General features: G+C 45.3%; 4 protein-coding genes across 7 annotated transcripts in view; 3 read left to right on the top strand and 1 right to left on the bottom strand.

Moving 5' to 3' along the window:
* LOC144593246 (CCN family member 4-like) overlaps positions 1-2118 on the top strand; it is a 22929-nt gene extending 20811 nt beyond the window's left edge. The window contains exon 4 of the mRNA XM_078398755.1: positions 472-2118. Within this exon, the coding sequence (XP_078254881.1) occupies positions 472-771 (300 nt within the window). The 3' untranslated portion in view covers positions 772-2118. The remainder of the gene's footprint in view (positions 1-471) is intronic.
* Positions 2119-12611: 10493 nt separating this feature from the next.
* On the bottom strand, positions 12612-107453 carry LOC144592990 (protein NDRG1-like). The gene is made up of 16 exons (XM_078398403.1): positions 107309-107453; positions 86385-86468; positions 79869-79904; positions 68393-68498; positions 52179-52299; positions 47588-47650; positions 39029-39089; positions 35201-35287; positions 29997-30053; positions 26050-26153; positions 24574-24636; positions 21767-21818; positions 18927-18974; positions 15367-15402; positions 14939-14990; positions 12612-14845 (listed from the first exon to the last, which is right to left on the bottom strand). The coding sequence occupies exons 2-16, from the start codon at positions 86457-86459 to the stop codon at positions 14628-14630; spliced, it is 1179 nt and encodes a 392-aa protein (XP_078254529.1). The 5' UTR covers positions 86460-86468; positions 107309-107453; the 3' UTR covers positions 12612-14627.
* On the top strand, positions 105050-224649 carry LOC144592991 (uncharacterized). 4 transcript variants are annotated; one of them, XM_078398405.1, is made up of 5 exons: positions 105050-105246; positions 115450-115630; positions 117156-117321; positions 150538-150708; positions 223915-224649. In XM_078398405.1, the coding sequence occupies exons 1-3, from the start codon at positions 105138-105140 to the stop codon at positions 117235-117237; spliced, it is 372 nt and encodes a 123-aa protein (XP_078254531.1). In that variant the 5' UTR covers positions 105050-105137; the 3' UTR covers positions 117238-117321; positions 150538-150708; positions 223915-224649. The 4 variants fall into 4 exon arrangements, with proteins under 4 accessions (XP_078254531.1, XP_078254530.1, XP_078254532.1 ...); XM_078398404.1 differs by lacking the exons at positions 150538-150708; positions 223915-224649 and adding exons at positions 121968-122017; positions 123829-123842; XM_078398406.1 differs by lacking the exons at positions 150538-150708; positions 223915-224649 and adding exons at positions 121979-122017; positions 123635-123697.
* Positions 224650-238690: 14041 nt separating this feature from the next.
* On the top strand, positions 238691-269749 carry foxh1 (forkhead box H1). Its single transcript, XM_078398460.1, has 3 exons — positions 238691-238927; positions 239065-239169; positions 268627-269749. Exons 1-3 carry the CDS (start codon positions 238691-238693, stop codon positions 269674-269676), a joined length of 1392 nt encoding a protein of 463 aa, XP_078254586.1. The 3' UTR covers positions 269677-269749.
* Positions 269750-288358: the final 18609 nt, after the last annotated feature.

Here is a 288358-nt window from a genome sequence, read left to right on the forward strand (position 1 = left end):
CTGCTACAACTGCATTTTACTTTGTAAATGTAGCAATCTCAACTCTTCAAATGGAACAGAAGCCTTCAATAGTTAACTGTGAGATCGGTTTACACCGACCAACCACTGGTTTATTATCGAACACTGAACAAACACAAGATCATCTTGTGTCCATAAAAGATCGGTTATTTGATCTGAATATCATGAAAAAGAAATCCCGTAGAGGTGACTAAAAATCCTGAAACCAAAATGTTCTTGCAAAGCCGTGACATCCAAACGATACAACAACGACTCTCTGACATTTTTCAAAGGGCCATGATATTGAGAACAACCACCTTGTCAGGCAGCGTAACACAAGTCTCTGTTAATTATTCACGCAACCTGGGCAGCAGATGGGCAGAGATTGGAAAGTGTTGAAGTGATAAACAGGCTGTATGGATAAGAGCAGTGAAATAACAAACATCAGCATGACTTGTTTGGTTCTTCGTGCAGGATGGGAAGAAGTGTCGCAGTGTCGTGAAGCAGGTGGAGCCCATGAACTTCACCCTGTCGGGCTGTGTGAGTAGACGAACATATCGGCCCAAGTACTGTGGTGTTTGCATGGACAATCGCTGCTGCAGTCCCCACATGTCAAAGACCATCCAGGTGAACTTTGACTGCCCCGACGGTCTGACCTTCTCCAAGAAGTTAATGTGGATAAACTCCTGTTTCTGCAACTTAAGGTGCAAGAATCCCAACGACATCTTTGCAGATCTGTTGTATTATCCTGACTACTCTGAAATCTCAAACTAAGTCTTAACCATGGACGCCCTTTGTTGGACTGCTGACAGGAGTGGCAAGGGTGCAGGGGATACGTACACAGCTGGAGTTACGATGGAAATCTTCTACCTTTTATCAATTGCCTGAAAGATAAATGTGTATCTCAGCTCTGAGAATTATTATTTTTGTCAAATTAAGATAAATTTATTTAATGAATGAAAATATTCAACAAACGTTTAAAGATATTATTTACTGAAACATCACTTTAATTCAAGGTGCAGCATCCATGGTTAATTTCATGGTCCACGTGTCTGTATCTTAGAGATACCAATCCAAGTCTGCCCAACCTCTCCCTGCAGCTGAAACCCTCTAGTCCAGGCAGCGTTCTGGTAAACCTCCTCTGCCCCTCTCCAACCTCTCCCTGTAGCTGCAACCCTCTAATCCAACCTCTCCCTGTAGCTGGAACCCTCCAATCCAACCTCTCCCTATAGCTGCAACCCTCTAATCCAACCTCTCCCTGGAGCTGGAACCCTCTAATCCAGGCATCATTCTGGTAAACCTGCACCCTCTCCAAAGCCTCCACATCCTTCTTGTAATGGGGTGACTATAAATCCACACAATACTCTGAATGTGGCCTAACAAAGTCCTATAAAGATGCATCATGACTTCCTGACACTCAATGCCTCGACCAATGGAGGCAAGCATATCATAAACTATCTGCTTGTGTTGCCACTTTCAGGGAGCTATGAACATGGACCCCAAAATCCCTCTGCACATTAATGCTGCCCTTCCATCCGACTTTCCAAAGTGCAACATCTCATACTTGCTCGAATTAAACGCCACCTGCCATTCCTCCGCCCATTTCTGTAGTTGTATATCCCGTCGTATTTTTGACAATCTTCCTCACAATCTGCTACTCCAGCAATCTTGGTGTCATCTGCAGACTTACTGCCTAACCTTCAAGTTCTTTATATTTCACAGATGGAGGTCCCAGCACAGATTACATACCACAACCCACCCAAAGGCAGTTCCTTTGTGCTGTGACCTTGATAAATATAATCCTTAACTTTTTCCAACGACAAATTAAAAAATATTAAATTTAATTAGCTAAACTTTTCAACTAAGGTTTATGCTGGGAAATGCAAACTTCAGACATGAAATGACTTTCATCTCTCACCTCTGGAAGATGCTAATCTGTAAATGAGAGCATGCTGCACAGTGAAGGTGATTTGGTCAGGTAATGAGCAGGAGAAGGTGAATGAGCTTTCACTGTGGCCTGTCCTCACTCTGACTGATCTTCTCAGAGACAATACAAATTGGTCTTAGCGCTCAACATCAAAGTGAAATAAGAAAATGTACGATTTGTTATCAGGATCACACTAAAGAAATGCTTTAATAAAGAAAATGTATTTAATTCTACTGTCTGTGTGGGCATGATACCAAAAAGGCAGTGAGATGGTAGCATGGTAAGGACATTGAGTATAGAAGAGACCACAAGGAACTGCAGCTGCTGGACTTGAGTAAAACACAATGTTGGAGTAACTCAGCAGGTCAGGCAGCATCTCTGGAGGACGTGGACAGGTGACATCTTGGGTCCTCCTTCAGATCGATTGTTGTGTGGGGGGATGAGTTTGAAAAGAGGTGACAGGGAGACCTGGAAAGTTTAGTTTAGTTAATGATACAGCGCGGAAACAGGCCCTTTGGCCCACCGAGTCCACGCTGACCATCAATCACCATTCGCACCAGTTCTATTGTATCCCCCTCCACTCCCTATACACTACGGGCAATGTCATTGGCTGGTTTAGCTACAAACCCACGAGTGTTGGGATGTGGAAGGAAACCGCAGCACCCGGAGGAAATCTACTCAGTCGCAGGGAGAACGTGCAAACTCCACACAGACAGCACGTCAGAATCGAACCCGGGTCTCTGGTATTGTGAGGCAGTAGCTCTACCAGCTGCCCCTATCTGCATTAAACTCCATGAACCATTCATTAGCCCACTTGCCCAGATGATCAAGATACTGCTTTAATTTTGATAACCATCATTGCTGTTTGCCACACCACCCACTTTAGTGTCATTGCGAACTTACTGTTCATGCCTTCTCTATTCTCCCTATCATTAATATAAACCATAAACAGCATTGGGCACTGATCCCTGAGACTAGTCACAGGCCCCCAGTCTAATAAACAACCTTCCACCGTCACCCTCTGCTTCCTTCCATGAAGCCAGTTCTCTGTCTAGTCAGCTAGCTCTCCCTAGATTCCATGCGATGTAACCTTCCAGAGCAGCCTACCATGCAGAACATTAACAAATGCCTTGCTGAAGTCCATGCAGACAACATCTATGGCTTTACCCTCATCAACCTTTTTGGTAACTTCTTCAAAAACTCAGATTGGTAAGACATGACCTCCCTTGTACAAAATCATGCTGACTGTCCCTAATCAGCCCGTCTGTCCAAATCCAAATCTTATCCCTCAGAATCCTCTCCTGTAACTTGCTTCCCTAGGGCGTTAGGCCCACTTGTATATAGTTCCCAGGCTTTTCCCTGCAGCCCTATCTAAATAGAGAACATTGGCCACCCTCCGGTCTTCCAGCACCTCATCATGTGTGTAATGATGAATCACATACAGCCCTCACAACGGTCCAAATTTGCCCGAAAGTTCCCGCTTTATTTCATTTCCGCCATTCCGATTTCACCTCATTTTTCCGCAAAACACATACCTCGCCCCGCCCCACTGCTCGCCTCACCTCACCCTGCCTCGCCCCGCCCCTCACCCTGCCCCACCGCTCGCCCCGCCCCACCGCTCGCCTCACGCCACTGGCCTCGCCTCACCTCGCTGCTGAGCTCGCTTCGTCACGATGTGTAGCGCGAGGCCCGTTAATGTTGAGAGGGGATGGGGTGCGGGGGAGGGGGTGTCGGGGGGTGGAGGAAGGGAGGGGGGGTGGGAGGATGGGAGGGGGAGGAGGGTAGGGGGAGTGTAGGTGGGGGGAATAGGTGGGGAGGGGAAGGCGGGAGTGGGGAGCTGAGTAGGGGGGAGGCGGGAGTGGGGGGGTAGGGCAGGAGTCGGGGGGGTAGGGCGGGAGTGGAGGTAGGATGGGGGAGGGGGGTTGGAGTCGGGGGGAAGGGGGGTTGGAGTCGGGGGGAGGGGAGGACAGGGACATGGACCATTGTGATTTGCTGTTGAAGACCACTGGAGCAAGTATGTCTTCAATGAAATTAGGTATGTGCAGTTTTAAATGAAACTCTTTCTTCATAACTTAGTCACACATTTTGTGTAAGGAAAAAGCAAAATAGAGAAAACAAAACAAAACAATGTTTTCTTTGTGTTGTGAAAAGTATTTCTGTTCAATAACCTTTCTATAAATAGCAGAATATACTCATGGTAGGCCTGACATTATACATGTAGTCCAAGAACTACAGACTGTTGGAAATAATAGCATTTTCACACGTGAATGTAATGCATCGTATACGCGCATTTGGCACGCACATTTTTTTTTGCTGAAAAGTTGCATTCCGCGCCATATTATGAATTTTGATGTAAAATCAAATGTTGGGAGGTGTGCATATATATCAACCAGGGCACCTCCAATTTCTACTCCAGCTTCCCACAATGTCCTTGGATATATCTTATCAGGCCCAGGAGATTTATCTACCTACTTAAGATGTTCAGCACCTCCTCAACCCTCAATACATCTCCATTAACTACCCCAGGTTCCCCAGTCTTCATAGCTTTCTCCACAGTAAAAACAGAGGAGAAATACTCATGGAGGACCTTGTAAATCTCCTGCAGCTCTAGAGAAAATTGCTTTAGTTTCTGTGAACCCCTGTTACCTCTCTAGTTACCCTCTTTCCCTTAGTATACTTATATCTCTTTGGATTCCTCTCCTGCCTCCTTTTTGCCCTCCTGGTTTCCTTCTTAAGCATGCTCCAAAACAGGGATATCCTTGATCCCAGTTGCCTATACCTGTCCCATGCCATATTTTTCCTGATTCGAGTCTCAATTTTGCTGGTCATCTAAGCTTCCTTACACACACCTGCTTTGCTTCACTGTAACAGGAACATGCATACCTTGAACTCACGCTGAGCATATAGATTCATCATCAGAGGCCTAAACCTACTCTCTGATAAATAGTCATGACCATTTATTTGTAAAAACCAAAGGCCGGACGATATCTCGCATTGTATTGGTAGATGCAGCACAGTGAGTATAGGAGTAAAGATGTCCTTCTGCAGTTGTATAGGGTCCTGGTGAGACCACGTCTGGGGTATTGTGTGCAGCTTTAGTCTCGTAATTTGAGGAAGGACATCCTTGCTATTGAGTCAGTGCAGCGTAGGTTCACAAAGTTAATCCCCGGAATGGTGGGATTGTCAGAGGAAAGATTGGAAAGACTGGGCTTGTATTCATTGGAGTTTAGAAGGATGAGAGGGGATCTTATAAAAACATATAAAATTATAAAAGGAATGGATAAGCTAGACGCAGGAAAAAGGTTCCCAATGTTGGGGTCCAAAACCAGGGGCCACAGTTGAGGTCATTTAAAACTGAGATGAGAAAAAACTTTTTCACCCAGAGGGTTGTGAATTTGTGGAATTCTCTGCCACAGAAGGCAGTAGAGGCCAATTCACTGGATGAATTTAAAAGAGTTAGATCGAGCTCTAGGGGCTAGTGGAATCAAGGGATATGGGGAGAAGGGAGGCACCGGTTGCCGACTGTGGATGATCAGCCATGATCATAATGAATGGCGGTGCTGGATCGAAGGGCCAAATTACCTCCTCCTGCACCTATTTTGTGTCTATGTTAATGCCTAGCCTGATGATGGGACAAGTCATTGAATCAGCTGAAGATGAATGAAGTATTCCAACCATTGTGCCTAGCTTGCAAAGTTCTTGTGAATTTACCACACTTATGTTCTGACAACCATCTTCATTAATTTCATGTATCAATCGCAAAAGGTAATACCACCCTCATTTCATAGTAGTCATTTCATTTCTTTTTAAATGATAAAAGCTGCTGTGGCCTATAAATTAATGTCTGGAGTGAAACGTGACTGCAACCGTTTGATTTTTTCCCCAAATAATCATTCTGTAAAATTGCCAGGGTACTCTGAGTGATGCAAGCTTTCACAGCCAGGGTTTCAGGGTTGGTGGTTCATGGACATCATTCCCCATCATCATCACGGACCCACTACACTTTGACTATCGCCACCTCCTTTGTGTTGCTGACATTGTCTCGACACCAGGCCACCAGGCTCTCAAACTCCTTCCATACTCCATCTCATGAACAACAAAATTATCCTTTGATTTTCTATGAGATGGAGTTGTTGTAGTTTGTTTTCTCCATTCTATATCCGGTTTTGAATAAGTTGATGGTTTATAATAGATGCAAGAAATTGCAGAGAATTGTGGACACAACCCAGACCATCACACAGACCAACCTCCCTTCCATTAAAGGTCGGGAAGTTGGAGAGAGGACGACCATTGGCTGAAAGTACCTGTTAATAGTGGTAGAAACGGCAGTTTAAAAAGAGCGCCAATAGGGCACTGTTAATCAGTCTGTAAAGGTCGGGAAGTTGGAGAGAGGACGACCATTGGCTGAAAGTTGATCATTTAAGTGTGAAGTCTGGTAAATTGGACAATCAGGCAATTTAATTGGTGATATAAGCAAGACTTGCAAAAGGGTGCAGCCCAGTGAGGGAAGTGCCCTGTGAGAAAAGTGCCCTGTGAGAAAAGTGCCCTGTGAGAAAAGTGCCCTGTGAGAAAAGTGCCCTGTGAGAAAAGTGCCCTGTGAGAAAAGTGCCCTGTGAGAAAAGTGCCCTGTGAGAAAAGTGCCCTGTGAGAAAAGTGCGAGTCTTTGGCTGCAAGTCTTCGGCGAGGAGGCTGAGGTGAGGAGGGTACAATTGTTTTAAGCTAGACACAAGGTAATGGCGGAAAAGTTGGTGCAGTGTGTTTCCTGCAGGATGTGGGAAGACAGGGATGTCGCTGGAGCTTCTGGGAGCTACACCTGCAAGAACTGTGTCCAGGTGCAGCTCCTGAATGGACGTGTGGTGGAGTTGGAGAGGCAGTTGGATGACCTCAGGGCCATCCGGGAATGCGAGAGTTTCCTCGACAGGACCTATTGTGAGGCTGTCACGCCAAGGGTCCAGGTCGAGCGAAGGTGGGAGACTGTTTCAGGGGGGAGTGGACGAGGACTACAGGAGACCCCAGTGGCTGTGCCTATTGCAAATAGGTATACACTCTTGGGAACTGTCGGGGCAGAAGACGTTTCCAGCCCGAGTGGTGGACCTGTTGGCAAGGATACTCGACAGGGGAGACCGAAGTCAGGAAGAGCCGTAGTGGTCGGTGACTCCATCGTCCGAGGGACGGACAGAAGATTCTGTGGCAGCAGGAGGAACTTGAGGATGGTCTGTTGCCTCCCTGGTGCCAGGGTTCAACACATCACAGACTGGCTTCAGAAAATCCTAGTGAGGGAAAGCGATCAACCTGAAGTCGTTGTGCATGTGGGCACGAATGACGTCGGGCGGAAGAGGAAGGAGGTGCTACAGCGGGAGTTTAGAGAGTTGGGAAAAACACTGAGAAGTAGGACGTCGAAGGTGGTTATCTCTGGACTGCTACCGGTACCTCGTGCTGGTGAGGCCAGGAACAGAGAGATAGAGGGTATGAATATATGGCTGAGGGGCTGGTGCAGAGAGCAGGGATTTAGATTTCTGGACCACTGGGATCTCTTCTGGGCTAGGGGTGACTTGTACAAAAGGGACGGGTTACATCTTAACAGCAGGGGGACAAACATTCTGGCAGGCAGGTTTGCTAGTGTGACACCTGTGGCTTTAAACTAAGTAGTGGGGGGGAGGGGTTAACAAATTGTGAATATGAAGATGAGGTAAAAAAAGGGAATACAGGAGATATTGCAAAAGACTCTCGGAAGAATGGGAACAGAAGTTCTAGAGGGGAAAAGAAATTAAGGGCAGGGCCAATTGTGACCGATGTGAGAGGGGAGGTGAATACAGAAGTTAAAGTGTTGTACTTAAATGCACGTAGTATAAAAAATAAAGTGGATGAGCTTGAGGCTCAGTTAGTCATGGGCAAGTATGATGTTGTAGGGATCACTGAGACATGGCTACAAGAGGACCAGGGCTGGGAACTGAATATTCAGGGGTACACAACGTATAGAAAAGACAGACAGGTGGGCAGAGGGGGTGGGGTTGCTCTGATGGTAAGGAATGATATTCATTCCCTTGCAAGGGGTGACATAGAATCAGGAGATGTTGAATCAGTATGGATAGAAATGAGGAATTGTAAGGGTAAAAAGACCCTAATGGGAGTTATCTATAGGCCCCCAAACAGTAGCATCGACATAGGGTGCAAGTTGAATCAGGAGATAAAATTGGCGTGTCAAAAATGTAATGCTACGGTGGTTATGGTAGATTTCAACATGCAGGTAGACTGGGAAAATCAGGTTGGAAATGGACCCCAGGAAAGAGAGTTTGTAGAATGCCTTCGAGATGGATTCTTAGAACAGCTTGTACTGGAGCCTACCAGGGAGAAGGCAATTCTGGATTTAGTGTTGTGTAATGATCCTGATCTGATAAGGGGACTAGAGGTAAAAGAGCCATTAGGAGGCAGTGATCACAACATGATAAGTTTTGCTCTGCAAATGGAAAGGCAGAAGGGAAAATCGGAAGTGTCGGTATTACAGTATAGCAAAGGGGATTACAGAGGCGTGAGGCGGGAGCTGGCCAAAATTGACTGGAAGGAGGCCCTAGCAGGGAAGACGGTAGAACAGCAATGGCAGGTATTCCTGGGAATAATGCAGAGGTTGCAGGATCAATTTATTCCAAAGAGGCGGAAAGACTCTAAGGGGAGTAAGAGACACCTGTGGCTGACAAGGGAAGTCAGGGACAGCATAAAAATTAAGGAGAGGAAGTATAACATAGCAAAGAAGACTGGGAAGACAGAGGATTGGGACTCTTTTAAAGAGCAACAAAAGTTAACTTAAAAAGGCAATACGGGGAGAAAAGATGAGGTACGAGGGTAAACTAGCCAATAATATAAAGGAGGATAGCAAAAGTTTTTTTAGGTATGTGAAGAGGAATAAAATAGTCAAGGCAAATGTGGGTCCCTTGAAGACAGAAACAGGGGAATTTATTATGGGGAACAAAGAAATGGCAGACGAGTTAAACCGTTACTTTGGATCTGTCTTCACTGAGGAAGATACACACAATCTCCCAAATGTTCTAGGGGCCGGAGAACCTAGGGTGATGGAGGAACTGAAGGAAATCCACATTAGGCAGGAATTGGTTTTGGGTAGACTGATGGGACTTAAGGCTGATAAATCTCAAGGGCCTGATGGTCTGCATCCCAGGGTACTTAAGGAGGTGGCTCTAGAAATAGTGGAAGCATTGGAGATCATTTTTCAATGTTCTATAGATTCAGGATCAGTTCCGGTGGATTGGAGGATAGCAAATGTTACCCCACTTTTTAAGAAAGGAGGGAGAGAGAAAACGGGTAATTTTCGACCAGTTAGTCTGACATCAGTGGTGGGGAAGATGCTGGAGTCAATTATAAAAGACGAAATTGCTGAGCATTTGGATAGCAGTAACGGGATCATTCCTAGTCAGCATGGATTTACGAAGGGGAAATCATGCTTGACAAATCTACTGGAATTTTTTGAGTATGTAACTAGGAAAATTGACAGGGGAGAGTCAGTGGATGTGGTGTACCTCGACTTTCAGAAAGCCTTCGACAAGGTCCCACACTGGAGATTAGTGGGCAAAATTAGGGCACATGGTATTGGGGGTAGGGTACTGACATGGATAGAAAATTGGTTGACAGACAGAAAGCAAAGAGTGGGGATAAATGGGTCCCTTTCGGAATGGGAGGCAGTGACCAGTGGGGTACCGCAAGGTTCGGTGCTGGGACCCGAGCTATTTACGATATACATTAATGACTTAGACGAAGGGATTAAAAGTACCATTAGCAAATTTGCAGATGATACTAAGCTGGGGGGTAGTGTGAATTGTGAGGAAGATGCAATAAGGCTGCAGGGTGACTTGGACAGGTTGTGTGAGTGGGCGGATACATGGCAGATGCAGTTTAATGTAGATAAGTGTGAGGTTATTCACTTTGGAAGTAAGAATAGAAAGGCAGATTATTATCTGAATGGTGTCAAGTTAGGAGGAGGGGGAGTTCAACGAGATCTGGGTGTCCTAGTGCATCAGTCAATGAAAGGAAGCATGCAGGTACAGCAGGCAGTGAAGAAAGCCAATGGAATGTTGGCCTTCGTAACAAGAGGAGTTGAGTATAGGAGCAAAGAGGTCCTTCTACAGTTGTATCGGGCCCTGGTGAGACCTCACCTGGAGTACTGTGTGCAGTTTTGGTCTCAAAATTTGAGGAAGGATATTCTTGCTATGGAGGGCGTGCAGCGTAGGTTCACTAGGTTAATTCCCGGAATGGCGGGACTGTCGTATGTTGAAAGGCTGGAGCGATTGGGCTTGTATACACTGGAATTTAGAAGGATGAGGGGGGATCTTATTGAAACATATAAGATAATTAGGGGATTGGACACATTAGAGGCAGGAAACATGTTCCCAATGTTGGGGGAGTCCAGAACAAGGGGCCACAGTTTAAGAATAAGGGGTAGGCCATTTAGAACGGAGATGAGGAAGAACTTTTTCAGTCAGAGAGTGGTGAAGGTGTGGAATTCTCTGCCTCAGAAGGCAGTGGAGGCCAGTTCGTTGGATGCTTTCAAGAGAGAGCTGGATAGAGCTCTTAAGGATAGCGGAGTGAGGGGGTATGGGGAGAAGGCAGGAACGGGGTACTGATTGAGAGTGATCAGCCATGATCGCATTGAATCGCGGTGCTGGCTCGAGGGGCTGAATGGCCTACTCCTGCACCTATTGTCTATTGTCTATTGTCCATTGACTCAACTTATACCTCACACTGCCTTGGCATAATCAAGGACCAGTCTCACCCTGGCCACTCCCTCTTCGCCCATCTCCCATCAGGCAAGTACAGAAGTGTGAAAATGCACATGTCCAGATTCAGGGACAGCTTCTTCCCAGGCAACTGAACCATCCTACCAACAACTAGAGAGAGGTCCTGAGCTACTATTGACCTCTTTGGAGCCCGTCGGACTATCTTTGATCAGACTTTACCTTATACTAAATATTCATCCCTTCATCCTGTATCTGTACTGTGGAATGGCTTGATTATAATAATGTATAGCCTTTCCACTGTATCTTGGTACATGTGCCAATAAACTAAACTCTGTCATTGAGCCCAATCCTGCTTCTAACTTATTCATTCGTAGCCATAGAATCAGTCATAGAATGTGGAAACAGGCATTTTGACCCAACTTGTCCACTCCAACCAACATGACCATAGTGTCACACTGACTCTAGTATCACACTGTTCAGATATCCAAAGAATTTACTTTATTTTCTACTTACGGCTAGTGTCATTTAGTCATAGTGATATACAGGGTGGAAACAGGCCCTTTGGGCCAACTTGCCCACAGCGGTCAACATGTCCCAGCTACATTAGTCCCACCTGCCCGCGTTTGGTCCAGATTTCTCCAAATTGTCCTATCCGTTTATCTAACTGTTTCTTAAATGTCAGGATAGTCCCTGCCTCAACTACCTCTCCTGACAGCTCATTCCATACACCCACCACTCTTCGTGTGAAAGTCAGAAACAATTTCACATCATTTTAATAATCATGGGTGTTACAGTTGATTGTCACATTGGTAGCATTCTTCAACAAAATCCTCAAGCGTCTGTTTGATTATGTACTGGTGCTGGTGGGTAGTCCTTTGCCAGGATGGTCCCTGCTGAAAACTAAAATCTCATGCAAAATGAATGCTCAAGGTAATGGAGTATATTTTTGTTTGTGTTGGGCATTTTTCCAAAATACTTCAGCATCTTCCCCACCACTGATGTAAGACTAACTGGGCTCAAGGGACCTGAGCTAAAGGAGAGGTTGGGCAGGCTAGTACTTTATTCCTTGGAACGCAGGAGGATGATCTTAGAGGCACTAGACCAAGTGGACCCGTTGGGCCCAAACCTCTCCTGCATTGGTGCAGCACCCTCTCCTCCCCCCTTCCCCTCACTCCATCCCCCTCATCATCCCTCTCCCCTCTTTCCACCCCCCTCCCTAGGAGATAGATTTAAACTTTAAAATGTAATAACTTTAAAAATTTGACACCGATTTCAATGAAACTTCTTCCATTAGCACCAAAGGGACGACAGTGAGTAAGGTGGGCCTAACATTGTTGTGCTATCATGTACCGTTTTGGCTGTAGTTCAGGAACAAACAGGAGTTTTAGTATATAGAAGATATAAAATCATGGGGGCAGGGGGGGAACAGATAGGGTGACTGCACAGAGTCTTTTACCCAGAGTAGGGGAATCGAGAACCAGAGGACATAGAGGGGTAGGGTTAAACAGGAACCTGAAGGGCAACTCTTTCACTCAGAGGGCAGTGGGTGTATGGAACGAGCTGCCAGAGGAGGTAGTTGAGGCAGGTAGTATAACAACATTTAAAAGACATTTGGATGCTACATGGATAGGAAAAGGTTAGAGGGCCTTTGGCCAAACACAGCCAGGTGGGGCATCTGGGGTAGTTGGGGCATTTTGGTTGGCATGGGCAAGTTGGGCTGTTGTTTGTGCTGTGTGGCTCGAGGTAACAACTTCTTAAGCGATATACCAAGCGGAAATACTTCATTCTTGGTTATGACCCCATCCTATCCTGGTCTGTTGAAGCTTGCTTTTCAACCCCCAACTGAAAGTTGTTGTTTCTGGAATCATTCATTTATAAATCAGAATCCAAATGAGAAATTCAGAATTCACTCAGTAAAGCCGTGCACAGATACATTTTGTAGTTAAGAATTTAATTTGAAAATAAATACAAATGTGCAAGTCATTGTCAATTTAACTTTTCAAAACTGTTCCATGCTGTCCTTTGAAATATCAAATAGGAGCACAACCTTTAAAGCTAAAACCTATTGATAAATTGAATCTATAGATGTTGACAAAAACAGTGCGAGAAATGTTTTACTCAATATAGGTAGTAAATACAGTTTGAATACACCGCAATGGCTGAACAGATCATCTCCTCACCATTCATGTAATACCCATACTTTAATGAAGCAAATACTGGTGGAAGCCTGGCACCTGATGCCCCCTAATCTCAACGTTTAATACCCAATTTAAAGACGCAACACTAAATTAGCTGTAATATGAAGTAATCCAACTTCCTTGTAGGTAAAACTGAAATGGTTAACCAATTAAATACTATTTGTAATTTATCTTTGATGTCGCTGTCCTTTAAAATTATTATTGAGCAGCATTTATTCCATCCCCTTTAGCGTTTCACACTCTGGTACATTGCTGTTGTAATAATACTTCCAGCTAAACAGGCTGTTGGAGGCATCTTTACCGGGTTAAGGAGGGCATATGGTTCTGCAAGCTGTCAAAATGAACAGCTTTCTTGATACAAGTGTTTGAACAGGCCTCTAGTGTTTGTTGTTTTTTTAAGGTCAACAGAATAAGTAATCACATTAGGACAGTATTCTAGGAATGTACAACTTAGACTACATAACATTGTAAAATTTAGTTCAAAAGTTATAAGATTGAAAAAGATATGCTTCCAAGGATCATACATATGTCTAATTAAGCAATGAGCAAATTATTATGTTTCATGTTTACACAGCAGCTGCAACCCCTATAGCATTTTTCGTATTTCAACTTCCATATCATTCATTGGACAAAATTACAATTAGGAGGAAGTTTCCTGTTTGGAAATTTTTTAATTTAAAAAAATGAAAGTAGTACACAGGTCCCCTCTGAGCAGAAACATGTCAGCAAAGTGAAATTTTAATTATTTATGGGCGTGGAATTTTACAGCACGTTAAATGGGTCTTTTAGCTAATAAGCTGATAATCTGCCTTATCTGTTGCACAAGTATTGGGAGCAAGGGAAGGCAAGATACAAGTGTGGGCATCACGGTGCCACCATACTAAATGCTGCCATGGTAATATAGTTTCAGGTTGTATGCTTTATCATGGCTTTCATTTTGAGCCACAGATTGCAAGATCATGGAAACTGGAAATATGCTCAGAAAAGATTCCAGTTGAAGAAAAAACATGGAATATGAACATTTACAGCGTTTCTCTGAGCACCCAATCAGAATTCACTTTGGTTGCAACTCTTCGAGAGTCTTACCTTAAAACACACACATTTGCTGGAAATCTCAATGCCATTCAACAGGAGATTTGGGAGGGAATCCAAAAATACAAATTTGGTAGAGTACAAACACTTTAGAATCATCAAAAACTATAAATCATCAAAAACTATCAAGTAATAATCTAAGCACAATTTAAAGACAGATCAAAATTTGACTTGCCCTGTTCCAAATCTAAGCAGACTGAAGGTAAGTTTGCATCAGGATACAACAGCAGCATTAAAACAATGCAGTATTTATACTTGGTTTAAAAAGCAACAGTACATCAAGGTAGAAAAGTCAACGTTCAATTCGTTTTACAAAAAGTTACAGCAACTAAGATTTAACCTTTCTCATGAAGAAATTATCAACTATATACATATCTTAAAATTTAACTCGAGCTTCACATGACAAATGGTATTCGAGAATAGTGTTACTCACAATGCACTGCTTCCAAAGAAAATTAGATTGCTCTGCATTTTGTCATATTGTCAAATCATGGACTCTTAGTATTCAAATGTGGCACCAATTAAAAATGCCATGTAGGAAAGTATGCACAAAAGATGTTAGTTTCTACATTTTTTCCATGTGTATTTATTTGTCCTTTGACATCCCCATAGAATGCATCAACTTTACAACTGGTTTGAGTTGCTTTAGGGTGGTGGAGTGAATGGGCTTTAACAGGAGATCTCTGCAGACTGAGGGCCAGAGTGGTCAACACCTCCGACATTAGCGTTAGCATTCTTGTTGAGGTTCTGTAGGCCCAGACTGGGGTGACTGTAATACTTGGTGGCCTCACCAGTGGCAGAGCGGCTTCTGTTGCCATCCGTAGATGCCACACTGGATCCAGATGCTGAACGAGATCGCATTAGACGGGTCATGCTGGCTGCAGGCACTGGCAATTAATGATGACAAAGACATTGCGTTAAGCAAGTACATGACAACGCACTGCTGTGTCAGACTCATCAGGAATATTCATTCTACTTACTGTAGCCCATTCCTTGCACAAAGTATTTAATAGCTTCTGTAAGTTTTGCTGGCTGTGTGAGACAGAAAAAGCTCTTAAGTATAAATAATGCTGCTAATTTCATTACGCGGGGAGGGTTGTTGAGCGGATTGAGAGTGATAATGAATTAGTGTAAAGGAGTCACCACATGTGCCAAGAAGCTGGCGTAACACTGGGCTGCCTACTGCTGCACCTAGCCCAGTGCTCATAGTGCTGCAGAAACACAGTGGTGAGCACGTCACTGTTGGTACCATGCATTTTATTATCATGCTCCACGGTCATGTTAAAAAGGTGCAAGTAAGAAACCTTACTTGCTTACTTACCTTGAACGGAGGAAAATCCACAGTAAATGCAGCCCCAGCGACAAGGCAAAGAAGAACAAACTATGGCAAGAATGACATTAAACCCACCTGGACAACTTGTGGCAGTCCTCCACAATCAGACATCTATTTCAAATAAAAGAGAAGAGTTACACCACAATGTTACATCAGAATTTAAACCCAATTAACAGCCACATTCCGTCATTACGCTGCAACGAGATTGGTCAGGCTGGGACTTTATTTGTTGGAGCGCAAGGGGGTGATTTTAAGGAGATGTGTCAAACCATGAGGGGAATAGATGATGCAGTCTTTTAGCCAGGGTATGGGAGTCAAGAACCAGAAGATGTAGATTTATGGTGAGTGGGGTAATATTCACTGGCAACTTTATACACACAGGGGTAGTAGGTACAGGTGCTCCCCGGCTTACGATGCTTTGACTTGCGATATTTCCACTTTGCGATGGTGCAAACAGCAGCGACCCTTAGCAAGCCGCAACTTGCTTCCAGCCACGTGATCAGGTGTATTAAATGCATTTCAACTTACAATATTTTTGGTTCACAGTGGGTTTTTCTGAACGGAACCCCATCATAAGCTGAGGAACACCTGTAGATGGAACAAGCTGCCAGAGGCATGTACTGTAACAGCATTTAAAAGACACTTGGACAGGTCAATGAATAGGAAATGTTTTATGGGATATGGGCCAAACACAGGATGAGTGGAGATGTGGGGACTTTTCCCTTGCTACACGAACCTATGACACAGGAAATGCACTTGTTACATTTAAAAAACTATTCGTTTATTTAATTTGCCATTATTGCAAAAATATTCTAATCTACAAATTCAAAATGACTCAATTTGGAGAATTCTCTTTCTGGAAATCACTAGTTGGCCAAAGAAAACATGTGTCTAGCTATGGTTAGAGACCATGTGCTGAGGATGACCATTCCACTCAAGCTAACCATGTGTCTAGCTATGGTTAGAGACCATGTGCTGAGGATGACCATTCCACTCAAGCTAACCATGATGTGCATAGTTCCATGTGGCTTCTCTTCCACAGTTCACTTCTATTCCAGTCATGTGCTAGTCAGGAAAAATCTTATCAAAGTTAAAGCCGTAGAGTGATAGTGTAGAAAAACTTGTCCCAGCTACACTAGTCCCACCTGCCCACATTTGGTCCATATCCCTCCAAACCTGTCCTATCCATGTACCTGTCTAACTGTTTCTGAAACGTTGGGATAGTCCCAGCCTCAACTACCTCCTCTGGCAGTTTGTTCCATACACCCACCACCCTGTGTGAAAACATTACCCCTCAGATTCCTATTAAATCTTTCCCCTTCACCGTGAACCTATGTTCTCTGGTCCTCGATTCCCCTACTCTGGACAAGAGATTTTGTGCATCTACCCGATCTATTCCTCTCATGATTTTATACACCTCCCCTCATCCTCCTGCACTCCAAGGAATAGAGGCCCAGTCTACTCAACCTCTCCCTATTGCTCAGACCCTCTAGTCCTGGCAACATCCTCATAAATCTTCTCTGAATCCTTTCAAGCTTGACAATATCTTTCCTGTAACATGGTGCCCAGAACTGAACACAATACTCTAAATGCAGTCTCACCAACGTCTTATTATTTAATTTTTTTCTTTTTTCTCCTTTTTTTTCCTCGCTCCCGTTTATCATAGTTTACAGTGCATTATATTTACATACTATCTGGGACATATGACAATATACCACTCTTGACTCTTATGCAACTGCAATGTGACCTCCCAACTTCTGTACTCAAATTGGTTATCAACCCATCTCCTACCATCAGCTCAGCTGCGGGTTTTGACTAACTGGGCTATTTACCAATTGGAAATCACGCACCACTCCAAGTCCACTCACACATTTTGTACATTTATAACTTCAGGAATTATTCCATTCATGACTTTACCTGTTCGGATGAAGGATCACTGGTTCAATACATAAGCTCTGCTTCTGATCTGCTGAATATTTCTTACATTTTCTGCTTTTATTCCACCTTGGCCTACCTACCTGGAATTTACATGAAACATTTGGCAGTGTTTGACACTCGAAAATCACTCAAAAAAGGAAACCCTTGGATAGTCAATTTCAAGCTCTGAAGCAGCTGGAGATTTCCAGGGGGATCTGTTAGACTGGGTCATTGACAGGATCGTAAGATTGGAAAAAAGGTGTGGCAGAGCAGTTTATTGGGAGTGGCATGAAGGGAGAGAGGCTGTTTTGAGGGTAAATGCTGAGGCTTTGGCGAGCAGGCTGAGCGGAGAGTAATGGCGGGTTAAGGTACGGACTATTGGTTTCTGTGCCGACCCAAAACGTCATCTATCCATGTCCTCCAGAGATACTGCCTGACCTGCTGATTTACTCCAGTACTTTTTGTTTTATTCCATACTTTTTAAGATTGCTTTGAATGGGGATAAATCTGGACCTTGGGGGAAGGGACGAATCTGGTGTAAGGCAGATTACGGCGTTATTGTGGAGGAGATAGAGCGAGGGCGAGTAAATTAGCAGCAGTTGTTACTAATCTGGTGTAAGGCAGATTACGGCATTATTGTAGAGGAGCTAGGGCGAGTAAATTAGGAGCAGTTGTTATTGGGTAAAAGGGAATCTGACAAATGGGCATCATTTATAGGGTATCATCTATAGGTCAATTGATCAAAGTCAATGTCCAGCATGTTCCATGAAGGAGGGAGGATACGAATGGCAAGGTAAGGGAACCTTGGGTAACCAAAGAGCTGGTAAATTTGGTCATAAAGAAAAAGGAAGCACATGCAAGGTTTAATTAGATGAAATCAGACAGGGCCTTTGAGGAATATAAATCAAATAGGAAAGAACTCAAGTGGTTGGCAAGAGCCTGTTTCCGCACTGTGTGACTCTATGACTTGGACATAAGTGCTATTGGGTTCATTAGTGAGTTTGCAGGTGACACCAAGATTGCTGGAGTTTTGGACTGTGAGGAAGGTTGTCAAAGTATACAACAGGACATACATAGATCACCTAGAGTATTACGTACATTTTTAGTCGCCCCATTACAAGCAGGATGTCAAGGCAGAGGAAGTTTATCAGAAACCCCCCTGGATGGGAGGATATTAGATATACGGAGAGGTTAAACAAACATGCAATGATTTCTCTAGAGCATCAGAGGCTGAGGTAAGACCTGAAAGGAGTATATCAAATTATATGAGGCATAAATGGGGGGGGGGGGGGGGGACAGTCAGAACCTTTTTTCCAGGGTGGAAATGTAAAATACTAGAGTTGGAGTAAGATACGATAGTGATTAAGAAGCTTTTAGATAGATGCATGGTGATGCTGGGAATGGGGAGAATGGCTCATATGTGGGCAGATGTTTGCTGCAGACCTTGTGGACTGAAGACCCTGATCCTGCGCTGTACTATGACGGCACTTCCAAAACATACCTATTACCCTACTATATTTTGTTCTCCCCAAAGATCAAAACTAATGGATATGATTTTGCAAGTTGCAAGACTTTCCTATCTTACAAAAGAGGGTAGCGTGCAATTGGGTTCAAATGGTAGATAGTAATGGTTTTCTGTAAACTGATCTTTTGCAGCTCAGAAAGCTTTACTTGTCTTTACTGTTTTACTAGTTCCGTTTGAAACCATACTGCATTACCTTTAACAGAGTAGTCTTTGTTGGATCAAGTTTAGTATTGCAGTCAACCTGAAAACAAAACATTTAATATTTAGCAATCTATAACAGTGCAACCAACCAGGAATGAGTCTTAATTTAAATATGTTTTGCCCAATCTCAAGAGGTTAAAATATGGGTTTTGAAACAGAAGAAACGTAAAAAGAGGAATTACCGACTTTGTGTAGGAAGACAATTTCAATATAAATTCTGTTTGGTAATAGTTTCTTGCCAAGGTTCTCTGCTCAACCCACCACTGGCATGCATTTGCAGTGGTCATATCTGCTTCAATAACAGATTCAATACTTGCATCAGTTAGCAAGATAGTTTCAAACGCCTCCACAATCAGCATTACACAAACTATGCCTTGGCATAAATAAACATTTCTAACTGAACTTTCTTGGTCCATTGAATAAGTGAAGTGACTTAGGAGGAAGCATAATAGGAACGATTGCTCTTAATAAGTTGCAGGGCCTATTCCTAACATTAAAAAAATAATTTCTCAAATATGTGTTTGAAATATTTCAGCATTTACCTGGTTAAACTCTCAAATCTTACACCTATTGTGAATGCCTTCCTATTTGGAGCCACCCATTAGATGAAATATTTTTTTGTCAATAGAGTACTGACGAATAAACGGGTCCTTTTCAGAATGGCAGGCAGTGACTAGTGGGGTACCGCAAGACTCAGTGCTGGGACCCCAGCTATTTACAATATATATTAATGACTTGGACAAGAGAAATGAATGCAACATCTCCAAGTTTGCGGATGACACGAAGCTGGGGGGCAGTGTTAGCTGTGAGGAGGATGCTAGGAGGCTGCAACGTGACTTGGATAGGTTAGGTGAGTGGGCAAATGCATAGCAGATGCAGTATAATGTGGATAAATGTGAGGTTATCCACTTTGGTGGCAAGAACAGGAAAGCAGACTATTATCTGAATGGTGGCCGATTAGGAGAAGGGGAGATGCAACGAGACCTGGGTGTTGTGGTACACCAGTCATTGAAAGTAGGCATGCAGGTGCAGCAGGCAGTGAAGAAAGCGAATGGTATGTTGGCATTCATAGCGTGGGGATTTGAGTAAAGGAGCAGGACGGTTCTGCTGCAGTTGTACAGGGCATTGGTGAGACCGCACCTGGAGTATTGCGTACAGTTTTGGTCTCCTAATCTGAGGAAAGACATTCTTGCCATAGAGGGAGTACAGAGAAGGTTCACCAGATTGATTCCTGGGATGGCAGGACTTTCATATGAAGAAAGACTGGATAGACTTGGCTTGTACTCGCTGGAATTTAGAAGATTGAGGGGGGATCTTATAGAAACTTACAAAATTCTTAAGGGGTTGGACAGGCTAGATGCAGGAAGATTGTTCCCGATGTTGGGGAAGTCCAGAACAAGGGGTCACAGTTTAAGAATAAGGGGGGTCTTTTAGGACCGAGATGAGAACGTTTTTTTTCACACAGAGTGGTGAATCTGTGGAATTCTCTGCCACAGAAGGTAGTTGAGGCCAGTTCATTGGCTATATTTAAGAGCGAGTTAGATGTGGCCCTTGTGGCTAAAGGGATCAGGGGGTATGGAGAGAAGGCAGGTACGGGATACTGAGTTGGATGATCAGCCATGATCATACTGAATGGCGGTGCAGGCTCGAAGGGCCGAATGGCCTACACCTGCAGCTATTTTCTATGTTTCTATGAGACATTCTCTTAGTCTTGGATAGTTTAGTGAACTAAATTACATGCAATATTCTTGGTGAACAAAATTAATCTTTGGATTTAACACATGGTTCAAGGCCTTAGTGGAGGTGGGTGGAGAGAACAGAAACCTGCACTGTTTTCAACACTTATAGTCGTAAATATATTCTTATATTTTCTTAATTTGACCCATTAATTTTCCCAGCAATCCTATTTCCCCACTCTTTATAGTCCTACTTACCCTCAACTCAACAATTTGAGATTTGTAATAAAAATGGGGGGACTATGTATAAAACTGCTGTATTTTCTACATGGTGAAACCAAAATGTATAAAAATGGCCGTTATTAAAATCTGACAATGTGCACTTTAACCACATGTAATTTTTTCTATTCCAAATCTCAAATTGTGGAGTACAGAGGCAAATAAATAAATGATGGGTCTTTGTCCCAAATATTATGAAGGGCACTGTATGACGACAACATTTCAAATACCTGAACATGAAATTTAAAATAATGCACATTATGGCAAGGATTATTTTATCTCCAAAAAGTACCACAATATTTGAGCCATTGTATTTAAATATTCTTATGAATAAATTCTCACTAATTAGAGTATTTACACAAATGCTGGAGTACTCAGCAGGTCAGGCAGCATCTCTGGAGAGAAGGAATGGGCGACGTTACAGGTCGAGACACTTCTTCATTATGAATGGGTCGAGACCATTCATTATGAATGGATTAAAAGACAGCAAAAAATCCAGTTTGAAATCTGCAAGAATTGAAGTATGCCCTGAAATTTACCCCATGATGTTAATCTCCTCACATTACCCCACCAATCCCCAACAAGGACTGACATACAAAGCAATAATTACTCAGCACAAATCTGACTTGACGAAGGGTCTCGACCTGAAACGTCACCCATTCCTTCTCTTCAGAGATGCTGCCTGACCTGCCGAGTTACTCCAGCATTTTGTGATACTCTCAATTTGTACCAGCATCTGGAGTTATTTTCCTACATAGAGTATTGTTCAAAAAGCTGGACAAAGCCACACAGATATAACTTAATCAAATGTGAACATGCTCTATGTCCCATGTAACCAAGAGAGCTGTCAATTAAGAACTGCATTACATCGACGTACCACAGCATCCACTGCAGGTGAACTGTCTCCAACAACCAACAAAGTAGGACATCTACAGACAAAACCAAAACATGTTCATTAGTCAAGTCAAGTCAAGTTTATTTGTCACGTACACGATGTGCAGTGAAATGAAAGTGGCAATGCCTGCGGATTGTGCACAAAAAAGAATTACAGTTACAGCATATAAAGTTAATAAGTTACTATAGTGTAGACAAAAATGAAGATCACCATTTCACTTATTATGAATGGATTAAAAGACAGCAAAAAATCCAGTTTGAAATCTGCAAGAATTGAAGTATGCCCTGAAATTTACCCCATGATGTTAATCTCCTCACATTACCCCACCAATTCCCGATAAAGACTGACATACATAGCAATAATTACTCGGCACAGACATCTGACTGGCCACCCTGTATTTCACGGCCCACTGGAAGACATCACTCCTTGTGCTGGGGAAGTAGAGGTGTGGTCCCAGGACTGCAGCACTGGACAGCATGCTCATAGTTGGCAACCATTTATCCACACACACCCCAGCCAGCTCAATTAGGGTGTACTTGAATTTTTAATGAGTAGTTATTTCAGTCGTAGCAGGAAAAGCCTACAACATATTTGAAAAAGGATGTGCTGGCTCTGGTGAGGGTTCAGAGGAGGTTTACAAAAATTATCGCAGGAATGAGTGGGTTAACATATGATGGCATTGTGCCTAAACTCACTGGAGTTTAGAAGAATGAGGGGGGACCTCATTGAAACTTACCGAGTAATGAAAGGCTTGGATAGAGTGGATGTGGAGAGGATATTTCCACTAGTGGGAGAGTCTAGGACTAAAGGTCATAGCCTCGGAATTAAAGGACGTTCCTTTAGGAAGGAGCTAAGGAGGAATTTCTTTAGTCAGAGGGTGGCGAATCTGTGGAATTCATTGCCCTGGAAGGCTGTGGAGGCCGTCAATGGACATTTTTAGGGCAGAGATAGATAAATTCTTGATTAGTACGTTTGTCAGGGGGTAGCGGTCAGGAAGCAAAGAGTAGGAATAAACGGGTCCTTTTCGGAATGGCAGGCAGTGACTAGTGGGGTACCGCAAGGCTCAGTGCTGGGACCCCAGTTATTTACAATATATATTAATGATTTGGACGAGGGAATTGAATGCAACATCTCTAAGTTTGCGGATGTCACGAAGCTGGGTAGCAGTGTTAGCTGCGAGGAGGAGGCTGCAGAGTGACTTGGATAGATTAGGAGAGTGGGCAAATGCATGGCAGATGCAATATAATGTGGATAAATGTGAGGTTATCCACTTTGGCGGCAAGAACACAAAAGCAGAGTATTACCTGAATGGTGGCCAATTAGGAAAAGGGGAGATGCAACGTGACCTGGGTGTCATGGTGCACCAGTCATTGAAAGCAAGCGTGCAGGTGCAGCAGGCAGTGAAGAAAGCGAATGGTTTGTTAGCATTCATAGCAAGAGGATTTGAGTATAGGAGCAGGGAGGTTCTGCTGCAGTTGTACATGGCCTTGGTGAGATCGCACCTGGAGTATTGTGTACAGTTTTGGTCTCCTAATCTGAGGAAAGACATTCTAGCCTTAGAGGGAGTACAGAGAAGGTTCACCAGATTGATCCCTGGGATGGCAGGACTTTCATATGAAGAAAGACTGGATAGACTAGGCTTATACTCGCTGGAATTTAGAAGACTGAGGGGGGATCTTATTGAAACATAAAATTCTTAAGGGGTTGGAGAGGCTAGATGCGGAAAGATTGTTCCCGATGTTGGGGAAGTCCAGAACCAGGGGTCACAGCTTAAGGGGGAAGTCTTTTAGGACCGAGATGAGAAAGCATTTCTTCACACAGAGTGGTGAGTCTGTGGAATTCTCTGCCACAGAAGGTAGTTGAGGCCAGTTCATTGGCTATATTTAAGAGGGAGTTAGATGTGGCCCTTATGGCTAAAGGGATCAGGGGGTATGGAGAGAAGGCAGGTACAGGTTACTGAGCTGGATGATCAGCCATGATCATATTGAATGGCGGTGCAGGCTCGAAGGGCCGAATGGCCTACTGCACCTATTTTCTATGTTTCTATGTTTCTAAGAGAAGGCAGGAGAATAAGGGAGAGATAGATCGGCCATGATTGAATGGCAGAGTAGACGATGGGCCAAATGGCTTAATTCTGCTCCTATCACATTGTTCGGCACGGTGGCGCAGCGGTAGAGTTGCTGCCTTACAGCGAATGCAGTGCCGGAGACTCGGGTTCGATCCTGACTACGGGCGCCGTCTGTACGGAGTTTGTACGTTCTCCCCGTGACCTGCGTGGGTTTTCTACGAGATCTTCGGTTTCCTCCCACACTCCAAAGACGTACAGGTATGTAGGTTAATTGACTGGGTAAATGTAAAAATTGCCCCTAGTACGTGTAGGATCGTGTTAGTGTGCGGGGATCGCTGGGCGGCGTGAACCCGGCGGGCCGAAGGGCCTGTTTCCGCGCTGTATCTCTAAACCTTATGACGTATTTACATCTCTAAATGTCTAGCCAGACTTGGAGTTACAGATTCATACATCATGGAAGCAGACACTTCGGTCCAACTTGCCCATGTCAAACAAGATGCCCCATACATAACTCAGTCTGAAGAAGGGTCTCGACCCGAAACGTCACCCATTCCTTCTCTCCAGAGATGCTGCCTGACCCGTTGAGTTACTCCAGCATTTTGTGATGCCTTCAATCTGTACCAGCATTTGCAGTTATTTTCCTACATAACCAACTGTCATACAATATTTCAAAATTTAGCCTGAGATGTTATAAATGGACTTTGATATCAATTCAACTCACTTTAAAGTAGTTCTTTGGTGATGTTGTCCAGGAAAAGGTCGCCCAATTTCCAAGTCTCTTCGACTGCAGAAAATTAATTAATGGGGTTGATTATACAGTCAGTGCATGCTGCTACATCTTTTAGTTCTCTGCCCTCTTCTCACCAAAATGAGTGTAAGGTACAATGCATAAGTACCTTCTTCACATTTAGTGTTAGATAGAGGTGACACAACTTCACATCTGATGCATTGTCCACTGCTTGGTCATGACACAAGAGGACTTGCAACCGAGAGTAATTAATGCCAGCCAAAGCCAATCTGTATCATTTTTTCCAGTCTTCTCTCTCTTACCTGACCCCTGAACTGATCCACCTATCACTAGCTCTTGCTACACCCTTGCTGTGTGTCATATAGAGAGTTAAAATAGGATTGACAAAATGTTTTCAGACACTTCACAGGCCTTGGTAGAAAAAGGTAGAAAGGTAGAAACTAGGACAGGCAACCCGACATCCCAAGAGAGCAGTTTGGAGGTCAATGGCATGCTGCACCCAGAGATGGCCCTGACAGCAAGTCCTCATTGAGTGTTCAAGGTCAGCAAATGTTATATCTTACTGGGCCGAGAGAATTGCTCATCCTACCAAATCCCTATTATGTGTCCACCAACCAAACCTGTATTTATGCCTTTAATGCACATTCTTACCTAAAACTGCTGCAAATATGACACCTACATCTTAGCTTAGCCACAAAGGCATCTATTAAACATGACAGTCAATTACTTAAATAGACTGAAAATTGTTCACTTTTAAAGGACAAGATAGCTCTGATGATAATCAGAAGGACATACGTCCCCATGCCCTCAATCTCTACCGTTGACCATTATTGTAGCATCTACTACCTAGACTATGAAGCCATCAGAAAAGGTTGAAGCAAAGAAAAAAAATTAAAAGTTGCATATGCTCAGCAATATAACATTGATTTCCTCATCCAAATCGTTAACATATATGAATGCGTCTCGGCACTGATTCTTGTAGCAGTCAGTACTCTACCAGCCACTGCCTGCTACCAAGATCGCTATTCTTCCTCAGTAACCAGCTCTCTACAAATATCAGCACCTTTCCCTCAACCATACGAGCTTCATTTCCGCATGTAAATTCCTTACAGGGGATGTTAAGGAAATTTTTGATAGTCCAAGTACACCACATTCACCAGTTATCTTTTAGCTATCCTATTAGTTACATATTCCAGTAGATTTGCCAAGCACGATTTCCCTTTCACAAAACCGTGCCAAGTTTGCTCAATTAAGTCACTCTGCTGTTAAATCTTTGATAATGAACTCTAGCATTTCCTCACCAATCACTCAAGCTAAACACACTGCAGCACCCTGTTTCCTCTCCACTTTATGTATTGGGGTAACATTAGCTCCCCTCCAATCGACTGGAACTGTCCAAAGCAAATGTTTATGAAAATGAATGCAAGGAGAGACCCAGTACTACTTTACCTGTTGTACGAATTAACAAAAAGCTGCAGATTGTGCTGATTAAGACCGGTAGAAATGTGATGGCGGTATTTGAGGATCAAACTAGGATTGCTATTTATTTCGTCCTAAAATGGATTACATACATGTTAAATAGATGCACAACCATTATCGTAATATACCTAAATACAGGAAACTTTATCTTAGCACAAAAGCAATGCGAGGATTGGTCAAGGATCAATAAATGACATCTAAGAGAATACAATTGCTATGAACAACAAACAATGTTTAGGTTTGTATGCCTGAAAGTAAGCCTGCAGGTACAGCAGGCAGTGAAGAAAGCAAATGGCATGTTGGCCTTCATACAGGATTTGAGTATAGGAGCAATGAGGTCTTACTGCAGTTGTACAGGGAGGGCCCTGGTGAGAACACACCTGGAGTATTGTGTGCAGTTTTGGTCTCCTAATTTGAAGAAGGACATTCTTTCTATTGAGGGAGTGCAGCGTAGGTTCACGAGGTTAATCCCTGGGATGGCGGGACAGTCATATGAGGAAAGATTGGAAAGACTGGGCTTGTAGTCACTGGAGTTTAGAAGGATGAGAGGGGATCTTATAGAGATGTATAAAATTATAAAAGGACTGGACAAGCTAGATGCAGGAAAAATGTTCCCAATGTTGGGGGAGTCCAGAACAAGGGGCCACAGTCTAAGAATACAGGGGAAACCATTTAAAACTGCAAAAAAAAAAAAACTTTTTCACCCAGAGTTGTGAATTTGTGGAATTCTCTGCCATAGAAAGCAGTGGAGGCCAATTCACTGGATGAATTTAAGATGGAGTTAGATAGAGCTCTTGGGGATAGTGGAATCAAGAGCAGGCACAGGTTACTGATTGTGGATGATCAGCCATAATCACAATGAATGGCAGTGCTAGCTCAAAGGGCCAAATGGCCTCCTCCTGCACCTATGTTTCTATTTCACCCATACAGTGGGGAAGTTGTGGAATTCTCTGCCACAGTAGGCAGTGGAGGCTAATTCACTGGAAGTTTTCAAGAGAGTTAGATATAGCTCTTAGGGCTAACGGAAACAAGGGATATGGGGAAAAAGCAGGAACTGGGTACTGATTTTGGATGATCAGCCATGATCAATAGACAATAGGTGCAGGAGTAGGCCATTCGGCCCTTCGAGCCAGCACCGCCATTCAATGTGATCATGGCTGATCATTCTCAATCAGTACCCCGTTCCTGCCTTCTCCCCATACCCCCTGACTCCGCTATCCTTAAGAGCTCTATCTAGCTCCCTCTTGAATGCATTCAGAGAATTGGCCTCCACTGCCTTCTGAGGCAGAGAATTCCACAGATTCACAACTCTGACTGAAAAAGATTTTCCTCATCTCAGTTCTAAATGGCCTACCCCTTATTCTTAAACTGTGGCCCCTGGTTCTGGACTCCCCCAACATTGTGAACATGTTTCCTGCCTCTAACATGTCCAACCCCTTAATAATCCTATATGTTTCGGTAAGATCCCCTCTCATCCTTCTAAATTCCAGTGTATACAAGCCTAGTCGCTCCAGTCTTTCAACATATAACAGTCCCGCCATTCCGGGAATTAACCTAGTAAACCTACGCTGCACGCCCTCAATAGCAAGAATATCCTTCCTCAAATTTGGAGACCAAAACTGCACACAGTACTCCAGGTGCGGTCTCACTAGGAACTGATCCTGAATCTATAGAACATTGGAAAGTGATCACCAATGCGTCCACAATTTCTAGCGCCACCTCCTTAAGTACCCTGGGATGCAGACCATCAGGCCCTGGGGATTTATCAGCCTTCAGTCCCATCAGCCTACCCAACACCATTTCCTGCCTAATGTGGATTTCGTTCAGTTCCTCCGTCACCCTAGGATCTCTTGCCACTAGAACATCTGGGAGATTGTTTGTATCTTCCTTAGTGAAGACAGATCCAAAGTACCGGTTCAACTCGTCTGCCATTTCCTTGTTCCCCATAACAAATTCCCCTGCTTCTGTCTTCAAGGGACCCACATTTGCCTTGACTATTTTCTTCCTCTTCACATACCTAAAATAGCTTTTACTATCCTCCTGTATATTATTGGCTAGTTTACCCTCATACCTCATTTCTCCCCGTATTGCCTTTTTAGTCATCTTCTGTTGCTCTTTAAAAGAGTCCCTATCCTCTGGCTTCCCACTCTTCTTTGCTATGTTATACTTCTCTTACTTTTATGCTGTCCTTGACTTCCCTTGTCAGCCATGGGTGCTTCTTACTCCCCTTAGAATCTTTCCACCTATTTGGGATAAATTGATCCTGCAACTTCTGCATTATTCCAAGGAATACTTGCCATTGCTGTTCCACTGTCTTCCCTGCTAGGGCCTCCTTCCAGTCAATTTTGGCCAGCTCCTGCCTCATGCCTCTGTAATCCCCTTTGCTATACTGTAATGCTGACACTTCCGATTTTCCCTTCTCCCTCTCAATTTGTAGAGTAAAACTTATCATATTGTGATCACTGCTTCCTAATGGCTCTTTTACCTCGAGTCCCCTTATCAGATCAGGTTCATTACACAACACTAAATTCAGAATTGCCTTCTCCCTGGTAGGCTCCAGTACAAGCTGTTCTAAGAATCCATCTTGGAGGCACTCCACAAACTCTTTCCTGGGGCCCATTACCAACGTGATTTTCCCAGTCTACCTGCATGTTGAAATCTCCCATAACCACCGTAGCATTACATTTGCGACATGCCAATTTTAGCTCCCGATTCAACTTGCACCCTATGTCGAGGCTACTGTTTGGGGGCCTGTAGATGACTCCCATTAGGGTATTTTTACCCTTACAATTCCTCATTTCTATCCATACTGATACTACATCTCCTGATTCTATGTCACCCTTGCAAGGGAGTGAATATCATTCCTTACCAACAGAGCGACCCCGCCCCCTCTCCCCACCTGTCTGTCTTTTCTATACGTTGTGTACCCCTGAATATTCAGTTCCCAGCCCTGTAGCTATGTCTCAGTGATTCCCACAACATCATACTTGCCAATGTCTAACTGAGCCTCAAGCTCATCCACTTTCTTTTTTATACTTCGCGCATTTAAATACAACACTTTAACTTCGGTATTCACCTCCCCTCTCACACCGGTCACAATTGGCCCTGACCGTACTCTCTTATCCCTTCTAGAACTTCCCTTCCCATTCATTCGAGAGTCCTTTGCAATTTCTCCTGTATTCGCTTCCCTTTTAACTCCATCTTCATATTCCCAGTTTGTCAACCCCTCCCCCCCACTACTTAGTTTAAAGCCACACTTGTAGCTTTACAAGCTTTACACTTGTAGCTCTCCATCATATTGAATGGCGGAGCTGCCTTAAAGGACCGAATGGCCTACTCCTGCATGTATTTTCTATGTTTATTATTGTCATGTGTACTGAGGTACAATGAAAAGCTTTATACAATCAAGTCAAACTCAAGTATGATAGAGCAGAGGGGAAGATACAGAGTGCAGAATATAGTTCTCAACATTGTAGCGCACCAGTTCCAGATGTCCACATTGGGGTAGAGGTGATATGGACAGTACCCTAGTTTTGACTTCCCAAAATCAATATAGAGTCATGGAGTGATACAGTGTGGAAACAGGTCCTTCGGCCCAAAGCCCACACCGGCCAACAATGCCCCAGCTACCCTAGTCCCACTTGCTGGTGCTTGGTCCATATCCCTCCAAACCTCTATCCATGTACCTTTCCAACTGTTTCTTAAACAATGGGATAGTCCCAGCCTCAACTACCTCCTCTGGCAGCTTGTTCCATATAACCACACCCTTTGTGTGACAAAGTTACCCCTTGGATTCCTATCACATTTTTTCCCCTTCACCTCCATTTTGGTATGCCCAGTACTGTTTTTTGTACATCTTTCTGCAACAGTCCAATACTCCACCTATACTTTGATGCAATTGAAATATGTGCACTCACCTTACCAAACAGATGACTGATTACAATATCTGTCAAGTTAGAGGTCCAACCAGAAAGCTGGAAGAAAATCAAAATCACCACTTAATCCTCACTTTACATCCCAATTATTTTCACCTCCATAAACGAACCATTGAAAGGTTTTTTGCAACACCTTTATCATTTCATGAAACAATGCAAATGTGGGGGAATGCATTAGTAAATTTCATGAGGATGATAATCTGATGTACACAAATACATGTGTATTTGGAATCTTTGGCTTTATAAACAGATGGCAAAGAAGTTAACCATTATTTTCTATAGGTTTAGCGTAAATGTCATTCAATGTGCTATTTTCCACCTCTCAGCACAACACTTCACAACAATATCATGTCATGAATAGAAAAATGATTTACCAGAATCATATCAAACATAGGCATCTTTAGTCATCTGGAGAGTTTCCATAGAATACTTTATTTAACAATTAAACATCTACGGTGTACTTTTTGTAAATTGATAAACACAGCTGGTTGGTTTACTCAGTGATGATCCTTTCACCAATTGCAAATGGATAGGTTGAGGGACATGGGTCAAATGCAGGCAGATAGGACTAGTGCAGATGGGCATGTTGGTCGGCGTGGAAGAGTTGGGCCGAAAGGCCTGTTTCCATGCTGTAAGGCTATCGCAATGCAAATAACCGATTTTGTCATGTTGCCTGTAGGAAATTAAACCCCCATCTCTCTGGTGAGTCTCATCTTCATATGCACAAAAAAATCTTGGATCTTTCATCTGTTTAGTTTAGAATGCCAAAGAGATAATAATTAAAAACATGATCTAAATAGCCTTGTTTGTTGAACGCAGTCAACATCTTCTGGCATCACCATTGGGATATCTTCTGGGTAAGGGTGACCCGTACAAAAGGGACGGGTTGCACCTTAACTGGAGAGGGACCACATTTCTGGCAGGCAGGTTTGCTAGTGCTACACGTGTGGGTTTAAACTAAATAGTGGGGGGGAGGGGTTGACAAATTGGGAATATAAAGACAGAGTTAAAGGGGAAGTGATTACAGGAAAAGTTGCAAAAGACTCCCGAATTAATGGGAAGGAAGGTTCGAGAAGGGATACGAGAGTAAGGTCAGGGCCAATAGTGACCGTGGAGGTGAATATCGAGGTTAAAGTGTATTTGAATGCGCAAAGTATAAAAAATAAAGTGGATGAGCTTGAGACTCAGTTAGATATTGGCAAGTATGACATTGTGGGAATTACAGAGACATGGCTACAAGCGGACCAGGGCTGGGAGTGAATATTCAGGGGTATACGACCTATCGAAAAGACAGACAGGTGGGCATAAGGGGTGGGGTCACACTGTTAGCAAGGAATGATATTCAGTCCCTTGCAAGGAGTGACATAGAATCAGTATGGATAGAACTGAGGAATTGTAAGGGTAAAAAGACCCTAATGGGAGTTATCTACAGGCCCCCAAACAGTAGCCTGGATATAGGGTGCAAGTTGAATCAAGAGTTAAAATTGGCATGTCGCAAAGGTAATGCTACAGTAGTTATGGGAGATTTAAACATGCAGGTAGACTGGGAAAATCAGCTTGGTACTGGACCCCAAGAAAGGGAGTTTGTGGAGTGCCTCCGAGATGGATTCTTAGAGCAGCTTGTACTGGAGCCTATCAGGGAGAAGGCAATTCTGGATTTAGTGTTGTGTACTGAACCGGATTTGATAAGGGAACTCAAGGTAAAAGAGCCATTAGGAGGTAGTGATCATAATATGATGTTTTAATCTTCAATTTGAGAGGGAGAAGGGAAATCAGAAGTGTGAGTATTGCAGTTGAGCAAGGAGGACTATGGAGGCAGGAGCTGGCCAGAGTTGACTGGAAAGATACCCTAGCAGGGAAGACGTTGGAACAACAATGGCAGGTATTTCTGGGAATAATACAGAAGGTGCAGGATCAGTTCATTCCAAAGAGGAAGAAAGATTCTAGGGGAAGCAAGAGGCAACCGTGGCTGACAAGGGAGGTCAAGGACAGTATAAAAATAAAGAGGTATAACATAGCAAAGATGAGCGGGAAGCCAGAGGATTGGGACTCTTTTAAAGAGCAACAGAAGATAACTAAAAAGGCAATACAGGGAGAAATGATGAGGTATGATGGTAAGCTAGCCAATAATATAAAGGAGGATAGTAAAAGCTTCTTTAGATATGTGAAGAGGAAAAAAATAATTAAGACAAATGTGGGTCCAGTGAAGACAGAAGCAGATAAATTTATTATGGGGAACAAGGAAATGGCAGACGAGTTGAACAGGTACTTTGGATCTGTCTTCGCTAAGGAAGACAGCAACAATCTCCCAGATGTTCTAGTGGCAAGAGGTCCTAGGGTGACAGAGGAACTGAAGGAAATTCACATTAGGCAGGAAATGGTGTTGGGTAGACTGATGGGACTGAAGACTGATAAATCCCCAGGGCCTGATGGTCTGCATCCCAGGGTACTTAAGGAGGTGGCTCTAGAAATAGTGGACGCAATGGTGATAATTTTCCAATTTTCTATAGATTCAGGATTAGTTCCTGTGGATTGGAGGGTAGCTAATGTTATCCCATTTTTTAAGAAAGGAGGGAGAGAAAATGGGAAATTATAGCCCAGTTAGTCTGACATCAGTGGTGGGGAAGATGGAGTCAATTATAAAAGCGGAAATTGCGGGCCATTTGGATAGCAGTAACAGGATCGTTCCGAGTCAGCATGCATTTGCGAAGGGGAAATCATGCTTGACTAATCTTCTGGAATTTTTTGAGGATGTAACTAGGGAAATGGACAGGGGAGAGCCAGTGGATGTAGTGTACCTGGACTTTCAGAAAGCCTTTGATAAGGTCCTACATAGGAGATGAGTGGGCAAGATTACAGCACATGGTATTGGGGCATGGGTGCTGACATGGATAGAAAATTGGTTGGCAGACAGGAAACAAAGAGTAGGGATTAACGGGTTAATAGACAATAGTTGCAGGAGTGGGCCATTCGGCCCTTCGAGCCAGCACCACCATTCAATGTGATCATGGCTCATCTTTCTCAATCAGTACCCCGTTCCTGCCTTCTCCCCATACCCACTGACTCCGCTATCCTAAAGAGCTCTATCTAGCTCTCTCTTGAAAGCATTCAGAGAATTGGCCTCCACTGCCTTCTGAGGCAGTGAATTCCTCATCTCCGTTCTAAATGGCCGACCCCTTATTCTTAAACTGTAGCCCCTGGTTCTGGACTCCCCCAACATTGGGAACATGTTTCCTGCCTCTAGCGTGTCCAACCCCTTAATAATCTTATATGTTTCAATAAGATCCCCTCACATCCTTCTAAATTCCAGTGTATACAAGCCTAGCCGCTCCAGTCTTTCAACATATGACAGTCCCGCCATCCCGGGAATTAACCTAGTAAACCTACGCTGCACGTCCTCAATAGCAAGAATATCCTTCCTCAAATTAGGGATTCCACATTCCAGTCTCAGAGCTGTTATTGGACACATTTTATTGACTCCAGCATTGTGGACATTGGAAGTGAATACATTCAGTTTAGTTTAGTTTAGTTTAGTTTAGTGATACAGCGCGGGTCAGGCAGCATCTCAGAAGAACATGGATAGCTGATGTTTTGGGTCAAATCATTTCTGTCTTGACGTCAAACATCACCCATTCCTTCTCCACAGAGATGCTGCCTGACCCGCTGAGTTACTCCAGCACTCTGTGAAACGTCACGTATCCACGTTCTCCACAGAGATGCTGCCTGACCCGTTGAGTTACTCCAGCACTCTGTGAAACGTCACCTATCCATGTTCCCCACAGATGCTGCCTGACAGATGCTGGCTTTCTTCACTGCCTGCTATACCTGCATGCTTCCTTTCAGTGACTGATGCACTGGGACACCCAGATCTCGTTGTATGTCCCCTTTTCCTAACTTGACACCATTCAGACAAAAATAATAATAATAAGGGTCCCTTTCAGAATGGCAGGCAGTGACTAGTGGGGTACCGCAAGGCTCAGTGCTATTTACAATATACATTAATGACTTAGATGAAGGGATTAAAAGTAACATTAGCAAATTTGCGGATGACACAAAGTTGGGTGACAGTGTGAACTGTGAGGAGGATGCTATGAGGTTGCAGGGTGACTTGGACAGGTTGTGAGAGGTTATCCACTTTGGTGGTAAGAACAGGAAGGCAGATTATTATCTGAATGGTGTCAAGTTAGGAAATGGGGAAGTACAAAGAGATCTGGGTGTCCTTGTTCATCAGTCACTTAAAGTTGGCATGCAGGTACAACAGGCAGTGAAGAAAGCTAATGGCATGTTGGCCTTTATGACAAGAGGAGTTGAGTATAGGAGCAAAGAGGTCCTTCGGCAGTTGTACAGGGCCCTAATGAGACAGCATCTGGAGTACTGTGTGCAGTTTTGCTCTCCAAATTTGAGGAAGGATATTCTTTCTATTGAGGGCATGCAGCTTAGGTTCACTAGGTTAATTCCCGGAATGGCGGGACTGTCGTATGTTGAAAGACTGGAGCGACTAGGCTTGTATATGCTGGAATTTAGAAGGATGAGAGTGGATCTAATTGAAACATAAGATTATTAAGGGATTGGACACATTAGAGGCAGGAAACATGTTCCCAATCTTGGAGAGTCCAGAACCAGGGGCCACAGTTTGTGAATAAGGGATAAGCCATTTAGAACGGAGATGAGGAAAAACTTTTTCATTCAGAGAGTTGTAAATCTGTGGAATTCTCTGCCTCAGAAGGCAACGGTGGCCAATTCTCCTGATGCTTTCAAGAGAGCTAGATAGAGCTCTTAAAAGATAGCAGAGTCAGGGGTATGGGGAGAAGCCAGGAACGGGGTACTGTTTGTGAATGATCAGCCATGATGACAGTGAATGGCAGTGCTGGCTCGAAAGGGCAAATGGCCTACTCCTGCACCTATTGTCTATTGTCCATCACATTTCAATCTTTATTGCAAAAACTTGAACTGTTACCAACACCCTTGAAGAATCTTCAAGAGTTGAAGATTTTGAATGATGGCTGATTGAGAATGATCAGCCTTGATCACATTGAATGGCTGTGCTTGCTCGAAGGGCCGAATGGCCTCCTCCTGCACCTATTGTCTATTACTACTTACCTACATCTTATTTTGCTTAACTTCCTTTTCAAAGTGTCAAAAAGTTAAAATGTACTGCTCGTCATTAAATAAAAAGTTTCCCTTACCTTGGTTGCTGCCCAGTCCATCCATCCTTCAGCATTGCAATTAATATTAATGAGACACAGTCCCTCAACGAGATCAGGATAATTCAACTGGATAGAGAAAAAAAATAAAGATCAGGTCAATTATATCATGCATTTGGTTTTACTCCAACTTTTAGACTATTTGGATCTCTTCTGGGCTAGAGGTGACTTGTAGAAGAGGTGGCATCGGAACTGGAGGGAAACCATTATCCTTGCAGATGAACAGAGCCTGGGTCAGTGATTTGGGACCATGGTGGTGTGGCCTTTGCAGAAACGTGGTTACAAGTCAGACGGGATTGGCAACTCATTGTCCAGGATTTGGATATTTCAGACATGATAGACAAGGAGAGAGAAGGGTAAGGGTGGTGAATCTGTGGAATTCATTGGCACAAATGGTGGGCAAATTTAGATATTTTTAAAGTGGATTTTGAAAGGTTCTTGATTAGTAAGAGTGTCAACGGTTACAAGAAGGCTTATCGAAAAGGCAGACAGGTGGGCAGAGGGGGTGGGGTTGCTCTGTTGGTAAGGAATGATATTCACTCCCTTGCAAGGGGTGACATAGAATCAGGAGATGTAGAATCAGTATGGATAGAAATGAGAAATTGTAAAGGTAAAACGACCCTAATGGGAGTTATCTACAGGCCCCCAAACAGTAGCCTCGACATAGGGTGCAAGTTGAATCAAGAGCTAAAATTGGCATGTGGAAAATGTAATGCTACAGTGGTTATGGGAGATTTCAACATGCAGGTAGACTGGGAAAATCAGGTTGGTACTGGACCCTAGGAAAGGGAGTTTGTGGAGTGTCTCCGAGAAGGATTCTTAAAACAGCTTGTACTGGAGCCTATCAGGGAGAAGGCAATTCTTGATTTAGTGTTGTGTAATGAACCAGATTTGATAAGGGAACTCAAGGTAAAAGAGCCATTAGGAGGCAGTGATCATAATATGATACGTTTTAATCTACAAATTGAGAGGGAGAAGGGAAAATCGGAAGTGTCAGTATTACAGTATAGCAAAGGGGATTACAGAGACATGAGGCAGGAGCTGGCCAGATTTGACTGGAAGGAGACCCTAGCAGGGAAGACGGTGGAACAGCAATAGAAGGTATTCCTGGGAATAATGCAGAAGTTGCAGGATCAATTCATCCCAAAGCGTAGGAAAGATTCTAAGGGGAGTAAGAGGCACCTGTGGCTGACAAGGGAAGTCAAGGACAGCATAAATATAAAAGCGAATAAGTATAACATTGCAAAGAAAAGCAGGAAGCCAGAGGATTGGAACTCTTTTAGAGCAACAGAAGATAACTAAAAAGGCAATATGGGGAGAAAAGATGAGGTACGAAGGTAAGCTGGCCAATAATATAAAGGAGGATAGTAAAAGCTTCTTTAGGTATGTGAAGAGGAAAAAAATAGTTAAGGCAAATGTGGGTCCCTTGAAGACAGAAGCAGGGGAATTTATTACGGGGAACAAGGAAATGGCAGACGAGTTGAACCGGTACTTTGGATCTGTCTTCACTAAGGAAGATACAAACAATCTCCCAGATGTTCTAGTGGCCAGAGATCCTAGGGTGACAGAGGAACTGAAGGTAATTCACATTAGGCAGGAAATGGTGTTGGGTAGACTGATGGGACAGAAGGCTGAAAAACCCCCAGGGCCTGATGGTCTGCATCCCAGGGTACTTAAGGAGGTGGCTCTAGAAATCATGGATGCATTGGTGATCATTTTCCAATGTTCTATAGATTCAGGATCAGTTCCTGTGGATTGGAGGGTAGCTAATGTTATCCCACTTTTTAAGAAAGGAGGGAGAGAGAAGACAGGAAATTATAGACCAGTTAGTCCGTGGTGGTGGGGAATATGCTGGAGTCAATTATAAAAGATGAAATTGCAGAGCATTTGGATAGCAGTAACAGGATCGTTCCGAGTCAGCATGGATTTACGAAGGGGAAATCATGCTTGAATAATCTTCTGGAATTTTTTGAGGATGTAACTAGGAAAATGGACAGGGGAGAGCCGGTGGATGTGGTGTACCTTGACTTTCAGAAAGCCTTCGACAAGGTCCCACATAGGAGATTAGTGTGCAAAATTAGAGCACATGGTATTGGGGATAGGGTACTGACATGGATAGAAAATTGGTTGACAGACAGAAAGCAAAGAGTGGGGATAAATGGGTCCCTTTCAGAATGGCAGGCAGTGACTAGTGGGGTACTGGAAGGCTCGGTGTTAGGACCGCAGCTATTTACACTATACATTAATGACTTGGATGAAGGGATTAAAAGTAACATTAGCAAATTGGCAGATGACACCAAGCTGAGTGGCAGTGTGAACTGTGAGGAAGATGCTATGAGGTTGCAGGGTGACTTGGACAGTCTGTGTGAGTGGGCGGATGCATGGCAGATGCAGTTTAAAGTGGATAAGTGTGAGGTTATCCTCTTTAGTGGTAAGAATAGGAGGGCAGATTATTATCTGAATGGTGTCAAGTTAGGAAAAGGGGACATACAACGAGATCTGGGTGTCCTAGTGCATTAGTCACTGAAAGGGAGCATGCAGGTACAGCAGGCAGTGAAGAAAGCCAATGGAATGTTGGCCTTCATAACAAGAGGAGTTGAGTATAGGAGCAAAGAGGTCCTTCTGCAGTTGTACAGGGCCCTAGTGAGACCGCACCTGGTGTACTGTGTTCAGTTTTGGTCTCCAAATTTGAGGAAGGATATTCTTGCTATCGAGGACGTGCAGCGTAGGTTTACTAGGTTAATTCCCGGAATGGCGGGAACGTCGTATGTTGAAAGACTGGAGCGACTAGGCTTATATACACTGGAATTTAGAGGATGAGAGGGAATCATTGAAACATAAGGTTATTAAGGGGTTGGACACGTTAGAGGCAGGAAACATGTTCCCAATGTTGGGGGAGTCCAGAACCGGGGGCCACAGTTTACGAATAAGGGGTAGGCCATTTAGAACGGAGATAAGGAAAAGGTTTTTCAGTCAGAAAGTTGTAAATCTGTGGAATTCTCTGCCTCAGAAGGCAGTGGAGGCCAGTTCTCTGAATGCTTTCAAAACAGAGCTAGGTAGAGCTCTTAAGGAAGGCAGAGTCAGGAGGTATGGGGAGAAGGCTGGAATGGGGTACTGATTGAGAATGATCAGCCATGATCACATTGAATGGTGGTGCTGGCTCGAAGGGCCGAATGGCCTACTCCTGCACCTATTGTCTATTGGGCAGGAAAATGGGGTTGAGGGGGAAAGATAGAGCCATGATTGAATGGCAAATCAGACTCTATGGGCCAAATGGCCTTATTCTGTTTTATGAACATTAAAATAGGTGGAGCAGTTGTTCTACTAATCAGGCAGATTGTTTGGGCAGCACTCAAAGAGGACAGATTGGAGGGCTCGTCTACTCAGGCAATACGAGTAGAAGTTAGAAATAAAGGTGCCAGCACTCTAATGGGATTGTATGTGAGCTGTGTGGAACAACTATTTTTACAGAGTATGGCAAGTGCCTGGAACAAACTGCCATGGTTGGCACGTGGCAGATACAATAACGGCATTTAGGAGAGTTCTGGATACGAACATGATACACAGAGAATGGAGGAATATGGATTATGTACATGCAGATAAGAATTGGTCTTGGCATTATGTTAGACCCACATTGTGGACCGAAGGGCCTGTTCTTGTCTTGTTCAATGTTCTAATTACTGAAATGAGAAATAGAATAAATATAGAAGGATCCTATTGACACCCGAGTTTTACTGCTGGCACACGAGCCTCTCTCTGGCCGAGCTACCATTAGAGCATGTCATGGATTGGAAGTCATGTCAAACTTACAGCAAATCTAGACAGGATATTTGCACCAGCTCCAACTCCTAATCCAATAATGCTCTTCAAACTGGAAGACAAATCAGGCTATTTTAGGCAAAGACCAGACAAAGTGTTTGCTCCGAACAATTGGTCTTACATTTGTTCAGTATACAATGACTCAGTTAAAACATTGCATCAAATCGTCAAATGTAAGAAATGATTGTATGACGATAAACACACACAATATAAACCCGAGGCTTTGAGAGCAGGCTGGAGTGATGTTTTTAAAAGCAACTTTTAGAAAATATGAGGCAGAATTGTTGCCACTTTGTTGATGGAATGGTTCAATGCATGTATTAGCCTAGAAGTCTGTCAGCTGCTTTTCCAGCAAGAAACTACCATTTTTCTGAATGTATCGTTAAAAACCACTGAACAAACTACAGCTGAGATAGTGCAAATTGCAAATTAGTACAAAAACTTCCAAATAACAATATTGTTTAATAATTACTGGATGTTAAGAGTAGAATTTCCCTGTGGCATCTTTTGTGACTCATCATCACCTATCATTCGGCCAATCACACAGGTGTTAGAAACATAGAAAATAGGTGCAGGAGGAGGCCATTCGGCCCTTCGAGCCAGCACCGCCATTCATTGTGATCATGGCTGATTGTCCCCAATCAATAACCCGTGCCTGCCTGCTCCCCATATTCCTTGATTCCACTAGCCCCCAGAGTTCTATCTAACACTTAAATCCATCCAGTGATTTGTCCTCCACTGCCCTCTGTGGCAGAGAATTCCACAAATTCAGAACTCTCTGGGTGAAAAAGTTTTTTCTCACCTCAGTTTTAAATGGCCTCCCCTTTATTCCAAGACTGTGGCCCCTGGTTCTGGACTCGCCCAACATTGGAAACATTTTTCCTGCATCTAGCTTGTCCAGTCCTTTTATAATTTTATATGTTTCTATAAGATCCCCTCTCATCCTTCTAAACGCCAGAGAATACAAGTCTAGTCTTTTAAATCTTTCCTCATATGTCAGTCCCGCCACCCCAGGGATCAATTTTGTGAACCTACGCTGCACTGCCTCAATTATAAGGATGTCCTTCCTCAAATTAGGAGACCAAAACTGTACACAATACTCCAGATGTGGTCTTACCAGGGCCCTATACAACCGCAGAAGAACCTCTTTACTCCTATACTGAAATCCTCTTGTTATGAAGGCCAACATGCCATTAGCTTTCTTCACTGCCTGCTGTATCTGCACGCCATCTTTCAGTGACTGGTGTACAAGGACACCCAGGTCTCGCTGCATCTCCCCCATACCTAACCGAACTCCATTGAGATAATAATCTGCCTCCTTGTTTTTGCTGCCAAAGTGGATAACCTCACATTTATCTACATTATACTGCATCTGCCACACATCTGCCCACTCACTCAACCTGTCCAGGTCACCCTGCAACCTCCTAACATCCTCTTCCCAGTTTACACTGCCACCCAGCTTTGTGTCATCCGCAAACTTGTTAGTGTTGCTTCTAATTCCCTCTTCCAAATCATTAATATATATGGTAAACAGTTGCAGCCCCAATACTGAGCCTTGCGGCACTCCACTCGCCACTGCCTGCCATTCTGAAAAGGACCCGTTTACTCCTACTATATGCTGCCTGTCTGCCAACCAATTTTCTATCCATGTCAACACCCTACCCCCAATACCATGTGCTCTAATGTTAGTCACCAATCTCCCGTGCGGGACCTTATCAAAGGCTTTCTGAAAGTCGAGATACACTATATCTACTGGCTCCCCTTCATCCATTTTACTTGTCACGTCCTCAAAAAATTCCAGAAGATTAGTCAAGCATGATTTCCCTTTCATAAATCCATGCTGGCCTGGACTTATCCTTTTACTGCTATCCAAATGCACCATTATTACATCTTTAATAATTGACTCCAGCATCTTCCCCACCACCGAAGTCAGGCTAACTGGTCTGTAATTCCCCGTTTTCTCTCTCGCTCCTTTCTTGGAAAGTGGGATAACATTAGCTATCCTCCAACCCACAGGAACTGATCCTGAATCTATTGAACATTGGAAAATGATCATCAATGCGTCCACTATTTCTGGAGCCACCTCCCTAAGGACCCTGGGATGCAGACCATCAGGCCCAAGGGATTTATCATCCTTCAGTCCCATTAGTCTACCCAATACTATTTCTGGCCTAATGAAAATTTCTTTCAGTTCCTCTACCTCCCTAGATCCTCTGTCCTCCAGTACATCTGGGAGATTGTTTGAGTCTTCCTTAGTGAAGACAGATCCGAAGTACCTGTTCAACTCTTCTGCCATTTCCTTGTTACCCATAATAATTTCACCCGTGTCTGCCTTCAAGGGACCCACATTTGACTTTGCTACTCTTTTTCTCTTAACATATCTAAAGAAGATTTTTCTGTCCTTTATATTCTTGGCCAGCTTCCCCTCGTACTTCATCTTTTCAGCCCGTATTGCCCGTTTTGTTACCTTCTGTTGTCCAATGAAAGTTTCCCAATCCTCTGGCTTCCTGCTCCTCTTTGCTGTGTTATACATCTTTTCTTTTAAACATAGCACAAAAAGTAAGGAAATTTGTGTTTGGTAGATTATTTCTTTGTTGTAACAATGCTTCTTGGCAATAAATCTTATACCGTTGGAAAGCCTGTTTATTTCCCTTTTAAATGGTGCCACATTTGTAAGGAACATGCATTTGTGGGATGAGCAGCAGAGCTGAGTATGTGGGTTGCGCCCATGAAAAATCTCCAAATCTTCTCTGCCAATGCCAAACAGCTTATTCTGCCATTGACTCTTGTTCGGTGTTGTTTGGTGGATTGGATGATTGAAGTCTGAAGAAACAAGACATATTGGCAATTTAACAATTTATTCATTTAATAAACAGGAGCCTCAGTAGCGTGTGGAAGAACCATACACAGCCACAACAGCCTGGCACCTCCTCCTCATACTGGTCACCAGCCTGGTCACACACTGTTGTGGGATGGCATCCCATTCTTCAACCAGCATTTGTCGCAAGTCAGCCAACGTGGTTGTGTTGGTCACTCTGGCACGAACAGCACGCCCAAGCTGATCCCACAAGTGTTCAATGGGGTTGAGGTCAGGACTGCTGGCAGGCCATTCCATCCTCTCCACTCCCAAATTCTGGAGGTAGTCTCTGAGAAACCCTGCTCTGTGGGGGCAAGCATTGTCATCTTGGAGGATAGAGTTCGGTTCCAGACTGTGGAGATATGGGATTGCCACTGGTTGCAGAATCTCATCTCGATATCTCTCTGCATTGAGATTGCCTCCAATGATGACAAGCCTCGTTTTTCCAGTGAGGGAGATGCCGCCCCACACCATCACACTGCCTCCACCAAAAGATGTTACTCTATCGGTGCAGCAATCAGCATAGCGTTCTCCGCATCTTCTCCACACTTTGACCCTATGATCTAACTGCCGTAGGCAGAATCTGGACTCATCGCTGAACATAACATTCCTCCACATGTTCAGGTTCCAGTGCACGTGTTGCCGACACCAGCGCAAACAGGCCTGACGGTGAAGGGCAGTCATGGCAGGCCTCCTGGCAGCCCTATGAGACCGGAGATCCGCTGCGTGCAGTCTGTTCCGAATTGTCTGGGCAGAGAGCCGTCGGCCATATCGTCCTGCAAACCTTGACTGCAAATCTGTAGAAGACAGCCTACGGTTCCTAAGTGCTGACAGGGTGAGGAAACGGTCTTCTTCGGGTGTCGTCTTCTTGGAACGCCCACTTCGCGGCCTGTCTCTGACATCCCCCCGTTATATGGAACTTGGCCTTCACTTTGGAGATGGTACTAGGGCTCACTCCAAATAATGCCACAACTTGGTTTTGCGGAACACCAGCTTGAAGTTGCCCTATCGCACGGGCCCTATCCAGATCAGTCAAACGTGGCATGCCGATTCTTGGAGCAGACACCAACTGACCACTGTAGCAGGGCCCATGCTCACAGATGCTGCCAATCAGGTGCCAATCAGGCACCTGATTGTCAGCACCTGGGGGTACCAGAAACTCAAAACAAGAGTCAATAGCAACAGCAGAATAAGCTTTTTGGCATTGGCAGAGAAGATTTGGCAAATTTTTCATGGGTGCAACCCATATACTCAGCTCTGCTGCTCATCCCACAAATGCATGTTCCTTACAAATGCGGCACCATTTAAAAGGGAAATAAACAGGCTTTCCAACGGTATAAGATTTATTGCCAAGAAGCATTGTTACAACAAAGAAATAATCTACCAGACACAAATTTCCTTACTTTTTGTGCTATGTTTATTTTTATTCCTTCCCTAACTTCTCTCGTCAGCCACGGTTGCCTCCTACTCCCCTTAGAATCTTTCTTCTTCTTTGGAATGAAATGATCTGCATCTTCTGGATTATGCCCAGAAATTCCTGCCATTGCTGTTCCACCGTCATTCCTGCTAGGATCCCTTTCCAGTCGACCTAGCCCAGCTCCTCCCTCATGCCACTATAGTCCCCTATGTTCAACTGCAACACTGACACTTCTGATTTAACCTTCTCCTTCTCAAATTGCAGATTAAAACTAATCATATTATGATCACTACCTCCAAGCGGTTCCTTTACCTCAAGTTCTCTTGTCAAATCTAGTTCATTGGACAACACTAAATCCAGAATTGCCTTTTCTCTGCTAGGCTCCATCACAAGCTGCTCTAAGAATCCATCTCAGAGGAACTCTACAAACTCTCTTTCTTCGGGTCCAGAACCAACCTGATTTTCCCAGTCTACCTGCATATTGAGATCGCCCATCACCACAGTGGCATTACCTTTGTTACATGCCAGTTTTAACTCCTGCTGCATCTTACACCCCACATCCAGGCTACTATTTGGGGGTCTGTCGATAACACCAATTAGTGTCTTCTTGCCTTTACAATTCCTCAACTCAATCCAGTGACTACCTCATCAGTCCCTATGTCACCCCTTGCAAGGGACTGAATTTCATCCCTCACCAGCAGAGCTACCCCACCACCTCTGCCCATCTGCCTGTCCTTTCTATAGGATGTATAACCCTGAATATTAAGTTCCCAGGCCCAATCCTCCTGCAGCCACGTCTCTGTAATCCCCACAATGTCATATCTACCAACCTCTAACTGAGCCTCAAGCTCATCTACTTTACTTCTTATACTTCTCACATTCATATACAATACTTTTAATTCCTTACTCATCTCACTCTTCACATCGATCCCTATTACACTTGGCCATACTCTCCTATCCCTTTGTGAGTTTTCTTTCCCGTTAATTCTGGGGTCATTAACTATCCCTTTACTCTCTTTCCCTTTAACTCCATCCTTGACTATCCCATTTGACCCACCCCCCCCCCCCCCCCCCGTTATTTAGTTTAAACCCACCCGTGTAGCAGTGGCAAACCTGCCTGCCAGAATGCTGGTCCTCCACCTGTTAAGGTGCAATCCGTCCCTTTTGTACAATTTCCCCTTACCCCAAAACAGATCCCAGTGATCAAAGAATCTAAATCCCTGCCCCCTGCGCCAGTTCCTCAGCCACACATTCAGGTCCTTTATCTCCCTGTTGCTGCTCTAACCAGCACGAGGAACTGGAAACAAACCGGAGATAACCACCCTGGAGGTCCTGCTTTTCAGCATTTTTCCAAACTCTCTAAAGTCACGCTGCTGAATATTCATCCCCTTCTTTCCGACATCGTTTGTGCCGACATGCACTACCACTTCCCGGCTGTTCACTTTTGCCCTTGAGGATTTCCTGCACTCTGTCCGTGACATCCTGGATCCTGGCACCAGGGAGGCAGCACACCATCCTCGAATCCCACCTGTTGCCGCAGAAACCCCTGCCCGTACCTCTCACAATGGAGTCTCCTACTACCACGGCGTTGCCTGACATCAGCCTCTTTGATTTTGGCTCAACTGCACTTTTTGCTTCGCAAGCCAGTCTGCCGCTCAGTGTGGCAAAGTCTTCTTCCCCGACAGCTTCCAAGTGGGTGAACCTGGTCTCAAGAGATACAGCACCCGGGGTCCCTTGCACTCCATGTTCCCTTCCCTTTCTCACCGTCACCCACCTTCTCTCTTCCAGTACCTTCGGTGTAACAATCTCACTGTAGGACTTGTCCAGGAATGACTCCATTTCTCGGATGAACCTGAGGTCATCCCCTTACTTTTCCAATTCCCCAACACGGTCCTTCAGGAACTGTACCTGGATACACTTCTCACACTTGTAGCAGCCAGAGGCACCAGCAGTGTCCCTGACCTCCCACGTCCTGCAAGCATCACACTGAATCAGCTTGCTTGACATTTCCTTCCTGCATCTCACCCTCTCCAGCATTTGGTGTGGCTTCCTCCCTCAGCCTCCTCGACAAAGGCTCGCAGACAAAAGGCTCGCACTTTACTCACAGGGCCACATCAAGACAGGGCCACACCCCTTGAGCAAGCCCTGCTTATATTGGATGCTAAATTGACTAATTGTCCAATTTACCAATCTTCCAATCTAATTATTCAGCCAATCCCCACACTCACTCCTGACCTTCCCTTCTCTGATGAGCTTGAAGGTATGTGCTTTGCCCGACCTGCACTCAAAGACTGCTAACCTGCCGTTTGCCCTCTTTTTAAACTTGCACTCAAGACTCACCAAGTCTAGCCAACGGTCATTCTCGCTGCTGCTTTGCCCGACAAGCACTCAAAGAATGGCATTGGACCAGTGCTGAGTCACTCACTCATGGATATAAAGAACATGAGGGTAATAAGCTGTTGAGTATAGGAGCAAAGAGGTCCTTCTGCAGTTGTACAGGGCCCTAGTGAGACCACACCTGGAGTACTGTGTGCAGTTTTGGTCTCCAAATTTGAGGAAGGATATTCTTGCTATTGAGGGCGTGCAGCGTAGGTTTACTAGGTTAATTCCCGGAATGGCGGGACTGTCATATGTTGAAAGACTGGAGCGACTAGGCTTGTATACACTGGAATTTAGAAGGATGAGAAGAGATCTCATCGAAACGCATAAGATTATTAAGGGGTTGGACACGTTAGAGGCAGGAAACATGTTCCCAATGTTGGGGGAGTCCAGAACAAGGGGCCACAGTTTAAGAATAAGGGGTAGGCCATTTAGAACTGAGATGAGGAAAAACTTTTTCAGTCAGAGAGTTGTGAATCTGTGGAATTCTCTGCCTCAGAAGGCAGTGGAGGCCAATTCTCTGAATGCATTCAAGAGAGAGCTAGATAAAGCTCTTAAGGATAGCGGAGTCAGGGAGTATGGGGAGAGGGCAGGAACGGGGTACTGATTGAGAATGATCAGCCATGATCACATTAAATGGTGGTGCTGGCTCGAAGGGCCGAATGGCCTCCTCTTGCACCAATTGTCTATTGTCCATAAGCATGTAGTCTCGTGATGCACCAATGCTGAGTCGTCACTTATTCATGGATATAGAGAGCACCTAAGGGGGCTAAGCATGTCGTCTCATGATACACCAATGTTGATGGTCAATCAACACGGGGGAGCTGGTAGGATCTGCACAGGCTGAGAAACATTTTTGCACCTTTCAGATACAGAAACATTTTTGGCAGGAAGGTAGGCAGGTATCAAGAAGTATCTAGAAGGACATGGGAGCCGAAGGAATGCCTGCTCCTTTGGAAGTCCCACAATGCCACCAAAAATTCCCTACCGCTTGTGAAGTTATAACTCCCATCAACTCTCTTGAAATGTGCAGTGTAAATTTGTTAACATCACCTTAGCACATTTTGGCTTTCCATTGATGGAGAAATGTTCTTTTCCAATATTATTTTATTCGGTCAAAATATTCCAGGCTTCAATTCTGGTTTCTGCAAAGCTTAGCACACCTCTCCTGCAAATACTATGTTGATTTCAATGGTGCCAGGCTTGGGAAAAGTTAGAACTGGGAAATCTGGACCAGGAGGTAAAAACAAAGGTCCCTTACCCAATTTGTATGCAATTGCTGTTCAAGCATGCATTGAAATTTGGGCAAGAATAGGGTTAGCCTCAGAAACTTGTACCTGAAGGACAAGTGGATGCAAATTTGGATAAATTAATAAATCTGGACACGATTACAAAGCTCATACATTTTCATTTGCATTTCACCTATCTACTGATTGATGTTACGTATTCAAGGCACAGCTCGTGAGTATAATGAAATACCCTCAACTTGCCGAAGTAAGTATACCTTCATCATCATTGAAGCAACCTGCCACTATTCTGAGAAAAGCACGCCATTGAAAGAGCACAAGGACATCAGATACGTGGGAATACAACCCAAATGAAGATTCTGCTCTAACTTGGAGTTAGAAATACATAGCCATTCCTTCATTACTGTGTTAAAAATCCCATGCAACCACATAGTGCTTTCACATAAGGACCATCCTCAAGGATAATAAATTCCAACCTTACCATATCAATTCCATCCCAAACAAAATGCATGAAAACAGTTGCAAAGTCAAGTGCTAAATAGTTTTTTTTTCATGAAATCACAATAATACAGTTGAGAACTGCAGCCCATTATTAGGTTGCTGCTATTTCTATTTTTGATTAAACAGATTGTCGACATTGTAAATCTTACCCAAAATGCTTTAAAACAGCTGGAAGTAGGTCAGCCATTTGGTCCAATGATGGATATTCATATCTGCAAATCAAATGCAAAGTTGGAAATCATTTGGGGGTAAATTGTTAAATTATATACTAGCATCTTATAAGATCACTCCTCATCCTCCTGTGCTCCAACGAATAGAGTCCTGGCCTGATCAACCTCTCCCTATAGCTCAGGCCCTCAAGTCCTGGCAACATCCTCATAAATCTTCTCTGCACCCTTTCTAGCTAACAACAATTTACCTATAATAGTGACCAAAACTGAACTGAACACAAAACACTAAATGTGGCTTCACCTATGTCTTGTACAACTTCTCCCAACTTCTATACTCAATACTCTGATGAAAGCCATTGCACCATAAGCTTTCTTGACAGCCCTATCTACCCATGACGCCCTTTTCAAGGAACTATATACCTGCACTCTTAGATGCCTCTGCAACACTCACCAGATCCCTGCCATTCAGTTTAGGTACTGCCTTTGTTAGACTTCCCAAAATGCAACACCTAGCACATCTCTGTATGAAACTGCAACAACCATTCCTCAGCCCACCTGCCCAACCGATCAAGATCCTGCTGCAATTTTTGTCAACCATCTTCACTATCTACAATACCACCCACTTTATTGTATCTGCAAGCTTACTAACCATGCATTGTACGTTCTCATCAAATCATGGATATAAATGACAACAGCAAAGGACTCAGCACCAAACCCTGAGGCATACCACTAGTCACAGGCCTCCAGTCTGAAAAATAACTTTCCACCATCACCCTCTGCTTCCTTCCGAAGCCAATTTTCTTTCTGGTCAGCTATCTCTCCCTGGATCCCATGTGATCTAATCTTGCAGAGCAGAGCAGAGCAGCCTATCACATGGAACCTTGTCAAATGCCTTGCAGAAATCCATATACACAGTTTACAGCTCTGTCCTTCATCAACCTTTTTGGTTACATCTTCAAAAACTCAATATTTTATTTTGAGACATAATGTGTAGGGAAAAAACTGCAGATACTGGTTTAAATCGAAGGTAGACACAAAATGCTGGAGTAACTCAGCGGGTCATTCGGAAGAAGGGTCTTGTCCCAAAACGTCACCCATTCCTTCTCTCCAGAGATGCTGCCTTATCTGCTGAGTTACTCCAGCATTTTGTGTCTACTTTTATTTTGAGACACGATCTCCCACTTTTCAAAACCATGCTGACTATCCTTAATCAGCTCTTATCCATCTAAATGCACCATAGCTTTACACATGGCAGGTCTTGTCTTACTACCTTGGAGTTTTTTGAGGAGGTAACAACGGTGATTGATGAGGGTAGGGGGGGTAGATAATATCTACATGGATTTTAAAGGAATTTGATAAAGTCCTGCATGGCAGGCTGGTCCAGAAGATTAAGATTCACAGGATTCATTGTAACAGTCATGTGGATTCAGAACATTCTTACTGATAGAAGACTGAGGATATTCAGGCTACCTTTATACGATTGTGCCAGTTAACAGCCTTTTGGATGGGCATAAAAATATGCAGGAAATGGAGGACATTGTTAATTCAGAAACAACGGTTCTGAACTTAAAGAAATTTAATTTGAGGGTATGAGACTTGAATTGGCCAAGATAGACTGGCAATTGATTCTTAAAGGGTTGACGGTGGATATGCAATGGAAGGCATTTAAAGACCGCATGGATGAACTACAACAATTGTTCATCCCAGTTTGGCAAAAGAATAAATTAGGGAAGGTAGTGCATCCGTGGCTAACAAGGGAAATTAGGGATAGTATCAAAACAAAAGATGAAGCATACAAATTAGCAAGAAAAAGCAGCCTACCAGAGGACTGGGAGAAATTCAGAGTCCAGCAGAGGAGGACAAAGGGCTTAATTAGGAAAGGGAAAATAGATTATGAAAGAAAACTGGCAGGGAACATAAAAACTGACTGCAAAAGCTTTTTATAGATATGTGAAGAGAAAAAGATTAGTTAAAACAAATGTAGGTCCCTTGCAGTCAGAAACAGGTGAATTGATCATGGGGAACAAGGACATGGCAGACCAATTGAATAACTACTTTGGTTCTGTTTTCACTAAGGAAGACATAAATAATCTGCCGGAAATAGGTCAAATGAAATGGAGGAACTGAGTGAAATCCAGGTTAGTCGGGAAGTGGTGTTAGGTAAATTGAATGGATTAAAGGCCGATAAATCCCCAGGGCCAGATAGGCTGCATCCCAGAGTGCTTAAGGAGGTAGCCCCAGAAATAGTGGATGCAATCAAAACTCTTTAGATTCTGTAGTAGTTCCTGAGGATTGGAGGGCGAGTAATGTAACCACAAATTTCAAAAAGGGAGGGAGAGAGAAAACGGGGAATTACAGACCAGTTAGTCTAACATCGGTAGTGGGGAAAATGCTTGAGTCAGTTATTAAAGATGGGATAGCAGCACATTTGGAAAGTGGTGAAATCATTGGACAAAGTCAGCATGGATTTATGAAAGGTAAATCAAGTCTGACGAATCTTATAGAATTTTTCGAGGATGTAACTAGTAGAGTGGATAAGGGAGAACCAGTGGATGTGTTATATCTGGACATCCAGAAGGCTTTCGACAAGGTCCCACATAAGAGATTAGTATGCAAACTTAAAGCACACGGTATTGTGGGTTCAGTATTGATGTGGATAGAGAACTGGCTGGCAGACAGGAAACAAAGAGTAGGAAAAAACGGGTCCTTTTCAGAATGGCAGGCAGTGACTAGTGGGGTACCGCAAGGCTCAGTGCTGGGACCCCGGCTATTTACAATATATATTAATGATTTGGACGAGGGAATTGAATGCAACATCTCCAAGTTTGTGGATGACACGAAGCTGGGGGGAAGTGTTAGCTGTGAGGAGGATGCTCGGAGGCTGCAAGGTGACTTGGATAGGTTAGGTGAGTGGGCAAATGCATGGCAGATGCAGTATAATGTGGATAAATGTGAGGTTATCCACTTTGGTGGCAAGAACAGGAAAGCAGACTATTATCTGAATGGTGGCCGATTAGGAAAAGGGGAGATGCAACGAGACCTGGGTATCGTGGTACACCAGTCATTGAAAGTAGGCATGCAGGTGCAGCAGGCAGTGAAGAAAGCGAATGGTATGTTGGCATTCATAGCGAGGGGATTTGAGTATAGGAGCAGGGAGGTTCTGCTGCAGTTGTACAGGGCATTGGTGAGACCACACCTGGAGTATTGCGTACAGTTTTGGTCTCCTAATCTGAGGAAAGACATTCTTGCCATAGTGGGAGTACAGAGAAGGTTTACCAGATTGATTCCTGCGATGGCAGGACTTTCATATGAAGAAAGGCTGGATAGACTCAGCTTGTACTCGCTGGAATTTAGAAGATTGAGGGGGGATCTTATAGAAACTTACAAAATTCTTAAGGGGTTGGACAGGCTAGACGCAGGAAGATTGTTCCCGATGTTGGGGAAGTCCAGAACAAGGGGTCACAGTTTAAGGATAAGGGGGAAGTCGTTTAGGACCGAGATGAGAACGTTTTTTTTCACACAGAGTGGTGAATCTGTGGAATTCTCTGCCACAGAAGGTAGTTGAGGCCAGTTCATTGGCTATATTTAAGAGTGAGTTAGATGTGGCCCTTGTGGCTAAAGGGATCAGGGGGTATGGAGAGAAGGAGGGTACAGGATACTGAGTTGGATGATCAGCCATGATCATATTGAATGCAGGCTCGAAGGGCCGAATGGCCTACTCCTGCACCTATTTTCTATGTTTCTATGAATATGGATTATGAGCAGGCAGATAAGAGTTAGTCTTGACACTATGTTCAGCACCAACATTGTGGGCCAAAGGGCCCCTTCCTGTGATGTACCGTTCGATGTATACACTTTTGAAGTCAGCCTTTCCCCAATTAGACCCTTAACTTGAGGTCATTTCTTAACTCTTTCCATAATAACCTTGAAACATATGGTCAGATTTGGACAAAAGACATTTGTTCAGATATGTAGGAATGCTTGAGAGGGATGTTGGACAAATGCAGCCAAATGGAACGCCCAGAATGTCAACTTGGTCTGCATGAACAGGCTGGTGCAAAGGGCCCATTTCCATCTGTGTAGCTCTGACCCTGTTCTCAAAATGCTCCTCACCTTCATAGTTTCATTTTTCTAAGGCAGAGTATAGCCCCATATCCAATAGGCTACCTATATATTCTCTCAAAGAACCCTAGGTGAGAACACTGACATTCTTGCACTAAGACAATCCCAGGCAATATTGTGAATATTAAAATCTCCCACCATTTTAACTGTATAGCTCTAACACCATTTTACAAGTTTCTTATATATCTGTTCCTCTAACTCCAACTTTATAAGTTTGCCAATCAGGTGTATAACCACAACAACCTCTTATCCCTATTTTCAAACAACACAATCTCATTGGACACTCTCTCCAGGATATTGTCTTAGTTTGGAAAAATCTGCCCGTTCAGTGATGATGGTTGAGCCTGGTCAATCCATCAACTACTTGCAGCAATACATTAATAAGATAGTAATTTATAATACATATGTTAAGAATATTACTATGTACAGTTAACATGGTCAACCTTACCCAGATGGAAAAGCTGGAGCTTTTTCATGCTGGCCTGGTAAATCAATGTGGTAAATTGCAAAATGAAGTATTATTTCTTGCATGTCTTCAGAGTTGAAGAGGGTGTCAAAGCATGATTTATCTGTAAAAAGAGGAACATACTTCAAATGGCTAAATGAACTAGATGATGCAGCCAATTTTACAAGCGCCGATTACCAACAGTGAACATCATCCAGTATCTTTCTGCAAATTGTAAATGGAAAGCTGCAAATGATTTCCTTTTCAAAATCAATGGATAAAGGAAATCCCCAAGAGCATCGTACCTGAAATCTTAACTGTAGACCATTTGGGACAATCGTCAAAGTGAAAACAAGAGGCTACTTCCATGAAACTTTCTAAATAATACACAACTGTCAATTTACAGCCTAGTTTAGTTTAGTGATACAGCAGGATCGAAGCAGGACCTTTGGCCCACCGAGTCCGCGACGACTAGCGATTCCCACACACTAACACCAGTCTACACACACTAGGGATAATTTACATTTTACCAGGCCAATTAACCTACAAACCTGCAAGTCTTTGGAGTGTGGGAGAAAACCAGAGCTCCTGGGGAAAACTCACGCAGGTCACGGGGAGAACGTACAAACTCCGTACAGACAGCACCCGTAGTCAGGATCTGACCCAGGCCTCTTGCCTGTAAGGCAGCAACTGTAGACTCTTATATATTGGCGAGACCAAATGTAGACTGGGTGATCGTTTCGCGGAACACCTTCGCTCAGTCCGCCTGAACCTACCTAGGATTTAAACTAATGTGGCAGGGGATGGGAGCTGGAGCAGAGCGACAGAGGGGTGTAAAATGAGGGTAGAAGCAACTGGTGGCAAGGTGAAAAGTAAAAGTGGCAGGCAGACAAATCCAGGGCAAAAATCAAAAAGGGCCACTTTTCAACATAATCGTATAAGGGGTAAGAGAGTTGTAAAAACAAGCCTGAAGGCTTTGTGTCTCAATGCAAGGAGTATACGTAATAAGGTGGATGAATTAAATGTGGAGATAGTTATTAATGATTATGATATAGTTGGGATTACGGAGACATGGCTCCAGGGTGACCAAGGCTGGGAGCTCAACATCCAGGGATATTCTATATTCAGGCGGGATAGACAGAAAGGAAAAGGAGGTGGGGTAGCCTTACTGGTTAGAGAGGAGATTAAAGCAGTGGAAAGGAAGGACATTAGCTTGGAGGAAGTGGAATCGATATGGGTAGAGCTACGAAACACTAAGGGGCAGAAAACACTAGTGGGAGTTGTGTACAGGCCACCTAACAGCAGTAGGGAGGTTGGGGATGGCATCAAGCAGGAAATTAGAAATGCATGCACTAAAGGTGCAGCAGTTATAATGGGTGACTTCAATCTACATATAGATTGGGTGAACCAAACTGGCAGGGGTGCTGAGGAAGAGGATTTCTTGGAATGTTTGAGAGATGGTTTCTAAACCAACATGTCGAGGAACCAACGAGAGAACAGGCCATTCTAGACTGGGTATTGAGTAATGAGGAAGGGTTAGTTAGCAGTCTTGTTGTGCGAAGCCCCTTGGGCAAGAGTGATCATAATATGGTAGAGTTCTTCATTAGGATGGAGAGTGACAAAGTCGATACAGAAACAAGTATTCTGAACTTAAAGAAAGGTAACTTTGAGGGTATGAGGCGTGAATTGTCCAAGATAGACTGGCGATTGATGCTGAAAGGGATGACGGTGGACATGCAATGGAAGGCATTTAAAGGTCGCATGGATGAACTACAACAAGTGTTCATCCCACTTTGGCAAAAGAACAAACCAGGAAAGGTAGTGCATCCGTGGCTAACAAGGGAAATCAAGGATAGTATTAAAACAAAAGATGAAGCATACAGATTAGCCAGAAAAAGTAGCATACCAGAGGACTGGGAGAAATTCAGAGTCCAGCAGAGGAGGACAAAGGGCTTAATTAGGAAAGGGAAAATAGATTATGAGGGAAAACTGGCAAGGAACATAAAAACAGACTGCAAAAGCTTTTATAGATATGTCAAGAGAAAAAGATTAGTTAAGGCAAATGTAGGTCCCTTGCAGTCGGAAACAGGTGAATTGATCATAGGGAACAAGGAGATGGCAGACCAATTGAACAAATACTTTGGTTCTGTCTTCACTAAGGAAGACATAAACCGTCTGCCAGAAATAGCGGGGGACCAGGGGTCTAATGAGATGTAGGAACTGAGGGAAATCCAGGTTAGTCGGGAAGTGGTGTTAGGTAAATTAAATGGATTAAAGGCAGATAAATCCCCAGGGCCAGATAGGCTGCATCCCAGAGTGCTTAATGAAGTAGCCTCAGAAATAGTGGATGCATTAGTGATAATTTTTCAAAACTCTTTAGATTCTGGAGTAGTTCCTGAGGACTGGAGGGTAGCTAATGTAACCCCACTTTTTAAAAAGGGAGGGAGAGAGAAAACGAGGAATTATAGACCAGTTAGCCTAACATCGGTAGTGGGGAAAATGCTAGTCAGTTATTAAAGATGTGATAGCATCACATTTGGAAAGTGGTGAAATCATCGGACAAAGTCAGCATGGATTTACCAAAGGCAAATCATGTCTGACGAATCTTATAGAATTTTTCGAGGATGTAACTAGTAGAGTGGATAAGGGAGAACCAGTCGATGTGTTATATCTGGACTTTCAGAAGGCCTTCGACAAGGTCCCACATAGGAGATTGGTGTACAAACTTAAAGCACACGGTATTGAGGGTTCAATGTTGAGGTGGAGGCCAGTTCATTGGCTATATTTAAGAGGGAGTTAGATGTGGCCCTTTTTGTTAAAGGGATCAGGGGGTATGGAGAGAAGGCAGGTACAGGCTACTGAGCTGGATGATCAGCCATGATCATATTGAATGGCGGTGCAGGCTCGAAGGGACGAATGGCCTACTCCTGCACCTATTTTCTATGTTTCTATGTTTCTATGTTGCTATGTTTTCTACCTGATCTCCCGGTTGCCAGACACTTTAATTTCCCTTCCCATTCCTACACAGACCTTTCTGCCCTTTGTCTCCTTCATTATCAGAGTGAGGCTAAATGCAAATTGGAGGAACAGCATCGCATATTGGTATGAAATGAATTACTCTCACCAGGTAGCCCCAGCATTCCCTCTCTCTCTATCCCTCCCCCACCCAAGTCACACTAGCTTCTTACTTTCACCCTACAAATAGCTAACAGTGGCCTGTTTCCTTTATCATCGTTACTTTTTTGCATATCTTTCATTCATTGTTCTTTATCTCTCCACATCTATATCTTGCGTTTCCCTTATCCCCAACCAGTCTGCAGAAGGGTCTCAACCCAAAACGTCACCCATTCCTTCTGTCCCTAGATGCTGCCTGTCCCGCTGAGTTACTCCAGCTTTTTGCGTCTAACTGAAGACAGTTCCCATTTTCCTACACTCAAACTGTGTCTTGCTTTTCACAATAATCAAGTTATCAAGCTGTCTTTTTTATTTTATTTTAATTTTATTTAAGTTTTAACAGAACTCATACATGTTACATTTCATAGTAAGCAATAATAACTACATTATAAATATGATTATACACGTATTGTTCTGTATTATCTCCCCTCACACCCCCCCCCCCCCCTTCCCCCCACCCCCCAGTTAAAAAGAAAGAAAAAGAAAAAGAAAAAGAAAGAGAGAAAGAAAGAAACCTGGAGTCCAGAAGGAGACACTTCCGGGTAATTTCTTATTAAATTCTTATTAAAGGTATCAAAACAATCCTGAATTTAAATATTTCCAATTCTTAATCCTAGCTTTAAAATGAATGGGTTCCACACCTTCAAGAAGAAGTCATATCCATTTCTCAGATTATACGTTGCTTTTTCTAATGGGATACAACTACGCATTTCTGCATACCATCTTTCAAATCTTATTTCATTTTGATCTTTCCAAGTGACCGCTACACATTTTTTAGCTACTGCTATTGCTATTTTGAGAAATCTTTCCTGATGTTTATCTAAAATTAGCTTTGGTAATATTCCTTTTGTATCTCCCAATAAAAACAACCTTGAATCCAATGGTATGATCTTATTCATCAATTGTTCCAATTTTTTTTTTAGGTCTTTCCAAAAAGGAGTTACCTTCTGACATGCCCATGTAGAGTGTAAAAAAGTACCCACGTCTTGGTTGCATCTAAAACAAATTTCAGATGAGTTTGGTTTTAAATTGTTTAATTTTTTCAGGGTTAAATATAGTTGATGTAAAAAATTATATTGTACTAAACTATATCTCACATTAATAGTATTTTTCATACTATCTAAACACAGTCTTTCCCAACTTGGTTCATCAATGATAATATTAAGATCTGTTTCCCATCTTTGTCTTGATTTTTGAATTCCTATCTTTGGACTAGATTTTTGTAATAATTTATACATTGATGATATAATTTTTTTTATTCCCTTGCCCTGAATCAAGGATTCAATTCCTTTAATCTGAAATAGAGACATTGAATTACCTAACTTTTCCCTTAAAAAAGATTGTAATTGATAATAGAAAAAAATACTATTCCCTGGAATTTGATATGTATTTCTCAATTGAGAAAATGTCAAAAAGTTATTTCCTTCATAGCAATCTCCTATATTTTTAATACCCTTCTGTTCCCAGACTTGTAGTATTTGATTATTACAAGCAAACGGCAATAATCTATTTTTTACTAATGGAGTTTTAGCTGTCATTAACTTTAACTGTTTTCAACAATGTATTAATTAAATGTTTTAGCAAAGGTGACTCTTTATCCTTAACTAATAGCTTCGCTTCCCATTTATATATAAATTCTTCTGGACATAACTCTTTTATTTTATCCATTTCAATTTTAACCCATGCTGTTTTTCCACCCTCTTGATAAAAGGATGAAATAAAACTCATTTGTGCTGCCAGATAATAATTTTTAAAATTTGGTAATTGCAGTCCACCTAATTCAAATTTCCATGTTAATTTTTCCAGAGACACTCTTGGCATTTTACCTTTCCAAAGAAAATTCCTCACAATTTTGTTCAATTCTTGAAAAAAAATTATTTGGCAAAGGTATAGGCAGTGTTGAAAATAAATACTGTATCCTCGGAAAAATATTCATCTTAATACAGTTCACTCTCCCTATCAATGTAATTGGAAGATTCATCCATTTCTTCAGGTCCTCATCTATTTTTTTTATTAGTGGTTTATAATTTAATTTATACAGATTATTTAACTTATTATCTACTTTAACTCCTAAGTACTTAATGCCTTCTTTTTGCCATTTAAACTGACTTTCTCTTTTACATTGATCATAATTGCCTTCAAAAAGAGGCATTATTTCAGTTTTATCTTTATTAATTTTATATCCTGATACTTTCCCGTATTCTTCCAATCTGAAATATAATTTTCTTAAGGATTCCAATGGTCTAGTAAGACAAATTAAGACATCATCTGCAAATAAAGTAATTTTGTGATCTTCCTGATTAACTTTAAATCCTTTAATGTCTGAATCTGATCTTATTAGTTCTGCCAGAGGTTCAATAGCCAGTACAAATAGAGCTGGTGACAAGGGACATCCCTGTCTGCTAGATCTTTCCAAATTAAATGGTTGAGAAGACTGGCCATTTGTCACCACTTTGGCTTTGGGTTGTTTATAAAGAGCTTTTACCCAGTTAATGAAACCATTCCCCAATCCATACTTCTCTAATACTTTAAATAAAAAATCCCATTCTAACCTGTCAAACGCCTTTTCAGCATCTAAAGCAACTGCTACGCTTAATTCCTTTCTGTTCTGTGCTAAATGTAAAATACTTATAAATCTTGCTACATTATCAGATATTCTCCTTTTTTTGACAAATCCAGATTGATCCTCTTTAACCAACTTAGGTAAAAATTCTGCCAGTCTCTTTGCCAAAAGCTTGGCAACTATTTTATAATCTGCATTCAACAGTGATATTGGTCTATACACGATGCTTTTGAAGGGTCTTTCCCTTTTTTTTAAATTACAGTTATAATTGCCATTGAAAAGGATTCCGGTAATGTAGAAGTTTTTTACGCTTGTTGTATCACTTCCATAAATACTGGTAACAACAAATCTTTAAATTTTTTATAGAACTCTGGCGGGAAGCCATCTTCCCCTGGTGATTTATTACTTGGTAAAGAATGTAGTACTTCCTCCACTTCTCTCAAAGTAAAGGAGGCATTTAGTCCCATCTGCTCCTCATTAGAAATTGTTGGTAATTGTATCTTAGATAAGAAATTATTGATCTTAATTTCATCCTTTTCACATTCAGAATGATACAGGTTAGTGTAAAATTGCTTAAATACCTCATTAATTTCTCTAGGTTGATAAGTAATAGTATTTTGATCTGTTCTAATTGAATTTATTGTTCTTAATATTTGTTCTTCTTTCAGTTGCCATGCCAATACCTTATTCGCTCTTTCTCCTAATTCATAATACCTTTGTTTAGTTCGTAATATTAATTTTTCTGTTCTATAAGTATGTAAAGTATTGTACTGAAATTTTTTATTTCCAAGTTGTATTTTTTTTGTATCTGAAGAAGCGTTCTGTAAGTCTTTTTCTAATACGGTGATTTCTTTTTCTAATCTTTCAGATTCCTTCCTATAATCTTTCTTTATCTTAGATGAGTAGCTTATAATTTGGCCTCTCAAGTATGCCTTCATTGCATCCCATATAATGAATTTATCATTAACTGAATTTAAATTTGTTTCCAAAAATAATCGAATTTGTCCTCGAATAAAATTGCAAAAGTCTTGCCTTTTCAATAGTAAAGAGTTGAGTCTCCATTCTTCCCCTTAATTGAGCTGAAATCAAAAATAGATCTATTCTAGAATATGTCTCATGTCTATTGGAATTGAAGGAGTAGTCTTTTTCCCTAGGATGGCTTTTCCTCCAAATATCTATTAAATTTAAATTTTCCATTAAGTTCAATGTTGTCTTCGCTGCTCTTGTCCTTGTCATTGTTCTTGATGATCTATCCATTTCTGGATCTAAACAAAAGTTAAAATCTCCCCCTACCAATATATTTTCATGTGCTTCCGCTAGATTTAGAAAAGTATCCTGCACAAACTTCTCATCATCTGTATTTGGTGCATACATATTCATTAAAGTCCACAATTCTGAGAAAATTTGACAATGTACGATTATAAATCTACCTACTGGGTTGGGTCACTTACAATATTTTGTATCTTAATTGGTAGCGTTTTCTTAAATAGGATAGCAACCCCTCTTGCTTTTGAATTAAAAGAAGATGCTACTATACTTCCTACCCAATCTCTCTTTAACTTTTGATGTTCTTTTTCCGTTAGATGTGTTTCTTGTAAGAAAGCTAAATCCACTTCCAATTTTTTCATCTGTGTTAAAATTCTCTTCCTTTTTATCGGTCCATTTAACCCATTCACATTATAACTTAGAAAATTTAATTTATTATCCATTCATTCTTTTTTTTTTTTTTTTCCCTTCTTCCTTACCTTGATACCTCTTCCAATATTTACATTGTGCCGTATTTCAGTGTACTCCCTTCCATCGTCCAGGTACAAAAACAGAAAAGAAAAAAGAAAGATAGAAAAGTAAACCCTCCCTCTAATGTTGTTAATAAATAGATTAACAACATTACCCCCCTCTATTATACGAGGTGTGGTCCACACCACACTTGTGCCCATGATTATGGTAGAGCATGCATATTCTCCAACCCCCCCGATATTTCAAGTACTTCTAAAGATTAACTATCCTTAATACAATTGATCCCCTCTATAGTATACAGATCTTGTTAATAATCATTCATTCATGGATCTTCTTAATCAATTCTCGATGGCAATTCTTCAGCAAAATCTTGTGCTCTGACAAAGTCTTTGAAAATTTTATTTTCTCCGATGTTGATCATGATCTTCAAAGTAGCAGGATGCAGTAAAATGAACATAACCTTTCTTCCATAAAATATTTTTTGCCTTATTAAATTCTTTTTTCCTGCTCAACAAGACATTACCAATTTCTGGGTAAAAAATTATTTTTGTACCTTCATACTCTATTGGTTTTCCCTGTCTTATATTCATCCCGACTGATTTGAGGACCAATTCTCTATCTTGGTATCTTAAGAATTTAATCAACACAGATCTTGGCTTTTGATTAGTCGAAGGTTTCGGTCTTAGAGCCCTATGTGCTCTTTCTATTTCCATCGGTCCTTGTTTATCTATTCCCAGACTAGTCACTATCCAATCTTGAAAAAAATTGATTGGGTCTTCCCCCTCAACTCCCTCTGGCAAGCCAACAATTTTAACATTATTTCTCCTGCTGTAGTTTTCCAAGGCGTCCAACTTCTCCACGATCTTTTTGCTTTCAATTGTTGCAGCAGTAATACTATCTTCATTTTTTTCCACTCTAGATTTTAACATTTCATTTTCCATTTCTATATTATCCACTCTGTTTATCACTGTTTGAAAATTCTCCTCCATTTTTTTCAAAGTCTTATATATTTCCTTATTATCCTTATGCAGTTCCTTATTATCTCTCCTCAATGCTTTCACTTCATTTTCCATCACTTTGTTATCTCCTTCAATTTTCTTGAGCCTGTTAATAATTTCTTCAAGCATCGCTTTAATTTTAATCTCTGAATCTTCTTGATCTCCTTCTTCCTTGTGTCCACTTCCACTGCTAGTTCCCTCCTCGTCACTCGTTTCCAAAACTTCAGCCTCTCGGCCAACAGAGGGCCATGCCTCTCCGCCTGCTGAGGGCTCCTCAAATCCAGGCCCCTGCTCCGTAGGCCTACCTTCGATTTTTTTTCTTGATTCCTTTGGTGGATTTCTTTGCTTCTGTGGCAGCTGTGCTCCCTTCTTTTCTTTCTTGGGAGTCATCAGTACGTTCTGTATACTTTTAACTTTAAATTAAAGTACTTGAATTCTTTTAGTGCGTCTTTTTTTGGTAGTTTAGGGCTTTGTTTTCGGGAGTGCTGAAAAGTTATGTCTACTCAGCCAGACATTGGACACGCCCCCCCAAGCTGTCTTGAATATACTCTTGCACTGACTGTCTACTGCTCTCTTGGATAGAGAATCGCAAAGATTTACTATTGAGTGAAGAACCTTATGACCTCAATCATACTGCACACCCTAACTACATCCCTTCCTCAGCCAATGGAATGTTGGCCTTCATAACAAGAGGAGTTGAGTATAGGAGCAAAGAGGTCCTTCTGCAGTTGTACACGGCCCTAGTGAGACCGCACCTGGAGTACTGTGTGCTGTTTTGGTCTCCAAATTTGAGGAAGGATATTCTTGCTATTGAGGGTGTGCAGCGTAGGTTTACTAGGTTAATTCCTGGAATGGCGGGACTGTCATATGTTGAAAGACTGGAGCGACTAGGCTTGTATAAACTGGAATTTAGAAGGATGAGAGGAGATCTTATCGAAGCGTATAAGATTATTAAGGGGTTGGACACGTTAGAGGCAGGAAACATGTTCCCAATGTTGGGGGAGTCCAGAACCAGGGGCCATAGTTTAAGAATAAGGGGTAGGCCATTTAGAACGGAGATGAGGAAAAACTTTTTCAGTCAGAGAGTTGTGAATCTGTGGAATTCTCTGCCTCAGAAGGCGGAGGAGGCCAATTCTCTGAGTGCTTTCAAGAGAGAGTTAGATAGAGCTCTTAAGGATAGCTCTCTTGAAAGCACTCAGAGAATTGGCCTCCTCCGCCTTCTGAGGCAGAGAATTCCACAGATTCACAACTCTCTGACTGAAAAAGTTTTTCCTCATCTCCGTTCTAAATGGCCTACCCCTTATTCTTAAACTATGGCCCCTGGTTCTGGACTCCCCCAACATTGGGAACATGTTTCCTGCCTCTAACGTGTCCAACCCCTTAATAATCTTATATGTTTCAATAAGATCCCCTCTCATCCTAAATTCCAGTGTATACAAGCCCAGTCGCTCCATTCTTTCAACATACGTCAGTCCAGCCATCCCAGGAATTAACCTCGTGAACCTACGCTGCACGCCCTCAATAGCAAGAATATCCTTCCTCAAATTTGGAGACCAAAACTGCACACAGTACTCCAGGTGCGGTCTCACCAGGGTCCTGTACAACTGCAGAAGGACCTCTTTGCTCACATTCTTGCCGCTGACTGGATAGCACGCAACAAAAAAGCTTTTCCCTGCACCTTGGTATACGTGACAATGATAAACTAAATTGCCGCTACGTCACTGTGCCGCCCTTCCACATCAGCTTTTAAAAGAATATTACCTTGATGGTTTACTTTCTGCACTATTCAGCAATTTCCATTTGTCGTCCCCATACCTGCCTGATTTACAATCATGACTATTTACATCTTTCCACACCACTCGGCACATTCTGCGTCATGCTTGTGATTCTCTTGTAATTCTCATGTAAATCCCTAGTCAGTGATCTGGAGCATGGACATGAACTTTTGATGTCCATCATCGAGCACTCCTGAAGCACCACTGCCTTCCAGTTTATTACCAGACAGCGATGGTTGCCAGATAGACAGAACCTCTCCTGTCCACATCCAAAGCCTCTCCTGTCCACATCCAAAGAATTAAACAACTTCAAAAACACGTTAAAGACAGAAATGTTGGATTAAAAGGGAACATCTATTTAAGATTACAGATTAATCCCAGATAGCGTACTGTTAAACTATTGGATTGATGCCTATGTAACAATTACTCCTATTTGAAATAGTAACCTGGCCAAAAACTTGCTGCTGCAGCTTTATAAAAATATACATGCTGCTTTCGAAACCTCCAAAAGTGCCAGATAACCTGTACTGGCTGAGCAATTGGCAATGAAAGTCAATCAGGATGGATGATGCTCCACTGAGCCTACATCAGTCCTTCAACCTCCTTGCCCTTCTGACTGACCAGCAAGGGTTGGTGTCATGGTTTGCTGGTTGCACAGTCTTCTACAGCAAAGTAGAAGTGCCATGTAGCAACCACATGGTGAATGCAGCCAGGAGTGCATTCTGAAAGTTTTATTTCAATGAAGGTCCAGCCATGAAGATCAGCAAAAGCACTTATCCCAATCTTTGCAGGCATCATTATCACTGACTCAATGAAATCCTTCCATAGATCCATAATGAGTTGGTAAACAGGATCCAAAATTAGCTTGGTCATTAGCACCCAGAGTTATGAATTTGTGGAATTCAGTGGAGGCCAATACACTGGATTAATTTGTTGCCTAGCGGAATCAAGGGGTATGGGGAAAAGGCAGGCACGGGTTACTGGTTGTGGATGATCAGCCACCGGGAATGCCTCAGGAAACGAGGTGGACTGTCGAGAAGAATGGGGGGACCCGGCCGGGAGCCACCAAGAATGATGGGGGGGCAGCCCAGGGGGGGCTGCTTCCTTCACTAAGGAAGACACAAACAATCGCCCAGATGTCCTTGGGGGACAGAGGACCTAGGGTGAAGAAGGAACTGAAGGAAATTCATATTGGTCAGAAAATGGTGTTGGGTAGACTGATGGGACTGAAGGCTGATAAACCCCAGGGCCTGATGGTCTGCATACCAGGATACTCAAAGAGGTGGGTCTAGAAATCGTGGACGCATTGGTGATCATTTTCCAATGTTCTATAGATTCTGGATCCTGTGAAATGGAGGATAGCTAATGTTATCCTACTTTTTAAGAAAGGAGGGCGAGTAAGCACGGAATTATAGACCAGTTAGCCTGACATCGGTGGTGGGGAAGATTATTAAAGATGTATTTGCGGAGCATTTGGATAGCAGTAACAGGATCGGTCCAAGTCAGCATGGATTTACGAAGGGGAAATCATGCTTGATTAAACCTCTGGAATTTTTTGAGGATGTAACCAGTAAAATGGATGTAGTGTACCTGGACTTTCAGAAAGCCTTTGATAAGGTCCCACACAGGAGATTAGTGGGCAAAATTAGAGCACATGGTATTGGGGGTAGGGTACTGATATGGATAGAAAATTGGTTGGCAGACAGGAAACAAAGAGTAGGGATTATCGGGTCCCTCTCAGAATGGCAAGCAGTGACTAGTGGGATACCGCAAGGCTCGGTGCTGGGACCGCAGCTATTTACAATATACATTAATGACTTAGATGAAGGAATTAAAAGTAACATTAGCAAATTTGCAGATGACACAAAGCTGGGTGGCAGTGTGAACTGTGAGGAGGATGCTATGAGGATGCAGGGTGATTTGGACAGGTTGTGTGAGTGGGCAGATACATGACAGATGTAGTGTAATGTGGATAAATGTGAAGTTATCCACTTTGGTGGCAAGAACGGGAAGGCAGATTATTATCTGAATGGTGTCAGGTTAGGAAAAGGGGACGTATAAAGAGACCTGGGTGTCCTTGTACATCAGTCACTGAAAGTAAGCATGCAGGCAGTACAACAGGCAGTGAAGAAAGCTAATGGCATATTGGCCTTCATAACGAGAGGAGTTGGGTGCAGGTGCTCCTCAACTTATGATGGGGTTACATTCCAAGAAACCCATCGGAAACCGAAAATATTGTAAGTCGAAATGCATTTAATACACCTGATCATGTGGACGGAAACAAGTGCGGCTCGCTACGGGTCGCTGCTGTTTGCACCAGCGCAAAGTCGAAATATCGTAAGTCGAAGCATCGTAAGGCAGGGAGCATCTGTATAGGAGCAAAGACGTCCTTCTGCAGTTGTACAGGGCCCTGGTGAGACCACACCTGGAGCACTGTGTGCAGTTTTGGTCTCCTGATTTGAGGAAGGATGCATTCAAACGAGAGTTAGATAGAACTATTAGGGCTAGCGGGATCAAGGGATATGGGGAGAAGGCAGGAACGGGGTACTGATTGTGGATGATCAGTCATGATCACATTGAATGGTGTTTCTGGCTCAAAGTGCCAAATGGCCTACTCCTGCACCTATTGTCTATGTATCTATGTTAAAACTGGCAATGTATTCTCCAGACTTCCTTTTTCTGGTTATCAATTCATTCCTTGAGTGGAACACCATGTGCTGGAGTAACTCAGCAAGTCAGGCAGCAACTTTGGAGGACATGGATCGGCGACGTTTTGGGTCCATGCTTCAGACTGATTGTAGTTGGGGGGAAGAAAGTTATGAAAGAGGTGGGTGTTTGACAAAGCCTGTTAAGTAATAGAAGGATACACGTGTGGAGGGTTTTCATTGGCAGATGGGTGGGAAAAGGGGCATAAAGACAAAGAGACACAAGGATGTCAGATAAGGATAAGGTTTTGGGGCACTTGGAAGCACATTGCAACCTGCCCCCTTGATGCTGTCCCCACTGCCCTTCTGAAGGATGTCATTGCAATAGCCGGTCCCAGCATCCTCTCTATCATCAACAGTTCTGTGGCCACTGGCACTGTTCCAACCTGTTTCAAGCACGCGGTGGTCCAGCCCCTCCTGAAAAAAACTAACCTAGACCCCACCTTGCCTAGCAACTACAGACCCATTTCCAAACTGCCATTCCTGTCAAAAGTCCTTGAAAATGTAATTCTAAATCAACTACTGCCTTACCTACACCGAAATACCATCCTGGAAAGTTTCCAGTCAAGTTTCAGGGCCCACCACAGCACTGAGTCTGCCTTGTTGAAGGTACACAACGACCTGCTTCTCTCCATCGACTCCGGCGACTGTGCAATCTTGCTCCTTCTCGACCTCAGCGCAGCGTTCGATACAGTGGACCACACCATCCTAATTGACCGTCTCCGGTACGGGGTTGGCGTTGATGGCACTGCCCTGAGCTGGTTCGTTTCCTACCTCAAAAATAGGAGTTTCTCCATCAATATAGGCAATTTTTCCTCTTCCCCAGCTAGCCTCTCCTGCGGGGTTCCACAAGGCTCCATCCTAGGCCCCAAGGCATTTCTTTCCACTGCTATGCGGATGACACACAGCTTTATCTCCCCCGGAAACCCAACATCCGGTCAAATTTAATCAGCCTCATGCACTGCCTTGAGGACATAAAATGTTGGATGGCACAGAACTTCCTTCAATTAAATGAGAGCAAGTCTGAGGTCATCCTATTCGGCCCCCCCGACTCCACCAAAACGATAACAGGCAGCCTTGGAAGCCTATCTTCCCGAGTCAAACCGCATGTCAAAAACCTTGGCGTGATATTTGTCTCTGCATTAAAGTTTGACAAGCAAGTCAACGCTGCGGTAAATGCCAGCTTCTTCCAGCTTCGTACCATAGCTAAAATCAAACCATTCCTCCAATTTGACGACCTTGAAAAAATCATTCATGCGTTCATTTCCTCCCACCTAGACTACTGCAACTCCCTATACACTGGGATCAGCCAATCATCCCTGTCCCGCCTGCAATTGGTCCAAAACGCCGCAGCGAGACTCCTGACGCGTACCCGTAAAAGGGACCACATCACCCCGAATCTGGCCTCTCTCCACTGGCTCCCAGTACAGTACAGAATCAACTTCAAGCTCCTCCTATTCGCATACAAAGCCCTAAACGGGCTCCCCCCCCCCCCCCCCCCCCCCATATCAAAAATCTTCTAACCCACCACTCTATCTCCAGGTCCCTTGGGGCTACTCACTATCCCGCGGTCTAGGCTTAAGCTCAGGGGTGACCGCGCTTTTGCGGTTGCAGCACCTAGACGGTGGAACAGCATCCCTCTCCCCATCAGAACTGCCCCCTCCATTGACTCCTTTAAGTCCAGCCTCAAAACCTATTTCTACTCCCTAGCGTTTGAGGCCCTCTGAGGGGGCACTGTGAACTGTTTATGTATGTGTTGTTATGTTTGTGTGCCATGTTCTTTTTTAGTACCTGCACTGATGTACAGCACTTTGGTCAACGTGGGTTGTTTTTAAATGTGCTATACAAATAAAATTGACTTGACTTGACTTGATACAATAGGCCAAAGTCAGCATGGTTTTGGTGAGGGGAGATCTTGCCAGACTAATCTGTTGGAATTCTTTGAGGAATTAACAAGCAGGATACACAAAGGAGAGTCAGTGGATGTTGTTTACTTGGATTTTCAGAAGGCCTTTGATAAAGTGCCACAGACGAGACTGCTAACAAGGTAGGAGACAATAGTATAAGAGGCAAGATACCAACATGGATAAAAGATTGGCTGACTGGCAGAAGTCAAAGAGTGGGAATGAAAGGAACCTTTCTGGTAGTCTGCCAGTGACTCGTGGTGTTCTGCAGGGGTCAGTGTCGACAGAGGTTCTAGCTACTTCTCACATTATATGTCAATGATCTAGGTGATGGAATTGTTGGCCTTACTTTGCCTTTGTCTTAGACCAGAGGTTGATAGGTTTTTGATTTGTAAGGACGTCAAAGGTTATGGGGAAAAGGCAGGAGAATGAGGTAGAGAGGGAAAAATAGATGAGCCATAATCGAATGGCGGAGCAGACTCGGTGGGCCGAATGTTCTAATTCTGTTCCTATGTCTTGTGGAGAGACAAGAAATGAAATGTAAAGCTAGGGGGAAGGGTAGGGGGGGATCTACGTGGAAGGTAATGGGGGTCACTTTCCTTGGTTTTGTTGGTGTTGTACAAGAGAATGTGGTTGCCGCACCATTCAACCACTTATTCTGTTTGCCAGGACTCAAGGGACTGAGTGAAAGGGAGAGGTTGGGCAGGCTAGTACTGGGGCACAGGAGACTGAGGAATGTTCTTATAGTATCAAATCATGTGAGTCATACAGGAGTCACCACCCTAGGGTTGGGAATTTGGAACTACACAGTATAGGTTTAAGGTGAGAGAGGAAAGATTTAGTATAACCTGCGGTGCAACTTGAATGCAGTAGAATTCGGGATACAAAGCTGAAGTTTGATAAATATTAAATGAAGGTGGATATTCAGAGAAATCTTTCTCAAAGATAAGCATATTCTGAATTGTGACCTCAAATTTTGTGAGTGGATTTGCCTTCTAAAATATCATTTTTGGCTAAAAGCCCACATATGTAAAATATTAACATTTCAGGCAATCCACTGAAAATTCCACAGCTGAAACATCGGTTTAGACAGCCACAACTACAATTGGTTTATCCATTATGAAAGAACATGTTAAGTTTTTAGCTGCAACTACTAAATTTCAAACGTTTGGAAGAACCATTTCCAGAAGGTACTTGGTGGTACGAAGCAGCATGTTTACAATACAGAGTAATTCACATATGTCTTGCATATTCAGAAGAACATATCCTTGCCAGTATAAATAGCTTGCAAACCAAAGAAAAAGTTTTTTAATCTGCACATTATTATACAAGAATATGAGAAATGCAGTCAATATACTTACGATTCATTCCAATGTCATGAATGGTGAGCATGACTGGCCGAGCTCCTTTAGATGAACCACGCACTGCGATGCGTATCATCCCATAGGGAGTTTCAATATCAAACTCCTATGAAAGAAAAATGCAATTGTAGCCATTTATTACATGTCAATGTCTGTACAAATTCTACATAAAAGAGCCAAAATGAATAAAACCCAAATGTTAATAGATTACTATACATTTGTTTGTGAAAATTTCTCCTGGCAGATCTTTTCAATTTTCCCCCTCTCACTTTAAAGCTAGGCCCACTAATCGATGACATTTCCACCTGGGGAAAAGCTTCTGACTGTCGACCCTGTCTATATATGCCTCTCGTACCTTTATATATTTTTATCCTATCTTCTATCATCTCCAATGCTCCAGAGAAAACAATCCATTTGTCTAATCTCTCTTTATAGCCAATACCCACTTACCCAGGCAGTATCCAGGTGACCTCTTCTGCACCCTCTCCAGAGCACTCACATCCTTCCTGTAATGGGGCGACCAGAACCGCACAGAATCCTCCAAATATAGCCAACTCAAAATCCTGTAAAGCTGCACCATGACTTCCTGACTCTTACACTTAATGGTCTGACCAATGAAGACAAAATATGCCTTCTTTACTACTTTATCGATTTGTGTTGCCACTTTTGGGGAGATGTGGACTTGGATCCGAAGATCCCTCTGTATATCAATACTGTTAAGGGTCTTGCCAACAACAGTATACTTTTCCTTACATTTTACCTCCCAAAGTGCCACACCTCACACTTGCTCCTTTTAAACTTCATCTGCCATTTCTCTAGCCGAGCTATATCCCAATGTATACATTGACAGTCTTTCCGCTAAATGGAACCCCACCATGAAAGTCAAATACGTTTTCAGTAATGAGAGTCTAGAACCTGAGTGCAGAGCCTCAAAATAAAAGGCCACATCTTCAAAATGGAGACGAGGAAGAATTTATTTGGCTAGAAGATGGAGAATCCGTGGAATTCATTACCACAGATGGCTGTGGAGGCTAAGTCATTGGGTATTTTTAAGGCAGATATTGACAGATTCTTGATTAGTAAGGGTGTCCTAATCCTAATCCTGCTCCTATGTCTTATATTTAATATATCAATAAGAGGATTCTGGTGGAAGGGCGTGTTGAGTGGAGTTCCGCAGGAATCTGTGCTGGGACCTCTTGTTTATGATTACATAATATATATTTTATAAAATCATAACCAGAGGTGCCAGCGCAGATCGCTGCAGAACTCCATTGCTCACACCATTCCTCCACTCCCTTTGTCGTCTATGAGTAAGCCAGTTCTGAATATAAACAACTGTCACGGTGGCGCAGCGGTTGAGGTGCTGCTTTGCAGTGCAGGAGACCCGAGTTTGTGTGTATCATATCATATCATATCATATCATATATATACAGCCGGAAACAGGCCTTTTCGGCCCACCAAGTCCGTGCCGCCAAGCGATCCCCGTACATTAACACTATCCTACACCCACTAGGGACAATTTTTACATTTACCCAGCCAATTAACCTACATACCTGTACGTCTTTGTAGTTTACTTTTTTATCAGATGATCATTTCTAACTTTAAATGTTACCCAATAATCATGTTCTCTGGTCTATGGACTACCATTTATTGAAACTAGGGCGTCACAGTGGCATAGATACATAGACAATAGGAGGAGGCCATTCAGCCCTTCGAGCCAGCACCGCCATTCAATGTGATCATGACTGATCATCCACAATCAGTACCCCGTTCCTGCCTTCTCCCCATACCCCCTGACTCCGCTAGCCCTAAGAGTTCTATCCAACTCTCTTTTGAATGCATCCAGTGAATCGACCTCCACTGCCTTCTGAGGCAGAGAATTCCACAAATTCACAGCTCTCTGTGTGAAAAAGATTTTCCTCATCTCAGTTCTAAATGGCATACCCCTTATTCTTAAACTGTGGCCCACTGGTGGTGGACTCCCCCAGCATCGGGAACATGTTTCATAGAAACATAAAAAATAGGTGTAGGAGGTCATTTGGCCCTTCGAACCAGCACTGCCTTTCATTGTGATCAAGGCTATTCATCCACAATCAGTAACCCGTGCCTGCCTTCTCCCCATATCCCGTGATTCTGCTAGCCCCTAGAGCTCTATCTAACTCTCTTTTAAATTCATCCCGTGAATTGGGCTCTATTGCCTTCTGTGGCAGGGAATTCCACAAATTCACAACTCTCTGGGCAAAAAGTTTTTTCTCATCCAAGTCTTTCCAATCTTTCCCCATATGACAGTCCTGCCATCCCGGGGATTAACCTCGTGAACCTACTCTGCACTGCCTCAATAGCAAGGATGTCCTTCCTCAAATTAGGAGACCAAAACTGCACACAATATTCCCGGTAGTCTCACCAGGGCACTGTACAACTGCAGAAGGACCTCTTTACTCCTATACTCAAATCCTCTTGTTATGAAGGCCAACGTGCCATTAGCTTTCTTCACTGCCTACTGTACCTACGTGTTTACTTTCAGTGACTGGTATACAAGGACACCCAGGTCTCGTTGCACTTCCCTTTTTCCTAATCTGACACCATTGAGACAATAATCTGCCTCCCTGTTCTTGCCGCCAAAGTGGATAACCTCACATTTATCTACATTAACACTGCATAGAAATATAGAAACATAGAAAATAGGTGCAGGAGGAGGCCATTCGGCCCTTCGAGCCAGCACCACCATTCATTGTGATCATGGCTGATCATCCACAATCAATAACCCGTGCCTGCCTTCTCCCCATATCTCTTAATTCCACTAGCCCCCAGAGCTCTATCTACCTCTCTCTTAAATCCATCCAGTGATTTGGCCTCCACTGCCCTCTGTAGCAGAGAATTCCACAAATTCACAACTCTCTGGGTGAAAAAGTTCCTTCTCACCTCGGTTTTAAATGGCCTTCCCTTTGTTCTTAGACTGTGGCCCCTGGTTCTGCACTCCCCCAACATTGGGAACATTTTTCCTGCACCTAGCTTGTCCAGTCCTTTTATAATTTGATATGTCTCTATAAGATCCCCTCTCATCCTTCTAAACACCAGTGAATACATGCCTAGTCTTTTCAATCTTTCCTCATACGACAGTCCTGCCATCCCAGGGATCAATCTCGTTACCCTACGCTGCACTGCCTCAATTACAAGGATGTCCTTCCTCAAATTAGGAGACCAAAACTCAATGTTCCAGATGTGGTCTCACCAGGGCCCTATACAACTGCAGAAGAACCTCTTTACTCTTATACCGAAATCCTCTCGTTATGAAGGCCAACATGCCATTAGCTTTCTTCACTACCTGCTTAACCTGCAAGCCAACTTTCAGTGACTGGTGTACAAGGACACCCAGGTCTCGAACCTGACACCATTGAGATAATAATCTGCCTTCTTGTTTTTGCCGCCAAAGTGGATAACCTCACATTTATCTATATTATGCTGCATCTGCCAAGCATCTGCCCACTCACTCAACCTGTCCAGATCACCCTGCAACCTCCTAACATCCTCTTCTCAGTTCGCACTGCCACCCAGCTTTGTGTCATCCGCAATCTTGCTAGTGTTACTTCTAATTCTCTCTTCCAAATCATTAATATATATGGTAAACAGTTGCGGCCCCAATACCGAGCCTTGCGGCACTCCACTCGCCACTGCCTGCCATTCTGAAAAGGACCCGTTTACCCCTACTATTTGCTTCCTGACTGCCAACCAATTTTCTATCCATGTCAACACCCTACCCCCAATACCATGTGCCCTAATTTTAGTTACCAATCTCCCGTGCGGGACCTTATCAAAAGCTTTCTGAAAGTCTAGATACACTACATCCACTGGCTCCCCTTCATCCATTTTACTTGTCACATCCTCAAATAATTCCAGAAGATCAGTCAAGCATGATTTCCCTTTCATAAATCCATGCTGACTTGGACTTATCCTTTTACTGCTATCCAAATGCACCGTTATTACCTCTTTAATAATTGACTCCAACATCTTTCTCACCACCAAAGTCAGGCTAACTGGTCTGTAATTTCCCGTTTTCTCTCTCGCTCCTTTCTTGAAAAGTGGGATAACATTAGCTATCCTCCAATCCACAGGAACTGATCCTGAATCTATTGAACATTGGAAAATGATCACCAATCCGTCCACTATTACCAGAGCCACCTCCCTGAGGACCCTGGGATGCAGACCATCAGGCCCAGGGGATTTATCATCCTTCAGTCCCATTAGTCTACCCAATACTATTTCTCGCCTAATGAAAATTTCTTTCAGTTCCTCTACCCCCCTAGATCCTCTGTCCTCCATTACATCTGGGAGATTGTTTGTGTCTTCCTTAGTGAAGACAGATCCGAAGTACCTGTTCAACTCTTCTGCCATTTCCTTGTTACCCATAATAATTTCACCCGTGTCTGCCTTCAAGGGACCCACATTTGACTTTGCTACTCTTTTTCTCTTAACATATCTAAAGAAGCTTTTACTGTCCTTCATTATATTATTGGCCAGCTTCCCCTCGTACTTCATCTTTTCAGCCCGTATTGCCTGTTTTGTTATCTTCTGTTGTCCTATGAAAGTTTCCCAATCCTCTGGCTTCCGGCTACTCTTTGCTGTGTTATACATCTTTTCTTTTAGTTTTATTCCATCCCTAACTTCCCTTGTCAGCCACGGTTGCCTCCTACTCCCCTTAGAATCTTTCTTCCACTTTGGAATGAAATGATCCTGCATCTTCCGGATTATGCCCAGAAATTCCTGTCATTGCTGTTCCACCATCAATCCTGCTAGGATCTCTGAAGAAGGGTCTCGACCCGAAACGTCACCCATTCCTTCTCTCCCGAGATGCTGCCTGACCTGCTGAGTTACTCCAGCATTTTGTGAATAAATCGATTTGTACCAGCATCTGCAGTTATTTTCTTATACTGCTAGGATCCCTTTCCAGTCTACCTTGGCCAGCTCCTCTCTCATGCCTTCATAGTCCTCTTTGTTCAACTGCAACACTGACACTTCCGATTTAACCTTCTCCTTCTCAAATTGTCCTTTACTATATTCCCTATACAATGTGCAGGCATATGACTCTAACTCCAACAGATTTGCAGAAGCCACCACTGTGGTGGGCTTGATCATGAACAAAGATGAGGCAAAGTACAGGAATGAGATAGAGCCCTTAGTAACTTGGTGTCAGGACAATCTTTCCCTCAATATCTTGCAGAACAAAGGAGCTAGTTATCAACCTCAGTTACTCCAGCTTTTTGTGTCTATCAACTTCAGCATGGTGGAGTACATGCCGCAATGAACATCAATGATGCTGAAGCAAAAATGGTTGAGATTGAACTTGAAGTTCATTGAAAGCATGCACCACCAGACTCAGGAACAGCTTCTTCCCTTCTGTTGTCAGATTTCTGAACAGTCCTTCAAAAAGCTAGGCTACAGTTCCGATTCTCCAACCTGCATAATTGTAAACATTGGACTTTGTCTCTGGAACTGTTATGCCTTAATGCCGAGAACCACATTCTGCACTCTGTGTCTCTCCCTTTGCTCTACCTATTGTACTTGGTTGTATTCCTGTTTAGTGTTATGTTTTGTTTTTGTTGTCTGATTCTTTCTCTTTTGCGAGTGTCTGAATTGATATACATGTAATCCTGCTGGAAGATTGTCATGGTACCTGTGCCTCACTGGACTTGTGCATATGACAATAACCCCCACTTGATTCTGCTTGAGTGGTATCAGAGGGAATGAATATTAAGCTGCCCTGACCGCTTATTCTCACCTCCACCTTAAATGCTTTGGTCATCCCCTTTGTTGCTTTGCATTTTGTCCAGTTAATAAAATGGTAGAACATTCAATGATAATAAACAGTTGTACTTGGTATTTCCTGTTAAATGCATAATGCAGCTTAAGCTACTTACAAAGAGTATGCAGTATCACAGATACCAAGTGTTGACTGTCTGGGTTAATTAAGGATCTGTAGCTTTTGCTTCCCAATTCTTCTCCTATCTAACCATCCCATGAAATCAGCTTACAGTTTCCAATCTCATTAGTGAATTATAGATTATCGAGTTGTGTACATACAAGGGACGGTGAGCATATGGTGGCAGTATCCAAATATTAGCTGTGTCAGGCAGTTTACCACATTAATCAATATGAAGTACTGTCCTGGGAGCAGGAAGTGTTAAGCACAATAATCCAGGATAAAGGAAGGTCACCAAGTGGCATTAACCCACTTCCATCTGTTGCTTAATTCCTCAAAAATATTAACTACAGCCCATTACGTAGATAGAAAGTTTCAAATGAGACCTAAATGGAAAGGCAAATGAACTGCAGTTATCAGCAAGAGATAGCAATTCAAAAGGCTAAATTAGCATTCACAAATCCACCTTTTGGGAAAGGAAATGTCATCAAAACAACAGGTAGTATAAGACAATAACTGCAGATGCTGGTACAAATCGAAGGTATTTATTCACAAAATGCTGGAGTAACTCAGCAGGTCAGGCAGCATCTCAGGAGAGAAGGAATGGGTGACGTTTCAGGTCGAGACCCTTCTTCAGACTGATGTCAGGGGGGCGGGATATAGGTGGAGACAGGAAGATAGAGGGAGATCTGGGAAGGGAGAGGGGAAGAGAGAGACAGAGGAACTATCTAAAGTTTGAGAAGTCGATGTTCATACCACTGGGCTGCAAGCTGCCCAGGCGAAATATGAGGTGCTGTTCCTCCAATTCCTCCAATTTCCGGTGGGCCTCACTATGGCACTGGAGGAGGCCCATGACAGAAAGGTCAGACTGGGAATGGGAGGGGGAGTTGAAGTGCTCAGCCACCGGGAGATCAGTTTGGCCAACGCGGACCGGACGCAGGTGTTGAGCGAAGCGATCGCCGAGCCTGCGCTTGGTTTCGCCGAGGTAAATAAGTTGACATCTGGAGCAGCGGATGCAATAGATGAGGTTGGAGGAGGTGCAGGTGAACCTCTGTCTCACCTGGAAAGACTGTTTGGGTCCTTGGATGGAGTTGAGGGGGGAAGGTAAAGGGACAGGTGTTGCATCTCGTGCGGTTGCAGGGGAAAGTGCCCGGGGTTGCAGTGGTTTGGGTAGGAAGGGACGAGTGGACCAGGGAGTTACGGAGGGAATGGTCTCTGCGGGACGCAGAGAGGGGAGGGGGTGGGAAGATAATCAAAACAACATATCTGCATCAAAATTAACTCTAATCTCAAACTCATCAATTACATTTTTTTTTTAAATCCCAATTTCTGATTGTAAAATGAGGCCAAGACACGAAAAGTCATCCATTCCTTTTCTCCAGAGATGCAGCCTGTCCCGCTGAGTTACTGCAGCATTTTATGTCTATCTTCGGTATGAATATTGATTTCTCTAATTTCAAGTAACCCCTGCATTCCCTCTCTCCATCTCTCCCCCACCATGTCGCACCAGCTTCTCGTTCTCACCTAGCAAACAGCTAACAATGGCCAGTTTCCTTTACCATCGTTACTTTTTTGCATATCTTTCATTCATTTGTTCAAGATCTCCCTACATAACCGTCCCTATCTCTCGTTTCCCTCTCCCCCGACTCTCAGTCTGAAGAAGGGTCTCAATGCGTAATGTCACCAATTCCTTCTCTGCAGAAATACTGTCTGTCCCATTGAGCTACTCCAACATTTTGTAACTATCTTCAGTTTAAATCTGCATCTGCAGTTCCTTCCTACAATTTCCATCTTAATGTCATTTTGTAAATTAGAAAGATGAAATCAGTCAGGACTTTGAGGAAAATAAAATAAGCAGGAAAGAATTCAAATGGGCAACCAGGAAGGCCAAAAAATGGTGTTGGTATTGGTGAGTCAGATTAAAGAAAATCCCAACGCTTTTTATATGTGCATTAAAAACATGATGGTAGTCAGGGAGAAGATCGAACCACTCAAGGATAAAGGTGGGAATTTGTGCTTGGAGTTCGAGGATGTAGGCGAGGAGCTAAACAAGTACGCAGCTTCTCTTCACCAAGGATAAGGAAATGGAGGGCAGCGAGATCAGTGTGGGGAATACTAATATGCTAGAGCTGTTTGACATCATGAAGCTGCTGGTATTGGAGCTCTTGAACATTTCCTTAATGCCCAGGGTCTGATGGGATCTGTGCCAGGTTACTGAGAGAGGCTAGTGAGGGGATTGTAGTGGCCTCAACGAAGATCTTTGTATCTTTTCTTGCCACAGGCGACATCCCAGAGGACTGGAGAGTAACTAATGTTGTCCATTTTGTTTACAAAGGAAAGTACAGATAACCCAGGAAAGTATAAGCCGGTGAGCCTCATGTCATTGGTTGGGAAGCTGTTGGGAAAGATATCTTCGGGATAGCATTTACTCATATTTGGAAGAGAGGGGCTAATCAGGGACAGTCCACTTGTCGTTGTCTCCAGCAGGTCATGACTCCAAACTTCATTTAGTTTTTTGAGAAAGTCATTATAGTAATTGATGAAGGTAGGGCAGTGGATATAGTGTGCATGGATTTTAATTCTGACTGAAGGTCAAAATGCCAAAAGCCTTTGTGATCACCTTATCTTTCTGCGACTCGACCTTCAAGGAACCATGCACCTGTACTCCTAGATCCCTCTGCTCTACAACACTACCCAGAGGCTTACCATTCACTATGTAGATGCTACCCTTGTTCGATATCCCAAAATGCAACACGTCACACTTCTCTATATTAAATTCTATCAACCATTCCTCCGCCCACCTGGCCAATTGATCCAGAACCTGCTGCAATCGAGTGTTCTTCAGTACACTTTTAAAAACATCCCACTTGGCCGATGTTCCTTTCCCCTCAAATAACCTGCTCCAGTCAACTTGAGCGAGACCTTCTCTCATACCCACGCAAAGTTGGCCTTACACCAGTTGAGCATTTTAACACGTGGACCCTCTCCGTCTCTATCCATAACTATCTTAAATCTAATTGAACTGTGGTCACTGGTCCTAAAAGGCTCCTCCACACACACTTCATTAACCTGCCCTTCCCAATACTAGATCCAGCGTTGCCCTCCCACGTGTGGAAGCCTCCTCATACTGCTTAAGACAACTCTCCTGAACACTTTTGAGGAATTGCACCCCATCTGAACCCTTCACGCTATGATTTTCCCAGTCTATATTGGGAAAGTTAAAATCCCCTACTACAACCACCTTATTTGACCTGCAGCTGTTTGCAATCTCCTGGCACATTTGTTCTTCTAATTCCTGTTGACTATTCGGGGGTCTGTAGTACACCCCCAACAAGGTGATCATCCCTGTCTTGTTCCTCAGCTCCACTCATATGGCCTCACTAGACGAATCGTCCGTAATGTCACCTTTGAACACAGCCGTGACATCCTCCTTAACCAACAATGCAACCCCGCCTCCTCTTTTTCGCTCACCACTGTCTCTCCTGAAGCTGCTGTACCCCGGAACATTGAGCTGCCAGTCCTGCCCGTCCCTTAACCAGGTTTCAGTCATGGCTACCACATCCCAGTCGCTCGTACTTATCTATGCCCAAAGTTCATCTGCCTTACCCATCAGGCCCCTTGCATTAAAATACGTGCAGTTTAAACCAACCCTCCTTCCTCGCTCTCCGCTTTTCACCTGCCTATTCTGTCCACTAACCTTTCCCACACGACTCTCAATGCCAACTTCTAGCTTCTCACATGCCTCTGTCCTGCACGAGATCCCACCCCCCTGCCAATCTTGGGGACCAAGTCCATAGCTTCTTGAAAGTGGCAACACAAGTAGATAGAGTAGTTTAGTTTACTTATTGTCATGTCTTCTGAGGTACAGTGATAAGCTTTTTGTTACTTGTACCAAAGGAATGAAATATGTGCCTGGGAACACATAAACATACTGCAGCTTTACCATTCCACAGGAAAGAAAAAGATAAGGACAGAATTATCTGGAAATGAGTGTCGATGGGATGATAGTGTTGAAGGCAGAGCTACAGTCAATGTATAATGCAGGGGTCCTTCTTTACTAGATGAGTTTAGGGCCAGGGAGATGCTGTGGACATGTTGTGACGGTAAGCAAACTGCAGGTGATCAAGGTTGTCTGCAGTGTCTAAAGTAGATGGAATGGGATTAAGGTAAGAGGGAAGAGGTTTAAAGAGGATCTTGGGGGTAAATTTCTCACAAAAAGCATAGTGGTATCTGGAATAAGCTGCCAGATGAGGTAGTAGAGGCAGATACAATAGAGGAATCTGGTCAGGTACTGAAATGAGCCAGGCTGAGAGGGATATTGCATTAATGCCGACAGATGGGATAGATTAATTGATTGGAAGATACAGCATAGAAACAGGCCACGCTGGCCATCGATCACCCATTCACAGTAGTTCCATGTTATCCCACCTTCGCATCCACTCCTACACACTAGGGGCAATTTACAAAGGCCAATTAACCAACAAACCCGCACAGCTTTGGTCAAAAATAATAATACAAACAAAAGTGCTGAAAACGGAACATAGAACAGTACAGCACAGGAACAGGCCCTCCAGTCTACAATGTCTGTGCTGAACATGATGCCAAATCTTATCTGTCTGCAGGTAATTCAAATTTTAGCCATTCCGTGTAAAAAAATACTCTGCACACCCCCTCTAGTATTTGATATCCGAGGAAAAAGGTTCTGACCCTATCTATGCCTCTCATAATTGTATACACTTCTATTAGGTCTCCCCTCAACCTCCAGTGTGCAAGAGAAAACAATCCAAGTCTGTCCAACCTCTTCTTGTACCCTCTAATCCAGGCATCATTCTGGTAAACCTCCTCTGTACCCTGTCCAAAGCCTCCACATCCTTCCTGTATTGGGAGAATCAGAATTGTACGCAATATTCCAAATGTGGCCTTACCAAAGTCGTTTAAAACTGCATCATGACTTCCTGACTCCTATATTCAATGCCCCGTCCAATGAAGGCTAACTCACCATAGGCCTTTTTTTTAACCAATAAAACCAGATGAAAGCTGCTTGACCCAAAATGGTATAATTTCACTTTCTGCAGATACTGCCTGATGTGTTAAGTCTTTCCAGTATATTTTGTTATTATTTCAGATTTCCAGCATCAGTTGTTCTTTGATTTTCATTCACAGCTGGTACTCAACGGGCTCATATGAGGCACAATTATTTGAACAAAGTACTGAATAAAGACAGATATCCATGGAACCAAAAGAAAGGAATGCAAGAAAGGTAAATCGTGAATTGCCTAATGGTTATATACGTTATACATAGCCTGGGTTTTATTAAAATCACACACCCACTGCAAAGCAATCAGCAAAGAAATGATAAAATATTGGAAATACTCAGCACGAATCTCTGATGAAATGTCATTGATGTGAATTATTAATTTAATGTTGCTCTCTAGAGATGCTTGCCTACCGAGTATCACCAATATTTAGTTTAATTTCAGATTTCCAGCATCTGCAAGTTGATGATTTTCAATTACGTTGAATGTTATTTGATTCACAGATTTCAAACGTAAATGTTACCTTTATATCACGGGCTTGGAAGTTGCTGGCATTTGCCTGTTGCAAAAGAAAAAATAAATGTAGAATTCATAAAAGATAAATAACAAGGCTCCTGGATGAAGTAACTTGGTTAATAGAACCAACGTTCCTAGATTCAATCCTGGTCTGCGCTGATCATCTGCGATGCAAATAGTTCTGTGCTGGAACAAATGTGACTCTTGAAAGGTTTTCCAAGGCTGTCCTACTCTTCAAAGGAAAATCTTCTACATTTACTTTCTAATACGATTCATCTTTTTGCTGCTGATCGTTTTCTTTGTAATATCAACTTTCTTTGGATTGTTTGCTCTCGGCTCATGGCAACTTTTCCAGCTAAAGAATAGCAGAATCAATACAATTTGCTCCATGTATTGTTCAAAGAAGAGCTACTTTATTTCCCTCCAATTTGTTTTTTTGATAACTCAAATGAATATGCACATTAGAGGCTGCACAACCCAGAGCCTTCACCAAAATTCAATAAGTACATGGTTGATATGACTAATTCCAACACATTCCTGTTCCTGCCTCCAGTCATTTTTCAATCATCTGAAAATTCAGAAACCAATATGCAGTGCCCTCCATAATGTTTGGGACAAAGACCCATCATTTATTTATTTGCCTCTGCACTCCACAATTTGAGATTTGTAGTAGAAAAAAAATCACATGTGGTTAAAGTGCACATTGTCAGATTTTAATAAAGGCCAGTTTTACACATTTTGGTTTCACCATGTAAAAATTACAGCTGTGTTTATACATAGTTCCCCCCCATTTCAGGTCACCATAATGTTTGGGACACAGTAATGTCATGTAAATGAAAATAGTCATGTTTAATATTTTGTTGTATATCCTTTGCATGTAATGACTGCTTGGAGTCAGTGATTCATGGACATCACCAGTTGCTGGGTGTCTTCTCTGATGATGCTCTGCCAGGCCTGTATTGCACTTTCACTACATGTGATTTTTTCTATTACAAATCTCAAATTGTGGAGTACAGAGGCAAATAAATAAATGACGGGTCTTTGTACCAAACATTATGGAGGGCACTGTACCTATGAATTAAAAATACTCAAACTCTGCTACCCTCACATTTTGAGGAAGAGAACTTGAAAGACAAAAGTAGTTCATTGTAGAACATCCTTGCTCTTGCCATGCGTTTCATCTTCAAAAGAATGATTCCAATCATAAAGTTTCCTTGTTCACTCTCAGTATTAATTCTTGAAAAATTGGGGGTTAATAGCCGTGATCCAATTTGAAAATCTGTTCCCAGCCTAGAAATTCTCTTCCAGCATTTCAGGATAAGGAAACCAACCAACGTATCAGCACCTAGGATTCTGCTGCATTCCAACACTTAGGTCAGCCCATGTTATTGGTAGTGCTCCCAAAGTTTCTTGTCTTCTGATTTTTAAATGTGATGCTATATGTGATCTTCACTTCACTCAAAATCCAAGTGTTGAAATTCACATTGTTCTATAAGTTTATTCTCCTGAAATCAAAACAGCTCGACAACTCATCTTATTATGAGCAATTTTTGCTTTTTTTTTTAATAAGCATTACTTCTTAACGATCTTTTTTTGCCACTGGTGAGCTTTCAATTCTGTGCTTCGTAATACAGTATAAATTCATTCTTCAAATAGATCAATGCTTTTCAAACATAAAGCTTTTAGTTGAATGGAGGATCTTTACAAATTGGTGAGCAAATCCGACAATTAAGAGGTTTTAACAACAAAGCAAATTAAATTCCATGTTTAAAAGTATTTCATTCTGCCACTGCACAATGCTTTAAAAGACCCGAGGAAATTACACTGGCCTCATTGAATTTCTAGAATTTTAGTATTTTTCCATGTTCAAATAATGTCTTACGGCCAGCTTACGGCAGAACATACAGATAAAAACCAAGTTCTACAAGTTAATTAGCATTTGATATGACTACAAACTGGAATTTCATCAGCAGGACTTTTAATACTAACATGGTAGGGGTACTAAAACAACACAACCGTTGGATATTCAAAAAAACAAAAGATAAGTTTAGATATACTTGATGACTTGTTTTAACACAAATGTTCCAGAAATGAAAATAGTGAGCAAGGTGTAAAAGCACTTGAAGCCAAGACATCATAGTCTGAAGAAGACCATCAGTCTGAAGAAGGGTTTCGACCCGAAACATCACCCATTCCTTCTCTCCAGAGATGCTGCCTGTCCCGCCCGCTGAGTTACTCCAGCATTTTGTGTCTAACATCATAGTTATTATTGAAAGTTAAATAATGTTATCTTATACTTCCTGGTTATTTCTTCTCATTCTTCGAACTCAAAGGCCTAGTCAATCCACTCTCTCTTGGTACATCAGTCCCACTATCCTTGGGAAAAGAGACTAAATTGCACACATTAACCTAGATGTTGTGCTCGTCAAGGACCTGTATAATAAATTACATCTTACCCTTTTGGAAAAGAAAGAGCAACAATCCCATTCAAAGGAATAGGTTCACACTACATATATATCATCCACCCATGGTATGAAGTCAAGCAACTGGATACCAAATGAGTCTGGCTCCTCAGCTCAGCACACCTGCACAGGTATTGGATCTGCAACTCATCTTTGACTTCTGCATGTCAACATAAATGTACTAGCACACACCCAGAGGCTCTCTACGGAGTTTCAAACTATAGATAGCTTCCTGACTGCAACATTGCTATAGGAGCAATACACAATGCCTCAGGAAAGCCACCAGCATTCATAAAGACTCCTCACACCCCTGCAACAGTCTGTTGGAACTTCTACCATCTGGCAGATGTTACAAGGCCTTCTACGCCCGCACCTCCAGACTCAGGAACAGCTTCATCCCCAGGGCCATAGCTGCTCTGAACCGGTCCTGCTGAGTCGGATGGTCACAACGCACAGTGACCTGGCACAGACCTATTTGCACTTTATTCTGTTTTAAAACTGTTTCTAATTTTGTTTCTCTGGGTTGTCTAAATTTATGTTGATTAGCTAATTAATTTATTGCATCGTATGAAAGTCGCATTCCCAATCTCGTTGTACCCCTGTACAATGACAATAAAGATATATTGTATTGTATCATATTGTATTGGAGAAAGGGCACAGAATATTATAGGGTTCAATATTTTTGTCCTAAATTTCCACTTTAGGAAATTTTCCACTTTAGGAAAAGATTTGGTCTAAGTGAACTTTGACCAAATCTTTGCACTAATTTAACAAATTCTGTTAGCAAATTCAGAGAAAACAAATTGAAAAGGAATGGTTTGAATTATTGTACCAGAAACAATCAGCATGGTGATCAACATGCAATTTATAAATAACAATAAATAATAAAGTACGTTTATTGTCATACAAAAGCACGTTTTTGGACGAAATTATGTTACCCAGTTAACAATGAGAGGCAATAAAAAGAAAGCAATAAACACACAATCACAAAAACCAACATAAAACAAAAAAACATCCATCACAGTGAGTCTCCTCCAGTCACCTCTTCACTGTGATGGAAGGCCAGAATGTCTTCTCTCTTCCCTGCTGTCTTCTCCCACGGTCAGGCAGTCGAAATTGCCACGTTGGGGCGGTCGGGGCTCCCGACGCTGGGCGGTGGAAAGTCCCGCGGGCGCTGGTCGGTGAAAGGTCCGCAGCGGGCCGACCCAAGCCTAGCGATTTGGGGTGGACGAAGACGCTGCCACTGCCGGAGCTCCCGAAATCGGCCCCCACCCAGGGACCTGCGAGCTTCAGACGTCCACAGGACCCGCGGCCGAAGCCTCCGAAGGCGTCGCAACCGCACTCGCAGCACCACCACAGCCAGTTAGCTCTGCAGGTGGTGAGTACAGTCCGCGGGCTCTGCGAACCAGAGCCCAGGTGGTCCCAGCTGGAGGCCACCAGCTCCAGGTGTTTGGCCGATGGTAGGCCGCAACGTGACCGGAGACACGACCCAGAAAAAAGGTTGCATCTCCGTTCGGAAGAGACAATTTTTATAGTTCCCCCCCACCCCCCAAACATAGTACACAACCACAAAAAAGATTACATCACATCCAACACTTACAATTAAGACAAAAGACAAAAAAAAAAAAAAAGACAAACGGACTGCAGGTGACTGGCAGCTGCTGCGCAGCGCCACCACACGACTTTACAGTGGTAAAGTTCACAATAGATTTATCAGAGAAATAAGAACTCAAGAAAAGTGTATTGAATTCAAGATTTGGGCAGCAATAAGGTTTTACAGGTTGTGGTGACTCAAACAGTGTGTTTGAGATTCCATAAGGCTCTGTGAGAGGCCCTATCCTTGCTCTTTGTGGTGCTGTTTGCAGAATGTACAAAAACTAATCATGTGATTGATACTGAGAAAGGCAGTTATACACTACAAAATGTGAACCAAGGACCCAACAAAGAGGATTCAATTCAGAGAAGTGAGAACAAGACATTTGAGGAAAGAAAAAAAGACAGGGAAACACTGAGGAGGTAGAGACATGCAGAGAGAAGTTAGGGGGACATATCCACAAATCATGGATGGCAGTAGACTGGCAGATTTAAAAAGTAGGAACTGGATAAAGGATTTGCGTTTATTGACGAGAGCACAAAATAGAAGAGTAGAGAGTTCATGGAAGACCTAGAAGACATGATTAGGTCATTTTAGGGAATACTCTGTACAGGAAAAGTGTAATAGTATAAGGAGGGTGCAGAGCCACTTTGAGGATGTTGCTTTGAAAGGATTTCAGGTCAAAGAAGTTTAGTTACCACAGAAAAGGATTGCTAGTCAAAGGATGTTTTCTTCAGTCGTAGAAGCTCAAGGTATATTAATGTGAGCAGTCTGGACATCACATGAATAAGAGCCTATTTCCTTTCTTCTTCTTAAGCCCGTGGCTCCTCAAGGGAGCACAGGCCATTGACAAATATCCTCCACCTCACTCGGTTGTTGGCGGTTCTTTCAAGATCCCCCCAGTTGAGCCCACTCCCAGACATTTCTGCCTGGACACCCCTTCTCCAGCTGTTCCTGGGGCGACCTCTTTTCCTTTTTCCTTGGGGGGTTCCATTAATTTCAAGGAACAGGGGGAAGGATTACATTGTGAGGAAATATTTTAACCAGAGAGCAAAGTTCTACAATGTAATGTGTAGGAAAGAACTGCAGATGCTGGTTTAAATTGAAGGAACACACAAAATGCTGGAGTATCTCAGTGGGACAGGCAGCATCTTTGGAGAGAAGGAATGGGTGAAGTTTCGGGTCAGGTCTGAAGAAGGGTCTCGACACGAAACGTCACCCATTCCTTCTCTCCAGAGAAGAGCTGCCTGCCCTCTGAGATACTCCAGCATTTTGTGTCTACCTTCTACAATGTAAAACAAGTGTTTGCAGTTGTAGATGCTACATTTAAAATAAATACCTGGACAAGCATTTGAGGTACTGTGATAACATGACCAAGATCTGAAAAATGGGATTAGCCTTAAAGCTCCATTTTTTTCAGGACGGCACAACAACGCAGCTGGTAGAGCAGCTGCTTCACAGCACCAGAGAACTGGGGTTGATGCCAACCTCGGGTGCTGTCTCGGTGGAGTTTGCACTCTCTCCCTACTCCGGCTTTGATTTTGAATTGAATACTTTATTGTCACATGTGACAAGTCACAGTGAAATTCTTTGCTTGCATATCCAAGGTATACAAATAGTCGCCCATAAAGGGTGCTTACAAAGTTACTAATCCCCCCCACCCCCATTATTCTTCCCCTCCCTCCCTCACTACGGTCTCCCCCAGGCTGAGTCCTCCATTGTCTACAGTTCTTCCCCCTCCCTCATGGTGGTCCCCCCACACTGGGTCCCCATTGTTCCTCCCCTTCCCTCACGGCGGTCCCCACGCCGGATCCTCCATTGTTCCTTCCCTCGGCAGCAGCATCCTCACTTCCGCGGGTTTGTCCTCGTCCGTTGGTCGACGCCATCATCGACCGCCGCAGCGACCACTTCACTATCGTTGGCGGGTCCTCTCCGGACACATCTGTGGTGCAGACTCAGGCCCCAGCCACGGGCTCCGCAGACCCAGGCACCGATGGCCGTGGGCTTCATTGATCCGCAAGGCCCAGGCTGCGAGGCTCTGGCCTCGGCTTTTCAGCGGCACCTCCAGAAGGCATCTGCCACGGCAGCACCTCCGGAAATGACTCCCTCTCACTCCCCAAAGACGTGCGAGTTTGTAGGTTAATTGGCCTCTGTAAATTTTCTGTAGTGTGCAAGGAGTGGATGAGAAAGCAGGATAACATAACTAGGGTGAACGCGTTATCAACAGGTGCCATGGACTTGAATGGGCTGAAGGGCCTTTATCTTTCAATCATTTAATCAATTTTGGCTGGCATGGACCAGATAACCTTTTGGTGTTACATGACCCTAAGGTTCTGTACATATTTAAAAGCTCCAGTCGAGAAGCATTTTTATCCTGCACTTTGGTATTGATTAAAAACCACTTAATTTATAATCTTTCAGATATTCTCCTCCCAAAACAGCTGTCAGAAAAAAAACACTTTCTTACCGTTTCAGAGAAACCAGCATTCTCTACTAGGACCTGTCTGACTTCTAAGAGGGAGATGTCACGTAGAGCCATCATGCACACTTTCTAAGGGGCACAAAGAAAAATACAAAATGGATGACAATGAATGAATGGAAATGTTTACATTCCTATATGAATTTTGTCATATCAATGCAAAGATACAAAAATTGAAGCTCAATGTAAAACCTTTCACAAGCTGAGTTGTTGTTTACCTATATCTTGTTGCTCTAAGATTGTCCATGACAGTCCCACAGGATAGTACATTGATGAGGCTTGTGCAACATATTTGATGAATTGGCAGAAACAGTGCAGAGACAGCTTTTATCATGTCAATTTTTCTGCATATTGACTTAGCTTAGTGTTTCCAAGATAATGATTCAGCCAATGCCTCATTAGGCGCAGGAGACTCCAATGGTTTAAAAAAAGAATTTATTATTTCAACGGGGTTCTTAATTTTAAATAGACATAGAATGCAGGAGTAACTCAACGGGTCAGACAGCATCCTGGAGAACATAAATTGTTGACGTGGGGACCCTTCTTCAGACTACCTTCCACCCTCTCTAGACCTTTTTTCCAATTGCCGGTGCATGACCGACTCGACTTCTCTATCCCCTTACCCACTCCAACCTCACCCCCTCTGAATGGAATCCACACTGGATTTCTTAATTACTTGTATGTTTAATATTGCAGATTTGCTGGAACTTTACTGTTGAGCATATTGTATCTGATGGAGTCTTGAATGTTCTAGGCATAGAAAGTAGGTGCAGAAGTAGGCCATGCGACCCTTCAAGCTAGGACTGCCATACAATATGATCATGGCTGATCACCCAGAATCAGTACCCTGTTCCTGCTTTTCCCTCATTTCCCTTGATTCTGTTAGCCCAAACAGCTATTTTTAACTCTCTCTTAAATACAGCCAGTGATTTCGCCTCTACTGCCTTCTGTGGCAGAGAATTCCAGATTCACAACTCTCTGGGTGAAAACGTTTTCCTCATCTCAGTCCTCTCATCCTTCTAAATTCTAGTGAATACAAGCCCTGTCAATCCATTCATCGTGTCAGTCCCGCTATCCCGGGAATTAACCTGGTGAACCTACACAGCACTCCCTCAATAGCACCTTCCTCACATGAGACCAAAATTGCACATAATACTCGGGGTGCGGCCTCACCAGGGCCCTGTACAACTGCAGTAGGACCTCCTTGCTCCTATACTCAAATCCTCTCGCTCTAGGTGGAAGCAGTTTAACTTCAGCACACATCAGTCATGCGAAGAACGAGCCACTCACTGTCAGCCGCACCTCCATGTATTTGGCATGAATCAGAGAATGAGAGCACCGTCAAAGCAAAGATTGATATTATAATATTGATTTGTGGCAATAACAGTTGAATTTAAGACTGTTTAGGTTTCACACAATGAGAAAAGAGACATACATTGTTGCAAGCAAAAGAAGTTCAGATGAGGGAGTATTTTTCAAAACAAAAAAGGCAAATAGTCTGGTTATCATTAACTCTGGTCTTTGTCCAGCATGGTCAGGAAGGACAGAGCACACCTGCATAAAAGTTCACAGTAGACACAAAAAGCTGGAGTAACTGAGCGGGCGGGATGGGCAGCATTTCTGGAGAGAAAGAATGGGTGACGTTTCGGGTCAATACCCTTCTTCAGACTGGATAAGGATAAGGGAAAAGAGAGATATAGACGATGATGTGGAGAGATAAAGAACAATGAATGAAAGATATGCAAAAAAGTAATGATGATAAAGGAAACATGCCATTGTTTGCTGTTTGTAGGGTGAAAATGAGAAGCTAGTGCGACTTGGGTGTGGGAGGGATAGAAAGAGAGGGAATGCCGGGGCTACCTGAAGTGAGAAAAAAATCAATATTCATACTATTGGGGTGTAAGCCCCAAGCAAAATATGAAATTATGTTCCTCCAATTTGCGTTTATCCTCACTCTGACCTGGACAGAAAGGTCTATGTAGGAATGGGAAGGAGAATTAAAGTGTCCGGTAGATCAGGTTGGTTCAGGCGGGCTGAGCGAAGGTGTTCCGCGAAACGATCGCCCAGTCTGCGTTTGGTCTCGCTGATGTACAGGAGTCCACATCTTGAACAACGGATACAGGAGATGAGGTTAGAGGAGGTGCAAGTGAACCTCTGCCTAAACTGAAAGGACTGTCAGGGTCCCTGGACAGAGTCGAGGGAAGAGGAATAGGGACAGGTGTTGCATCTTCTGCGGTTGCAGGGGAAGGTACCTGGGGAGGGGGTGGTTTGGGTGAGAAGGGATGAGTTAACCAGGTAGTTGTGGAGGGAACGGTCTCTGTGGTAGGCGGAAAGGGTGGAGATGGGGAAATGTGGCTAGTTCACAGATTCATCTGGAGGAAGGAAAAACAAAGGCAAAGGCAGCACAAAGATACAAGATCACCAATGATTTTAATGGGGTCAGTGAAAATGGAAATGAAGTACTGTAACAACCAAATTTAGTTTACAAAGCAAGTGAATGCGCAGAGTGTGGTAAATAGATTGGTAAACTATAATATAATAATAATATATTCCTTTATTTGTCCCACACCGGGGAAATTTGCAGTGTTACAGCAGCAAAGTGGATAGCAAGAGACATTCATTATAAATAAAAATAAAGATAAGCAGGAAGGAAGGAAGAAATATATCCCTAGTGTGTGTTAATGTGCGGGGAGCGCTGGGCAGCGCGGACTCGGCGGGCCGAAGGGCCTGTTTCCGCGCTGTATCTCTAAATCTAAATCTAAATCCACCACCATCTCCCTGGTTTTCCCCAAGTTTAGCTAGATGAAGGAAACATGTTCCCAATGTTGGGGGAGTCCAGAACCATGGGCCACACAATCTAAGAATAAAGGGGAGGCCATTTAAAACTGAGGTGAGAAAAAACCTTTTCACCCAAAGAGTTGTGAATTTGTGGAATTCTCTGCCACAGAGGGCAGTGGAAGCCAAATCACTGGATGAATTTAAGTGAGAGTTAGATAGAGCTCTAGGGGCTAGTGGAATAAAGGGATATGGGAAGGCAGGCACGGGGTATTGATTGGGGACGATCAGCAGTGCTGGCTCGAAGGGCCGAATGGCCTCCTCCTGCGCCTATTTTCTATGTTTCTATAGTCCTTTGTCCTCACACACTGTGGTCGGTTGGTGAGGTAATCCAGAATCCAGGATGTGAGGTAGTAATTCACTCTTGTGTGCTCCAGCTTGCCCCCCAGAGGCCCAGGTTGGATGGTATTGAACGCACCGGAGAAATCAAAGAACATGATTCTCACAGTGCTACCAGGCTTCTCCAGGTGCAAAAGAGTTCTGTGTCGTATGTAGATGATGGCGTCCTCCACCCCAATGCGAGTCTGGTAGGTGAACTGCAGCGGATCCATTGATGGTCTCACCAGGGGGCGGAGATGGGCGAGGACCAGTCGCTCCAGTGTCTTCATCAGGTGTGATGTCAGTGCCACCGGCATGTAGCTGTGGAGTTCCTTCGGGTGCGGTGTCTTTGGTACCGGTACCATGCAGGATGTTTTCCACAGTTGTGGAACTCTCCCCAGTTTCAGGCTCAGATTGAAGACGTTCTCCACTATTCCGCACAGCTGGTCTGCACAGGACTTGAGGAGACTCGAGCTGATGCCGACCGGACCAGCTGGCTACGGGTACAGATAGTCAAATGGAAAGGATGGATGTGTTGGCTTTAAAAGAAAATATATTCCTGGATGCAAAGTGTTTAGGATGGAAAGGCTAGGTACAGCGGTAATGATTAAAAAGAATATTCAGTTACCGGGGTGAGAGTGGGTAAAAGAAAGAGATCAAGGATAGAAGCAGTTTGGTTTGAGCTAAAAAAGAATCAAGGAAACGGTTTAGGGAAGAATAAGAAGGAGGCATGGATCAAGTATCAGCAAATGTGATCAAGTGTATTCCTGGAGAAGTTTTAGGAACCTAGGAGTGTGCTAAAAAATGAAACCAGGAGGGAAAAGAGGGACAGAAGATTGCTCTGGCAGATGACATTGCGGATATCCTAACAGATGTTATATGTACATAAAGGGTAACCAGAGGGAGAAAGGGAACCCTCAAGAATCAAAGCCTTTAACTGTGCGGAGCCACAGGATTAAGGCAAGGAGTAAGGCAAGGCAAGGTCCTCAATGAGTATTTCCCCTTTGTTTTGATGTAAGTGGATGATCCATTGGTGTCCTGGGTCACCAACTACCTGACTGGATGCTCACAACATGTCAGGCTACAGAACTGTGGCAGTAAGCAACACAGGGGCCCCACAGGGGACAGTCCTCTTTCCCCTCCTGTTCACCATCTACACCTCGGACTTCAGATACAAATTGGACTCCTGTCACCTGCAGATATTTTCGGATGACTCTGGAATTGTGGGCTGCATCAGTAAGGGGAGGGAAATTGAATACGGAGATATAGTCAACGATTTTGTTGAGTGGTTTGGCCTGTATCACCTGCAGCTTAACACCGACAAGACTAAGGAGTTAGGACAAGACAAGGACTTTAGGAGGAGAGGAACCCCCCCTGAACGCCGTATCCATCAAGGGTGTGGATGTGCAGTTTACCAAGGAGTACAAAGACCTTGGAGTTTACCTGGACGGTAAACTGGACTGGTCCAGGAACGATGAGGCACTGTGACCAAAAGGTGTGGTTGCTGGGCCCATTGCTGATTGTTATCCTATATCAATGATTTGGATGAGAATGCAGAGACATGATTAGCAAGTTGGCAAATGACACTAAAGTAAGTGGTATTGAAGATAGTGAAGATGGTTGTCAAAAATTGCAGCAGGATCTTGACGAGTTTGTCAGGTGGGCTGAGTAATGGATGATAGAATTTAATACAGAGAGTGCGCGGTGTTACACTTTGGGAAGGACCTACACAGTGAATGGTAGGGCTCTCAGGAGAGTTGTGGAGCCGAGAATTCTACAACAGGTACATAGTTCGTTAAAAGTCGAATCACAGGTAGATAGGATGGTCAAGAAGGCTTTCAGCACATTAGCCTTCATCAGTCAGAGAGTATTGAGTATAAAAGTTGGGCACGCATGTTGCAGTTAAATAAGATGTTGGTGAGGCTACATTTAGAGTATTGTGTTCAGTTCTGTGCAACATGTTATAAGAAAGATGTTAAGCTGGAAAGAAGCTGCAGAGAAGATTTATGAGAATGTTGATAGGACTCAAGCGAGAGGTTGAGCAGGCTTGGACTTTATTCCTTGGAACAAAGGAAGAGGGGTGATCTTACGATACGATAGAACTTTATTTACATGATACATGTTGCAAGACACAAGATATATGAAATATGAAATTAAAGTAACGAGTGGAAAGGAGAGGTTGGGGGGGGGAGAAAGGAAGTCAGTCTGATGACCCATTGCAGTTCGCCTACCGCCACAACAGGTCCACGGACGATGCCGTCACCCTGGCTCTATACACATCGCTGAACATCTGGATAAGAGGGACACCTACGTCAGACTCCTATTCATAGACTACAGCTCTGCCGTTAACACCATTATAACATCCAAGCTCATCACCAAACTCGCAGGACTTGTTATTAGCACTCATCTCTGCAACTGGATCCTCGACTTCCTATCCAACAGACCTTGGTGAGGATAGTGACAAATCATCCTCTACGATAATCCTCAACACTGGTGCTCCGCAAGGAAGCGTTCTCAAACCCCTTCTTTACTCCTTGTACATCCATGACTGTGCAGCCTTGTACAAATCTAATTCAATCTACAAATTCGCAAACTACACCACCACTGTGGGACTGATATCAAATAATGATGAGACGGAGTACCGGAAGGTGATTGAGAACCTCAGGTCCTGCAGTTGAGACAACCTTTCTTTCAATGTCAGCAAGTCAAAGGGGATAGTGATCGACTTCAGGAAGCGAAGGGGTACACATACCCTAGTTTGCATTGAAGGCACCGAAGTACAGATGGTTGAAAACTTCAAATTCCTAGGAGTAAAGATCACCAACAATTTCTCCTGGACCACCCATAATGAAGCAACAACCAAGAAATCACACCAACGTCTCTACTTCCTCAGAAGGCTAAGGAAGGTCGGCATGTCTCCAACAACTTTCACCAACCTCTACAGATGCGCCGTAGAAAGCATTTTATCGGGATGAATCACAGCTTGGTTTGGGAACAGCTCCATCCAAGACTGCAAGAAATTGCAGCGAATTATGGACACAGCCCAGACCATCACACAAACCAACCTCCCTTCCATTGACTCCATTTATACCTCACGCTGCCTCGGCAAGGTCAGTAGCAGAATCAAGGACAAGTCACACCCTGGCCATTCCCCTCTCCCATCGGGCAAAAGGTACAGAAGTGTGAAAACGCACACCTCCAGATTCAGGGACAGCATCTTCCCAGCCGTTATCAGGCAACAGAGCCATCCTACCGCAATTAAAGAGCAGTCCTGAACTACTTTCTACCTCATTCGTGACCCTCAGACTATCTTTGATCGGACTTTACTGGCTTTATCTTGTACTAAATACCAAATGTTATTTCCTTATCATGCATCTGTACACTGTGAATGGCTCGATTGTAATCATGTATTGTCTTTCTGCTGACTGGTTAGCACGCAACAAAAGCTTTTCACTGTACCTCGGTACACGTGACAATAAACTAAACTGAATGAGATGAGGCATGTTAGTCAGTGTGGGCATGTTGGGTCAAAGGGCCGGTTTCCATACTGTATGACTCAATGAAACATTATACGGTTGGTTGTATTCTACAGATCACTATGAATATAATGCTGGCTATTAATTATTCCAATGTAAACTGGGTTGGCAATATCCAAAGACCAACCAGCATTATTGTTACCGGTGTATATCTTACAGCAAATCTGCCAAATGTTTACATGTGACCATCAAGCCAAGCATTATCTGCTTCAGCTTTGAAAGCTCAATCCCAACTTGATACTCACCGTCTGGGAAGGCACAATCATGCACATTTTTGTATTGTAAAAGAGGACAATAACAATGCCATTGACCCAAACATTAATCCATTTGTCCATACAGAGAATTTCAGATGCTGCTTTTATGCTAGCGAGGTCAGATATACAAACTGCCCCTACAGATGGTCTCGCAATTCCTGTCTAGGGATATTTGAACTAAAATTGTCACAATATGCAAAATGGATGTCTCCAACAATATAAATGCATCAGGTTCAATGTAATTAAGGTCCAGAATTAATGCTTAACCACACTGTCAAACCAATGACATGGAAAAACTACTGGCTATGCACTCCAGAGATCTTAAGCAATTCCAACTTGTCATTTCTGCTTCTATAATAAATAGCACTGTTAGATGTTTGCATGTGCATTGAACAATGTAAACAACATCCTACACTGAAAAATTGGTAAGAATTTAGTATGGGTCACTGAATTCCTTTGGCTAAGACAGCTGCCAATTTAGTCACACTGGAGCCATCAAACAAAATGGTCATTCATTCTTGTACTCAGTCTGTTTATATTTATATTTGTGGAACCGTTAGCATGCGAAGACTCAGAAGATTGGAGGGTGGCTAATGCCGTTGCCCTTAGTTAAGCGGGGCATCAAAGAAAAGCTGGGAACTACAGACCTCAGTGGTGGAGATTGGTTGGAGGGATTCTGAGGGACAGGATCCACCAGCATTTGGATAAGCAGGAACTGATTAGAGACAGTCAGCATGGCTTTATAGTTTTCTTTCCTGAACAAATGTAGTAATTGTGCACGAGAATTCAGTGGTGTGCTTCAGGACACCTTTTGCTTCTCAATTTCTCATCATTGAGGAAGAATCACTGAATAGTTTACAAACCATTCACATCATGACTAGTACTCCAAAAACCCTGCATTAAAGATTCCAAAATAGAATCCACTGGTGGCCGAGAAACTGATTTTTTCAAAAATTGTATTTAAAAAATGCTCATCTGTAATACAACCACCACATGCTTGCATTAATCAAACCCCTTCACTGTTGTCCTACTATATTCTTCCCCAGTGTTCTCAGTGTAACTCCGGTCCCACAGCAAGGTGGTTGGCTCTTCAATTGCCCTTTAAAAATTGATTGACAGGCACTCTTTTGGCAAGACAATAAACCTACAGACTGAAGAAGGGTCTCGTCCCAAAACATCACCCATTCCTTCTCTCCAGAGACACTGCCTGTCCCGCTGAGCTACTCCAGCATTTTGTGTGTGAACCTACAGACCACCCTGGTGCCAGATTCAAACAATAACAAGACTGGGAGTGCGTGCACCAAAGTTCTTCTCATAAAGTGCCATGGTCTAGTCAAGCATATCTTTGAGCGGTATCTCGGATACCTCCACCACAATCTTTCTGTACATTCTGCCTCAGTTTTGGGAAGCCAAAGATGTACAGGTTGGTAGGTTAAATGGCTTCAGTAAAAATTGTAAAATGTCCCTAATGTGTAGGATAGTGCTAGTGTTCACTAGTTGGGTCAAAGGGCCTGTTTCCGCACTGTATCTCTGAAGTCTAAAGCACTGAAGTATGTGATCGGCAGAAAATGGCCCAATGTCACACCTGATCAGGCCAGGGAAATTTATCGACCTTCATATGCATCAGGAACTTCAGCACCTCTTCAACCGTAATATTGACTGCTCTCAAGACACTTCTATAGACTGCCCCAAGTTCCTGTCCTCATGTCTTTCTCCACGATAACAACAGAGGAGAAATACTCGTTGAGGACCTTGCCCATCACCTGTGGCTCCATGCAGAGTTGACCATTTTGATTTCTGAGGGGTCACACTCTCTCTCTGGTAACCCTTGTTCCCCATTATCGAATTATAAAATCTCTTGGGATTATCCTTAATGCTATCTGCCAGAGCTATCTCCTGTCCCCTTTTTGCCCTCATGATTTCTTTCAGCTTGCATCTTTGATCCTGAAATTCCTCCAGGCATGCACTGGATCTCAGCTGCGTGTATCTGCCCCATGCCTATTTCTTACTCTTGACCAGAGCCTCCATTTCCCTTTTTGTTCCTTCAAATATGAATATTGAAAGTGTTCCATCAAATATGGGTTCCATTAGCATTATCTGTCTCCAAATTTCCTCAAAACAGTGAATTTCATGAAATATGGAAGACTGGACAGTGATTATCCTAAGACCAAGAGGACAGTGAAACTGAAATCAATGGGAAACGTGGCTAGAGTCATGATGTGATAGAATCGGAGGGGCAAGAGGTGGGGGTGTTGTATTGCTTGTCAGGGAGGATATCACAGCAGTGCTTTGGCAGGACAGACTAGAAGGCTCGATTAGGGAGGCTGTTTGGGTGGAACTCAGAAATGAGAAAGGTTTAGCAACACTTATAGGGGTGTATTATAAACCGCCAAATAGGGAACGAGAATTGGAAGAGCAAATATGTAAGGAGATAGCAGATATTAGTAGTAAGCACAGAGTAGTGATTGTGGGTGATTTCAATTTTCCGTACATAGACTGGGAATCACATTCTGTTAAAGGACTGGATGGTTTGGAGTTTGTAAAATGTGTGCAGGATAGTTTTTTGCAGCAATACGTAGAGGTACCTACCAGAGAAGGGGCAGTGTTGGACCTCCTGTTGGGAAATGAGACGGGTCAGGTGACGGAGGTATGTGTTGAGGAGCACTTTGGGTCTAGTGATCACAATGCCATTAGTTTCAATATAATTATGGAGAAGGTCAAATCTGGACCAAGGGTTGAGATTTTGGATTGGAGAAAGGCTAATTTTGAGGAGATGAGAAAGGATTTAAAAGGAGTGAAATGGAACTTTTTGTTTTATGAAAAGGATATAATAGAGAAATGGAGGATATTTAAAGGTGAAATTTTGAGAGTACAGAGTCTTTATGTCCCTGTTCGGTGGAAAGGAAAGAATAATAATTTGAAAGAGCCGTGGTTTTCCAGGGAAATTGGACACTTGGTTCGGAAAAAGAGGGAGATATACAATAAATATAAGCGGCAGGGAGTAAATGAGGTTCTTGAGGAATATAAAGAATGTAAAAGTAATCTTAAGAAGGAAATTAGAAAAGCGAAAAAAAGATATGAGGCTGCTTTGGCAAGTAATGTAAAAGTAAACCCCAAGGGGTTCTACAGATATGTCAATAGCAAAAGGATAGTGAGGGATAAAATTGGTCCATTAGAGAGTCAGAGTGGACAGCTATGTGCTGAGCCGGAAGAAATGGGGGAGATATTAAACAATTTCTTTTCTTCGGTATTCACCGAGGAGAAGGATATTGAATTATGTGAGGTAAGCGAAACAAGTAGAGTAGTGATGGAAATTATGAGGATTAAAGAAGAGGAGGTACGGACACTTTTGAAAAATATAAAAGTGGATAAGTCTCCAGGTCCTGATAGGATATTCCCTAGGACATTGAGGGAAGTTAGTGCAGAAATAGCAGGGGCTATGACGGAAATATTTCAAACGTCATTAGAAACGGGGATGGTGCCGGAAGATTGGCGCATTGCGCATGTTGTGCCTTTGTTTAAAAAAGGTTCTAAAAGTAAACCTAGCAATTATAGACCTGTTAGTTTGACGTCTGTGGTGGGAAAATTAATTGAAAAGATACTTAGGGACAATATATATAATTATTTGGATAAACAAGGCCTGATTAGAAACAGTCAACATGGATTTGTGCCTGGAAGGTCATGTTTGACTAATCTTCTTGAATTTTTTGAAGAGGTTACCAGGGAAATTGATAAGGGCAAGGCTGTGGATGTTGTCTATATGGACTTCAGTAAGGCATTTGACAAGGTTCCACATGGAAGGTTGATTAAGAAGGTTAAATCGTTGGGTATTAATAGTGAGGTTGCAAGATGGATTCAACAATGGCTGAATGGGAGATACCAGAGGGTAATGGTTGACAATTGTATGTCAGGTTGGAGGCCAGTGTCTAGTGGAGTACCCCAAGGATCTGTGTTGGGTCCACTGTTGTTTGTCATTTACATTAATGATCTGGATGATGGTGTGGCAAATTGGATTAGTAAATATGCAGATGATACTAAGATAGGTGGTGTAGTTAATAATGAAGTAGAGTTTCAAAGTCTACAGAGAGACTTGGGCCTTTTGGAAGGGTGGGCTGAAAGATGGCAGATGGAGTTTAATGCTGATAAGTGTGAGGTGCTGCATTTTGGTAGGACAAATCAAAATAGGACGTACAGGGTAAATGGTAGGGAATTGAGGAATGCAGTGGAACAGAGGGATCTGGGAATAACTGTGCATTGTTCCCTGAAGGTGGAATCTCATGTGGATAGGGTGGTGAAGAAGGCGTTTGGTATGCTTGCCTTTATAAATCAGAGCATCGAATATAGAAGTTGGGATGTAATGTTAAAATTGTACAGGGCATTGGTGAGGCCGAATCTGGAGTATGGTGTGCAGTTCTGGTCGCCAAATTATAGGAAGGATGTCGACAAAATGGAGAGGGTACAGAGGAGATTTACTAGAATGTTGCCTGGGTTTCAGCACTTAAGCTACAGAGAGAGGTTGAACAGGTTGGGTCTTTATTCTTTGGAGCGTAGAAGGTTGAGGGGGTACTTGATAGAGGTTTTTAAAATTTTAAGAGGGATGGACAGAGTTGACGTGGGTAGGCTTTTCCCTTTAAGAGTGGGGAAGATTCCAACAAGGGGACATAGCTTCAGAATTGAGGGACAAAAGTTTAGGGGTAACATGAGGGGTAACTTCTTTACTCAGAGGGTGGTGGCTGTATGGAATGGGCTTCCGGTGGAAGTGGTGGAGGCAGGCTCGATTTTATTATTTAAGAGTAAATTGGATAGGTATATGGATAAGAGGGGATTAGAGGGTTATGGTCTGAGAGCAGGTAGATGAGACTAGGTCAGAGAGAGTGGTCGGCGTGGACTGGTAGGGCCGAACGGGCCTGTTTCCGTGCTGGAGTTGTTATATGGTTATATGGTTAAATAAATGTTGCAAATTAACCGTCTCAACAGAAATCCTTTCAGACGCTGCTCAATGTCCAAACACCTTCAACAAGCAGTTCAGTTCAGTTCCCTACACGTCTGATGAATAAGTGAAAATGCCCAGCTGTTGCTGCTGGGCTTGGACAAGGTACAGACAATGATATGGAGGCGACTCCTGCATTTACTGGGGGTTGTCACATTCCCAGAAAACCATCCGTTTCACTATTCTTGGTAAAGTGAAACCATGTCTGCTGTGCATGCGTCATGAAATGAGAGTGGACAAGAAAGAGTAATGGTTGACACCCATATTCCGAGAGCACATTTTTATCTGTATCTCAGATTTTTCGTAGACATTTGTTAATTCTGTATGGGCGAATTTCCGTTATCCGACAACAATAATTTCCAACAATAAAATCTTATTACCTCCCTTTGCATATGACGTCATTCCAACTGGAAACACTTTGGAGCAAAAGTTGTGAAAATCTTTACCTACAGCACCATCATGAGTAACTTCACCACAAGGGCTACTGTGGTTCAAGGCAACATATTTTTTTAACCTCATCTATTTCTTATTCACGTTTTGTTGTATTCAAATTTCAAACAACAGATTCCCACTGTTTCCTTCATTTTTTGTAGCTTTTAACATTATACAGTCATACCTCATTTGTTGATTATTATGCTTAACAATAAGAGTGGGTTTACCCATCAACACCACTTCCCTATTTACTGCTATTAAATTATTAATAACTTACAAGCTTCTTGGATCTTAATTCTGCTATCTATGAAAAATCCCATCATACCCACCAAACTGACTTTTCCCATCGAGTGGTACAGCACTCCATTCCCATTCCCAGTCCACGGTGTTCATGCTGACCATGATGCTCACCTAATTAATGCCACCTGCCAGCACATGGGCTGCATCCCTTCATTCTCTGCCTGTTCATGTGCCTGGCTAAATGCCTCTGAAATAATACTATCGTATCTGCTTTCACCACTTCCCCTTGCATCGTTCTCCAGGCGCCTACTCTCTGCGTAGGAAACATTCCTCAAATCTCCTTTAATCTTACCTCCTCTCACCTTAAAGTTATGCCCTTTGGTATTTGACATTTCCACCATGGGTTTATCTATGCTATCTTTTATCTACCATAGCCATTTTTGGTGCTTTGCTGAAATCCACTCAATTTATTTTTACTGCTGTAATTAGTCTTCCAAATTCTAAAAAAAACAAGCCTGTATCCTTCCTCGGCCCCCATGAATTATACCCAGGTGCTCCAGTTTACTCCCACATACCAAACACGTGACCGAGTGCTGGTTGACATGTTAATTCACCACTGAAAAATACATTTAATGCATGTGAGTGGTAGAAGAATCCAAATAGTAATTCAGGAGCTTCTGAGGGACAATATTTTCGGGGGGAAATTGTCTGGTAATCGGGTTGCTCTGAGTCTCAGAACAGCATCAATGGGCCACAAGGTCTCTTTCTATATTGTAAAGAAATATGAAAATATAGAATCAATAAACATACAAGTTTAAAAATAAGAGCACTGAGCTTTCTGCAAAATTTTCAAATGTATAATAATTTGAATAAGCAATAATAAAAAGCCACCAGACTGAAGTCTAAAACTATTTAACTAACTTGATTTTCTACTTTTCCCCAGGACGTAACCATAAGAGCAATACTATTAATGCATATGCTAGGAGGTTAATCTCAGTTAGATATGGAGGATATTAGTGCAGGACCACACTTCCAACTTCTTGACAGGATGTAGGTCAGAGGAATGCAAGAGAATATGGATAAGCTGGTGGTACATCAAAGTCTTGGAGCTGAAACTCAACACAGTGTGCAAATTTACACTGCAGTAGGAACAAGGAGAAGCAGTAATATAAACTAGAGGGCACAATACCCAAACGGTTACAAGAATAGAGGACCTGGGGTGTATTAGAATAAATCACGAGTGTGCCACGGCTGGTTGAGAAATCAGTCAAGTGAAAACATTAAGACAATACAGTCCAGATTCCCCAGAATGACTCCAGGGATGAGGCCTGCTTAGTTACAGGGAAAAAAACAAGAGAAGGTGGAGTTATCAAATCCAAGATTTACATCAAGTATTTTCAATTATGCAGAATTGAATCAGTGCAGATGGAGAGAAAGAGTTCCCACTGGCAGATGAATAAAGATCCAAGGAACATGCCATAAGAATAATCCCAAAACAAAAAAAGACAAAAATAATAAAAGGATAGTTTATATAAAAATCCAGCTGTGCTTCAGATCGGAGATGTTCTGCTGGGGGAGCGGGGGGTGAATTGGAGGCAGGTTTTAAAGTGAAATTCAAACTGCAAGTCCATGTTCCCACAACCTCCAACATTACAGAGAAAACATTCCAAGTCTGTCCAACCTCTTCCTTTAGCTAATAACCCCTTATCCAGGCATCTGAAGAAGGGTCTTGACCCAAAACGTCACCCATTCCTTCGCTCAAGAGATGCTGCCTGTCCCACTGGGTTTTGTGCCTATCGTTCTGATAATCCTCATCCATACCCTTTCCAAACCATCTACTTCCTTCCTGTAATAGGCCAACCAGAAATGCACAGAATACTCCAAATGTGGCCTCATCAAAGTCCTATAAAGCAGCATCATGACTACCTCACTCTGATACTCTACGCCTGGACCAATGAAAGCAAGCATACCATGTCTTCTTTACCACTCTATCTACCTTTGTAGCTACTTTCAGGGAGTTATGGGCTTGAACGCCAAGATCCTTTTGTACAAAAATGCTGTTGAGCTCATGCCATTAATTGTAATTTCCCCCCTTATATTTGACCTCGCAAAGTGCAACACCTCACACTTGCTCGGATTAAAATCCATCTGCCATTTCTCTGCCCATTTCTGTAACTGGTCATCTGGTCAACATCCTACTGTATCTGTAAAATGCTAAACTGTAACCCTAGGCAGCCTTCCTCACAGCCCACAACCCCAGCAATCTTGGTGTTATCTGCAAACTTAATAACATCACACAAACAGCAGAGGTCCCAGCACAGATCCCAATGGAACTCCATTAATTCCAAACCTCAGCCTCTGCAGTTATTTTCTTACACAACTTGCCGCTCCACTGCGATTTCTCCTCAAGGTATGTCTACTTTGAAGAAGTTCTCCTCCTCTCTTCGACGAGAGTTTAGCAACATGCTCTCTCGCTGCTCCCCCTCTGTAATTTCTCCTGCCCTCCTACTCTACGACCACGTTTTATGAACATTGACTTCTCCAACTTTAATAGTTCCTCTGTCCCTCTCTTCCCCTCCCCCTTCCCAGTTCTCCCACTGTCTTCCTGTCTCCACCTATATCCTTTCTTTGTCCCGCCCCCCTGACATCAGTCTGAAGAAGGGTCACGACCCAAAACGTCACTCTCTCCTAGATGCTGCCTGACCTGCTGAGTTACTCCAGCATTTTGTGATACCAAACCTCAGCCCGAATACTTTCAGTAAACCATACGACCAAGTAATCGTTAATCCTGTTTTAAACTTCTGGATCAGCCTATCAGTGACTTTATCAAATGTCTTACTAAGAGACATGTAGGTACATTCACCACCCAAACGTCTTTGATCACCTTGTGTCTATTGTGTTGACAATTTTGAGGTGCAATGGATTCAGACCCCTCAGTACATCACCCTAAGGGTCAAACCATATTATGAACATGCTCCTCTTGAATTTAACCTGCCAACTCCATCATTTTACCCCCTGTACAATTAAAATTCATCTGCCAATACTCTGTCCAAATTTCCAACTGATATACAGTTGCATCCTTTGACAAACTCACTATTGGCAACTCCACCAAACCTTATGTTGTCTGCAACTGATCCACCACTCTACCCTCATCAATCACCTTGGTCACCTCCTCAAAAAGCTCCAAAAACAAACCCTGCCCTGTACAAAGCCATGCGGACTTTCCCCAATTATTCCATTCTCTTCCCAAATGGACCCCATCCAGTACAGATCATGGCAGAGATAGAGATCATCAACATTGGACAGAGAGAAAGATCAGTAATGTTGGACAGAGAGAGAGAGAGATCACTAAGGTTGGACAGAGAGAGAGATTACTAATGTTGGACAGATAGAGATCACTAATGTTGGACAGAGATCACTAATGTTGGACAGAGAGAGAGAGAGATCATTAATGTTGGACAGAGAAAGAGATTACTAATGTTGGACAGAGATCACTAATGTTGGACAGAGAGAGATCACTAATGTTGGACAGAGAGAGAGATCATTAATGTTGGACAGAGATAGAGATCACTAATGTTGGACAGAGAGGGATCACTAATGTTGGACAGAGAGGGATCACTAATGTTGGACAGAGAGAGATCACTAATGTTGGACAGAGATAGAGATCGCTAATGTTGGACAGAGAGAGAGATCACTAATGTAGGACACAGAGAGAGATCACTAATGTTGGACAGAGATCACTAATGTTGGACAGAGAGAGAGAGATCGCTAATGTTGGACAGAGATCACTAATGTTGGACAGAGAGAGATATCGCTAATGTTGGACAGAGAGAGATCACTAATGTTGGAGAGAGAGAGGTCACTAATGTTGGACAGAGATAGAGATCACTAATGTTAGACAGAGAGAGAGATCACTAATGCTGGACAGAGAGAGAGAGAGATCACTAATGTTGGACAGAGATAGATCACTAATGTTGGAGAGAGAGATCACTAATGTTGGAGAGAGATCACTAATGTTGGAGAGAGAGCGATCACTAATGTTGGAGAGAGAGAGAGATCACTAATGTTGGAGAGAGAGAGAGATCACTAATGTTGGAGAGAGAGAGAGATCACTAATGTTGGAGAGAGAGAGAGATCACTAATGTTGGAGAGAGAGATCACTAATGTTGGAGACTAGAGAGATCACTAATGCTGGACAGAGAGAGAGACATCACTAAGCTGGAGAGAGAGAGATCATTAATGTTGGACAGAGATATCACTGATGTTGGACTGAGAGAGATCACTAATGCTGGAGAGAGAGATCACTAGTGTTGGACAGAGAGAGATCACTAATGCTAATCAGAGATATCACTAATGTTGGACAGAGATATCACTAATGTTGGACAGAGATAGAGATCGCTAATGTTGGACAGAGAGAGAGATCGCTAATGTTGGACAGAGAGATATCACTAATGTTGGACAGAGAGAGATCACTAATGAAGGACATAGAGAGATCACTAATGTTGGAGAAAGAGAGAGAGAGAGATTGCTAATGTTGGACAGAGATAGAGAGAGATCACTAATGTTGGACAGAGAGATATCACTAATGTTGGACAGAGATCACTAATGTTGGACAGAGAGAGATCGCTAATGTTGGACAGAGACAGAGATCACTAATGTTGGACAGAGAGAGATCACTAATGTTGGACAGAGACAGAGATCACTAATGTTGGACAGAGACAGAGATCACTAATGTTGGACAGAGACCACTAATATTGGACAGAGGGAGATCACTGATGTTGGAGAGAGAGAGATCACTAATGTTGGAGACAAAGAGAGATCACTAATGTTAGACAGAGAGATCGCTAAATGTTGGAGATAGAGACAGAGATCACTAATGTTGGAGAGAGAGATCGCCAACGTTGTCCGTGGAAACAGGCTGATATTGTGGGGAGGGGCGGGAATGTTGAGAGCGGGGGTGAGGTGTTGAGTCAGCGATGTTGTCACTGGTGTTTGTGGCGGGGAGAGCCCGACCCGGGATAGATGTTGATGCCGCCAGCTCTCGGCCGCTGTATTGTCACCGACAGACGCTGGCGTTCATCACCCACAGCCAGCCATGTCCCCGCTGCCGTTTCTCACCGACTCGCCGCCGTCAGCCCGCGGCCACTGATGCGGGGATGGTTCTCAGCGCAGCCAGGGTGTTGTGGTGGCGCGGGCGCGGGCACTTTGTGCAGCGTGCGCGTTGTGGCGCGGGCATGTTGTGACGCGAGCGCGGGCACGTTATGTCGCTGGCGCGGGCACGTTGTGGCGCGGGAACGTTGCGTAGAGGGCACGGGCACGTTATGTAGAGGGGGCGCGGGCACGTTGGAGCGCGGGCACGTTGTGTAGAGGCCACGGGCACGTTGTGTACAGGGCGCGAGCACGTTGTGTAGAGGCCACGAACACGTTGGGTCGCGAGCACGTTGTGTAGAGGCCACGGGCACGTTGTGTACAAAGCGCGGGCACGTTGTGTACAGGGCGCGGGCACGTTGATGTTTCTTACCGAGACCGCCGCGCCCTTGTCCCGCCTCGGCCAATGAGGGAAGGGGGCGCCGCCGTGACCCCGCCCCCACCAGTGGGCACGTGGAGGCCGCGCGCAGGCAGCGACGCCCGTTGATCCCGCCCCCGCCAACGGCCGCCGCTTCAAACCACAACCGCCAGCGGCCCCGCGCTTCAAACCCCAACCGCCAACGGCCGCGCGCTTCAAACCCCAACCGCCAACGGCCGCGCGCTTCAAACCCCAACCGCCAACGGCCGCGCGCTTCAACCCCCAACCGCCCAGCGGCCGCGCGCTTCAAACGGCTCACAACGTGTCTATAATAAAAGGACCTCATTACATTGACGTGTGAGTGGCGAGCGTGGACGCCCCCTCGTGCCCGCGCCCCTCTCGTCTTCCGGCCAATAGCAGCCTCGATCGATCATTCGCACATAGACGCCTTCCCCCCACATATGTTCCCCACAAATGTCCCCCAGACAGGTTCCCCACACATGTCCCCAAAACATGTGGCCCCACACACCATGTGCCCCCCCCCTCCCCACACGTTGCGGGAATGCCAAGATTACAGCAGGATAACGTCCAGGTCCACAGAACACTTAAGTGGGCGGATTACCACAGGACATGACGGTCCACAAACCTGCACCGAGCAGAAACTCAGTCGCCTCGTCCTCCACACACGCTGCCCGGCGCAGCCCGACCCGCTCACTCCAGCACCTCAACTCCGGACAAGGTGAGGCGCCGCGCAGCCCAGCCACTGCCCTCCCCCCCCCCCACCCTCCCCTCCTACCCACACTCCCCCCACCCCCACTGCCCTCCTGCCCCCACTAACCCCCTGCGCCCTCACTCCCCCCCCCACCTGCCCCCACTCCCCCCTCTCTCTCTGGAACCCGCAGCGTGAGCCCCGTCTGCGCCCAGTGACCCGGGACAGCGAGGACTGCCTGACCCGCTGAGGTACCCCAGCACTGTGTCCCCACACTGACAGCACTGTGTCCCCACACTGACCACATGGACAGCACTGTACCCACACTGACCACATGGACAGCACTGTGTGCCCACACTGACAGCACTGTGTCCCCACACTGACCACATGGACAGCACTGTACCCACACTGACCACATGGACAGCACTGTGTACCCACACTGACAGCACTGTGTCCCCACACTGACCACATGGACAGCACTGTGTGCCCACACTGACCACATGGACAGCACTGTGTGCCCACACTGACCACATGGACAGCACTGTGTCCCCACACTGACAATACAGTGTCCGGCCCCAATGTTACCCCAGCTCTGTGTGTATCACTGCGACAGAGGAGCTGCCCCGGACTAGCTGTGGTTCACTTGTACTGAGCGCTGCCGAGGGTCGCTGGGCGCTGCTGGTCCAGAGGATCCACCACAGTCCGGGCACAACCCGCATCTACTCGGGAGTGAGGGGCAAGGGAATCATGCATGGCCGGCCCATGTTTACACTATAACTGAGCTGTCGAGGCGAGGGAATGGAGAGTCACATGCTGCGCAGCCGTAGAGTTGCTTCCTCAGTGCCAGAGACCCGGGTGTGATCCTCACCCTGGCTGCTGTCTGTCTGGAGTTTGCACCGTCTCCTCAAAACCTGCGTGCATTTCCTCCCACATCCCAAAGGCGCGCGGGTCACTGCTCCGGGCACTCACACTCACACTGGACGCTCACACTGGACGCTCACACTCACACTGGACGCTCACACTCACACTGGACGTTCACACTGGACGCTCACACTCACACTGGACACTCACACCCTGGACGTTCACACTGGATGCTCACATCCTGGACGCTCACACTGGATACCCACACCGTGGACGCTCACATTGCGTACCGTCACTGCGATGTATTCAAGAGAGTTAGATTTAGCTCTTCAGGGTAACGGAATCAGGGAGAAGGCAGGAACGGGTTACTGATTGTGGATGATCAGCCATGATCATTTTGAATGGCGGTGCTGGCGCGAAAGGCCAAATGGCCTTCTCCTGCACCTATTTTCTATGTCACACTGTGACTGCTCTGGACAGGCACATTGCGGTCAGTCACACTGACCACTGCTCTGGGCAGTCACACTGACCACAGCTCTGGGCAGTCACACTGACCACTGCTCTGGAGTCACAGACTGATCATTACTCTGGGCAGTCACACTGACCATCGCTCTGGACAGTCGCACGGACCACTGCTCTGGGCAGTCACAGACTGACCACTGCTCTGGACAGTCACTCTGACCACTGCTCTGGGCAGTCACACTGCGGCCAGTCACAGACTGACCACTGCTCTGGACAGTCACTCTGACCACTGCTCTGGGCAGTCACACTGCGGCCAGTCACAGACTGACCACTGCTCTGGACAGTCACTCTGACCACTGCTCTGGACAGTCGCACGGACCACTGCTCTGGACAGTCGCACGGACCACTGCTCTGGGCAGTCACACTCTGACCACTGCTCCGGGCAGTCTCACTGCGGACAGTTTGATCGATGTGAGCAGTGAAAAGTTCCAAGTGTTGACGAAGCCTTCATGTGGCCAGAAAAAGGAACACAAACAACTTTTCCCGCCCCACCCCAACATACATTTTCATTTTCCAGGCGTTGTTGACCCTTTGAAACAACGAGAACGTTTGTCTCGACAAATGTGCTCGAAGGAACTTTTCTTATTCTGGAAAATCCTGGTGGCATTTGAAAGAATTTCACGATTTGGCGATCGTCGGTTGAAGTTCATCTGTCGAAAACAACTCAAAACTGGCCAAAGTTGTCAAAATTAAGTTGTTTTAAACTTACCTCGAATTCAAGAAAGATCTGCAAGGTGGCACTCCGCCTGTTTGCAATCTGTGCCGCTCTCCTCTCCTCACCTCTTCTATTCTCTTCTCTCCGCTCGTTGCTTTGCTTTGCTTTGCTTCGCCTCGCTTTGTTTTGCCCGTGCCTGTTTTGGTGTGAGCGGATGTGGGAGGTTTATAAAGCTCGCTGCCCCAGTCCTGCCCCCTGCTTTACAGCTCACCGACACGTGGTTTTCATTAGAAAATGAGAATATTTTACCTTTCAAAGTTTTATTTACCAACAAAAATAAGTTATTTACAACGTAAACGTTTTGAAATATATATTAAAAACACCCGTATATTAAATTCAGGAAAGTTGTATTTATGGATTCTTTTTTAAATCTAGAATTAGTCCCCATGGCGGATGTGCCGTCGAACACATTCCCGGACTGGGGCAATAAAGGCAGTCAGGAGGCAAATGCAATTTAAATGTTGTTGTTCGCGCTGAATGTCAATTATTTTCTCAGATTAAGCAGGCACATGACTGCACATACACCCTGCATTCCCTCACGTAGTCGGGATGATGCAATTTGGAAGAGATTACTAAAACCCAGGAATATGTTTATCTTGCATACACTAATACGTTTACCATACAATTAGGATGGGATGAAGACTTTGTTTATCCATATCCAGACTAGAAACTCCCTTATTTCGAGATGTGTGCAGCTGTGGTCTATCCCACTCCCTAACACATCTTTAAAAAATAGTTTTCACTATTTAAAATTACTTGACAAAGAAACTACAACGCAGAAACAAACAGTCTGTCAATTGGACTGCACTTTGGTGTTTGCACGCATGGGAACATTCTCAGTCCAACTTTCTTAATCGTATTTGCGTTATATTAGTCAAACCCCCGTGATGTATGCATGGAACTCGCTTCCCTTTGTGAAATCAATCACTCTATTCTCTTGGCATTCCTTACACTGTAACCACACATGGTTGGTGTTTTTATGTTCCCTTACTCTGAACTCCTCGGCATAACAGATACTCCACTTTCTCTCCTCGGATCACTTGTCATTTTATCATTTGTTATTTTTACTTGTGGGTGAAAGCACTTTTGTACAGTGTTTGTAGTAGCACTGCAATTTACCTGAGAGAATAGATGCTCCCCCTACTTCTGCTTCATGCTGTAGCCCTGAGGTAGCTCATTCGAGTGTGTAAGAAGAAACTGCAGATGCTGGTTTGCACCGAAGATAGATACAAAATGCTGGAGTAACTCAGCGGGTCAGACAGCATCTCTGGGCATCATTATCTAGCGATGCTGCCTGACCCAGCATTTTGTGTTTCACTCATACTAATCCCAGATTACTATTGCACTCTCTTGGTCCACAGTTGACTGATTGAAAAATACAGCACGGAAATAGGCCCTTTGGGCCACCATGTCCATGCGGATCATTGATCACCAGGTTACACTAGTTCTATGTTATCCTACTTTCTGATCCACTCTGTACATTTTAGGGACAATTTAGAGAGGCCAATTCATCTAGAAACCCGCATGTCTGGGATGTGGGAAGAAACCAGAGCACCCAGAGGAACCCATGCAGTCACAGGGAGAACGCGCAAACTCCACACAACAGCCGAGATCAGGATCTGACCTGGATCTTTGGCGCTGTGAGGCAGCAGCACTACCACTGCACCACTGTGCCACCCACAATAATGACATGACTTGGCAACCCATCACTTTGTCAACCCTCCACTCAGTCCGCCTAAACCTACCTGATCTCCCTGTTGCTAAACGCTTTAACTCCCCCTCCCATTCCCATACTGACCTTTCTGTCCTGGGCCTCCTCCATTGTCAGAGTGAGGGCCCAGCGCAAATTGGAGAAGCAGCACCTCATATTTTGCTTGGGCAGCTTACAACCCAGTAGTATGAATATTGACTTCTCTAACTTCAAGGAACACTTGCTTTCTCTCTCTCTCCATCCCTCCCCATCCTAGTTCTCTGAGCAGTCTGACTGTCCTCCTGATTAAATTTTATATTTATATACTTTGCTGTGATCTTCCCCCAGCTAACAATGATCTATTCTACATTTTCCTTGACCTTCGTCCCCTTAGATGTCTCGTTTTCACACCTTATCCTTCCATATCTCTATGTCTCCCTCTCCCTTGACTCAGTCTGAAAAAGGGTCTTGACCCGAAACATTGCCCATTCCTTTTATCCAGAGTTACTCCTGCATTTTGTGTCTACCTTCAGTGTAAACCAGCATCTGCAACTCCTTCCTGCACATCACTTTACCTCCCCAGTACTCAGGCAACTGCTCCTGCCATATATTTCTAGAATAAAATCTGAAAATGTTCACCAACAGTTGTATCAACATGGATTTATGAAGGGGAAATGATGCTTGACTCATTTTCTGGAATTTTTTAAGGATGTAACAAGTAGAATGGATAAGGGAGAGCAAGTGGATGTGGCGTATATGGACTTTCAAAAAGTCTTTGACAAGGTCTCACGCAAGAGATTAGTGTGCAAAATCAGAGCACATGGTATTGGAAGTAGGGTATTGACGTGGATAGAGAAATGGTTTAGAAGGATGAGGGGGGATCTTATAGAGACATATAAAATTATGAAAGGACTGGACCAGCTAGACGCAGGAAAAATGTTCCCAATGTTGGGGAGTCCAGAACCAGGGGCCTAAGAATAAAGGGAGGCCATTTAAAACTGAGGTGAGGAAAAACTTTTTCACCCAGACATTTGTGAAATTGTGGAATTCTCTGCCACAGAAGGCAGTGGAGGCCAATTCACTGAATGAATTTAAAAGAGAGTTAGATAGAGCTCTAGGGGCTAGTGGAATCAAGGGATATGGGGAGAAGGCAGGCACAGGTTACTGATTGTGGATGATCTGCCATAATCACAATGAATGGCGAAGCTGGCTCGAAGGGCCAAATGGCCTCCTCCTGCACCTATTTTCTATGTTTCTATCTATGTTTCTATGGTTGGCAGATAGGAAGCAAAGAGTAGGAATTAACGGGTCCTTTTCAGAATGGCAGGCAGTGACTAGTGGAGTGCCACAAGGCTCGGTGCAGGGACCCTAGTTATATACAATATATATTAACGATTTAGACGAGGGAATTAAATGTAACATCACCAGGTTTACGGATGACAAAAAGCTGGATGGCAGTGTGAGCTGCAAGGAGGATGCTATGAGGCTGCAGGGTGACTTGGATAGGTTGGGTGAGTGTGCAGATGCATGGCAGATGCAGTTTAATGTGGATAAATGTGAGGTTATCCACTTTGGTGGCAAGAACGGGAAACAGATTATTATCTGAATGGTAGGAAAGAACTGCAGATGCTGGTTGACATAAAATGCTGGAGTAACTCAGCGGGACAGGCAGCATCTCTGGAGAGAAGAAATGGATGATGTTTCAGGTCTAGACCCTTCTTCAGACAAAAGAAGGGTCTCAACCTGAAACGTCTGAAGAAGGGTCTCGACCAGAAATGTCACCCATTCCTTCTCTCAGAGATGCTGTCTGTCCCGCTGAGTTACTTCAGCATTTTGTGTCAACCATCGATTATCTGAATGGTGTCAAATTAGGAAAAGGGGAGGTGCAACAAGACCTGGGTGTGCTTGTACTTCAGTCACTGAAAATAAGCATGCAGGTACAGCAGGCAGTGAAGAAAGCTAATGGCAAGAAAGGCATGTTGGCCTTCATTGCGAGAGGATTTGAGTTTAGGAGCAAGGAGGTCCTACTGCCATTGCACAGAGCCCAGAGTATTATGTGCAATTTTGGTCTCCTAATTTGAGGAAGGACATTTTTGCCATTGAGGGAGTGGAGCGTAGGTTCACCAGGTTAATCCCCGGGATGGAAGGACTGACATATGATGAAAGAAAGGGTCAACTGGGCTCGAAACTGGAATTTAGAAGGATGAGAGGGGATCTTATGGAAACATATTAAATTCTTAAAGGATTGGACAGGCTAGATGCAGGAAAAATGCTCCCCATTTTGGGGAGTGTAGAACCAGGGGGTCACAGTTTAAGAATAAGGGGTAGGCCATTTAGGACTGAGATGAGGAAAAGCTTTTTCACCTAGAGACTTGTGAATCTGTGGAATTTTCTGTCACAGAAGGCAGTGGAGGCCAATTCACTAGATGTTTTTAAGAATGACTTAGATTTAGCTCTGAGGGTTAAACGAATCAAGGGATATTCCGTGCCCTCCATAATGTTTGGGACAAAGATCCATCATTTATTTATTAGCCTCTGTACTCCACAATTTGAGATTTGTAATAGAAAAAATCACATGTGGTTAAAGTGCACATTGTCAGATTTTAATAAAGGCCATTTTTATACATTTTGGTTTCACCATGTAGAAATTACAGCAGTGTTTATACATAGTCCCCCCATTTCAGGGCACCATAATGTTTGGGACACAGCAATATCATGTAAATGAAAGTCGTCATGTTTAGTATTTTGTTGCATATCCTTTGCATGCAATGACTGCTTGAAGTCTGTGATTCATGGACATCACCAGTTGCTGGGTGTCTTCTCTGATGATGCTCTGCCAGGCCTGTATTGCAGCCATCTTTAGCTTATGGTTGTTTTAGAAAATAGAAAATAGGTGCAGGAGGAGGCCATTCGGCCCTTCGAGCCATTCAATGTGACCATGGCTGATCATTCTCAATCAGTACCCCGTTTCTGCCTTCTACCCATACCCCCTGACCCCGCTATCCTTAAGAGCTCTATCCAGCTCTCTCTTGAATGCATTCAGAGAATTTTGGCGGCTAGTCCCCTTCAGTTTTCTCTTCAGCATATAAAAGTCATGCTCAATTGGGTTCAGATCGGGTGATTGACTTGGCCATTCAAGAATTGACCATTCTTTAGTTTTGAAAAACTCCTTTGTTGCTTCAGCAGTATGTTTGGGATGCTGTAGAATGAACCGCCGGCCAATGAGTTTTGAGGCATTTGTTTGAACTTGAGCAGATAGGATGTGTCTATACACTTCAGAATTCATTATGCTACTACCATCAGCAGTTGTATCATCAATGAAGATAAGTGAGACAGTTCGTTCAGCAGCCGTACATGCCCAGGCCATAGCACCCCCACCACCCTGTTTCACAGATGAGGTAGTATGCTTTGGATCTTGGGCAGTTCCTTCTCTCCTCCATACTTTGCTCTTGCCATTACTCTGCTATAAGTTAATCTTCGTCTCATCTGTCCACAAGACCTTTTTCCAGAACTGTGGTTGCTCTTTTAAGTGCTTCTTGGCAAACTGTAACCTGGCCATCCTATTTGTGCGGCTAACCAGTAGTTTGCATCTTGCAGTGTAGCCTCTGTATTTCTGTTCATGAAGTCTTCTGTCGACAGTGATCATCGACAAATCCACAACTGAATCCTGAAAAGTGTTTCTGATATGTCAGACAGGTTTTTGGGGACTTTTCTTTATTATAGAGAGAATTCTTCTGTCAACAGCTGTGGGGGCCGTTGTGATTAGTAAGCTCACCAGTGCTCTCTTTCTTCTGAATGATGTTCCAAACATTGATTTTGATAAACCTAAGGTTTGGCTGATGTCTCTAACAGTTTTTTTCTTGTTTCTCTGACTCATAATGGCTTCTTTGACTTTCATTGGCACAACTTTGGTCCTCATGTTGATAAGCAGTAATAAAAGTTTCCAAAGGCGATGGAAAGATTGGAGAAAAAACTAAGTGCTGAGAGCTCTCTTATACCTGCATTAAGGAGGCATTTAAACACACCTGAGCAATTACAAACACCTGTGAAGCCATGTGTCCCAAATATTATGGTGCTCTGAAATGGGGGGGGGGGGGGGGGGGGGGGACGGACTATGTATAAACACTGCTGTAATTTCTACATGGTGAAACCAAAATGTGTAAAAATACCCTTTATTAAAATCTGACAATGTGCCACATGTGATTTTTTTTCTATTACAAATCTCAAATTGTGGAGTACAGAGGCAAATAAATAAATGGTGGGTCTTTGTCCCAAACATTATGGAGGGTACTGTAGGGAAAAGCAGGAACGGGGTACTGATTTTAGCCATGATCTTATTGAATGGCGGTGCTGGCTCGCAGGGCCGAATGGCCTACTCCTACACCAATTTTTCTATGTTCTATGTTTTTTTGTGGGAATGTCACTATGTTCTATGTTTCTATGTTCAATGTTCTATGTGAGAATGTGCTTCCTTTTCATCTCAGTGGTTTTGTTTTGAAGATTGTGCAGGCTTTTCTCGTAAGAGAAAATAGTTTCTCCTCATCCAGTCAATCAAATCCTTTTTATGATTTTAAATGCCACAGTTAGATCTCCCTCACTTTTCTTTCCTCCAGGGAACTTAGAAAGCAAGTTAATGCAACCTGTTCAATCTGCCACGACTGGCTGGTGTACACTTTGGTAAATTTGTGAACAATGTGCCTTAGTACTGAGTAATTCGATTTATACATGCCACCCTGAGGAGTGAAAGTGTAATAAATTTAGTGTGTATTTTCTTTAAAGGAGGGTAGACATTTACTCTTGGTCCAGTGAACCAAAGCCTAGTGTCGTGCACCTAGTACTCTGGGTTCGAAAGCTGAGTATGAGAAATGTAAACTATAATGTAATATGTTTGGTGTATGCAGCAAGAACAGATGTATTCCCCTCACTATGGAAAGATCTCAGTGACATTCATTGCTTCTTTGCGATGATTCTCATCATCAAGTTCAGTGGTTAAGGGCCTGTCCCACTTAGGCGATTTTAAGGTGACTGCCGGTGACTAGGCTGCCGATTGAGGGGGGAATCAGGAAGAGTTGATGAGCATATGAGAAATAAATTGGCTACTGGGAAATTAGTAGGAGAATGGGATAGATAGGAACGTTCAGAGAGCTAGCATAGACTTAATGGGTCAAATGGCCTCCGCCATGTCTAGAAAGCATGAGAACTATTATTATAGTTGACATGTGATGTCTCTCAAGCTGCATGGACATTTTATTTCTTCAACATAGTTCTGAAATCCTTGCTCATTTAGTTTAGTGAACATGGATCCAAATTCAGGAAAGAGCAGGAAAGTGAAGCTGCAATTAAAGATCAGCGTGACTTCACTGAACAGTGAAGCTGGTGCTTCTGCTTCTCATGTCTCTATTGTTTGACCGGGCAACCATTGTTTCCATTCCACCTTCAAATCCATTTTCTACTCTAATAAATTCTAAACTTCTCTTGAAATATCTTCACATTGGCTTGTTTTCCTGTCAGTAATATTATTTACAAAGTACTGAGAAGAATGCTATGTTTCTAAATCACATCAGTAATCCAGACTTAAAGCTTTGTTGTGTTGCTGACATTTTTAAAGGATATGACGTGGAATATAGTAGAGTGCAGGATCAGGCCCTTTGGCCCACAATGCCTGTGCCAAACATGATGCCAAGACCAACTCTTACCTGCCTGCATATAATCCATATCCTTCCATTCCTTGCATATCCATGTGCCTATCAAAAAGTCTAAAATGTATTTGTACAACTTTGGCCAAATTGTATATCATTTCAATCTCAGCGGGACACACTGATTGAGCTCTGGTCCAAGTGGTTAATGGCAATAACCAGCTGGTTTGCAGATGCAGATACTTCATGGAAGGTGTGAAGTGTGGTGAAGGCTGGAAAGACATTGGATGGGATGCTTTACACAATCAAATTGTTAACTAAAATAAGTCAACTATTTTTTCGAAAGAAAATAAAAAATTGGAATACTATTTATTTTACTCAACTGCACTTCCATCTAATGTCTTCCTGCTCATATTCCATGTTCTTCCATTTTGATTCAAATCATGGGAAAACCTGAAACTACTTTTGCAAGACAACATGTTCAAACACAGTCAGCAATCCCAGTCTGCTCTGGAACGATCACGGAAACATCCAACTTGTTAAAACTCGCTACAAATGCAAGAAACACTTACAAAGTGTTTGCTAGTTTTCTGCCAACAGTTTTGATATAAAATGTGATACATTGTGGAATCTTATAGCACCTGCAGAAACTGTCTGAGCCAGCACACTCTGTAGATGTCTGTCAGATCTGTACATTTAATCCAATTCCCTTGGTCTTTCTCTCACACTTTGTTTTTGTTTTTCAAATATCTATGCACTTTCTTTTGAAAAGATCTTTTGAATTTAACTACCATTTTGTTTTGTTGCAGCTCCTGAGGTACAACCTTCAACATCCAATGCCCATGACTGGCGTACGGTTATTACAAAGTCTACCATCCACAAAATCTACTGCAGTAACTCACACAGGCTGCTCCAGAAATACTTCCCAAACACACAACCTCTGCCACCAAGAAGGACAAGGGCAACGGCCAAATGGAAATTTCAATACATGTGGGTTCTACTCCAGGTCACTCACATAGAACATAGATTATAGAACATGGAACATGAATTATATAACATGGAACATGGATTATAGAACATGGAACATAGATTATAGAACATGGAACATAGATTATAGAACATGGATTTATTCACAAAATGCTGGAGTAACTCAGCAGGTCAGGCAGCATCTCGGGAGAGAAGGAATGGGTGACGTTTCGGGTCGAGACCCTTCTTCACCCGAAACGTCACCCATTCCTTCTCTCCCGAGATGCTGCCTGACCTGCTGAGTTACTCCAGCATTTTGTGAATAAATCGATTTGTACCAGCATCTGCAGTTATTTTCTTATAGAACATGGAACATAGACTAGAGAACATAGATTATAGAACATGGAACATGGATTATAGAACATAGATTATGGAACATGGATTATAGAACATAGAGCATAGATTATAGAAAATAGATTATAGAACATTGAACGGATTATAGAACATAGAGCACAGATTATAGAACATAGATTATAGAAAATGGAACATGGATTATAGAACATGGAGCATGGATTATAAAACATGGAACATGGATTATAGAACATGGTTTATAGAACATAGATTATAGAACATAGATTATAGAACATAGAACATAGATTATGGAACATAGAATAGATTATAGAACATGGAACATAGATTATAGAACATAAAACATAGATTATAGAACATGGAACATAGAACATAGATTATAGAACATGGAACATGGATTATAGAACATGGAACATGGATTATAGAACATGGAACATAGATTATAGAACATAGATGTTAGAGCACAGAACAACAGTACAGCAGAGGAACAGGCCTAATGGCCCACAATGTCTGTGTCAAACTTGGTGCTGTTAAACTAATATCATCTGCCAGCATGTGATTCATATCCCTCCATCCCCTGTATATCTATGAACCTATCTAAAAGCCTTGTAAATGCCACTATTGTATCTACTTCCATTACCAACCCCAGCAGCGTGTTCCAAGCACCCATCACTCTATGTAAATAACTTCCCCTGCACATGTCCTTTAAACTTTGCCTCTCTTGCCTTAAAGCTATGCCCTCTAGTCCTTGACATTTCCACCCTGACGAAAAAGATTCTGACTGACAACCTTATCTATGATAATTTTATGAACTTCTATCAGGTCATAGAGTCATACAGAGTGGAAACATGCTCTTTGCCCCAGCTTGCCCATACTAACCAAGGTGCCCCAACTACACCAGCCCCACCTGCCCTGGTTTGGCCCACATCGCTCTAAACCTTTCTTATCCATGTGCCTGTCCAAATGGCATAAATGTTGTTATAGTTTCTGCTCAACTACTTCCTCCAGCAGCACATTCAATATCCCAATCACTCCCTTCTGTGGCTAGCATGCAAATAATCGCCTGGGCTGGGCGCCATCTTGGAATCAATCCAATATCAATCCATAATTTTTGTCTTTCATGACTGATCTCAGCCATTATTGCAGCCTTTTACTTAAGGAAGATTTTATGCTTTCCCAGGCTCATGGTTGGAAGGGAAGCTACCCTTGGCCTAATTCTGGCAGCTTCTTGCGGCAGGATCGTCAGAGGCTGTGGAACCTGAATTGAAAAGGGAAAATTAGACAGCAAATGGCTTACTTTTACCTGGTTTCTTCACATAAAATTACATGCCACGAGACAAACTGAGGTAAGTATAATTGACACAGAGGCAAAAGCGTAGAAAAAGTGAATAGAAATCGAATTGAAAAGATAACCTTTGAGATGAATTTAAATTGGTGAGTCCAGGCGAAGAACTTGTAGTAGTGAGGTGAGGAGAATGTGAAATATACAGGACGCTGTCATGAGTGGAACAAGGAACTGGGCAGAGAGTGAGTTATGGAGATAACAGGCTTAATAGGGAAATATTTTAGTAGGAATTTGAATGCAAAGAGTTGATAAAAATAAATTAGAGTTAGTGAGGGAAAGACAGTGGTGCATATCAGCAAGAGTGCTCCTTGTCTCACTGCCCGAGAAAATCCCAATATATGACAGTAATATAGTGCAGTATAAATGGCACCAAAAGGAGGAAAACAATCTCAATAAACATTTACATTTCTACAACAGTTTGAACTTCAGAAAAAAACAGGCTTGTCATGGGAACATTATCAAATAAAATTCACTATCCATGCAAGTCTAGTTAACAATTTGGGGAGCGAAAGCTTGGTCAAGCAAGTAATTTAAGGAGAAGTGGAGTGTGTGGGGATGTCTCGCTAAAGTTTAATCCTTTAAGAGTTTAGTACAGGGCTACCAAGAAGGAGTAACTCAGCGGGTCAGGCAGCATCTGTGGAAGACATGGATAGGTGACGTTTCACAGAGTGCTGGAGTAACTCAGCGGGTCAGGCAGCATCTGTGGAGAACATGGATAGGTGACATTTCACAGAGTGCTGGAGTAACTCAGCGCGTCAGGCAGCATCTCTAGAGAAAACAGAAGGGTGACGTTTCGGGTCGGTTCCCTTCTTCAGACTGTTTCTACTTCTTCAGTCAGAAGGGTCCTAACCCGAAACATCACCCATCCTTTTTCTACACAGATGCTGACCTGCTGAGTTACTCAATCACTTTGTGTCTATCTTTAATATAAATCAGCATCTGCAGTTCTTTGTTTCTACGGAGTGATTACAATGGGGTTACTTCCAGCCCGTCATGGGAAGAGGTTTCAGACTGTCTGAGTGTTCAGGAGATCACAAAAAAAGGGAAGCTGAGGGAGGATGTTTATCCGAGCACAGATTGTTTGATCCCATCTCCTTTGATGCTGGGCTTTTCCTCAGACTTACTTATTTAAAAATAAAGCTCAATTTTTTATCACCTTTCCTAAAAATGTTCTCTCACTGAACTGAAAAATAATCATGAAAAGCTGAAGTAAATTACCTGCTCCACCCACTGCTCCTCCCTCATTGGCAATTTATGTATGAATCTTATGATTTCCAGCAGATATTTTCAGCGATCAACAGCGCCTGCTGGTTTTAGGGTGCAAAGATTACTTCATTTATTTGGCCATAACGAGAGGATTTGAGTGTAAAAGCAAGGAGGTCCTACTACAGTTGTACAGGGCCCTGGTGAGACCACATCTGGAGTATTGTGTGCAGTTTTGGTCTCCTAATTTGAGGAAGGACATTCATGCTTTTGAGGGAGTGCAGTGTAGCTTCACCAGGTTAATTCCCGGGATGGCGGGACTGACATGACGAAAGAATGGATCGGCTGGGCTTGTATTCACTGGAATTTAGAAGGATGAGAGGGAATCTTATAGAAACATGTTAAGTTCTTAAGGGATTGGACAGGCTAGGTGCATGAAAAATGTTCCCGTTTGGGGGAGTCCAGAACCAGGGGTCACAGTTTAGGAATAAGGGGTAGGCCATTTAGGACTGGGACGAGGAAAAACTTTTTCACCCAGAGAGTTGTGAATCTGTGGAATTCTCTGCCACAAAAGGCAGTGGAGGCCAATTCACTGGATGTTTTCAAGAGAGAGTTAGATTTAGTTCTTAGGGCTAAGGTATCAAGAGATATGTGGAGAAGGCAGGAACGGGGTACTGATTTTGGAGGATCAGCCATGATCATATTGAATGGAGGTGCTGGCTCGATGGGCAGAATGGCCTACTCCTGCACCTATTTTCTATGTTTCTATGGAAGAAATGCATCAATGTCAGCATCCAAAACATTAAAAGTGCCAAAAAACAAAAAAAATTAGAAGAGAGGGAGTGAATGTGTGAGAGAGCGAGAGAGAGGGGGGGGGCGGGGGGAGAGAGAGAGAGAGAGAGAGGGGGCGGGAGAGAGAGGGGAGGGATGGAGAGTCAAAAAAGAGAGAGTTAGGGAGAGAAGGAGAGAAAGTGAGAAGGAGACAGTGGAAAGAGAGAGAGAGGGATTATGATCACTTCATTCCACTGCCTCAGGCAACTGGTCGTAGCTCACCCAACACAAGCAATAAAACAGTGGCCATCTCTGCCCAATGGGATGTCCTCCTGTGTTTCCCAGTCACATGCACAGCAACGTGCAAATTTCACTGCCCAATCATGAACCCTTCCAAACGCCTGGTCTCTAAAATAAGATATGTTATTATGAATTCACAGAAATATGACCATCTATTTTTGTATCATTATTTTGTATAATTATTGGCTGGTATTCTGGGCAAACAATTATATGAGCTGTTTTCACTAAACGCACGGGACACGTGTTCCATGCCCCCTGATACCAGTCCTACCACCACCCAACCCACAGCTAGGAGCTCCAGACACCTGGAATGGGCCAGGATCTCAGCCATCCAGATGGCTCTCACATCTCTGATAGCCAGATGCATTGGCAAGTCTCGGTGGTGCTGAATGGCGGGCACCTTAGGTACTTAGGTAGGGAGACCCGCCTCATTGACAGATAATCATCGGTAGCAAACTCAGTCTTTGACAAACTATTCCACCAGTCCAGCAAACCCTACTGTGATCAAATAGATAAATCCCAGAGGTAGGTAACATGGTCACAGATAGATGATGTGGCACACTGGCCTTCATTAGTCAGGGCACTGAATACAAACATAGGGAGGTTATGCTCCATTTTTATAAAAGGTTGGTGAGCCATCAGCTGGGGTACTGCGTGTTGTACTGGTCAGACACACTGTAAGAGGGATATAGCCATCAGCTGGGGTACTGCGTGTTGTACTGGTCACCACACTGTAAGAGGGATATAGCCATCAGCTGGGGTACTGCGTGTTGTACTGGTCACCACACTGTAAGAGGGATATAGCCATCAGCTGGGGTACTGCGTGTTGTACTGGTCAGACACACTGTAAGAGGGATATGATCGTGCTGGAGAGGGTACAGAATAGACTCAACAGAATGTTGCCTCAGATGGAGCAGATCAGTTATGAGAGACAGGAGAAGCTAGGTCTGTACTCTCTGGAGCTGAGGAGATTCAGAGGGGTCATGATTGAGGTGTATAAATTTATGAGGGGTATAGATAGGGAAGACTGCAGAAAACCTTTAACCATATCAGAGGAAGTAAAATTAGTTGACAGAGATTTTGCGTAAAGGAAAGAGATTTGGAAAGTATCTGTGGGGACTTTCTCGACTGAGAGTCCAGTAAGTAGCTGGCATGCAATGCCTGAGAACATGGTTGAAACATACCAGAAGTGTTGAGGAAAGCACATCACTCACAGAGGCACAGATGCAGTGGCCCAACTACTGGGAGATGGGATTAATACAGTTGGGCTGAATGTCCAGTTCCCATGCGTTATAATTTCAGGACTCTATTCTGCAACGACCTCCAATTGCACCCTCAAAGGCCAGTCTGGCCATTCTAGCCCTGCGTGTACAGAGGACAGTTGGTCACGATACATTCAAAGGGGTACACACACAATATCAGATAATATCACATATTACATTCCTTTTGTAATAATTGTCAAAAACAAAAGGAAAAAAAATAATATTCAGAGTAACTGATCATATCTCTGTGGCACAAACTTTTTTTGAATACTGAGGCCAATGGACTGTCCGTTTAAACCTGGTCCTAACTAGCTGTGGTTCTTCCCGGGCATGGAACATAGAACAGCCCCATCCACTGTTCTGCCTTTCTCCCCTACTCTACCATAATCAGTCTGAAGATGGGTCCCAACCAAAAACGTCACCTATCCATGTTTTCCCGAGATGCTGCCTGACCCGCTGAGTTACACCAACACTTTATATAATTTTGGGTAAACCAGCATCTGCAGTTCCGTGTGTATCCAGAGAACAGTACAGCGCAGGAACAGGCCTTTTCGGCCACAATATCAGTTCTGAACATGATGCCAAGTTATTGTGAGCAGTTTTGGGCCACATATCTGAGGGAGGATGAACTGGTATTAGAGAGGGTCCAGAGGAGGTTTACGAGAATGATCCCGGGGGGATCATTATGTTAACGTATGATGAGCATTTGACGGCACTGGGCCTGTCCTCGCTGGAGTTTAGAAGGATGAGGAGGGACCTCATTGAAACCTACGGAATAGTAAAAGGCCTGGACAAAGAGAGTTGTAAATCTGTGGAATTCTCTGCCTCAGAAGGCAGTGGAGGCCAATTCTCTGAATGCTTTCAAGAGAGAGCTAGATTGAGCTCTTAAGGATAGCAGTCAGGGATATGGGGAGAAGGCAGGAACGGGGTACTGATTGGGAATGATCAGCCATGATCACATTGAATGGTAGTGCTGGCTCGGCGGGCCGAATGGCCTACTCCTACTCGTATTGTCTATTGTCTATTGAATGTGGGGAGGATGTTTTATTTCATGGGAGAGTCTTGGACCAGAGTGCACAGCTTTAGATTAAAAGGATGTTTCTTTTGAAAGGAGATGAGAAGGAATTAGTAGTCCGGGGCTCCCTCCTCCCTGCACACTCGGTAAGTGCCTTTCGCCGCCAACGGCTCCACGGAGGGGAGGGGAGTGGAGTGGACGTGGGGCCGAGTGGGGGGAGGGAATGGTGGGGGGAGGAGGGAATGGGATTATGGGGGTGGGGGGAGGAAAGGGGGTGGTGGGGAAAGGGTGGGGGAGAGTGAGAGTGGGTGAGGAGAGAGTAGGGGGAGAGTGGGACTGGGGAGGGGGACAGCGGGGGTGGTTGGGGGAAGGGAGTGGGGGTGGTTGGGGGAAGAGAGAGTGGGGGTGGTTGGGGAAGAGAGAGTGGGGGTGGGGGGAAGGGGAACAGTGGGGGGCAGGGAAGAGGGGGGAGGGGGGTGGGAGGAGCAGAGAGGGGGTGGGAGGAGCAGAGAGTGGGGGTTGTTGGGAGAGTGGGACTGGGGAGGGGGTGGTGGGGGGGAAGAGAGGGGGGGTGGGAGGAGCAGAGAGGGGGTGGGAGGAAGGGGACAGTGGGGGTCAGGGAAGAGTGGGGGGGAAGGTGGGTGGGGGAAGGGGACAGTGAGAGTGAACGGGGGAGGAGGGGGTGGGGAGGAGGGAGGGGGTGAGGGAGGAGAGGGGGTGTGGTGATGGGAAGAGAGAGTGGGGGTGGGAGGGAAGGGGGACTGAGGGCCAGGGAAAAGGGGAGAGTGGGGGGAGGGAGTGGGGGAGGGAGGGAAAGGTGGGTGATGGGGAAGGGGACAGTGAGAGTGAAAGGAGGGGAGGGTGGGTGGAGGAGAGAAGGAGTGTGGGGGGAAGGGGGTGGTGGTGGGGGGAAGAGAGTGGGGGGTAGGGGGGAAGGGGGACAGTGGGGGTGGGGGACAGTGGGGGGGAGGGGGACGGTGAGAATGCAGGTGGGGCGAGTGGGTGGAGGGGAGGGGAGGGGGTGAGGAGAGAGTGGGGGAGGCGGGTGAGGAGGGGTGGAGGAGAGAGTGGGGCTGGGGAGGAGAGAGTGGGGCGTGAGAGGAGAGAATGGGGAGGTGGGGGAGGAGAGAGTGGTGGAATGGGGGTGGAGGAGAGTGCGAGTGGGGGTGGGAGGGAGAGTGGGGCTGGGGAGGAGAGAATGGGGGGTGGGGGGGAGGAGAGAGTGGTGGAATGGGGGGTGGAGGAGAGTGCGGGTGGGAGGGAGAGTGCTACTGGGGAGGAGGGTGGGGTGGGGAGGAGGGAAGAGTGCGGGGGGGAGGAGGGGTGGGGAGAAGGGGACAGCAGGGGTGGGGGGGGGAGGGGGTGTTGGTGGGGGATGAGAGAGTGGGGGTTGGGGAGAAAGGGGACAGTGGGGGTCGGGGAAGATGGGAGAGTGGGGGGTAGGGAGAGGAGGGCTAAGGAGGATTGAGTAGGGGGTTGAGGATGCTACACCAATACAGGAGAGGCTTTGGGTCCAAGGCTCCTCGGTCACACCCTTTCCCCTTCCCTGTACCGCCTTTAATTGCGCTCCCCCTCCCCTGGAGGAGCACGGCACCACAGTGAAGGAGAAAGAAGATGGCCGCTGGCAGGACGGTTTCAGAGGCTCCCTCTCCCTCTCCCCTTTCCCTTCCTCACCCACCCCTCCCCTCTCCACCTCCCCTCCTCCCCCCCCCCCTCCTCCTCCTCCTCCCCCCCCCCCCAATTGAATTTCTTTTATTTTTAAGAGACAATTTATTTTAAAGAAAAAACGCGATTTCCCCAGGTCGCAATGGAAACCCTAGGAGGAACTTGTCAATGTGCTTACATATATTGTTACATTTATGTTAATGCATGTACAATATTTGTTCATTTCAATAAATAATAATCAAATGCAGACAGTTATTTAACAATATGTTAAAGATTAGTTACATTTATACAGTCTTACAGTTACAACCGTAACCTTTGAGGGCAACCATAATGCTGATGTGGCCCGAGGTGAAAATGAGTTTGACACCCCTGGGCTAATGGAATCAAGAGATATGGGGAGAAGGCAGGCACAGGTCACTGATTGTGGATGATCAGCCATGATCACAATGAATAGCGGTGCTGTCTGCCTCTTACTGCACCTATTTTCTATGTTTCTATGTTTTCCATGCTGGCAATGAAAATTCTGTTAATATTTTACAACCGTGAACATCTGCTGAGGATTATTCCTGAGAATGCCAGGCACACACCATCATTTTGCTCTTCTGTTTATCCTCATCATTGAGTCTCTGGGAGCCTGTCTTCGCCCCCAGCTTCATCGACATGCTCCACCCCACCCAGGAGAAGAAAGAGGAGCCAGAGATAGATCTGAGTCATTGCATATTACAGGGCAGCACAATGGCACAGCTGGGTGAGCTGCTGCGTCCTCACAGCTCCAGAGACGTAGGTTCGATCCTGACCTTGGGTGCTGTCTGCGTGGAGTTTGTACATTCTCTGACTGCTCTGGTTTGCTCCCACATCCCAAAGATGTGTGACTTTGTAGGTTAACTGGCCCATAGTGTGTAGGGAGTGGATGAGAAAATGGAATAACAGAACTAGTGTGAACGGGTAATCGCTGGTCGGCATTGTGTCGGTAGGCCAAAGGGCCTGTTTCCATGCTGTATCTTTAAACTAAACTTAAACAACGGGCTGGATTAGAGGTTTGAGGTTTAAATGAAGGGATACCTCATTCTGATCAGCTTCAGATAGACCAACAGGATGGAGAAGTGAATGTGCTTTGTTTCCAGAGGGCTTGTCATAGAGGGCATGGGTGAGTGTTGCAAAATGGGAGCACACAGAGACAGGCTGATGCAGATGTACATGGAGATACTAAGCACATTTCCCAGTCTCCTTGTCAGCTGTCAGGGGGCAAACCAAACACGAGACAACCTGTAGAGAAAACACAAGGCACAGTCATTCATATCATTGTATGGTTATAAGATTCTTTTAACATTAACTTTCCGAGATTTGTCTCATTAAATTCTTTTGTGTAAATTGTGTAAATTGTTCTAGCCCTAAGCACTTTAATGAAATGTACTGTTTGGGTAAAGTACAGTGCTTTGGAAAGATGGTTTAATAGTCTTTGAATTTTCTTTCATCATGTTTAAAAGCACAATGTGATCATCATTTGATTCAATGGATGTTCAGGAAATGGAGGGTTGTGGTTCATATGCAGACAAAGGAGATTCGTTTCATTTGGCGTTATGTTCAGCACAGACATTTTGGGCAGAAGGGCCTGTTCCTAAGCTGTACTGTTCCTTGTTTCAGGGTAAAGAGTTAACTGGTAGAGGAATATGAAGTGATCAGGGCCTGCAAGTGAATCACATTGTCCCTTTATCTGAGCCAGCATCATCCCTTCCTGCTGCAGTTGCATCCAGGGTGGATCGGGGTGGATAGGAAGGATACGCTGGTGTCCTGAACGTGAAATGTCTGTCAGGATTTCTTGCAAATGTTGACAATGCAATAGTTGAATGCGCCTGGCCCTTTGCGCCTGGCCCTTTGCGCCTGGCCCTTTGACTATACTATAACAGGCACACACTTACCTTTCTTAAAACTTTCCTTCCATTTAAAGATCAAATATTTCTTTTAGACATATAACGTCAACCCTTCAAATGAGGTGAAATGTTTCAGGAGAAAGGGCAGCTATACTTGTTATTTCCTTCTTTAAATTGTTCCTGTGTCAACAACGTTGAGTAACAATGATATTGGAAAATAGTCTGCAAAGGTGGTCACGGTTTCCAGTGACTTTGCCGGCTTTATTGTCTCCAGTCCTGGTCGTGACAACATGGCCATGGATTAGGAGAAAGTGGCAGACTTGGCTTGTTCTTTAGTTGCTGGTGAGATGAGGACAAGCAATCCCTAGATGTGTTTTGACTGCACAGGCTTAAACCTCTCCTGGCTGTAAAGGTTCTCGGATGGTCAATTTTGTGGATGGATCAAGCGATAGAGTTTAATCAGTGCAAAGATTGAACTGAAAACTTGTTTGGAGTGAACACTCTGGGTAGGCTGAAAACTTGTGAACACAGAAACAGATGGTGAACGTATTTCCCTGGTGCCTTTTCTAAAGTCAGAACCCTGCAGACTGAGGCTCAGACCATTGCTTGGGGCAGAGAATCCTTTGGAATATAAGGAAGTGAGCAGGTGCAGGCCAAAGAGATTAGATTATCTTGGCATCATGTTTGGCACAGACATTGTAGACCATGGCCTGTTACTGTGCTGTACTGTTCTCTGTATTTCTTTCCCAAACCCTTTTCAACGCCCTGTCCCATTGTAGCAGATAATGGAGCTTTGGGTTTATGAAGAAGCAGCTAAAACTGTCAATGGTCATGGTTGTCTGTATATCAGCCAATCGTGGGTACTTGGAGAGAGCTGGTCAGAATGTTTCCAACTGTTCATGAAAAATAGAATTCTGTATGGAGCATCAAATGTTCCCAATGGTCTACAAGTACAAATACTGCTTCGGGTGGGATGCCTCACAGTTTGACCTTGACCATTCATCACCCAGTAACCTTCTCAGCTCGACATTATAAGCGGGAAAGTACAGCTGGCTGTTAAGAGGATTTTGCTCTTATTTATGCGTTAGACTATATGGTGACAAAAGATAGATACTAATGAGATAATGTTAAATAACAAAGGTTTATAAAAATGCCGACGTGTCAGAGTTGTTGTAAGCATTGAGTAGTGTGAAGTGCAGTGAACAAGGGTGACATCCCACCTTCTGCCTCAGGGGAATCAGGCTGTGATCAACCCTGTGTGAGAAGCAACTGCAGATGCTCGTTTAAACAGAAGATAGACACAAAAAGCTGGAGTAACTCAGCGGGACAGGCAGCATCTCTGGAGAGAAGGAATGGGTAGACATAAAATGTTGGAGTAACTCAGCAGGTCAGGCAGCATCTCGAGAGACAGAAGGAATGGGTAGACACAAAATGCTTGAGTAACTCAGCGGGTCAGGTAACCTCTCAGGAGAGAAGGAATGGGTGACGTATAGGTTCTGAAGAAGGGCCTCGACCTGAAACGCCACCCATTCCTTCTCTCCAGAGATGCTGACTGTCCCGCTGAGTTACTCCAGCTTTTTGTGTCTACCTTGTGTTCAACCCTGTGTCTATTTGATCCTAAGGTGACCTTCACTGCATCCTGCTAAGCATACCTTCATGTTAAAAGTCTTTAGAAAGTTTGCATTCCTCCACCGCCCTTCTCCGTCTTCCTCTTATTTCCCGAGCACTGACTTGAACTTCTGTTCTGTTCAGATAAATCTGTCCGAGCTTCAACTAATCAATGATAAAACCCCTTGTGATACCTCAACGTGACCATCGGAATGTTTCTTGGCAGATGGGATTTAAACCTGTCATCAAAATAAATACTGGACTCGTAATGTCGTAAGGTGAGGGATTTCAGAGCAGAATTCAAGCAATGGTCAGTGGGGCCTCAACCGCAGAGTGCTGGGCTTTGGAATTTCAGGCAGGTGGGTTTTAGGTGCAGAATTTACGGTATGTAGCAGGTGTGACACTGATTACACCAGAGCTGACAAGGGGAAAATAAACAGGTTTTAGATGAGAAGCGATTAGGAAATATGTTGCAAATAAAGGAATGGAAAGTAACAAATTAGAAAGTAAGATTTCTGAAGACAGAATAAAGACAAAGATTGAATTATAGGAAATGTTAAAGACTTATAAGTAAAAGCATAAAACCAAAGTCAAAATATGTGAGGTGGGCCAAAGGGCCTATTTCTGTGCAGTACAGCTCTATGACTCTGACTCTGTAAGATTCACCTTATGTTTAAATGTTAAAAACGAGAAAGATGTTTAGTTGGTGAGTCACATTAGTTCTTGGAGGGGAATAGACGAAATGGATTGGAGGAGAGAAACATCAACATGTGTAAAATAAATAATCTCCAGGCCACTGAATGATGAAACAAGTACCCTCTGAGTGGGAGAGGTGGATAGAGGTTCCCGTCTCGAGCCTTGAGTGCAGGAGTAGCCCAGCGCTCAGGGATGTTAACTTCTGAACGAAACAATAAAGCAAAGGTCCATCTGGCTGTAGGCACACGTAATATATATCGCAGTGTCAACCTTTTCCCAGGCATTGTAGCTAACACTTATCTCTGAGGTTTATCGCCTTTAGGGCATTCTGACATTTTGAAAGGCACACATTAATGGAAGCCGTTTTCTCGTTCACATTCCAGATTATTAAATAGAGTTTTGAACCAAGTAACAGACATCTAGCCTGATTTTATAAACATTAACATGGACTGGACAAGCTAGATGCAGGAACAATGTTCCCCATTTGAGGAAGGACGTGCTTGCAGCGTAGGTTCACGAGGGACTGTCATATGGGGAAAAATTGGAAAGACTGGGCTTGTATTCACGAGTTTAGAAGGATGAGAGGAGATCTTATACAGATGTACAAAATTATAAAAGGACTAGACAAGCTCGATGCAGGAAAAATGTTCCCCATGTTGGGGGAGTCCAGAACCAGGGGCCACAGTCTAAGAATAAAGGGGAGGCCATTTAAAACTGCGGTGAGAAGAAACTTTTTCACCCAGAGAGTTGTGAATTTGTGGAATTCTCTGCCACAGAGGGCAGTGGAGGCCAATTCACTGGATGAATTTAAAAGAGAGTTAGATAGAGCTCTGGGGGCTAGCGGAATCAAGGGATATGGGGAGAAGGTTCGCATGGGTTAGTGATTGTGGATGATCAGCCATGATTGCAATTGCAATTGCAACAAATCTGAAATCATCATCATTGGTCCAAAAACGCTCACCAAATCCACCCAAAACTTCATCCTCAACATTGATGGTCTCCCAGTATCCACCTCCCCTCACATCCGGAATCTTGGAATCATCTTTGATCAAACCCCCTCCTTCGACAAACACATCAAACACATCACAAAGACAGCCTTCTTCCACCTCAAAAACATTGCCCGTCTCCGTCCATCCCTCTCCTCCACAGCTGCAGAAACCCTCATCCACGCCTTCATCACCTCCCGTCTGGACTACTGCAACAGCCTCCTCTATGGTGCACCCTAAAAAATCATCAGTAAACTTCAATACGTTCAAAACTCAGCTGCCCGTCTACTCACCCACACCCCGATCCGTGACCATATCACCCCCGTCCTTTACAAACTCCACTGGCTCCCCATCCCCCAGAGAATCCAGTACAAAATCCTCCTCATAACCTACAAAGCCCTCCATAACCTGGCCCCATCCTACCTGACCGACCTCCTCCACAGGCACACTCCCACCTGCACCCTCCGCTCTGCTGCTGCCAATCTCCTATCCCCCCACATCCGGACCAAACTCAGATCCTGGGGGGACAGGGCTTTCTCCATCGCTGCTCCCACCCTATGGAACTCACTACCCCAAACCGTTAGAGACTCCTCCACACTCACCACATTCAAAACATCGCTGAAGTCTCACCTGTTCAGTACTGCCTTCAACCACTGAAGGTCACCTCACCTTCTGTCTCTTTTCTCTGTTCGTTTACTTATTTACTTATTTATCTATTTATTCATTTCCCTATGTTCTCTAAATCTCTGTAAAGCGTCTTTGAGTATATGAAAAGCGCTATATAAATATAATGCATTATTATTATTATTATTATGATCACAATGAATGGCGGTGCTGGCTCGAAGGGCCGAATGGCCTCCTCCACCTGTTTTCTATGTTTCTATTATTGGAAATGAGATAGACACAAAAAGCTTGAGTAACTCAGCAGGACAGGCAGCATCTCTGGAGAGAAGGAATGGGTGACATTTCCAGTCGAGACCCTTCTTCAGACTCAAATTGGAAATGAGAATTCAGTTTAGTTTAGAAATAAAGTGCAGAAAAAGCCCTTTGGCCCACTGAGTCCGCACTGACCAGTGATCCTCACACATTAACACTGTACTACACACATTAGGGACAATCTTACATTTATACCAAGGCAACTAACATACAAACCTGTACGTCCTAGGAGTGTGGGAGGAAACCAATGTTTTCAGAGAAAACCCACGCAGTCACGGGGAAAACGTACAAACTCCATACAGTCAGAGCCCGTGGTCAGGATGGAACCCGGGTCTCTGGCGCTGTTAGGCAGCAACTCTACCTCTGCATCACCATGCTGCCCCAGTGAGAGTTGTGCCAAAGGAATGAAATATGTGCCTGGGAACACATAAACATACTGCAGCTTTACCATTCCACACGAAAGAACGAGATAAGGACAGAATTATCTGGAAATGAGTGTCGATGGGATGATAGTGTTGAAGGCAGAGCTACAGTCAATGTATAATGCAGGGGTCCTTCTTTACTAGATGAGTTTAGGGCCAGGGAGATGCTGTGGACATGTTGTGACGGTAAGCAAACTGCAGGTGATCAAGGTTGTCTGCAGTGTCTAAAGTAGATGGAATGGGATTAAGGTAAGAGGGAAGAGTTTTAAAGAGGATCTTGGGGGTAAATTTCTCACAAAAAGCATAGTGGTATCTGGAATAAGCTGCCAGAGGAGGTAGTAGAGGCAGATACAATAGAGGAATCTGGTCAGGTACTGAAATGAGCCAGGCTGAGAGGGATATTGCATTAATGCCGACAGATGGGATAGATTAATTGATTGGAAGATACAGTATAGAAACAGGCCACGCTGGCCATCGATCACCCATTCACAGTAGTTCCATGTTCCATGTTCCAGGGTGACTTGGACAGGTTGTGTGAGTGGGCGGATACATGGCAGATGCAGTTTAATGTAGATAAGTGTGAGGTTATTCACTTTGGAAGTAAGAATAGAAAGGCAGATTATTATCTGAATGGTGTCAAGTTAGGAAGAGGGGATGTTCAACGAGATCTGGGTGTCCTAGTGCATCAGTCACTGAAAGGAGGCATGCAGGTACAGCAGGCAGTGAAGAAAGCCAATGGAATGTTGGCCTTCATAACAAGAGGAGTTGAGTATAGGAGCAAAGAGGTCCTTCTACAGTTGTACCGGGCCCTGGTGAGACCGCACCTGGAGTACTGTGTGCAGTTTTGGTCTCCAAATTTGAGGAAGGATATTCTTGCTATTGAGGGCGTGCAGCGTAGGTTCACTAGGTTAATTCCCGGAATGGCGGGACTGTCGTATGTTGAAAGGCTGGAGCAATTAGGCTTGTATACACTGGAATTTAGAAGGATGAGGGGGGATCTTATTGAAACATATAAGATAATTAGGGGATTGGACACATTAGAGGCAGGAAACATGTTCCCAATGTTGGGGGAGTCCAGAACAAGGGGCCACAGTTTAAGAATAAGGGGTAGGCCATTTAGAACGGAGATGAGGAAGAACTTTTTCAGTCAGAGAGTGGTGAAGGTGTGGAATTCTCTGCCTCAGAAGGCAGTGGAGGCCAGTTCGTTGGATGCTTTCAAGAGAGAGCTGGAGAGAGCTGGATAGAGCTCTTAAGGATAGCAGAGTGAGGGGGTATGGGGAGAAGGCAGGAACGGGGTACTGATTGAGAGTGATCAGCCATGATCGCATTGAATGGCGGTGCTGGCTCGAAGGGCTGAATGGCCTACTCCTGCACCTATTGTCTATTGTTATCCCACCTTCGCATCCACTCCTACACACTAGGGGCAATTTACAAAGGCCAATTAACCAACAAACCCGCACAGCTTTGGGATGTGTGAGGAAACCGGAACAGCTGGAGGAAACCCACAAGGAGAACGTGCAAACTCCACACAGACAGCCCTCGAGGTCAAGATTGTACCCGGGTCTCTGGCGTTGTGAAGCAGTGACTCTACCAGCTGCATCGCTATGTCATCCTTCAACACTATTTAGCAGTGGCATCTCGGAGATTCTTTTAGTCCTAATTACTATCCAGAAAGTAGCATATTGGCGAAGTCAGTGTGGATTGTACAGAGCATCTTGTGCTTGGCCAATCGATTATTTTTCAAGGGAATGAAATGCCGCGATAAAGGGGTGCAGAGGTGCCGCCAATTAGGGTCATAGAGTCATAGAGTGATACAATGTGAAAACAGGCCCTTCAGCCCAACTTACCCACACCGGCCAACATGTCCCAGCTACACGAGTGCCACCTGCCAGCGTTTGGTCCATATCCCTCCAAACCTGTCCTATCCATGTACCTGTCTAACTGTTTCTTAAATGTTGGGATAGTATCTGCCTGGCAGCTTGTTCCACACATCCACCACCCTTTGTGTGAAAAAGTTACCTCTCAGATTCCAATTAAATCTTTTCCCCTTCACCTTAAACCTATATCCTCTGGTCCTCGATTCCCCTACTCTGAGCAAGAGACTGCATCTACCCGATCTATTCCTCTCATGACCTTATATACTCTATAATATCATCCCTCATCCTCCTGCACTCCAAGGAATAGTCCCAGCCTACTCAACCTCTGCCTATAGCTCAGTCCCTCTAGTCCTGACGACATCCTTGTAAATCTTCTCTGTACCCTTTCCAACTTGAGATCTTTCCTATAACAGTGTCCAGAACTGAACACAATAGCCTAAATGTGGCCTCACCAATGTCTTATACAACTGCAACCTGACCTCCCAACTTCTATACTCAATACTCTGGCTGATGAAGGCCAATGTGCCAAAAGCCTTTTTGACCACCCGATCTGCCTGCGATTCTACCTTCAGGGAACTATGCACCTGCACTCCTAGATCCCCCTGTTCTACAACACTACTCAGAGCCCTACCATTCACTGTGTAGGTCCTGCCCATGTTAGACGTCCCAAAATGTAACACCTCACATTTTTCTGCATTAAATTCCATCATCCATTCCTCAATCCATTTGGTCAATTGATCAAGATCTTGCTGCAATTTTTCACCATAATCTTCACAATCAGCAAAACCACCCACTTTTGTATCATCTGCAAACTTGCTAATCGTACCGCTTATGTTCTCATCGAAACAATAGAAACATAGAAAATAGGTGCAAGAGTAGGCCATTCAGCCCTTCAAGCCAGCACGGCCATTCAATATGATCATAGCTGATCATCCAAAATCAGTACACCGTTCCTGCATTTTCCCCATATCCCTTGATTCCATTAGTCCGAAGAGCTAAATCTAACTCTCTCTTGAAAACGTCCAGCGAATTGGCCTCCACTGCCTTCTGTGGCAGAGAATTCCAGATTCATAACTCTCTGGGTGAAAAAGTTTTTCCTCATCTCAGTCCTAAATGGCCTACCCCTTATTCTTAAACTGTGACTCCTGGTTCTGGATTACCCCAACATCGGCAACATGTTTCCTGCATCTAGTCTGTCCAATCTCTTAAGAATTTTATATGTTTCGATAAGATTCCCTCTCATTCTTCTAAACTCCAGTGAATGCAAGCCCTGTCAACCCATTCTTTCATCATATGTCAGTCCCACCATCCTGGGAATTAACCTGGTGAACCTACACTGTACTCCCTCAATAGCAAGAATGTCCTTCCTCAAATCAGGAGACCTAAACATCACAACATACTCCAGGTGCGGTCTCACCAGGGTCCTGTACAACTGCAGTATGACCTCCTTGCTCCTAAACTCAAAGCCTCTCGCAATGAAGGCCAACATGCCACTAGCTTTCTCCACTGTCTGCTGTACCTGCATGCTTACTTTCAGTGACTGATGCACAAGCACACGCAAGGTATTTATTCACAAAATGCTGGAGTAATTCAGCAGGTCAGGCAGCATCTCAGGAGAGAAGGAATGGGTGACGTTTCGGGTCGAGACCCTTCTTCAGACTGATGTCAGGGGGGCGGAACAAAGGAAGGATATAGGTGGAGACAGGAAGACGAGTGGGAGATCTGGGAAGGGGGAGGGGAAGAGAGGGACAGAGGAACTATCTAAAGTTGGAGAAGTCAATGTTCATACCACTGGGCTGCAAGCTGCCCAGGCGAAATATGAGGTGCTGTTCCTCCAATTTCCGGTGGGCCTCACTATGGCACTGGAGGAAGCCCATGACAGAAAGGTCAGACTGGGAGTGGGAGGGGGAGTTGAAGTGCTCAGCCACTGGGAGATCAGGTTGGTTAAGGCGGACTGAGCAAAGGTGTTGAGCAAACCCAGGTCTTGTTGCATCTCCCCTTTTCCTAATCCAACACCATTCAGATAAAAATCTGCCTTCCTGTTCTTGCCACCAAAGTAGATAACCTCACATTTATCCACATTATACTGCATCTGCCATGCATCTGCCCACTCACCTAACCTATCCAAGGTTCTCATCTAAATCATTGATATAGATGACAAACAGTAACCAAACCCTGAGGCACACCACTAGTCACAGGCCTCCAGTCTAAGCAACCTTCCACCATCACCCTCTGCTTCCTTCCATGGAGCCAATGTTCTATCCATTCAGCTACCTCTCCTTGGATCCCATGCGATCTAACCTTCCAGAGCAGTCGACCACGAGGAACCTTGTCGAATGCTTTACTGAAGTCCATAAATACAATTGAAGAGACGTAGGATAAAGTGTTGCAGAAGTCATTGCAAAACTGAATGTACAGAAAAACAATGAGAATATAACCTTTTGGTGGAAAGTGCGTTGTATTCAGTAAACCAATGACATGAAAGAGAAAATATAACATAAGGGATTGCACAGGTGAACACCACAAAAATTAACTTACTTTTAATTTGGGTGATTAAAACAGAACTGGAAATGTGGATTAAAACAGAACTGGAAATGTGGAAATATGGGAGGAACATTAAAGCAATGGAAATATATACCAAAGGTTTTCTGTAATTATTACATCATGAAGGTTATATTTTATAAAAAAAGTTTGAATAAATGCTTTAACACCAAGACAGAGAACATTAAGGGAACATTAAGCTTGTTTGTAAGCTCTGTTATTTTGATGAACCAGCAGCAGAGTCTACAAACTCTGGCCCATTGCTGGGAAAATGAAGAGAGGAATTGCAAGCAATTACTTCCACATAGAAGGTTCATAGAATATGAAATGCTTTTCACTAACTTCATCAACGTCAATGGGATTGAGATAAAGATCAGACATGACCTCAGAGAAAGGTGTACCAAGCTCCAGAGGCTAAGTGTCCTTTTCTTCCTGTAGGTTCCTATAGCAACGAGAAATGCAGCCTTCAGTTCACCACTTGTCTACCACAGTACATTTAGGCAAGGAACTGCCAAGGCCAATCTGAGTCCTGGGGTAAACTGAGGAGAAACATGCATATTAAAGTTTAGTTTAGAGATATAGTGTGGAATCAGACCCTTCGGCCCACCACTTGTGGAGACACAAGGAACTGCAGGTGCAGGAATATTGAGTAAAACACAAAGTATTGGAGGAACTCAGTGGGTCAGGCAGCATCTGTGGAGGGAATGGACAGATGATGTTTTTGGTTAAGACATTTCTTCAGATATACTAAACTTAGAAACATAGAAAATAGGTGCAGGAGGCCATTTGGCCCTTCGAGCCAGCACCGCCATTCATTGTGATCATGGCTCATCATCCACAATCAGTAACCCGTGCCTGCCTTCTCCCCATACCCCTTGATTCCACTAGCCCCTAGAGCTCTATGTAACTCTCTTTTAAATTCATCTAGTGAATTGGCCTCCACTGCCTTATGTGGCAGAGAATTCCACAAAATTCACAACTCTCTGGGTGAAAAAGTTTTTTCTCATCTCAGTTTTATATGGCTTCCCCTTTAATCTTAGACTGTGGCCCCTGGTTCTGGACTCCCTCAACAACTAAAGTTGTCTTTTCTTTCTTTATCTGGATTAGGCCAATGATATAAACTATAATTTTCAAAACTTCTCAGGTTTTTGACAGATTACAAGTAGTTGCAGAAACTAACTCTCTATCCCATGATCCTATCCCATGATCCTATCCCATCTCCGAAGAGAGTTCAGCAGAGTCTGAAGAAGGGTCTCAACCCAAAACGTCACCCATTCCTTCTCTCCAGAGATGCTGCCTGTCCCGCTGAGTTACTCCAACATTTTGTGTCTTTCCCTACCCCGTGATCTTTGCACACCACATTGCATTTGTCATCTCTACCCGTAATAAACAAATATAAAATGCAAATAAGATTGCAGATGACATGTGATCCACATCGCTCCACACACTGCATATCTATGCACCTATCTAAACGTCTCTACAATGGCACTATTGTATCTCTTCACCACCACCTTTGGCAGCACCTATCTAAACGTCTCTACAATGGCACTATTGTATCTACCTTCACCACCACCTTTGGCAGCACCTATTTAAATGTCTCTACAATGGTACTATTGTGTCTCTTCACCACCACCTTTGGCAGCAGGTTCCATGCACTCCCACCCTCTGTAAAAAAACTTGCACTTACATTTTCTTTAAACTTTACCCCTTTACCTTAAAGCTATGCTCTCAAGCCTGATATCAGTGATTTGGATGAAAATGTACAGGACATGATTAGTAAGTTTACAGATGACCATAAGTGGGTGACATCTTAGAAAGGGAAAATGCAAAGTTCTCCTTTAGTTCAGTTCAATTTCAGATTAGTTTATTGTCACATATACAGTGAAAAGCTTTTGTTGCATACTAAACAATCAAAGGGAAGTCAATATATGATTACAATCGATCCATTTACAGTATATAGAAACATGATTAGGGAATAACTTTTAGAGCAAGGTAAAGCACATGGTATTGGGGGTAGGGTGCTGACATGGATTGGTTGGCAGGCAGGAAACAAAGAGTAGGGATTAACGGGTGGTCCCTTTCAGAATGGCAGGCAGTGACTAGTGGGGTACCGCAAGGCTCGGTGCTGGGACCGCAGCTATTTACAATATACATCAATGACTTAGATGAAGGAATTAAAAGTAACATTAGCAAATTTGCAGATGACACAAAGCTGGGTGGCAGTGTGAACTGTGAGGAGGATGCTATGAGGTTGCAGGGTGATATGGACAGGTTGGGTGAGTGGGCAGATGCATGGCAGATGTAGTATAATGTGGATAAATGTGAGGTTATCCACTTTGGTGGCAAGAACCAAAGGTGGATTATTATCTGAATTGAGTCAAGTTAGGAAAAACTTGAACATCAGTCATTGAAAGTAAGCATGCAGGTACAGCAGGCAGTGAAGAAAGCTAATGGCATGTTGGCCTTCCTAACAAGAGGAGTTGAGTATAGGAGCAAAGATGTCCTTCTGCAGTTGTACAGGTACATGGATAGAATAGGCTTAGGGGCAAATGGGCCAAATGGAGGTAGATGCGATTAGTGTAGATGGGGCATGTTGGTTGGCCTGGGCAAGTTGGCCTGCAGGGCCGATTTCCATACTGTATGACTATGATATTTTTCCTTGCTGTGCAGGAGGCTGAGGAGTGAACGCATAGAAGTGTATGGGCAAATGGCCTGCTTCTGTGCTGTCTGACCCTATGGCATTCCCTGCATATCCACGTGCCTATCTAAAAGCCTCTTAAATACCACTCTTGTCTCTGCCTCCACCACCACCCCTGACAGCGTATTCCAGGCATCTACCTGTGCCAAAAACTTGTTCCACACATGTCCTTTGAACTTCATGCCTCTCACCTTAAAGCTATGTGCTCTAATTTTTTACATTTGCTCCCTAGGAATTGAGTTCAATTCAGATAATCGTGAGGTGCTGCATTTTGTTGAGTCAAACCAGGGCAGGGCTCAAACAGTAAATGGTAGGCCCTGGTGAAAGTTGTAGAACAGGAATACCTAGGGATGCACGTAATGGTTTCTTGAAAGTTGTGATGCAGGTAGGCAAAGTGACGAGGGGTGGTGACAAAGACATTTGGCAATGGTCAGGATCTGAGTACAGACGTTGGGAAGACATGCTGCAGCTGTACAGTTGTACAATACATTGGCAGCTACATGATGTTGTGACATGCACATAGCCACTTGGAGGCTGAAGCTGGTTGATAAAAGATATTTAAAAGACACTAAGAAAATAACTGCAGATGCTGGTACAAATCGAAGGTATTTATTCACAAAATGCTGGAATAACTCAGCAGGTCAGGCAGCATCTCAGGAGAGAAGGAATGGGTGACGTTTCGGGTCGAGACCCTTCTTCAGTCTGAAGAAGGGTCTCGACCCGAAACATCACCCATTCCTTCTCTCCTGAGATGCTGCCTGACCTGCTGAGTTACTCCAGCATTTAAAAGAGACTTGGTTAGGTACATGGTTAAGAGAGTTTCGAAGCGATATGGGCCAGGCACTAGGCAAGTGGGACTAATTTAGTTAGACAACTTGGTTGCCTTGGACAGGTTGGGCCAAAGGGCCTATTTCTGTGCTGTCTGTGCAATTTAGTTTAGTTTAATTTAGTTTAGAGATACAGCATGGAAACAGGCCCTTCGGCCCACCGAGCCCCCTCCGATCCCCGCACATTAATACTATCCTACACATACTAGGGACAATTTACATTTATACCAAGTATACAAACCTGCTAATTAACCTCCAAACCTGTACGTCTTTGGAGTGTGGGAGGAAACCGAAGATCTCGGAGAAAACCCACGTGGTCACGTGGAAAACATACAAACTCCGTACAGACAACACCCGTAGTCAGGATCAAACCTGCGTCTCTGGTGCTGCAATCGCTGTAAGGCAGCAACTCTACTGCTGTGCCTCTGTGTCACCCGTATAGTTTTAGTTTTGAGATGCAGCATGGAAACAGAACCTTGGCCCACCAAGTCCACACCAACTATCTATCACCTGTTCACACGAGTTCTATGTTATCCCACTCTCCTATCCACTCCCTGCACTCCAGGGGGCAGGTTAACCTACAAATCTACGCCTTTGGGATGAGCAGAGTCAGGGGGTATGGGGAGAAGGCAGGAACGGGGTACTGATTGAGAATGATCAGCCATGATCACATTGAATGGTGGTGCTGGCTCGAAGGGCCGAATGGCCTACACCTGCACCTATTGTCTATTGTCTATCACCTGTTGACACGAGTTCCATGTTATCCCACTTTCCCATCCACTCCCTGCACTCCAGGAGGGAGGTTAACCTACAAACCTACGTCTTTGGGATCAGCGGAGTCAGATTTAGCTTTCAGCTAGGGTTCAAGATTTGAATATATTTCTAAGCGCTAGAATTGTAATCTTTAATGATTTTTTAATGCAATTCAAGGTCAGGTCAAAGAAAAAACCAGGTCACAACAAGACAGGCATCAATAAACTGTGCAGTCATCAGCTCTGGATACGTGCAAGAAATCACTGAGCAGACTCTGAAAGTATCATTTTTCAGCTATTCTTGTTTTTTGACAATTTTCTCATTCCTTTATCTCCTGAAGCATTTAGATGTTGAAATTTTAAATTCTTGAGTTCAAGATTTCACCCTCATAGTTTAACACTAGTCAGCACAAATTTATGCATGAAATATGAGCTCCCCCACCTCCAGTCTGCATTGGTATCCGTCTGCAGTGAATGAGCATAATTCCTTGCGATTCCTTTGAGATCGTGGCAATTACCTGCTCTCCTGAACTACTGCGATCTGGATGCGAGAATGCAAAAGAAAATAACTGCAGAAGCTGGTACAAATCGAAGGTATTTATTCACAAAATGCTGGAGTAACTCAGCAGGTCAGGCAGCATCTCAGGAGAGAAGGAATGGGCGACATTTCGGGTCGAGACCCTTCTTCAGACTGAAGAAGGGTCTCGACCCGAATCGTCGCCCATTCCTTCTCCTCTGAGATGCTGCCTGACCTGCTGAGTTACTCCAACATTTTGTGAATGGATGTGAGAATGTCCCCAATGTTATGCGTTTCAGAATTTGGACCCAGTTTTAAAGAAGGAATGATCAAGGAAGGAATGATATGAGACCAAGTCAGGACGGTTGGAAACCGGGGAGGGAGGAGGTGGCCTTCAATATGGTGGCATTCCCATTTGTCAAATGTTCTTGTCTAAGTGGCAGAAATTAGAGGTTTGGAAGGTGCTGCCAAGAATCCTTGGTGCATTGCAGAAGTACATTTTGCAAGTAGGAGACAAGTGGCTGTGATACGTGGCAGAAGGAGTGAATATTTAAAATGACAGATGGATGTAAATCGAGCAGGCTCTTTCCCCAGCCAAGCTTTTACAGGTTCCAAACCGGGTTATTCATCAGACTGCAATGCACTGCAAATGCACTCCACTTCGATTAATGAACTGGAGGTGGGAGTTCAAATCCCACCTGAATTTTAATCTAGTTAATGAAATAAATCTTGTGTAAAATAAAAATCTCACACATGCAATGATAATGCTTTAGATTTAAAGCCCATTCATCTTTAGATTGAAAACACATTAATCTAAAATGGGATCTTAAAACCCATTTGCTTTTCTGTGCTTTACCCATTCTGGGTGATACGAGGCTTTGGACTAGCTTTCTTTGACTTTGCCTCTGACTTTCATTTGTCCCCTGAGCAAGCCAAGAAATCATATGGCATTGCATTAAATTGTTAAATAATACTACCAAGAAGAAAATCGGACTTGCCATTTTTTCACCTAGGATCTGGACATTGCAACAGTTCACCAATTGGGTACCGTCCATTTATTTTGCTGCGAGGTCACAGAGAATGTGTAAACTCCACACAGCATCTGTAGTCAGGATCAAACCCTGTACGGTACCCAGGTCTGGCCCTGTACGGCAGCAGCTCTACTGCTGCACCACTGTGCCGCCCTCTTCTGCTCCTTCTATAAAGCCTCCACATCCTTCGTGTAATGAGGTGACCAGGCTGCACAGGTTACTCCAAACTAAAATTTTATAAAGCTGCAACATGACTTCCCTGATTTTATACTCAAGATCTCTCTTTATATCATTGGTCCTAAGAGCCCTGCCATTAATTGTACACATTCTCCTCAGATTTGACCTCCCTGAAATGCAACAACTCACATTTGTCCGGATTTATTGGCACCTTCCATTTCTCCACCCAAATGTGTCCTATTATATTATTTGACAACCTTCATTACAATCCACAACTCCACCAATCTTTGCATCATCTGAACTTTACTAATCAGACTGCCCTGATCCTATATTTTCAACCTCTCCTTGTAGCTAATATTCTGCATTCCAGGCATTATTCTGGTCAATCTCTTCTGCACCCTCTTCAAAGCTTCCATTTCCTTCCTGTAATGGGGCGACCAGAACTGTGCACTATACTCCAAATAACATGACTTCCTGACTCTTATATTCAATGCTGCCAATGATGAAGGTAAGCATGTCATACGTCTTCTTTACCACTCTATCTATTCTGTGTTGCCATTTTCACGGAGCTAGAGACCCCAAGGTCCCTCTGTATATCAATGCCATTAAGGGTCAGGCCATTAATTCTATTTTTTTTAAAAACATTTGACCTCCCAAAGTTCAACACCTTTCACTTGCTCGGACTAAACGCCATGCCATTAGTCCATCTATTTCTGTTGCTGATCTTTCTCCCACTGTATACTTTGACAGCCTTACTTACAGTCTGCAACTCCACCAGCTTTGGTGATATCTGCAAACTCAATAACCAACCAATCTACATTTAGGTCCGAGTCTTTTATAAAAATTACAAACAGGAGAGGTCCCAGCACCGATCCTGGCAGAACTCTAGTGATCACAGACCTCCAGCCTGAATATTATCCTTCCACCATGAGCAAGCCAGATCTGAATCCAAACGACCAAGTCAAGGTTTGATATTCTATATGCAACCACAAAGTTAAATATTCTTTATACAGGGGACCTGGTCTTTGTAAGATATGTGATCAGAAGTCACACGATCGAAATGCTTTCAACTCCACCTTCTGATTTTAATTAAATGATTCAATCTTGCCCTGACCTATTGGTACTACATTTATTATTACTTCCTCTTTCAAGCTTTGCTAGATGCGGATTTTATTTCACGATCCGTCCTGCCCTGCAACCTGTCCATTTGCCAAGGAATGGTATTTAACGTTACCTGAAGCCAAGCATCAGTGTAACACAGTGAGCGAAACAAACAAATCAGCACCATATTTATTTTCAGGCTTAAAACAATATTTGAAGATTGTACTCTATGAGCCTCATTTCACCAGCCACAAGAAAAGAATATTAAAAACTACTTGCTGGTTCTGCCTGATCCATCTCGGATTCCATGCATGTGTACATAACCAAATTCCTGCCCACCTCACATAATCTCTAGGGTTGAGGGGAATAGTGGAAAATAAATAATTCCGGTCAGTTTTGGAAAACTGGTGAAGAAAAACAGGGAAACTACGGAAATGTGTAAGACTGAAAGGCTCGTTATAGCTTTTGTAACTTGATCCAGCAATATGTTAATGAAATGGAGAAGACGAGGAAACTCAGTAATGTTTCAGTGAATGTTGGCCTTCAATTTAACTGCAATGAAGTATAAAAGTTTTGCCAAAATAATTCAGGTTTTTAATGGGACTTGGAATTTCAGTCTTTTTAAGGAAAGATATACTTCAAGGTTCAAGGGGGGGGGGGCTGACGTTGTTGACCTCCCCGTGGTGACCCCTGTCAACTGACCTCAGTCAGGCGAACGACAACAAACAGAGACAGCAGAAGCAGAAGCAGCTTCATAACTTCTGCTGCCTCAAACACAAGAAGAAGAAGAAGGTTCAAGGGTTGAAGGTTCAAGGTCTAGATATACTTGCTTTAGATCCACTGTGTCAAGTCAAAAGTGTTTATACTAAAACGGAACAATGACATTCTTATTTGCTGCTGCACAACATGTTTGTAAACACAATAGTCCATAGATAATATAAAAAACAGGTCAAAAGAAAGTTCAATCAATAAAAATACCCAACATCGTGCAAAACAAAACAAAGCCCAAACTCCCTCCTGCAACACAGGCAGTTCGTAATCTGAGGAAGGGTCTCATCCCAAAACATCACCCATTCCTTCTATCCAGAGATGCTGCCTGTCCCGCTGAGTTACTCCAGCATTTTGTGTCTATCTTCAAAGTTTTGGGTTTAGTTGGAGTTCGTAGTGTAGCGACCATAGAGAATGGTCCAGGTCGTCGAACCCTCAGATTGGCCAGCGAGGTCACGTGTGAACGCGACCATGGGGATTGGTCCAGGGAGCGACATCGCTGATTGGCCAGCGTGGTCATGTGCGCTTTTGGCGCACGAAATGTTCAGTTCGGCGAAGTCTTCGAAGAAGACAGTAAGTTTTTGATGGTTGTCCTTTACCTTGTTGTTTAACTCTGTATTCGAATATTGCGGCTGCAATAAACTTCTTCTACAACCAACAAGTTTTCGGACTCGCCATATTGGTGACCCCGACGTGATCTGGACGATCACCGACTATGCAGGGACACGACGCCTCGTTGTTGATTGCCGCGCCTGGCACACCGGAGTTAAGCGCGGTAAGCGTTCACCTTCCGTTGTTTTGGACACATTCACCGCAATCTTGGTTTGTCCACACCGAAGCTCAATTTCATATAAAGAAGATATCGGACGACTCCACGATGTATTACTACCTCGTCAGCGCTCTATCACCGGAGACGACCACACGCGTGATGCGGTTCATCGTTAATCCGCCTGCGGAAAACAAGTACGAGGCCATGAAGAAAGTGTTACTGCGAACCTTCGGGTTTAATAGGCATGATTGCGCTGCAAGACTTCTGCACCTACCGGATCTCGGAGATCGACGGCCTTCCGTTCTCATGGCCGAAATGATGATGCTAGCCGGTGAGCATACGGATTGCCTTATGTTCGAACAGGCATTCCGAGAGAAGCTTCCTGAGGATGTCCGACTGCTGCTCACGGATTGTTCTTTTAAGGACCCCGAAGCATATGCAGCGAAAGCGGACGCGCTCATAGCGGCTAAAAACAAGGCAAGCGGTTCAATCAACAAGGTCTCGACATCAGTGACCACGCCACAGCGACATCAAGATGGCGCCGCGTCTCCCGCCATTTCTCCGAAAGCCCGCCAAAAAGATCCGCACAAGCGCGGCTGGTGCTATTATCACCTACGATGGGGTAGCGAATCCCGCAACTGCCGCTCACCTTGTACCTTCGCGGGAAATGCCTCGGCCGATCGTACATGGGGGCAGTTACGATTGGCCAGAACCGACGCCTCTACGTCCATGTTCGATTCACGGACACAGAATTTTTGGTGGACACGGGAGCCATCGTCAGTATAGTGCCGCCGACCGACCTCGAAACCAGAACGGGTAAGACAGGTCCCACCCTCATCGCGGTTAATGGCATCCCCATTCGCACTTTCGGTATACGGAAGATGTCCTTTGTGTTAGGCCTCCGCACGTACGAATGGCCATTCATCATAGCCGACGTCAGACAAGCGATCCTGGGCGCAGATTTTCTCTGGGCTTTTTCACTGGTCCCTGATGTCCGCGGTAACGACCTCCGACCCTCCGCCGGAGAGGAGCCCGTCGCTCCGACAATCGCCTCCCCGCCCAGCCCTACTGTCCAGGCCGTCGTCGCGGCCCCTGACTCGTATGCTGAGATCCTGGCGGAGTTTCCAGAGCTGCTCATCCAACGTTTTGACACGCCTTCGGCCAAGCACGGCGTGGTCCATCACATCCGCACCGAAGGCCCTCCCGTTTTCGCTCGGGCCAGGAGACTACCGCCAGACAAACTGGTGGTGGCACGGGCGGAATTTAGGAAGATGGAGGAAATGGGAATTGTCCGTCAGTCCGACAGCCCGTGGGCCTCGCCGTTGCATATGGTCTCCAAGGCATCTGGGGGGTGGAGACCATGTGGCGATTATCGGCGTCTCAATGCTGTCACCACGGCTGATCGCTACCCCATACCGCACCTACAGGACTTTTCGTCTGGGCTGGAAGGAGCGGTGGTGTTCTCCAAAATCGATTTGGTGCGAGGATACCACCAGATTCCGGTGCGAACGGAGGACATACAGAAAACTGCAACGATTACTCCGTTCGGGTTGTTTGAATGGTTGCGTATGCCTTTCGGTTTAAAGAACGCGGCACAGGCTTTCCAACGACTGATGGACCGTGTGGGCCGGGGTTTACCCTTTTTGTTTATTTATTTAGATGACATCCTGGTCGCCAGCCCCTCAGTGCAGGAACACCAGGTCCACTTGCGGACTGTGTTCCAGCGGCTCCAAGACCACGGGCTCATTATCCAACCCTCCAAGTGTCAATTCGGCCTCCCTTCTATTGATTTTCTAGGGCACAGAATTACCTCTGCCGGCGCCTCCCCTTTGCCCGAGAAGGTGGAGGCTATCCGGGCATTTCCCAGGCCCACCACAGTAAAAGGACTACAGGAGTTCGTAGGCATGGTTAACTTCTACCATAGGTTCGTTCCGGCAGCTGCGCGGGTCATGCGCCCGCTTTTCCAGTGCCTTGCGGGAAAACCGGTAGAATTGATATGGTCCCCGGCCGCAGAGTCGGCTTTTACAGCAGCTAAGGCAGCCTTGGCAGACGCCACCATGTTGGTCCACCCGAGCCCCTCCGCCCCCACGGCCCTGACGGTTGACGCCTCTGACGTGGCGGTGGGCGGGGTCTTGGAGCAGCAGGTCGGTGGCCGCTGGCAGCCTTTGGTGTTTTTCAGCCGGCAACTAAATTCGGCTGAGCTGAAGTATAGCGCATTTGACCGAGAGCTTCTGGCCCTCTATTTAGCTGTTCGTCATTTCAGGTACTTCCTTGAGGGCCGCCCATTTGTGGCCTTTACGGACCACAAACCATTAACATTTGCATTTTTCAAACTGTCTGACCCATGGTCGGCCCGCCAGCAGCGGCACCTGACTGCTATCTCCGAATTTACCACCGATGTCCGTCATGTCGCGGGTAAGCTTAATGCCGTTGCTGACGCCCTGTCTAGACCTGCTTTTTCCCCTATTTCGGCGGTGGACTGCGAGGTGGATCCCCAGGAGCTTGCGGAGGCACAGCTCCTAGCGGATACCGCTTCGGCATACCAGTCCACCACTTCGGGATTGAAGTTGGCTCAGGTAGCCTGCGGGTCGGAAGGCACAAAAGTCTGGTGCGATGTTTCTCTTCCCCGTCCCAGGCCGGTAGTACCGCCCTCCCTTCAGCGCCGGGTTTTTGATGCCATTCATGGGCTGGCGCACCCGTCCATCCGCTCCACCTCTGCTTTGGTAGCAGCTCGGTTTGTCTGGCATGACCTACGGAAACAGGTAGCGGGTTGGGCGCGTTCCTGCGTTCCCTGTCAGACCGCTAAAGTCCAGCGCCATGTCCAGCCCCCCGTACAGGATTTCGAGGTCCCAGCAGTTCGTTTTTTCCACATCCACGTGGATTTAGTCGGGCCTTTGCCTTCCTCCTGGGGCTACACCCACTTCCTCATGGTGGTGGATCGGTTCACCCGGTGGCCAGAGGCTTTCCCATTGTCTGATATTTCGTCAGCGTCTTGTGCCAGGACTTTGGCCCTCCATTGGGTAGCTCGTTTCGGGGTCCCGGCAGTTATTACCACTGACAGGGGGCCGCAGTTCACTTCGTCCCTCTGGGCCGCGCTCGCAGAACTGTACGGTTCCAAGTTACAACCCACTACTGCATATCACCCCCAGGCAAATGGACTTGTAGAAAGGTTCCACCGTCAACTTAAGGCGTCCCTCAGTGCAAGGCTTGAAGGCCCGGACTGGGTAGACCAGCTCCCCTGGGTTCTTTTGGGCATCCGGACTGCTCCTAAGCTAGATCTCGGTGCGTCGTCCGCGGAGCTAGTATATGGCTCGACACTTCGAGTACCCGGAGATTTGTTTCCGGACCCTTCAGACCAGCTGCCTACAGTCCCATCAGTGTTAGCATCTCTCCGGGCACGGGTGGGCTCCCTGGCTCCAGTTCCGACTTCACGTCATGGGTGTCCCATGGTACATGAACCGCCTTCCCTGAAGGACTGTGAGTTTGTTTTTCTGCGAAAAGATTCCCATCGCGCCCCGTTGCAGAGGGTCTATCAAGGGCCGTTCCGGGTTTTGCGTAAGGGAACGGCTACCTTTACCTTAGACATGTGCGGCAAGAGTGAGCTCGTCTCGGTGTCCCGGCTCAAACCTGCACACTTGGATCCGGATCAACCAGTCCTGGTCGGTCAAACCCCTAGGAGAGGCCGACCTCCGTTAGTTCCGCTCAGTCCAGGACCCCCCGTTCCGGCAGTTCCTCCAGGACCCCCCGTTCCGGCAGTTCCTCCAAGTCCGGAACCCCCGGCTCCTGTGGTTCAGGCTGTCCCTCTCCGTACTCGTTATGGTCGCGAAATCCGGCTCCCTGCTAGGTTCCGTACCTCGGGTTCTGGGGGGGGTCATGTAGCGACCATAGAGAATGGTCCAGGTCGTCGAACCCTCAGATTGGCCAGCGAGGTCACGTGTGAACGCGACCATGGGGATTGGTCCAGGGAGCGACATCGCTGATTGGCCAGCGTGGTCATGTGCGCTTTTGGCGCCCGAAATGTTCAGTTCGGCGAAGTCTTCGAAGAAGACAGTAAGTTTTTGATGGTTGTCCTTTACCTTGTTGTTTAACTCTGTATTCGAATATTGCGGCTGCAATAAACTTCTTCTACAACCAACAAGTTTTCGGACTCGCCATAGTAGTATTTAATAGTCTGATGGTTGTTGGGAAGGAGCTGTTCCTGAACCTGGACCTTACAGTTTTCAGGCTCCTGTACCTTCTTCCCAATGGCAGGAGTGAAATGAGAGCGTGACCAGGGTGGTGTGGGTCAGTGATGAGAGTGTGGCCAGGGTGGTGTGAGTCAGTGATGAGAGTGTGGCCAGGGTGGTGTGAGTCAATGAGAGTGTGGCCAGGGTGGTGTGGGTCAGTGAGAGTGTGGCCAGGGTGGTGTGGGTCAGTGAGAGTGTGGCCAGGGTGGTGTGGGTCAGTGAGAGTGTGGCCAGGGTGGTGTGGGTCAGTGAGAGTGTGGCCAGGGTGATGTGGGTCAGTGAGAGTGTGGCCAGGGTGGTGGTATCCCTGTGTGGTATCTCAGCTGCACGGAGGCAGAGAGGAAAGCTCTTCAGCGGGAAGTCCATAGAGCTCAGAAGACTGTCGGAATGCAGCTACCAGCCTTGGAGGGCATCTACAACACACAATGCCTCAGAAAAGCCACCAGCATCCACAAAGACTTCACGCACCTGCAACAGTCTATTGGAACTTCTACCATCGGGCAGACGATACAAGGCCTTCTACGCCCGCACCTCCAGACTCAGGAACAGCTTAATCCCCAGGGCCATAGCTGCTATGAACCGGTCCTGCTGAGCCGGATGGTCACATCGCACAGTGAACCGGCACAGATCTAATTGCACTTTATTCTGTTTTAAAACTGTTCTAATTTGTTTCATTGGGTTGTTTAAATTAATACTGATTAGCTAATTAATTTATTGCATCGCATGGGAGGCTCATTCCCAAGCTCGTTGTACCCTGTACAATGACAATAAAGATATATTGTATTGTATTGTGAGAGTGTGGCCAGGGTGGTGTGGGTCAGTGAGAGTGTGGCCAGGGTGGTGTGGGTCAGTGAGAGTGTGGCCAGGGTGGTGTGGGTCAGTGAGAGTGTGGCCAGGGTGGTGTGGGTCAGTGAGAGTGTGGCCAGGGTGGTGTGGGTCAGTGAGAGTGTGGCCAGGGTGGTGTGGGTCAGTGAGAGTGTGGCCAGGGTGGTGTGGGTCAGTGAGAGTGTGGCCAGGGTGGTGTGGGTCAGTGAGAGTGTGGCCAGGGTGGTATGGGTCAGTGATGAGAGTGGCCAGGGTGGTGGGGGTCCTAGATGATGCTGGCCAGGTTAAAGACTTTACATTTTTAACAATTCTGAACTTTAAGAAGCAGATGGCATCGTAAACGTGGCAGCTGTACACTGCCTCAGTGTAATCTACTATTCCTAGTACGTATGATTGTGCTTGTGTATAGTAAGATTTTACTGAACTGTATGCAATAAAGGAATTTCACAGAACCAAGGTACATGTGACAATAATGTATTGGACTGAATTCACCATTGAATTGTGAATCTACTTCTGTAGCCTTGAATCTCCCCACCAGGGTCTGCAGGGAGACAATAATCAGGCATTGTTGGGCCCATCACCTGCACCTTCAGTCCCAGGCATTTACTCCTCCCTCACCCTTACAACAGAAGATGACTTTCCTCCATGCATCGCTCCAGAGCAAAGACCATAAAGGGAAGCAAGTCATTTCATCGTGAAACCATGAGTTGTTCAGATGTTCAGCACCTGGCCTTTTGATTTTGTCTTTTGCTGGGGCGAGGATGCAGTTGGGCTTCTCCATGGATTGTCATCTTGTTGTGGTGGAGAAGCTTGTGTGGTCCTGAGATCCTGAGAGTGATACCGTCTGGAGCTACGCTCCTGGTAGGGTCACCCATGGTGGTAAGGTCGAGGGGGAGGTCCCTGACAAAGAGCAATCCAACCAAGACCTCAACGGTGGAACAGGCGGAGGATAATGGCTGACTTTAGTGGAGTGTCACAACGGCTGGGAAGGCGGATGAAGGCTGCAGCAGAAAATAGTCCCCGGTCGGCTTGGACTCCATGCCACTGGATCCTGACCCAGATCTGTCAATCAATGGAGACACAAGGAACTTCCGTCCCCTCGATCTGTCTCCTCACAAGTTAAACATTAACATTGCCATTGTGTGCAACTTTCTCGGTAATTAACATACTGTGGCATTGATTGCACAATGCACACACACGCTGATGAGCTAAAATGATGCCTGTGATGTGCCTTCCAACAGCGGCAATGAGGTTGAACAGTCCGGCCCAATTATCTGTTGTACGTTAGTGACATGTTAGGGTCAATATGCTGCAGAGAGGATATAATGTGGGCCCCAGACTGGCGCAGTGGTAGAGCTGCCGCCTCATAGTGCAGAGACCCAGTTCCCATCCTGACCTTGGGTGCTGTCTGTGTGGAGTTTGCACGTTCTCCTTGTAACCGCGTAGGTTTCCTCCGGGTGCTCCGGTTTCTATCCACATCCCAAAGATGTGTGAGTTTGAAGGTTAATTGACCCTCTGCAAATTGCCCCCAGTGTGTAGGGAGTGGATGAGAAAGTGAGATAACATGGAACTAGTGTGAAGGGGTGATCGCTGTTCGTTGTGGACTCGGTGGGCCCAAGTGGCTGTTTCCGTGCTGTATCTCTAAACTAAACTAGTGTGTGAACGGGCGATCGCTTGTCAATAGACAATAGGTGCAGGAGTAGGCCATTCGGCCCTTCGAGCCAGCACCGCCATTCAATGTGATCATGGCTGATCATTCTCAATCAGTACCCCGTTCCTGCCTTCTCCCCATACCCCCTGACTCCGCTATCCTTAAGAGCTCTATCTAGCTCTCTCTTGAATGTATTCAGAGAATTGGCCTCCACTGCCCTCTGAGGCAGAGAATTCCACAGATTCACAACTCTGACTGAAAATGTTTTTCCTCATCTCTGTTCTAAATGGCCGACCCCTTATTCTTAAACTGTGGCCCCTGGTTCTGGACTCCCCCAACATTGGGAACATGTTTCCTGCCTCTAACGTGTCCAACCCCTTAATGTGGACTCGGTGATGAAGGGCCTGTTTCTGCGCTGTATCTAGTCTAAACTAAACTAGGTGTGTGAACAGGCGATCAATGGTCAGAACGGACCTGGTGGGCCAAAGGGGCTGTTTCCGTGCTGTGTCTAAACTAAACAAAACTAGTACAAAATGAAATATTTTTAAACACAGTGTTATTCCAACAGATCTGAATAACAAGATTTTTAATGATTTAAAATCAATCAAAATACATACATTGAATTAATTTCTACTTATATTTGATTAGATGACAGGTTTAAACAGCTTAAAAATCACAATTAAAAGCATTATAATCGTATCTTTTCATATCTTTACATACAGAAGAGACTGGTTAATCTTGATCAGGACCTGCGGATGAGTGCCAATGACAAGTACTCATTGTGATGTTGATCCAGGAATGTGCTCGGCAGAAGGCTTGCAGTACGCAGAGCTGTGGAGACCTGAGCTTGACCCACAATGCCATGGCCTTTTGTTCCAGTTATGTGATTTCAGGTAAATAAAGTTGAAAAATATTACCTATTCAAGTAGGAACTGAATCTTCCTCTTTCATTTCTTGTGCCTTGTTTTGTAACAATATCTTAGTTCCTCGTGCCTGCTCTCTGCTTCCTACCCAGTGACTGGAGGACCAGGCAGGAAACATAAATCACAATGCAGGAGCAAATGTGGCCAGAAATAGCCGCAGACTGACCAAATTAGCACCATTTCACAACTGCCTAGGTGTGTATCGGATGATGTGTTTAATAATGACCAACAGAGCTGGTCAGAGGGTTTATATAAGAAAATGACTGCAGATGCTGGTACAAATTGAAGGTATTTATTCACAAAATGCTGGAGTAACTCAGCAGGTCAGGCAGCATCTCGGGAGAGAAGGAATGGGTGACGTTTCGGGTCGAGACCCTTCTTCAGAGGGTTTGATCAGTTACCATGCGTGGTATCGAGTTGGTAATCCCTGGTGTAGAAGCAAAGAATAGCAGGTGCTGGTTAATACACAAAAGGATGCAGAGTGCTGGAGTGGGTCTGGAAGCATCGACAGAGAACATGGATAGGTGATGCTTAGGGTCGACACACATCTTCAGACTACTACTAATCCCTGCTAATTGGCAAGGCTACAATGCCTTGGAAACAAGCTTTTCATGATGCCTTGATACACGTTGTGATGTATACATGCAACAATCCTTCTCATCCTTCTAAACTCCAGTGAATACAAGCCTAGTCTTTTCAATCTTTCCTCATACGTCAGTCCCGCCATCCCAGGGATCAATCTCGTGAACCTACGCTGCACTGCCTCAATTACAAGGATGTCCTTCCTCAAATTAGGATGTCCTTCCTCAAATTAGGTGACTTCGCCTGGTGACTTGCTGCTGTGGCTACCATGGCTACTTTTGGCTCAATAGGGGAATTTGATGTTGCACAGGGCGACTGGGTGCAGTACGCTGAGCGCATTGAACATTACTTCCTAGCCAACGACATTACAGATGCGGGAAAGAAGAGGGCCATTTTAACTCACTGTGTAATTTCGCAATGCACAGGCTCAGCTTTACCATATTGTTGCATGTATACATCACACACGTGACAATAACAAACCCAAACCTAGAAACACTCCTCACATTTAGAACGTCATGGAGTTGTGGACAGTCATACAATTGTACAGCACACAAACAGGCCTTTCAGCCCACCGCATCCATGCTAACCTACTACCCTAATCCTATTTTCATACATTAGTCTTTCTCTTGTATCCCTTGCCTATCGAGGTGTGTCTGTCCAAATGCCTGTTAAACACAGCAATTGTACCTGAATCCACCACCTTGTCAGATGTCAGTCAGTCTTCCTGTAAAAAAACACCCCCCAAATTTTCTTTAAAACTCCATTTCTTCTGAAACCCAGGCCCTTTGATATCCATCCCATGAGAACAAATGCCTTGCTGAAACCCACATACACACCATCTACAGCTCAGCCTGGTGCTTGAGAACATTAGGCTGTTTGGTTCATTGGACAAGGGAAGGGGCTGCATATCAATCATTGTGAGCATTATGAGCAGACCCGAAACGTCACCCATTCCTTCTCTCCCGAGATGCTGCCTGACCTGCTGAGTTACTCCAGCATTTTGTGAATAAATAAATTTAGAACATTTTGGTTAGGCACAAAAAACTGGAGTAACTCAGCGGGGCAGGCAGCATCTCTGGAGAGAAGGAATGGGTGATGTTTCGGGTCGAGACCCTTCTTCAGAGTCTAAACCTTGTAAACCAGCATCTGCAGTTCCTTCGTATACACAGAACATGTAAACCTTGTAAACCAGCATCTGCAGTTCCTTCGTATACACAGAACATGTAAAAATGAGCTTGTGTGTTTGGAAACACAGTGGGGAAAAATTGCCAGTTGTTTTTCCATTAAATCTATGACGCTGAAGGGCTGGCCTTGGATTCCCAGCACTTTATAAATATTCACATTTCCTGTCTTCCTGCTGTTTACCTACATCAGTAAAGCAGAATTGACCAAACTGTCGGCCCTCTTCCCAGCACCTGTGATTGTTTCCCCAGTTGTACTGCAGTTAATTTCTAAACAGAAGAACACAGTGTTGTTGTCTCTGGCAGGAGTTTCCCTTAAATTTTGGAAGATAATATCAATGTATTTTTTCCAAGAGCACAAGACCTAATATGTGGCAATCATGGTAAGGGTTCATGAGAAGATTTGTTACATTTGCTGCTTCCAGCAAAATGTACGAGCTGCTCCGTGACCTAATGATGCAGCTGCCAGGCAAAGAATCATGGAGACACAAGGAGCTGCAAGTGCTAGAATCTTGTGTACAACACAAAGTGCTGGAGTAACTCGGTGGGTCAGGTAACATCTGTGGAGAACATGGATAGGTGACGTTTCAGGGCGGGACCCTTCTTCAGACAAAGAATCATTGCCTAAGTGTTTCTCTGATGAGACCATGCTCATCATCGTTATATGTCTCTTTGCTACCAAGTAAACTGTACATAATAGGTTTCATACAAATTATACAAAACAGCGAGTTTTGGAGTCGAGTTTGCATCTTGGAAATGAGCAGCAACCCATACACTAATTGCAACAGATTACATTAGGTTTTGACATTTTCTTTCCTGAGAATCCAGTCAGTGCAGGAGTGTGCGTGTGACATGCCCAATCAGTCAAACCAAAGCAATTCTTGCAGATATCGGAATATCATCCTTGTCATCTTTATGAATAGCATCGTGGTCCAAGATCAGTAATGCAGCTGTAAATACCATAACAATCTTTGATCTTTTATCACAGCAGTGGGTTCACGATTGTAAGCAATAAAAAAACTGTTCTGACGTAAGGTCACCAGAAAACGTTTCTCTCTCCACAGATGTTAGTTGAACTGCTGACTATTTCCTGCATTTATTTTATATTTCAAAATTCCAGCTTTACGAAAACTTTTAAAATATGCTTGTTAGTGCCATTGTAGCTCTAGAGAACCAACCTAATGTTCTGGAGATGCGCTGAGTTATTCCAGCGCTTTGTGTCTACCTTTAATGTTCAAAGCCTTAAGTTGGTGCAACTGGCAGAAACCCATGTGGTGGTCATCTGGCACCACATACATAATAATAATAATAATATATTTATTTTATATAGCGCCTTAACACATGCACAAAGCGCTTTACAAATACAATTAACATAGAAACAAACAGACAAACAGACAAACTATCCTGACGGAAAAGCGGCGAATACTCAACGCCAGCGTCCTCTCACGTCAGGGTCCGGCAGTAGACATTAAAGAACACAAGACACACAGATACAATTTTTTACACAAAACAGCCATCACAGTGATTGCTCTAGGCATACCCTCACTGTGATGGAAGGCAAAGTCTTATCTCCTCCTCGTTCTTCTCCCGTGGTGCCACGAGGCGATCGAGGCTCCCAACCCCTTGAAGCCCCCACCGGGCGATGGAAAGTCCCAGGGTCGAGCCGAGCAGGCCGATGAAAGTCCTGAGCCCCCACCGGGCGATGTAAAGTGCCGCGGCCAGGCCACGCAGGGTGATGAAGGGCCTGCGGGCGGGTTGATCGTGCCTCGTGCTTCGGGGCGGTCGAAGCTGCTACGGCTGGAGCTCCCAAAAGCCGGTCGCCAGCCAGGGACCTGCGAACTCCCGATGTTGCGGTCTGCAGGGCCCACGGCCGAAGCCTCCGAGATGGTAAGTCCAGGCCCTGCGACCGGAGTCTTCAAGGTCGATCCCAGCTGGAGGCCGCCGACTCCACGATGTTAGGCCGTTGCGCGAACGGAGATACGACACGGTAAAGGTCGCATCTCCGTTGAGGAGGAGATTTTAAAAAAAGGTTTCCCCCAACCCCCCCACCATCCCCCTACATACACAGAATTAAAAATAAAACAAAACGTACATTTAACATCAACAATGACAAAAAACACAACAAAAAAAACGGAGAGACTGCCGGTGAGCCGCAGCTGCAGAACACAGCCACGCCAGAGACACATGGGTCATCTGGCACCACATGGGTCATCTGGCACCACATACATGGGTCACCTGGCACCACATGGGTCATCTGGCACCTCACGGGTCACCTGGCCCCACATACATGGGTCATCTGGCACCACATGGGTCATCTGGCACCACATGGGTCATCTGGCACCACACGGGTCACCTGGCACCACATGGGTCATCTGGCACCACATACATGGGTCACCTGGCACCACATACATGGGTCATCTGGCACCACACGGGTCACCTGGCACCACATACATGGGTCATCTGGCACCACATACATGGGACACCTGGCCCCACATGGGTCATCATGGATCACTGGCCAAGGCTAGGCCAGTGAGTTGTAGAGTCAGCCTCGGCAGTGTAACCAATACCACAGAAACTGTCCACACGGGACCTGGTCTCTGCTTGGAATTCCTAGAACTATTGTACGCTGTGGTCTTTAGTGGGTAGGCTGGGTGACAGAAAAAGCAGCACAACTTAGACCATGTGCAAAATAACACGACGGGGAATTATATTCAATGAAGACATGGTTCAGTCTGGGTTCTACAATTATACTTTATTGTTCTCCATACACGCAGGAAAATCTTATTCCCCTCAGATAATTCTCATTATGCAGACAGAGAACATTGGACTGAAGATGATGATTGGGTTTAAAGAATGTGGGCTTGTGAGGGAACAGGAATGATTGGGAGTGGAAGTCATGATCGCATTGAATGGCGGTGCTGGCTCGAAGGGCTGAATGGCCTACTCCTGCACCTATTGTCTATTGTCAGGTCTATATTAACTATCGTGATGTCTTGAGAGGTCGGGAGCTTTTCTCTTGAAGGTTGGGAGGTGTGGGTGCCGGAAATGAAGACAGAAAAGTTCTTGTTTTCAAACTTAAATTCCATATATTTAGTCTTTTCCAAAAACAGGTAAAAACTTAATTGTTTGCAGACAGGTACACAAAACCAAAACAAGTAGTTAAATCAAAACTGTAGCTTGCTGCCTTCTTACAAAATATAACTCAAACACTGCTTCTCTCTGCTCCAGTTGTTGTCTCTCTCTGCTCCAGTTGTTGTCTCTCTCTGCTCCAGTTGTTGTCTCTCTCTGCTCCAGTTGTTGTCTCTCTCTGCTCCAGTTGTTGTCTCTCTCTGCTCCAGTTGTTGTCTCTCTCTGCTCCAGTTGTTGTCTCTCTCTGCTCCAGTTGTTGTCTCTCTCTGCTCCAGTTGTTGTCTCTCTCTGCTCCAGTTGTTGTCTCTCTCTTTAAATATACTGCTTCCCTTCCCTTTTAGCTCCCTCACTGAGGCAATCAGCTCATCTAGTTCAGCTGGGCATCAATCAGTGTCAGCAGCAATCAGCAGTAATCAGTGTCAGCAGCAATCAGTGTCAGCAGTCTTTTGCTGGAAGCCATGATGGTTTGTAGTCCTTGTTGCATCCACCGGGAGGAAATGTATCTCCCCTCTATGACTCTGCCTCTCATGATATCACATTTCCCCCTCCCCTGACTTGAGGCCTCCGGACTGGGGAAGGAGGCCCACAGGACGTCTCTTCGGGAAAGGGCATCTGCATTCCCATGTTTCCGACCTGCCCTGTGGACAACCGAGAAGTTAAAAGCCTGGAGGCTGAGAAACCATCTTGTTACTCGACTGTTCGTTTCCCTATTTCTTGACATCCACTGCAAAGGAGCATGGTCTGTGAGTAGAGTGAATTTGCGCCCAATAAGGTTATAGCGAAGGGTTTCAAGGGCCCACTTAATTGCCAGACATTCTTTCTCCGGTGTAGAGTATCTTTTCTCATGGGCCAAAAGCTTTCTGCTACTGTAGAGGATTGGGTGCTCCTCACCTTTCTGTATCTGCGAGAGTACCGCCCCAAGACCCACCTCTGAGGCATCTACCTGCACAACAAACTCCTTGTTGAAGTCTGGGATGGACAGAACTGGGTGGGAACACAAGGCCTTCTTCAGGCTGGTGAAAGTCTCCTCTGCTTCATATAACATATATAACATATAACAACTACAGCATGGAAACAGGCCTGTCCGGCCCTACCAGTCCACGCCGACCATTCTCCCTGACCTAGTCTCATCTACCTGCACTCAGACCATAACCCTCCAATCCCCTCCTATCCATATACCTATCCAATTTACTCTTAAATAATAAAATCGAGCCAGCCTCCACCACTTCCACCGGAAGCCCATTCCATACAGCCACAACCCTCTGAGTAAAGAAGTTCCCCCTCATGTTACCCCTAAACCTTTGTCCCTCAATTCTGAAGCTATGTCCCCTTGTTGGAATCTTCCCCACTCTCAAAGGGAAAAGCCTACCCACGTCAACTCTGTCCGTCCCTCTCAAAATTTTAAAAACCTCTATCAAGTCCCCCCTCAACCTTCTACGCTCCAAAGAATAAAGACCCAACCTGTTCAACCTCTCTCTGTAGCCTAAGTGCTGAAACCCAGGCAACATTCTAGTAAATCTCCTCTGTACCCTCTCCATTTTGTCGACATCCTTCCTATAATTTGGCGACCAGAACTGCACACCATACTCCAGATTTGGCCTCACCAATGCCCTGTACAATTTCAACATTACATCCCAACTTCTATACTCGATGCTCTGATTTATAAAGGCAAGCATACCAAACGCCTTCTTCACCACCCTATCCACATGAGATTCCACCTTCAGGGAACAATGCACAGTTATTCCCAGATCCCTCTGTTCCACTGCATTCCTCAATTCCCTACCATTTACCCTGTACGTCCTATTTTGATTTGTCCTACCAAAATGCAGCACCTCACACTTATCAGCATTAAACTCCATCTGCCATCTTTCAGCCCACCCTTCCAAAAGGCCCAAGTCTCTCTGTAGACTTTGAAAATCTACCTCACTATCAACTACTCCACCTATCTTAGTATCATCTGCATATTTACTAATCCAATTTGCCACACCATCATCCAGATCATTAATGTAAATGACAAACAACAGTGGACCCAACACAGATCCTTGGGGCACTCCACTAGACACTGGCCTCCAACCTGACATACAATTGTCAACCGTTACCCTCTGGTATCTCCCATTCAGCCATTGTTGAATCCATCTTGCAACCTCACTATTAATACCCAACGATTTAACCTTCTTAATCAACCTTCCATGTGGAACCTTGTCAAATGCCTTACTGAAGTCCATATAGACAACATCCACAGCCTTGCCCTTATCAATTTCCCTGGTAACCTCTTCAAAAAATTCAAGAAGATTAGTCAAACATGACCTTCCAGGCACAAATCCATGTTGACTGTTTCTAATCAGGCCTTGATTATCCAAATAATTATATATATTGTCCCTAAGTATCTTTTCCATTAATTTTCCCACCACAGACGTCAAACTAATAGGTCTATAATTGCTAGGTTTACTTTTAGAACCTTTTTTAAACAAAGGCACAACATGCGCAATGCGCCAATCTTCCGGCACCATCCCTGTTTCTAATGACGTTTGAAATATTTCCGTCATAGCCCCTGCTATTTCTGCACTAACTTCCCTCAATGTCCTAGGGAATATCCTATCAGGACCTGGAGACTTATCCACTTTTATATTCTTCAAAAGTGTCCGTACCTCCTCTTCTTTAATCCTCCTAATTTCCATCACTACTCTACTTGTTTCGCTTACCTCACATAATTCAATATCCTTCTCCTCGGTAAATACCGAAGAAAAGAAATTGTTTAATATCTCCCCCATTTCTTCCGGCTCAGCACATAGCTGTCCACTCTGACTCTCTAATGGACCAATTTTATCCCTCACTATCCTTTTGCTATTGACATATCTGTAGAACCCCTTGGGGTTTACTTTTACATTACTTGCCAAAGCAGCCTCATATCTTTTTTTCGCTTTTCTAATTTCCTTTTTAAGATTCCTTTTACATTCTTTATATTCCTCAAGAACCTCATTTACTCCCTGCCGCTTATATTTATTGTATATCTCCCTCTTTTTCCGAACCAAGTGTCCAATTTCCCTGGAAAACCATGGCTCTTTCAAATTATTATTCTTTCCTTTCCACCGAACAGGGACATAAAGACTCTGTACTCTCAAAATTTCACCTTTAAATATCCTCCATTTCTCTATTATATCCTTTTCATAAAACAACAATTTCCATTTCACTCCTTTTAAATCCTTTCTCATCTCCTCAAAATTAGCCTTTCTCCAATCCAAAATCTCAACCCTTGGTCCAGATTTGACCTTCTCCATAATGATATTGAAACTAATGGCATTATGATCACTAGACCCAAAGTGCTCCTCAACACATACCTCCGTCACCTGACCCATCTCATTTCCTAACAGGAGGTCCAACACTGCCCCTTCTCTGGTAGGCACCTCTACGTATTGCTGCAAAAAACTATCCTGCACACATTTTACAAACTCCAAACCATCCAGCCCTTTAACAGAATGTGATTCCCAGTCTATATACGGAAAATTGAAATCACCCACAATCACCACTCTGTGCTTACTACTAATATCTGCTATCTCCTTACATATTTGCTCTTCCAATTCTCGTTCCCTATTTGGCGGTCTATAATACACCCCCCCTATAAGTGTTGCTAAACCTTTCTCATTTCTGAGTTCCACCCAAACAGCCTCCTTAATCGAGCCTTCTAGTCTGTCCTGCCAAAGCACTGCTGTGATATCCTCCCTGACAAGCAATGCAACACCCCCACCTCTTGCCCCTCCGATTCTATCACATCTGAAACAATGAAATCCTGGAATATTTAATTGCCAATCGCAACCCTCCTGCAACCATGTTTCACTGATCGCCACAACATCATACTTCCAGATGTCAATCCAGGCTCTAAGCTCACCCACCTTTCTTACAATGCTCCTAGCATTAAAATATACACATTTAAGGGACCCATCATTTCTTATTCTCAGTTTATTTCTTTTCCCTTCTTTCTCTCCTACATATTGGGTCTGAGTGTTTCCCTTTTCTGCCTCCTGCCTCACACACTGCCTATTAGCTATCTGTGTTTGAGTCCCTCCCCCCAACCGTACTAGTTTAAAGTCTCCGCAGTTATTTTAGCAAATCTCCCCGCCAGGATATTGGTTCCCCTCGGGTTCAGATGCAACCCGTCCTTTTTGTACAGGTCATACTTCCCCCAGAAGAGGTCCCAATGATGCAGAAACTTGAAACCCTGCTCCCTGCACCAGTTCCTCAGCCACGTATTTATCCTCCACCTCACTCCATTCCTATTCTCACTATCGCGTGGCACAGGCAGTAAGCCTGAGATTATTACTTTGGAAGTCCTTTTTTTTAACTCTCTTCCTAGCCCCCTGAATTCTCCTTTCAGGACCTCTTCCCTTATCCTACCTATATTGTTGGTACCTATATGTACCACGACCTCTGGCTCCTCTCCCTCCCCTTTCAGGATATCCTGGACACGCTCAGACACATCCCGGACACCGGCACCAGGGAGGCAAACCACCATCCGGGTCTCCCGACTGCGTCCACAGAAACGCCTATCTGACCCCCTCACTATAGAGTCCCCTATTACTACTGCTCTCCTCTTCCTTTCCCTACCCTTCTGAGCAACAGGGCCGGACTCCTTGCCAGAGGCCCGGGCACCGTCGTTGCCCCCAGGTAGGCTGTCCCCCCCAACAGTACTTAAACAGGATTACTTATTTCCAAGGGGTACAGCCACCGGGGTACTCCCTAGTCCCTGCCTCTGTTCCTTGCCCCCCCTAACAGTGACCCACTTGTCTACCTCCCGTGGTCTAGGAGTGACCACCTCTCTGTAACTCCTATCTATAACCTCCTCACTCTCCCTGATCAGACGGAGGTCATCAATCTGCCGCTCCAGGTTCCTAATACGGTCCCTTAGGAGCCCCATCTCGTCACACCTGGCGCAGATGTGGATGTCTGGAAGACTATCAGACTCCCAGATTCCCCACATCTGACACCCAGAACAAAAAACTGCCCTGGCAGTCATACTCTCCAAACAAAGCCCCGCGCTCGGTTACTAAACCTACTGCCCGGCCGCTACTCCAACCGCCCACCCAAAAGAACTGAGTGATCTCCTGGGAGAGGCGAAAAACCGGATAAAAAACCCAGGCCAATTTGGGAAATTTGGCGGGGTGCCATTTTTCCAACAGGTTCACGTGGTAACCTTCCTGTGACCATTTCACCATTCGGGACTGTCTTTTAGTTGTCAGATCTGTTAGGGGGGCAATTAGATCAGAGAAGTTGGGAACAAAGCATCTATAGTAGTTTGCCAGGCATATAAAGGATTTTACTTGTCTCTTTGATACAGGTCGTGGCCAATCTTGGATGGCCCTTAGTTTAGCATCTTGAGGTTTAACAAGGCCACGCCCTATTGTGTAACCAAGGTACCCTGTTTCACTATAGGCTAGCCTGCACTAGCGGGGATTGGCTGTGAGACCTGCTACACGAAGAGCATCCAGTACCTTCTGTACTCGGGGCAAATGACTTTCCCAATCTGTGCTATGTATCACTATGTCATCTAAATAGGCTGCAGCATATTCTTTGTGGGGCCGCAGGACCCGGCCCATCAGCCGCTGGAAGGTGGCAGGCGCTCCGTGTAGACCAAATGGTAACTTGGTGTACTGGAAAAGCCCTTCACTTGTTGCAAAGGCTGTTTTCTCTCGGGATTCTAGGGAAAGCGGAACTTGCCAGTACCCCTTTGTGAGGTCAAGGGTTGTGATGAAGCGAGCCATTCCCAGACGGTCTATTAGTTCATCTACCAGGGGCATGGGGTAAGTGTCGAACTCGGACACTTCATTTAGTTTTCTAAAGTAATTGCAGAATCGAGTCGACGTATCCGGTTTGGGGACCAGTACAATTGGGCTTGCCCAGGCACTATGGGATTCTTCAATAACTCCTAGTTCAAGCATCGTTTTAATTTCCTCTCTAATTGTTTCCTTATGGGCTTCTGGAACTCTATATGGCCGCTGATGGACTACCTTTCCAGACTTAGTGCGAATTTCATGTACCGCGAGATGTGTAGTGCCCGGCTTGGCCGAGAACACATCTTGGTTACGGTCAACCAGCTCCATGCACTCTTGACGTTGCTGGGGTGACAGCTCTGGGCCCACCTTTATGTCATCTCTTGGTGGTGCTCCTGACTCTTTTGGGGGTAAACAACTTAATAGAACCTCTGCCGGGTGCCATTTTTCCAACAGGTTCACGTGGTAAGTCTGTTTTGGTTTTCTCCTTCCCGGTTGCTTTACCTTGTAGTTTACCTCTCCCACCTTTTCGATGATTTCATATGGCCCCTGCCAAGTGGCTAAAAATGTACACTCAACAGTGGGCACCAGAACCAGAACCCGGTCGCCTGGCTGGAACTCTCGGGGCTGTGCAGGGCGGTTGTAGGATGCTTGCTGTTCCCTTTGAGCTTTTTCCATATGTTCTCTGACAATAGGATAGATAGTAGCCACCCTGTCTTTCATGGCCTCCACATGCTCAATAACAGTGTGGTGAGGACAAGGCTGTTTCTCCCATGCTTCTTTAACTAGGTCAAGAAGCCCCCTGGGTTTGTGACAGTATAGGAGCTCAAAGGATGAGAAGCCTGTAGAAGCTTGGGGCACCTCCCTAACTGCAAACATCAGGTGCGGAAGGAGCTGGTCCCAGTTGCGCCCATCTCTTTCAATTGACTTCCTTAGCATGGCCTTAAGGGTCTTGTTGAACCTCTACCAGACCGTCAGTTTGAGGGTGGTATACTGATGTTCTGAGGTGCTTGATCCTTAGGAGGGAGCACAGGCCCTTGGTGACACGAGACATGAAAGGGGTCCCCTGGTCTGTTAATATTTCTTTTGGAATCCCTACTCTACTGCACAGGAGGAACAGTTCCTTTGAGATATGCTGGGCTGTAGCCTTTCTGAGGGGTACAGCCTCGGGATAACGGGTAGCATAGTCTACCAGGACCAGAATATACTGATGCCCCCGAGCACTTTTGGGTAGGGGGCCCACAATATCTAACCCAATCCTTTCAAAGGGGACTTCAATGATTGGTAGTGGGATAAGGGGATTCCTAAATGAGGGCCAGGGGGAGGCGAGCTGGCATTCTGGACAACTACGGCAATAATTTTCAACTTCTTTGTGGATGCCTGGCCAAAAGAACCTCTGCAGAATTCTGTCTTTTATTTTTTCCACTCCTAGATGTGCCCCGAGCAAGTGTGTATGGGCCAGTTGTAACACTGTGAGACCAAAAGCTTTTGGCACTAACAACTGCTCTGTTACCTCATCTTGCCCTTTTTGCATCTGGTACAGAAGCCCATTCTTTATAGCAAAATGAGGGCAAGTTAAACCACTTCCCGGCCCCTGGTCCACACCCTCTAGTACTCTAACATTTTTTAAAGCATTTATCAATGTAGGATCTTTGAGCTGAGCAGTACCATACTGGCCTGAAAGCGGGGGTGGTCTGTCTGCTACCCGGTTGGAATCCTTACTTGATGATGGCCAATTGTTTCCTTGCGGCCCCTCCCCTTCAGAAGCCGGCCCCGTATCACTGGATGATGCTACCGCGCCCAGGAGAGCATTTACTGGAGGAGAAGTAGGCGTTAAACTAGCACTGGACCTATTCTTAGGACTGCTTCTCTTATGCTTGTTCTTACCTCTGGGCAGTGATGTCTCCCTAGATCGTCTCTCTTGTATTTCCCTCCAGAGTCTGTGGAACAGGGGGCAGTCTCATCCTATTAAGAGTGGGACTGGCAGGGCATCCCCTGCGTTGACTTCACACATGCCTTGGGTTGTGACTAGCTTCAAACTACTAGTAGGATACTCACGAGTGTCACCATGGACGCAGGAGACGGGTCGGGTCTTTTCCTGCAGCAAGTCTGTTTCATCTATTAAAGATTTATGAACTAGTGTGAAATTACTCCCCGAGTCCAGCAAAGCTTCCACATCTTGGTTATTTAGCTTCACAGGGCACATAAAAGCTGGGTGTTCAGCACCCTCCATCACAGCACAGGTTTGTGGTATAAGAAAATAACTGCAGATGCTGGTACATCCTTCTCTCCCGAGATGCTGCCTGACCTGCTGAGTTACTCCAGCATTATGTGAATAAATCGATTAGTCACTCTACACCTCCATCCCCCACAAGGATGGTCTCGAAGCCCTCCGTTTCTTCCTCGACCGTAGAACCAGCCAATCCCCATCGACCAACACTCTCCTCCGCCTAGCAGAGCTGGTTCTTACCCTCAACAACTTCTCCTTTGACTCCTCCCACTTCCTCCAAACCAGAGGCGTAGCTATGGGCACTCGCATGGGCCCTAGCTACACCTGCCTCTTTGTCGGGTACGTCGAACAATCCCTGTTCCAGACGTACACTGGCCCCATCCCCGAACTCTACCTCCGCTACATCGACGACTGCATTGGTGCTACCTCTTGCACCCATGCAGAACTCACTGACTTCATACACTTCAACTCCAATTTCCATCCTGCCCTTAAATATACCTGGACTATCTCTGACATCTCCCTCCCGTTTCTGGACCTCACCATCTCCATCACAGGAGACAGACTAGTGACGGACATTTACTACAAGCCCACCGACTCGCACAGCTATCTGGACTACACTTCTTCCCACCCGGTCCCCTGCAAAAAGTCTATCCCCTACTCCCAATTCCTCCGTCTATGCCGCATCTGCGCCCGGGATGAGGTGTTTCAGACTAGGGCTTCCGAGATGTCCTCGTTCTTCAGAAAACGGGGCTTCCCCTCCTCCATTATAGATGAGGCTCTCACTAGGGTCTCTTCTACATCCCGCAGCTCCGCTCTTGCTCCCCCTCCCCCCACTCGCAACAAGGACAGGATCCCCCTCGTTCTCACCTTCCACCCCACCAGCCAGCGGATCCAACATATCATCCACCAACATTTCCGTCACCGACAACGGGACCCCACCACTGGCCATATCTTCCCATCCCCTCCCCTCTCTGCATTCCGCAGAGACCGTTTCCTCTGTAACTCCCTGGTCCACTTGTCCCTTCCTACCCAAACCACCCCAACCCCGGGCACTTTCCCTTGCAACCGCACGAGATGCAACACCTGTCCCTTTACCTCCCCCCTCAACTCCATCAAAGGACCCAAACAGTCTTTCCAGGTGAGACAGAGGTTCACCTGCACCTCCTCCAACCTCATCTATTGCATCCGCTGCTCTAGATGTCAACTTATTTATATCGGCGAAACCAAGCGCAGGCTCGGCGATCGCTTCGCTGAACACCTGCGCTCGGTCCGCATTAACGCAACTGATCTCCCGGTGGCCCAGCACTTTAACTCCCCCTCCCATTCCCAGTCTGACCTCTCTGTCATGGGCCTCCTCCAGTGCCATAGTGAGGCCCGCCGGAAATTGGAGGAGCAGCACCTCATATTTCGCCTGGGCAGTTTGCAGCCCGGTGGTATGAACGTCGACTTCTCCAACTTCAGATAGCTCCTCTGTCCCTCCCTTCCCCTCCTCCTTCCCAGATCGCCCTCTATCTTCCTGTCTCCACCTATATCCTTCCTTTGTCCCACCCCCGACATCAGTCTGAAGAAGGGTCTGGACCCGAAACGTCACCCATTCCTTCTCTCCCGAGATGCTGCCTGACCTGCTGAGTTACTCTAGCATTTTGTGAATAAAGATTTGTGGGTTGGCTGCCAGAGGAGTCTGCAGTGGGCATCAATTCATCCACTTTGTCACATTGCCATGAAATATGACCCATTTCCCCACATCTGTAGCATCTTCTGGTGTCCCTGTCCAGGATTTTTCTCCTTTGTTCAGCCTGATATAATCCCTGTACATTAACCCGTCTGGTTGGGTTGCCCTGTATGGGTTTTTGGGGCTGTGGCCGAGGATTTGCTTGACGTCCTTGAACGATAGGTTGCTCTTTTTCCCCCATGCGGAGCATTTCATTAGTAGCCTGAAACCGTTCAACTGCGGCTGATGAGGCAGTGAGACATCTGGCCGCTGGTGAGGCAGTGTAACATCTGGCCGCTGGTGAGGCAGTGTAACATCTGGCCACTGGTGAGGATGTGGAAATCCCATCACATCCGGAGATGAAGCAGTTTCAGAGCCCAAGCCTGCTTCCTGTTACAGCCCAACGCTATTGGCTACTTGTTCTTCTTCTCTGCTTCTGACTATCACAGATCTTGCTTAATCTTTATGGCTGGATTTATATTGACAAGAAAGTTATTTTCAGGGGAGTACAGGTTTTTTATGATCACAGTCAGATGAACTTTTCACGTTTCCAGATTGAAGACAGAAGAACACAAACTCTATTGTCTCGAGCTCTATCAGTTAGTCCAAGTGGAAACTTGAACTAAACTCTGTGCCATGGCAAACAATAGACAATAGACAATAGGTGCAGGAGGAGGCCATTTGGCCCTTCGAGCCAGCACCACCATTCAATGTGATCATGGCTGATCATTCACAATCAGTACCCCGTTCCTGCCCTCTCCCCATACCCCCCTGACTCCGCTATCATTAAGAGCTCTATTTAACTCTCTCTTGAAAGCATCCAGAGAATTGACCTCCACTGCCTTCTGAGGCAGATAATTCCACAGATTCATAACTCTGACAATTACTCACAGTGCTTGAAATGCGGCCTGACCAGTGCCTTATAGAGCCTTCGCATTACATCCCTGCTTTTGTGTTCTAGCCCTCTTGAAATAAATGCTAGGATTTATTGTAAGGAGCTCCCAGGATCATAATATGATACCATTAAGTGAGTAAGTGATGTACTTTGGTGTGAAATCAATCTAACTAAATGAGATAATGAAGGTTTAACTGTGATAGGCCAGGGAGCTAAATAGACAATAGACAATAGGTGCAGGTGGAGGCCATTCGGCCCTTCGAGCCATTCAGTGTGATCATCGTGACAGTATCATCGAACCGTTGAATCTTTGATCAGCCAATGACTGGTAATAAAAGAAACTGATGATTTTTAACAGACAAAAATGAGGAAAATGGTCCAACCACCAATTGCCATTAAATTAAATGTATTATTAAATTTAAAGAAGACTTACACGTCTTCTTTATGTGTTTGTTTTATGAGGTATGCATTTTCATACTTCTGTACCTCTTCTCCCCTCAATCCAGAGGTACAGAAGTGTGAAAACACATACCTCCAGATTGATGTACAGGTTTGTACGTTAATTGGCTTTGGCAAAAAATGATAAATGGCCCCTAGCGCGTAGGATAGTGCTAGTGTACGCGGTGAACCCTGGTCAAAGTGGACTCAGTGGGCTGAAGGGACCGTTTCCACGCTACATCTCTAAAGTCAAGCCCCCCAGTTCGTGCAACCTGTCAAGAATACATACAAGAGTCATTGGAATTGGAAGAAGCAGCATGGAAACAGGTCCCTCAGCCCACCGAGTCCATTTCAACCATCGATCACCCATTCATACCAGTTCTATGCTATCCAACTCTCTCATGCACTCCCTCAAACTAGGAGCAATTTACAGAGGGCACAAACTCTCACGTCTTTAGGATGTGGGTTGAAACCCACAGGGTCACAGGGAGAATATGCAAACTTCATACAGACAGCACCTGAGGTCAGGATGGAAGTCGGGTCTCTGGCGCTGTGAGGCAATACATTAGGAGTATTTTTTTAATGTAGTTTGCTTGGAAGACACTTGTAAACTGTGTTTATATATTGTCCATGGTATTCAATCCAGCCATCTAAGCAGCCTGGACTCAAGACAAAAAGCCACCAACAAGCTAATGATTATCTTGCAGTCTAGCTGATCTTCACTTCATGCCCACTTCTTTACTCAGTATCTTCCCAGTTTCTGGGAGAGCTGGAGAGTGGGGGCGATCTTAGAGAGGTGTATGAGATCATGATGGGTTTCGATAGAGTGAAACCACAGGGTTGTTTACTCAGAGTAGGGGCATCAAGAACCAGGGGACTTAGAGTTAAGGTGACTGGGGAAACGTTTTATAGGAATCTGAGGGGCAATGTTTTCACACAGAGGGTGGTTGGTGTACGGAATGAGCTGCCAGAAGAGGTAGTTGAGGCAGATACTATAACAACATTTAAAAGACATTTGGACAGGTACATGGACAGAAAAGGTTTAGAAGGATATGGGCCAAACATGGGCAGGTGGGGCATCTTGGTCTGCAGAGCAAGTTGGACTAAAGGGCCTGTTTCCGCATTGTATGACTCTCTGACTCTACATTTTTATTCCTTCAACCAAAGTTCATGATCGTACACTTTACTACGCTATATTCCATTTGCCACTTCTTTGTCAACTCTTCCAACCTGTCCAAGTCCTTCTGCGGCCTGTGTAGGAAAAAAACTGCAGATGCTGGTTTAAATCGAAGGTAGACACAAAATGCTGGAGTAACTCAGCGGGTCAGGCAGCATCTCGGGAGGGAAGGAATGGGTGACGTTCCGGGTCTATACCCTTCTTCAGACTGATGTCAGGGGACGGGGCGGGACAAAGATAGAATATAGTCAGAGACAGGGAGACTAGTGGGAGAACTGGGAAGCGGGAGGAGATAGAGACGGAAAGCAGAAGTCAAAGTTCATACCACTGGGGTGTAACATGCAGCCTCCCTGCTTCCTCGACACTACTGCCCCTCCTCCTACCTTCGTATCATCCACAAACCTGGCCACAAAGCCTTCAATTCCATCATCTAGATCATTAACATAAAATGTGAAAAGTAGTGGACTCAACACTGACCCGATGGAACACCATGACAGCCAACCAGTAAAGGCCCCCTTTATTATCACTCGTTGTCTTCTGCCAGTCATATCCATGTTAGTATCTTGCCTCTAATACCATGGGCTCCTATCTTGTTTAGCAGTCTCACATGTGGCATCTTATCAAAGACCTTTTGAAAATCCAAGTAAACAACATTTACGGACTCTCCTTTGTCTATCCTACGTTACCTCCTCAAAAAATTCCAACAGATTTGTCAGGTAAGATCTCCCCTTTACACAAACTATGCTGTCTTTGGCCTATTTTATTATGTGTGTACAAGTACCCCGAAATGTCATCCTTAATAATAGACATTAATAAATCTTTCCAACCACAGAAGTAACCTATAATTTCCTTTCTTTTGCCTTGCTCGCTTCTTAAACAGTGGAGTTATATTTGCTTTTTTCAGTCCTCTGGAACTATTCCTGACTCTAGTGATTCTTGAAAGAGCACTGCTAATGTGCCACCATCTTTACAACGACCTCTTTTAGAACTCTGGTCCCTGGTCCATCTGGTCCAAGTGACTTGTCCACCACAAGAACTTTCAGCTTCCCTAGCACCTTCTCCTCAGTAATAGTGACAGGACTCACTTCTGTCCTCTGACTCTCTTGAATTTCTAAATTTCTGGCATGTTGCTGGTGCCTTCCACTGTGAACACTAAATCAAAAACCGTAATCAGAATGTCCACCATCTCTTTGTTCCCCATTACTACTTCTCCAGGAGTCCACTGTCATAAACTCTCGGAGTAGAATTAGGCCATTCTGCCCATCGTCTACTCCGCCATTCAATCATGGCTGATCTCTCTCCCTCCTAACCCCGTTCTCCTGCCTTCTCCTCATAACCCCTGACACCCATACTAATCAAGAATCTATCTATCTCTGCCTTAAAAATATCTATTGACGACCTCCACAGCCGTCTGTGGCAAAGAACTCCACAGATTCACCTAAAGAAATGTCTCCTCTCCTTCCTAAAAGAACATCCTTTAATTCTGAGGCCATGACCACTAGTCCTAGACTCTCCCACTAGTGGAAACATCCTCTCCACATCCATTCTATCCAAGCCCTTCACTATTTGGTATGTTTCAATGAGGTCCCTCCTCATTCTTCTAAACTCCAGCGAGTACAGGCCCAGTGCCATCAAATGTTCATCATATGTTAACCCACTTATTCCTGTAAACCTTTTCTGGACCCTCTCCAGGGCCAGCACATCCTCTGGACCCTCTCCAGGGCCAGCACATCCTCTGGACCCTCTCCAGGGCCAGCACATCCTCTGGACCCTCTCCAGGGCCAGCACATCCCCTGGACCCTCTCCAGGGCCAGCACATCCCCTGGACCCTCTCCAGGGCCAGCACATCCTCTGGACCCTCTCCAGGGCCAGCACATCCTCTGGACCCTCTCCAGGGCCAGCACATCCTCTGGACCCTCTCCAGGGCCAGCACATCCTCTGGACCCTCTCCAGGGCCAGCACATCCTCTGGACCCTCTCCAGGGCCAGCACATCCTCTGGACCCTCTCCAGGGCCAGCACATCCTCTGGACCCTCTCCAGGGCCAGCACATCCTCTGGACCCTCTCCAGGGCCAGCACATCCTCTGGACCCTCTCCAGGGCCAGCACATCCTCTGGACCCTCTCCAGGGCCAGCACATCCTTCCTCAGATATGGTGCCCAAAATTGCTCACAACACTCCAAATGTGGCCTGACCAGGGCCTGGTAGAGCCTCAGCATTACATTCCAGTTTTTGTATTCTAGCCCTGTTGAAATCAATGCTAGCATTGCATTTGCATTCCATACTACCAATTCGACTTGCGGATTGTGTAGATGGGACAACAAAAGCAGAATCACAATCACCCTATTAAGGGGCAATATTTTCTTGCTGACCATCATCGCAATAGACACACCTTTGCAGGACAGACTTGTGAATGAGGATTGAGATCGGCTGTTAAGAAACCGCCACACGACTGATGCATTTGAACAAAATGACTGATGTGCTGTTGTTTCTACCTGTGGATCCACACTTAAGCCACAAGACACTATTGATGAGCCACACAGTGGTGGATGAAAGATGATGTTGATGTATTAAAAAACAAAGTGTTATGTTTTATTGTGTTTTGATATAATGGATCCCAATTTTACTTTGGTCTGGTATTTTACAAAGTTTTCTTTGCTATTTAAATTGGAAGTCCTTTGGGAGATTTTTTTGGCAGCAGTCCCTCAAAAAACGGAAAGTTCAGAAATATATTTTCCTCCTGAGGAAATCCCTTTTTATGATTAATTAGGACAAATATAGAATATAGAACTGTAAAGCACAGGAGCAGGTCCTTCGGCCCACAATATCCGTGCTGAACATGATGCCAAGACCAACTCTTATCTGCCTGCATGTGATCCGTGTTCCTCCATTCCCTGCATTTCCATGTCCAACCTCCCCTATCCAAAAGCCTTGTAAACACCACCACCGTATCTGCCTCCACTGCCACCCCTGGTGTGTTCCAGGCACCCACCACCCTCTGTAAATTGGAAAAAACTAACTTGCTCCACACATCTCCTTTAAACTTTGCCCCTCTCTCCTTAAAGCTGTGTCCTCTAGTATTTGATTTTTCCATCTTGGGATAAAAGTTCTGACTGTCTACCCTCTCTATGCTCCTCATAATTTTATATACTTCATCACGTTTCCCCACAACCTCTGGCATTCCAGAGAAAACAATCCAAGTCTGTCCAACCTCTCCCTGTAGCTCACACCCTCTAATCCAACCTCTCCCTGTAGCTGGACCCCTCTAATCCAACCTCTCCCTGTAGCTGGACCCCTCTAATCCAACCTCTCCCTGTAGCTGGGACCCTCTAATCCAACCTCTCCCTGTAGCTGGACCCCTCTAATCCAACCTCTCCCTGTAGCTGGACCCCTCTAATCCAACCTCTCCCTGCAGCTAACATCCCTAATCCAACCTGTCCCTGTAGCTCACACCCTCTAATCCAACCTCTCCCACTCCAAAGAAGTTCAGGTATGTAGGTTAATTGGCTGGGCAAATGTATAAATTGCCCCTAGTGGGTGTAGGATAGTGTTAGTGTTCGGGGATCGCTGGGCAGCGCGGACCCGGTGGGCCAAAGGGCCTGTTTCTGCGCTGTATCTCTAAATCTAAATCTAAAATCACTCCCTGTATCTGAAACCCTCTAATCCAACCTCTCCCTGTAGCTGGAACCATCTAATCCAACCTCTCCCTGTAACTGGGACCCTCTTATCCAGGCAGCGTTCTGGTGAGCCTCCTCTGCATCCTCTCCAAAGCCTCCACATCCTTCCTGTAATGGGGCGACCAGACCAGACCAGACCTTCACGCAGAACTCCACACGCAGCCCGACCTCTGTAGAGCTCCACCTTGACTTCCTGACTCTCGCACTCAATGCCTTGCCCAATTAAGGCAAGCATACCGTACAACTACTTTACCACTTTATCAACTTGTATTACACTTTCAGGGAGTGAAGGACTTGGAACCCAAGATCACATCAATACTGTCAAGGCCCATGCCGTTAATTATATATTTCCCCTTTACATTCTCCCTCCCAAAGTGCAACTCCTCACACTTGCTCAAATAAATGGATTTGTTGGGAGGAGGGATGTCAGATCGGCCTATTTTAGAGATCTCAAGCTTAACTGATAGTTTCCTTTGAGATAATTTTGTATGGATTCTTCTGCTAAATTTCACAGCATGGGTTTGAATGAAAGTGACTGGCAGTGAATGTGATGTACATGTCGATGACGATTGCACTATGTCTCATTTAGAACTGAAATCATGAGTGTGTGTGTGTGTGTGTGTGTGCGTGCGTGCGTGCGCGCGTGCGTGTGTGTGTGTATGCCTGCAGGTGTGTGCGTGTGTGCGTATGCATGTGCTTGTGTGTGTGTGTGCGTATGCCTGCAGGTGTGTGTGTGCGTGTGCATATTCCTGCAGGTGTGTGTGCGTGTGTGTATGTGCGTGTGCATGTGTAGATGTGTGTGCGTGTGTGTATGTGCATGTGCATGTGCAGGTGTGTGTGCGCGTGTGCATCTGCCTGCAGGTGTGTGTGCATGTATGTGCATGTGGGTGTTCGTGCAGGTGTGTGTGTGTGCGTGTGCATATTACTGCAGGTGTGTGTGTGCATGTGCATGTGCAGGTGTGTGTGCGTGTGTGTATGTGCGTGTGCATGTGCAGGTGCGTGTGTGTATGGGTATGCCTGCAGGTGTGTGTGTGCGTGTGCATATTCCTGCAGGTGTATGTGCATGTATGTCTGGGTGGGTGCTTGTGCAGGTGTGTGTGTGCGTGTGTGCATGTGCGTATGTGTGCGCATGTGACAGTTTTACAAGGAATCTGCTGAACCTGGATCTGGATTTTTGTCAAACTGAGATTGGAAATAAAAATAACCAGTTGGCAAAATGTTTCTCAGTAATTATTTAGCAATACAATATAAACAAAAGCAGACCACTCCAGAGTCACGCTTCATCAAAGGGATCTTGTTTCTAAACGTACACTGCCGTTTGTGGGGTATATTTAGCCCTTGCTGCATTTAGTAAATTCAGCTTTAGAAAAGCAAGTGATGTTTCCTCAAAGGCCCTGTGTTAAATGGACTTTGCTCATCCGCACAGACCAGAAGGGTCACATTAAACACAGCTGGGCAGCAGTCAAAAGTAAATAACCTGGCAAATACAGATAAGACACTTGACACAGCTGCTCCAGTGACCCGGGTTCAATCCTCACCTCAGGAGCTGTCGGTGCATGTGTGTGCGTGTGTGAGCGTATATGCACGAGTGTGTAAGTACAGTCCCCACATTTCTTTCTATCTGAACGTGCATGCAGTATCTGGCTGTTTGTTCGGGCCGAGAGCTAGGCCTTCTGCCCGATACGTTGGAGATGAGAACGTCAATTCAACAACACAACCACCCTCTGACCTCAGGTCAATGATGGTCTCTCAACCACCTCACTGCTGAGACTGAAACGGTTTGAATGGAAAGTCTGAACAAGGGTCCTGACCCGAAACATCACCTATCCGTGTTCTCCACAGATGCTGCCTGACCCGCTGAGTTACTCCAGCACTCTGTGAAACGTCACCTATCCGTGTTCTCCACAGATGCTGCCTGACCCGCTGAGTTACTCCAGCACTCTGTGAAACGTTACCTATCCATGTTTTCCAGTAATGTTGCCTAACCTACTCCAGAACTCTGTGTCTTTTTAATACAGTGCTGCTTTTCATTTCCATTTTAAAATGCAGTTGTGGATTTTAGGTCTGCTTGACAATTGCCCAGGAAAGGTTGTGCATAAAAATATAGGCTGCTCTTTTCAGGAAGTAGCACAACAATGTCACATGTAACGAGGGGACTAGCCCTTGAGCTCAACCCAATACCTGAATACAGCGCGTCTCAAGAACAATCACTTACTTCTGAAATGTAGCACCCGTGTTAAATTGTTAAATAAAGTGGTAAATTAACTCCCCAAATCCCCTGAAAAGAAAATGATGAAGGAAGCGAGAGAGTCAATTATTAATGAAGTAATAATGGCCTCCTCCTGCACAGAGTTTCTATATTTAGTCTGCTCTTAATGATGAGGAAAATATTGGTTAAAATCAGGGCTTTTGGTTATCCTATCGGATCTTACAAAAGGAGATTACAGAGACTGGTGGACACTGCTCGGTCCATCACTGACCACCCCACCCCACACTGCCCGGTCCATCACACACTGACCCCCCCACCCCACACTGCCCGCTCTGTCACTGGTACTGACCACCCCACCCCACACTGCCCGGTCCATCACTGACCTCCCCACCCCACACTGCCCGGTCCATCACAGGTACTGACCTCCCCACCCCACACTGCCCGGTCCATCACTGACCCCCCCACCCCACACTGCCCGGTCCATCACTGACCCCCCCACCCCACACTGCCCGGTCCATCACACACTGACCCCCCCACCCCACACTGCCCGGTCCATCACACACTGACCCCCCCACCCCACACTGCCGCTCCATCACTGACCACCCCACCCCACACTGCCCGGTCCATCACACACTGACCCCCCCACCCCACACTGCCGCTCCATCACTGACCACCCCACCCCACACTGCCCGGTCCATCACTGACCCCCCCACCCCACACTGCCCGGTCCATCACACACTGACCCCCCCACCCCACACTGCCCGGTCCATCACACACTGACCCCCCCCACCCCACACTGCCCGCTCTGTCACAGGTACTGACCTCCCCACCCCACACTGCCGCTCCATCACAGGTACTGACCCCCCCACCCCACACTGCCTCTCCATCACACCCTAACCCCCCCACCCCACACAGGCCGCTCTGTCACAGGTACTGATCTCCCCACCCCACACTGCCCAGTCTAATACGGGTACTGACCTCCCCACCCCATGCTGCCCACTCCCTGACGGGTACTGATCTCCCCATCCCACACTGCCCGGTCCATCACGGGTGCCCGCTCCATCACATGCTGACTTCCCCACCCCACACTGCCCGCTCTGTCACAGGTACTGACCTCCCCATCATCGCAGGGATCTACAGGAAATGCTGCCTCAAAAAGGCAGCTAGCATCAGAGATCCACACCACTCTGGCCACACTCTCACTGACCCACACCACCCTGGCCACATTCTCACTGACCCACACCACCCTGGCCACACTCTCACTGACCCACACCACCCTGGCCACACTCTCACTGACCCACACCACCCTGGCCACATTCTCACTGACCCACACCACCCTGGCCACGCTCTCACTGACCCACACCACCCTGGTCACACTCTCTCTGACCCACACCACCCTGGCCACGTTCTCATTTTGCTCCTGTCATCTGGAAGAAGGTACAAGAGCCTGAAAACAGTAATGTCCAGGTTCAGGAGCTGTTTCTTCCCAATGAACACAGCAAACTCCAACTAAACTACTAACTGCCCGGGTTACAGTCGGAGCTTTGGGGTTTGTTTTGATTTTGCACCATATTGTATTTTTTATTTATTGAGCTTTTAACTTTGTTGGTTTATAATGTTATCTACTGGGTGCTGTGTTTCTGTTATGTGCTGTTATTCTGCTGCTGCAAGTAAGAATTTCATTGTTCCGATTCAGGACATATGACAACAAAACTCTCTTGATTCTTGATTTTCGAAGCCAGCCTGAGGTCTGACATGTCCATTTTCTTGAAGAATAGTCTTTGTCAAACAGTACCAAACTGAAGAGCCAACCTATATTTTCACACTTCTATTATTTTTGCCCGATGGGAGAGGGGAGAAGAGGGAGTGGCCAAGGTGTGACTTGTCCTTGGTTATGCTGCTGGCCTTGCTGAGGCAGCGTGAGATGTAGATGGAGTCAATGGAAGGGAGGTTGGTTTGTGTGATGGTCTGGGCTGCTGGCCTTGCCGAGACAGCATGAGATGTAGATGGAGTCAATGGAAGGGAGGTTGGTTTCTGTGATGGTCTGGGCTGTGTCCACATTTCTCTGCAATTTCTTGCGGTGTTGGATGGAGCTGTTCCCAAACCAAGCTGTGATGCACCCTGATAAAATGCTTTCGACGGCGCATCTGTAGAAGTTGGTGAGAGTTGTTGGAGACATGCCGAACTTCCTTAGCCTTCTGAGGAAGTAGAGGCGTTAGTGTTGCTTCCTGAAGTCGATCACTATCTCCTTTGTGTTGCTGACTTTGAGAGAATGGTTGTTGTCTCAACACCAGGTCACGAGGTTCTTAATCACATTCCGGTACTCCGTCTCATCATTATTTGATATCAGTCCCACATTGGTGGTGTCGTTTGCAAATTTATAGATTGAATTAGATTTGTACAAGGCTGCACAGTCGTGGATGTACAATGAGTAAAGAAAGGGTTTGAGAACGCTTCCTTGTGGAGCACCAGTGTTGAGGATTATCGAAGAGGATGAGTTGTCTACTATTCTCACTGATTGAGGTCTGTTGGTCTGTTGGCCGCATGTTTGCCACTTGCCAACTGACTAATTTGACGTAATATTTGTTGTAACATTAGGGTGTGACATGTGAACGATCACTGTTCCTGATCCAAAATAAATGGCGTGTGGAGTTGTGGGTGAGGTGGGTTGGGAGGCCTGGGAAGCTACAGCAGTTCTTTGCTTTATATCCAGGACCACCTTCACTGCTGAGTGATTGCCTGATTGTTCCAAGGTATTTATTCACAAAATGCTGGAGTAACTCAGCAGGTCAGGCAGCATCTCGGGAGAGAAGGAATGGGTGATGTTTCGGGTCGAAACCCTTCTTCAGACTGATTGTTCCAGCTCACTGCTGCTACTTCCACCTTGGTTGTTTCATCTTTTGGCCTCCCTGCCTTCCCCGCTGTAGAACTGCTGTAGCTTCCCAGGCCTCCCAACCCACAGCTTTTGCTGAAAACACTAGCAATGGTGATTAGAAACTTAGTGTAAACTAAATATTTCCCCATTAACAAACCTACAGCTATGTATATGCACCCAATGATAATTTGCAATGTCCTATGAAGTGTCACCTGAACCAATTAACTCCCTTGATTCTCTCAGGCTCACAGCTGGTTCTCCCACTTTTCCATACCCTCAAATTTGCCGTCTTGTGGTCTCTCGACTTCCCAAGATTCGACCAGTATCACCAGGTCTCAACAGGTCAATAAGTGGAACTGTTGTTCACAACAGTCCTTTAACACCATTGATATATTGAGGGATCTTGGAGTCCATGTCCATAACTTCCTGAATGTGGCAACATAAATAGATAGTGGTAAAGAAGGCAGATGGCATGCTTGCCTTCATAAGTGACCACATAGAGTGTAAGAGTCAAGAAGTCAAGATGCAGCTTCATTGTGCTTTGGTCAGGCTGCAGTTGGAGTATTGCATTCAATTTAGTCGCCCCATCACAGGAAGGATGTGGAGGCTTTGGAGAGGGTGCAGAAGAATTTTACAATTTGAAACTAAACAAAATAAATGATAATAATATTTCTTATTGACGAGACTGAACTATGAATCAATATAGTAATGGGAGATAAAGGATACTCTGCAATCACACACCGATGCTGAAGATGGAGATGGGAACAGTGATGGTCCCAACATGCTTTAAACTCTAGGTTAAATGTTTTACCTTTTACTGTTTACATGCTTTAATCCCCTGTCTGTATGTTTTGCATTTGTATTGCACAATGGCCCCCGGAGGCACTCTGTTTCGTCCCATTCATTGCATGATCTGTAAGGAGTGGAATGACAAATAAACTAACTATTAATATGGAAAGTTCAGTTTCTTGGTTCTACTTGTCCTCAAGAAAATAGTTGTAAACAGGGGAGGAATTAACAATATCTCTGCCTTATGCATGGAGAACAAGGAATAACTTGCATTAACGTCATGACTTAGGATCCTTCTCAGAAACAAGGATTTCACGGTCAATAAATTACTTTGAAATAGACTGATGGTTAGTCTCAAGGCAAACAAGAATAACTAATGTTTGCACATCAGCTGAATGGCTAGTACACCTGTCATGTTTCCAATTCTTGTATGTCATCTTTGATCTATAAAACTGATGTTCATGGAAAGGTTTAGCTGCTTATGACCTGTAACGGCAAACCTTAGATCACCTTAGATCATGTGTATTCTGGATGGACAGCATGCGAGGAGTAAAAAAACATCCTTTTAAAATTCCTCAGCAGAATTTGTGCTCAGAGATCAAGAGTGAAATGACATTTGACTCCCTGATACTAATACACTTGTAAGGTGTAAGTCAAAGTCTGGTTACAGAGTTTCAGAGTTAAGTACACTCACACCTTATAGACAACTAGACCAAGTGGACCCGTTGGGTCCAAACCTCTCCTGCATTGGTGCAGCACCCCCTCCTCCCCTTCACCCCTCCCCTTCACCTCTCCCCTATCCCCTTCACCCTCCCCTCCCCCCTCCCCGCCCACCCATTCCCCCATCGCCTTCACCCCTTCCCCATCCCTCCCCCCTACCTACCCCTCCCCACCCCTCCCTACCCCCCTTCCTAACCCTCCCCAACCCCCCTCCCTACCCCTGTCTCGTCCTCTCACTACCCCTTCCCCATCTTCCCTCCCTACCCCTCCCCACCCCCCCTCCCTACCCCTCTCCACCCCCCTCCCTACCACTCCCCACCCCCCTTCCTAACCCTCCCCACCCCCCTCCCTACCCCTCCCCACCTCCCCTCCCTACCCCGCCCACCCCCTCCCTACCCCTCCCCACCCCACCCTACCCCTCCCCACCCCCCCTTCCTCACCCTCCCCAACCCCCCTCCCTACCCCTGCCTCGCCCCCTCACTACCCATTCCCCATCTTCCCTCCCTACCCCCCCCCACCCCCCTCCCTACCCTACCCAACCCCCTCTCCCTATCCCTTCCCACCCCCTCCCTACCCTTCCCCACCCCCTCTCCCTACCCTTCCCCACCCCCTCTCCCTATCCCTCCCCACCCCCCTCCCTACCCCTCCCCACCCCCCTCCCTACCCCTCCCCACCCCTCCCCATCCCCCTCCCTACCTCTCCCCACTGCCCCTCCCTACCCTTCCCCATACCCCCTCCATACCCCTCCCCACCCACCCTCCCTACCCCCACCCCCCCTCCATACCCCTCCCCGTTCCTCCCTAGCCCTCCCCACCCCCCCTACCCCTCCCCACCCACCCTCCCTACCCCTCCCCACTGTTCTTCCTTACCCCTCCCCACCGCCCCACCCTACCCCTCCCCACCCCCTCCCTACCCCTCCCCACCCCTCCCCACCCCCCCTCCCTACCCCTCCCCACCCCCCCTCCCTACCCCCCCTCCCTACCCCTCCCCATCCCCCTCCCTACCCCTCCCTATCCCTCCCCACCGTTCATCCCTACCCCTCCCCACCCCCCTCCCTACCCCTCCCTACCCCTCCCCATCCCCCCCCCACCCCTCCCCACCGTTCATCCCTACCCCTCCCCACCGCCCCTCCCTACCCCTCCCCACCCCCCCTCCCTACCCATCCCCATCCCCCCTCCCTACCCCTCCCCATCCCCCCTCCCTACCCCTCCCTACCCCTCCCCATCCCCCCTCCCCACCCCCCCCTCCCTACCCCTCCCCACCCCCCCCTCCCTACCCCTCCCCACCCCTCCCCTCCCTCCCCCCTCGGCCCAACCTTTGCCAGGCGGGGATTGCCCCGGGAAGCGTCTCCTGCTGTTTGGCCGCCACTTGCGGCGGGGAACGCTGGTGACGGCATGGACCTGTTGGCGGGCGGGGAGTGTCTCCCGGGGCCGTGGGTGGGCAAGAGTGGACAGGCAGACGGCACTAACCTTGGCCCCATTTCTCCTGCTGCGATTGGCGGCAACGGCCATCTTGTTGGACCCTCTACCGCCGCCTCTGCCGCACGCTGTAACATGGGAGGAAGGTCAGGTGCGAGGCACGCCGGGACGGGTGCTGGTCCTCCCACTGGTCCTCCCGGGGGCAACACATTTATTAAAGTTTTTAGGTAAATTGTCTTTAAAAAGTAACAAAAGTGGGTTTATTCACACCACAGGGGAATGGTGAGTAGGGTGGGCGTAAATGTGTTGCGCTGTCCTGTACCGTTGTGGCTGTGTAGAGGAATGGTACACACATAAACATATACACACAAACAAACCGAGAGTTTTAGTACTATAATATAGATAACATATAGATAATATAGATATAGATATAGATAGATATAGTTATAGATATTGATATAGATAGATATAGATATAGAGACAGAGACAGACAGGCAGGCAGACAGACAGACAGACAGACAGACAGACAGACAGACAGACAGACAGACAGACAGACAGACAGACAGACAGACAGACCACAGGAATGGGTCATTCGGCCCAAAGTGTTTGTGCTGCACATAATGCCAAGATAAACAGATCTCATCTGCCTGTACGTGATTCATATCCCTGTTCCCTGTAGTTCCACCTGCCTATCTAAAAGCCTCTTAAATGCCACTATTGTATCTGCCTCCACCACCACCTCTGGCAATGTGTTCCAGACACCCACCACCCTCTGTGTAAATAAAACTTGCGCTGCACATCTTCTTTAAAATGTCCCCTCTCACCCTAAAGCCATGCCCACTAGTGTTGGATATCTCCACCCTGGGAAATGGTTCTGACTGTCTACCCTATATCTATGCCACTCAAAATGTACAATGCTTGCACCAAGTATATCATTCTTATACCTTCTACTCTGGTAGGTTGGAGCGCATGGAATTCAAGGACAGATAGCTGATTGCATAGAAATTTGGCTTCTTGGAAGGAAGCAGAGGGTGATGGTGGAAGGTTGTTTTTCAAACTAGAGGCTTGAGACTAGTGGTGTGCCTCAGGGTTCGGTGCTGGGCCCAATGCTGTATGTCACCTATATCAATGATTTGGATGAGAACATACATGCATGGTTAACAAGTTTGTGGATGACACAAAGTGGGTTGTATTGTAGATAGTGAAGATGGTTGTCAAAAATTGCAGTAGGATCTTGGTCAGTTGGGCAGGTGGGCTGAGGAATGGTTGATGGAGTTTAACACAAAAAATGTGAGGTGTTGCATTTTGGGAAGTCCAACATGGGCAGGATCAACACAGTGAATGGTGGGGCTCTGGGTAGTGTTGTGGAGCAGAGGGGTTAGACAATAGACAATAGACAATAGACAATAGGTGCAGGAGTAGGCCATTCAGCCCTTCGAGCCAGCACCGCCATTCAATGCGATCATGGCTGATCACTATCAATCAGTACCCCGTTCCTGCCTTCTCCCCATACCCCCTCACTCCGCTATCCTTAAGAGCTCTATCCAGCTCTCTCTTGAAAGCATCCAACGAACTGGCCTCCACTGCCTTCTGAGGCAGAGAATTCCACACCTTCACCACCCTCTGACTGAAAAAGTTCTTCCTCATCTCCGTTCTAAATGGCCTACCCCTTATTCTCAAACTGTGGCCCCTTGTTCTGGACTCCCCCAACATTGGGAACATGTTATCTGCCTCTAATGTGTCCAATCCCCTAATTATCTTATATGTTTCAATAAGATCCCCCCTCATCCTTCTAAATTCCAGTGTATACAAGCCCAATCGCTCCAGCCTTTCAACATACGACAGTCCCGCCATTCCGGGAATTAATCTAGTGAACCTACGCTGCACGCCCTCCATAGCAAGAATATCCTTCCTCAAATTTGGAGACCAAAACTGCACACAGTACTCCAGGTGCGGTCTCACCAGGGCCCGGTACAACTGTAGAAGGACCTCTTTGCTCCTATACTCAACTCCTCTTGTTACGAAGGCCAACATTCCATTGGCTTTCTTCACTGCCTGCTGTACCTGCATGCTTCCTTTCATTGACTGATGCACTAGGACACCCAGATCTCGTTGAACTCCCCCTCCTCCTAACTTGACACCATTCAGATAATAATCTGCCTTTCTATTCTTACTTCCAAAGTGAATAACCTCACACTTATCTACATTAAACTGCATCTGCCATGTATCCGCCCACTCACACAACCTGTCCAGGTCACCCTGCAGCCTTATTGCATCTTCCTCACAATTCACACTACCCCCCAACTTAGTATCATCTGCAAATTTGCTAATGGTACTTTTAATCCCTCCGTCTAAGTCATTAATGTATATCGTAAATAGCTGGGGTCCCAGCACCGAACCTTGCGGTACCCCACTGGTCACTACCTGCCATTCCGAAAGGGACCCATTTATCCCCACTCTTTGCTTTCTGTCTGTTAACCAATTTTCTATCCATGTCAGTACCCTACCCCCAATACCATGTGCCCTAATTTTGCCCACTAATCTCCTATGTGGGACCTTGTCGAAGGCTTTCTGAAAGTCGAGGTACACCACATCCACTGACTCTCCCTTGTCAATTTTCCTAGTTACATCCTCAAAAAATTCCAGTAGATTTGTCAAGCATGATTTCCCCTTCGTAAATCCATGCTGACTCGGAACGATCCCGTTACTGCTATCCAAATGCTCAGCAATTTCGTCTTTTATAATTGACTCCAGCATTTTCCCCACCACTGATGTCAGACTAACTGGTCTATAATTACCCGTTTTCTCTCTCCCTCCTTTCTTAAAAAGTGGGATAACATTTGCTATCCTCCAATCCACAGGAACTGATCCTGAATCTATAGAACATTGAAAAATGATCTCCAATGCTTCCACTATTTCTAGAGCCACCTCCTTAAGTACTCTGGGATGCAGACCATCAGGCCCTGGGGATTTATCAGCCTTCAGTCCCATCAGTCTACCCAAAACCATTTCCTGCCTAATGTGGATTTCCTTCAGTTCCTCCATCACCCTAGGTTCTCCAGCCCCTAGAACATTTGGGAGATTGTGTGTATCTTCCTCAGTGAAGACAGATCCAAAGTAACGGTTTAACTCGTCTGCCATTTCTTTGTTCCCCATAATAAATTCCCCTGCTTCTGTCTTCAAGGGACCCACATTTGCCTTGACTATTTTTTTCCTCTTCACGTACCTAAAAAAACTTTTGCTATCCTCCTTTATATTATTGGCTAGTTTACCCTCGTACCTCATCTTTTCTCCTCGTATTGCCTTTTTAGTTAACTTTTGTTGCTCTTTAAAAGAGTCCCAATCCTCTGTCTTCCCACTCTTCTTTGCTATGTTATACTTCCTCTCCTTAATTTTTATGCTGTCCCTGACTTCCCTTGTCAGCCACAGGTGTCTCTTACTCCCCTTAGAGTCTTTCCACCTCTTTGGAATAAATTGATCCTGCAACCTCTGCATTATTCCCAGGAATACCTGCCATTGCTGTTCTACCGTCTTCCCTGCTAGGGCCTCCTTCCAATCAATTTTGGCCAGCTCCCGCCTCATGCCTCTGTAATCCCCTTTGCTATACTGTAATACCGACACTTCCGATTTTCCCTTCTGCCTTTCCATTTGCAGAGTAAAACTTATCATGTTGTGATCACTGCCTCCTAATGGCTCTTTTACCTCTAGTCCCCTTATCAGATCAGGATCATTACACAACACTAAATCCAGAATTGCCTTCTCCCTGGTAGGCTCCAGTACAAGCTGTTCTAAGAATCCATCTCGAAGGCACTCTACAAACTCTCTTTCCTGGGGTCCATTTCCAACCTGATTTTCCCAGTCTACCTGCATGTTGAAATCTCCCATAACCACCGTAGCATTACATTTTTGACACGCCAATTTTATCTCCTGATTTAACTTGCACCCTAAGTCGAGGCTACTGTTTGGGGGCCTATAGATAACTCCCATTAGGGTCTTTTTACCCTTACAATTTCTCATTTCTATCCATACTGATTCAACATCTCCTGATTCTATGTCACCCCTTGCAAGGGAATGAATATCATTCCTTACCATCAGAGCAACCCCACCCCCTCTGCCCACCTGTCTGTCTTTTCTATACGTTGTGTACCCCTGAATATTCAGTTCCCAGCCCTGGTCCTCTTGTAGCCATGTCTCAGTGATCCCTACAACATCATACTTGCCCATGACTAACTGAGCCTCAAGCTCATCCACTTTATTTTTTATACTACGCGCATTTAAGTACAACACTTTAACTTCTGTATTTACCTCCCCTCTCACATCGTTCACAATTGGCCCTGCCCTTAATTTCTTTTCCGCTCTAGAACTTCTGTTCCCATTCTTCCGAAAGTCTTTTGCAATATCTCCTGTATTCCCTTTTACCTCATCTTCATATTCACAATTTGTTAACCCCTCCCCCCCACTACTTAGTTTAAAGCCACAGGTGTCACAGGTACATAGTTCCTTGAAGGTAGTGTCACAGGTAGATAGGATGGTCAAAAAGCCTTTCAGCAGTTTGGCCTTCATCAGTCAGCGTATTGAGTTGAGAGGTCTGCTGCAGCTGTATAAGATGTTGGAGAGGTCACATTTAGAGTATTGCATTCAGTTCTGGGCACCATCTTGTGGGAAAAATGTTGTCAAGCTCGAAAGGCTCGAAAGAAGATTTACAAGGATGTTGCCAGGACTCAAGGGTCTGAACTGCAGGGAGTGGTTGAACAGGTTGGGACTCTATTCCATGGAACACAAGAGGACGAGAGGTGATCTTATCTGCCAATAAGATGCAACACAATAAATTATTAAACAGAATTAGAGTAATTGGGATTAAGGTTAGGGTTAGATGCTGGGACCGATTGCAATATAAACCATATTTTCCCGTGGTACAAAGCTGTGTGAGGAGAAGACTGAGAGCCTCTGTGCAGATGTAGAATGGCCAAGTGAACACAAAGACATGGCCCCCTTAGATTAGTACAGCACTGGGAGTACAACCTCAACTACCTCCTCCATACACCCACCGCCCTTTGTCTGAAAATTGTACCCCTCGAGTTCCTATTAAATCTTTCCCCCCCTCATCTTAAACTATGTCCCTGGTTCATGATTCCCCTACTCTGGGCAAGAGACTCTGTACGTCTACCCGATCTACTCCTCTCATGAGGAGGGAAAGATAGGTCCTAATTCTGCTCCTAGATCTTATTAAGTCATAGGAGCAGAATTAGGCCATTCGGCCCATCAAGTCTGTTCCGCCAATCAGTCATGGCTGATCTATTTTTCCCTCAACTTTTTCCCAGCTAACCTTTGACAAGGGTGTCAGGGGTTATGGGGAGAAGGCAGGAGAATCGGGTTGCGAGGGAAAGATAAATCAGCTGTGATTGAGTGGCAGAGTAGAATTGATGGGCAAATGGCCTAATTCTGCTCCTACAATTTAAGAACACCCTTATTGATCAAGAACCTATCATTCTCCACTTTAAAAATATATAAGAACAATCTCCACAGCCGTCTATGGGGGGTAGTGTGAATTGTGAGGAAGATGCAATAAGGCTGCAGGGTGACTTGGACAGGTTGTGTGAGTGGGCGGATACATGGCAGATGCAGTTTAATGTAGATAAGTGTGAGGTTATTCACTTTGGAAGTAAGAATAGAAAGGCAGATTATTATCTGAATGGTGTCAAGTTAGGAGGAGGGGGAGTTCAACGAGATCTGGGTGTCCTAGTGCATCAGTCAATGAAAGGAAGCATGCAGGTACAGCAGGCAGTGAAGAAAGCCAATGGAATGTTGGCCTTCATAACAAGAGGAGTTGAGTATAGGAGCAAAGAGGTCCTTCTACAGTTGTACCGGGCCCTGGTGAGACCGCACCTGGAGTACTGTGTGCAGTTTTGGTCTCCAAATTTGGGGAAGGATATTCTTGCTATGGAGGGCGTGCAGCGTAGGTTCACTAGGTTAATTCCCGGAATGGCGGGACTGTCGTATGTTGAAAGGCTGGAGCGATTGGGCTTGTATACACTGGAATTTAGAAGGATGAGGGGGGATCTTATTGAAACATATAAGATAATTAGGGGATTGGACACATTAGAGGCAGGAAACATGTTCCCAATGTTGGGGGAGTCCAGAACAAGGGGCCACAGTTTAAGAATAAGGGGTAGGCCATTTAGAACGGAGATGAGGAAGAACTTTTTCAGTCAGAGAGTGGTGAAGGTGTGGAATTCTCTGCCTCAGAAGGCAGTGGAGGCCAGTTCGTTGGATGCTTTCAAGAGAGAGCTGGATAGAGCTCTTAAGGATAGCGGAGTGAGGGGGTATGGGGAGAAGGCAGGAACGGGGTACTGATTGATGGTGATCAGCCATGATCGCATTGAATGGCGGTGCTGGCTCGAAGGGCTGAATGGCCTACTCCTGCACCTATTGTCTATTGTCTATTGTCTAATTCCACAGATTCATCACACTCTGACTAAAGACATTCCTCTGGTTTTCTACTTGCCTTTGTTCACAGGTAGGCTTCCCACTTGGCTGCTGAAGGTCTTGTCTTTCATGTTCAACCCAGCCACCCAGTCCTACAACCAGGCAGTATCTTCTCATTATTTTCTCATGAGTGCTGTCTGTGGAACTTTGTGTCCAGATTAGGTACAAATTGTTTGCCATACAATTCACCTGCAGTTTTTCATTGTATGGTTTCCCAATACCACTGTCAGGTCTTGGAGCCAGCACTGTGGGGATGTTTTAATTTCTGTGCTATCAGTTACCTGATCAAGTTATTCAGGTTTGGTTTGGTATCATTTGCTTGGAGGCTAATACTCCATTTAGTAGAGTACATGTAGTTAAAACAAATTCCCTCTGTTCTTCCTAAACAATGATTTCATTTTAATATTGAACTGTGCCCATTACAGTGAAATATACAGTGCATTCAGAAAGTATTCACACCCCTTCACTTTTTCCACATTTTGCTACGTTGCTGCCTTATTTTAAAATTGATTAAATTATTTTTTATCATCAATCTACACACAATACCCCATAATAAAAAAGTGAAAACAGGTGTTTAGAAATTTTTGCAAAGTAATTAAAAAGAAAGAACTGAAATATCACATTTACATAAGTATTCAGACCCTTTGCTATGACACTCAAAGTTGAGCTGATGTTCATCCTGTTTCCATTGATTATCCTTGAGACGTTTCTACAATTTGATTGGAGTCCACCAGTGGTAAATTAAATTGATTGGACATGATTTGGAAAGGCACACACCTGTCTTTCTAAGGTTCCACAGTTGACAGTGCATGTCAGAGCAAAAACCGAGCCATGAAGACAAAGGAACTGTCCATAGACCTCAGAGACAGGATTGTGTCGAGACACAGATCTAGGGAAGGGCATAAAACAATTTCTGTAGCATTGCAAAGAGCACAGTGGCCTCCATCATTCTTAAATTGAAGAACTTTGGAACCATCAGGACTCTTCATAGAGCTGGCTTCCCGGCCTAACTGAGCAATCGGGGGAGAAGGGCCTTGATCAGGGAGGTGACCAAGAACCCGATGGTCACTCTGACAGAGCTCCAGAGTTTCTCTGCGAAGATGGGAGAACCTTTAAAAGGGATTAAAAGTACCATTAGCAAATTTGCAGATGATACAAAGCTGGGTGGTAGTGTGAACTGTGAGGAAGATGCTATGAGGTTGCAGGGTGACTTGGACAGGTTGTGTGAGTGGGCGGATGCATGGCAGATGCAGTTTAATGTGGATAAGTGTGAGGTTATCCATTTTGGTGGTAAGAATAGGAAGGCAGAGTATTATCTGAATGGTGTCAAGTTAGGAACAGCGGACGTACAACGAGATCTGGGTGTCCTAGTGCATCAGTCACTGAAAGGAAGCATGCAGGTACAGCAGGCAGTGAAGAAAGCAAATGGAATGTTGGCCTTCATAACAAGAGGAGTTGAGTATAGGAGCAAAGAGGTCCTTCTGCAGTTGTACAGGGCCCTAGTGAGACCGCACCTGGAGTACTGTGTACAGTTTTGGTCTCCAAATTTGAGGAAGGATATTCTTGCTATTGAGGGCGTGCAGCGTAGGTTTACTAGGTTAATTCCCGGAATGGCGGGACTATCATATGTTGAAAGACTGGAGCGACTAGGCTTGTATACACTGGAATTTAGAAGGATGAGAGGAGATCTTATCGAAACGTATAAGATTATTAAGGGGTTGGACACGTTAGAGGCAGGAAACATTTTCCCAATGTTGGGGGAGTCCAGAACAAGGGGCCACAGTTTAAGAATAAGGGGTAGGCCATTTAGAACTGAGATGAGGAAAAACTTTTTCAGTCAGAGAGTTGTGAATCTGTGGAATTCTCTGCCTCACAAAGCAGTGGAGGCCAATTCTCTGAATGCATTCAAGAGAGAGCTAGATAGCGCTCTTAAGGATAGCGGAGTCAGGGAGTATGGGGAGAAGGCAGAAACAGTGTACTGATTGAGAATGATCAGCCATGATCACATTGAATGGCGGTGCTGGCTCCAAGGGCCGAATGGCCTCCTCCTGCACCTATTGTCCATTGTCTATATTTGCCAGTATGATACGTTATAATCCATTGACAATAATAGATCATTCTGGATGAAGGGAGCACTGGATGAACTGTGTGCAAAGTCATTTTACACTGAGGCAACAGAGAGAATTAACATACCTCCATTCAGAATTCAACTTCACCCAGATTCCAGAGATAATGCAATAGACAATAGACAATAGACAATAGGTGCAGGAGGAGGCCATTCGGCCCTTCGAGCCAGCACCGCCATTCAATGTGATCATGGCTGATCATTCTCAAGTTCTGCTTTCACTCGAGACGACGTGCCTCTTCCGCTTAAGGAGAAAAAGAGGGCCTTTAAGTCGGGAAATAAGGAGGAGCTGAAGGCTGTGCAAAAGGAGCTGAGGAGGAAGATCAGAGAGGGGAAGAAGAGGAACAACAGCAGTGGAGTCTGGAGAGGCCGCAAAACCATCTCTGGGTACAAGGAACCAGACTCCCGGGCCGTGGGGGACCAGAAGTGGGTAAATGATCTGAACCTTTTCTTCAACAGGTTCGATCAGTCACCTACCCCTCCCCCGGTCCAGTCACCCCTGCTCCAGCCCCCCTTGTCTGCCCGTCCAGTGCACTGCCCCACACCCCCTCCCACAGCACTTGGGTCACAGTCACCACCCACTGCTTCTGCTTCTCCTGCCCCAACCCCCCCACCCCCACCTCCTCCACACACACCACCCCCCCCCCCCCCTCACACCCCCTCCTCCTCTCACACCCTTGAGCACCCAGCCCTTGTGCTCCAGTCTGTCTTTCTCTACAGACCAGGTGAGAAATGAGCTCAGGAAGATCAATGCGAGGAAGGCGGCTGGTCCGGACGACATCAGCTCGAGTCTCCTCAAGTCCTGTACAGACCAGCTGTGTGGAATAGTGGAGCACGTCTTCAATCTGAGCCTGAAACTGGGGAGAGTTCCACAGCTGTGGAAAACATCCTGCGTGGTACCGGTACCAAAGACACCGCACCCGAAGGAACTCCACAACTACAGGCCGGTGGCACAGACATCGCACCTGATGAAGACACTGGAGCGTCTGGTCCTCGCCCATCTCCGCCCCCTGGTGAGACCATCAATGGATCTGCTGCAGTTCACCTCCCAGACTCACATTGGGGTGGAGGACACCATCATCTACCTGCGGAACAGAGCTCTTTCACACCTGGAGAAGCCTGGTAGCACTGTGAGAATCATGTTCTTTGATTTCTCCAGTGCGTTCAATACCATCCAGCCGGGGCTTCTGGGGGGCAAGCTGGAGTGCACAGGAGTGGATCACCACCTCACATCCTAGATTCTGGATTACCTCACCAACCGACCACAGTATGTGAGGACAACGGACAGGGTTGTCTGCAGCACTGGGGTTCCGCAGTGAACAGTGCTAGCTCCATTCTTGTTCACCCTGTACACTGTGGACTTCAGGCACAGCTCAGCAAACTGCTATCTACAGAAGTTCTCTGATGACTCTGCCATCGTCGGCCTCATCACAGACGACGAGGACAGGGGGTACAGAGAACTTACCAGGGACTTTGTGGACTGGTGCCAGCGGAACCGCCTCCAGATCAACGCGGGGAAAACCAGGGAGATGGTGGTAAATTTCCGCAGGCGCAGCCAGGTCTCCCCGACACCGGTGAACATCCAGGGAATGGACATCGAGAGGGTGGATTCTTATAAGTAACTGGGTGTCTACCTCAACAATAAACTGGACTGGACTGACAACAACGATGCGCTGTACAGAAAGGGCCAGAGCAGACTTTATCTGCTAAGGAGACTCAGGTCCTTTGGAGTGCAGGGGGCACTCCTAAGGACCTTCTCCAACACAGTGGTTGCATCTGCCATTTTCTATGGAGTGGTCTGCTGGAGCAGCAGCATCTCAGCGGCGGAGGGGAAGAGACTTGACAAGCTGGTCAGGAAGGCCAGCTCTGTCCTGGGTTGCCCCCTCGACTCAGTGCAGGCGGTGGGAGAGAGGAGGATAAGAAAGCCAATGGAATGTTGGCCTTCATAACAAGAGGAGTTGAGTATAGGAGCAAAGAGGACCTTCTGCAGTTGTATAGGGCCCTAGTGACACCGCACCTGGAGTACTTTGTGCAGTTTTGGTCTCCAAATTTGAGGAAGGATATTCTTGCTATTGAGGGCGTGCAGCATGGGTTTACTAGGTTAATTCCCAGAATGGCGGGACTGTTGTATGTTGAAAGACTGGAGCGGCTAGGTTTGTATACACTGGAATTTAGAAGGATGAGAGGGGATCTTATCGAAACATATAAGATTATTAAGGGGTTGGACACGTCAGAGGCAGGAAACGTGTTCCCAATGTTGAGGTACATTGGTACTTGGATGGGCAAGGGCTGATTAGGGACAGTCAGCATGGTTTTGTACATGGGAGGTCGTGCCTCACAAACCTGATTGAGTTTTTTGAAGACGTGACCAAAAAGGTTGATGAGGGCAGAACTGTGGATGTTGTGTACATGGACTTCAGTAAGGCATTCAACAAGGTTCCGCATGGTAGGCTGCTCTGGAAGGTTAGATCGCATGGGATCCAAGGAGAGATAGCTGAATGGATCGTAAATTGGCTCCATGGAAGGAAGCAGAGGGTGTTGGTGGAAGGTTGCCTATCAACCTCAGTGGTGTGACCAGTGGTGTGCCTCAAGGTTCAGTGCTGGGCATCTACATCAATGATATGAATGATAACATATAGGACAAGATTAGCAAGTTTGCTGATGATATAAAAGTGAGTGGTTTTGCAGATAGTGTAGATGGTTGTGAAAGATTGCAGCAGGATCTGGGATCGATTGGCCAGGTGGGCGGAGGAATGGTTGATGGAATTCTATACAGAGAAGTGTGAGGTGTTGCATTTTGGGATGATGAACAAGGGCAGGACCTACACAGTAAATGGTAGGCCTCTGGGGAGTGTTGTAGAGCAGTGGGATCTAGGAGTACAAGTGCATGGTTCCTTGAAGGTCGAATCGGTCGAAAAGGCTTTTGGCACTTTGGCCTTCATCAGTCAGGGTGTGGAGTGTAGAAGTTGGGAGATCACGTTGCAGTTGCATAAGACGTTGGTGAGACCGTATTTAGAATATTGTGTTCACTTCTGGGCACCATATTATTGGAAAGATATTGTCAAGCTTGAAAGGGTTCAGAGACAATTTACGAGGATGTTGCCAGGACTAGAGGGTGTGAGCTACAGGGAGAGGTTGAGTAGGCTGGGTCTCTATTCCCTGGAGTGCAGGAGGATGAGGGGTGATTCTATAGAGGTGTACAAAATCATAAGAGGAATAGATCGGGTAGATGCACAGAGTCTCTTGCCCAGAGTAGGGGAATCGAGGACCAGAGGACATTGGTTCAAGGTGAAGGGGAAAAGGTTTAATAGGAATTTGAGGGGTAACTTTTTCACACAAAGGGTGGTGGGTGTATAGAACGAGCTGCCAGAGGAGGTAGTTGAGGCTGGGACTATCCCAATATTTACAAAACAGTTAGACAGGTACATGGATAGGACAGGTTTGGAGGGATATGGACCAATCGCAGGCAGGTGCGACTAGTGTAGCTGGGACATGTTGGCCAGTGTGCACAAGTTGGGCTGAAGGACCTGTTTCCACGCTCTATCACTCTATGACTCTATGACTCTCTATCTGCAGTTCCTTCCTATACATACCTCCTCTGACAGCTTGTTCCATACACCCACCACCTTCTGTGTGAAAACGTTGCCCCTCAGGTTACTATTAAACCTTTAAACCCGTGTCTTCTGGTTCTTGATTCCCCGACACTGGATAAAATACTCTGAGCGTTCATTCCATCTATTTCCCTCATAATCTTACACACCTCCTAGATGATCACCTTAGCTTCCAGCCCTCCAAGGAATAACGTCCTAGCTTGCCCAACCTCTCCCTGTTGCTCAGGGACTCAAGTCCTGTCAACATCCTTGAAGATTCATGAATATCACAAACACCAACCTTATGGTAAACCACTGGTCACAGACTTCCAACTAGAAAAGCGACCCTCTACCACCACCATCTACCTCCCATTGCAACGCCAGTTCCAGATCTAATTTGCCAGCCTAGCCTGGATCCTGAATCCATGCATTCAAACCTTTTGGAGGCTTGGGAAATAAAATTCTGCGTGTGCTGGGGAATGTTCTCTCCCATCGTACAATTACATTGGGCAGAAATGTATTCAAATTATCGATACTGGTGCTTACGTTGTCTTGAACTTGTCTCAACCTGAAACTTCACCCATTCCTTTTCTCCAGAGATGCTGCCTGACTTACTGAGTTACTCCAGCACCCTGTGAAACGTCACCTATCCATGTTCTCCACAGATGCTGCCTGACCCGCTGAGTTACTCCAGCACTCTGTGAAACGTCACCTATCCATGTTCTCCACAGATGCTGCCTGACCCGCTGAGTTACTCCAGCACTCTGTGAAACATCACCTATCCATGTTCTCCACAGATGCTGCCTGACCCGCTGAGTTACTCCAGCACTCTGTGAAACGTCACCCATTCCTTCTCTCTAGGGATGCTGCCTGTCCCGCTAAGTTACTCCAGCGTTTTGTGTCTATCTTCCACTCCAGCTTATCAGGAGAGCACTTCTCATGCACGCCATGCCAAACGCCTACTGGAAGTGTGTGTGGGTGTGTGGAGGGTGTGAGGACACCACGCAGAAGTTAATGCCGCATTTGTCCCCATCACTATCTCATCTGGCTACAGTCATTGTTGAGCCCCACATATTAAGAATGGTTTATTGGAATAGAAATCAGCGTTTTGCCAGGACTATGTAAGAAGCTTGATGGGCAAAAGTCAGCAAGATTAAACAAAGGTAAGATGTTTGTAGCAGAGAGAAGGTAATTAAACGAACTGCAAATATAAACAGTCCCTTGGCACCCTGCATACTTGCAGTTGTTAAGAAACAACAATAGAAAGAAGCAAATCTTTTAACGGTTAAGCAGACCAAGGTCTTGAGTTTAGTTTTTATAGATCAGTTTGTTTTATCTGATTAATGATATCGAAATGTCTGTTACTACAGTTAATATTAGTTAATCATTTACTCGTTGTGTTGTTCGAAAAAACATGGATAGAAAGCTCAAGCACATGTCAAGGTATTTTTAAATAATCGTTTTGGACATCGTGGATAATGACGGTGTTTGTTCCCATCCCTAGTTTCCCTGGAGATGGTCAGGGTATACAGACTGCAGTCCCATCACCAGATTCAGGCACGGAGTTCTAGGATTACAGTCAGCATGACAATCTATTTCCAAGTCAGAGTCCATCTTTGAGGGCAAGTTTCATGGGACATTTTTATGCACCAGAAACCTCTGTTCTTCTGGCTTACGAGGTGCTGCTGGTTTACCCTTGATGAGCCACTGTGGTGCGTTTTGTAGATGATATCCACTGCAGCCACCATGCCCACGTTGAGAGATGGATTCAACATTGAGGCAGAGACAGCACCCATCAATTGAGCTGGAAGTTGTCTATCTTCCTGAATACTGCAACCACTCATCCACGTGAGGGGGAAGCATTCCATAACACCTCTCTGCTGTGTGCTGGTGCAAGGACTCTTTCAATGAGCATTACACAGCTTCTGATCAGCTCTTGTGGCCACAACATACTGTATACGTGATTGGTCCCATTGAATATCTGGTCAATGTTGAGTCCTGGGATATGGATTGGGGGAGACATGGTCATGGTGGTGCCACTGAGCATCATGTTCAGGTAATTCAACTCCCTCATAGTTTGGCATCAATACTACCTGTCGCTTAGCAGCTCAGAGAGTCATCCAGGTGTTGCAGCATGCATCAAGGTGTCAGTGCTTGCAGTGACGCTATGCTGCATGCATCGTGGTGGTGCTGCATGCAGTGAGGCAATAGATAATAGACAGTAGGTACAGGAGGAGGCCATTCAGCCCTTCGAGCCAGTACCGCCATTCAATGTGATCATGGCTGATCACTCTCAATCAGTACCCCGTTCCTGCCTTCTCCCCATACCCCCTGACTCCGCTATCCTTAAGAGCTCTATCTGGCTCTCTCTTGAATGCATTCAGAGAATTGGCCTCCACTGCCTTCTGAGGCAGAGAATTCCACAGATTCACAACTCTCTGACTGAAAAAGTTTTTCCTCGTCTCCGTTCTGAATAGACAATAGACAATAGACAATAGGTGCAGGAGTAGTCCATCCGGCCCTTTGAGCCAGCACCGCCATTCAATGTGATCATGGCTGATCATTCTCAATCAGTACCCCGTTCCTGCCTTCTCCCCCTGCTGCATGCATCGTGGTGGTGCTGCATGCAGTGAGGCAATGCTGCGTGCATCGTGGTGCTGCATGCAGTGTAATGATGTGCATGCATCAAGGTGTCACTGCTTGCAGTGAGGCAATGCCGCATGCATCGTTGTGATGCTGCATGCAGCGAGGCAATGCTGCATGAATCATGGTGGTGCTGCATGCAGTGAGGCAATGCTGCGTGCATCATGGTGCTGCATACAGTGTAATGATGTGCATGCATCAAGGTGTCACTGCTTGCAGTGAGGCAATGCCGCATGCATCGTTGTGATGCTGCATGCAGCGAGGCAATGCTGCATGAATCATGGTGGTGCTGCATGCAGTGAGGCAATGCTGCGTGCATCATGGTGCTGCATGCAGTGTAATGATGTGCATGCATCAAGGTGTCACTGCTTGCAGTGAGGCAATGCTGCATGCATCATGGTGGTGCTGCATGCAGTGAGGCAATGCTGCATGAATCATTGTGGTGCTGCATGCAGCGAGGCAATGCTGCATGTATCGTGGTGGTGCTGCATACAATGTAATGATGTGCATGCGGGTGAGGTGTTGCTACATGCATCAAGGTGTCAATGCATGCGCTGAGGTAATGCTGCATGCTATGAGGTAATGCCGCATGCGTTGCATGCAATAGACAATAGGCAATAGGTGCAGTAGGCCATTCGGCCCTTTGAGCCAGCACCACCATTCAATGTGATCATGGCTAATCATTCTCAATCAGTACCCTGTTCCTGCCTTCTCCCCATACCCCCTGACTCCGCTATCCTTAAGAGCTCTATCTAGCTCTCTCTTGAATGCATTCAGAGAATTGGCGTCCACTGCCTTCTGAGGCAGAGAATTCCACAGATTCACAACTCTCTGACTGAAAAAGTTTTTCCTCATCTCCGTTCTAAATGGCCTACCCCTTATTCTTAAACTGTGGCCCCTGGTTCTGGACTCCCCCAACATTGGGAACTTGTTTCCTGCCTCTAACGTGTCCAACTCCTTAATAATCTTATATGTTTCAATAAGATCCCCTCTCATCCTTCTAAATTCCAGTGTATACAATCCAAGTCGCTCCAGTCTTTCATCATATGACAGTCCCGCCATTCCGGGAATTAACCTAGTAAACTTACGTTGCACGCCCTCAATAGAAAGAATATCCTTCCTCAAATTTGGAGACCAAAACTGCACACAGTACTCCAGGTGCGGTCTCACTAGGGCCCTGTACAACTGCAGAAGGACCTCTTTGCTCCTATACTCAACTCCTCTTGGTATGAAGGCCAACATTCCATTGGCTTGCTTCACTGCCTGCTGTACCTGCATGCTTCCTTTCAGTGACTGATGCACTAGGACACCCAGATCTCATTGTACGTCCCCTTTTCCTAACTTGACATCATTTAGACAATAATCTGCCTTCCTATTCTTACCACCAAAGTGGATAACCTCACACTTAGCCATCTGCATCTGTACTTATAAACTGCATCTGCCATGCATCCGCCCACTCACACAGCCTGTCCAAGTCACCCTGCCACCTCATAGCATCTTCCTCACAGTTCACACTGCCACCCAGCTTTGTATCATCTGCAAATTTGCTAATGTTACTTTTAATCCCTTCATCCAAGTCATTAATGTATATTGTAAATAGCTGCGGTCCCAGCACCGAGCCTTGCGGTACCCCACTGGTCACTGCCTGCCATTCTGAAAGGGACCCATTTATCCCCACTCTTTGCTTTCTGTCTGCCAACCAATTTTCTATCCATGTCAGTATCCTACCCACAATACCATGTGCTCTAATTTTGCACTCCAATCTCCTATGTTGGACCTTGTCGAAGGCTTTCTGAAAGTCAAGGTACTCTACATCCACCGGCTCTCCCCTGTCAATTTTCCTAGATATATCCCCAAAGAATTCCAGAAGATTAATCAAGCATGATTTCCCCTTCGTAAATCCATGCTGACTTGGAACGATCCTGTTACTGCTATCCAAATGCTCCGCAATTTCGTCTTTTATAATTGACTCCAGCATCTTCCCCACCACTGATGTCAGACTAACTGGTCTATAATTTCCCATTTTCTCTCTCCCTCCTTTCTTAAAAAGTGGGATAACATTAGCTACCCTCCAATCCACAGGAACTGATCCTGAATCTATAGAACATTGGAAAATGACCACCAATGCGTCCACAATTTCTAGAGCCACCTCCTTAAGTACCCTGGGATGCAGGCCATCAGGCCCTGGGGATTTATCAGCCTTCAGTCCCATCAGTCTACCCAACACCATTTCCTGTCTAATGTGAATTTCCTTCAGTTCCTCTGTCACCCTAGGATCTCTGGCCACTAGAACACCTGGGAGATTGTTTGTATCTTCCTTAGTGAAGACAGATCCAAAGTACCGGTTCAACTCGTCTGCCATTTCCTTGTTCCCCGTAATAAATTCCCCTGCTTCTGTCTTTAAGGGACCCACATTTGCCTTAACTATTTTTTGCCTCTTCACATACCTAAAGAAGCTTTTACTATCCTCCTTTATATTATTGGCCAGTTTACCCTCGCACCTCATCTTTTCGCCCCTTATTGCCTTTTTAGTCATCTTCTGTTGCTCTTTAAAAGAGTCCCAATCCTCTGGCTTCCCACTCTTCTTTGTTATGTTATACTTCTCTTTTATTTTTATACTGTCCTTGACTTCCCTTGTCAGCCACGGGTGCCTCTTACTCCCCTTGGAATCTTTCCTCCTCTTTGGGATGAACTGATCCTGCAACTTCTGCATTATTCCCAGGAATACCTGCCATTGCTGTTCCACCGTCTTCCCTGCTAGGGTCTCCTTCCAGTCAATTCTGGCCAACTCCTGCCTCATGCCGCTGTAATCCCCTTTGCTATACTGTAATACTGACACTTCCGATTTTCCCTTCTCCCTCTCAATTTGTAGAGTAAAACTTATCATATTGTGATCACTGCATCCTAATGGCTCTTTTACCTTGAGGTGATGTGCATGTGGTGAGGTGATGTGCATGTGGTGAGGTGATGTGCATGTGGTGAGGTGATGTGCATGCACTGAGATGATGTGCATGCACTGAGGTGATGTGCATGTGGTGAGGTGATGTGCATGTGGTGAGGTAATGTGCATGTGGTGAGGTGATGTGCATGCACTGAGGTGATGTGCATGTGGTGAGGTGATGTGTATGTGGTGAGGTGATGTGCATGCACTGAGGTGATGTGCATGCGGTGAGGTGATGTGTATGTGGTGAGGTGATGTGCATGTGGTGAGGTGATGTGCATGTGGTGAGGTGATGTGCATGCACTGAGGTGATGTGCATGCACTGAGATGATGTGCATGTGGTGAGGTGATGTGTATGTGGTGAGGTGATGTGCATGTGGTGAGGTGATGTGCATGCACTGAGATGATGTGCATGCACTGAGGTGATGTGCATGCGGTGAGGTGAGATGCATGCACTGAGGTGATATGCATGTGGTGAGGTGATGTGCATGCACTGAGGTGATGTGCATGCGGTGAGGTGATGTGCATGCGGTGAGGTGATGTGCATGCACTGAGATGATGTGCATGCACTGAGGTGATGTGCATGCGGTGAGGTGATATGCATGCGGTGATGTGAATTTGCAAGTTGAATTAGTAGTAGGAAGGCATGCGATATTAGCATTTATTTCGAGAGGACTAGAATATAAAGCCAGGGATGTAATGCTGAGGTTTTAAAAGGTACAGGTCAGGTTAAAGTATTGTGAGCAGTTTTGGGCCGTGGAGGCTAAGTCATCGGGTGTTTTTAAAGAAGAGATTTGCAGATTCTTGATTAGAGCGGGTGTCAGGGGTTATGGGGAGAAGGAGGAGAATGGGGTTAGGAGGCCCCCGGTCCCTAATACGGGGCAAGGGCCGTCCCGTATGGGACAAACCAATTTAGCCCAAAATACTGGATGTCCCAGCTAATACGGGACAGTTGGCAACCCTAATGGCGGAGTAGACTCGATGGGCCGCATGGCCTAATTCTGCTCCTGTGTCTAATGAACATGAAGATCAAAACATCTAATACTAGAGGGCATGGCTTTAAGGTGAGAGAGGCAACGTTCAAAGATGTACAGGACAAGCTTTTTTACACAGAGGGTGATGAGTGGCTGGAATGAACAGCCAGGGATGATGGTCGTGGATTAATAGACAATAGACAATAGGTGCAGTTTTGGCCATTCGGCCCTTCGAGCCAGCACCGCCATTCAATGTGATCATGGCTGATCATTCACAATCAGTACCCCGTTCCTGCCTTCTCCCCATACCCCCTGACTCCGCAATCTTTAAGAGCTCTATCTAGCTCTCTCTTGAAAGCATCCAGAGAATTGGCCTCCACTGTCTTCTGAGGCAGAGAATTCCACAGATTTACAACTCTCTGACTGTTTTTCCTCATCTCTGTTCTAAATGGCCTACCCCTTATTCTTAAACTGTGGCTCCTTGTTCTGGACTCCCCCAACATTGGGAACATGTTTCCTGCCTCTGAAGAAAGGTCTGAAGGAGGGTCTCGACCTGAAACGTCACCCATTCCTTCTCTCCAGAGATGCTGCCTGACCTGCTGAGTTACTCCAGCATTTTGTGAATAAATACCTTCGATTTGTACCAGTATCTGCAGTTATTTTCTTATATTATGTTTCCTGCCTCTAATGTGTCCAACATTGGGAACACGTTTCCTGCCTCTAATGTGGCCTTAATAATCTTATATGTTTCAATAAGATCCCCTCTTATCCTTCTAAATTCCAGTGTATACAAGCCTAGTCGCTCCAGTCTTTCAACATACGACAGTCGCGCCATTCCGGGAATTAACCTAGTAAACCTATGCTGCACGCCCTCAATAGCAAGAATATCCTTCCTCAAATTTAGAGATCAAAACTGCACACAGTACTCCAGGTGCGGTCTCACTAGGGCCCTGTACAACTGCAGAAGGACCTCTTTGCTCCTATACTCAACTCCTCTTGTTATGAAAGCCAACATGCCATTAGCTTTCTTCACTGCCATTAAATTTAATTCCATTAAATTAAGAGAGTTTTGGATAGGCACATGGATAAGCCAAGAATGGAGCAATATGCATTATGTGCAGGCAGATGAGAGTTGGTCTTGGCATCATGTTTGACACAGACATTGTGGGCTGAAGGGTGTGTTCTCCTACTGTACTGCTCTATGTTCCATGTTAAGAAGGTGCCTGCAATCCATGACTTGAGGTGAGTTATTTCCTCATTTTCCAGACTCTCTGATTGAGTAGAGAGGTAAATAAGAGGGATCAGACAGGGAATTGGATGCTGCTTTGGTTGGAACAAACCACATTCTGCTGGTTGCAAAAAATCTCCCAGAAAACAACAGGTGGCTTCAGTCAGCCTCGATCTTACTTTGCCCATTTACAAGATATCAAAGCATTGGAGGCCCGATGTCACTAAACCAATACAAAGGTAGTTTCTGCACTGCGCCCAGCACTAATGGGCACTGCATACAGTGCAGTACGTTCCAACCACTCAACCATTCTGCTTGGATATTTCTAGTTGGTTGGAGATGGTAAGGCTGGAACTCACGGCAGCAGGGTACTGGGAATGTCCAAGCTCCAGCAGCATCTCACTGTTGGTCAACACAGATAGCATCAAAGCAGGCTCTCCATCTGAGCATTATTCGTAACCTCCCTTCAACGTATCTGTGCAGTATGTGAGAAAGGGACGTTGAGGCAAGATTGGATTGGCTGTGATTAGATTGAAAGTTAGACCACCCGATCTACCTGTGAACTATGTACCGGCATTCTTAGATCCCTCTGCACCGCAACACTCCCCAGAGCTCCACCATTCACTGTGCAGGTCCTGCCCATATTAGACTTTCCAAAATGCCACACTGCACATTTCTCGGTATTAAATTCAATCAACCATTCCTCAGACCACCTGGCCAACTGATCAAGATACAGAGATACATAGACAATAGGTGCAGGAGTAGGCCATTCGGCCCTTCGAGCCAGCACAGCCATTTAATGTGATCATGGATGATCATCCAAAATCAGTACCCCCGTTCCTGCCTTCTCCTCATACCCCTTGATTCTGCTAGCACTAAGAGCTCTATCCAACTCTCTTTTGAATGCATCTAGTGAATCGGCCTTCACTGCCTTCTGAGGCAGAGAACTCCACAAATTCACAACTAATTTCAACCTAATTTCAAATTGCCACTTGAACTGCAGGGAGAGTGTGGGATGGGTTGGATGTCTCTGATATTGTGGTTGAATGAGGATCAGAGCTGGGAGCTGGTTATCCACAGATACACGTCCTATCAAAAACACAGGCAGGTGGGCAGAAGGGGTGGTGCTGAATGAAGTCCAGTACTTAACGAAACAACATCGGGTCTGGTGTGCTGGTGTGTTGGTGTGCTGGTGTGCTGGTGTGCTGGTGTGTTGGTGTGCTGGTGTGCTGGTGTGCTGGTGTGTTGGTGTGCTGGTGTGCTGGTGTGCTGGTGTGCTGGTGTGCTGGTGTGTTGGTGTGCTGGTGTGCTGGTGTGCTGGTGTGCTGGTGTGCTGGTGTGTTGGTGTGCTGGTGTGCTGGTGTGCTGGTGTGTTGGTGTGCTGGTGTGCTGGTGTGTTGGTGTGTTGGTGTGTTGGTGTGTTGGTGTGTTGGTGTGCTGGGAGGTGCAGGGTTCTAGAGTGTTGATGGAAATGCAAATGGAGAATATTCTAACACACTCACTATTTGTACTATGTAGGTATCACAAAATGCTGGAGTAACTCAGCAGGTCAGGTAGCATCAAGGAGAGAAGGAATGGATGATGTTTTGGGTCGAGACCCTTCTTCAGACTGTACCATGTAGATGCTGGAACGGATTAATTTATTTCTTTTTAAGATAATCAGTCTTAAACATGTGCAGTTTGTTAAAAAAATTAGGCCAGTTAACCTTTTGGTCGATGCTGGTCTCCATAATGTTAAGTTGGTGAATAACACATGTCAAAGTGAGATGAATAACTTTTATTTTAACATTACCTAACACTTATTTAGCACATCTGTGATCTGGAGTATAGAACAGTACTGCAATTGAATAGTGTAAGAAAGAACTGCCGATGCTGGATCAAACCGAAGATAGACACAAAATGCTGGAGTAACTCAGCGGGACTGGCAGCATCTCTGGATAGAAGGAATGGCTGATGTTTCGGGCTGAGACCCTTCTTCAGGCTCACGTCTGGCCAAAAATATCAGCCAAGTTCTACATCATGTCAAGAACATTTTAATGATGTGAGGATTTGTAAATGGAATGATCACGTCAATCAGCAAACCCCTCTACTTCTGTCTGTTGGAAGCTGAGACCAAGACACTGCCCTGAGGAACTCCAGCCCAGATGTTCTGCAGCCAAGATTGTTGATCTTGGGTCCCTCAGTAACATCTGCCGCCTGGATAAATATATTGAGCAGAAGTCTCAGGAAGTTATGTTGCAGCTTTATAGAACTTCATTAGTACGCATTTGGAGAATTGCCTGCTGTTCTGGTCACCCCATTTGAACATAGAAAATACATGGAACATAAATGTTGCCCTTCTCACCTTCAACCTATGCTCTCTACGAGTTGATTTTTCCATCTTGAGAAAAAGGTTTTGACTGTATACGCTATCTTTAACACTCATAATTTTACATACTTCTTTTAGATCTCTGGCAGCCTCTGGCGTTCCAGAGAAAACGATCCAATGTGCTCAACCTCTCCCTGCTAATCCCTCTAATCCAGACATGCTTCTGGTACACCTCCTCTGCACCCTTTCTAAACCCACTACATACACTGCATTAGGGCAACCAGAACTGCATGAATTCCAAATGCGGTCTAACCATAGAAACATAGAAACATAGAAAATAGGTGCAGGAGTAGGCCATTCGGCCCTTCGAGCCTGCACCACCATTCAATATGATCATGGCTGATCATCCAGCTCAGTAGCCTGTACCTGCCTTCTCTCCATACCCCCTGATCCCTTTAGCGTCAAGGGCCACATCTAACTCCCTCTTAAATATAGCCAATGAACTGGCCTCAACCACCTTCTGTGGCAGAGAATTCCACAGACTCACCACTCTCTGTGTGAAGAAATGTTTTCTCATCTCGGTCCTAAAAGACTTCCCCCTTATCCTTAAGCTGTGACCCCTGGTTCTGGATTTCCCCAACATCGGGAACAATCTTCCCGCATCTAGCCTCTCCAACCCCTTAAGAATTTTATACGTTTCAATAAGATCCTCCCTCAGTCTTCTAAATTCCAGCGAGTATAAGCCTCGTCTATCCAGTCTTTCTTCATATGAAAGTCCTGCCATCCCAGGGATCAATCTGGTGAACCTTCTCTGTACTCCCTCCAAGGCCAGAATGTCTTTCCTCAGATTAGGAGACCAAAACTGTACACAATACTCCAGGTGCGGTCTCACCAAGGCCCTGTACAACTGCAGCAGAACCTCCCTGCTCCTAAACTCAAATCCTCTTGCTATGAATGCCAACATACCATTCGCTTTCTTCACTGCCTGCTGCACCTGCACGCTTGCTTTCAATGACTGGTGCACCATGACACCCAGGTCACGTTGCATCTCCCCTTTTCCTAATTGGCCACCATTCAGGTAACCAGACTCCTAAAAAGCTGCATCATGACATCCTGACTCCTGACTCCAATACCCTGACCTGTAAAGGCAAGCAAAACGTAAGCCTTCTTTTCCACTCGACACTTTCAGAGAGCTATGGACTTAGACTCTAAGATCCCTCTGTACATCAATGCTGTTGAGGGCCATGCCTTTAGTTTGAGGGCCATGCCTTTAGTCTCAGTGTCAAAGACTGGTGAATGAACCAGGTTTGAGTAGAACAACAGAGGATTTTGATGGTCTGACCAGTAGAATTGATAAGGGGGAACTAATGCTTGTGGTTTATGGATTTTCAGAACCCGTTTGACAGGTTCCACATAGGAGGCCAGCAGCATTCATAGTGTGAGTGATAAACTGACAGGACCTGAATTCAGTATTGAACAAAAACAAGGAGGCTCAATCACTGAATCAGATTGACAGAGGTCTGGATGTGAAGGGAATTATGTAGAAAATGTTGTTGAGGTTGAAGAACAATTGTGATCACAGTGATTGTGACAGTGATCACATGTGAAGGCCATTTATTCACAAAATGCTGGAGTAACTCAGCAGGTCAGGCAGCATCTCCGGAGAAAAGGAATGGGTGACGTTTCGGGTCGAGACCCTTCTTCAGACTTAGCAACATGTGAAGGCCAAATCACCTTAGCTGCTCCTATTTCTTATGTAACGAGTGAGGGTGGGTAGGTGTCACTTTCTTTCATGTACGGCAACTGGTTGCTGGACGGTCAGAGGCTGCCCAAAGTACTCAAATGTCATGGAGACACAAGTTACTGCTGAGTTATCGGGCCATGGGTCAGGCGCAGAGAGCCAGAGGGAGATGGCAAGTGCACTGCACTATGAGAACCATAATCCAGTTGGATGGTTATGTTGCTTTGCATTATGACAGCTGCAGGAGTGAAAGGGGAGTGAAAGGGGAGTGAAAGGGGAGAGAGAGAGAAAGGGGAGTGAAAGGGGAGTGAAAGGGGAGAGAGAGAGAAAGGGGAGTGAAAGGAGAGTGAAAGGGGAGTGAAAGGGGAGTGAAAGGGGAGTGAAAGGGGAGTGAAAGGGGAGTGAAAGGGGAGTGAAAGGGGAGAGAGAGAGAAAGGGGAGTGAAAGGAGAGTGAAAGGGGAGTGAAAGGGGAGTGAAAGGGGAGTGAGAGAGTGAAAGGGGAGTGAAAGGGGAGTGAGAGAGTGAGAGAGAGAAAGGGAAGTGAGAGTGAGAGAAAGGGGAGTGAAAGGAGAGTGAAAGGGGAGTGAGAGAGTGAAAGGGGAGTGAAAGGGGAGTGAGAGAGAGAAAGGGGCGTGAGAGAGAGAAAGGGGAGAGAAAGGAGAGTGAAAGGGGAGTGAGAGAGTGAAAGGGGAGTGAAAGGGGAGTGAGAGAGAGAAAGGGGAGTGAAAGGGGAGTGAGAGAGTGAAAGGGGAGTGAAAGGGGAGTGAGAGAGAGAAAGGGGAGTGAAAGGGGAGTGAAAGGGGAGTGAGAGAGAGAAAGGGGAGTGAGAGTGAGAGAGTGAGAGAGAAAGAGAGAGAAGAAGTATAACATAACAAAGAAGAGTGGGAAGCCAGAGGATTGGGACTCTTTTAAAGAGCAACAGAAGATAACTAAAAAGGCAAAACGGGGAGAAAAGATGAGGTGCGAGGGTAAACTAGCCAATAATATAATGGAGGATAGTAAAAGCTTTTTTAGGTATGTGAAGAGGAAAAAAATATTCAAGGCAAATGTGGATCCCTTGAAGACAGAAGCAGGGGAATTTATTATGGGAAACAAGGAGATGACAGACGAGTTGAACCGGTACTTTGGATCTGTCTTCACTAAGGAAGATACAAACAATCTCCCAGATGTTCTAGGGGCCAGAGATCCTAGGGTGACAGAGGAACTGGAGGAAATCCACATTAGGCAGGAAAAGGTTTTGGGTAGACTGATGGGACTGAAGGCTGATAAATCCCCAGGGCCTGATGATCTGCATCCCAGGGTATTTAAAGAGGTGGCTCTAGAACTCGTGGACGCATTGGTGATCGTTTTCCAATGTTCTATAGATTCAGGGTCAGTTCCTGTGGATTGGAGGGTAGCTAATGTTATTCCCACTTTTTAAGAAAGGAGGGAGAGAGAAAACAGGAAATTATAGACCAGTTAGTCTGACATCAGTGGTGGTGAGGATGCTAGAGTCAATTATAAAAGACGAAATTGCGGAGCATTTGGATAGCAGTAACAGGATCGTTCCGAGTCAGCATGGATTTACGAAGGGGAAATCATGTTTGACTAATCTACTGGAATTTTTTGAGGATTTAACTAGGAAAATTGACAGGGGAGAGTCAGTGGATGTGGTGTACCTCGACTTTCAGAAAGCCTTCGACAAGGTCCCACATAGGAGATTGGTGGGCAAAATTAGAGCACATTGTATTGGAGGTAGGGTACTGACATGGATAGAAAATTGGTTGACAGACAGAAAGAAAAGAGTGGGGATAAATGGGTCCCTTTCAGAATGGCAGGCAGTGACTAGTGGGGTACCACAAGGCTCGGTGCTGGGACCGCAGCTATTTACAATATACATCAATGACTTGGATGAAGGGATTAAAAGTACCATTAGCAAATTTACAGATGATACAAAGCTGGGTGGCAGTGTGAACTGTGAGGAGGATGCTGTGAGGTTGCAGGGTGACTTGGACAGGTTGTGTGAGTGGGCGGATGCATGGCAGATGTAGTTTAATGTGGATAAGTGTGAGGCTATCCACTTTGGTGGTAAGAATAGGAAGGCAGATTATTATCTGAGTGGTGTCAAGTTAGGAAAAGGGAACGTACAATGAGATCTGGGTGTCCTAGTGCATCAGTCACTGAAAGGAAGCATGCAGGTACAGCAGGCCGTGAAGAAAGCCAATGGAATGTTGGTCTTCATAACAAGAGGAGTTGAGTATAGGAGCAAAGAGGAAACATGTTCGCAATGTTGGGGGAGTCCAGAACCAGGAGCCACAGTTTAAGAATAAGGGGTAGGCCATTTAGAACAGAGATGATGAAAAACTTTTTCAGTCAGAGAGTGGTGAATCTGTGGAATTCTCTGCCTCAGAAGGCAGTGAAGGCCAATTCTCTGAATGCATTCAAGAGAGAGCTAGATAGAGCTCTTAAGGATAGCGGAGTCAGTGGGTATGGGGAGAAGGCAGGAACGGGGTGGTACTGATTACGAATGATCAGCCATGATCACATTGAATGGCGGTGCTGGCTTGAAGGGCCAAATGGCCTACCCCTGCACCTATTGTCTATTGTCTATAAAGGGGAGTGAGAGAGAGAAAGGGGAGTGAAAGGAGAGGGAAAGGGGAGTGAAAGGCAGTGAGAGAGAGAAAGGGGAGTGAAAGGAGAGGGAAAGGGGAGTGAGAGAGAGAAAGGGGAGAGTGAGAGAGTGAGAGAGTGAAAGGGGAGTGAGGTAGTGAGAGAGTGATAGAGACAAAGGGGAGTGAGAGAGAGAAAGGGGAGTGAGAGGGAGAAAGAGGTGAGAGAGAGAAAGGGGAGTGAAAGAGAGAGTGTGAGAGAGTGAAGGGGAGTGAGATAGTGAGAGAGTGAAAGGGGAGTGAGAGAGTGAGAGAGTGAAAGGGGAGAGTGAGAGAGTGAAAGGGGAGTGAGAGAGTGAGAGAGTGAAAGGGGATTGAGAGAGTGAGAGAGTGAAAGGGGAGAGTGAGAGAGTGAAAGGGGAGTGAGAGAGTGAGAGAGTTGACCACCAGGCATGAAAATGGTATCAGATGGGAATGAATCCTTGGACCCTCGACCCATTGTCCCAGGAGACTAGTTCACAACTGAACTAGTTGGTGGAGAATCATTTGTTTGGGGCCAATAGTATAAGGTGGGGGCGGAGGAAGCGAACCATGTCCTGCAGAAATGCTGAATGAGCCGCCCAGATACTCCAGCACTTTGTGTCAATATCAGCTGCTATCCTTGGCGAGATTGTAAAATATCTACAATGATTAGGGAGAGTTAATTATTAAAGGTTTCAGTCAATAAAGCATGATCATAGCGCAATGTCTGTCGGCTTTGCTCACATCTCCCCCCCACCCTTCCACCACTGGTTCCATGGCCTTGTGAGCTGGTTTGGCCACATTCTGATCAAAGTCCAGTAATGCACGGTGGAACAAATATCCGTTCATGGACTCTGGGGGGGGGGATTTATGCAGCTCAGTGGTGGAATGACGTGCCTAAATCCAGGTGTGGGATTGTCTGTCTATTTACGTGTTCTCCCTTTGTAATGAATACACAGGAGGTGTGTTGTTAGTCAAGCAGCATTGTCAATTTGAACTAAGTCAATGTAAATCAACCAGTTTGCGGCATTTGTGGAGAGGGATGTGGGCTGGAACAGATGAGGACAGACCATATCCTTCAGTTCAAAACATTAATGAACAAACTTTTATGGCAATGCAGTGCTTTTTTAACCATCATTTTTGACACCATTTTGTTTAATTCATTCATTAACTCAGCTTAACTTCCCTGGCTATTGTGGTGGGATTCAAAGATTTCTCCAGATAATGAGCCAGGACTTAATCACGTGAAGTAAATGAACTTCTATAAAATCACACAATACACACGCTGTTATCATGTTGAATTCTTTAACGTTCAATGCCTGATCCCAGTCAGAAGTGCCTTCACCAAAGGACCAAAAAACCTTCTGCAGCACAGTTGAAGCTAAATTGAAAATGTCTCTCTTTTTGCTGAGTGCTAGCAATAATCTCCTTAAATGTTCCCTTGACTTGCTCACTGTTAAATGTTCCCTCGACTTGCCCACTGTTAAATGTTCCCTCGACTTGCCCACTGTTAAATGTTCCCTCGACTTGCTCACTGTTAAATGTTCCCTCGATTTGCCCACTGTTTATCCTGATAATCTAATGGCCCAGTGCTAATTAGCCAACTCTATTCCATTGCTATTCACTTTAAGTTAAAGACAGTTTATAGTCCAATTTTGCACTCTCAAATAAAATACAAGCTTCTACCATTCTATGATCATAATTCGCAAAGCAATCATTTGAATGAATGAATGAATGAATGAATGAATGAATGAATGAATAAGTTGATTGGCCAAGTATGTGCACATACAAGGAATGTGCCAAATGTGCCATTCACAAACATACAGTTAACAAATAAGAATAAAGCATAAACACATCAAAACAATAAGGATACGATAAAAATACAACATTACGGTCTAAACATGTGGGTGAAAATAAACCAGAGCAAAAAAGAGACTCCAGACTTTGGTTATTGAGTGGAACTATCACTCGTGGGAAAAAAGCTGTTTCATCTCACTATTAAAACTGTCTATTTACTAATAATCAATTGCAGAGTAACCTCTTCTCTGGAGGGCGACCACTTTATAATCTGCAACATCATAAGATTTTATTTTAAACAAATATTGTCCAATATTTTGTGAGTTGACAATAGGTGTGTTCACTCTTTTACAGAAATTACAATAATGAAACATTTCTTTAAATCCATGGGGCTTGTAGAATCATACTCCACAAGAGATGCTGGTGTCCTGGGAAGTGTCTGGGAAATTGTTGTGCAAATACGGTGGAGCTATGACAAGGTAGAGCTGGAATACTCCAGTTGATGGACCTTGCAGATCTGGTCAGGAAGACATAAACATCGGTTGGTCACATCCTCTGACACGCGTATTCCCTGCCCACGTTTAGTCTACTTTACTGCAGTTTAACTTTCGTGCCAGCGTGCCACAACATCACTATTGATGAACCAAGATTTAGACAGATTCTTTAAGATTAAACATTTGGCCATGGGCAATCAGTTAAAAAAGAACTGTGCAATAAAAGTAGTCCATGCTTTTCGGTGTGAACAAGGAAAATGTTAACATAATCAAACTGAACCTATTGAATTGTAAACCATTATATTACTTGCTTTCAATGATTAGCAAAAGTACCTTTGGCTCTCAGTCAAATTTCTCTCCATTCTGTTTTTTTGTCAGATGCATTATTGTGTTTGGTTATTTTTTAACAAGTAGGCTGACCATTGTCACTTCCAGTATGTTCCCTCGTAAACAACACTGACAGCAAAAAGCTCACCGCTTCAACCTGCTCACTCAGCACAACGCAGGCAAATCTTTGTGCTGTAGACAACTAATCCTCATTAACCCTTGTTCGAGTCTGATCGTCTCACATTCATGAGATTGCTGAGATACTGGAGGTGACTTTCCACATCAAACTGAGACAATGTTAGATGCCTCATTTAGGAGGCATTCTGTTTGTAGATGAAGATGGCTCGCGGATGTGTGGTGGAGCCGAACGACCCGACGGGTCAAGAGCAATGTGGCAAGGGCCACCGAAAACATAGAGGGTCCCAGCAGGGGCCGCCAAGAACTAAGAGGGACCCAGCAAGGGCCCCATGTACTAAGAGGGGCTCAGTAGGGGCCGCCAAGAACTAAGAGGATCCCGGCAGGGCCCCATGTACTAAGAGGATCCCGGCAGGGCCCCATGTACTAAGAGGGACCCAGTAGGGGCCGCTATGAACCGAGGACCCGGCAGGGGCCGCCAAGAACTAAGAGGGTCCCAGCAGGGGCCCCATGAACTAAGAGGGTCCCAGCAGGGGCCCCATGTACTAAGAGGGTCCCAGCAGGGGCCCTATGTACTAAGAGGGTCCCAGCAGGGGCCCCATGTACTAAGAGGGTCCCAGCAGGGGCCCCATGTACTGAGGGTCCCAGCAGGGGCCCCATGAACTAAGAGGGTCCCAGCAGGGGCCCCATGTACTAAGAGGGTCCCAGCAGGGGCCGCCATGAACTAAGAGGGACCCGGCGGGGGCCACCGAGAACTTCGAGGGACCCAACAGGCTGCATCACTGAGAAGAAAGAGGGACCCAGTGGCTGCCCATGGCCATGTGTGGCGGCAGGCCTGCGTCATCGCTGCGAGAAGATAAGATGGTACCAAGAATTTTTTAACTTAATCGGCAGCAGATAAACGAGGTGACTCTTTGTGTTCGGCGCAGGCGAAGTCTGCTGCATGATTTTAGCAGATTGTCTGCAAATACAAAGAATTTGACTGTACAGGTACATGTCACAGTAAAAGTTTCATCGAATCACCCAAGATGCTACTTTGTTCTCTGGTCATAAACATGCCAATGGCAGGATGATCAAACCCAAACCGAATGCAACAACAGGAACAACTCTGCACTGACACAATATTTTTCTTTATCGAATCCAATTTCTTTGTGAAAACATGGGAGAATTTCTCTTGCTTGATGCTGTGGACAGATGATACCTATATTTTCCTGCATCTGTAAGTTGCAGCACAAATCGTTGTATTGGCATGAGGATTTAGATGCATGGGATTTACAGTGACTTGTGGTATGGATTCAGAACTGGCTTCATCACAGAAGGCAGAGGGTTGTGGTGGCATTTTCTGAGGTCTGTGCAGGAATTCTGCGGGGTTCTGTCGTGGAACTACTGCTGTTTGTGATATACATGATTGATTTGAATGTAAATGTAGATGTATTGGTGAGGTAGTTTGCTGATGACACAAAATTGGAGGAGTTGCAGACAGTGAGGAAGGCTGTCAGAGGATATAGCGGGATATAGATCAGAAATGGGATGAGAAATGGCAGATGGAGGTTAATCTGAACAAGTGTGAGGTGTTGCACTTTGGGAGGTTGAATATTATGGGAGAGTATACTAGGGTTGTCAACTGTCCCGTATTAGCCGGGACATCCCGTATTTTGGGCTAAATTGGTTTGTCCCGTACGGGACCACCCTTGTCCAGTACTAGGCCCAGGGGGCGCTGTAGGCCCGGACACTCTAGGCCCGGACACTGTAGGCCAGGGCACTGTAGGCCCGGGGGCCGCTGTAGGCCCGGACAGTGTAGGCTAATGGAGTGCATTCGGGGAGTGGGGCCGAGTGTGTTCGCCGAATGGAGGCTGCATAGCAACCCACCTCCCGACCCGGACAGCCGCCATTGATGGAGTGGGAGCGCGTAGCCGCTGGCTGCGTGAGGTCATGTGGGGCACAGGCGGTGACATCACCTTTTGTCCTTTATTTGGGAGTTAGAAAGTTGGCACCCCTAGAGTATACCATTAGTGGCAAGACCATTAGTGGCCTCCTCCAGTGCCATAGTGAGGCCCACCGGAAATTGGAGGAACAGCACCTCATATTTCGCCTGGGCAGCTTGCAGCCCAGTGGTATGAACATCGACTTCTCCAACTTTAGATAGTTCCTCTGCCCCTCTCTTCCCCTCCCCTTTCCCAGATCTCCCTCTATCTTCCTGTTTCCACATATATCCTTCCTTTGTGCCGCCCCCCTGACATCAGTCTGAAGAAGGGTCTCGACCCAAAACTCCTGAGATGCTGCCTGACCTGCTGAGTTACTCCAGCATTTTGTGAATAAATACCTGGTTTAAATTGAAGGTAGACACAAAATGCTGGAGTAACTCAGAGGGACAGGCAGCATCTCTGGAGAGAAGGAATTGGAGTATTGTGTGCAGTCCTGGTCAACCTGTTATAGGAAGGATGCAAAGGATTTGGAGATAGAATAGGATAGAAAATTGGCTTAATTGGAAAAAGCAGAGAGTGATAGTGGAAGATTGTTTTACGGACAAGAGGCCAGTGACCAGTGGTGTGACTCAGGGTTCGGTGCTGGGCCCATTGGTGTTTGTCGTCTGTATCAATGATTTGGATGAGAACGTATAAGGCATGATTAGCAAATTTGCAGATGACACTAAAGTGGGTGGTATTGCAGATAGCGGAGATGGTTGTGAAAATTTACAGCAGGATCTTGATTGGTTGGCAGGTGGGCTGAAGAATGGTTGATGGAATTTAATAAAGGGAAGTGTGAGATGTTGCATTTTGGGAAGTCTCAACGATGCAGGACCTACACAGTGGATGGTAAGGCTTGGGGAGTGTTGTGGACCAGAGAGATCCAGGAGTGCAAGTACATAATTCCTTCAAAGTGGAATCACAGGTAGATAGGGTGGTCAAGAAGGCTTTTAGTACACTGGCCTTCATCAGTCAGAGTATTGAGTATAGAAGTTGGGAGGTCATGTTGTATAAGATATTGGTGAGGACAAATAGAGTATTGTGTTCAGTTTTGTTATAGCAAGTAAATTGTCTAGTTGGAAAGGGTGCAGGGATGATTTACAGGGAAGATGTTGCCAGAGCTCAAGGGCCTGAGCTATATGGAGAGGTTGAGAAGGCTAGGACTAGGTTTGTATACACTGGAATTTAGAAGGATGAGAGGGGATCTTATCGAAAACGTATAAGGTTATTAAGGGGTTGGAAACGTTAGAGGCAGGAAACATGTTCCCAATGTTGGGGGAGTCCAGAACCAGGGGCCACAGTTTAAGAATAAGGGGTAGGCCATTTAGAACAGAGTTGAGGAAAAACTTTTTTAGTCAGAGAGTTGTGAATCTGTGGAATTCTCTGCCTCAGAGGGCAGTGGAGGCCAATTCTCTCAATACATTCAAGAGAGAGCTAGATAGAGCTCTTAAGGATAGCGGAGTCAGGGGGTATGGGGAGAAAGCAGGAATGGGGTACTGATTGAGAATGATCAGCCATGATCACATTGATCACAATGGCGGTGCTTGCTCGAAGGGCCGAATGGCCTACTCCTGCACCTATTGTCTATTGTCTATTGACTCTGTTCCTTGGTGCACAGGAGGATGGGGTGTGATCTTATAGAGATGTACAATATCATGAGGGTAATAGATCGGGTAAATGCACAGTGTCTTTTGCCCAAGGAGAAGTTGGTTAAACTTGGAATGTTTTCTCAGGAACAACGGAGGTTGGGGGTGATTTGATAGAAGTCAATAAAGGTTTGCGAGGCATAGACAGGGAAGACAGTCAGAACCGTTTTACCATGGTGGAAATGTCCAAAAACTAGTTGGGTATTAATAGTGAGGTTGCAAGATGGATTCAACAATGGCTGAATGGGAGATACCAGAGGGTAATGGTTGACAACTGTATGTCAGGTTGGAGGCCAGTGTCTAGTGGAGTACCCCAAGGATCTGTGTTGGGTCCACTGTTGTTTGTCATTTACGTTAATGATCTGGATGATGGTGTGGCAAATTGGATTAGTAAGTATGCAGATGATACTAAGATAGGTGGTGTAGTTAATAATGAAGTAGATTTTCAAAGTCTACAGAGAAACTTGGTCCTTTTGGAAGGGTGGGCTGAAAGATGGCAGATGGAGTTTAATGCTGATAAGTGTGAGGTGCTGCATTTTGGTAGGACAAATCAAAATAGGACGTACAGGGTAAATGGTAGGGAATTGAGGAATGCAGTGGAACAGAGGGATCTGGGAATAACTGTGCATTGTTCCCTGAAGGTGGAATCTCATGTGGATAGGGTGGTGAAGAAGGCGTTTGGTATGCTTGCCTTTATAAATCAGAGCATCGAATATAGAAGTTGGGATGTAATGTTGAAATTGTACAGGGCATTGGTGAGGCCGAATCTGGAGTATGGTGTGCAGTTCTAGTCGCCAAATTATAGGAAGGATGTCGACAAAATGGAGAGGGTACAGAGGAGATTTACTAGAATGTTGCCTGGGTTTCAGCACTTAAGCTACAGAGAGAGGTTGAACAGGTTGGGTCTTTATTCTTTGGAGCATAGAAGGTTGAGGGGGGACTTGATAGAGGTTTTTAAAATTTTAAGAGGGACGGACAGAGTTGACGTGGGTAGACTTTTCCCTTTTAGAGTGGGGAAGATTCCAACAAGGGGACATAATTTCAGAATTAAGGGACAAAAGTTTAGGGGTAACATGAGGGGTAACTTCTTTTCTGTGTGGAATGAGCTTCCGGTGGAAGTGGTGGAGGCAGGCTCGATTTTATTATTTAAGAGTACATTGGATAGGTATATGGATAGGAGGGGATTGGAGGGTTATGGTCTGAGAGCAGGTAGATGAGACTAGGTCAGAGAAAGTGGTCGGCGTGGACTGGTAGGGCCGAACGGGCCTGTTTCCGTGCTGTAATTGTTATATGGTTATATGGTTATAGAGGGCAGAGCTAGAAGCTGAAAGTGGGAACATTTAAAGGAGATGGGCAGGGCATGTTTTTTTAACATAGAGAGACGTGGGGGCCTGGAATACATTGCCAGGGGTGGTGTTGGAGCCCGATGTGCTGGTATCGTTTAAGAGACTTTTAGATATGCACATGGAAGTGCCGGGAATAGAAGCTCAGTATGGATAGAAATGAGGAATTGTAAGGGTAAAAAGACCCTAATGGGAGTTATCTATAGGCCCCCAAACAGTAGCCTCGACATAGGGTGCAAGTTGAATCAGGAGATAAAATTGGCGTGTCAAAAATGTAATGCTACGGTGGTTATGGGAGATTTCAACATGCAGGTAGACTGGGAAAATCAGGTTGGAAATGGACCCCAGGAAAGAGAGTTTGTAGAATGCCTTCAAGATGGATTCTTAGAACAGCTTGTACTGGAGCCTACCAGGGAGAAGGCAATTCTGGATTTAGTGTTGTGTAATGATCCTGATCTGATAAGGGGACTAGAGGTAAAAGAGCCATTAGGAGGCAGTGATGACAACATGATAAGTTTTACTCTGCAAATGGAAAGGCAGAAGGGAAAATCGGAAGTGTCGGTATTACAGTATAGCAAAGGGGATTACAGAGGCATGAGGCAGGAGCTGGCCAAAATTGACTGGAAGGAGGCCCTAGCAGGGAAGACGGTAGAACAGCAATGGCAGGTATTCCTGGGAATAATGCAGAGGTTGCAGGATCAATTTATCCCAAAGAGGCGGAAAGACTCTAAGAGGAGTAAGAGACACCTGTGGCTGACAAGGGAAGTCAAGGACAGCATAAAAATTAAGGAGAGGAAGTATAACATAGCAAAGAGAAGTGGGAAGACAGAGGATTGGGACTCTTTTAAAGTGCAACAAACGTAAACTAAAAAGGCAATACGGGGAGAAAAGATGAGGTACGAGGGTAAACTAGTCAATAATATAAAGGAGGATAGCAAAAGTTTTTTTAGGTACGTGAAGAGGAAAAAAATAGTCAAGGCAAATGTGGGTCCCTTGAAGACAGAAGCAGGGGAATTTATTATGGGGAACAAAGAAATGGCAGATGAGTTAAACCATTACTTTGGATCTGTCTTTACTGAGGAAGATACACACAATCTCCCAAATGTTCTAGGGGCCGGAGAACCTAGGGTGATGGAGGAACTGAAGGAAATCCACATTAGGCAGGAAATGGTTTTGGGTAGACTGATGGGACTGAAGGCTGATAAATCCCCAGGGCCTGATGGTCTGCATCCCAGGGTACTTAAGGAGGTGGCTCTAGAAATAGTGGAAGCATTGGAGATCATTTTTCAATGTTCTATAGATTCAAGATCAGTTCCGGTGGATTGGAGGATAGCAAATGTTATCCCACTTTTTAAGAAAGGACAATAGACAATAGACAATAGGTGCAGGAGTAGGCCATTCAGCCCTTCGAGCCAGCACCGCCATTCAATGCGATCATGGCTGATCACTCTCAATCAGTACCCCGTTCCTGCTTTCTCCCCATACCCCCTCACTCCGCTATCCTTAAGAGCTCTATCCAGCTCTCTCTTGAAAGCATCCAACGAACTGGCCTCCACTGCCTTCTGAGGCAGAGAATTCCACACCTTCACCACTCTCTGACTGAAAAAGTTCTTCCTCATCTCCGTTCTAAATGGCCTACCCCTTATTCTTAAACTGTGGCCCCTTGTTCTGGACTCCCCCAACATTGGGAACATGTTTCCTGCCTCTAATGTGTCCAATCCCCTAATTATCTTATATGTTTCAATAAGATCCCCCATCATCCTTCTAAATTCCAGTGTATACAAGCCCAATCGCTCCAGCCTTTCAACATACGACAGTCCCGCCATTCCGGGAATTAACCTAGTGAACCTAGGCTGCACGCCCTCCATAGCAAGAATATCCTTCCTTGGAGGGAGAGAGAAAATGGGTAATTATAGACCAGTTAGTCTGACATCAGTGGTGGGGAAGATGCTGGAGTCAATTATAAAAGACGAAATTGCTGAGCATTTGGATAGCAGTAACAGGATCATTCCGAGTCAGCATGGATTTACGAAGGGGAAATCATGCTTGACAAATCTACTGGAATTTTTTGAGGATGTAACTAGGAAAATTGACAGGGGAGAGTCAATGGATGTGGTGTACCTCGACTTTCAGAAAGCCTTCGACAAGGTCCCACATAGGAGATTAGTGGGCAAAATTAGAGCACATGGTATTGGGGGTAGGGTACTGATTTGGATAGAAAATTGGTTGACAGACAGAAAGCAAAGAGTGGGGATAAATGGGTCCCTTTCGGAATGGCAGGCAGTGACCAGTGGGGTACCGCAAGGTTCGGTGCTGGGACCCCAGCTATTTACAATATACATTAATGACTTAGATGAAGGGATTAAAAGTACCATTAGCAAATTTGCAGATGATACTAAGCTGGGGGGTAGTGTGAATTGTGTGGAAGATGCAATAAGGCTGCAGGGTGACTTGGACAGGTTGTGTGAGTGGGCGGATACATGGCAGATGCAGTTTAATGTAGATAAGTGTGAGGTTATTCACTTTGGAAGTAAGAATAGAAAGGCAGATTATTATCTGAATGGTGTCAAGTTAGGAAGAGGGGATGTTCAACGAGATCTGGGTGTCCTAGTGCATCAGTCACTGAAAGGAAGCATGCAGGCACAGCAGGCAGTGAAGAAAGCAAATGGAATGTTGGCCTTCATAACAAGAGGAGTTGAGTATAGGAGCAAAGAGGTCCTTCTACAGTTGTACCGGGCCCTGGTGAGACCGCACCTGGAGTTCTGTGTGCAGTTTTGGTCTCCAAATTTGAGGAAGGATATTCTTGCTATTGAGGGCGTGCAGCGTAGGTTCACTAGGTTAATTCCCGGAATGGCGGGACTGTCGTATGTTGAAAGGCTGGAGCAATTAGGCTTGTATACACTGGAATTTAGAAGGATGAGGGGGGATCTTATTGAAACATATAAGATAATTAGGGGATTGGACATATTAGAGGCAGGAAACATGTTCCCAATGTTGGGGGAGTCCAGAACAAGGGGCCACAGTTTAAGAATAAGGGGTAGGCCATTTAGAACGGAGATGAGGAAGAACTTTTTCAGTCAGAGAGTGGTGAAGGTGTGGAATTCTCTGCCTCAGAAGGCAGTGGAGGCCAGTTCGTTGGATGCTTTCAAGAGAGAGCTGGATAGAGCTCTTAAGGATAGCGGAGTGAGGGGGTATGGGGAGAAGGCAGGAACGGGGTACTGATTGAGAGTGATCAGCCATGATCGCATTGAATGGCGGTGCTGGCTCGAAGGGCTGAATGGCCTACTCCTGCACCTATTGTCTATTGTCTATTGTCTAAGTTATGGATCATGCACAGGCAAAAGGGTCCTAACCCTAACCCTAACCCTAACCCTAATGATGCTGCCTGACCTGCTGAGTTACTCCAGCATTTTGTGAATAAATACCTTCGAGTTGAAATCCAAAGAGGATGAAAGATTCTAAGGGGAGTACGAGGCAACCGTGGCTGATAAGGGAAGTTAGGGGTGGAATAAAACTAAAAGAAAAGGTGTATCACATAGCAAAGAGTAGCGGGAAGCCAGAGGATTGTGAAACTTTCAAAGGACAACAGAAGGTAACAAAAAGGGCAATATGGGGTGAAAAATTAAGTACGAGGGGAAGCTGGCCAAGAATATAAAGAAGGATAGTAAAAGCTTCTTTAGGTATGTTAAGAGAAAAAGATTTGTAAAGACAAATATGGGTCCCTTGAAGGCAGAAACAGGTGAAATTATAATGGGGACAAGGAAATGGTAGAAGAGTTGAACAGGTACTTTGGTTTTGTCTTCACTAAGGAAGACACAGACAATCTCTCAGATGTACCAGAGGACGGAGGATCAAGGGAGGCAGAGGAACTGAAATAAATTTGAATTAGGTGAGAAATAGTATTGGATAGACTGATGGGACTGAAGGCTGATAAATCCCCAGGGCCTGATGGTCTGTATCCCAGGGTACTCAAGGAGGTGGCTCTGGAAATCGTGGACGCATTGATGATAATTTTCCAATGTGTGAGTGGGCAGATGTACAGCAGATGCAGTATAATGTGGATAAATATGAGATTATCCACTTTGGCGGCAAGAACAAGGAGGCAGATTATTATCTCAATTGTGTGAGTTTAGGAAAAAGGGAAGTGCAACAAGATCTGGGTGTCCTTGTATATCTGTCACTGAAAGTAAACAGAATAGACACAAAATGCTGGAGTAACTCAGCAGGTCAGGCAGCATCTCAGGAGAGAAGGAATGGGCGACGTTTCGGGTCGAGACCCTTCTTCAGACTGATGTCAGGGGAGGGGGCAGGACAAGGATAGGATGTAGTCGGAGGCAGGAAGACTAGTAGGAGAACTGGGAAGGGGGAGGGGATAGAGAGGGGAAGCACGGACTACCTGAAGTAGGAGAAGTCAATGTTCATACACCTGGGGTGTAAACTGCCCAAGCGAAATATGAGGTGCTGTTCCTCCAATTTGCGCTGGGCCTCACTATGGCAATGGAGGAGGCCCAGGTCAGAAAGGTCAGATTGGGAATGGGAGGGGGAGTTGAAGTGCTCAGCCACCGGGAGATCAGGTTGGTTGAGACGGACTGAGCGGAGGTGTTCAGCGAAACGATCACCGAGCCTGCGTTTGGTCTCGCCGATGTAGAGAAGCTGACATCTGGAGCAGCGGATACAATAGATGAGGTTGCAGGAGATGCAGGTGAACCTCTGCCTCACCTGGAATGACTGTTTGCGTCCTTGGATGGATCGAGGGGGGAGGTAAAGGTACAGCTGTTGCATCTCCTGCGGTTGCAGGGGAAAGTACCTGGGGAGGGGTTGGTTTGGGTAGGAAGGGACGAGTGGACCAGGGAGTTACGGAGGGAACGGTCTAGAAAGGGGTGGAGATGGGAAGATGTGGCCCGTGGTGCGATCCCGTTGGAGGTGGCGAAAATGTTGGAGGATAATTTGTTGTATGCAATGGCTGATGGGGTGGAAGGTGAGGACAAGGGGGACTCTATCCTTGTTATGAATGGGGAGAGGGGGAGCAAGAGGGGAGCTGCGGGATATTGAGGAGGCCTTAGTGAGAGCCTCATCTATAATGGAAGAGGGGAACCCCCGTTTCCTAAAGAATGAGGACATCTCCGATGCCCGAGTATGGAACACCTCATCCCGGGCGCAGATGCGGTGTAGACGGAGGAATTGGGAGTAGGGGATAGAGTTTTACAGGAGACAGGGTGGGAAGAAGTGTAGTCCAGATAGCTGTGCGAGTCAGTGGGTTTGTAGTAGATGTCAGTCACTAGTCTGTCTCCTGTGATGGAGATGGTGAGGTCCAGAAACGGGAGGGAGATGTCGGAGATGGTCCAGGTATATTTAAGAGCAGGATGGAAATTGGAAGTGAAGTGTATGAAGTCAGTGAGTTCTGCATGGGTACAAGAGGTAGCACCAATGCAGTCGTCGATGTAGCGGAGGTAGAGTTCAGGGATGGGGCCGGTGTACGCCTGGAACCGGGATTGTTCGATGTACCTGACAAAGAGGCAGGCATAGCTGGGGCCCATGCGAGTGCCCATAGCTACGCCTCTGGTTTGGAGGAAGTGGGAGGAGTCAAAGGAGAAGTTGTTGAGGGTAAGGACCAGCTCTGCTAGGCGGTGGAGAGTATTGGTAGATGGAGATTGGCTGGTTCTGCGGTCGAGGAAGAAACGGAGGGCTTCAAGACCCTCTGGGTGGGGGATGGAGCTGTAGAGTGACTGGACATCCATAGTAAAGATGAGTGAGTGGGGGCTGGAAAACGGAAGTTATCGAGGAGACTATCCAGCTCATTCAAGAGAGAGCTGGATAGAGCTCTTAAGGATAGCGGAGTCAGGGGGTATGGGGAGAAGGCAGGAACGGGGTACTGATTGAAAATGATCAGCCATGATCACATTGAATGGCGGTGCTGGCTTGAAGGGCAGAATGGCCTCCTCCTGCACCTATTGTCTATTGTCTATTGTCTATTGAGACGGAGAGCATGTGAGGTGTCTTGGACATCGGATGGGAAGGATTGGAACGGGGGGATAGGATGGAGTAAAGGTAGGTGGAAATTAATTTGGTGGGACATGATCAGGCCGAAACAATGGGTCTGCCAGGACAGTTCTGTTTGTGGACTTTGGGGAGAAGGTAAAATCGGGCCGTGGGGGGCTGGGGAATGATAAGGTTGGAGGCTTTCGAGATGAGATCAGTAATGGTGTTGGAGATTAAGGTCTGGTGCTTGTCTGTGGGGTCATGGTCCAAGGATAAGTAGGAGGAGCTGTCTGAGAGTTGTCGTCTGGCCTCAGTCCGGTAGGGGTCAGCACGCCAAACTACCACGGCACCTCCCTTTTCGGCGGGATTGATAACTAAGTCGGGGTTTCTGCAGAATGAGCGGAGGGCTGAACGTTCAGAAAGGGAGAGCTTTTGTGTCTACCTTCGATTTAAACCAGCATCTGCAGTTTTTTCTCCTACAATGAAAGTAAACATGTAGGTACAGCAGGCTGTGAAGAAAGCTAATGGCATGTTGGCCTTCATAACGAGAGGATTTGAGTAGAGGAGTAAAGACGTCCTTCTGCAGTTGTACAGGGCCCTGGTGAGACCACATCTGGAGTATTGTGTGCAGTTTTGGTCTCCCAGTTTGAGGAAGGACATCCTTGTTATTAAGGACTGGGCAGTAGATACAGGAAAAATGTTCCCAATGTTGGGGGAGTCCAGAACCAGGGGCCACAGTCTAAGAATAAAGGGGAGGCCATTTAAAACTGAGGTGAGAAGAAGCTTTTTCACTCAGAGTTGTGAATTTGTGGAATTCTCTGCCACAGAAGGCAGTGGAGGCCTATTCACTGGATAAATTTAAAAGAGAGTTAGATAGAGCTCTAGGGCTAGTGGAACTAAAGGATATGGGGAGAAGGCAGGCAAGGATTACTGATTGTGGATGATCAGCCATAATCACAATGAATGGCGGTGCTGGCTCAAAGGGCCAAATGGCCTCCTCCTGCACCTATTTTCTCTGTCTATGTCTATGGAAGCATCCTCTCCACATCCAGTATCCAGGCCTTTCACTATTCGGTAAGTTTCATTGGGGTCCCCCGCCTCATCCTTCTAAACTTCAGTGAGTACAGGCCCAGTGCCATCGAACGCTCATCATATGTTCCCAATGTTGGGGGAGTCCAGAACCAGGGGCCACAGTCTAAGAATAAAGGGGAGGCCATTTAAAACTGAGATGAGAAAAAACTTTTTCACCCAGAGAGTTGTGGAATTCTCTGCCATAGAAGGCAGTCGAAGCCAATTCACTGGATGAATTTAAAAGAGAGTTAGATAGAGCTCTAGGGGCTAGCGGAATCAAGGGATATGGGGAGAAGGCAGGCACGGGTTACTGATTGTTGATGTTCAGCCATGATCACAATGAATGGCGGTGCTGGCTCGAAGAACCAAATGGCCTCCTTCTGCACCTATTTTCTATGTTACTATGTTTCTATTTTTAACTTGGCATTATGTCCAGTACAGACATTATGGGCCACAGGCCCTGTTCTTATGCATTTCTGCTGCATGATCTATGTTTTATATGCCAAAAGTTAAGGGTATGGGTCACCTGTTGCAATATTGTTCTTGTCATGTTCAGTAGTTTAATGATAAAATAAACATAGCAATCAAATGAAAATCCTGCCAAAAAGTCAAGGGTTGAATTTCTCAAGATACTTGGAAATGTTTGCAAAGTTGCTGTGGTCTGAGTTAAAGCAAATTTGTAAATGCAAAGCATTATAATTTTTTGGAGTTATACAAAGGAATTATTTGGCCCATTCCCGGAGTCTCCCAGCTCTGCACTGTTTTTGTTCTTCCTGTTAGATGCATTCCTGTCTGATTTTCATCTGGTCAACAAATCACCACTGTTCAGAATCACTGGTCATATTGGGAAACTTCATTGCCTTTACTTTGGAAATGAACTGCACAAACCAGGAGAGCTACACTTTAGTTAGCCACAAAGTGCTGGAGTAACTCAGTGGGTCAGACAGCATCTCTGGAGAAAAAGGATGGGTGACATTTCAGGTCGGGACCCTTTTTCAGACATTTTCTTTGCTTCTACATTTTGTCTGAGACATACTTTAATGTTTGGGCTGTTTTGAGTTCGTTTGTGCAGCTGGCTTTTGGATTCTTTTATGAGGTAATCCCTTGGGCTTGTGGATGGCTTCCTTCCAGTCCAGTTCTGTGGGATGTGAAGTGGCTGGTGAGGACAATGAGGGATCTATAGACTTGGCCACCGGTGGCAGAAGATCCTTGGCTGTGTGATTAAGTAGTGTGAGGGGCACCAAGCTTCTTCCTAACCCTAACCCTAACCCATCCACTGTGCTCTCTAGCTTCTGTGTGGTTTTCATGAAATGATTAAAGAAACCCAATGCTATTGCAGATGATTGAACATACAAAGATATGAATTAGGAGCTGGAGTGCTATCCAGTCCCCTGAGCTCACTCCTTTCAATAAGAGCATTGCCAATCCGAACTCGGACTTTCCATCATCCCTGAGAAGCCTCAGTGCCTTTCTTATTTAAAATGTATCCAGTACCATCTTAAAAATATTGAAAAACTCTGTTTCCACTGCCTTTGAGAAAGTTTCAAATTTGCTCAACCCATGAAATTACTTTATCTCTGCCTCCACTTCACGCTTTAAAGCCCTTCAAGTTCTTGCATGTTTCATTGCAGCCACCTCTCACTCTTCTAAACGGTAATGGACACAGGCATATCCTGCCCCCTTTCCTCCTGAGACCACAGGCCATTTCAGATGCTCATCAAAGTGAACCTTCTTGGAACTGGTTCCAATGTATTCCACTGGTTCCAAGGGGTAGGCCATTTAGAACGGAGATGAGGAAGAACTTTTTCAGTCAGAGAGTGGTGAAGGTGTGGAATTCTCTGCCTCAGAAGGCAGTGGAGGCCAGTTCGTTGGATGCTTTCAAGACAGAGCTGGATAGAGCTCTTAAGGATAGCGGAGTGAGGGGGTATGGGGAGAAGGCAGGAACGGGGTACTGATTGAGAGTGATCAGCCATGATCGCATTGAATGGCGGTGCTGGCTCGAAGGGATGAATGGCCTCCTCCTGCACCTATTGTCTATTGTCTATTTACCCTTCCTTCATAAGGATGTCAATACAGTACACAATACTCCAGATGTGGTCTCATCTATACCTTACTTAATTGAAAAATAAGCTTCTGGCTTTTGTATTCCTAATAAAATATAATTTAAAATATAATTTTATTTTATTTTTTCAAGTTACTGGTGGTCCATTCTTCTGCAAATCTTACATTGTGTCCCCCAGATCCCTCACCATCTCAGAACTCAGCAATCCATCAACATTTAAATCATATCTTTCCATTTTCGTATTCCTACCAAAAGAGGCAATTGCACTGTTTCCTGCTTTATAACTGTTGTGGGTCTCTGCTTGCTCCTTTAACCTAGTGTCTCTTTCCAGCTGTCCAATATACATGTTCCCACCAATCATTGTCTTCAGAAAATTCACCCACCAAGCTTGAGGGTCCTCATGCAAATTTATTACAAGAAGTGTGAAAGTGTGAAAAATGCCCCATTCTGATTGCTGATGAAACATCACTTTTTATAATTTGCCCACAAGAAACAGACCCACTTCTGCCTAAACCAGCATCTGCAACATTCCTACACCACGTCTACTGTTAGTTTTCTGTAAACCTGGCATTCTTTCATTCACACCGACTCGTGAGCTCCTGAACATGAGCTTTTATGTTGTGTAATAACCTTTGATGTTGCACTTTATCAAATACTTTCTGGAGATCTATGTATATATTTATCCACACCATGTGTTGCTTTTTCGAAGAACTCCATTAGATTGTTCAAACATGATTCCTTTTCACAAAACCATGTTGACTTTGCCTGATTAAGTGCCTATCTGTAGGAACGACTTTGAAAATGTTAGCCGTCAGATGTGAAGCTCACCAGTTTATTGTTTCCTGATTTCTGTCTCCCTGTCTTTTTGAATGAAGGCATTACATTTGCTATTTATGTATCATTTCTTTTTTGTAGGAAAGAACTGCAGATGCTGGTTTAAATCGAAGATAGATGCAGAATGCTGGAGTAACTCAGCAGTACAGGCAGCATCTCTGGAGAGAAGGAATGGGTGACGTTTCGGATAGAGACCCTTCTTCGGGCTCTTTTGTGTGTTTGTCTATGTACCAATGATGCTGCTGCAGGCAAGATTTTAATTGTACCTGAATCTCACTCTACCTGTATCTCATTGTACCTGTATCTCACTCTACCTGTATCTCACTGTACCTGTGCCTCCTTCATTGTACCTGTATCTCATTGTACCTGTACCTCACTGCACCTGTACCTCATTGTACCTGTATCTCATTCATTGTACCTGTACCCCATTGCACCTGTATCTCATTGTACCTGTACCTCACTGTACCTGTATCTCACTGTACCTGTATCTCATTATACCTGTATCTTACTGTACCTAAACCTCACTGTACCTGTACCTCATTGTACCTGTATCTCATTGTACCTGTATCACACTGTACCTGTACCTCACTGTACCTTATCTCATTGTACCTGTATCTCATTGTACCTGTACCTCATTGTACTTGTATCTCATTGTACCTGTATCTCACTGTACCTGTACCTCATTGTACTTGTATCTCATTGTACCTGTATCTCACTGTACCTGTATCTTACTGTACCTAAACCTCACTGTACCTGTACCTCATTGTACTTGTATCTCATTGTACCTGTATCTCACTGTACCTGTATCTCACTGCACCTGTATCTCATTGTACCTGTATCTCATTGCTTGAAATGCTTAGGGTTTGGTGTACCTAAGTACAGTGAAAAGCTTTGTTTTGCCTACTGTCCAATCGTGTCAGATAATACGATACATAAATACAATCAGTAGATGGAGCAAAGAGGATGATACAGAGTGCTGATAAAGATCCCAGCATAGACCAGCAAGATATCACAAGTAACTCAGTAACTCAGCGGGTCAGGCAGCATCTCTGGAGAGAAGGAATGGGTGACGTTTCGGGTTGAGACCCTTCTTCAGACCTGACAATACAGAGTGCTGATAAAGTTCCAGCATGGACTAGCAGATCACTTCCCACAGATGCTGCCTGACCCGCTGAGTTACTCCAGCATTTTGTGATACCTTCGATTTGTACCAACATCTGCAGTTATTTTTCTACACAGCATAGACCAGCAGATCACTTCCCACCGGCTGGATTACTGAGCTTTTCCAGCATTTTCTGTTTTTGATTGACTTAAGTTGTTTTAATTTTCATTTTTAGAAGCTGCATGTTGTTACAAGATATTTTAAAGAGGAGTTTCTAAGAAGAGTCATTAAGTTTGTGATCACTTTTTCTGCAACTCTCCTCATCCAACGTTCTTTCTTTCATTGTGTGGGTTTGACATTGAAGCTGTCCCTCTCCTCTGAGTTCTCTCCCATTTATTTCTCAGTCCAACATTCAACGGTCAATGGGCTCCCCTTCTTAATGCTCTTTATCCCAATTCTAGACATCCTATTTCCCTTACACCAGTTATCTGCTCACTCTTTAACCAGCCGAGTTGGCACCCAACTGACTTAAAAAAACCCTGCAATATTCTGCAAATCTACAAAACCCCGACTGTCTTCAGTGCAACATTCCAGCTGGCTGCAGATTGTGGCAAAACGTGGAGGCCGTGCTCCCTCTCCTGGCCCTTTGCTGCAGGTGCAACTAATCAATTAGATCGGCAGCGAGGCCAAAGCTGCCAACTGAAGGGAAACAAACAGCAGACACAAGGAACTGCAGATGCTAGCTCACAATAAAAGACACAGCGTGCTGGAGTAACTCAGCGGGTCAGGCAGCATCTGTGGAGAACATGGATAGGTGACGTTTCACAGAGTGCTGGAGTAACTCAGTGGGTTCAGCAGCATCTCTGTAGAACCTGGATGGGTGTTTTGGGTTGAGACCCTTCTTCAGACCCTCCATCTACCAGTTTGCTGATGACACCACTGTGATATCACAAATAATGACGAGAGGGAGTACAGGAAGGAGATAGAGAACTTAATGACATGGTGTCAAGACATAACCTCTCCCTTAATGTCAGCAAAACAAAGGGGCTAATTATTCACTTCAGGAAGCATGGTGGAGTCCATGTCCCAATCAGCATCAATAGAATAGAATAGTTCCTTTATTGTCATTGTAACATGAGCCATGTACAACGAAATTGTAAAATGTCAGCCAGTCAGTGCACCATTCAAACATTTCTAAAAGCTAACGATACATACAAGGTAAAATATTTAAAAAAAGATAAACAACTAAAATAAATATCATGAAAATAGCACGCATAAACACCCAACCCTACATCCTTCTGTCGATTTCACAGTCTCTTATTATGTATCGCCCCTGCGTTCCTTGGCGGCTACATTTAGTGCCTTTATAGCAGTGGGGTAAAAACTATTTTTAAGTCTGTTTGTCCTTGTCCTTGTAGATCTGTACCGTCTGCCTGACGGTAACAGTTCAAACAGGGAGTGTCCGGGGTGGGAAATGTCCTTTATAATACTCTGGGATTTTTTGATGCAGCGGGAACTGTGTAAGTCCTCCAAGGTAAGTAGAGGGCAGCCGACAATCCTCTGGGCGTTGTCAATGGCCCTCTGGAGCGCTTTCCTCTGAGCCGCTGTGCAGCTGGTGTACCATACGCATACACAGTATGTTAGGATGCTCTCAATGTAGCACCGATAAAAGGACAACAGCAGTCTCTGAGTGATGTTATTCTTCCTGAGCACCCTCAGGAAGTGCAGTCTCTGCTGGACCTTTTTCAGCAGCGCAGAGGTGTTCACGCTCCACGTCAGGTCCTCCTCAATATGGATTCCCAGGAAGCGGAAATCCGCCACCCTCTCCACACAGTCCCCTCTGATAGTTAATGGTGTGGATGTGGAAATGATGGTTGAGAGCTTGAATTTCCTTGGTGTTAATATTACCGATGATCTGTCATGGACCAACCATTGATATGACACCCAAGAAAAACTGCTACAGATGCACCATAGAAAGCACACTGTCAGAATGCATCACAGCTTGGTCTGGGAACAGCTCTGCCCAAGATTGCAAGAAATTGCAAAGAGTTGTAGATGTACTGTAGTCCATACATGCCATCAGCTTTCTTCACAGCATGCAGGTACAGAAGGCAATGAAGAAAGCTAATGGCATGTTTGCCTTCATAAAGAGAGGATTTGAGTACAGGAGTAAAGAGGTCCTTCTGCACTTGTATAGGGCCCTGGTGAGACCATATCTGGAGTATTGGTCTCCTAATTTTGGTCTCCTAATTTGAGGAAGGACATCCTTGCTATTGAGGCAGTGCAGCCTAGGTTCACCAGGTTAATCCTTGGGATGGCGGGACTGTCAAATGAGGAAAGATTGGAAAGACTGGGCTTGCATTCATTGGAGTTTAGAAGGATGAGAGGGGATCTTATAAAATTATAAAAGGACTGGACAAGCTAGATGCAGTAAAAATGTTCCCAATGTTGGGGGAGTCCAGAACCAGGGGCCACAGTCTAAGAATAAAGGGGAGGCCATTTAAAACTGAGGTGAGAAGAAACCTTTCCACCCAGAGAATTGTGAATTTGTGGAATTCTCTGCCACAGAAGGCAGTGGAGGTCAATTCACTGGATGAATTTAAAAGAGTTAGATCGAGCTCTATGGGCTAATGGAATCAAGGGATTTGGGGAGAAGGCAGGCACGGGTTACTGATTATGGATGATCAGCCATGATCACAATGAATGGCAGTGCTGGCTCGAAGGGCCAAATGACCTCCTCCTGCACCTATTTTCTATGTTTTTATGTCCAGTCCATCAAGCATACCAGACATGTATTGAACCATACAGCATGGAAACAGATCCATCAGCCCCACATGCCCACGCTGATCTACATGCCCACACTGACCAACATGCCCACACTGACCAATATGCCCACACCGACCAACATGCCCACACCGACCAACATGCCCACACCGACCAACATGCCCACACCGACTAACATGCTCACACCGACTAACATGCCCACACCGACCAACATGCCCACACCGACCAACATGCCCACACCGACCAACATGCCCACACCGACCAACATGCCCACACTGACAAACATGCCCACACTGACCAACATGCCCACACTGACCAACATGCTCACACCGCCCAACATGCTCACACCCCCCAACATGCCCACACTGACCAAAATGCTCACACCGCCCAACATGCCCACACTGACCAACATGCTCACACCCTCCAACATGCCCACACACTAACATGCCCACACCAACCAACATGCCCACACACTTACATGCCCACACCAACATGCCCACATACTAACATGCCCACACCGACCAACATGCCCACACTGACCAACATGCCCAATCTACACTAGTCGCACCTGCCTGCTTTTTGTGCATATCCTTCTAAACCTTTGCTGTCATGTACCTATCTAAACTTCTTTACTCAGAGGGTTGTGGCTGTATGGAATGGGCTTCCGGTGGAAGTGGTGGAGGCTGGCTCGATTTTATTATTTAAGAGTAAATTGGATAGGTATATGGATAGGAGGGGATTGGAGGGTTATGGTCTGAGTGCAGGTAGATGAGACTAGGTCAGGGAGAATGGTCGGCGTGGACTGGTAGGGCCGGACAGGCCTGTTTCCATGCTGTAGTTGTTATATGTTATGTTATATGTTAAATGGTTTGCAAGGGGTGACATAGAATCAGGAGATGTTGAATCAGTATGGATAGAAATGAGGAATTGTAAGAGTAAAAAGACCCTAATGGGAGTTATGTATAGGCCCCCAAACAGTAGCCTCGACATAGGGTGCAAGTTGAATCAGGAGATAAAATTGGCGTGTCACAAATGTAATGCTACGGTGGTTATGGGAGATTTCAACATGCAGGTAGACTGGGAAAATCAGGTTGGAAATGGACCCCAGGAAAGAGAGTTTGGAGAGTGCCTTCAAGATGGATTCTTAGAACAGCTTGTACTGGAGCCTACCAGGGAGAAGGCAATTCTGGATTTAGTGTTGTGTAATGATCCTGATCTGATAAGGGGACTAGAGGTAAAAGAGCCATTAGGAGGCAGTGATCACAACATGATAAGTTTTACTCTGCAAATGGAAAGGCAGAAGGGAAAATCGGAAGTGTCAGTATTACAGTATAGCAAAGGGGATTACAGAGGCATGAGGCAGGAGCTGGCCAAAATTGACTGGAAGGAGGCCCTAGCAGGGAAGACGGTAGAACAGCAATGGCAGGTATTCCTGGGAATGATGCAGAGGTTGCAGGATCAATTTATCCCAAAGAGGCGGAAAGACTCTAAGAGGAGTAAGAGACACCTGTGGCTGACAAGGGAAGTCAAGGACAACATAAAAATTAAGGAGAGGAAGTATAACATAGCAAAGAAGAGTGGGAAGACAGAGGATTGGGACTCTTTTAAAGAGCAACAAAAGTTAACTAAAAAGGCAATACGGGGAGAAAAGATGAGGTACGAGGGTAAACTAGCCAATAATATAAAGGAGGATAGCAAAAGTTTTTTTAGGTACGTGAAGAGGAAAAAAATAGTCAAGGCAAATGTGGGTCCCTTGAAGACAGAAGCAGGGGAATTTATTATGGGGAACAAAGAAATGGCAGACGAGTTAAACCATTACTTTGGATCTGTCTTTACTGAGGAAGATACACACAATCTCCCAAATGTTCTAGGGGCCGGAGAACCTAGGATGATGGAGGAACTGAAGGAAATCCACATTAGGCAGGAAATGGTTTTGGGTAGACTTATGGGACTGAAGGCTGATAAATCCCCAGGGCCTGATGGTCTGCATCCCAGGGTACTTAAGGAGGTGGCTCTAGAAATAGTGGAAGCATTGGAGATCATTTTTCAATGTTCTATAGATTCAGGATCAGTTCCTGTGGATTGGAGGATAGCAAATGTTATCCCACTTTTTAAGAAAGGAGGGAGAGAGAAAACGGGTAATTATAGGCCAGTTAGTCTGACATCAGTGGTGGGGAAGATGCTGGAGTCAATTATAAAAGACGAAATTGCTGAGCATTTGGATAGCAGTAACAGGATCATTCAGAGTCAGCATGGATTTACGAAGGGGAAATCATGCTTGACAAATCTATTGGAATTTTTTGAGGATGTAACTAGGAAAATTGACTGGGGAGAAAAGACAGACAGGTGGGCAGAGGGGGTGGGGTTGCTCTGATGGTAAGGAATGATATTCATTCCCTTGCAAGGGGTGACATAGAATCAGGAGATGTTGAATCAGTATGGATAGAAATGAGAAATTGTAAGGGTAAAAAGACCCTAATGGGAGTTATCTATAGGCCCCCAAACAGTAGCCTCGACTTAGGGTGCAAGTTAAATCAGGAGATAAAATTGGCGTGTCAAAAATGTAATGCTACGGTGGTTATGGGAGATTTCAACATGCAGGTAGACTGGGAAAATCAGGTTGGAAATGGACCCCAGGAAAGAGAGTTTGTAGAGTGCCTTCGAGATGGATTCTTAGAACAGCTTGTACTGGAGCCTACCAGGGAGAAGGCAATTCTGGATTTAGTGTTGTGTAATGATCCTGATCTGATAAGGGGACTAGAGGTAAAAGAGCCATTAGGAGGCAGTGATCACAACATGATAAGTTTTACTCTGCAAATGGAAAGGCAGAAGGGAAAATCGGAAGTGTCGGTATTACAGTATAGCAAAGGGGATTACAGAGGCATGAGGCGGGAGCTGGCCAAAATTGATTGGAAGGAGGCCCTAGCAGGGAAGACGGTAGAACAGCAATGGCAGGTATTCCTGGGAATAATGCAGAGGTTGCAGGATCAATTTATTCCAAAGAGGTGGAAAGACTCTAAGGGGAGTAAGAGACACCTGTGGCTGACGAGGGAAGTCAGGGACAGCATAAAAATTAAGGAGAGGAAGTATAACATAGCAAAGAAGAGTGGGAAGACAGAGGATTGGGACTCTTTTAAAGAGCAACAAAAGTTAACTAAAAAGGCAATACGAGGAGAAAAGATGAGGTACGAGGGTAAACTAGCCAATAATATAAAGGAGGATAGCAAAAGTTTTTTTAGGTACGTGAAGAGGAAAAAAATAGTCAAGGCAAATGTGGGTCCCTTGAAGACAGAAGCAGGGGAATTTATTATGGGGAACAAAGAAATGGCAGACGAGTTAAACCGTTACTTTGGATCTGTCTTCACTGAGGAAGATACACACAATCTCCCAAATGTTCTAGGGGCTGGAGAACCTAGGGTGATGGAGGAACTGAAGGAAATCCACATTAGGCAGGAAATGGTTTTGGGTAGACTGATGGGACTGAAGGCTGATAAATCCCCAGGGCCTGATGGTCTGCATCCCAGAGTACTTAAGGAGGTGGCTCTAGAAATAGTGGAAGCATTGGAGATCATTTTTCAATGTTCTATAGATTCAGGATCAGTTCCTGTGGATTGGAGGATAGCAAATGTTATCCCACTTTTTAAGAAAGGAGGGAGAGAGAAAACGGGTAATTATAGACCAGTTAGTCTGACATCAGTGGTGGGGAAAATGCTGGAGTCAATTATAAAAGACGAAATTGTGGAGCATTTGGATAGCAGTAACGGGATCGTTCCGAGTCAGCATGGATTTACGAAGGGGAAATCATGCTTGACAAATCTACTGGAATTTTTTGAGGATGTAACTAGGAAAATTGACAAGGGAGAGTCAGTGGATGTGGTGTACCTCGACTTTCAGAAAGCCTTCGACAAGGTCCCACATAGGAGATTAGTGGGCAAAATTAGGGCACATGGTATTGGGGGTAGGGTACTGACATGGATAGAAAATTGGTTAACAGACAGAAAGCAAAGAGTGGGGATAAATGGGTCCCTTTCGGAATGGCAGGCAGTGACCAGTGGGGTACCGCAAGGTTCGGTGCTGGGACCCCAGCTATTTACGATATACATTAATGACTTAGACGGAGGGATTAAAAGTACCATTAGCAAATTTGCAGATGATACTAAGTTGGGGGGTAGTGTGAATTGTGAGGAAGATGCAATAAGGCTGCAGGGTGACCTGGACAGGTTGTGTGAGTGGGCGGATACATGGCAGATGCAGTTTAATGTAGATAAGTGTGAGGTTATTCACTTTGGAAGTAAGAATAGAAAGGCAGATTATTATCTGAATGGTGTCAAGTTAGGAGGAGGGGGAGTTCAACGAGATCTGGGTGTCCTAGTGCATCAGTCAATGAAAGGAAGCATGCAGGTTCAGCAGGCAGTGAAGAAAGCCAATGGAATGTTGGCCTTCGTAACAAGAGGAGTTGAGTATAGGAGCAAAGAGGTCCTTCTACAGTTGTACCGGGCCCTGGTGAGACCGCACCTGGAGTACTGTGTGCAGTTTTGGTCTCCAAATTTGAGGAAGGATATTCTTGCTATGGAGGGCGTGCAGCGTAGGTTCACTAGATTAATTCCCGGAATGGCGGGACTGTCGTATGTTGAAAGGCTGGAGCGATTGGGCTTGTATACACTGGAATTTAGAAGGATGAGGGGGGATCTTATTGAAACATATAAGATAATTAGGGGATTGGACACATTAGAGGCAGATAACATGTTCCCAATGTTGGGGGAGTCCAGAACAAGGGGCCACAGTTTGAGAATAAGGGGTAGGCCATTTAGAACGGAGATGAGGAAGAACTTTTTCAGTCAGAGGGTGGTGAAGGTGTGGAATTCTCTGCCTCAGAAGGCAGTGGAGGCCAGTTCGTTGGATGCTTTCAAGAGAGAGCTGGATAGAGCTCTTAAGGATAGCGGAGTGAGGGGGTATGGGGAGAAGGCAGGAACGGGGTACTGATTGATAGTGATCAGCCATGATCGCATTGAATGGCGGTGCTGGCTCGAAGGGCTGAATGGCCTACTCCTGCACCTATTGTCTATTGTCTATTGTCTATTGAGAGTCAGTGGATGTGGTGTACCTCGACTTTCAGAAAGCCTTCGACAAGGTCCCACATAGGAGATTAGTGGGCAAAATTAGAGCACATGGTATTGGGGGTAGGGTACTGACATGGATAGAAAATTGGTTGACAGACAGAAAGCAAAGAGTGGGGATAAATGGGTCCCTTTCGGAATGGCAGGCAGTGACCAGTGGGGTACCGCAAGGTTCGGTGCTGGGACCCCAGCTATTTACGATGTACATTAATGACTTAGATGAAGGGATTAAAAGTACCATTAGCAAATTTGCAGATGATACTATGCTGGGGGGTAGTGTGAATTGTGAGGAAGATGCAATAAGGCTGCAGGGTGACTTGGACAGGTTGTGTGAGTGGGCGGATACATGGCAGATGCAGTTTAATGTAGATAAGTGTGAGGTTATTCACTTTGGAAGTAAGAATAGAAAGGCAGATTATTATCTGAATGGTGTCAAGTTAGGAAGAGGGGATGTTCAACGAGATCTGGGTGTCCTAGTGCATCAGTCACTGAAAGGAAGCATGCAGGTTCGGCAGGCAGTGAAGAAAGCCAATGGAATGTTGGCATTCGTAACAAGAGGAGTTGAGTATAGGAGCAAAGAGGTCCTTCTACAGTTGTACCGGGCCCTGGTGAGACCGCACCTGGAGTACTGTGTGCAGTTTTGGTCTCCAAATTTGAGGAAGGATATTCTTGCTATTGAGGGCGTGCAGCGTAGGTTCACTAGGTTAATTCCCGGAATGGCGGGACTGTCGTATGTTGAAAGGCTGGAGCAATTAGGCTTGTATACACTGGAATATAGAAGGATGAGGGGGGATCTTATTGAAACATATAAGATAATTAGGGGATTGGACACATTAGAGGCAGGAAACATGTTCCCAATGTTGGGGGAGTCCAGAACAAGGGGCCACAGTTTAAGAATAAGGGGTAGGCCATTTAGAACAGAGATGAGGAAGAACTTTTTCAGTCAGAGAGTGGTGAAGGTGTGGAATTCTCTGCCTCAGAAGGCAGTGGAGGCCAGTTCGTTGGATGCTTTCAAGAGAGAGCTGGATAGAGCTCTTAAGGATAGCGGAGTGAGGGGGTATGGGGAGAAGGCAGGAACGGGGTACTGATTGAGAGTAATCAGCCATGATCGCATTGAATGGCGATGCTGGCTCGAAGGGCTGAATGGCCTACTCCTGCACCTATTGTCTATTGTCTATTGTCTATTGTTTTTAAATGTTGTGATAGTACCTCCTTCACCTACCATGTCTGGCAGTTCATTCCATACACATATGATGCTTTGTGTAAAAAGAAGTTGCCCCACAGGTTCCTATTAGATCTTTCCCCCTCACCTTAAACCTGTGTCCACTGGTTCTTAATTCCTCTACTCTGGGCAAAATAACGTGCATTTACCGGATCTATTCCTCTCATGATCTTATAAATCTCTATAGGATCACAACTCATCCTCCTGCGCTCCAAGGAATAGAGTCCCAGCCTGCTCAACCTCTTCCTATAGCTCAGGACCTCAAGTCCTGGCAACATCCTCATAAATCTTCTCTGGACCCTTTCCAACTTATGTAGGTTAATTGACTGGGTAAATGTAAAAAAAAAATTAAAAAATTGTCCCTAGTGTGTGTAGGATAGTGTTAGTGTGCGGGGATCACTAGGCGGTGCGGACTTGGTGGGCCGAAAAGGCCTGTTTCCGCGCTGTATCTGAAATATGAAATATGAAATAAAATTTAAAAAACATAATTCCTATAATATGGTGACCAAAACAGAACACAATACTCTAAATGTGACCTCACTAACATCCTATACAACTGCAGCGTGTCCCTGCAACCTCTATACTCAATATTATGACCGATGAAGGCCAATGTGCTGAAAGCCTTTTTGACCACCTTATCAACCTGTGATGCCACTTTGAAGGAACAATGTGTGGGTTCTGCTCATGTTAGACTTTCCAAAATGCAACACCTCTCATTTCTCTTTGTATTAAATTCCATTAACCATTCCGTAGCCCACCTGCCCAACCGATCAACATCCTTGTGATTCCTGAGAGGTCCCATTTTCTCTCTGGCTACCCTTTTTCCCTTTATGTACGCATAAAATCTCTTCAGATTATCTTTAATATTATCATATATTCATAGTCTCAACCAATGAAGGCAAGCATAGCATATGCCTTCTTTACCACTCTGTCTACTTGTGTTGCCACTTTCAGTGTTACAATTGTGTTACAATTTTTGACTATCTACAATCCCACCCACTGTTGTGTCATCAGCAAACTTGCTAACCATGCCATGTTCATTCTCACCCAAATCATTGATATAGATAACAAACAGCAATGTGCCCTGCATCCAACCTTGAGGCACACCACTAGTCACAGGTCTCCAGTCTTAGAAGCAACCTTCCACCATCACCCTCTGCTTCCTTCCATGAAGCCAATTTGCTATCCATTCAGCTATCCCTCCCTGGGTTCCATGTGATCTAACCTTCCAGAGCAGCCTACCATGTCAAATAGCTTGTGGAAATGTCTACAGCTCTGCCCTCATGACCCTTTTTTGGTCTCATCCTCAAAAACCTCAATCAAAGACACGACCTCCCATGGACAAAACCATGCTGACTTATCCCTAATCCCTGTGTATATCTTATCCCTTCAAATACTCTAGTAACTTTTTGACCACAGGTGTTAGGTTCACTGCCCTGTAGTTCCCAGGCTTTTCCCTGCAACCTGTCTTGAACACAGGCACATTTGCCACCATCCAGTCTTCTGACATCTCACCTGTATTTAATGATCACTCGTAAATTTCCTCTCTAGCTTCTCACTGTCCTCAGATATATTTGATTCAGGTAGAGAGAAATCTGGAAGATCCGTTTACCTTCATACGCATCAGGACCTTCAGCACCTCTTCGACCGTAATACTGACTGCTCTCAAAATACTACTGCTCCAAGTTCCCCAAACCTTGCGTCTTTCTCCATGGTAACAACAGAGGAGAAATGCTCCACAGAGTTGACCACTTTGATTCCTGAGAGGTCCCATTTTCTCTCTGGCTACCCTTTTTCCCTTTATGTACACATAAAATCTCTTTGGATTATCTTTAATATTATCATAACAAGAGGAGTTGAGTATAGGAGCAAAGAGGTCCTTCTGCAGTTGTACAGGGCCCTAGTGCGACTGCACCTGGAGTACTGTGTGCAGTTTTGGTCTCATAATTTGAGGAAGGATATTCTTGCTATTGAGGGCGTGCAGCGTAGATTTACTAGGTTAATTCCCGGAATGGCAGGACTATCATATGTTGAAAGACTGGAGCGACTAGGCTTGTATACAGTGGAATTTAGAAGGATGAGAGGAGATCTTATCGAAACGTATAAGATTATTAAGGGGTTGGAGAGTTGTGAATCTGTGGAATTCTCTGCCTCACAAAGCAGTGGAGGCCAATTCTCTGAATGCATTCAAGAGAGAGCTAGATAGAGCTCTTAAGGATAGCGGAGTCAGGGGGTATGGGGAGAAGGCAGGGACGGGGTACATTGAGAATGATCACCCATGATCACATTGAATGGCAGTGCTGGCTCGAAGGGCCAAATGGCCTCCTCCTGCACCTATTGTCTATTGTCTATCATATATTCATAGTCTCAATCAATGAAGGCAATGTGCCTTCTTTACCACTCTGTCTACTTGTGTTGCCACTTTCAGGGAGTTATGGACTTGGAGCCCAAGATCCCTCTGTACATCAGTGATGTTATGGGTCTTGCCATGAACCTCTTACTCCGGGTGGAAATGTCAAAGACTAGAGGACATCATTTTAAGGTTAGAGATGGAAAGTTTAAAGGAGAGGTGGGGGCAAGGTTTGTACACAGAGAGTGGTGGGAGGTTGGAACGTTCTGCCAGAGGTGGTGGTGGAGACAGTCATACAGTACAGAAACAGGTCCTTCGGCTAGCTTGCCCAACCAAGGTGCTCCATCTACACTAGTCCCACTTGCCCGCATTTGGCCCATATCCCGCTAAACCTTTTCTGTTCCATAAGAGGTTTTCAGATTGGAAAATGGAATGGAGGCATATGGATCGTATTACAGTTATCTAAGACATTGGCAAGGCCGCATTTAGAGTATTGTGTTCAGTTTTAGTCACCCCGTTGTGCCCAAAGTAGGGGAATCGAGAACCAGAAGACATGGGTTTAAGGTGAGGGAGGAAAGATTTAATACAAACCGGAGGGGTACCTTTTTTACACAAAGGATGGTGGGTGTATGGAATAAGCTGCCGAAGGAGGGTGGTGGGTGTATGGAACGAGCTGGCAGAGGGAGGAGGGTGGGGGGGGTATGGAACGAGCTAACAGAGGAGGGTGGTGGGGGTATGGAACGAGCTGCCGGAGGAGGCAATTGAGGCTGGGACTATTTCAACGTTGAAGAAACATTTTGACAGCTACTTGGATAGGATAGTTTAGAGAGATTTGAGCCAAAGATAGGCAAGTGGGACTAGTGTAGATGGGACATATTGGGCGGCGTGGACAAGTTGGGCCGAAGGGCCTGTTTACACACTGTATGACTCTATGATCATGTGCAGGCAGAGGAGATTAGTTTAACTTGGCATCATGTTTGGCAGGGACATTGTGGGCCGAAGGACCTGTTCTGTACTGTGGTGTACTGTTCCGTGTTCTAACAGAAGAAGAGAAAACAGGGCTGAGAAGAACTGAAAGATCAGGTTTGTCCTGTATTACAGAGCACCCAAAGAATAAAGGACTTTAACTCAGGAGGGGGAAGGCAGAGAATGGATCAAACGGCAAGAAAAAAATAAAACAGTGAGACAACGACCAGTGAACAGAACTGGGGAACAGATTCAACGAATCTGACAAAGATGGTGTTGGGGCAAGGTTGCTGTGTGCTCCCAGAGAGGATCTGCTATCATCCATTATCATCGTTCCACTCTTAAATCTCTATTTCAACAGCAACATTTCATACTCTATGCTCCATTTAATCTGCACTCACTAAATGTTGTACCTAGTATCCTTTATCTGTGCACGGCTTGCGTAGCCTTTTCTTTGACTGGAAAACATGCAAACAAAAGCTTTGCAAACTCAGTACACGCGTCTGGTCTAAACCAAACTAAAACTAAACGAAGGAAGGACACAGCAGAGAAACCATCTCTTGATTCCCCAAATCAAAACAAGGGAGACAAGATTTAAAGGGATTGTCTCCCAGGGAGAGGAACAGCAAAAGAAAAAGAAACAACTGGGTATGTTTTCCTTTGTGATTGGAGAAACAGGAATTTTGATAATTTAGTTTGTTGTTGGTTAAACTGCTAACTTTGTGACAGTTGTTATCACAACCAATGGCAGGAAACCTACCTTCCTGAATTTCTCTGCCCCTTTAAAATGTGGAAAACAAGGCGCAGGTGAAAATAATGAAGGATTCTGAAATGAACAAACTCAAAGCTATCATTTAAAAAACCCCATTATTTTCATTATTTGGTCCAACAAGATTAAAGGGGACAAAGTTATGTGAAGCTCGTTAACTCCATTAGCTTCCCAAACTTTCTGCTTTCCCTTTAAGATCCCACCCCCCATATTCACCAACTAATCCCATTGTGTTAAGGCTGATAACACTTTAGATCATGGTGCAAATGTTGATTGTCTTCTAACACTGTGGCAGCAGTCTCTTGGTGTGGCTCCTGTGCTGAGCCCAATCAGCATGAGAATGAGCTGGGAAGTAGACGGATGTGAGACCATCCCAGTACTGTCTCCAGCTTCAGACATAGGCATTGCTCACCTTCTGCAGTGAGCTTGGGATAATGCAGCAACTTCTGGAAAGGCTTCTCTGCTTGACCTCCCACAATTGTGCTCTCCTGATCTGAGGGATTCTTCATCCCAGAGTCTCATCTTGGACCATCTGACCAGCACTAGAATGGAAGAGATTTCTGATCCTGCCATTGGTGATATCAATGATCCTTCAAATCAGGTACAGGATAAAAAGGATCCCAATTCTGAAGAAGACTGCAATGAAGAAAATCCCGGAGATAAGACTAAACAACGAGTGAAGAAGAAAAATTACCAACGATACCCGAAGCCACCTTACACGTACCTTGCACTCATAACCATTGCCATCCTTAATTCTCCAGAAAAGAAACTGAAGTTATCCCAGGTAAGGTATCAACAAGACAAGAAACTTGCTTGCAAACACTAAATTTGAACAACCATCTTTCAATCATCTTAACTTTTGGGCAATCTGACTGGTTTCAAAATGCAATGAATTGGCTGAGTGTGCTTTATGTTTCACAGATCCTCCATGAAATCAGTGTCCTGTTTCCATTTTTCAAGGGGCATTATAAAGGATGGAAAGATTCTGTCAGACACAACTTGTCTCTTAATGATTGCTTCGTCAAAGTAAGTCTGCTTCTAAATATTGGTGATGGTTGTAATTATACTGTAGACCCAGTCTGAGGCTGTGAGTGACCTAAAGGAATGTGATTATATGTGTCCTTGTGTGCAGCACAGATTGGGGAGAGCTTTGACTTGTGTCTGTTATACTTTAATTGTTTATACCAGGAAAATGTTAGTGTTAAGTACAGACGTTCAATTTTGCATCCATGGAACTGTGATTATGAAAGAGTCATTTGAAATTTGTACCAGACTTATTTTTCTAGAGCATTTGGTTAACGTCTGTGATAACTGATTGTTATACAAGAACTTGGCACAGGGGGAGAGTCTTTCAGGAAAGTTTCCAACCGGTAGCAAAAGGTGAAAAGGTCTGGGGGAGGGATAGGTGGTGCTGATTTGTTCCAGCAATTTCTGTAGTTCTTGTGTGAAAATTACATCAGACAAGTGGGGGAAATCACACAAAGGGTCAGAGTCTTTAATAACATTGAAGTGAGTTGAACCTTCTGCTCACTGGATGTAGCGTTCTTGGAGAGTTTTGTGTGTACGGGGCGTGATGAATTACATTTTGCAATGTTCAGTCATTTTTTGTGTCTTATTAATCTTTCAAATGATCTAACATTTGTCCTATGATGCTATTACATATACATTCAAAATAATATCTGTGAAGAAACATGGTGGATTTACTGAGGATTCTGCAGCTTGCATCTGGGACCACCAGTTAAAGTTGCTGAATATTGGTTATGTCTATAGTTGCTCGAGATGTTCGAATTAGGGGGCAGATGTTAGAGTTAGGGGAAGACAGATGTTACAGAGAGGGCAGATGTTACAGAGTTAGGGGGCAGATGTTACAGAGTTAGGGGGCAGATGTTACAGAGTTAGGGGAAGACAGATGTTACAGAGTTAGTGGGCAGATGTTACAGAGTTAGGGGGCAGATGTTACAGGGGTAGGGGGCAGATGTTACAGAGTAGGGAGAGGGGGACAGATTGAATTGAATATGTTATTGCCGCATGTGACAAGGCACCTTGAAATTTTTTGCTTGCGTACCCAAGGTATGCAAATAATTACCCAGAAAGGGTGCTTACAAAGTCACAAATTACCCGCCCCCCCCCCAGCACACCAGTTCCCGCTTTGTTCCTCCCCCTCCCTCACGGTGGTCCCCAAGCCGGGGCCTCGTTGTTCCTCCCCTCAGCAGCGACGTCCGCACTTCCACGACCCCGTCCCAATCCGTCGGTCAGATGTTGCAGATGTTACAAAGTGGGGGTGTGGTGGGGGTGGGGGGGGGGGACAGAATGTACAAAGTTGGGGGGCAGCAGATGTTATAATTGATAGTATTTAATACAGAGAAATGTGAGGTATTGCATTTTGAGAGCAGTAACATGGGCAGAGTGTGTCGGAAGGAACTGCAAATGCTGGTTTATTCTGAAGATGGACACAAAATGCTGGAGTAACTCAGCGGGCGGGACAGGCAGCATCTCTGGAGAGAAGAAATGGATGATATTTCGGGTCAAGAGCCTTCTTCAAACACCAGTCTGAAGAAGGGTCTTGGCCCGAAAAGCACCCATTCTGGCAGAAAGGTTTGCTGGTGCTACATGGGTGGGTTTAAACAATGTGGACGCATATGAGAGTTTTGGAAAAGTCACGTTTAAACGAACAGGACAGGGGGATGGAACCCAATGCAAGGAGACAGAGGGCCATACAAGGACAGAAGCAAAAGGTAGAAGGGAGATAAGAAAAACTAACCTGAAAGCTTTGTGCCTTAATGCGAGGAGCATTCGAAATAAGGTGGATTAATTGAATGCGCAGTTTGCTGCGGACCTTTCACCGTCCAGCGCAGCCTGAAACGTGGCAACTTCAACAGCCTGACCGTGGGAGAAGACGGCAGGGGAAGAAGAGAAAAGACATTCTGGCCTTCCATCACAGTGAGGAGGTGACTGGAGGAGACTCACTGTGATGGATGTTTCTTTTTGTTTGGTGTTGATTTATGATTGTGTGTGTTACTGCTTATTTTTATTGCTCTTATTGTTGGACTGTGGGTACTCTTTCATTTCACTGAACATTTATGTGTATGTGACAAATAACATTGACTATTGACTATTAGTAGTTAAGGGATATGATATAGTTGGAATTACTGAGACATGGCTCCAGGGTGACCAAGGCTGGGAGCTAAACATCTAGGGGTATTTGATATTCAGGAAGGATAGGCAGAGAAAGGAAGAGGAGGTGGGGTGGAGTTGCTGGTTAAAGAGGAGATTAATGCAATAACAAGGAGAAACATTAGCTTGGATGCTGTAGAATGGGTTTGGGTAGAACTGTGAAATAGCCAAGGGCAGAAAACGCTTGTTGCAGTTGTGTACAGATCACCAAACAGCAGTAGGGAGGTTGGGGACAGCATCAAGCAGGAAATTAGTGATGCGTGTAGCAAAGGTACAGCGGCTATCATGAGTGATTTTAATCTACATATAGATTGGGCCAAGCAAATTGGTAACAGTGCTGAGGAGGATTCCCCTTTCAGAATGGCTGGCAGTGACTAGTGGGGTACCGCAGGGCTCGGTGCTGGGACTGCAGCTATTTGCAATATACATTAATGACAGATGAAGGGATTAAAAGTAACATTAGCACATTTCCAGATGACACAAAGCTGGGTGGCAGTGTGAACTGTGAGGAAGATGCTATGAGGATGCAGGGTGACTTGGACAGGTTTCGTTGGGTTGTTGTTTAAATTAATTAAATTATTGCATCGTATGGGAGGCACATTCCCAATCTCGTTGTACCCCTGTACAATGACAATAAAAATATATTGTATTGTATGCATGGCAGATGCAGTTTAACGTGGATAAATGTAAGGTTATTCACTTTGGTGGTAAGAATAGGAAGGCAGATTATTATCTGAATGGTGTCAAGTTAGGAAAAGGGGACGTACAACGAGATCTGGGTGTCCTAGTGCATCAGTCATTGAAAGGAAGCATGCAGGTACAGCAGGTAGTGAAGAAAGCCAATGGAATATTGGCCTTCATAACAAGAGGAGTTGAGTATAGGAGCAAAGAGGTCCTTCTACAGTTGTACACGGCTCTAGTGAGACTGCACCTGGAGTACTGTGTGCAGTTTTGGTCTCCAAATTTGAGGATGGATATTCTTGCTATTGAGGGCGTGCAGTGTAGGTTTAGAAACATAGAAACATAGAAAATAGGCGCAGGAGTAGGCCATTCGGCCCTTCGAGCCTGCACCGCCATTCAATATGATCATGGCTGATCATCCAACTCAGTATCCCGTACCTGCCTTCTCTCCATACCCCCTGATCCCTTTAGCCACAAGGGCCACATCTAACTCCCTCTTAAATATAGCCAATGAACTGGCCTCAACTACCTTCTGTGGCAGAGAATTCCACAGATTCACCACTCTGTGTGGAAAAAAAACGTTCTCATCTCGGTCCTAAAAGACTTCCCCCTTATCCTTAAACTGTCACCCCTTGTTCTGGACTTCCCCAACATCGGGAACAATCTTCCCGCATCTAGCCTATCCAACCCCTTAAGAATTTTGTAAGTTTCTATAAGATCCCCCCTCAATCTTCTAAATTCCAGCGAGTACAAGCCGAGTCTATCCAGTCTTTCTTCATATGAAAGTCCTGCCATCCCAGGAATCAATCTGGTGAACCTTCTCTGTACTCCCTCTATGGCAAGAATGTCTTTCCTCAGATTAGGAGACCAAAACTATATGCAATACTCCAGGTGTGGTCTCACCAAAGCCCTGTACAACTGCAGCAGAAACTCCCTGCTCCTATACTCAAATCCCATCGCTATAAATGCCAACATACCATTCACTTTCTTCACTGCCTGCTGCACCTGCTTGCCTACTTTCAATGACTGGTGTACCACGACACCCAGGTCTCGTTGCATCGCCCCTTCTCCTAATCGGCCACCATTCAGATAATAGTTTGCTTTCCTGTTCTTGCCACCAAAGTGGATAACCTCACATTTATCCACATTATACTGCATCTGCCATGCATTTGCCCACTCACCTAACCTATCCAAGTCACGTTGCAGCCTCTTAGCATCCTCCTCACAGCTAACACTGCCCCCCAGCTTCGTGTCATCCGCAAACTTGGAGATGTTGCATTCAATTCCCTCGTTCACTAGGTTAATTCCCGGAATGGCGGGACTGTCGTATGTTGAAAGACTGGAGCGACTAGGCTTGAATACACTGAAATTTAGAAGGATGAGAGGGGATCTTATTGAAACATATAAGATTATTAAGGGGTTGGACACGTTAGAGGCAGGTAACACGTTCCCTATGTTGGGGGAGTCCAGAACCAGGGGCCGCAGTTTAAGAATAAGGGGTAGGCCATTTAGAACGGAGGTGAGGAACAACTTTTTCACCTGGAGAGTTGTACATCTGTGGAATATTCTGCCTCAGAAGGCAGTGGACACCAATTCTCTGGATGCTTTCAAGAGAGAGTTAGATAGAGCTCTTAATCATAGCGGAGTCAGGGGTTATGGGGAGAGGGCAGGAACGGGGTACTGATTGTGGATGGTCTGCCATGATCACATTGAATGGCGGTGCTGGCTCGAAGGGCCGAATGGCCTCCTCCTGCACCTATTGTCTATTGTCTACTGTGTATGGGATGAGTTTTTAAGCCAATGTGTAGAGGAACCGACTAGAGGGCAGGCCATCCTAGACTGGGTATTGTGTAATGAGGAAGGATTAGTTAGCGATCTTGGTGTGCAAGTCCCCTTGGGCAACAGTGACCATAATATGGTGGAATTCTGCGTTAGGATGGAGAGTGACATGGTTAGGGGGGGAAAAAAAGCATGAAAGAAGGCTTGCGGGGAATATAAAAACTGACTAAAGGTTTCTAAAAGTATGTAAAAAGATTACTGAAGATGAATGTAGGTCCCTTACAGTCAGAGGCAGGTGGATTTATAATGGGAAACAAGGAAATGGCAGAACAGTTAAACAAGTACGTTGGTTCTGTCTTCACTAAGGAAGACACAAACAATGTCCCGGAAATGCTAGGAGACCGAGGATCTAGTGGGAGGGAGGAACTGAAGGGAATCCTCATTAGTCAGAAAATGGTGTTAGGTAAACTGTTGGGACTGAAGGCACATAAATCCCCAGGGCCTGATGGTCTGCATCCCAGAGTACTCAAGGAGGTGGACTTAGAAATCATGGATGCACTGGTGGTCATTTTCCAATGTTCTCTCGACTCTGGATCAGTCCCTGTGGACTGGAGGGTAGCCAATGCAACTCCACATTTTAAGAAAGGAGGGAGAGAGAAAATGGGGAATTATAGACCAGTTGCCTTGCATCAATGGTTGGGAAGATGCTGAGTCGATTATTAAAGATGTTATAGCAGCGTATTTGGAAAGCAGTGACATGATCAGTCAAAGTCAGCAAGGATTTATGAAGGGGAAATCATGCTTGACTAATCTTTTGGAATTTTTTGAGGATGTAATAAGTAGAATGGATAAGGGAGAGCCGGTGGATGAGGTGTATCTGGACTTTCAAAAGGCCTTTGACAAGTTCCACACAAGAGATTAGTGTGCAAAATTCGAGCACATGGTGTTGGGGATAGGGTATTGACATGGATAGAGAACTGGTTGGCAGACAGGAAGCAAAGAGTAGGAATTAACGGGTCCTTTTCAGAATGGCAGGCAGTGACTAGTGGGGTGCCGCAAGGCTCGTTGCTGGGACCCCAGTTGTTTACAACATATATTAATGATTTAGACGAGAGAATTAAATGTAACATCTCCAAGTCTGCGGATGACACAAAGCTGGGTGGCAGTGTGAGCTGCGAGGAGGATGCTATGCGGCTGCAGGGTAACGTGGATAGGTTAGGTGACAATAGGTGCAGGAGTAGGCCATTCGGCCCTTCGAGCCAGCACCGCCATTCAATGTGATCATGGATGATCATTCTCAATAAGTACCCCATTCCTGCCTTCTCCCCATACCCCCTGACTCCACTATCCTTAAGAGCTCTATCTAGCTCTCTCTTGAAAGCATTCAGAGAACTGGCTTCCACTGCCTTCTGAGGCAGAGAATTCCACAGATTTACAACTCTGACTGAAAAGGTTTTTCCTCATCTCTGTTCTAAATGGCCTACCCCTTATTCTTAAACTGTGGCTCCTGGTTCTGGACTCCCCCAACATTGGGAACATGTTTCCTGCCTCGAATGTGTCCAATCCCTTAATAATCTTATATGTTCAATAAGATCTCCTCTTATCCTTCTAAATTCCAGGTATTTATTCACAAAATGCTGGAGCAACTCAGCAGGTCAGGCAGCATCTCGGGAGAGAAGGAATGGGTGACGTTTTGGGTCGAGACCCTTCTTCAGACTGATGTCAGGGGGCGGGACAAAGGAAGGATATAGGTGGAGACAGGAAGATAGAGGGAGATCTGGGAAGGAGGAGGGGAAGAGAGACAGAGGAACTATCCTTCCCAGATCTCCCTTTATCTTCCTGTCTCCACCTATATCCTTCCTTTGTCCCGCCCCCCTGACATCAGTCTGAAGAAGGGTCTCAACCCGAAACGTCACCCATTCCTTCTCTCCCGAGATGCTGCCTGACCTGCTGAGTTACTCCAGCATTTTGTGAATAAATACCTTCGATTTGTACCAGCATCTGCAGTTATTTTCTTATACTTCTAAATTCCAGTGTATACAAGCCTAGTCGCTCCAGTCTTTCAACATACGACAGTCCCGCCATTTCGGGAATTAACCTCGTAAAGCTACGCTGCACGCCCTAAATAGCAAAAATATCCGTCCTCAAATTTGGAGACCAAAACTTCACTCATTACTCTGGGTGCGGTCTCACTAGGGCCCTGTACAACTATAGAAGGACCTCTTTGCTCCTATACTCAACTCCTCTTGTTATGAGGGCGGCACGGTAGCGCAGCGGTAGAGTTGCTGCTTTACAGCGAATGCAGCGCCGGAGACTCAGGTTCGATCCTGGCTACGGGTGCTGCACTGTAAGGAGTTTGTACGTTCTCCCCGTGACCTGCGTGGGTTTTCTCTGAGATCTTCGGTTTCCTCCCACACTCCAAAGATGTACAGGTATGTAGGTTAATTGGCTGGGTAAATGTAAAAATAAAAAAAAATTGTCCCTAGTGGGTGTAGGATAGTGTTAATGTATGGGGATCGATGGGCGGCACGGACTTGGTGGGCCGAAAAGGCCTGTTTCCGGCTGTATATATGATATGATATGATATGATATATGAAGGCCAACATTCCATTGGCTTTCTTCACTGCCTGCTGTACCTGCATGCTTCCTTTCAGCGATTGATGCACTAGGACACCCAGATCTCGTTGTACGTCCACTTTTCCTAACTTGACACCAGTCAGATAATAATCTGCCTTCCTATTCTTACCACCAAAGTGGATAACCTCACACTTATCCACGTTAAACTGCATCTGCCATGCATCCGCCCACTCACACAGACTGTCCAAGTCACTCTGCAACCTCATAGCATCTTTCTCACAGTTCATACAGCCACCTAGCTATGTGTCGTCTGCAAATTTGCTAATGTTAATTTTAATCCCTTCATCCAAGTCATTAATGTATATGAGAGGGGATCTTATTGAAACATATAAGATTATTAAGGGATTGGACACGCTAGAGGCAGGAAACATGTTCCCAATGTTGGGCGAGTCCAGAACCAGGGCCACAGTTTAAGAATAAGGGGTAGGCCATTTAGAACGGAGATGAGGAAAAACTTTTTCACTCAGAGAGTTGTGAATCTGTGGAATTCTCTGCCTCAGGAGGCAGTGGAGGCCAATTCTCTGGATGCTTTCAAGAGAGAGCTAGATAGAACTCTTAACGATAGCGGAGTCAGGGGGTATGGGGAGAAGGCAGGAACGGGGTACTGATTGAGAATGATCAGCCATGATCACATTGATTGGTGGTGCTGGCTCGAAGGGCCGAATGGCCTCCTCCTGCACCTATTAGAAACATAGAAAATAGGTGCAGGAGTAGGCCATTCGGCCCTTCGAGCCTGCACCGCCATTCAATATGATCATGGCTGATCATCCAGCTCAGTAGCCTGTACCTGCCTTCTCTCCATACCCCCTGATCCCTTTAGCAAAAAGGGCCACATCTAACTCCCTCTTAAATATAGCCAATGAACTGGCCTCAACAATTCTCTGTGGCAGAGAATTCCACAGACTCACCACTCTGTGTGAAGAAATGTTTTCTCATCTCGGTCCTAAAAGACTTCCCCCTTATCCTTAAGCTGTGACCCCTGGTTCTGGACTCCCCCAACATCGGGAACAATCTTCCCGCATCTAGCCTCTCCATCCCCTTAAGAATTTTATATGTTTCTATAAGATCCCTCCTCAGTCTTCTAAATTCCAGCGAGTACAAGCCCAGTCTATCCAGTCTTTCCTCATATGCAAGTCCCGCCATCCCAGGGATCAATCTGGTGAACCTTCTCTGTACTCCCTCTAAGGCAAGAACGTCTTTCCTCAGGTTAGGAGACCAAAACTGTACACAATACTCCAGGTGCGGTCTCACCAAGACCCTGTACAACTGCAGCAGAACCTCCCTGCTCCTAAACTCAAACCCTCTTGCTATGAATGCCAACATACCATTCGCTTTCTTCACTGCTTGCTGCACCTGCATGCTTGCTTTCAATGACTGGTGCACCATGACACCCAGGTCACGTTGCATCTCCCCTTCTCCCAATCGGTCACCATTCAGGTAATACTCTGCTTTCCTGTTCTTGCCGCCAAAGTGGATAACCTCACAATTATCCACATTATATTGCATCTGCCATGCATTTGCCCACTCGCCTAATCTATCCAAGTCACTCTGCAGCCTCCTAGCATCCTCCTCGCAGCTAACTCTGCCACCCAGCTTCGTGTCATCCGCAAACTTAGAGATGTTGCATTCAATTCCCTCGTCCAAATCATTAATATACACTGCAAATAACTGGGGTCCCAGCACTGAGCCTTGCGGTACCCCACTAGTCACTGCCTGCCATTCCGAAAAGGACCCGTTTATTCCTACTCTTTGCTTCCTGTCCGCCAACCAATTTTCTATCCACCTCAACACTGAACCCTCAATACCGTGTGCTTTAAGTTTGTACACCAATCTCCTATGTGGGACCTTGTCGAAGGCCTTCTGAAAGTCCAGATATAACACATCGACTGGTTCTCCCTTATCCACTCTACTAGTTACATCCTCGAAAAATTCTATAAGATTCGTCAGGCATGATTTGCCTTTGGTAAATCCATGCTGACTTTGTCCGATGATTTCACCACTTTCCAAATGCTATCACATCTTTAATAACTGACTCTAGCATTTTCCCCACTACCGATGTTAGGCTAACTGGTCTATAATTCCCCATTTTCTCTCTCCCTCCCTTTTTAAAAAGTGGGGTTACATTAGCTACCCTCCAGTCCTCAGGAACTACTCCAGAATCTAAAGAGTTTTGAAAAATTATCACTAATGCATCTACTATTTCTGAGGCTACTTCCTTAAGCACTCTGGGATGCAGCCTATCTGGCCCTGGGGATTTATCTGCCTTTAATCCATTTACCTAACACCACTTCCCGACTAACCTGGATTTCCCTCAGTTCCTCCATCTCATTAGACCCCCGGTCCCCCGCAATTTCCGGCAGACGGTTTATGTCTTCCTTAGTGAAGACAGAACCAAAGTATTTGTTCAATTGGTCTGCCATCTCCTTGTTCCCCATGATCAATTCACCTGTTTCTGACTGCAAGGGACCTACATTTGTCTTAACTAATCTTTTTCTCTTGACATATCTATAAAAGCTTTTGCAGTCAGTTTTTATGTTCCTTGCCAGTTTTCCCTCATAATCTATTTTACCTTTCCTAATTAAGCCCTTTGTCCTCCTCTGCTGGACTCTGAATTTCTCCCAGTCCTCTGGTATGCTACTTTTTCTGGCTAATCTGTATGCTTCATCTTTTGTTTTAATACTATCCTTGATTTCCCTTGTTAGCCACGGATGCACTACCTTTCCTGGTTTGTTCTTTTGCCAAAGTGGGATGAACACGTTGTAGTTCATCCATGCGACCTTTAAGTGCCTTCCATTGCATGTCCACCGTCAACCTTTTCAGCATCAATCGCCAGTCTATCTTGGACAATTCACGCCTCATACCCTCAAAGTTACCTTTCTTTAAGTTCAGAACACTTGTTTCTGTATCGACTTTGTCACTCTCCATCCTAATGAAGAACTCTACCATATTATGATCACTCTTGCCCAAGGGGCCTCGCACAACAAGATTGCTAACTAACCCTTCCTCATTACTCAATACCCAGTCTAGAATGGCCTGTTCTCTCAATATTGTCTATTGTCTATAATATTTCAATAAACCCTCTTAAATGCACCTATCAATTTCTGCCCTGACTAGTCCTCTTGTACAAAGGAAGTCCCAGTCAATATTGGAGTAGTTGTTTTCCTAGATGGGGTCCATGGTCGTAACCGCATCGGCAAGCGGCTTAGTGACGTGACGAGACCCCAAGTTCTCGTGGAATGATAAAACACTTGGAATAAATAGCTTTTCCTGTTTGAACCTTGGAGCCAGAAAGGAATTTCTTGCTGGAAAAGAAAGCTTGGATATCAGTCAATGAGCTCACTCCGGGAGGGGGAAACATGATTCATTAGGAATGGCTGAGACAGGGGAGGATTGATGGATCACAATCTTGGTGACAACTTGCTGACAACAAGTGGCAATGTGACGAGAGGGAAAGAGACTGTGGAGTCCAACCCCTTAATAATCTTATATGTTTCGATAAGATCCCCTCTCATCCTTCTAAATTCCAGTGTTAGTGGGCAGAAACATGGCAGATGCAGTATAATGTGGATAAATGTGAGGTTATCTACTTTGCTGGCAAGAACAGGAAAGCAGATTATTATTGAATGCTGTCAGATTAGAAGTGGAGGTGTAACAAGACCTGGGAGTGCTTGTACATCAGTCTCTGATGGATTGGAGGATAGCAAATGTTATCCCACTTTTTAAGAAAGGAGGGAGAGAGAAAACGGGTAATTATAGACCAGTTAGTTTGACATCAGTGGTGGGGAAGATGCTGGAGTCAATTATAAAAGACGAAATTGCTGAGCATTTGGATAGCAGTAACAGGATCATTCCGAGTCAGCATGGATTTACGAAGGGGAAATCATGCTTGACAAATCTACTGGAATTTTTTGAGGATGTAACTAGGAAAATTGACAGGGGAGAGTCAGTGGATGTGGTGTACCTCGACTTTCAGAAAGCCTTCGACAAGGTACCACATAGGAGATTAGTGGGCAAAATTAGGGCACATGGTATTGGGGGTAGGGTACTGACATGGATAGAAAATTGGTTGACAGACAGAAAGCAAAGAGTGGGGATAAATGGGTCCCTTTCGGAATGGGAGGCAGTGACCAGTGGGGTACCGCAAGGTTCGGTGCTGGGACCCCAGCTATTTACGATATACATTAATGACTTAGACGAAGGGATTAAAAGTACCATTAGCAAATTTGCAGATGATACTAAGCTGGGGGGTAGTGTGAATTGTGAGGAAGATGCAATAAGGCTGCAGGGTGACTTGGACAGGTTGTGTGAGTGGGCGGATACATGGCAGATGCAGTTTAATGTAGATAAGTGTGAGGTTATTCACTTTGGAAGTAAGAATAGAAAGGCAGATTATTATCTGAATGGTGTCAAGTTAGGAGGAGGGGGAGTTCAACGAGATCTGGGTGTCCTAGTGCATCAGTCAATGAAAGGAAGCATGCAGGTACAGCAGGCAGTGAAGAAAGCCAATGGAATGTTGGCCTTCATAACAAGAGGAGTTGAGTATAGGAGCAAAGAGGTCCTTCTACAGTTGTACCGGGTCCTGGTGAGACCGCACCTGGAGTACTGTGTGCAGTTTTGGTCTCCAAATTTGAGGAAGGATATTCTTGCTATGGAGGGCGTGCAGCGTAGGTTCACTAGGTTAATTCCCGGAATGGCGGGACTGTCGTATGTTGAAAGGCTGGAGCGATTGGGCTTGTATACACTGGAATTTAGAAGGATGAGGGGGGATCTTATTGAAACATATAAGATAATTAGGGGATTGGACACATTAGAGGCAGGAAACATGTTCCCAATGTTGGGGGAGTCCAGAACAAGGGGCCACAGTTTAAGAATAAGGGGTAGGCCATTTAGAACGGAGATGAGGAAGAACTTTTTCAGTCAGAGAGTGGTGAAGGTGTGGAATTCTCTGCCTCAGAAGGCAGTGGAGGCCAGTTTGTTGGATGCTTTCAAGAGAGAGCTGGATAGAGCTCTTAAGGATAGCGGAGTGAGGGGGTATGGGGAGAAGGCAGGAACGGGGTACTGATTGAGAGTGATCAGCCATGATCGCATTGAATGGCGGTGCTGGCTCGAAGGGCTGAATGGCCTACTCCTGCACCTATTGTCTATTCACAAAATGCTGGAGTAACTCAGCAGGTCAGGCAGCATCTCGGGAGAGAAGGAATGGGTGACGTTTCGGGTCGAGACCCTTCTTCAGACTGAATGTAAGCCAGCAGGTACAGCAGGCAGTGAAGAAAGCTAATGGCATGTTGGCCTTTAATGTGAGACAATTTGAGTTTAGGAGCAAGGAAGTTACTGCTATCTGCTTTGATAATTGACTCCAACATCTTCCCCACCACTGATGTCAGACTAACTTGTCTATAATTTCCCATTTTCTCTCTCCCTCCTTTATTAAAAAGTGGATAACTTTAGCTACCCTCCAATCCACAGGAACTGATCCTGAATTATAGAATATTGGAAAATGATCACCAATGTGTCCACGATTTCTAGAGCCACCTCCTTGAGTACCCTGGGATGCAGACCATAAGGCCCTGGGGATTTATCAGCCTTCAGTCCCATCAGTCTACAAAACACTATTTCCTGCCTAATGTGAATTTTCTTCAGTTCCTCCGTTACCCTAGGACCTCTGTCCACTAGTACATCTGGGAGATTGCTTGTGTCTTCCTTAGTGAAGACAGATCCAAAGTACTTGTTCAACTCGTCTACCATTTCCTTGTTCCCCATAATAAATTCACCTGCTTTAAGATAGTTATGAACAAGCACAAGTACGTTGGGGAGGGAGTGTAAACTGGGGGAGAGCAAATAACATGAGATGGCAGGAGGGCGAATTGTGAGCAGCTGTTCATGAGTCACCTACATCTGACATTAATTGTCCCTTGGTGTTGCACTGGGAAAGGGTCAGGATTTAGTGGGCATTGGACAGGGGGCAGGATTTAGTGGGCAGGGGTCAGGGTGTGGTTGATGCATGCAGGCCGAGAAGTTTATTTGGCAAAAGTTCTTCCTAACAATTTTCAACAGCCCAGCTCCCTCTATTTTCAACTTCTGTCTGATTAAATCATTTATTTCCAACCAGCTACTTTAAAAAAACAAATGTATGGGAATCCCTCTGCAGAAATACCACTCTCTCATTGACAGATATTTCTAATCTCTTATTTAAAGGACGTGTAAATTACTTGTTGCAATTTAAAGCTGTCAACAAATCTTCCATTGGAAAATTTGCAAACTTGTGTAAAGTACCTGCTAACTGTCAGCAGCTTTGTGTGTTTGACTTGACAATGAATGTCTTTGTGCAAGGAAATGGCGTAACATTGACCATTACCACATCTTCTGCTGGCTCTGAGGATTTGGTGGTCACTGATCCGAGAACTCAGTAACTCAGAATTTTACCTCCAATTATTTTTCAATAATTGGAGAAATTCAGACATAAAACAAGCTGGAGTCTTTCAATTGACAATTTAATTTAAAAATTGGCTGCTATTTGTACACTGTTGTCACAACTTATATATTTTTCATTTGTTAAAAATCACTTCATTCTTTTTCTCAGCTTTTCCTTATTAAAAGCACCCTGCCTCTAATAATCTGGATAAACTGAGTAGACAGTAGCTGGGCAGGCATTATTCTACAGTTAGACAACATATGACTACTCTTATGTTGAAGTCTGAAGAAAGGTCCCTACCTGAAACATCACCCATCCATGTTCTCCAGAGATGCTGCCCGGCCCGCTGAGTTACTCCAGCACTTTGTGAAACGTCACCTATCCATGTTCTCCATAGATGCTGCCCGGCCCGCTGAGTTACTCCAGCACTCTGTGAAACGTCACCTAACCATGTTCTCCACAGATGCTGCCTGATGCTGCTGAACAATATAGGAGTAAAGGGGTTCTTCTGCGGTTGTATAGGGCCCTGGTAAGACCACATCTGGAGTATTGTGTACAGTTTTGGTCTCCTAATTTGAGGAAGGACAGCCTTGTAATTGAGTGCAGCGTAGGTTCACAAGATTGATCCCTGGGATGGAGGGACAGTCGTATGAGGAAAGATTGAAAACACTAAGCTTGTATTCACTGAAGTTTAGAAGGATGAGAGGGGATCTTATAGAAACATATAAAATTATAAAAGGACTGGACAAGCTAAATACAGGAAAAATGTTCCCAATGTTGGGCGAGTCCAGAACCAGGGGCCACAGTCTTAGATTAAAGGGGAGGCCATTTAAAACTGAGGTGAGAAGAAACTTTTTCACCCAGAGAGTTGTGAATTTGTGGAATTCTCTGCCACAGAGGCCAGTGGAGGCCAATTCACTGGATGGATTTAAGAGAGAGTTAGATAGAGCTCTGGGGGCTAGCAGAATCAAGGGATATGGGGAGAAGGCAGGCACGGGTTATTGATTAGAGTCATAGAGTCCTACAGCACAGAAAGAGGCCCTTCGGCCCATCGTGTCCGCGCCACCCGTTACCAAACACAGTAATTTTAATCCCATTCTCCCGCATTTGGACCGTAGCCCTGAATGTTGTAGCATTTCAAGTGCCCATCCAAATGCCTCTTAAACGTTGTGAGTGTTCCCGCCTCCATCACCACCCCAGGCAGTGAGTTCCTGACTCCAACCACCCTCTGGGTGAAAAAGTTCTTTCTCACATCCCCCCAAAACCTCCCTCCCCTTACCCTGTATCTATGCCCCCTCGTTGTTGAACCTTCCACCAGTGGAAGAAGTTCCCCGCCATCTACCTTATCTATGCCCCTCATGATCTTGTACACCTCGATCAATAGTCAATAGTCAATAGTCGTTTATTTGTCACATACACATAAATGTGTAGTGAAATGAAACATTACCCGCAGTTGAAACATTAAGACCAATAAGAATAATCAATAAAAATGCAATAACACATACAATCATCCACTAACACCAAACAAAAGAAACATCCATCACAGTGAGTCTCCTCTAGTCCCTTCTCACTGTGATGGAAGGTCAGAATGTCTTTTCCCTTCCCTGCCGTCTTCTCCCGAGGTTAGGCTGTTGAACTTGCCACGTCGGGGCGGTCGGGGCTCCCGACATTGGAGCGCCCGCTGGGCGGTGAAAGGTCCACGGCCTATGCCAGGCTGCGCCGGACGGTGAAAGGTCCGCGACGGGCCGACACAAGCCCCGCGATTCGGGGCGGGCGAACACGCTGCCGCTGCCGGAGGTCCCGATGTCGGCCACCATCCAGGGGCCTGCGGGCTTCCGACGTCCACGCGGCCCGCGCCGGAGCCTCCGGAGACGAGTCGCAGCCGCTCCCGCAGCATCCGAAGGCGGCCAGCGCCGCAGGTGGTGAGTCCGGGCCGCGGGCTCTGCGAACCAGAGCCCCAGGTGGTCCCAGGTGCATGGCCGGTGGTAGGCCGCAACGGGAACGGAGACACGGCACAGAAACAAGTTCGTGTCTCCGTTCGGGAGAGAGAATTTTTTACAGTTCCCGTTCCCTCCCACCCCCTCCCCCCCACATAACATACAAACACTACACCATATTAAAACTACAACTCACACAAAAACAACAAAAAACACAAAAGACAGACGGACTGCAGGCAAGCCGCAGCTGCGACGGCAGCGCTGGCTCCTCCTCCGATCATGTCCCCTCTCAGCCTTCTCTGCTCCAGGGAAAACAACCCCAGTCTGCCCAGTCTCCCCTCATAGCCGAGGCCCTTCATCCCTGGCAGCATCCTGGTGAATCTCCTCTGCACCCTCTCCAAAGCTATCACATCCTTTCTATAATGTGGTGACCAGAACTGTACACAATACTCCAGCTGTGGCCTCACCAGTGTTCTGTACAATTCCATCATTACCCCCCTACTTTTATATTCGATGCCCTGTCCACCTGTCCTGCTGCCTTCAAGGACTTGTGTACCTGTACTCCAAGGTCCCTCTGTACCCCTGTCTTCCCTAGGGTCCTTCCATTCATGGTGTACTCCCTCTCCAAGTTATTTCTGCCAAAGTGCATCACCTCGCACTTTTCAGGATTAAATTCCATCTGCCACTGCTATGCTTCCTGCAGCTTGCAGATCCCTTCTTCGCTATTCACCACCCCCCCTATGTTATGCTCTGGGGCACACAGGAACTGGACTCAAACACACGACTCACACACAAGAGTCAATTTGGAGAAAATAAAGGCGTTCTTTAATTTTCACATTAAAGAACACTGCGATTCGAACCAAAAACTCTAAACTTACTCAGCTACAAAAACATTAGTTACAAAAAATTACTTACTAGCTATACTACGACCGAGAGCACATGAATCACAATACGAACTGGCACAGGATAAAGGGAGGCGTGGACTATATATACATGAGGTAAGGGCACACAGGTGGAAACAATCAAGGCGGGGCTGACAATTACAATGGCAGGAAGTCAAGGGACCTGAAATGAGAATCTAAACACAGAACATGACACAAGACTAACAGATATGACGGGACATTACACCCTATCTTTGTGTCATCTGCAAACTTGCTGATCATGCCCTGTACGTTGACATCCAGATCATTTATGTAGATTACAAACAGTAAGGGACCCAATACCGATCTCTGCGGCACCCCACTGGACACCGGCCTCCAGTCACAGAAGCACCCTTCTACCATCACCCTCTGCCTTCTGTCACTAAGCCAGTTTTATATCTATTTTGCCAAGGTGCCCTGGATCCCATGGGCTCTTACCTTCTTGACTAGTCTCCTGTGTGGGACCTTGTCAAAAGCCTTACTGAAATCCATGTATACCACATCCACTGTCACATTGTGGATGATCAACCATGATCACAATGAATGGTGGTGTTGGCTCGAAGGGCCGAATGGCCTCCTGCACCTATTTTCTATGTTTCTATGACCCGCTGAGTTAGACAATAGACAATAGGTGCTAGTCGCTCCAGTCTTTCAACATAGGACAGTCCCGCCATTCCAGCACTCTGTGAAATGTCATCTATCCATGTTCTCCAGAGATGCTGCCTGACCTGCTGAGTTACCCCAGGATGAGAGTCCTCCCTATTATAAGGCCATGAAACATAGGAGCAGAATTAGGCCAATCGGCCCTTCAAGTCATTTGATCGCAGCTGATCTGTTTTTCTTTCTCAACCCCATTCTCCTGCCTTCTCCCTGTAATCTTTAACGACTTTACTAATCACAGGACACAGAACAGTACAGCACTGGAATGAGGCTTTTGGCCTACAATGTTTGTACCAAACATGATGCCGTTAAACTACTCTACCTGCCTGTACATGATCGATATCCCTCCATTCCAATGTGCCTATTTAAAAGCCTCTTAAATGCCACAATCATACCTGCTTCCACCACCACCCCAGTCAATGCAATCCAGGCCTCCACCACCGTGTAAAAAACGTCATACACGTCTCCATTCAACTTCCCCCCCCTCACCTTACAGCTGTGCTCTCCAGTGTTGCACAAGGGAAAAGGCTCTGACCATCTATCCTACCTATTCCTCTAATTTTATTTACTCAACCAAGTTTCCGCTCAATCGCCAACGCTTCAGGGAAAGCAGTCCAAGTCCATCCAACCTCTCCCTGTAGCTGGAACCCTCTAATCCAACCTCTCCCTGTAGATGGAACCCTCTAATCCAACCTCTCCCTGTAGCTGGAACCCTCTAATCCCACCTCTCCATGTAGCTGGAACCCTCTAATCCAAACTGCATTCTAATAAACCTCCTCTGCACCGTCTCCAAAGCCCCCACGTTCTTCCTGTAATGAGGAGATCATAACTGCATGCATTAGTCCAAATGCAGCCTGACCAAAGCTCTATAGGTTTGCATCATGACATCCAGAATCAAGCTATCAATCTCTGCACCTGTGCACTGTATGTGAATCTATATGGAGAGTAATCTAAGTCCTTGGAAAGATGTAAATCAGATTTCAAAGTGTGCAGAATCCAACACTAATATAAATGTTGTTAATTTATTAAAGACACGTAATAACCATAATATTTGGCAAAGGCTGTGATTGCAGGCATTGCTTTGTTGCTCAGTGCCCTGGGCATGGGCCATGGGCTCTGGAGTAGTTAATATTGAGGCCGTGTCTACAGGGGGAGGGAGGGTGACAAGGACTGAGAATGATCAGCCATGATCACATTGAATGGCGGTGCTGGCTCGAAGGGCCGAATGGCCTCCTCCTGCACCTATTGTCTATTGACTTCCCATGGAAAATGTGCATAGGTACAGCAGCTGACCCCTCCATGTTCAGCTGTGTGGGGCATAGGTACAGCACATGTGTGGGGCATAGGTACGACAGCTGTATGGGGCATAGGCACAGCACATGTGTGGGGCATAGGTACAGCAGCTGACTCCTCCATGTTCAGCTGTGTGGGGCATAGGTACAGCACATGTGTGGGGCATAGGTACGGCAGCTGTGTGGGGCATAGGTACAGCAGCTGACTCCTCCATAAATATAACATGTACACTACATTCAGCTGTGTGGGGGAAGGTTGACCAGACTTTCCTCACAGTTCATGGCTGTGGGTAGCTCGTGGTTGCCATTAAAGCAACAAATAGCAACGTGTCAGGGCGGTATGGTTTAGTTCAGAGACACACTGTGGAAACGACCCTTTGGCTCACCGAGCCCAGGCCTAGATAGAGTGGATGTAGATAGGATGTTCCCACTGGTGGGAGGCTAAGACCAGAGGCCATAGTCTCAGAATAAAAGGGCAGAAATTTAGAAAGGAGACGAGAGGAATTTCTTGAGTCAGAATGTGCTGAATCTCATAGAGTGATAGAATCTAACAGCGTGGAAGCAGACCCTTCGGCCCAACTTGCCCACACCAGCCAACATAGACATAGACATAGACATAGAAAATAGGTGCAGGAGTAGGCCATTCGGCCCTTCGAGCCTGCATCGCCATTCAATATGGTCATGGCTGATCATCCAGCTCAGTATCCTGTACCTGCCTTCTCTCCATACCCCCTGATCCCTCTAACCATAAGGGCCACATCTAACTCCCTCTTAAATATAGCCAATGAACTGGCCTCAACTACCTTCTGTGGCAGAGAATTCCACAGACTCACCACTCTCTGTGTAAAGAAATGTTTTCTCATCTCGGTCCTAAAAGACTTCCCCCTTATCCTTAAGCTGTGACCCCTGGTTCTGGACTTCCCCAACATCGGGAACAACCTTCCCGCATCTAGCCTGTCCAACCCCTTAAGAATTTTATATGTTTCAATAAGATCCCCCCTCAGTCTTCTAAATTTCAGCGAGTATAAGCCTAGTCTATCCAGTCTTTCTTCATATGAAAGTCCTGCCATCCCAGGGATCAATCTGGTGAACCTTCTCTGTACTCCCTCTAAGGCTAGAATGTCTTTCCTCAGATTAGGAGACCAAAACTGTACACAATACTCCAGGTGCGGTCTCACCAAGGCCCTGTACAACTGCAGCAGAACCTCCCTGCTCCTATACTCAAATCCTCTTGCTATGAATGCTAACATACCATTCGCTTTCTTCACTGCCTGCTGCACCTGCACGCTTGCTTTCAATGACTGGTGCACCATGACACCCAGGTCACGTTGCATCTCCCCTTTTCCTAATTGGCCACCATTCAGGTAATACTCTGCTTTCCTGTTCTTGCCGCCAAAGTGGATAACCTCACATTTATCCACATTATATTGCATCTGCCATGCATTTGCCCACTCTCCTAATCTATCCAAGTCACTTTGCAGCCTCCTAGCATCCTCCTCGCAGCTAACACTGCCACCCAGCTTCGTGTCATCCGCAAACTTAGAGATGTTGCATTCAATTCCCTCGTCCAAATCATTAATATATATTGTAAATAACTGGGGTCCCAGCACTGAGCCTTGCGGTACCCCACTAGTCACTGCCTGCCATTCCGAAAAGAACCCGTTTATTCCTACTCTTTGCTTCCTGTCCGCCAACCAATTCTCTATCCACCTCAACACTGAACCTCCAATACCGTGTGCTTTAAGTTTGTACCCCAATCTCCTATGTGGGACCTTGTCGAAGGCCTTCTGAAAGTCCAGATATAACACATCGACTGGTTCTCCCTTATCCACTCTACTAGTTACATCCTCGAAAAATTCTATAAGATTCGTCAGGCATGATTTGCCTTTGGTAAATCCATGCTGACTTTGTCCGATGATTTCACAACTTTCCAAATGCGATGCTGTCACATCTTTAATAACTGACTCTAGCATTTTCCCCACTACCGATGTTAGGCTAACTGGTCTATAATTCCCCGTTTTCTCTCTCCCTCCCTTTTTAAAAAGTGGGGTTACATTAGCTACCCTCCAATCCTCAGGAACTACTCCAGAATCTAAAGAGTTTTGAAAAATTATCACTAATGCATCCACTATTTCTGAGGCTACTTCCTTAAGCACTCTGGGATGCAGCCTATCTGGCCCTGGGGATTTATTGGCCTTTAATCCATTTAATTTACCTAACACCACTTCCTGACTAACCTGGATTACCCTCAGTTCCTCCATCTCGTTAGAACCCCGGTCCCCCGCTATTTCCGGCAGATTGTTTATGTCTTCCTTAGTGAAGACAGAACCAAAGTATTTGTTCAATTGGTCTGCCATCTCCTTGTTCCCTATGATCAATTCACCTGTTTCCGACTGCAAGGGACCTACATTTGTCTTAACTAGTCTTTTTCTCTTCACATATCTATAAAAGCTTTTGCAGTCTGTTTTTATGTTCCTTGCCAGTTTTCCCTCATAATCTATTTTCCCTTTCCTAATTAAGCCCTTTGTCCTCCTCTGCTGGACTCTGAATTTCTCCCAGTCCTCTGGTATGCTACTTTTTCTGGCTAATTTATATGGTTCATCTTTTGTTTTAATACTATCCTTGATTTCCCTTGTTAGCCACGGATGCACTACCTTTCCTGGTTTGTTCTTTTGCCAAACTGGGATGAACAATTGTTGTAGTTCATCCATGCAATCTTAAAATGCCTTCCATTGCATGTCCACCGTCAACCCTTTTAGTATAAATTGCCAGTCTATCTTGGACAATTCACGTCTCATACCCTCAAAGTTACCTTTCTTTAAGTTCAGAACACTTGTTTCTGAATTGACTTTGTCCTTCTCCATCCTAATGAAGAACTCCACCATATTATGGTCACTTTTGCCCAAGGGGCCTCGCACAACAAGACTGCTAACTAACCCTTCCTCATTACTCAATACCCAGTCTTGAATGGCCTGTTCTCTCGTTGGTTCCTCGACATGTTGGTTTAGAAAACCATCTCGTAAACATTCCAAGAAATCCTCTTCCTCAGCACCCCTGCCAATTTGGTTCACGCAATCTATATGTAGATTGAAGTCATCCATTATAACTACTGCACCTTTAGTGCACGCATTTCTAATTTCCTGTTTGATGCCATCCCCAACCTCACTACTGCTATTAGGTGGCCTGTACACAACTCCCACTAGCGTTTTCTGCCCCTTAGTGTTTCACAGCTCTACCCATATCGATTCCACATCCTCCGAGCTAATGTCCTTCCTTTCCACTGCGTTAATCTCCTCTCTAACCAGTAACGCTACCCCACCTCCTTTTCCTTTCTGTCTATCCCGCCTGAATATAGAATATCCCTGGATGTTGAGCTCCCAGCCTTGGTCACCCTGGAGCCACGTCTCCGTAATCCCAACTACATCATAATCATTAACAACTATCTCCACATTTAATTCATCCACCTTATTATGTATACTCCTTGCATTGAGACACAAAGCCTTCAGGCTTGTTTTTATAACACTCTTGCCCCTTATATAATTATGTTTTCATCTCCCTGCCACATTAGTTTAAATCCTCCCCGACAGCGCTAGTAAACACTCCCCCAAGGACATTGGTTCCATTCCAGCTCAGGTGCAGACCGTCCTGCTTGTAACGGTCCCACCTCTCCCAGAACTGGTTCCAATGTCCCAGAAATTCAAATCCCTCCCCCTTGCACCATTTTTCAAGCCACGTATTCATCTGAAATATCCTCCTATTTCTACTCTGACTAGCACGTGGCACTGGTAGTAATCCAGAGATTATTACCTTTGAGGTCCTACTTTTTAGTTTATCTCCTAGCTCCCTAAATTCACCTTGGAGGACCTCATCCCGTTTTTTACCTATATCGTTGGTGCCAATGTGCACCACGACAACTGGCTGTTCACCCTCCCCCTCCAGAATGTTCTGTTGCATCTACACTAGTCCCACCTGCCTGCGTTTGGCCCATATCCCTCTAAACCTGTCCTATCCATGTACCTGTCTAAATGTTTCTTAAACTTTGGGATAGTCCCTGCCACAACTACCTCCTCTGGCAGCTTGTTCCATACACCCACCACCCTCTGTGTGAAAAAGTTTCCCTTCAGGTTCCCATTAAATCTTTTCCTCCTCACCTTAAACCTATGGTTCTTGATTCCCTTACTCTGGGTAAGAGACTCTGTGCATCTGCCCGATCTATTCCTCTCATGATTTTGTACACCTCTAAGATCACCCCTCATCTTCCTGCGCTCCAAAGTGTAGAGTCTCAGTCCAGACAACATCCTTCTAAATCTTCTCTGCACCCTTATATAGACACAAACTGCTGGAGTAACTCAGTGGGACAGGCAGCATCTCTGGAGGGAAGGAATGGGTAACATTTCGGGTCGAGACCCTTCTTCAGACACTGCACCCTTTCCAGCTTGACAACATCTTTCCTATAACAGTGCCCAGAACTGAACACGATACTCTAAATGCAGCCTCACCAACGTCTTATACAACTGCAACATGACCTCACTTCTATACTCAATGCTCTGACTGATGAAGGCCAATGTGCCTATAGCCATTTTGACCACCCTATCTACCTGTGATGCCACTGTCAACGAACTATGTACCTGGTCGCCTAGATCCCTCTGTTCTACAATACTCCGCACAGCCCTACCATTCACTGTGTAGGTCCTAGAAACATAGAAAACAGGTGCAGGAGTAGGCCATTTGGCCCTTTGAGCCAGCACCACCAAGATTTCTACAAGATCCTCCCTCATCCTTCTAAATTCCAGCGAATGTAAGCCCAGTCAACCCATTCTTTCATCATACATCAGTCCCGCCATCCCGGGATTTAACCTTGTCAACCTACGCTGCACTCTCTCAATAGCAATAATGTCCTTCCTCAAATTAGGAGACTATTGTAAAGAGTGGTCTTGGGGTCCAAGTCCTGCAAGTGGCAATCCAAGTAGATACTGTATAGTGGTAAATTGGCTTATGGTGTGCATGTCTTCATCAGTCAGGACATTGAGTATGGGAGTCAGGAAGTCATGTGGCAGCTCAAAAATATTAAAATAATGCTACCCTTTGAAGGGAGTGAGCGGTTTGTCCCAGGGTGGCAGAGGGGTGCAGCGGTAGAGTTGCTGCCTCAGCGCCAGACCCGGGTTCCATCCTTACTATGGGTGCTGTCTGTAAGGAGGTTGTAACATTGAAACATAGATAATAGGTGCAGAAATAGGCCATTCGGCCCCTCGAGCCAGCACCGCCATTCAATATGATAATGGCTGATCATCCAAAATCAGTACCCCGTTCCTGCATTTTCTCCATATCCCTTGATTCCCTTTGCCCTAAGAGCTCTATCTAACTCTCTCTTGAAAACATCCAGTGAATTGGCTTCCACTGCCTTTTGTAGCAGAGAATTCCACTGATTCACAGCTCTCTGGGTGAAAAAGTTTTTCCTCATCTCAGTCCTAAATGGCGCACCACTTATTCTTAAACTGTGACCCCTGGTTCTGGACTCCCCCAACATGGGGAACATTTTTCCTGCATTTTGCCTGTCCAATCCTTTAAGAATTTTAAATGTTTCTATAAGATTCCCTCTCATCCTTCTAAATTCCAGTGAATATTAGCCCAGTCAACCCATTCCTTCATCATATGTTAGTCCCGCCATCCCGGGAATTAACCTGATGAACCTACGCTGCACTCCCTCAATAACAAGAATGTCCTTCCTCAAATTAGGAGACCAAAATTGCACACAATACTCCAGGTGTGATCTCACCAGGGCCCTGTACAACTGCAGTAGGACCTCTTTGCTTCTATACTCAAATCCTCTCACTATGAAGACCAACATGCCATTTGCTTTCTTCACTGCCAGTTACTTTCAGTGACTGATGTACAAGCACTCCCAGGTCTCGTTGCATCTCCCCTTCTCCTAATCTGACACCATTCCGATAATAATCTGCCTTCCTGTTCTTGCCACCAAAGTGGATAACCTCACATTTGTCCACATTATACTGCATCTGCCCACTCACCCAACCTATCCAAGTCATCCTGCAGCCTCATAGCATCCACCTCGCAGTTCACACTGCCACCCATCTTTGTGTCAATCACAAACTTGGGGATGTTACATTTAATTCCCTCGTCCAGAAACAGCACATCCACTGGCTCTCCCTTATCCATTCTACTTATTATATCCTCAAAAAATTCCAGAAGATTAGTCAAGCATGATTTCCCCTTCATAAATCCATGCTGACTTTGACCAATCCTGTCACTGCTTTCCAAATGCACTGCTATAACATCTTTAATAATTGACTCAACCAGCTTCCCAACCACTGATGTAAGGCTAATTGATCTATAATTCCCCATTTTCTCTCTCCCTCCTTTCTTAAAAAGTGGAGTTTCATTGGCTACCCTCCAGTCCACAGGAACTGATCCACAATCTGGAAAACATTGAAAAATGACCAGCAATTAATCCATGATTTCTAGGGCCACCTCCTTGAGTACTCGTTGATGCAAACCATCAGGCCCTGGGGATTTATTTGCCTTCAGTCCCAACAGTTTACCTAACACCATTTCCTGATTAATGTGAATTCCCTTCAGTTCCTTCCTCCCACTAGATCCTCGGTCTCCTAGTATTTTGGGGGATTGTTTGTGTCTTCCTTAGTGAAGACAGAACCAAAGTACTTGTTTAACTGATCTGCCATTTCCTTGTTTCCCATTGTAAATTCACTTGTCTCTGATTGTAAGGGACCTACATTTGTCTTCACTAAACTTTTCCTCTTCACATATCTGAAGAAGCTTTTGCAGTCAGTTTTTATATTCCCTGCAAGCTTTCTTTCATGCTCTTTTTTCCCAGTCGTCTGGTTTGCTGCTTCCTCTAGCCAATTTAGCTGCCTCTGCGTGGATTTAACACAATCCCTAATTTCCCTCGTTAGCCATTGTTCAGCCACCTTCCTCATTTTATTTTTACACTAGACAGGGATGAACAATTGTTGTAATTCATCCATGCAGTTTTTAATTATTTGCCATTGCATCTCCACTGTCAACTCTTTAAGTATAATTTGCCCGTCTATCCTAGCTAATTCCTGTCTCCAACCATCAAAGTCACCTTTCTTTAAATTCAGGACCTCGTCTCTGAATTAACCATGTCACTCTCCATCTTAATGCAGAATTCCAGCATATTATGGTCGCTGTTGTCCAAGGGGCTTTGCACAACAAGATCGCTAACTAATCTTTCCTCATTGCACAATACCCAGTCTGTATTGTGTTGTACATTCTCCGAGTGAGTTATCTCTGGGTGCTCCGGTTTTCTCCCTCATTTCAAAGCTATGCAGATTTGTAGGTAAATTGGCTTTTGTAAATTGTTCCTAGTGCGTATGATAGTGTCCAGGCTGATCATGGATCTTAGTGGGAAATTAGTGGGCAAAATTAGAGCACATGGTATTGGAGGTAGGGTACTGACATGGATAGAAAATTGGTTGACAGACAGAAAGCAAAGGGTGGGGATAAATGGGTCCCTTTCAGAATGGCAGGCAGTGACTAGTGGGGTACCGCAAGGCTCGGTGCTGGGACCGCAGCTGTTTACAATATGCATTAATGATTGGATGAAGGGATTAAAAGTACCATTAGCAAATTTGCAGATGATACAAAGCTGGGTGGTAGTGTGAACTGTGAGGAAGATGCTATGAGGTTGCAGGGTGACTTGGACAGGTTGTGTGAGTGGGCGGATGCATGGCAGATGCAGTTTAATGTGGATAAGTGTGAGGTTATCCACTTTGGTGGTAAGAATAGGAAGGCAGAGTATTATCTGAATGGTGTCAAGTTAGGAACAGGGGACGTACAACGAGATCTGGGTGTCCTAGTGCATCAGTCACTGAAAGGAATCATGCAGGTACAGCAGGCAGTGAAGAAAGCCAATGGAATGTTGGCCTTCATAACAAGAGTTGAGTATAGGAGCAAAGAGGTCCTTCTGCAGTTGTACAGGGCCCTAGTGAGACCACAACTGGAGTACTGTGTGCAGTTTTAGTCTCCAAATTTGAGGAAGGATATTCTTGCTAATGAGGGCGTGCAGCGTAGGTTTACTAGGTTAATTCCTGGAATGGCGGGACTATCATATGTTGAAAGACTGGAGCGACTAGGCTTGTATACACTAGAATTTAGAAGGATGAGAGGAGATCTTATCGAAACGTATAAGATTATTAAGGGGTTGGACACGTTAGAGGGGGGGAGTCCAGAACAAGTGGCCACAGTTTAAGAATAAGGGGTAGGCCATTTAGAACTGAGATGAGGAAAAACTTTTTCAGTCAGAGAGTTGTGAATCTGTGGAATTCTCTGCCTCAGAAGGCAGTGGAGGCCAATTCTCTGAATGCATTCAAGAGAGAGCTAGATAGAGCTCTTAAGGATAGCGGAGTCAGGGGGTATGGGGAGAAGGCAGGAATGGGGTACTGATTGAGAATGAGCAGCCATGATCACATTGAATGGCGGTGCTGGCTCGAAGGGCCGAATGGCCTCCTCCTGCACCTATTGTCTATCTTTGTGGGCTGTTTCCACACTGTATATCTAAACTAAACAAAAAACTAAACATTTAGAGTATTTAATCACATCTCTATTATATCAGTCACCCCTTACTTTTAAACTGTGGCCTCTGGGTCCAAATTCTGCCAGAAGAGTGCTCTCTCCATAACCGCCCTGACCAGACCTCATGGCGTCTTGCATAGATGGTCACTAGCCCTGACCAGACCTCATGGCGTCTTGCATAGATGGTCACTAGCCCTGACCAGACCCCATGGCGTCTTGCATAGATGGTCACTAGCCCTGACCAGACCCCATGGCGTCTTGCATAGATGGTCACTAGCCCTGACCAGACCCCATGGCGTCTTGCATAGATGATCACCCGCCCTGACCAGACCCCTTGGAATCTTGCATAGATGGTCTCCCGCCCTGACCAGATGCCTTGAGGTCTTGCTACGGTTGTCCCAAATATGGGACAAGGTGACATCACCGCTCCGCGCCCCACGTGACCTCACCCAGCCAGCGGCAACGCGTTCCCACTCCACCAACGGTGGCCGCTCGGGCCGGGAGGCAGGTTGCTACGCAACCTCCATTAGGCGGCGCCCGGGCCTACATTATCCGGGACTGCTGCGGCCCCTGGGCATACAGTGTCCGGGCCTACCTTGCTGTCAGGGATATCCTGGCTAATACGGGACAGTTGGCAATCCTAAATTATATATGCAGTTAGATTAGATAGACAGTATGGTTTTGTATGTGGGAGATCATTCTTATGAATTTGAGGTTTTTTTAAAAAGTAATCAGAAAGGTATTGAGGGTAAGGCCATAGATATTGTCTATGTTGACATCAGCAAGGCCTTTAATAAGGTTGTACATGATAGGCTGCTCTGGGAGGTTAGATCAAGTAGGATCAAGCGAGAACTAGCTAACTGAATACAGACACAAGGAATAGCAGATGCATAGAACACAAAGTGTGGAAGTAACTCAACGCGTTAAGTAGGGCCCGACCAGAACGGTCACCTACCCATGTCCTCCAGAGACATTTTGCCTGACATGCCGAGTTAGTCCAGCACTGTGCTCCAACGAGGCTTCATGGAAGGGAGCAGAGGGTGATGGTGGAAGGTTGTTTTTCAGCCTGGGCCGGTGACAAGTCCCGTATTAGGCCCTGACAGCAATGTAGGCCCGGACATTGCTGTTTATGGTTTATCTCAACAATTTGGATGAGAATGTACAAGGCATGATTCATAACTTTGCAGATGACACTAAAGTGAGTGGTATCGTAGATAGTGAAGATGGCTGTCAAAAATGATAGCGGGGTCTTGATGGGCTGAGGGATGGCTAATGCATGGAGTTTATGCAAGGTGCAAGAAGGAACTGCAGATGCTCGTTTAAACCCAAGATAGACACAAAAAGCTGGAGTTACTCAGCATCTCTGGAGAGAAGGAATGGGTGACGTTTCGGGTTGAGACCCTTCTTCAGCAAGGTGTTGCATTTTGAGATGTTCAACCAGGGATGGGCAGGACCTTCACAGTAAATGGCAAGCCCCCAGGAGGTGTTGTAGAGCGGAGGGATCGAGGAGTACAGGTACATAATTCTCTGAATTTGGCGTCACGTGTAGATAGGCTGGTCAAGAGGCTCTTGGTACATTTGGCCTTCATCAGTCAGGGTATTGAATGTAAAAGTTGGAATGTTATGTTCCAGTTGTACAAGACATTGGTGAGGCCACATTTGGAGTACTGTGTTCAGTCTCCTGCTACAGGAAGGGTGCTGTTAAGCAGGAAAGAGTGCAGAGAAGATTTAAGAGGATATTGCCATGACCTGAGGGCCTGAGGTGTAGGGAGAGGTTGAGCAGGCTAGGACTTTATTCTTTGGAGTGTAGGAGACTGAGGGGTGATGTTATAGAGGTGTATAAAAGCATGTGGAGAATAGATATTATGAATGCACAATCCTTTATCCAGAGTAGGGGAATCAAGAACCAGAGGACATGCGCTTAAGGTGAGGGGGGGGGGGGGAGGGGGAGATTTCAAAGGAGCCTGAGGGACAACTTAACCACGATAGACTTCAATGGGTCAGGCAGCATCTGTGGGAATAGACAGTCAGCGTGTCACGTCCTGAAGAAGGGTATCAACCCCACATGCCATCTGCCCCCTCCACAGATGCTGCCTGACTCACTGAGTTTCAAGCACTTTGTGTTTTTGTCAAGATTCCAACATCTGTATTTTCTTATGTCTCTGAAATTTCGGTATCTGATGGTTAAAGATTGGGGGAAGATGGCTGTTGGGGATTTGGTCAGGGTCCAACCTAAAACTAATCATTCAGTAATGCTATGCTACAAACATATTGCATGGTTTGGCTGTGGAGATGTAACGGCGAGGCTGGTGCGACTTGCAAATAACGAATGGCCAGCTATGCAGAGGGTGTATGGGATGTATTTGTGCTATCAGTACAATTATTTTTGAAGTAAAATTTGTCTGCTTTGTTGTTAGGTTTTGAATGACCCCAAAAGGCCGCAAGGAAAAGGGAACTACTGGACAGTGGATGTGACTCACATCCCACCCGAAGCATTGAAAAGACAAAACACCTCTGTCTCGCGTCAGGATGGAAGGAAGTTTGCAGCCAGTTCGACGGCATATATCCAGGGTGGTATTTTGGGTCTCTCCTCTTCTGAAGTAAACAGCAAATCAGAAGAGGTGTCAGAAACCCCTGGGGCTGTGAGAACATTCCCACAGCAGGGCAGCAGCAGGGCAGAAAGTGCATTTGCCATTGACACCTTGTGGAACAGCTTGGAATCTTCTGCACCTGAAAAGGAGAAGAGCTACCCTGGGCCCTCTGGACACTGTGCCCAAATAAAGTCATCACATGGTGATGCCACCCAACAGAGAAGATCAGAGTGGGATTTGTGGCATCACCCAGTGGCCTTGGACAGGGCTCAGTGCTCCTCATTCTCATCCCCATCCCCATCGGCCAATCATGACATCCACCTTCATTCGCCCTTAAGCACTTCAACTTCCAGTCCTTCCTCCATTGAGGATGATACCAATATCTCGCAACAAGAATCCCCAGGTAGACAAGAGTCCAAGCGCCCAAGGTTATCTGTAGAGTATGGCAGCTCTACTCCCATTTCCATTTGGGATAATCATTGCTCCAACTATCTGGAGCCTGAGCTTCCACTCAGACCCTGTGTACACTGGGAATTACCAACTTCCTACACAAAATACCCCCCTCCCAACGTAACGCTGCCACCCAGCATGAGTTTACCCTACTCCGCCTTCTTCCAGCACAACAACCCCTCAGGTTTGTTGTTCTACCCATGCAGGCCAACACATTACCTAGGCCATCCCAGCTGGCCCTTGCTACCCAGCCCATGCCCTTTGCCATCTCTACGGCCATCGTCTGTGTTGGATTTGGACAGAATGTTGCAGGTTGTCCCACCAAATAAAAGTGTCTTTGATGCCATGTTTTGCCCTGCTGGTGCCGGGGGGCCACGGGGTGCCACTGGGCTCGTGCGGGCTCGCTACATGCCGTTCAACTACTGAGCACCCACTCTGTATAAAGCTTCAGTCAAAGCTTCTAAAACCATAATGTCCAAATTTTAAAATGTTTTACGAACATTTATGCACATGGAGAATTGCCTTTAACTTTTCTGGTTCAAACATTTTAATAAATTTTGGAAAATTCTTGGAAAATTATTCTTAAATCTTTTACCATGTTTGAAGTATGAAGCTGTAAATTAAAAAATCGTTTTCTCTGCACTATTCAACCCATCAGGTCTGTTCCACCAGTAATAATCAATAATGGTTGATCTTTCCCTCTCAACCCCATTCTCCTGCCTTCTCCCCATAACCTCTGACACACGCACTTATCAAGAATCTCAATCTGCCTTAAAAATATTCACTGCCTCATCAGCCGTCTGTGGCAACAAATTCCACAGATTCACCACACTCTGGCTAAAAAAATCCCTCCTCGTCTCCTTTCTAAAGGTACGTCCTTTTATTCTGATGCTATAGCCTCTGGACCAAGACTCTCCCAAGAGTGGGCGAGTGGGTCCCTTGAAGGCAGAAACAGGTGAAATTATTATGGGTAACAAGGAAATGACAGAAGAGTTGAACAGGAAGACACAAACAATCTCCCAGATGTACTAGTGGACAGAGGATCTAGGGAGACAGGGGAACTGAAAGAAATTTGCATTAGGCAAGAAATAGTATTGGGTAGACTGATGGGACTGAAGGCTGATAAATCCGCAGGGCCTGATGGTCTGCATCCCAGGGTACTCAAGGAGGTGGCTCTAGAAATAGTGGACGCATAGGTGGTCATTTTCCAATGTTCTATAGATTCAGGATCAGTTCCTGTGGGTTGGAGGATAGCTAATGTTATTCCACTTTTCAAGAAAGGAGCGAGAGATAAAACGTGGAATTACAGACCAGTTGGCCTGACATCGATGGTGGGGAAGATGCTAGAATCAATTATTAAAGGGGTAATAACAGCGCATTTGGATAGCAGTAAAAGGATTGTCCAAGTCAGCATGAATTTATGAAGGGGAAGTCCTGCTTGACTAATCTGGAATTTTTTGTGGATGTGACAAGTAAAATGGATGAGGGCCAGTGGATGTAATGGATGGCATGCAGCGTAGGTTTACTAGGTTAATTCCTGGAATGGCGGGACTGTCTTCTGTTGAAAGACTGGAGCGACTAGGCTTGTATACACTGGAATTTAGAAGGATGAGAAGGGATCTTATTGAAACGTATAAGATTATTAAGGGGTTGGACACGTTAGAGGCAGGAAACATGTTCCCAATGTTGGGGGAGTCCAGAACAACGGGCCACAGTTTAAGAATAAGGGGTAGGCCATTTAGAATGGAGATGAGGAAAAACTTTTTCAGTCAGAGAGTTGTTAATCTGTGGAATTCTCTGCCTCAGAAGGCAGTGGAGGCCAATTCTCCGAATGCATTCAAGAGAGAGCTGGATAGAGCTCTTAAGGATAGCGGAGTCAGAGGGTATGGGGAGAAGGCAGGAATGGGGTACTGATTGAGAATGATCAGCCATGATCACATTGAATGTTGGTGCTGGCTCGAAGGGCTGAATGGCCTACTCCTGCACCTATTGTCTATTGTCTATTGTTTCTGGACTTTCAGAAAGCCTTTGATAAAGTCCCACACAGGAGATTGGTGAGTAAAATTGGAGCACATGGTATTGGGGGTAGGATATTGACATGGATAGAGAATTGGTTGGCAGACAGGAAGCAAAGAGTAGGAATAAACGGGTCCTTTTCAGAATGGCAGGCAGTGGCGAGTGGAGTGCCGCAAGGCTCGGTGCTGGGGCTGCAACTATTTACCATATATATTAATGATTTGGATGATGGAATTAGATGTAACACTAGCAAGTTTGCAGATGACACAAAGCTGGGTGGCAGTGTGAACTGCGAAGAGGATGTTAGGAGGTTACAGGGTGACCTGGACAGGTTGAGTGAGTTGCATGGCAGATGCAGTATAATGTTGATAAATGTAAGGTTTTCCACTTTGGTGGCAAGATCAAGGAGGCAGATTATTTTCTCAAAGGTGTCAGAGTAGGTAAAGGGGAAGTGTAACGAGACCTGGGTGTCTTTGTACATCAGTCACTGAAAGTAAGCGTGCAGGTACAGCAGGCAGTCAAGAACGCTAATGGCATGTTGGCCTTCATAGCGAGAGGATTTGAGTATAGGAGTAAAGAGGTCCTTCTGCAGTTGTGTACGGTCCTGGTGAGACCACATCTAGACAGTGAGTATTCTGGAGTATTGTGCGCAGCTTTGGTCTCCAAATTTGAGGAGGGACATTCTTGCTATTGAGGCAGTGCAGCCTAGGTTCACGAGGTTAATTCCCGGGGTGGCGGGACTGTCATATGAGGAAAGATTGGAAAGAATAGACATATTCACTGGAGTTTAGAAGGATGAACGAGGAAACTTTTGAGACTTATAAAATGATGAAAGGACTAGACAAGCTAGAGGCAGGAAAATGTTCCCAATGTTGGGGGAGTCCAGAACCAGGGGCCACAGTCTAAGAATAAAGGGGAGGCCATTTAAAACTGAGGTGAGAAGAAGCTTTTTCACTCAGAGTTGTAAATTTGTGGAATTCTCTGCCACAGAAGGCAGTGGAGGCCTATTCACTGGATGAATTTAAAAGAGAGTTAGATAGAGCTCTAGGGCTAGTGGAACCAAAGGATATGGGGAGAAGGCAGGCAAGGATTACTGATTGTGGATGATCAGCCATAATCACAATGAATGGCGGTGCTGGCTCAAAGGGCCAAATGGCCTCCTCCTGCACCTATTTTCTCTGTCTATGTCTATGGAAGCATCCTCTCCACATCCAGTATCCAGGCCTTTCACTATTCGGTAAGTTTCATTGGGGTCCCCCGCCTCATCCTTCTAAACTTCAGTGAGTACAGGCCCAGTGCCATCGAACGCTCATCATATGTTAACCTGCTAATTCCTGGGATCATTCTCATTCCAAGGAACATTCTTGTAAACATCATCTGGACCCTCTCCAGAGCCAGAACACCCTTCCTCAGATATGGTGTCCCAAACTGCTCACAATACTCCAAATGCAGCCTGACCAGCACCTTATAGAGCCTCATCCTTCTAAATTCCAGTGTATACAAGCCTAGTCGCTCCAGTCTTTCAACATATGACAGTCCCGCCATTCCAGGAATTAACCTAGTAAACCTACACTGCACGACCTCAATAACAAGAATATCCTTTCTCAAATTTGGAGACTAAAACTGCACACAGTACTCCAGGTGCGGTGGTAAGAATAGAAAGGCAGATTATTATCTGAATGGTGTCAAGTTAGGAAAAGGGGACGTACAACGAGATCTGGGTGTCCTAGTGCATCGGTCACTGAAAGGAATTTAGAAGGATGAGGGGGGATCCTATTGAAACATATAAGATTATTAAGGGGTTGGACACGTTAAAGGCAGGTAACATGTTCCCAATGTTGGGGGAGTCCAGAACCAAGGGCCACAGTTTAAGAATAAGGGGTAGGCCATTTAGAACGGAGATGAGGAAAACCTTTTTCACTCAGAGAGTTGTAAATCTGTGGAATTCTCCGCCTCAGAAGGCAGTGGAGACCAATTCTCTGAATGCATTCAAGAGAGAGCTAGATAGAGCTCTTAAGGATAGCGGAGTCAGGGGGTATGGGGAGAAGGCAGGAGCGGGGTACTGATTGAGAATGATCAGCCATGATCACATTGAATGGTGGTGCTGGCTCGAAGGGTCGAATGGCCTACTCCTGCATCTATTGTCTATTGGGATCCAGGGAAAGATAGCTGAATGGATAGAAAATTGGCTTCATGGAAGGCAGCAGGGTAATGGTGGAAGGTTGCCTCTCGGACTGGTGGCCTGTGACTCGTGGTGTGCCTCATGGTTTGGTGCAGGGCCCGTTACTGTTTGTAATCTATATCAATGATTTGGATGAGAACATACAGGGCAAGATTAGCAAGTTGCAGATGACACAAAAGTGGGTGGTTTTGCAGATAGTGAAGATGGTTGTGAAAGATAGCAGCAGGATCTGGATTGATTGGCCAGGTGGGTGTAGGAATGGTTGATGGAACTTTATACAGAGAAATGTGAGGTGTGCATTTTGGGAGGTCTACCATGGGCAGGACCTACAGAGTGAATGGTAGGCCTCTGGGGAGTGTTGTAGAGCAGAGGGATCTAAGAGTGCAGATGCATGGTGGTCAAAAAAGGCCCTTTTTTTCTTTAGTCAAGTGTATTGAGTATAGAAGTTGGGAGGTTATGTTGCATTTTATTAGACGTTGGTGAGGCCACATTTAGAGTATTGTGTTCAGTTCTAGGCACCATCTTATAAGAAAAATGTTGTCAAGCAAGCAAGGCTACAGAGGAGATTTACAAGCTTGTTGCCAGGACTAAACGGTGTGAGCTACAGGGAGAGGTTGAGTAGGCTGGGTCTCTATTCCTTGGAGCGCAGGAGAATGAGGAGTGATCTTATTGAGATGTATAAAATCATGAGAGGAATAGATCAGTTAGATGCACAGTCTCTTGCCCAGAGTAGGCAAATTGAGGACCAGAGGACAGGTGAAGGAGGAAAGGATTTAAAAGGAATCTGAGGGGTAACTTTTTCACATAAAGGGTGGTGGGTGTATGGAATGAGCTGCCAAAGGAGGTAGTTGAGGCTGGGACTTTCCCAACATTTAGGAAACAGTTAGACAGGTACATGGATAGGACAGGTTTGAAGGGATATGGACCAAACGCGGGCAGGCGGGGCTAGTGTAGCTGGGGCATATTGTGTGGGCAAATTAGGCCGAAGTGCCTCTTTCCCCACTGTATCACTCTGTGACTCCATGCCATAGGCTTTCGTCTTCGTTAGCAGCCTCAGGGGTGGCTCCTTTTCAAAGGCAGACACCAAATGTTGGAGTAACTCAGCGGCACGAGGGGATTGAAGGCATTGTGGCCAAGTTTGCGGATGATACAAAAATAGTTTGAGGGGCAGGTAGTGTAGAGAAAGCAGGGACTCTGCAGAAGGACTTGGACAGGTTGGGAGAGTGGGCAGAGAAGTGGCAGATGGAATATAGTGTAGCAAAGTGTGAAGTCATGCATTTTGGTCGTAGGAATAAAGGCGTAAACCTTTTTCTAAATGGGGAGAGAATCCAGAAATCAGAGGTGCAAAGGGGCTTGGGAGTGCTGGTGCAGGATTCCCAAAAAGTTAATCTGCAAGTCGACTCGGTCGTAAAGAAAGCAAACTCAATGCTAGCATTTATTTATAAAGAGGGCTTGTATACAAAACAGGGATATAATGCTGAGGCTCTATAAGCGCCAGGAATTTTGGGCCCCATATCTGAGGAAGGATGTGCTGGCTCTGGAGAGGGTCCAGAGGAGGTTTACAAGAATGATCCCAGGAATGAGTGGGTTAACCTGTGATGAGCGTTTGTCAGCACTGGGCCTGTACTCGTTGGAGTTTAGAAGAATGAGGGGGGACCTCATTGAAACTTACAGAATAGTGAAAGACTTGGATAGAGTGGATGTGGAGAGAATGTTTCCACTAGTGGGAGAGTCTAGGACTAGAGGTCATAGCCTCAGAATTAAAAGGACGTTCTTTTCAGAAGGAGATGAGAAATTTCTTTAGTCAGAGGGTGGTGAATCTGTGGGTTCTTTGTCACAGAAGGCTGTGGAGGGCGTCAGTGGATATTTTTTAATCTCAGATAGATTCTTGATTCGTACAAGTATCAGAGGTGATGGGGAGAAGGCAGGAGAATGGCAGGAGAAGGCAGGAGAATGGGGTTTGGAGGGAGATATAGATCAGCCATGATTGAATGGCGGAGTAGACTTGATGGGCCGAATGGCATAATTCTTCTCTTATTAGGCCATTCGGCCCTTTGAGCCAGCACCGCCATTCAATATGATCATGGCTGATCATCCAAAATCAGTACCCCGTTCCTGCTTTCTCCCCTTATCATTTAATTCTGTTAGCCCTGAGAGCTAAATCTCTCTCTTGAAAACATCCAGTGAATTGGTCTCCACTGCCTTCTGTGGCAGAGAATTCCACAGATTCACAACTCTCTGGGTGAAAACGTTTTTCCTCATCTCAGTTCTAAATGGCCCACCCCTTATTCTTAAACTGTGACCCCTGGTTCTGGACTCCCCCAACATGGGGAACATTTTTTCTGCCTCTAGCCTGTCCAATCCCTTAAGAATCTTGTATGTAATGGCACATCTTCTTCTGGCACAAGAGTAGTCCATTTGGCCCATGCCCTTTCCCCATCTGTCCTCTGCCCCTCTATACCTTTGAAACTACTTTCTCACATCCCCATCGATTCCCCACCTGTTCCTTGTGGTACCCGCCCTACACTATGGGTTGTTCAGAGCAACCTCCCCTCATCAGCCATCCCTGGGCTGTGGTAGAACACCAGTGGACACCTACACTGTCATGGAAGGCCGAGCATCTCCACAGAGGCAGCTCCCTGAGGTCAGGATTAAGCAGCTCCCTTGTGCTCTGAGATGGCAGCATCCAACTGCTGTGCAAGCCTGGCGAGTTATGGGGCTGGACAATAGACAATAGAAAATAGGTGCAGGAGAAGGCCATTCGGCCCTTCGAGCCAGCACCGCCATTCAATGTGATCATGGCTGATCATTCTCAATCAGTACCCCGTTCCTGCCTTCTCCCCATACCTCCTGACTCCACTATCCTTAAGAGCTCTATCTAGCTCTCTCTTGAATGTATTCAGAGAATTGGCCTCCACTGCCCTCTGAGGCAGAGAATTCCACAGATTCACAACTCTCTGACTAAAAAGGTTTTTCCTCATCTCTGTTCTAAATGGCCTACCCCTTATTCTTAAACTATGGCCCCTGGTTCTGGACTCCCCCAACATTGGGAACATGTTTCCTGCCTCTAACGTGTCCAACCCCTTAATAATTTATACGTTTCGATAAGATCCCTCTCATCCTTCTAAATTCCAGTGTATACAAGCCTAGTCGCTCCAGTCTTTCAACATATGACAGTCCAGCCATTCCGGGAATTAACCTAGTAGACCTACGCTGCACGCTACACTGGACGTGACCGGACAAGTGAGGACACGGGGAGCTCTGGAAACGGGGACACAGTCCTGACGTTCTGCACTGCCTTGATCCAGTGCAGGTCAGGATTAACTCGGATTCTCCAGCGACATTTTATGTATGGGGACAGCTAGCAGAACCACTGCCATACAATGCAAAGACACAGGTTCAATCCCGACCTCGGTTCAGAATGTGGTTAAGCTGGAAATGGGTCAGATCCCAAACGGGCTGAGCACAAAGCCCACGCTGACTCTTATACGGCACTGAGGCATTGTGGCTGTCACAGGTGCTGCTTGTAAAATGGAAGGGTCTTGACCCGAAACATCACCCATATTGCCACTACATATCAGGGGTGGGAAGGGTTTGTAAGTTAATGGGCTTGGTGTAAATGAAAAAAAGTGCCCCGAGTGTGTGTAAGGTAGTGTTAATGTTTGGGGATCACGGACTCGGTGGGCCGAAGGGCCTTCCGCGCTGTGTCTCTAAACTAAACTAAAGGGCAAGACTTCTCTCTGCGAACTGTGCGAAGAAGGGCCCTTCTTGCACCAAGAGTGTTGTCTTTATTCTGTTTGTTTCTGCTGTGCCCTGGGGAATTGCTGAGTGATGCTGTTCAGGGACCTTATGGGACAGGCAGCACCTCTGTAGAGAAGGAATATTTATTCTCACCGCCCCCCCCACCCCCATTCAGGGCCGCCCTTTATTCTCACCCCCCCCCACATTCAGGGCCGCCGTTTATTCTCACCCCCCCCCCATTCAGGGCCGCCGTTTATTCTCACCCCCCCATTCAGGGCCGCCGTTTATTCTCACCCCCCCCCATTCAGGGCCGCCGTTTATTCTCACCCCCCCATTCAGGGCCGCCCTTTATTCTCACCCCCCCATTCAGGGCCGCCGTTTATTCTCACCCACCCCCATTCAGGGCCGCCCTTTATTCTCACCCCCCCCCCATTCAGGGCCGCCCATTATTCCACCCCCCCCCCATTCAGGGGCGCCCTTTATTGTCACCCCCCCCCCCCCATTCAGGGTTGCCCTTTATTCTCACCCCCCCCACCCCCATTTAGGGCCGCCCTTTATTCTCACCCCCCCATTCAGGGCTGCCCTTTATTCTCACCCCCCCATTTAGGGCCGCCCTTTATTCTCACCCCCCCATTCCGGGACGCCTTTTATTCTCACCCCCCCCCCCATGCCGGGCCGCCCTTTATTCGCAGCGGCAAGTCCGGCTCCCACACGGGCCCGTCCCTCCATATCCCTTCGTCCCTGCATACCCATGAGCCTAACCTAAATTCTCTTAAACGCCGCTATCGTATCTGCCTCCACCCCCACCCCCGGCAGCACGTTCCAGCACCCACCAACCCTGTGTGTGTGTTTAAACGCCCCACACATCCCCTATAAACTTTTCACCTGAAAATCACGAGAGGAACAGATCGGGCAATAGACAATAGGTGCAGGAGGAGGCCATTCGGCCCTTCAAGCCAGCACCGCCATTCAATGTGATCATGGCTGATCATCCACAATCAGTACCCCGTTCCTGCCTTCTTCCCATATTCCCTGACTACGTTATCATTAAGAGCTCTATCTAGTTCTCTCTTGATGCACAGAGTCTCTTGCCCAGAGTAGGGAAATCGAGGACCAGAGGACACAGGTTTCAAGGTGAAGGGGAATAGATTTAATACGAATCCGAGCGGTAACCTTTTTCACACAAAGGGTGGTGGGTGTATGGACCAAGCTGCCAGAAGAGATAGTTGAGGCAGGGACTATCCCAACATTTAAGAAACAGACAGGTACATGGACAGGACAGGTTCGGAGGGATATGGACAAAACGCAGGCAGGTGGGACTAGTGTAGCTGGGACATGTTGGCCGGTGTGGGCAAGTTGAGCCGAAGGGCCTGTTTCCAAGCTGCATTCTCTGTGTCTCTAAAACAATGCCCTTGAGTATTTTACATTTGCATCCTGGGACAAAGGTTGTGACTGTCTAACCTGTCTATGCCTCTCATACTTTATATATATCAGGTCAGGTGGAATCCATATTTTACGATCAGTTGAGTTTAGTTTATTGTCACAGTGCAGTGAAAAGCTTTTGTTACGTGCTAACCCGTCAGCGGAAAGACAAAACAATCAAACCATTTACAGGACAGGTGGAGCCCATATTTAAAAAAATCAGGTCGGGTAGAACTCGTATTTTATATTTATCAGGTCAGGTAGAACCTGTAGTTTATATATTATCAGGTCAAGTAGAACCCGTATGTTCCCCAGTCAGTGAAACTCCCCTTTTGTTGCCGACCAAGTCTCTGCCCCACTTTAATATAATCCCCTAACAAACCTAGGCTGCTCCACTCCCAGTGTTCAGCCTTAAATCAGCACGTCAGTGTTAATCCAAACTCAGTAAATGTTCTGAAAAGGATTCTTTAATCTTAAGATTTACTCTTTAATCCTATCAAAAGATTTTGCAATTCACTTTACTGAGTTGACTCAGTTTCCTGTTCCAAAATGCATTCATCTAACAGAAATGCCCAAAGAAATAGGTGAAGTGAGATTCCTTTTTTGATGTGTGACTTTGCTAGTTCGGAATGGTTACTGCCTTTGTCCAACAACAACGACCTTGCATTTATTTATCTGTGGTCTTTGGCACGGGAACTACAGTAACTAATCGAGGAGCAAGCAGGCAACCTGTGGTGTTGGAAGCTGTCAGGGGGATGCCATTAGTGATCAGTAGGATTGACTGCCAATAGACTGAGAACATATTGCCTCTCAGTGGCGTTTGCTTGTGCAGATATATTTTGTCTAAAAGAGATATAGGATTTGCTAGATGCAGGAAACATGTTCCCCATGTTGGGGGAGACCAGAACCAGGGGTCGCAGTCTGAGAATAAGGGATCGGCAATTTAGGTATGAGAGGAGGAAAAATGTTTTCTCCCAGAGAGTTGTGAATCTGTGGAATTCTCTGCCACAGAAGGCAGTGGAGGCCAATTCACCAGATGCTTTCGAAGGAGAGTTAGACTCAGCTCTTAGAGCTAATGGAATCAGGGGTATGGGGAGAAGGCAGGAATGGGGTACTGATCATATTGAGTGGCTCAATGGGCCAAATGGCCTACACCTGCACCTATTGTCTATGTTTTTGTGCTTGTCGTATGGGAGAAGAGAGAACGGTCCCGGTTTTCTCGGGACAGAGAGAAAGTGGAATATGGTTGGACTTTATGTTGCTTCCTGGATATGGCAAGACATTGAGATCTTGCCAAAATCAACAGAGAGTTTTGTTTCTTCTCTGCATTTTTCCGATTATGAGATGTATTCCAGCAGGCAAGCTGTATTTCAGTTCACAGACACACACAGGGAGTAACAAGGGGATGGTCAGAGCAGCTGATCTGGGAGTGATATCAGGGAGTGATATCAGGGAGTGATATGGATCCAGAGAGTACCCGGGATCATTTAGTGGGCACGGCGTCTCTTCTGATCCTGGTTTGGTGACTGTGCTCCAAGGGATGGTGGCAGAGTGGAATTTAGTTAATACAATACAATACAATACAATACAATACAATACAATATATCTTTATTGTCATTGTACAGAGGTACAACGAGATTGGGAATGCACTTCCCATACGATGCAATAATTTAATTTAATTTGAGGATGCAATAATAAAATCATACAACTCCCTTCCCAAATTAGAAAAATAGAATTTCCAACATTCGAACCCTCACATTAAGGGAAATTCCTCTCTGTTTAATTCCTCTGCCTTAAATTAGATGAGTCTTGTCTAATTTAAACTGGGAATGAAACTAGTGCTGGGAGGATGGAGACGGTTGGCCAAACCCCATTAACATGTCTGAGCACAGCTCATCCTGTTCACTGTTTTCTTTTCCTGTGGCTGTCAGTAAACAATGGGACCAACGAATTGTAAACACAGATTAGGTAGTTGCTGATATTCAAGCTGCTTTACTCAATGGCAATTAACCTGATGCCAAACTGGGGGTTCAGAAATTAGAAAAAAAGACACAAAGTGCTGGAGTAACTCAGCGGGTCAGGCTGTATAAGGAGCTGGTCAGTCCGCATTTGGAATATTGTGAGCAATTTTGGGCACTGTATCTGAGGAAGGATGTGCTGGCTCTGGAGAGGGTCCAGAGGAGGTTTACAAGAATTATCCCAGGAATGAGTAGGTTAACATGAGAGGAAGAAACTGTTTAAGAAACATAAATACATAAAACAGCAGATGATAGAATTTGGAGCAAAAGACAAACTGCTTGGGAAAGGTTATTAATTTATTGGTTTTGTGTTGATTATACATTGACTGTGTATTTACAGGCCCATCAGTCTGAAGAAGGGTCTCGACCCGAAACGTCACCCATTCCTTCTCTCCCGAGATGCTGCCTGACCTGCTGAGTTACTCCAGCATTTTGTGAATAAATCAATTTGTACCAGCATCTGCAGTTATTTTCTTATATTTACAGGCCTGTTGTGCTGCTGCAAGAATGTCATTGTTTTGTACACATGACAACTAAACACTCGTCAGCCTAAATCTTATTCATTAATCTTTCCAAATGCATGATCTGTTTTCAGCATTTTCTGTTATTTTATTGACAGCATCTTTAGTTTTTATTTGAATGCTAAGAGGTCTTGTGTTTGTGACTGGCTGGTAACCAGAGTATGGTCTCTCTGGTGAGGGGGTTGATGGCTGGAACCAGTCTCCCAGCTTGATTGCTTATTCATCAGTACATCAGGTGCAAATTCCTGCTGTACTGCATTTTAAAATACAATGGGCACTCCGTGAAGGGAACCCACCCACTGTTAAACACTTGGCAGAAATGGATCTGATTGTTTTGCACTTGGAAAAGATAAAGTGATGGCATTGGAAGATAGAAGTTCACAATGAGATTTACAAAAGCCTGTTAATCACTTGGAGGAACGTTATGTTATCAATGGGGAAAAGGCACAACTCGTCCCATTTCATTGTGCTTTGATCTGATTGTGACCTGAATGTTCCAGAATGTTATCAGAAGGGTGTGTTGGAATGCATTTCTTGCTTATAGGGAAGTGAAAGAATTGTTGAGTGTATTGAATTGCACCTCAAGGCAATAGTAACACTGTCCTGCCTGCACTTTGCAAAGCCAGGCCCCTTCTGCTTTGAACTTCACACTGCGATTAGCACAGGGTTCCAATATGCGCGTTTGTTTATTCGAAGCAGAGACAAGGACAGGATGGAGCCATTCTGATAAAGCAAACCCCAAACTTTCCCGCTGAGTTGATCAGTCTGAGTGTTACCTGCAGTCTCTGCTTACTGCAGGGCGAAGGTGAGTCAATTGTCAAGTCCCCCCATTGACAAACTGTACACTGCAAGGGCCAGGAAGCGAATGGTAAGATTATCTCTGACCCCTCTCACCTTGGCCACAAACTCTTTGAAGTACTTCCTTCTGGGAAGCGACTCCGGACTGTCAAAGCCACCACAGCCAGACAGTCAGTCTGAAGAAGGGTCTCGACCCGAAACGTCACCCATTCCTTCTCTCCTGAGATGCTACCTGACCCGCTGAGTTACGCCAGCATTTTGTGAATAAACAGCCAGACATAAAAACAGTTTTATCTGCTGGAATAACTCAGCGGTCTGCAGAAGGGTCTCGACCCGAAACATCACCCATTGCTTCTCTCCAGAGATGCTGCTTGTCCCGCTGAGTTACTCCAGCATTTTGTGTCTGTCATCGAGTGTTTTATAGTCATTGTCAGGAGATTCTTGCTTGCAGCAGCACGGCAGATATATAAACATAGTACTCTGCAAACACCACAATAAACAACAGAAAAAAGTTCACAAAATGAAACACAAACCGTAATATTGTAACGTTATATAAAGTTAAATAATGGTGCAATAGTGTTTGTTTTTATATTGGTTTATCCATGTACTGAAACTTTTGGCTGCCTGGCCACATGGACAAAGTGGCTGAGAACAGCCTTGAGCTGCTCCTTTGCTGATGGTTATTGAGGAGGAAGTGTTGCTGCCAATTCGTACCAATTGTGTTCTGTTGACAAAGAAGTTGAGGATCCATTTCATGTGATAGGAGCAGAATTAGGCCATTCAGCCCATCGTCTGCCCCACCATTCAATCATGGCTGATCTATTTTTCCCTTTCAACCTTCTTTTCCTGCCTTCTCCCCGCAAACCTTTGACACCCTTACTAATCAAGAACCTATCAATCTCCGATTTAAAAATACCCATTGACTTGGCCTGCACAGCAGTCTGATCCAATGAATTCCACAGATTCACCACCCTCTGACTAAAGAAATTCCTCCTCATCTCCTTTCTAAAGGTGCGTCCTTTTAGTTTGAGGCTGCGCCCTCTGTACCTAGACTCTCCCACTAATAGAAACATCCTCTCCGCATCCACTCTATTCAGACCTTTCACTCTTCTGTACATGTTAATGAAGTCCCCTCTCATCCTTCCAAACTCCAGCAAGTACAGGCCCAGTGCCGACAAACGCTCATCATATGTTAATCCAGTCAACTAATCAGTCCTCCTCTGGACCCTCTCCAGAGCCAGCAAATCCTTCCTCGGGTATGAGTATAGTGAGCAGATTTGGACCTCATACCCGAGTAAGACTATCAACCTGACCGAAGGTGGACAAAAAATGCTGGAGTCAGCTTCTCAGGAGAGAAGGAATGAGTGACGTTTCGGGTCGAGACCCTTCATCAGTCTGAAGAAGGGTCTCAACCCGAAACATCACCCATTCCTTCTCTCCTGAGATGCTGCCTGACCCGCTGAGTTACTCCAGCATCTTGTGTCTACGTTCGATTTTAACCAGCATCTGCAGTTATTTTCCCTATCAACCTGACCGATGTGTTTTTATTGCCCTCTATTGACCTCTTGTGGCGGTAGTGGGTCCAGGTTCCTATTGAGGTCGTTGTTGATATGTACCAGAACTGACCTCTCAAAGCACTTTTTAACTTGGACATTAGTGTCACTGAACAATAGACAATAAGGCACCACACCTTACTATTCTTGGGCACTGTTATAATTGGTGCCCTTTTATAGCAAGTAGAAATTGTATATTAATGATTTCCACCAATGATACGAAAATAGGTGGAGGGGCAGGTAGTGTAGAGAAAGCAGAAGGTTGGGAGAGTGGGCAGAGAAGTGGCAGATGGAATATAGTGTAGCAAAGTGTGGAGTCATGCATTTTGGTCATAGGAATAAAAGCAAAGACTATTTTCGAAATGGGGAAAGAATCCATATCCCTATATATTGGCCAATGTCCCTCCAAACCTGTCCTATCATGTACCTGTCCAACTGTTTCTTAAATGATGAGATTGTTTTCTGTAATTATTACATCATGAAGATTATATTTTACAAAAAAAGTTTGAATAAATGCTCTAACACCAAGACAGAGAACATTAAGGGAACATTAAGCTTGTTTGTAAGCTCTGTTATTTTGATGAATCAGCAGCAGAGTCTACAAACTGGCCCATTGCTGGGAAAATGAAGAGAGGAATTGCAAGCAATTACTTCCACACAGAAGGTTCATAGAATATGAAATGCTTTTCACTGTAACTTCATCAAGCGTCAATGGGATTGAGGTAAAAATCAGACATGACCTCAGAGAAAGATGTACCAAGCTCTAGGGGTTAAGTGTCATAGAGTGATACAGTGTGGAAACAGGCCATTCGGCCCAACTTGCCCACACCGGTCAACATGTCCCAGCTACACTAGTCCCACCTAGGTTTGCTCCATATCCCTCCAAACCTGTCCTATCCATATACCTGTCCAACTGTTTCTTAAACGATGGGATAGTCCCAGCCTCAACTACCTCCTCTGGCAGATTGTTCCATACATCCACCACCCTTTGTGTGAAAAAGTTACCCCTTGGATTCCTATTAAATCTTTTCCCCTTCGCCTTGAACCTATGTCCTCTGGTCCTCAATTCCCCTTTTCTGGGCAAAAGACTCTGTGCATCAACCGATCTATGATTTTGTATACCTCTATAAGATCTCCTCTCATCCTCCTGCGCTCCATGGAATAGAGACTCAACCTCTCCCAATAGCTCACACCCTCTAGTCCTGGCAACATCCTCATAAATCTTTTCTGAACCCTTTCAAGCTTGACAATATCTTTCCTATAACATGGTGCTCAGAACTGAACACAATATTCTAGATCCAGTCTCACCATCGTTTTATACAACTACATGACCTCCCAACTTCTATACTCAATACTTTGACTGATGAAAGACAAAGTGCCAAAAGCCTTTTTGACCACCTTATCTACCTGCGACTCGACCTTCAAAGAACCATGCACCTGCACTCCTAGATCCCACTGCTCTATAACACTACCGAGAGGCTTACCATTCACTGTGTAGGTCTTGCCCTTGTTGGACATTCCAAAATGTAATGTCTCACATTTCTCTGTATTAAATTCCATCAACCATTCCTCCGCCCACCTGGCCAATCAATCCAGATCCTGCTGCAATTGTTCACAACCATCTTCACTATCTGCAAAACCACGAACTTTTGTATCATCAGCAAACTTGCTAATCTTGTCCTGTATGTTCTCATCCAAATCATTGATGTAGATAACAAACAGTAACGGGCCCAGCACTGAACCCTGGGGCACACCACTAGTCACAGGCCTCCAGTCCGAGAAGCAACTTTCCACCATCACCCTCTGCTTCCTTCCATGGAGCCAATTTGCTCTCCCCTCGCTAGGATGAGAGGGGACCTTATCGAAACATATAAGATTATTAAGGGGTTGGACACGTTAGAGGCAGGAAACATGTTCCCAATGTTGGGGGAGCCCAGAACCAGGGGCCACAGTTTAAGAATAAGGGGTAGGCCTTTAGAACGGAGATGAGGAAAAACTTTTTCAGTCAGAGAGTTGTAAATCTGTGGAATTCTCTGCCTCAGAAGGCAGTGGAGGCCAATTCTCTGAATGCATTCAAGAGAGAGCTAGATAGAGCTCTTAAGGATAGCGGAGTCAGGGGGTATGGGGAGAAGGCAGGAACGGGGTACTGATTGAGAATGATCAGCCATGATCACATTGAATGGTGTTGCTGGCTCGAAGGGCCAAATAGCCTACTCCGGCACCTATTGTCTATCTCTCCTTGGATCCCATGCTATCTAACCTTCCAGAGCAGCCTACCATGTGGAACCTTGTTGAATGCCACCCACGTACAAAACCTTGCTGACTGTCCCTAATCAGCCCTTGCCCGTCCAAATACCTGTATATACTATCCCTCAGAATACTCTGCAGTAACGTACCAACTGCAGATATTACGCTTCACTGGTCTATAGTTCCCAGCATTTCCCTGCAGACCTTCTTGAAAAGAGGTACAACAAATGAGGAGAGAATTCTGAAATTGAAGGTGCAAAGGGACTTGGGAGCTGATGCAGGATGCCCAAAAAATTAATCTGCAAGTCGAATCAGTAATAAAGAAAGCAAACGCAATGCTAGCATTTATTTTGAGAGGGCTTGTATACAAAAACAGGGATGTAATTCTGAGGCTCTATGATGCGCTGGTCAGGCTGCATTTGGAACATAGTGGGGAAGGATGTGCTGGCTCTGGAGAGGGTCCAGAGGAGGTTTAGAAGAATGATCCCAGGAATGAGTGGGTTAACCTATGATGAGCGTTTGATGGCATTGGGCCTGTACTCGCTGGAGTGGACCTCATTGAAACAAACAGAATAATGAAAGGTCTGGATAGTGTGGATGTGGAGAGGATGTTTTCGTAAGTGGGAGAGTCTTTTAGGAAGGAGATGAGGAGGAATTTCTTTAGTCAGAAGGTGGTGAATCTGTGGGATTCTTTGCCACAGAAGGATGTGGAGGCCAAGTCAGTGGATATATTTAAGGTAGACGATAGATTCTTGATTAGTGCGAGTGTCATGGTTGAATGGCGGAGTAGACTGGATGGGTTGAATAGCCTAATTCTACTCCTATCACTTATGATCTTATGATCTTATGAAACCAGTGAGTTACCAAATGAGTTCAGCAATGAGAGGTTGCAAAAACTCCAGCCAGTTTATCCGCATAGATTTTGAGAATGCGACCAGGAATACCATCAGGTCCAAATGCTTTCTGAGGGTTAACCCTCCTGAAGGATCTTCTGACGTCGGCCTCTGACTGAGAATGTAATACTATCAGGAGGGACCTGGGAAGACACATCAATGTTCTCCCTATTGAAGTGACAGAAGATATTGAGCTCATCCATGAGATGTCTCACTCGAGCTACCGCCTGATTTCACCTGGTAGGAAGTGATGTTGTGCAAGTCGTGCCAACATCCAACCTGCCCTCCAGTTTAGAGCCTTTCTGATGTCTTCGTGCATGAATCTGGAAACTACCGTCCAATCTTCTGTCACTTCATTTGTATTTAATGAAGACATAAATCTCAGCTAGGGCTCCTGCAATTTCCCCTCTAGCTTCCCACCTTGGATATATCCTCGGATATATCTGCTCAGTCCCGGGACATTTTCAGCACCTCCCCGACCATAATACTGACTGCTCTCGAAACTTCCATTGACTGCCCCAAGTAATAAGGCGATTTTTGTCTACCAGAAGATTGTGTCTTTGAAACCCTCTTTCTTCCTGGCAAAGAAAACAGAAGCAGAGGTAACAGAAGGGGTTAACAGGAATTTAAAAAAAGACACAAAGTGCTGGAGTAACTCAGCAGGTCAGATGTCTCCCTTCTAACCCCATTCTCCCCATAACCGATGGGCCGAATGGCCAAATTCTACTGCTATAACCTGTGAACGTGCTTCCAGGATGCTAGATCCTCTAACATTTTTGCTTCAATCCGTGGGAGTCAAAGGTGAGGCAGTTTGCACCAGAATGCAAGAGGCAAAGTGTAAATTACAAAGCAAGTATTTGCTGCAGAAACTGACCTCCAGTCCTGCGGTTGATGTGGAAATAAAGTACGCACTTTGCTTCAGGGACACAGATTTACATCTGTCAAAGGTCCAAGTTCATATGTAACCTGTCAAAGCAGTGGGTGTAAGTAACATCGTTGTACTTGTACAATGACAATAAAGGGTATTTGGATTGTATACACATCGTGCTATTTCCCATGGTCAGGCTTTGCTCAAAACTATCAGAAAATTAAAACTGCAGCAGTTGGATATCTGACGTGAAAACACCTTTACACTGATAAAACAGGGAAAATGCTTCTGACGGAAATCTAAAGAAAGGTCATGAAATGCTGGAAAGGCCTGCTGGTGTGAGTGATGGTCTGATGGTGATTGATGATGGTCAGATGAGCAAATGTAGCAAATGTGTAACACCCAAGCACTAATTAAATTCTGGTAATGACTGCAATTTGTTACTTTTGCCTCTTTCTTACCAAATCAGCTTGACAAACAAGTAGAATCTTCATAAGGAGGCAGTAACTAAGTTGGTCAGGTAGCATCTGTGGAAGCAGTAGCTAGGTGACGTTTCAGGTTAAGACTTTTCTTCAAACTCTGACTTCTTTAGTCATGTGCTCATTCCCTCCACCGATGCAGTGACTAGTGGGGTGCCGCAAGGCTCGGTGCTGGGATCCCAGTCATTTACAATATATATTAACGATTTAGATGAGGGAATTAAATGTGCCATCTCCAAGTTTGCGGATGACACACAGCTGGGTGGCAGTGTGAGCTGCGAGGAGGATGCTACGATGCAGTATAATATAGATAAATGTGAGGTTATCCACTTTGGTGGCAGGAACAGGAAGGCAGATTATTATCTGAATG

Source organism: Rhinoraja longicauda, chromosome 4 (genome assembly GCF_053455715.1).
Source record: "Rhinoraja longicauda isolate Sanriku21f chromosome 4, sRhiLon1.1, whole genome shotgun sequence".
Lineage (NCBI taxonomy): Eukaryota > Metazoa > Chordata > Chondrichthyes > Rajiformes > Arhynchobatidae > Rhinoraja > Rhinoraja longicauda.

Excerpts from the sequence above, each read along its gene's own strand:
- LOC144592991 (XM_078398405.1), top strand. The coding sequence starts at position 105,138 with ATGACGGTCCACAAACCTGCACCGAGCAGAAACTCAGTCGCCTCGTCC. Across the intron at positions 105,247-115,449 it reads GCACCTCAACTCCGGACAAG|CTCCTGAGGTACAACCTTCA; the intron begins GTGAGGCGCCGC and ends GTTTTGTTGCAG. Across the intron at positions 115,631-117,155 it reads AAATGGAAATTTCAATACAT|GCTCATGGTTGGAAGGGAAG; the intron begins GTGGGTTCTACT and ends ATGCTTTCCCAG.
- foxh1 (XM_078398460.1), top strand. The coding sequence starts at position 238,691 with ATGGAAGAGATTTCTGATCCTGCCATTGGTGATATCAATGATCCTTCA. Across the intron at positions 238,928-239,064 it reads AGAAACTGAAGTTATCCCAG|ATCCTCCATGAAATCAGTGT; the intron begins GTAAGGTATCAA and ends TATGTTTCACAG. Across the intron at positions 239,170-268,626 it reads TTAATGATTGCTTCGTCAAA|GTTTTGAATGACCCCAAAAG; the intron begins GTAAGTCTGCTT and ends CTTTGTTGTTAG.
- LOC144592990 (XM_078398403.1), bottom strand. The coding sequence starts at position 86,459 with ATGATGGCTCTACGTGACATCTCCCTCTTAGAAGTCAGACAGGTCCTA. Across the intron at positions 52,300-68,392 it reads TCATGACATTGGAATGAATC|ATAAATCATGCTTTGACACC; the intron begins GTAAGTATATTG and ends CTCTTTTTACAG. Across the intron at positions 26,154-29,996 it reads TCAGTCATCTGTTTGGTAAG|GACGAAATAAATAGCAATCC; the intron begins GTGAGTGCACAT and ends AATCCATTTTAG.